Source organism: Acartia tonsa, chromosome 7 (genome assembly GCF_053477335.1).
Source record: "Acartia tonsa isolate MP-2025a chromosome 7, ASM5347733v1, whole genome shotgun sequence".
Taxonomy (NCBI): domain Eukaryota; kingdom Metazoa; phylum Arthropoda; class Copepoda; order Calanoida; family Acartiidae; genus Acartia; species Acartia tonsa.
In genome coordinates, this window is record NC_137266.1 from 42,419,362 (window position 1) to 42,707,719 (window position 288,358).

At 32.6% G+C, this 288,358-nt stretch overlaps 8 protein-coding genes across 24 annotated transcripts in view; 1 reads left to right on the forward strand and 7 right to left on the reverse strand.

Annotated features, from left to right (window-relative positions):
* Positions 1-7,458: 7,458 nt before the first annotated feature.
* inaF-D (trp-interacting inaF-D) lies at positions 7,459-13,897 on the reverse strand. Its single transcript, XM_080166942.1, has 8 exons — positions 13,780-13,897; positions 13,148-13,215; positions 11,594-11,676; positions 11,132-11,206; positions 10,638-10,694; positions 10,079-10,145; positions 9,813-9,846; positions 7,459-8,925 (listed from the first exon to the last, which is right to left on the reverse strand). The coding sequence occupies exons 1-8, from the start codon at positions 13,875-13,877 to the stop codon at positions 8,865-8,867; spliced, it is 543 nt and encodes a 180-aa protein (XP_080023068.1). The 5' UTR covers positions 13,878-13,897; the 3' UTR covers positions 7,459-8,864.
* Positions 13,898-20,070: 6,173 nt separating this feature from the next.
* On the forward strand, positions 20,071-26,528 carry LOC145324328 (neo-calmodulin-like). Its single transcript, XM_080166943.1, has 9 exons — positions 20,071-20,113; positions 20,497-20,592; positions 21,488-21,542; positions 22,738-22,754; positions 23,049-23,111; positions 23,482-23,525; positions 23,864-23,895; positions 24,737-24,781; positions 26,283-26,528. Exons 1-9 carry the CDS (start codon positions 20,075-20,077, stop codon positions 26,438-26,440), a joined length of 549 nt encoding a protein of 182 aa, XP_080023069.1. The 5' UTR covers positions 20,071-20,074; the 3' UTR covers positions 26,441-26,528.
* Positions 26,529-31,694: 5,166 nt separating this feature from the next.
* Positions 31,695-229,163, reverse strand: LOC145323789 (calpain-9-like). 5 transcript variants are annotated; one of them, XM_080166330.1, is made up of 39 exons: positions 229,025-229,163; positions 183,714-184,147; positions 182,579-182,633; positions 181,759-181,807; positions 177,520-177,771; positions 177,195-177,352; positions 176,732-176,820; positions 176,254-176,345; positions 175,561-175,678; positions 174,943-174,980; positions 174,359-174,414; positions 172,082-172,159; positions 171,019-171,076; positions 98,462-98,518; positions 97,687-97,789; positions 96,938-97,100; positions 75,876-75,994; positions 75,194-75,256; positions 66,478-66,544; positions 66,084-66,158; positions 65,192-65,311; positions 57,828-57,916; positions 57,389-57,472; positions 56,915-57,002; positions 55,574-55,670; positions 55,110-55,226; positions 54,861-54,938; positions 54,223-54,285; positions 53,780-53,844; positions 52,672-52,761; positions 52,287-52,354; positions 50,869-50,935; positions 45,268-45,336; positions 41,759-41,854; positions 40,625-40,697; positions 39,817-39,872; positions 39,016-39,137; positions 38,466-38,536; positions 31,695-33,012 (listed from the first exon to the last, which is right to left on the reverse strand). In XM_080166330.1, the coding sequence occupies exons 2-39, from the start codon at positions 184,124-184,126 to the stop codon at positions 32,930-32,932; spliced, it is 3,699 nt and encodes a 1,232-aa protein (XP_080022456.1). In that variant the 5' UTR covers positions 184,127-184,147; positions 229,025-229,163; the 3' UTR covers positions 31,695-32,929. The 5 variants fall into 5 exon arrangements, with proteins under 5 accessions (XP_080022456.1, XP_080022457.1, XP_080022454.1 ...); XM_080166331.1 differs by lacking the exon at positions 229,025-229,163 and adding an exon at positions 210,294-210,389 and having other exon boundaries at positions 177,195-177,334; XM_080166328.1 differs by lacking the exon at positions 229,025-229,163 and adding an exon at positions 210,294-210,389.
* A 6,854-nt stretch (positions 229,164-236,017) lies between these two features.
* On the reverse strand, positions 236,018-256,468 carry LOC145323797 (uncharacterized). Of its 7 annotated transcripts, none has more exons than XM_080166347.1 (8): positions 256,376-256,468; positions 254,663-254,921; positions 254,335-254,397; positions 253,437-253,540; positions 250,434-251,857; positions 249,779-250,245; positions 249,359-249,396; positions 248,775-248,873 (listed from the first exon to the last, which is right to left on the reverse strand). In XM_080166347.1, the coding sequence occupies exons 1-5, from the start codon at positions 256,456-256,458 to the stop codon at positions 250,789-250,791; spliced, it is 1,578 nt and encodes a 525-aa protein (XP_080022473.1). In that variant the 5' UTR covers positions 256,459-256,468; the 3' UTR covers positions 248,775-248,873; positions 249,359-249,396; positions 249,779-250,245; positions 250,434-250,788. The 7 variants fall into 7 exon arrangements, with proteins under 7 accessions (XP_080022475.1, XP_080022474.1, XP_080022476.1 ...); XM_080166345.1 differs by having other exon boundaries at positions 249,779-250,096; positions 250,200-251,857; XM_080166346.1 differs by having other exon boundaries at positions 249,816-251,857.
* LOC145323790 (ral GTPase-activating protein subunit alpha-1-like) lies at positions 240,163-246,157 on the reverse strand. 2 transcript variants are annotated; one of them, XM_080166334.1, is made up of 7 exons: positions 243,928-244,009; positions 242,960-243,016; positions 242,438-242,622; positions 242,071-242,190; positions 241,363-241,623; positions 240,875-240,985; positions 240,163-240,313 (listed from the first exon to the last, which is right to left on the reverse strand). In XM_080166334.1, the coding sequence occupies exons 3-7, from the start codon at positions 242,617-242,619 to the stop codon at positions 240,256-240,258; spliced, it is 732 nt and encodes a 243-aa protein (XP_080022460.1). In that variant the 5' UTR covers positions 242,620-242,622; positions 242,960-243,016; positions 243,928-244,009; the 3' UTR covers positions 240,163-240,255. The 2 variants fall into 2 exon arrangements, with proteins under 2 accessions (XP_080022460.1, XP_080022461.1); XM_080166335.1 differs by lacking the exons at positions 240,163-240,313; positions 240,875-240,985; positions 241,363-241,623; positions 242,071-242,190 and adding exons at positions 244,631-244,748; positions 245,293-245,400; positions 246,024-246,157 and having other exon boundaries at positions 242,263-242,622; positions 243,928-244,014.
* Positions 256,469-256,804: 336 nt separating the features above from the next.
* LOC145323799 (general transcription factor IIH subunit 3-like) lies at positions 256,805-279,993 on the reverse strand. 5 transcript variants are annotated; one of them, XM_080166357.1, is made up of 10 exons: positions 279,924-279,987; positions 279,503-279,540; positions 278,858-279,022; positions 277,995-278,051; positions 277,453-277,556; positions 260,648-260,746; positions 260,263-260,304; positions 259,452-259,620; positions 258,844-258,953; positions 256,805-257,991 (listed from the first exon to the last, which is right to left on the reverse strand). In XM_080166357.1, exons 3-10 carry the CDS (start codon positions 278,921-278,923, stop codon positions 257,919-257,921), a joined length of 720 nt encoding a protein of 239 aa, XP_080022483.1. In that variant the 5' UTR covers positions 278,924-279,022; positions 279,503-279,540; positions 279,924-279,987; the 3' UTR covers positions 256,805-257,918. The 5 variants fall into 5 exon arrangements, with proteins under 5 accessions (XP_080022483.1, XP_080022481.1, XP_080022479.1 ...); XM_080166355.1 differs by lacking the exons at positions 256,805-257,991; positions 258,844-258,953; positions 259,452-259,620; positions 260,263-260,304; positions 260,648-260,746 and adding an exon at positions 273,384-274,714 and having other exon boundaries at positions 279,961-279,993; XM_080166353.1 differs by lacking the exons at positions 256,805-257,991; positions 258,844-258,953; positions 259,452-259,620; positions 260,263-260,304; positions 260,648-260,746 and adding an exon at positions 273,384-274,714.
* Positions 279,986-288,358, reverse strand: part of LOC145323798 (uncharacterized) — an 8,377-nt gene continuing 4 nt past the window's right edge. The window contains exons 1-4 of one of the 2 annotated variants that reach the window (XM_080166351.1): positions 288,294-288,358; positions 285,541-285,705; positions 283,053-283,156; positions 279,986-282,295 (exon numbers count right to left, since the gene is read on the reverse strand). The exon at positions 288,294-288,358 is cut by the window's right edge and continues 4 nt beyond it. In XM_080166351.1, the coding sequence (XP_080022477.1) occupies positions 280,954-282,295; positions 283,053-283,156; positions 285,541-285,606 (1,512 nt within the window). In that variant the 5' untranslated portion in view covers positions 285,607-285,705; positions 288,294-288,358 and the 3' untranslated portion in view covers positions 279,986-280,953. The remainder of the gene's footprint in view (positions 282,296-283,052; positions 283,157-285,540; positions 285,706-288,293) is intronic. The other variant, XM_080166352.1, reaches the window with a different exon arrangement.
* The window catches only part of LOC145323796 (uncharacterized), a 6,142-nt gene continuing 6,140 nt past the window's right edge, over positions 288,357-288,358 (reverse strand). The window contains exon 5 of the mRNA XM_080166343.1: positions 288,357-288,358. This exon is cut by the window's right edge and continues 2,425 nt beyond it. The gene's annotated coding sequence lies outside the window, so the exon portion shown is untranslated.

Here is a 288,358-nt window from a genome sequence, read left to right on the forward strand (position 1 = left end):
CAGCTTTTAATAATTTTAATATTAGTCACATTAACATGGTCTACTGCTACTATGTCAGCACCTGAAACTAAATTAGAATAGGAGGGAATACCTCGGCCCGCCAACAGACGCAACTCCATACAAATTATATTCAATCAAAAGGTTGGTTGACTATAGGGTATTGCTTTACCAAGACAATATCTCTATATCGAGCTTTATACTATCATGTTTCAAACATATTATTATATAAACTTGAATATAAGACAATGGTCGATAAATTGATGTACATCCACAATGATGATACACCAATTTTCCCATTCGGTATTATCCTCTTAGAAATTTTTTTTCAATATTGAAAATTTGAATACCTCCCACCCCCCACCCCCCGACAGCGAACTATGAACTCTGGCCGCAGTGCTCGGCTCCCTTGCCTGCCTAGCCGCTGCGCTCGGCCCCCTTGCCAGCCTAGCCGCAACGCTCGGCCCCCTTGCCTGCCTAGCCGCAGCGCTCGACTCCCTAGCCTAAAACCTAACCTTGTTCGTCGGTAGTCGGAGGGGGGGGGGGGTACAAAATTGAAAAAAATTGAAAAAAAATTTCTAAGAGGATAACGCCTCCCATTCAGTAGATTTAAGTAGTGATTGAAACGTTTTAACACTAAACTTAGTGTACAAACCAATCAAAATTCAATAAAAGTCCCCAAAGTTGTTAAGCCAACAAATAAGGAAAACAGTATTAAAAAACTTTGGGGACTAGTGTAATAATCAGCCCATTGTCGCCTCTCTCCCTGGAATATAATAGTGTTGAACTGTCCCAAAGTACCTTCTCCCTGCACATAGGGCCAGAACCAAGCTGACTGTACTGTATTTCTTATTAAATAAACAGCCCATTGTCCCCTCTCTCCCTGGAATATAATAGTGCTGAACTGTCCCAAAGTACCCTCTCCCTGCACATAGGGCCAGAACCAAGCTGACTGTACTGTATTTCTTATTAAATTTCTTAGAATCTGGGGGATCCTGTTACTTTTATATTATAATCTACCTTCCGTATGTATTTGCATGTGTTTTTTTTTAAAGCGAAGCATTTCTGCAATTGAATTTTGTCCGTCCGTCCTTTTATTTTGGCGTGTTAGAATCGTTCTTATACTTTTAATGATTCCTTTAGCAATTAGGTACAATTTATAAAGGGTAGCACTAGCAACTCTTTTTTAATCATATATAATTTTTCTGACCGTCTGGATTGTTGAGCTTCGCTTACATGGATGTTATCATCCCTTTTTTCTTACATTTCAAATACAGTGTGATGTAAAAAAATAACACCTTCCCTACCTTATACAAGAAGAAACAAAGAAAGACAAAAAAACAAAAAACTTTTTTGGGAACTTCCCTAATTTCCATAAAACAAGGATGACAATATCCATAAAAGCGAAGCACTGAAACTGTAGGACAAACGGACATTAACACTTGTATAGTGTCTGAACTGAATAATCAGAATATAAAAGTATAAGATTCGAAGCAAAATTGTAAGTAAATTTGTTGAAAAACTGCTTGATACAGGACAATGTTTATGGACATACTTACATCTTTAGGACTTGATTATAGAGTTGCTTCGCTTAAAATATTGTTCTTTGTTGTCCCAGGAATCAACATACCAAAAATCAGATCAAACTACTTAACTACTACAGTAATCACCATGCAAAGTTTGAAATCGATAGGACAATTCTAACATGCCTAAATTAACGAATAAAAGCTAACTATCTCGGACGGACGTACGGACGGACGGACCGACCCTAATTATAGAAAAGCTTCGCTTTTAAAAAGTTGGTGATATGAAATTGAAGTGCAAAGTGTTCTATTAGCTCACCCCCCCCCCTTCTCTATAAATGATCAAAACCTTCCTTTAAAGCAGAATTAAACTGTTTATGCGCAGAAAGATGTTTTTTAAGTAACAGGATGTCTATCTGTTTGTCTGACTCTTTGTGTACTAAAGAATCTCGCTAACCGAAGAACCGATATGGTTGTCCTTTAAAATGTAACTTCTTATAAGTCCTGGGAAGATTTATAATTATTTAGGGGGAGATACCACCAGCCTCCCAGAGAAATTGCCCCTTAAAAGTACTCCAGAAAAAATTTTCACTTTTTATTGTTTTTTTTATACCAAAAATAAAAACTAAAGTCTCCTTCCCCCCTTACTCCCGCCTCCTCCTAAAGAGCTCATAGAGGCCTCTAGGGGCGTAACCCCTGGTATCGCGTTAACAATCAAAATTTGAATCAACCTGTAGTTTATTTTTCTCGTACTTCAAGTTGGGCACTAACATAAAAAGTGTTTTATCAAATATAACCAAATCATATTTTTAAAACGTTATAGCAGCCAGGGATCTAAAGGGATAAGACAATGGTAAAGATAAATTGATGTACATCCCCAATGATGACACACAATAAAAAATAGTGTTCAAATCGTTTGAACACTCAACTTAAAGAAACAACAAATTCACCAAAAGTCCCCAAAGTTATTAAGCCAACGATCAAGTAAACGGTATTATAAAACTCTGGGGACTAGTGCAATAACTAGGCCATTGTTCCCTCTCTCTCTCTTTATCATTTAAAACGTATTGATAATTATGCAATTTGTGAAAGTTTTAATTTTATAGACCAATCCTATTATATAAAAAATCAAGGGTTTTTGTCTGAAGCTTAAAATCTCAATACCTACTGAAAGATTTAATTTTCTATGTTAGTTAATCTTCTCATTGGTTCAGCGATGATTTTTAGCTATTTTCTTTTCTGATTTAAGTCTTGAAGTAGTTTTAAGCAAATTTTCAAGACCCTTTTCTACCTCCTAGATGCTAGAGGCGCAGCCGCTAAATCTGGGCTATAGTAGGATAACAATGAAGAAAGCTGCTGTTTTAAATATTTATATTTTCTAGTACTTTTGTATTTATACTACATATGTACATTAGATGGTTTTACTATATAATTAGTATTGATATTAACAACACAGCTTTACTTTTTTCCATGGATCTTAGGGGATAAGACAATGAATGATAATATGACATACCCAATTATGAATAACAAAATTACCCCTTCCATTGATCAAAATATTTGTTGAAAAGTTTGGGTACTGCAAGATTAGATCATTGGTACCTAAATTATTAAGGCCAACGAATAAGAAAACGTGTTCAAAAACTGTCTAAGTTCTCTATTTTAGTAAGCTTTCCCTTAAGCTTTAAATTTTTTCCAGAAGCTTACAGAAAGGGGGTGTGTGTGTAACCCCCAATAATCACTAGACAATTTTCTACACCTTCTGGGGACAATGAACTGTTTATTACACTGGACCCCAAAATCCTATATTGACGTTTTCGTATTCGTTGACTGAACAACTTTAAGGACTTTTATTCAATTTTGATTGGTTGGTTTAAAAAGTTTAGTGTTCAAACATTTCAACCACTAATTGTAATCTATAATAAGGATAATTTAGTGAATAATCTTTGGTGATGTACATCAATTTATCGGTCATTGTCTAATCACTTTAGATTCATGCCTTCTGGTACACCTTCCTATTACATCAAAGTGGGGTATCAAGTTAAAAACACCCACACCATAAAGTGAGGGGGAAAAGGGCTGTTCATTGCACTAGTTCTCAAAGTTTCATAATAACATTTTCTTACTTGTTGGTTGAACAACTTTTGGGACTTTAATGAATTTTGATTGGTTGCTTCATTGAGTTAAGTGTTTAAACGCTTTGACCACTATCTGTGATCTACAGAAGGGGTAATTTTGTGTATCATTATTGGGGATGTACATCAATTTATCAACCATTGTCTTATCCCTTTAGATTTCTGCCCCCAAACTGTATAAATAAATAGTAAATTGTTTGTGTTGTTAATCCATACTAACGGACATTGACGCATTGACGCGCATTAGCATATAAAGTTTACCATTCAATGTAGCTAATTTTTGTATTAGCTACGATACTCCACAACTTAGATATGTCTGTACGTTTGTATGTAAAAAATTTTTTCAATTGCGCAGCTACTCAATGTCAATAAAATCAAATTTCAAAATATGCGAAAATCATAAGATGATCAGGAAAATAAAAAAAAGGTATCTTCTTAGAAATTTTTTTTCAATTTTGAAAATTTTAGAACAATCGACCCCCCCCCCCCCCGCCCCTTCCCCGACAGAACTATGAACTCTGGCCGCAGCACTCGGCTCCCTAGCCTACCTAGCCGCAGCGCTCGGCCCCCTAGCCATAGCCTATAACCTAACCTAACCTAAAATAGTTGTTCTCTGTCAGGGGGGGGGGAGAGGTTTGCACTCAAATTTTCAAAATTGAAAAGAAGAGGATAACGCCAAAAAGAGTATCTATATCTTATTAAGAGCATGGCCGATAGACCGAAGGACCAAGTCAATTATGTACTAGGTGCTTATTGGTAAAGGAATCATCAAAAGTTTTAGCTGTCTTAAATCTTATTTCCCCCCTAGAGTTATGGACGGAAAGAAGAACAGACCAACAGACAAAGTGAATTGAAGATTAAATAAATAAAAAGTGGTTCCTTTCAAATTCTCATTTTCATTATACATTTTTTGTGAATATTTCCCCCTGTCCCTGACTGACGCAAAATACGCAAAAGACAAAAGATAGCTTTTTCAAGTTCATGACCGCTAACACACACACACGCGCACACACACATACCGCATTTAAAAAGTTTAAGATAAAAGTAGATAAATAAAACGTGGAATCGGCCTTTTAGTTAGGACTTCCAGCTAAAGATAGTACAAATAAAATACTGTTTGTAGGACAGTTGGCAATCAGCTTTTAAACACAGACGTTCAGCCGTTTAAACCTACCACACCCCCCCCCCCCTAAAAAAAATAAAGATATTTTAAAAAGCTGTTTCTTGCAAAAGGGGGAAGAAATTACATAACTATTTCGAGTTGATGTTTTTAAACACACATTAGGGGTTTATTACATACAATACTACCTTCCTTAATGTTCTTTTTCAACAGGTATGTTGGATCATCCCCCCCCCCTGCATCCCCCACCCTCCATAAAAGTCATTAAGCATTACAAATTCATCATACTTTTGGTTAAACACGTTGAAATATAAAGAAACCGGAGACTAAACTGAGTATTTTAAGATTTTACACATGATTAAATTCCAGAAGAAAAAGCAACCTTAATTGGTCAATTAAAACTGTATTTAATCTATTATGTATTATCTTTATCTTATTATATAAAGTAGTAAGGTTTTTTTGGCTGAAACTTGATATTGCATACTGAACCGATAAAGTTCTCCACTTTAGCGAAGCTTAACGTAAGTCTTGGGATGGAATTATATTATTTTATTATAAGATTTAGGATAGTTTAAGAATATTTTTCTATTTCTTTAGATTCTAGGAGCGCATTGTTACTATCATAAGTTTATTTTCGAATTATTTTCAAAGTTACTCTATAAAACTTTGTCTGTCAATCTGCATGTACTAAAAGAGGAATATGAATTAATTAATCGGCTGCTATTTGGAATAGACAACTGAAAAGTCTGTTGATGGTTTTGCTGCAGACCAATGAACATTATCTAATTTAAATAGTCCGTCAGTCTGTCTGTAAATTGGTTAAATTGTATTCAATACTAGCGGCTACGCCCCCTAGAGGCCTCTATGGGCACTCGAGTTTCTATCTATATTTCTATCTATCTATCATTATCTAACCCCTTCTCACGTTGAAACCAGCATGGTATTATTTAAGTTTCATAAATTCACATTTTTTAACAATTTTTTTACAGTCAGGCAAATGAAACACTTTTCTTCAATGTTTTTTTTGTTTTTTTTTTGTCAAAAAAAATTATGTTTTTAAAAGCAAAGTTACTCTATAATTTACATTAGTCCGTATTGTTTTGGTGGAAATGTTGTTTTCCTGTCTGTCATTTAAGATAGATAAACTTGAGTACACACTTACTAAATAAATACGTATTCTATAAAAGTTTCGTGATTTTCTAATATTTTGCATCACCTTCTTTCTCTTTCTTTTTCTCTATGACCACTGAACATCTGCTTTATAACATAATTTTGCTCGTTTGTATAACAGATCTATAGTACAGATGTATATACAGATAACTACTCACCTTCATTTTTCAATGATTTTTTCGTCTGCTACCAAATTATTTCCTGCAACTTGGCTTTGTTATTTCACACCACACCAACGGTTGATTTTCAATGACCTAATTGAAAGACGGCACAAGGACAGTGCGATGGTGAGATACAGTTATTTAACCCTTTTCCTCTCTAAGGTTTTACTATAATTTTTAATGTATTATCCCTATTTTCTTGTCATTATGAAATGCTTAGTTGTAACTTAATAAAGATACGATATTTACTGCCAAAAATGCAATGAAAAGCAATAAAAAATATTTTGTCTGCATTTTTTATGCAATTAACTTTAGCAATGGCTAGACTGATCTATATAAGCTTTTTAGGAAGAGTCTGTATAATATTTTCGAAGCAATTTTCTAACAAATGACATAAGTAGCTTAGCACACAAAAAAAGCAAAGATGGACATACGGGCATACGTTTAGTTGTCAAAAAGAAGAAGAGAGAGAAAATATGCCATATTTCAATAAATAAAGAAACGTTTTTAGTATTCTGTCTTTTTTTAACATTTTAAGGACTGACATACAGAGTGAATTAAAAAGTAGCTTCGGTTTTAAAAAAAGCCTGCCAATCTTACTTGAATATTTTTCAGGAGATATTCATAATAGCCCATCTATCTATCTACATCTTTCTTCGTGGTTTCTCAAAGATTTTGCCATTTTTTTCAAAGGCTAGGGGCATGTAAATTCAATGTACTTACATGCAAATAACCACTACGTTAAAAGCAACGTATTACATAAAAATAATTTTAATGTGTAGTTATTTCATCAGAAAATACCGTAGGGTTCTATTTAAATGCGTCATACTTAATTCATATTATATGGATGGATACGCATTATTTCAGTTCGTTCTAGAAGCTTAGCTGCTTTATCGCCTTAGAGTATGTGGCTTCGAATCTAACCTCTAGGGGCTTCGCCCTATGAGAGGAGAAAACAAGGAAAGTTCCACCACATACCACATGAATCCCTCATAGTTTTTTTTATAAGAAAAAATAGAGGTGGGATTTTTTATGGGGGGAGGGGTGATATTCCATTTCTTACCCCCCCCCCCCTTAAAACAGCTTAAAAACACAGCATGACCAGTAACTTTATTCTAATCGAGCTTAAGCTTTAGACAGACAGACAATCATTGTACTTCTTTGTATTATAGACAAGCGAGGCGGTTGCTCCCCTAGTCGTTCTCCTAAAAAAAAACACCCAGAAAAATCACCAAAATACAATTTTCAGCAAGATTACGAGAGATTATAAGAGCTATCCGTTACGGACGGACGGACGTACATGCCCTAATTTAAAAAAAAAAACTTTTTTCTTAGAAACAATTTATAAATTAAAATTTAATATAAATATTTATTTAAAATTAATTACATTATATCATACATAATTTTGAGATCTTGTTTTATCAATTAAATAATTTTTGATTAATTTTCACTCATTTGTTAATAATCTTTAGCACAAAGAACGCCCGAGGGGCGATTTTGGGATTGAGATTTTGTACCCCATTTTGTTTAGCACATATTTAAATAGTTATTTTGGCACATCAAATTATAAACTTTGATTTGGATTTTCTTTCAAAAAAATTATTACTAACTTTTTTTTTATTGAAATAGCAAATACTAGCTTTAACCAAAATCATTTAATTTTTTTTTACAAACAATGAATTAATTGTAAAATACTTCTAACTAAAATAAAAGGTACAATTTTTCAAAATTTGGCACTTGAATTTCAATTTTAAATTATCATTTTTTTCAAAATTCTTTGGGATAATAAAATCTCAAAAAAGAATACTGAATAATAAGCTTTTTTCCTGCTAGAACATAAACATACTTATACTTGTTAAAAGCGAAGCTTTTCTATAATTAAGGTCGGTTCATCCGTCTGTAACGTTTAGCTCTTTTCGTTAATATAGACAAGTTAGAATTGTCCTATCTATTTTAAACTTTATATTTGGGTACGATTTAGAAAGCGTGGCACTCTATAATCGTTAATGTGTCTTTTTAAAACATGTTGATTCTAAACCTTTTAAACAAATTTTTTTATACTTTATGATTATCATATTTATCTTATTTTTGATATACTGATTTCTATTACATCAAGGTATAATGTTATAAGCGAAGTGTTGTTGTTCGTTGTCCTACCGTTCCAGAGCTTTGCTTTTATGGATGTTGGCATCCTTGCTAAAATACATATACATAAAATCTCAAATTCACAATAGATATCTGAAAGATAAGTGGCTTTTAATAATTTCAGCTTAATTTTAATCGTAACACAGCTACTCTATGACTAAAGTTCTTTCTTGTTTGTTGACGAATTTATAAACTTTAAACATAATCAGTGGATATTAAGTGAGTTATTCTCTGTTAGTGATTTATTAAATACTAGCGGCAACGCCCCTAGAAGACTCTAGGGGCATATAACGGGGAGGGGTGGAGGAGTCGACCCCCTCCCCATTTTCACTTTATGATTAAGACCCCTTTTATAATTAAAAATCTTCCCTGGACCTATATAAAGCTTCACCGTAAAGGTGATCATATCGGTTTAGTGGTTAGTGAGATTATTCGCTACAGACAAAAAAAGCTTACTAATTTATATAATAGGATAGTGAAACTGGAAAAATTTCAAAATGATTTTCGGTAATGATTTACCTTGTTATTACTGTGCTATTTACTTTAAACATAATTGCCCTCAGCTATTAATAATCATAAATATTACATCTTATAAATTGTGTTATTGCTATCTTATTTATTTTCTCTGAATATGCCTTCGTTTTCGTCGCAATGACATATCTTGAGTTACATCACTCCTGAAAGAAAAAGAAAAATTTAAAATTCACGAAACCTCACACTCTCTCTTTGTAAGAAAAATAAAAATTTAAAACTCACGAAACCTCTCTCTTTTTGTAGGTAAAAAAGGATGTAGGGGTAAATGGACTGTAAATTGAAGCAGTTTTTAGTGTCTATTAAAAAATGACCAATGATAGGCCAGTATACAATGTAATTGACCAATATTAAAATGTATACTGGCCTATCATTGGTCATTTGGATTGATGACGTCATTTTTATTAGGCACTATAAGCTGCTTCTTCTAAATTACACTGCATGGTCCTAGAGTTTAATAAACTCGTTTTCTCATTGGTTGGCTAAAAAAAATTATTATATATTTTTATTAGGCACTATAAGCTGCTTCTTCTAAATTACACTGCATGGTCCTAAAGTTTAATAAACTCGTTCTCTCATTGGTTGGCTAAAAAATTATTATATCTTAATAACTTTGCAAAAAACACAGCAATGTTCAAACTCTTCCACAAGTTATTTTCATCAATATAAAGAAGATGTAATTTGTTATTCGTACTTGGTAATGTATAAAGGTAAGCCCTGCTAGGTTTAAGGTTCCTGTAGAGGTAAGAAAATAAGTGCGGTAGGGTTAGTGGTTGCACTAAGCTAACAGTTTAAAGGTGCAGCTTTTGTAATAGTATTATGTATAAATGATTCTGTTTTTTAAAAATAAAAATAAATAAAAAAGCCTAAAAACCATCCTGGGACCTATTTAAAGCCTCCCTAAAACTGAGGACTTAAAAACAGTTCAGTAATTAATGAAACCTTAAACGTCAGACAAAAAAAACCTTACTACTTTCACTGATAGGATATGTTGGTCTGTCCTTAACTATGTTATACATTAGGTGGTTTATACCTTATTTCGCGCTTCTTTCGATCTCGGTTCTCATCTAAAATTGAAAGAATTATTTTTCGATAGTATGTTTGTTTTTTATATATGACATATTTTAAAGTTAAAAAAAGTTATAGCTTCTAATACCATGGAGGGAGGGGACATTGGCGATGTAGATTAATCACTTTAGAGGGTGTGTAGAGAGTGAATTATAACTTATGGGACTTCAGGGAATATTAATTTAACTTCTATTGTCCCATCTCTTAATATTCCTGATAAAAAAAGGGTACCTAATTGTTTGTAGTTATTATTCTGGCTGTTTTCAGATCTGGCTATTGGCGGTATTCCACGAGCACCCTGCAATATAAAGTAGTAAGATATTTTTGTCTGTCAATTTTAGGGAAGCTTCACATAATTCATTGGCTTTGCGCACTCGAAAATTTTTACACCCCCCGACCACTTAAACCCAAACCGATTGAGGTGTAGGGACTGTGTGACAACAAAGGTTTATTTTTAGTGTTAGGGGGGTTAATATACCCCTTAGGTGTTTTTAACTCCCCCTTTAAAATTTAATTTAGCATTTTTACATTTAAACCCCCTTTTGCTTTATAAGGGTGTGTATTATGGGTTGTAGACCCTTATCAAGTAGGGTGTAGAGGGGTATACAGTACACCTTAAAGGGTGAATTCACCACCCCCCCCCCTTTTGCCAGGGGTTGGATACACACTCATTCGGCACACCTCTTGGGTTAGTTTAAGGCTTTTATTTTTCGTTTGAATATTGCTATGGGCATGAACAGGATTGTCCATCCATATTTTACAATCAGTAGAACAATTCAATGACACTAACCTTTGGAAATGTTGTTATAACATCCCCCATTTCATCAATCTCAGTTTGAAACAGGTCCTTAAAATAGCATAAACTAATTAATTTAAAAAATAAAAAATTTAATATCTTGATTTTTTTTGCATATGATTCTTTTGTCTCTCATAGCTCACCCAAGGTGTCAAAAATGTTGGTATCAAATGAAAATGATAACTGCTTTTTAAACGAATGCTTTTTCTCATGTGTCCCCCTCCTTATTTTTAAAATAAATTGAAAATTAGTTTTTGTTCATTTGCCTAATCCCTGCGGGGCCTATAACTGCGATACCCTAACCTTGCGGTTCTACCCAGTACCAAACATAATCTAACCTAACCTGACCTAAAGTAATAGAAAAATAAAAAAATAACTATCCATCCCCCTTATTTTCAATACAATTTCAAGAGGGTACTTTCTGTAATTGTACCATAAGATACATGATTAGAACTGAATTGAAGCTAAAATGGAATTATATATTATACCTTGCTTATCGGGTTTGAGTCCAGCTCAAGAACCAGGGGAGGAATTGTGTCATCTATAGTCATGTTTTCACTGTTCTAAATATAAATAAGGATGAAAATATCCCGAGGAAGTATAAAAAAGGAAGCACAAAAAATCATAGATGAAATACGGAAAGGGTGATTTAAAGATCAGTTGTCAAAAATCAAGAATAGATTTATTGCGTAAAGAATAACGAAAACTTTTATATCTGTTTAATGTTTATATGTTTTAATATTTTTGACATGACTAACAGTTTAACGGATTAAAATTTACTCCCACGGCATTGCGAAATGGCAGACTGACGGATGGCAAGACTGAAAAAGTTAATTATAGAAAAGCAGAAGGAGAAACCGTTAAGGATAATTTTTCAGTGAGACTAAAAACGTAAGACAGACAATCTGACGTACCAGTATTTTATAGTACCATACAAAGTAAGGCTTTACCTTCATCATGAGATAGTGGTGGGTGTGCGGATTCTTCCATAAGAATATATAATACAGGGACAACAGTATAGCACCAAGAGAAACTAAAATATAAATACATTTGGACGTCATCTTCCTTGTTTTCTGATTGCTACAAAAAAAACTTGCTGTGAACAGATTTTTTGGCCACATAACAATACAAACCTTTTGTACCAAAATGAACATACTAACATTTATTGCCAAATTATTTGTTATAAAAAAGTTACTTTATAATTCACTTTGTCTACCTGTCAGGTCGCCCGTCAGTCAGTCCTATAGGGGATGACCTAATATCATTAAAATTATATGTAAACTTCTGTACCATTCTTGAAAGCAAATCTTTTCTTAGGGTCGGCCCGCCCGTCCATCCGTAACGGTTTGTTCTTTCCGTCAATTTAAACATGTTAGAATTGTCCTATCGAATTTGCATGATGATTCCTACAAATGTTAGGTACAATTTAGAAAGCGTAGCAACTCTACAATCGATACCAAAATTCCTTACGTCCATTTAAAACATTCAGTTTTGTTTTCTTTTTGACAACAACTTTTATAATTATACAATTCATCTGATTTTTGTGATAATGATTCCTTGGAAAATTTTGTTAGACTTACTGACACTCTACAGGAATTATTATTCGCTTAAACTTCCTTCTGACAGTAGAGCTTCGCTTTTATGGATGTTGTCATCCTTGTTAAATGGAATTTTAGGAGTTGTGTTACAGTACAGAGCGACAGACGAACATCCTTTTCTTAAAAGTAACAGGATTGCTGTCTGTCTGTAGATGAACCAATATGGTTCTGTTTTTATGTGTCTATTGAGGCCTCTAGGGGCATAGCTGCTATTATCTTGATCAAATATACAATGTATCTTAGAAAATAAATTTGTACTATATATATTTTTGTATTATATAAAGCAATCAATATTACTGAATGTAACCCAAACCCTAATTAGTAAAACTATTGTCTGGTTAGGTTGGATATCCGACGTATATTATTCTTAATTATAAAAAGTAGAACGATGTCTGTCCGTCTGTTTGTCGCTTATAAAAATGTCTCATGAAAGCTTAAGTTACAAAAGATGATTTAAATGCATTGTGAATACACAAATAAGATAGAAAGATAAGTAGATACAAATTTATCTAATTATTCATCTATGCATATATCTACTATGTTCATAGCGTTTCTAACGGTGTGCATACCTTTTTTCTACCATTAACACAAGCCGCTCAATTCGAGTTTTAAAAGAGTCCGATTTTTTTTGCTCATCCTTCGGATAGTTTGAGGAAAGGGAATGCCTTGGCCCAAAACAGACGCAGCTCATAATTATGCACAACTAAGACTTCCAAACAAAGGTCGTGCAATCAAAGGGTTGATTGTCGGAAGAAAGTTTGACCAAAGAATAATACTCATAATTATGCAAGATTTGGATCAGATATACGACAAAAGAAATTCTAGTGCTGTTTCTCGTCCTCCTCTGTGTGCTACCAATCTATGTATATACTTAACTATCTATCTATCTATATATAACTTTTTTACCTGAAATCATATAGAGAATAACCGTAAGTATTCGGACCAGCTTCTTATCGTGTTTTGATTCATACAACCTAATAATTTATAATAGACTAGCGGTTTCGCTTCTAGCATCTAGAAGGGAAGTGTAGAATAATAGCCTAAAACCAATTCAAGACTTGAATCTAAAATATAAATTAGCATAAAACCAAGGACCTATGTGAAGCTTCCCTAAAATGAAAAACCCAATTAGTTCATTAGTTATAGAAATCTTTAGCTACAGACAAAAAAACTTTACTATTTTATTTCATAGGATATGTAAAATAAAATAAGGTATGTAAAGTCATTTTACATTTACATTTTTGGGGAGTAGTGTATGAGTTTCACCCCCCCCCCCACACACACACACACACACAAACACTATTTTGGTTTATGCCTACGCTAAGTTCAATAATCTAAAGATTTTTATAACCCTATTCCGGGGCGGGGGGTGTGAAACGCCCCACTATCCCCTTCCCTGAAGATCTTGCATCACAATTTAATTGTGTGAGAGATAGAGACTACGAATCATAGAGTTACAAATTCCTCTGAATTTTGAAATTATGACAGGCAACCGGACCGTTCCAAGGAATTTGAAGAGTAGCCTCGCTACTTATTACCTCTCGCATTCAGGTGACTCGGGGGAAACTCCCCTGTTAGCCCCAACATTTGGCGGGTACTTCACTTCTGTACTGCTTGCAGCGGATAAACCGTTCATTTTGCCAGATTTTTAATTCTAGAAAAATAACAAAAAATAACAATTTCTATTAATAGGAACCTTTATTCTAAAGTAGCAGAATGTTTATTTGTATGTTTGTCAAATAAACGGGTTTAGATTCGTTCAAAAAATTTACCAAGGGGTGGATACATGAACGGAACCCCCCCAAAAATATGTCCCCGAAAAAATACAAACCTCCCAATAAAATATTCTCCACAAAAACGTTCATAACAAAGTAAAATAAAAATATCTACATATAATTAACCATTTAAATAACATTTTATAGCTAGATTTCACTACAATACCTTAAATTATCACCAAAATTTATTTGTTATGATTTTTCTGGATAAATACAGCTGAGACAAACTTTTTAGGGCTCTCTCTATCTTATTCTCTTACTCACAAATTGTGTGTTTGTGTGTGTGTGTGTGTTTGTGTGTGTATGTATAAAAGAGAAAAAGACAGATAAGGCTATAGATAGATACTCAAGGAGAGAGAAACATTTTCTATTAATCAAGTCTCAAAAATGTTATCCAATTCTTGTAAAAAATCTGACTTTGTAGGATGTAAAGCTTTTCTATAATTAGAGTATGTGTGTAGGTAAAGTAAGACTCTTTTCTTCAATTACTGTTCAATGTTAGAATTGTCCTATCAAATTCAAGCTTGACCTAATGTATTCTGTTACAATAAGGTGAAATATGAATAATGTGGAATTTTAAATGTGATGTTTATTAATATTTGTCTATTTTAATTTGTAACTCTGATTTTAGATATTTTTGTGCTATTTTGTTCTATCAAGCAACGTCATGTCAATATTAGGTCAGCCGTAGCCTCTTTTATTAGGGTTGGGCCGGATGTCCGGTTTGGCCGGATATCCGGCCGGTTACCGGATATTGAAACTATCCGGATACCGGATATCCGGCTGATTGTCACTGCCGGATATCCGGTTATCCGGCCGGATATCCGGTAATTTGCCGGATATCGAGCATTAGCCAGATATATGGCCGGATACCGGATATTGAACTATCCGGATACCGGATATCCGGTATCCGGCCAAAAAAGTATCCGGCCCAACCCTATCTTTTATATAATGTTATAACGTCGACATAAAAAATTATAATATGATGAAAATCTAGTAGTAAGACAATGGATGATAAATTGATGTCTCCCCTCAAAACTACTTCTTGTGTATATAATACCAATTGGTAGAAAAGTTTTTTAGCCAACGAAGGAGAGAACGTTTGAAAAAGTACCAGCATTCCAATGTCCCCTCCTTCGCTGAGCCATATCGAATGTAAGTCAGCAATTACTACTTTAATTTCATGCATTTAGTAGATATTCTCTATTATTATCTCGCAGGGATATAAAGGGATAAGACAATGACCGATAAATTTAAGTTCATCCCCAATGATTATATACAAATTACCCCGTCTGTGGATTAAAATTAGTAGTTGAAACATTTGAACTTCACGATTCACAAAGTTTTTAAGCCAACGAATAAGAAAACGTTATTATAAAACTTTTGGGACTAGTGTAATAAACAGCCCAATGTCCCCTCCCACCCTGGGTTTTTATAGGCATTTAAAGTTAGCAGGAAGCTCCAGGTACCAGTTACTTCTTATTCAAGAAATACCTGTCAACAGATTTGCTAGGGTCAAAACTTTATATTATAAAACTTTGGGGACTAAAGTACTCCATCTCTCTGATTATATCGTTTTAAAATCTATTTTTCAGAAGATAATTCTCTAAATGTGAAGATATACAAATATGGGAAAGTGAAGGCCTCTGTAGAGGAAAGGGAGGGGGGAGGCCTCTTTGAGCATTCTCGAGGCCAAAGCTGTTCCTTAAACATTGTAGTAACAAAAGAGTTACTGGCTAACTTACTCTGTTTTCGTGATGTTTTGTTATTGTGACCGAATTGTTGTAGGAATCGGCTATAATGCTTACTCATTAGTGCCCGAATCTTTTTGATGCCCTAATATGTTTTAAAATGTTTTCTCGTATTCATTCGAATCCGGTGGATAGGAACCGGTTCTCATCCATACGAAAAAACTATGTCTAGCATCGTATTATATCCAGCTTTCTACTATATCCGCAGAAAGCCGTTTATATCACGATGAAAAAAATAACTATTCTTGAGGTCAAAAATCAAAATTTTTATAATGTTTTGCTGACTTTTAATGAGGGAGGGCACATTGGACTGTAAATTATATTGTCAACCAAAATTTTTATTAACACGATTCTCTATTCGTTGGTCTAAAACTGTGGGGACTTGATTGGGATGTACAATTATTAAGTGGTTACACGTTTCAACCATAATTTCATTCTACTGAAGGGGTATTTTTTGTTTATCATTATTAGGGTTGTAGTTGTACTAGCTTACTAAGTTAATCGTGTTTTGTCTTGAAAACATTTAAAACAGCGTTTTTGGCCATTAAACGAACGTAGATTTTATAGCTAATATCTTTATTAATTAAAATATTTCAATTTGTAAACTGTAGCTGACTTTTTCTACAACAAAGAAAAAATTCAAATAGAGTTGGGGTAATCTTTTGGGCCTATTCCGTTTTATAGAAATGAATACAGCAGAAAAATAAAAATAGCTAATTGGTAAAGAGACAATAGAGTATGATACAGTAGAATTATGGAATGCAATTTATATTTTAGATATATAAACTGAAATTTTACATCTTATTAGTGCATTTTATAAGCATTTTAAAGTATATGCGCATGTCTAGCTATATTTGCTATTTCTTACATTTTTACTGTTTTATAAGAAAGTTTACAAACATACATTACTACTAACATACTCAATATAATATGTGTATATTTTCTTATTCCTATATTTTTATAATATTAATAATAGCAGCTACGCCCCTAAATCTAGTATAAATCCTAGATTTAGGGGAAATGAGCTCCCTTGCCTCAAAATAAGATTTTGTTTTCAAAAATAAGAGAAAGATTCTACTTTAGATTTTACTTTTCAATCTCAAAATAGCTTTAAAAACCTACCCAGTACTATATGAAGCTTAAAAATGAGTTTAAATCTATTGATATGTTTGTCTGTTATGCACTTGCAAACATATATCAAATATTTTTTTCTCAATGTTACAGCTACAATTCTAATTGTTATAAATACATCCATTTTTTTCTAATTACACTGGCAAAAAAATCACCCACTGCATACGTTTGCAGGATGTCCCCTTAAGATTTGTTAGCCCCGATGGCCAAATGCCAGGACTAATAAAACTGTTATTAATCTTATGATTTTTGTTTAAAATTTTAGGAAAATTGTCTGTAATACGATTCTATATATTATTTTTCCGTATGGCGGAGAAACAGTCATAATCCAGCGGATATTAATCGGTTTCGAAGCCATACTGGAAACACATCATCTCTATATGAATATTATTGGTTAAAACGATTAGATACTGCTAGTTTGATCCAACCAATCAAGATTGGATAAAAAGTATCCGAAGTTTTTAAGACAAACTGAATTTAGGAATGCCACTACTAAGTAACTTGAAAACTATTGGAGACATTGGCTGTTTTTAATTTTAAACAGATAATTCGTCCATGATTTTGACATAGCAAATTACAGAATTCTAAGGCTCCTATACTTCCAATCGTGGATAATGCTTTTCTTGTTTTATATTTATTTTATCAAAATAGCAAAACTGACTGTATCCAAAGAATCCTAAAGTGATAAGACAATGACTGATAAATTGATATACAACCCCAATGATGATACACAAATTTACCCCTTTTGTGAATTACAATTATGGGTTAAAACGTTTGGACACTCAACTTAATGAACCAACTATTAAAATCCAATAAAAAGAAACAAAGTTGTTAAGCCAACAAAAATAAATCGTATAACAAAACTTTGGCAACTGAAATAAACAGCTTAATGTCCCCTCCCTCCCTGCCAAAGAATGCATGTTTCATGATTTTGTTGTAGAAAGTCCTTTTGTTTTTCATTGGTTTTCCCTACTTTACAATTTTTCACGGGAAAAAAGGATAATTAAATCAGTCAATTTTTTTAAAATGTTAGCTGAACAAAGTGTCTAAAAAATCAGCCATGTGACGTCATTAAAATTAGGGAGATGAGAGGAGAAGTGGGAAAGAAAACCCCTAAAAAAGAGATGGATAATAACTCATTTTTATGAAGCCAAAAAGCTGATTTTTGAGACACTTTGTCCAGCTACCGTATTAATTATGAAAATTGAAAATTATCTATTGGCGTATTTTAAAATATGAAAAATTTTAAAAATAGAAGTATACATTAAATGAGCTATCTAACAAAGCAAATATTTTATGTTTAGTGGTTAATTTAAAATACCTGCTTGAAAATATTAATCTAGTCTTTCTATATTTATCTATCCAAAAAATTTAAAATATTTGTTTACTTAAAAGATCATTCTTAAAATTTAAATGGGTAATACTTTTCTTAGAACAATTTATGTCTTTTGAGGCATTAAATTATAACCCAGACAACTACCTGGCCTAAGTCGTGGAAACTTTTTGTCTGATAGCAAATTGTTTTCTGTTCTTTTGTAGGTACTCGACCAACAGACTAAGTAAGATTATATTTGGGACGAACCGAAAGTGAACCAGAAAGTAGTGTTGCTACTTAACAGAAATAAGAATTAATAACTAAATGCATATTAATCATAAAAAATCAGCAAATCTTAAATTTTAACTAAGACCAATATACCAAGTTTCACTGAGATACTCGCCTACTATTTGCAAAACAGTCTTCATCCATCTGATTAGCAAAAACAATGCAGTTCACTATTTATCCTTTTATGTCTGCAAATTTTTAAATAGGGCTTAACAAGAAATTTTTAATAAGTTGAAAGAATAATAGTGTATTGATGTCGACACTTTGATATTGAAGTAAAGTTGTCATTGTTGACATATTATCGAAATACTTATCATTTTTATGCAGGGATCTAAAGGGATAAGACAATGTCGGATAAATTAATAAAAATCACCAATGATGATACATAAAATTAAACCTTTATGTAGATTACAATTAGTTGACGAAACGTTTGGACACTCAACCTAATGAGCCAACCAATCAAAAATCAATAAAGTTCCCAAAAGTTGTTGAACCAACTAATAAGAAAACGTTAATGTAAAACTACAAAATAGCAGAAAGCAAATTTCTAGCAGACAAAAAGCCAAGTAGTTGTCTAGATTATACATCTATACTTTTACATCTATTGGTGATTCTTTAGGAACAATACATAATTTAAAAAATAAAAAACTGCAAAACCTATGAAACCACTTGCTACAAATTATATCATAGTCTTTACAATACAACTCTTTTTTTAAACATTTTATCTTCAGTTTGCCATAAATACATCCATATTTTTTCTAATTGCACTATCGAAAATGGATCTACTGTACTTTTGCTGGATGTGTAAATGGCAGCCCCCCCTGTGTACGCCAAAACAAAAGTCTTCAATTTTGTTTTCCAGTTATTTCTCTATCTTCTACCTGTTACCTCTTGGATTTTCTTTACAAAAATAGTTCACTGGTTTTGAGTTGAACATTATAAAGAAAAACAGGATGTCTGTCTGTGTGTACCGAAGGATCTCGCTAACCTCTGAACCGAAATGGATCTCTTTTACAAAGTAGCTGCTCATGGAACAACCATCCTCCTAAGAGAAATTACATCTAAAAAAATGTTCCTTTCAAAATTTCCATTTATATTTAAAATATAAGTAAAGGAACGCCCCAGGCTCCTTCTCCATCTTCAAGTGACCCAAGTGGCTATGGGAGTTTGGTAGATGTCCTGGGAAGGTTCTAGTCCATTTATGGTGCTTTTTTGTTTTGTTTGTGCAGAAAAGTATAAAGCAAAGGGGTTTTATTATCTATATCACAAATAGCCCAAAACCAGCTCAGAAACAAAGTAAGGTTTACCTGAAACATCTGAACCTTCCGTTCTGGTACCACACAGAACACACACACATCTAGTAACTTACTGCTATACATTTGTAATATTGAGAAAAAAATCACGCAACTTATGTGATTTTTATTAAATTGAGGAAACCCCTCCTTTTACCTATAAGAATCTTCTCTGTAATTTAAAAGCTGTTAAAGAGGTCTTTCATTCAAACACTCAGACATACATACTGCCTCTAAAGGGATAAATCAGATCTTTATTTTAATAAATTTCAGGGGAAAAAATGAAAGAAATTAATACTTTGACTAAAGAAGAAGCTTGGGTAACAATGTTCATTATTATAATTATATAGCAAAGCGACTCTGTAACTATATTTGTTCGTTAGTCAGTCCGTTACACTGTGAGTGCAATTAATCAGATGCTAATAAAACTATATTACTTATTACTGTGTGCCTTTTGATATTCAACTCATTTATTATGTTGTTGGTCTGTCGTTTATGCAATAAAATTCTTTAAAAGAAAATATAATTTACTCTGTAGCTTGATCCGTCTGTTCATCTGTAAGGATAAACCAAAAAATACTTTAAGGAAATGTATTTTTTTTGGTTGTTTTACTGAACAGTTATTCCATAATATATTTTTTTTTTCTTGCGCATTTTTAGAAAAGTTGGTAGTTGATGAATAAAAATAAAAAATTTTTGAAAGGCAATAATCCAAGAGTTGACAGATGAAGAAAAGCAGGCTTTCAGTGAGGCTTTTGCTAAATTTGATAAAGATGGAAATGGAAAAATTGTTACTTCAGTAAGTTAAGTTTTTAGATTTAGTTTTGAATTACTTTTATTCTCAATACCTGGGAAGCTTTGTATAGGGCTTTGGGAAGGGTTTAAGATATTTTTAAAAGCGAAGATTTTCTATAATTAGGGTCGGTCCGTCCGTAACGGATAGCTTTTTTCGTTAATGTGGGCATGTTAGAATTGTCCTATTGATTTCAAACTTTGCATGGTGATTCCTGTAGTAGTTAGGTACGATTTAGAAAGCGTAGCAACTCTATAATCATTACCAAAATGTCCGTACGTCCATTTTAAACATGTTGATTTTTTTACTTTTTTAACAACAAATTTTTATATGATCTAATTATCCGATTGATCTGATTTTTTGTATACTGATTCCTGGGACATCAAAGTACAATATCATAAGCGAAGCAACTCTATAATTAGGTCCTAAAAATGTAAGTATGTCCATAAACATTCTTCTGTATCAAGCAGTTTTTCAACAAATTCACTTACAATATTGCATCGACTCTTATACATTTATATTCTGATTATTCAGTTCTGACACTATACAAGTGTTAATTTCCGTTTGGACTACCGTGTCAGCGCTTCGCTTTTATGGATGTTGTCATCCTTGTTTCTCCTAATCTTATACTCAAAGGTGGTGGGTTGACCCCTTTAAACACCTCCTAACTGATTTTGTGTGTTTTTTATACCTATATATCTTTCTAAATGCTTAACTGATATGGTTCTTCTTCACAATGAATTTTCTTATAGGCTTCGGAAAAGTTTTTTTTATTTTGAGGAGGATAACCAAAATTTAACAAATAAAACGTTATATTTTATCTATAAATCTAGCCAATTCCCTTCTGCAAAGTGCCTCTAGAGGCCCAAAATGGTTGTGGCTGCAAGTTATATTTATAAAGGAATTACAGACAGTAATGAGAACCCTGGGACAAAACCCAACAGAAGCTGAACTACAGGAAATCAAAATAGACTTTTGGGATCTACTGCAGTTCACGGTAAAATATTGCTGGTAAGCAATATTTCTAAAAATCTATTAATTTTAAAGGCTGCTAGCTGCCAAACGGCTGAACGTACAGATCATACTCGCACACCATTTTAAGCGGCATAAGAAGGCCTACAAATAATCTGGAATAGCCAATATCCAATTATGCACAGGGAAAGCTTCACTGAAGAAAAAGCGCGTAAAATAGGTCTTTTTCGCGCATTTCTCTGCACTGCGAGATAATTATGCATTGTTGATTTATGGCTATTCCAGATTATTTGTAGGCCTTCTTATGCCGATTAAAACAGTGTGCGGGCATGATCAGTACGTTCAGCCGTTTGGCAGCTAGCACATAGGCGTCCAAGGGGGGGGGGGTAATGGGGCGATTACCCCCCCCCAAACGAATTTGGGGGTGCCGTAGGCACCCCCAAAAATTTTTTCATTTTACCCCCCCCCCCATTTAAAATTTACCCTTACCCTGGGGGTGCCGTAGGCACCCCCAACCATTTAGGAGGGGGTATTTACCCCCCCCAAACAATTTTGGGGGGGTAAATACCCCCCCACAATAGAAAATCTCTAACAAAAAAAATTTTTGCGCGCCTCGCGCGCATTTTTAATACTAAATTTTTGATAAAATTTAACTTACCCCCCCAAAAAATTTTACCCCGGGGGTAAATTTTGGGGGGGGTAAACAAATTTTACCCCTGCCAACAGATTTCAGGGGGGGTAATTACCCCCCCCAAGCAAATTTTACCCCCGGGGTAAAAATTTTGGGGGGGGGTAAAAAAAATTTGCGGCGCGCTTCGCACGCCATTTTACCCCCCCCAAAACCGAATTACCCCCCCCTTAAAAAAATTTTACCCCCCCCCAAAATAAAAAGCTTGGACGCCCCTGCAGCTAGCAGCCTTTAAAATTCAAAGATTTTTGGAAATATTGCTTACCAGCAATATTTTACCGTGAACTGCAGTAGATCCGACTTTTGTAAGCGAAGCTATTCTATAATTCTTATAAAGAGGAGTCTATTTAATTGCGATCTCGGACAAATATTTGTTGTTGAAATTTTTCAAAATGTTAAGGAAAAAGTATTTATAGCTGTGATCAACCGACATTTGAAGAAGTATTCGATAAAGACAAAATAAATTTTAAAAATCAATTTTGATTCTATTTAGGATGCCATTAATGAGGTGAGTTTTTTTATTGTGCCTATTCAATTTACATTAGCAGTATCAAGTAAACCTGATTGTCTCGGCTTCTAATAATATAAACAATATTTTTTTTGTTGTAAAAATTCGTTTTTATCCCAAAAAGGGTTACCACATAACCACCCCATCCCACCATTAAATGTTTTGGAGGGTATTTTTATTTTCTTTGCTTTTCATTAATTGTATCATCCTTGTTTAAAATATTGATATGTTGATATAAAAAAAAATAAAAAATAGTAGGATGCTAAAGGACTTTGCCATTCTTGTTTTCAATAGGTAGATGTTGATGGGAGTGGAGCAATTGAATTTGAAGAGTTTTGCTGTCTAATGTACAGAAAAGTAAGCATAATTTAAATTATTTTAACACCTCTTCCTGGGGAATGTTTATTATGGCATCTTTTGATGCATGCTGTTACATTATACATATTTGTTTTTTCTTCGTTTTTGCACTACTACCTATGAAAACAAATAACCTTGTTTCAATAAATGTATTTATCATTACTTGAATCTTACACCAAATTATCATGTACTCCGAAAAAGTGAAACTTGAAGCTGGCTTAAACAAAAATCCAACCATTCATCCCATTTACCCCATCCACTCCCATTCTACTGAATGAACAAACTGACTAATAAATGATGTCCATGTAAGCAACCTAAATTGACAATTTTTCCCCAGTTATAATATCCACGTATTTATTTTTCTGTTTAGATGAGAGAGAGTGACCCTTTGAGTGATACTCTTGAAGCTTTTAGGTCAGGTTTTTAATTTGTGTAGATTCTCTATGATTTACTTTGCACTGCTGAAGATAAAGTTTAGTTGGGAATATCATCCCTATGTATATGTTTAACATACTAAAAATCCTTAGAGTAACTTCTTAAAGGTTCTATTTAAAAAAAAAAAAATAAACTGTCTAAGAAAAGTCATCACTAAAATTTGTTTATCTCGAACTAATTTTTCTTATCGCTTTAAAACTTTTACATTAAATGAAGGGATCCTATACACCTATAGGGCCATGCCCATAGAGGCAATAATTTTTTATTACATCCTATTATGATTTAAATAATAAATAATTTGAATTTTATATTTATAGGGCTTTTGATCCTGAAGGATTGGGTTATATAGGTAAATAATAAAAATTTATAAAGTATAGGTCAAACTAGCTTTAGAGAGCTAGGGCTTCTATGTCTTTCAAATCCAATGTCTTTTGATGTTAAGAAAACCAAAACTTCATGGCTAGCCCGAGAAATATAAAGGTTTTGGCCCTTTACTATTTATCAGACATTAACACCAAACACGCATTGTACATTGCAAAAGTACAACTAAAAACAATGCAATCTGTGTATTTATGTCAGTTTGTATATTTTGTTATGGTTGCTTTTTAGGTGCTTTAACACCAAGTGCCTTTTTTGAGCTGATAACGATTATAGAGATGCTGTGCTTTCTAAGTCTTAACAAACTGTTATAGAAATCATCATACAAAGTTTGAAATCGATAGGACAATTCTAACCTGTTTAAATTAACGAAAAGAGCTAACCGTTCAAGACTGAAGGACGTAATAAAAGACCCCAATTTTAGAAAAGCTTCGCTTTTAAAAAGGAGAGGTGGTAGTTTATCATGTGTTTGTTAATACATTTAGGTCTTGTTAAGTTAGGTTATAATTCAGTACCTGTTTTTCTCCCATGTTTAGAGCACCGCTTGTAGAGGCTCCGTATAGGTAGGCCCCCCAGCAGGGATTAGGTATAGAAGAGAAAACAAATATTAACCCACACCTTTTTTTCAATTCAAATTAAAATTAAGGTGGTTAAGCAGTACTCAACAGACAGTTTGTCAATTTTTACATCCACTATAATTAAATAATCATAAGATATATCATATTATTTACAAGAAGTTAAAATATTTTACTTTTAGGATTTTTTTATCTAATTGATACAAAACGTAATTAAATCTAGTTTTATTTCATTAGAAATGGAAGAAATGAGAAATATTTTGGCTTCTTTGCCAGAAAAAGGTGAGTAAGTAATAGTTTTTTTTTTTTATGTCTCATTAAGTTTCAAGTATATCATATCATTCTTTTTTATTTACTAAGTATATTTGCGATTACTTTTATTTAATGAAATCTTCCAATTTTTAACATGTACAAAACGGCCTGCTATATTGCTTCAAGATCCATGTCAGATCTATATAGGAAATAAATGTCTATAAACGAGCTCAAGTTTTCCAAGGAATATATGATTAAAACTCATAGTGCTCCAATAATCCATAATAAACTCTCATTGCCCAGAACGATAAGACCCATTATTTTACTTTATTAAAAATAAATTCATTTTTTTCATTTCATGTTGTTACTTACCTTATATTGATGTATTTAATTTATAATCATAAAAAAGAAAATTTAAATTTATAATATGATAAATTTAAGAAAACTATGTTTTAAAAGAATTCGATTGTGGCGACATTTTGTGTGTTCAAATATTAAACTAAAATTGTAATCATCATCATTAACCCTTTGGTGATGGTAATGTAAAGAAAAAAATATAATTTTAAAAAATCTTTTAGATAGTAATGCCGGGTGAGGAAAATAGATTTATTGAGAAATAAATATGCATATAGAAAACTAGCCAATAGGGAGATAATTATATCGAGCCAACTCTAGTTTATAATAAGATTGATTGATTAGCCATAGTTTCTTAGGGTTTTGACTAGGTTTGGGCCGGATATCCGGTCTGGCCGGTTATCCGGCCGGATATCCGGTCATTTTCAATATCCGGCCGGATACCGGATATTAAAACTATCCGGTTACATGATATCCAGCTGACTTTCGACACCGGATATCCGGTAATTTTCCAGATTTAGAAATCAGCCGGATATCCGGTATCCGGCCAAAAAAGTATCCGGCCCAACCCTAGTTTTGACCTCAGTAGTCATGGAGTAGGCTGAGAAACTTTTGTATAGCCACTAGGGCTATCAAGATCCACCTTCAAGCACATTATGCCTAGACCCGCTGTCTCATAAGAACTACTTTTTAATACCTCAACCTCGCCGAGTATGGCAGGTGTCCCAAATTAAGTCACCGTAATGAATAAGATCCCTAAAACCGCTTGTTTCTTAATTTAGGATAAATTGGGCTATCTCCTATTGTTAAGGGAGGTTAAACAGTTGGACTGTAACAAAAGCTGATAAAAACACAAAATAATAAACAAAGTTATAGATAAAGTGATTTCTATAGATGCTCATTGGTCAGGGGAATCCAAACTAGAAATTTCAGACACTTATCTTTAACAGTAGCTGATAAATCTCATAAATTTCGTAGAATCTCCACCTTTCCTACAGAAAAAATGGACAGAAAGTGCTTATTGGTCATGGGAATCTTCACACCAAAAATCAGACAGCTATCTTTAACATAATCTGAGTAAAAAAAAACATTTTCCCACTCTCAATTACGAAAATACGGACGGTTGAAAAAGTAAAGTTAAAAAGTAGTTTTGCTACTAAAAATATATTTGTTTTAGTTTCTGATGAGGAGATAGATTCAATGTTGCGGACCGTTAATACCAACAGAGATACCAAGATAGATATCACAGAATTCGGGCAAGTTTTGGGTTGTGAGGGGGTGGCTGGTGTAGGAAGGGGCATGAACCAGAGAGAAAGAGAGGAGACAATGGGTTGATTATTTTCGCAAGTCCCCAAAGTTTTATAATAACGTTTTCTTATTCATTGACTCAACAACTTTGGGGACTTTGATTGGTTGGTTAATCAAGTTAAGTGTTAATTCATTTTAATCATTAAAAGGGGTAATTTTGTGTACCATCATTGGGGATTAATATAAATTTATAGGATTTTGTCTTATCCCTTTAGATCCCTGGTCATGAACACTCTCCTGAGATGTGTTTTTAAAAGATGAATGCCGCGTTTTTCGGCGTTTTTTAGACATTGATCGATTGAACGAAGACGATAGAATTTCAACAGAGTATATAACTCAAGAATACTGAATTTTAAATTATTTTTTTAGCAATTTTTATAATGTCTAACACAGCTCTAAAAAGATGCATTAAATGATATGCAGCAAAAATGGATTGAAGATAATTTGTTTTTCTTCTATGAAGGCCGTACCAACAAAAGCGAAATAATTAAATAAATCGTTGTATACTCTTTTAGATTTCGCGAATGCCGCGCTTGTTATTTATAGCGTAAAAAATGTCGAAAAAACGCGGCATTATCTTTTAAGAACCCATTTCTGAAATCAGGAAAGACTGTCTTCTTATTGCCTCCACCCCTGCACAGATCTTGGCATTAGGGTTGGGCCGGATATCCGGTTTGGCCGGATATCCGGCCGGATACCGGATATTGAAACTATCCGGCCGGATATCTGGCCACACCGGATATCCGGATACCGGATATTGAAACTATCCGGCCGGATATCCAGATACCGGATATTGAAACTATCCGGCCGGATATCCGGCCCAACCCTACTTTGCATGTCACTGTTTGGAAACGAGGCTACTTTACATTTACACTATTTCAGGCTTTGTCTGTTTGTTGGTTATTTTACAAGCGCTAAGGCAGCCTTTCCCGCCAAATTATTCTAATAACATCACAGAGATTACTTTATTGACTTTAGATTATTAAATAAAAGTGTCATGACCATAGGCGTCCAAGGGGGGGGGGGTAATGGGGCGATTACCCCCCCCCCCCCATTTAAAACTTACCCCTACCCTGGGGGTGCCGTAGGCACCCCCAACCATTTAGGAGGGGGTATTTACCCCCAAATACTCCCCCCAAAATAGAAAATCTCTAACAAAAAAATTTTTTGCGCAATTCGCGCGCATTTTTGATACTAAATTTTTGATAAAATTTAAATTACCCCCCCCAAAAATTTTACCCCGGGGGTAAATTTTGGGGGGGGTAAACAAATTTTACCCCTGCCAACAGATTTTAGGGGGGGGGTAATTAGCCCCCCCAAGCAAATTTTACCCCCGGGGTAAAAATTTTGGGGGGGGTAAAAAAAATTTGCAGCGCGCTCCGCGCGCCATTTTATCCCCCCCCAAAACCGAATTACCCCCCTCTTAAAAAAATTTCACCCCCCCCAAAATAAAAAGCTTGGACGCCCCTGGTCATGACTGACTTATCAAAAAATGATCAATAATGACCGCCATATTAATTTCGAAGTTCATAACTTCATAATTTTATATTTATTATCACGCAACCTATACAATAGAAAAATCACAAAACCTTGATGAATTCTCAAACAAAATTAGTAGCGCATCAAATATATAACAAGGATTTATTGGTACGTTTGTAATTCAGTTGTAAATATAGTACGAATTCAGCCTCTAAATGTAGATAAATGTATATATAACCGTTAGCGAGATCCTTCGGTACAGACAGACATACATCTAGTTACTTTTATGAAAGAATTTTTTTTATATTTTTAGGAAGATGATTGGATACTGTAATTATACTCCCTTGTCTCAATAAAATCAAAACCACGAATATTTTATACTAATCTTATGTAAGATAAAAAAGATAATAAAATGATATACCTAATTATCTTTGTGTTTTTAAAAGCGAAGCTTTTCTATAATTAGGGTCGGTCCGTCCGTACGTCCGTAACGGATAGCTTTTTTCGTTAATTTAGGCATGTTAGAATTGTCCTATCGATTTCAAATTTTGCATGGTGATTCCTGCAGTAGTTAGGTACGATTTAGAAAGAGTAGCAACTCTATAATCATTACCAAAATGTCCGTAGGTCCATTTTCATCATGTTGATTTTTTTTTACTTTTTTAACAACAAATTTAATATGATCTAATTATCCGATTGCTCTGATTTTTTGTATACTGATTCCTGGGACAACAAAGTACAATATTAAGCGAAGCAACTCTATAATTAAGTCCTAAAAATGTAAGTATGTCCATAAACATCATTCTGTATCAAGCAGTTTTTCAACAAATGTACTTACAATTTTGCATCGACTCTTAAACATCTACATTCTGATTATTCAGTTCTGACACTATACAAGTGTTAATTTCCGTTTGTCCTACCGTTTCAGTTCTTCGCTTTTATGGATGTTGTCATCCTTGTTTTTACATAAAGGGCGAAGAAAGCAAAAATTGACTTTGAATCACTTATAGTCGGAAATTCATTATCAATTCATATTACCTCAGCTCTAATAGGAGCTGAGGTAATATGGGGGGGAAGGAGGCGTTGAACACCCTCCCCCCCCCCCCCCGACCAATAAAGGTGCGGCAAGGGGCTCGACTGTTAAGATAATAGAGCAATAAGTTATTGTATTGAAGTGCAGTGGTTTGCGTGTGTGTAGCCATTTCATCGGTCTGGTTCAGGGTTGCCATCTAGCTGTAGAAATCTTACTACTTTTCTCGGTTTTTTCCAAAGGTCGATAGGATTCAGATCTGTAGGGTTGGAGATGCAGTTGAAAAGGTGGGGGACATCATGAGGGGAAACTTGACAAGCTGGGCATTTGTTGTCAATTTCTTGGTTGATACGGTGATTGTAGTCATTCACTTTAGTGCTAAAACCAGATCTGAGTTGCGACAGAGAACAGCGGGCCTTTCTAGTTAGTGTGTTCTCTGATTTACTTATTTCTGGGGGTTTGAAGTTGAGGACTCTGTTGTTCTTATATTTGCTTTTAACAGTTGCAACGGTTTTTGTGTGCAGAGATTTAAGGCCTCTTTTTAACTCTGGTTTATTTGTAATAGGAGTAATGCGTCTAATTTCGTTTCTATATTGGAGGGCAGTTTTTTTTATCTGTCTTGGGTCTGGGGGGCGATCCAGGTGCTTCTGTCCAGGGTGGCCAGGTAAGTGTGAAGCGAGCAGGAATTGTTTGGTAATAAGCTGAGCATGGGGTTGTAGGGGTGGAACCTTTGTTTCTTGATGGAGATGATCTATGCTGGACATTTTTAAGCAGCCAGTAGCTATCCTAAGAGCTTGATTTTGGATAGTTTGTAAATTTTGCCATTGACTAGGGCTAATAATAGAGCTCCAGATGGGGCACCCATATTCTAAGACACTTCTGCCAATAGATGTATAGGTGTTGACTAGGGTTTCTTTATCCTGTCCCCAGTCTGATCCAGCCAGGCATTTCAGGATATTAATCTTTGGTTTGGCATTATTAATGGAAGACTGAGTGTGATGACAAAATTTATGGAGCTAGTCAAATACTACTCCTAATAACTTTGGCTTGTTTTCAAGGGAGATTAAATTATTTCTAAGAAAGACTTACGGGTGTATTTTGTAATCTTTGGTATCGGGTGAGAAAAGAGTGACTGTAGATTTTTCTGGAGAAACCAGGAGTTCTCTTTCATCCAGAAAATCAAGTAGTTTATCCAGGTATGCATTTATCTTGATGGTTAAAGCCTGGATATCAACTCCAGAAGTGTATATGAAGATATCATCGGCATATTGGATAATATAGATATCTTCTGGTGGGTCAGGAATATTTGCAAGGTAAAAGCAAAAAAGAAGGGGGGAGGTAACTGCCCCTTGAGGTACACCTGGATGTTGATAGTTTATTTCTAAACTGTACTTTAGATTGTCTACCTCTCAGGTAACAATTTAACCATCTTTTAAGGTGTGGTGGAAGGTCAGAATCAAAAGCTTATCGTGATTTACCATATCAAATGCTTTTGAAAGGTCAAGTTGCACGAGCAGAGTTCTGTCAGGGGGTAGATTCTGATTAGAACCTTTACATACATGTTCGTTGAAATCATGTAGAGCTGTGATGGTAGAGTGGTTTTTCAGAAAACCATGTTGAAAAGTTGGAACTTTAAGATGCCGAGAAGAAGCCTGTCCGCGGTGCATCTACCAACTTCAGAACATCAGAGGTTGCAAAGTTCTTCGTCCACTCCACTTCATCATCTACATCAGGAGATGCCATCAAGCCTTCATTACTGTTACTTGTGAAGTTTTTTCTCGCTTACCTCCCTACCTGCAGTGGTTTGCAAACGCTTCTGGTTCTGGAAAGGTTTTAAGCTATTTAGTGGGGGTAAATTACTCATCAGTCTTAAGAGAAATAATCTCTACCACTGTATGTTTATTTCAATTAGTGGTTGATACGTTTGGACACTTTACTTTGTAACCCCAACCAACAAAACTCACTTAAATTTCCCAAAGTTGTTAGTGCATAAAATAAGGTAACGTTTTTATAAAACTTTATGGGCTAGAATAATTAACAGCTTAATGTCTCCTCTCTCCCTGCAGTCAGTCAGCGAGAAAAACAGATTCTTCATAGAAATGCTACGCATCTTAAATAAAAATATAATGTTTACAAAATTATTTTATTTCAAATACATAATTATCAAAAATTAACAAAAATCTAATGAAAATTTTCTACAAATATTTACAAAATTTTACAAAAATCAACAAAAATTTCTTTGGGTTTATCATGAAAATTATAACTAGTAATTTTTTTTTTTAAATATTACATATTAAATTAAATTTATATAGGATCACTAAAAATAGGTTGACCTGTTGTTTAGGATAAGATATGTACACCTTTTTATTTCAGGGAATATATGGGATTAGAACTTTTATTGAAGAAATAAATTAAGTTAAAAATGTTCCTGGTAACGATTATTTTTAAAAACTACAAAGTTTGAAGACTGCCAGCTGCCAAACGGATGGACATAAATTTCATGCCCGCACTCCGTTTTAAGCGGCATAAGAAGGCCTATAAATAATCTGGTATATGATTCATAAAGAAAAATTTACTTTTTCGCGCATTTAATTATATGCATTGCGAGATAACTGAGGATTATTGAGTAATGACTATTCCAGATTATTTGTAGGCCTTCTTGAGTCGGTTAAAATTTTGTGCGAGCATAATATATACGTTCCACCGTTTATTCGTTGGCAGCCTTTAAAGTTCATAGAATTCTGAAGATAATCGTTACCAGAAACATTTCACCGTGAAATGCACTAGGATCCATAAAACCTGTAAATCAAATAATATTTCATTTAATGATTTTCTTTGTAAATAACAATAGCATCATAACAATGCTATTGGCTCAAAAAACAAGTTTTTTAGCTATTCCAAAAACTACAACAATTTCAAATAACTATAATAAGACTACAAGAAAACACTGCATATAATAATTATTTTGAAACAATTATCAAATTTTAAAATTTACAATTTGAGACTAAGATGAGATTTTTGATTGTATTAAATAAGCCTCTTTATTAACAAAATTTACAAGGACATATAGGTCCAATGGTTGCGTAAAAATTATTCTAAATGTTGGAATTGGATTCTCTGTAAAGTTTTCATGACTCTTTTATGAAAAGACAAAAAAAAAGTCAAATTTAATAGTAAAGAAATACTAAATTAAACAAACTAAAAGATCAAGAAATATCTTTTTAAAAAGAATTTGAAAATAACTTAACTTATGCAACCCGAAAATAGTATATTTTTAAAAATTTTCACATTGGATCAGCATTAAAAGCTGTGGCAAAGTTGTGGAAGACACATTTCTCATTTGCGCTTTTTTACTAATTACTTAAACCTTTTTTTCTCTAAATTCTAAGCATGTTTTTTTTAAAAACAATAGAAGCAACATTTAAATGTATTGAATTTCAGAGGGACTTATAACGTAGCTTCGCTCTTATACAATTATAATAAATTATGTCATACATTTTAAAAATAAAAGTTTAATGGTCCCTTGAACTATTTTTTTGTTCTCAAAATATTTCTCTTTATGAAAACTTACAGATCAATAGTCTAAAATTGTGTATTACAATTCACTTTTTCTGTTAGTTTTATTCACTGTTTCATTTTAACGGCGTCCTATAGCCACTAAACTATTTGCTAAGATTCTCTTTCATTTGCTGGGGCCCTATGACCGCTAGGATTATTTGCTGGTGACCTGTGGCCGCCAGGATTATTTCTGTAGCCCTGTGGTCACTAGGATTATTTGCTGGAGCCATGTGACCGCTAGGATAAATTGCTGGAGCCTTGTGACCGCCAGGATAATATATTGGGGACATGTGACCGCTAGGGTAAATTGCTTGAGCCCTGTGACCGCCAGGATAATATATTGGAGACATGTGACCGCTAGGGTAATTTGCTGGAGCCCTGTGGCCGCCAGGATTATTCTAGAGACCTGTGGCCGCCAGGATTATTCTGGAGCACTGTGGCCGCCAGGATCAAGAATATATTGTCATGAGGATCATTTCTTCTAAGCTGAGTGGGTTACCCTTCATCTTGGTGTCGATACTATGGAAACGCTCTGGAAAAAAAAATAGAAAATTATTAGTGATTGAGGGGGCATTGGACTGTAAATTATACTTGTACCCAAAATTCTTTTTTTTGTTGGCTCAGAAACTTTAGCATTATGTAATATAGAAGGCTTTGAATTTTAAGACCATAGAAAAGTTTCTTAAATTTCATTCATGAAGACTCTTTCAGCGATTGGGTATAATATAGAAAGCGAAGAAGCAACCAGACTGTTAATAATCAAAGGTTAGCTTTTTAAATAACGTTTTTCCATACGACGTTCCTAGTTAAAAAATCCAACAATTTATTTGTTTAATGAAGTATTTAAACATTAAAATAGATGATTGCTTCGCTTGCTGTATACAAAATTATCCTAGTTATAAAAGTTTTATAAAAAAAAAATACTTTAAGATTGATTTTATGGTTCTTTTTATATTTCTTAATAACTTACAAAATTGGGCAAATATTATTTTTTGAAAGCGAAGCTTTTTCTTTATTTAGAGTGTGTTCGTATATCCTTATTCGCATCGTAAATTTGTGAATTTTAGAACCGTCCTATCAGTTTTAAGCTTTGCTTTATGATATATAAAAAATAAGGGATAATTTTGAAAGCATGGCGACTCTATGATCATTACAAATCCCTTATTCCTATGACAATTTGCATAATGTTTCAAATGTCCGTACCCAAGCTTCTATGGTAACTTTATTAAGTGTCTCAAAAATCAGCCATGTAACGTCATAAAAATGAGGAAATATCCATCTCTTTTTTAGGGGTCTTCTTTCCCACTTCTCCTCTCATCTCCCTTATTTTTATGACGTCCCATGGCTGATTTTTAAGACACTTTGTAAAGTTACCTTCTATAAAATTTTCTATATTTGTTCATTTACGTTTGTCTGATATACTTTAATTCGGTTTCCATGGGCGTTGTTAACCCTGTTAAAATTATTTTTAAAAGCGAAGCTTTTCTATTATTAGGGTCGGTCCGTCCGTCCGTAACGGATAGCTTTTTTCGTTAATTTAGGCATGTTAGAATTGTCCTATCGATTTCAAATTTTGCATGGTGATTCCTTTAGCAGTTAGGTACGATTTAGAAAGCGTAGCAACTCTATAATCATTACCAAAATGTCCGTACGTCCATTTTAAACATGATGATTTTTTTACTTTTTTAACATCAAATTTTTATGTGATCTAATTATCTGATTGATCTGATTTTTGGTATATTGATTCCTGGGACAACAAAGTATAATGAAACGAACGAAGCAACTCTATAATCAAGTCCTAAAAATGTAAGTGTGTCCATAAACATTATCCTGTATCAAGCAGTTTTTTAACAAATTTACTCACAATTTTGCTTTGACTCTTATACATTTATATTAGGATTATTCAGTTCTGAAACTATACAAGTGTTAACGTCCGTTTGTCCTACCGTTTCAGTGCTTCGCTTTTATAGATGTTGTCATCCTTGTTTTCTTAAGAAGAAATTAAGAAAAGAATAATTTTAGAAATAGATAGTTTATCACATGGAAGGAGTGGACATTGTACTGTAAGTAAATTGAATTTGTAGGTACCCAAAGTTTTATAAATATAATCTCTCTTAGGTTGGCTAAATCTTTGGTTAATTTTGCCTGTCATCATTTGGAATGTATATCAATTTATCATCCATTGTCTTATCCATTCCTGTAATTTTATAAGCTACTAAAACACATTTTTTGGTGTTAATATAGAAACACCTTGAAACCCAAAAGTTAGTGAATAAATTTACATTTAACATAGAAAAAAGAAAACATAAACCAAATTCTAATTCATTATACATAACACAGGGCTACTACAAAATTGCAAAACAAATTCTTAAAACTCTAAGTTAATCCAAATGATAAAGTAAAAGGATCTCTATGTATCTGTATTTATGTACCTAAGGATCTCGCTATCCACTGAACCTATATGGTTCTCCTTAAAAGAGTAGTTTCTCAGAGGTCGTTGGAAGGTTTATAGGTATTTTGGGGGAGGGTACCACAACCTGCCCAAGAGAAATTGCCACAAGACAAAATGCCCCACGCAACAATTTATTTTTATTTTAACCTTTTCCTTTTTAAACTACAATCGAAAAATGTGAGTCGACTCCCCCCTCCCTTCCAATTTCCCCTAGAGGCCTCTAGAGGCATAAACACTAGTATTGTATAAAATTGCGAAGATATACAAATGTTTTTGCAGCTATTGACAATAAATCATTAATTGTGGTATTTTTTATTTGTCAAATATATAATTCCAAGAATAATTTTCCAGTATGGCTTGGAAACCGATTAATTTCCGCTGGATTAGAACCGAAATCATACATATCATTGTATTAAAGGTAATTTTCCATATTAAAGTAAAAATCATAAAATTGATACCAATTGTGTTAGCCCGATTTTCGGCCACTTGGGACTAATAAAACTGGTTTTTATCTTGTAATTTTTCAAATTCAATATCCTCGGAATGCTGTCTATAATACGACGCTAATAAAACTGGTTTTTATCTTGTAATTTTTTTAATTCAATATCCGCGGAAAGCTGTTTCTAATACGACGCGATAAATATTTATTAAAATTATGGTATTCATATTTTCAGTAGATCTTTACATATGTGTAAATATTACCATATTTATAAATTTCTTTTAAACAAATAAACATCTATCTATCTATATATCTTTCTATCTATATATCTTTTTATCTATCTATCTATCTATCTATGTATTTATCTATCTATCTATCTATATATCTATATATCTATCTATCTATCTACCTATCTATCTACCTATCTATCTATCTATCTACTTAAAAGTAAAACAACATTTTATCTTAAATTTTTATTTTCTTTTACTCAGAGTTTCATGCTTTTGCAATCATCAGAAAGAAACTATTTTTTTCATTAAAACTAAATACGTAGATTTTTTACAAATGTTTTAGAGGATTTTAAAAAAAATTGTATTACAAAATATAAAAAAGAACTATGTTAAACAGCTACAGTTTGGCCAAAAGATGATTTCTTCTATGAATACATTTAGAGAAAATTTCATGCCGCTTGTTGATAGATGAGTTTTTGTCAGAATTGAGAATTGAAACTTTCTCCATTAAGCAAAGCTGACACTTGTTAGATCCAGGATCAAAAGTAGGTTGCAAAGAAACAATATCCCATTTAATATTGTAAGGTTTTTGTTCTTCTTTCAAATTCCAAATAAAACCAGAGAGCCGTGTACTTTTTTGAAGATGGAGAAGGTTGAATGAAGATTTGTGATTATTGTATCTTGTTTTGAATGTTGTAGATGCTTGACCAATATAGGTTGATGATGTCTGGTCAGATTCTACAGTAGCTTTGTAGATTAAGGATTCAGTAAGACATTTACCATCTAGCGGACACGCTGTTCCTCTCCTGCAATTACATCCAGCTTCAGTCAGGTAGTTAGATTGACCCAGGATCTTTTTGTTGTGGCTGGAGATCACACTGGACATGTTAGGCATACAGCTGTAAGATATCTTGATGGTATTTCTATTAAAGTATTTTTTCATTTCTCTATTGTTTGAAAAGTGTTTATCTACGAGCTTCAAAAATTCTTTACCAATGTTAGTAGCCAATGCTGAATTGTAGGGAGGATAAAACCAATGAACTTTTCTGCTCCTTTGCCGTCTATTTTGATTTCCTTGTTGAGCATTATTGTTTTGATAGTTGAGAGTTTTATTGTAGCCTGATGCCTTGAGTGCGTCTTCATACTGTTGTTTTTCAGAATTGAAAAGCTCTTCATTGCTGGAAAGATCGAATAACCGTTTTTCAACCATTATAGGCAGGTCTTTCTTGGTAGATGGTGGATGGCAAGACTTGATGTTAATGTAGTTAGGTTTGTCGTTCGGTTTTCTGTAGGGTTTAAAGTTGCCCGATTCTAGATCCAGGTTGACATCTAGGAAATTTGTGGTTTTAATGTTTGTAGTTACTGTGATTTTTAAGCCTTCTTGTCCGAAAATGTTGATAACTTGTTTTCTGATTCTGTCTATTTGTGGCCCAGATACTGATAAGACTGCCAACCCATCATCTCTGTATAAACCAACATTTTCTTGAGGGAACACTGCTTCTAGCTTGTTAAGAAGGTACAGCCCAACTAAATCTGACACTTCAGCTGAGTCATATCCACCCATAGGAACATCAAAGTTGTTACCAGTTTTCTTCACCCAAGGTTCATTATCTGAAAACAGGAATGTTTTTCTGGAGTGAAAAATTATTTGTTTATCTTGATCAGAAATGTTAACAAATTGGGACCCAAAAACAATAGCTTTGTTAAGAAGGCTTTCCGTGATGCTAGGATAAAAACTTTCAATATCGAACTGGAAGAATTTGAGGGTATTCTTGTTCTGCAAATTGTTGAACCAATCAAGAGTGTCTTTTGTGCTTCTCCACTGGTTAGAGTTGGTACTTGATCTTATGCATTTATTTATATTGTCTAAGATTTGTTTTGAAATCATACCAATTTTTGTTTTAGCTGGATTGATTAATCTGCATTCTACACGTCCAGGAAAGCTATTTTTATGATCTTTAACGGTTACATAGCTAGAAGGTTTGGCTAGAACTTCGATTCTATCAGCAAGCCCAAGTTCAGTTGCTATCTCGGCTGCTTCCATGTTAACTTCATCAATGTTGTTGGCATCACACTTCTTATAATTGTTGGTAATATTATTTTTAAGTAGTTGATTGTATTTGGCCACAGGAATTTCATCCAGGTTTGAAGTTTTATCTGCACTCACTATGACATCTTTGCTGTCTTTTACTTTTTTACAATCTTCTCGCAGCTTTTGTTGAAATTGGCTTGTTTCAGGTTTAAATTTAATATTTTCAATCAATTTGATCAAATCATCTTCAAAACCTCGTAGCTGTTTAAGCTCATCAAACTGTGGGACACTTCTGTTTGATTTGAATCCATAGGTTTCCTTACTTTCAGTATCAGAAGGGTAACAAATAAAATACCAGGCCCATCTTAGAGTGTTGACAAATTTTTCTACTTTACTGATTAGCTGCTTTTTGTACTGTAGTCTTGAAGGTATTGGTATGTTCTTCAATGAATATGGAATATCGAAACGTTTCATTGTTGTTCAGAAGTTACCTCGGTGAACAGAGTGCTCAACTGTAGCCAGGAGCCAGGACAAATGTTGGTTTCCAGGGTAGACAAGAGTGCTCTACATAGAGTATTCTATGGAGCCCATTACTTAAAAGTAAAACAACATTTTATCTTAAATTTTTATTTTCTTTTACTTAGAGTTTCATGCTTTTGCAATCATCAGAAAGAAACTATTTTTTTCATTAAAACTAAATACGTAGATTTTTTACAAATGTTTTAGAGGATTTTTAAAAAAAATTGTATTACAAAATATAAATCTATCTATCTATCTATATATCTTTCTATCTATCTATCTATATATTTATCTATCTATCTATCTATGTTACCATGTGCTAGATGAATCCTGATCATAACAGTAATGTAAGCTTCAGATGAGACAAATCTGTTTTTAGCAAACCTAAAATAAAGTTATGTAATTATTGGATAGATCTAGTAATCATGATTCAACCGCTCTGGACCGATATGGTTATCCTTTACAGTTACAAACTTCTTATACGTAAAAAGATACTTTTTTGGAGGAGATTATCGTACCCTCCCAAGAAAATAATATAAACCATCACAAAAATTATTGTCTTTGTAAAACTATAATTGAAAGTAGATGTTCGACTTCACCCCCACCCCCCCGGCCCCCCCCCACCCCTCTTTCGTCAAGTGCTCCGAGACACCTCGGGTGGCCCCGCCAGTCACTGTAAAAAGAGCTCTATATAACATCCTAGAAGGAGTATCATATTTTTGAAGGAAAAGTAAAATAAATTAGAAATCCGAATCAAAGGACCCGAAGAAAAAAATAAAGTTACTGTGACATGTACCTTAAAAGTTTTACCAACATAGATAAATTAAGAGTAGCCGTGCTACTTCACATAGAAAAATGCATACCTTAAAACCAGACATTCTAAGACCTTGTTTGATACGCTAAGCCCCGCCTCCCACAGAATGAGGCGGAGATTAAAGCTGGATGTTTTGCCGGAGTGGTGGCGGTCAAACTTCAGAAAGGCTTGCTGAAAAATATTATACTTTTAGAGTATGGCTGTTTTATAGTTTGTTGTCGAAGGCCCTGGGCAACAAAATAGGGATTCTTTAATTACTTTTTATCTTGATCAATCTTTGTGATTAATACAGTACATGTGACAAAAGAGGCGTGCAAAAGGGGGTTGTATCCACCCCTCTAATAAAATTAAGATTGGTGAATACATCCCCCATCCCCCAGTGGTTCACCCCGCACCACCCCCCTTTGAAGTGACTAAACCCCCTGAAACATCCAAACACTCCCCTCTCTCCCCTTAAATTTAAGTCTCTTTCTAGTGCACGCCACTGCTTGACACAATGGAATATTTCGAACATACAATTTTTACAATATATCATTTAATTATCATGTAATTTATTAAAGTATATGGACATACATACATTTAAAATTTATATAGAAGCTGCGATGCTGTAAGTATTGGTACAAAAAATGGGGACGAATTTCAAATTTATTTGACGGGGCTGATTTTTTTACGTCACAAGTGAAGGGAAAGAAAAGGAAAGGGGGAAATAAACCCCCTAGAAAAGAGATGGGGTTTTCCCTTCACTTGTGACGTAAAAAAACCAGCCCCGTCAAATCAATTTGAAATTCGTCCCCATTTTTGCACCAATACTTACAGCATCGAAGCTGCGATACAAAAAGTTCTATCCTACCTTCCAGAAGTAAAGCATGTGAAGCAACACGGGAATTTCCATCAGATTGATTCGACCTAGAATATAATTTCTCGTATTCATTCGAATCCGGTGGATAGGAACCGGTTCTCATCCATACGAAAAAACTATGTCTAGCATCGTTTTATAAACGGCTTTCTACGAATATAAAAATGTACAATCATAAGATTTAAACCAGTTTTTTTAGCCCGCGCCTTCAGCACCCCTGGGCTAAAAAACTTGTTTTAATCTTATAATTGCACATTCTATATCCGCGGAAAGCCGTTTATAATACGATGCGAGAAATAACTATTATAAGTTTTTGAAGTATTTTTTGTTTTGTTTTAAATCAAGCAGTAGAACTTACATAAAAAAGGGAGAAAACGAAAAAACGGACAAAGTTAGTTTGAGAAGAGATGCTCAGTGTTATAAAAATCTTCATAATAAATTTTAGCAGTTTTTCTTTAATAGCTTCTGAGAAAAATCCAGTTCATCCAATGGTCCTTCAAGGCATTACCGACTGACCAATGGACAAAAGTAAAAGGATATCTATCTGTGTGTCTGTATCGTAAGATCTCTGTAACCACTGGACCAACATGGTTTGCCTGTACATTGGCTTATTATAAGTCCATGGAAGGTTTAAAACTCAACCCTATCTATTTAAAATAAGTCGTCCCTAGAAATATACCCTTCCAAAAAGATTTATTTACTTTTTTTCTTAAACTAAAATGAAAATTGGAGGTTCAACTCCCCCTTCCCCTTACTCAAGCGCTCCTAGATGCCTCTAGGGACGTAGCTTAAATGTTTTTACCTGAAATATTATAATCTCTAAGCATAACCAAATGCCTGCAAAGCTCTAAGCTTGGTTTCTCAATCAGGTACGCCTAAAATAAAACATTTTTTACTAAAACTCGAATTTTTCAGAAATATCATATGGACCATAAGAAAAATTGAAATTTACCCTATTCTAAAAGTATCTGGTATCTGGAGCGACCTGTTATCTTTTGATTGCCTTGAAATCCACATTTTAAAATGAAAATAATAAAAATGTCAGTGACAAATCGCCGTTTTTTTTAAATTGAAACTGAAAACTATATTAATAACTATTAAAAAGCTGGTTAATTGAGAAAAGTTTGTAAAAGATCATCAAATTTGGCACCTACTTTACTTTTTCAGGTTTTATACAGCTATCGCCGTTTGTAACGGTAAAAAAGGTTCCACGGTTGTAAAATTAATTTCAACCTTAATGATTTTAAAAGTTAACAACTTTTTTAGTTTGACTTAGACCAAATATCAGGATTATTATTAGGACATAGAATGAATTTTCTGTGCAGAATTGGCCTACTTTTTTTGTTTGAGTATTTTTAAAGAAAATGGAAAAAGTATCAGGAGGAAAATTGTAGATAGAAAAATTGTAGCATTCCAATGTTTGTTAAGTATATATGGAAGAATTGGGGAGGGGGGGGGGGGGTAATATCAAGAGAATACTTAGGAAATATGATGAACTTTCTGTGTAGATTTTGACCTATCTTCTATGTTTTAAGAATTTTCAAAAAAAGGGAAAAATATCAGGGGAAAAATTGTAGACAGGATAAATTATCTGCATAAAATTTGACCAACCTTCCAATGTGTCTTGAGTATCTTGAGAAGAATTGAGAGGAAAATATCAGGAGAATAATTGGGAATGAATTTTCTGTGAAGATTTTGATCTACCTTTTGTTTTAAGTGTTTTCAAAGAATACAGTAATAGTGTCTGACTGATTATGAGGTAACAAAAAAATTAGACAATGAGAGGCCATTATTGACCAATGGTAAAATTTATAGTGGCCTCTCATTGGCTAATTTTTTTTTGTTACGTCATAATCAGTCATACACTATTACTGTGTTCGTTTTCAAAAAAAAAAGGGAAAAATGTCAGGAAAAATTTGCATAAAATTTGACCAACCTTCCAATGTGTCTTGAGTATCTTGAGAAGAATAGAGGCATCAATATCCGGGGGATATTTGGCCACCAGCTTGTTCAACACTAACCGGCTGTCAGACTAAATGAAAATTCATAAATTATAGATTTTGCAATAAATAACAGCACTGCTAAATAATATTACACAAAATGAACACAGTAATAGTGTCTGACTGATTATGACGTAACAAAAAAAATTAGCCAATGAGAGGCCACTATAAATTTTACCATTGGTCAATAACGGCCTCTAATTGGCTAATTTTTTTGTTACGTCATAATCAGTCAGACACTATTACTGTGTTCCACAAAATCCGCCAATTAGCATGTAGAAACATAATGAATACCCATATTAGGTATTGTTATTCACCAGTTAAATTATTAATAGTATCCTTATATAAATGTAACAGGATGTCTATGAGGCTAATTTTGCCAACCGCTGAACCGATATGGTTCTTCTTTACAGTGTAGCTTTTCATAGGTCTTAGGAAGGTTTGTATTTTGGAGATGGAACCTACACCTCTCAAGAGAAATCGTCTCTATAGAAAAAATGACCTCCTTAAAAAAAAAATATTTTTCTTGTCATAACTAAATTTGAAAAAAAGGGGGTACCCTCCCCTCCCTAAAACACACACAGGTGCCCCTAGAGGCCACTAGTGGCGTGTCCACTAGTGTTACAAATGTATATTTCTTGATAATTGTTAAAAGTCTGCAAGATCAGATCAGATTTATCTACAATACCTGCTAAAACTTTCAATTTTATTATTACATTGTGAAAAATAAGTATATTGCTGTGCTACTTATGTCTATGTTTATCCTTGTTTCAAAAATTAAAAATGATTAATAATTGACATGAGTTGTAAATAGGTATAATTTGTTTGTGTAAATTATCTACTATAAAATGCATTGTTAGTTAGTTTCAACACAAGACTAGAAACGGTCAAAACACGCTAATTCTGATCTTTGCTTGTAGGAAAAAAAAACATTAAAGAGCCTATTCTCCATAATTATAAAAATCACAAAACCTAGTAAGTTAATTTACTTTTCATTCTGCACACGGACGTACGGACATATCCTAAACATAGAGATGATTTTAGAGATGAAATAAAAGGTAAAAAGATAGAGAAAGAATCAAAATAAAATGATGCGATTTTGATTACTTGAATTTTCCATTAGAAAGATCACTTCTTTTACTTATATTGAATTTAGTTAATTTTACTGGAAAAGAGAAAAGAGTTGGCTTTATAGAACACGCTGTGCGTGTTAGAAATTATCGTTGTCCGCATACACCTTAAAAGTTAGTAAATATTTCTTTGTATTTTAGATAAATGTTAGTCAAACAATCACCATTTTTCAATTTTTATAAAGTAGAATAACAACTCTATAAATATAAACAAAATGTCTTATTCAGTGACTTTTTAACAGTATCAAGCTAACTTTAAGAATGTTGTTATCTTTCGCTTGCAAATTTATTTTTGCAATGACAAATTAAATGGTAAATTGGGTAACATGGACTTTTTGACACCAACAAAGGCAATTTCCGTCAATGTGCCTTGTAGGGCATTGAACCCCCCTCCCCCTACCTTTACTTTTTAAATAAATTGAAAATATAGGAAAGTGAGTCATTTGTTTTTATTACTTTGGGTAAGGTTAGATTTGGTTACTTTGTGTATTGTGTATCTATGCAGCAGGAATCGAATGCTATTGGCGAAACCACTATTAACATATATGTAAAATAAGTAGGACCTTTTCTGTCTGTTTGTCCGCTAAATTCTTGTTAACCACTGGACCGATTAAGATTTCATAAGTTTTTTAGGAGGGTATGTCAATCCTTCTTTGAAAATAAAACAGATTAGATATTTTTGTATTTTTTAAGCTAAGATATAATAAGCTAAGATATGAATAAGAAGACCAAGAGGCTTGGGGCACATTAGCCAGTAAAGTAAATTAAATAGTTGCTATGCTCCCTAGCAAACAAGGCATGCAGCATATCTTAATGGGATGTCATTTCAACTCTTCAAAATTAGGATTCCCTGTCAAGATAACTCAGGGAGGGAGGGGACATTGGAATGTTTATTACACTAGTTCCCAAAGTTTTATAATCATATTTTCTTATTCGTTGCCTTAACAACTTTTGGGTTTTTTATTAAATTTTTATTGGTTGTTTTTTAAGTTGAGTGTCCAAACGTGTTAACCACTAATTGTAATCTACAGAAAGGGTAATTTTGTATGTCATAATTGGGGATGTACACCTATTTATTAGCAATTGTCTCCCCTTTAGATATTTGAGAGAAACTCCAGGCTTTTCAGAAAAGTTTTCTCAAAAAATAGTCTTTAGCAAATATTGTATAAAATGGTAATTTCAGATCTTAAAGTTGTAACCGGCTATTGCTTTGTCAAATGCGTGACATTGATATAATTTTTTTGCAATACGTCATTGTGAAAATTTTAACAATTCTATCCTTAAATAGCATCTTCTAAACGCAGATTTTCATACACATAAGAATTTTATAAAAATAAAAAATTATCGTCAATTTCTTATCCCTATCTCCCTGGTTTTTAAACCATGAATATCAATTTGCTCAGCTTTTAAGCATAAGAGAAAAATGATTCTTTTTAACGAGGTTCTTTCGGTGGTTGCCATGAAGGTGTCTCGTTCGAGTTTGTAAAGCACTACGTCATACTAGAGATGTTAAGAATAAGAGTACAACATTAGTAAGCTTGAAAAGTTTCCTTTTCTACTAAGATCTCTTTAATACAAAGTAGAACTGTCTGACTATAGCTTAAGATCTCATTAACTGCTGAACTGATTAGGCTCTGCTCGTACAGGAATTTACCTACTGTTCATGCCCGGTGGGGAAAGGGTTAATCCCCCCCCCTCGCCATGCAACAATGAAAAAAAATTATAATAAAAATTATTAAATGTTATAGGGTTAGTTTTCGACACCGTCTTGGGGCGATCAGCCACTAGAGGCTAGGCGCGAAACCGCTAATATAATGACAAATACATAAATCCATCACCAAATAACAATGTTAATCTAAAACAAAATAAAGAACCAAAAAGACAACAACAATGTTTAAAGTGTTTAAATTTGTCTGTCTAGTTATTTTTTGTGTTAAAAAACATATTCTAACTACTTTGGTTATTAATCAAGGAGGGAGAAGACAATGGCAGTTACATTAATCTCTGGGATCTTAAGGGAAAAGATAATGTACATTACACATAATGATAAACAAATCAAAGTTATTGGTTGAAAAGATTGAGCACTGCTAGTTTAAACTAGACAATCAATATTTTACAGTAGTACCCAAAGTATTTAGGTCAACGAATAAGAGAAAAAGCCTTACAATTTTATATGGGAATTGGGGAAATTATCAATTTATCTTCCATTGTCATCTCCCTTTTATGTATCCATTGGTTAATGATCTATCCATCTATTTATTAATCCATCCAGCGCTGACTAGCACTATGGGGTGCGTGTGTGTGTCTAATACTACCTTGGGTAGAAACCTAGCTGAAAATTTCATTCTAGCAGATGAAATCTCACTTCCGTCGAAGTAGGACGCCTAAAAAAGGTGCGTTAGGGTGTATAAAATGATCTAATATGGGTGCTTTTGGGTGTGCGCTGGTCTAAATTGAGTGCTTTTATTTGTAAAATGATTATAGAAAGGTGCATGTAGGTACAAAGGGCTCTAATAAAGGTGCATTATACATATATTTCTAACCCAAAAAGTGCATTTTATTTATGTTGGTTTAGGTGTTAACGATCTAAAATCTTGGAAAATTTTGAATAAACTACGAAATAATCTGAATAATTACCCCTCCCTTACTTGCAAAATTTTAGCAAAATTGATAAAGTAGAACTTTTGAAAACTATTTAGAAAAAAAATAAAATTATACACAATTGAAAATATCCTCGCTAATTTTAATATTTGATTTCGCAAACAAATTTATATTTGCAACCTTTAATTATGTGCAAACTTTTTGCACAATTTTTCACCAGCCATTAAAATTTCAAGATTTTTTCATCTTTTACTTTATATCGAATATTTCAATTTAGTAAGAATTAAAGAGGAGGTGTTATTATTGCTCCATATTAGTAAAAACGGATTTTGCTCTATTTTAAATCTTTCATATTTCCATATAAACAATTTCTAAAAATTTCACCCCCTATACGTAAAGGCGCCTTTTACGAGAATTCGTTCACGGTTTAATGTGGAAGAATGTTTAAAAGCGAGGCTTTTCAATACTTAGGGTATATACGCGTCTATGTATGTTGGCATTCTTCTTTTAGGGTTTCGCAAAAAGGTTTTAAGTAAGAATAAATCTTTATTTTAGCATGTTTTTTTAAGATCTCTTAAATTTCCAAAGCAATTTATTATTTGTGTTTTAGTTTTATGTGTCCATTAAATTTTCAGGAATAGCTGATTCGCTTTTCAGAGGACCTATTCCTTTATCCCTAGGTCTTGGTTTAATAGTAGACACGGAGAGAGTACCATACATAATTACATTTTTTATCAGGAATCAGGGCATAGGTAAATTAAAAATAAAAACAATAAAAAATAAAAAATATAAATTTCTGATTTAGAAGGAAATAAAAAGGAAAGGAGTTTCAGTATGGCTTCGAAACCAATTAATATCCGCTGGATTGGAACCGGATCCCAGCCATACTGACAATTTTCCACGAGAATAATAAAATAAAATAATAATATTGATAGCAGTTTTGTCAGAATGGGTTTTCATCTTTTCAATATTTTTTTATTATTCTGGGAAAACTGTCTATAATGCGATGCGATAAATAACTATTAACCTTTTTAAATTTAGAGAATGGAAAATTCGCTTTTTATTGACTTATAACTGTACCCTGTTTTCTAGACATACCAAAGCAATTTAGATTTATGAACTATGTATGGATTTAGGTAGATCTTTCTACTTCCAAATAGGTATACCTATTTGTCAACAGCATATGATAGTTATTTATCGCATCGTATTATAGACAGCTTTCCGCAAATATGAAAATAAAAAATCATAAGATTAAAACAAGTTTTGTTAGCCCCGAGGGGCCGTAGGCCCTGTCTAACGAAACTGGCATTTATTTGATGACCTTTATTTTATTATTTGTAAGAAATTTTCTGTCATACGATCATCATCATCATTGCCTTTTAGTTCTCGGCAGAACGTAGGCCATGCACAATGGTTCTCCAATCTTCCTTTTTTTGGGCACGTTTTGAGGCATTGCTGAAAGATAGAATTTTCTTTTCTTTCAGTTCACTTAAGAGTTCCCTCCTCCAGGTTGTTTTTGGTCTACCTGGTTTCCTCTTTCCTACGTGGGGGTTCCAAGTCAAGGCTTGATTGGTTATATCATCATGCCCTTTCCTTAGAGTGTGCCCCAGCCATCTCCATTTTCTCTGTTTTATTGTCAGTTTAATGTCTGACATATCACTGCGCTCTAGAAGCTCAGCATTTGTGATCTTATTTGGCCAAAAGATCTTGTGGATTCTCCTCAGACATTTATTGACATATGTCTGTAGCTTGGAGACCACTGCTGTGTTTAGGAACCAAGTTTCAGCCCCATACAGCAAAACAGAGAGAACATTTGACTTGAACAGTCTTAACTTGGTCTTTATGGAGATGTTGTTGGAATTCCAAATTTTGTTCAGGCTGGCAAAGGCTGTCCTAGATTTGTTAATTCTAGCTTTAACATCTGTTAAAGTGCCTCCAGCTTCATCAATTTTACTTCCAAGATACTCAAAACAATCTACATCCTCAAGAATTTGGTCTCCAATAGTAATTGGTTCTTGGGAATTTGCATTTAATCTGAGTATTTTGGTTTTAGAAACATTTATTTCTAGTCCAACTTTCTTGGAAGTTTCAGCTATCCTGTTAGTCCTTCTTTGCATTTGACTTCTATTGCTTGTTAACAAAGCGATATCATCAGCAAAGTCCAGATCTCCTAAATATTTGGGATTGCCAAATAGCTCCCAACGAATGCCATCATTACTTTCACAGTTCTTCATGATCCAGTCAATGGCAAGGAGGAAAAGGAAGGGAGAAAGAAGGCATCCTTGTCTGACGCCTGTTACAATCTCAAAAAAGGTTGATAGTTTACCTTTATACATTACATTTCCACCTCCTTTATGATAGATAGCTTTAATGATATTGATTATCTTTTCTGGAATGCCATAGTGTCGGCAGATTTTCCAGAGAGATCTTCTGTCTAAAGAATCAAATGCTTTTTTGTAGTCAATGAAGTTTACAAAAAGCTCAGAGTTCCATTCCTTGGATTGCTCTATGATGATTCTTAGAGAGGTTATCTGATCAATAGTGGAACGGTTTGGTCTAAATCCAGCCTGATTAGGTCTTAGCTTTTCATTAACCTTCTTCTTTATTCTATTAAGAAGAATCTTACTTAGGATACGGCCAGGTACTGAAAGGAGCATTATCCCTCTGTAGTTTCCACATTGGGTCAAGTCTCCTTTTTTGGCTAGTATTGAGATATGTCCATTCTTCCAGTCCTCTGGGCATAACTCATCATTCCATATCTTTGTGATCAGAGGTAGGAATGCCTCAGCAGATGTATCTAGGTCTGCTTTTATGACCTCAGCTGGGATGTTATCAGGTCCAGCGGCCTTGTTATTTTTCAAACTTTTAATGGCCTCCTTGATTTCCAATAGATTTGGCGCTCGACAGTCAATGTCAAGTGCATCTGAGGGTGGAATCTCAGTTTCTTCCTCTGGAACTGGAAGATTCAGCAGTTCAGTGAAGTGCTCTGCCCATCTATTTAGAATATCTTCATCAGTTTTAAGGAGTGAACCATCCTTGTCCCTGATGTGTGATCCTGATTTGTGTACTTTACCTGCAATGCTCTTAGTAATCTCATAGACATCTTTCATTCTATTTTGATTAAAAGCATTTTCTGCTTGCATAGCAAGGTTTTCCAAGTGTTCTTTTTTGTCAATTCTGACACTTCTTTGGATTTCCCTGCTGAGCATCTTATACAGGTCTTTATCTTCTGGAGAGTTTCTGGAGAGTGTCTTTTGTCTTACCTCTCTTCTTTGATCCATGAGATCAATGGATCTTTGAGTGATCCACGGCTTTTGGTAAGCCTTTTTAAAACCTAATTTTTCTTGGCTAGTATCATTATAAACTTTTTTAATACCTTGCCAAATATCTTCAACTCCATCATCCTCTTGAAGAGTCAACAACTCAAATCTGTTCTTTAGAGTGAGCTTAAACTCTTGTAGCTTTTCAGAGTTTTGAAGGGTTGTTAAATTATACTTTTTCCTGGGGTTAGGCTTTGTGTCCTGTTTTTTAAATCTAAGCCGAACTTTAGAAGATAGAAGATAATGGTCTGAATTAACATCAGGTCCTCTTTCAACCCTGACATCAAGGAGAGAACCTTTAAAACGTCTAGATATACAGATGTGATCTATCTGATTAAAGGTTCTTTGATCTGGTGATCTCCAGGTGGCAGTATGAATCTTCTTGTGTTTAAAGATGGTTCCACCAATGACAAGTTTGTTTTCAGTACAAAAACTTACAAGTCTATCACCATTGTCATTATCCTTGCCATTACTTAAGCCTAGGCCATATCTGCCCATGACTTCTTCTAGATTCTCTGTCATACGATGCCATACATGATCTTTCAGTATGGCTTGAAACCGGTTCTAATCCAGCGGATATTTATCGGTTTCAAAGTCATACTGGAAATCTATTTCATATAGCATTTAAGGGCTTTTATATTGCATTCCCCCTTATTTAAAAACTTTCGTGTCATTTGACATTTAACAATTAAGTATTCAAAATCATATGCACTGCTGCTATGTCAGTCTCTTGATATAATTGTAAATGTAATGGGAAAGTTATATCAACAGACATACCTTTTAATAGATTATTAAAATCTTTAATATCTTTGCATAACAAATGCAAAACTGACAGACCGACTATCATGATAGGCTTGTATAATAGTTTTGCTAATATAAATAGGTAGAGAATGAAAAAATAAAGCTAGAGACAGCCAATAAAAATGGCATGAAACATGTGAGAACAAATTGGGTGGTATTTGCAGAAGCGTAGCTACATTATACTTAGGTCTGTTTATCCAAACGATAATGAAAGGGTTCTGAATTTCCTTCTTTAAAAGCCCGATTATGAAAAGTTATTTTTTCTTTCTTTAAATATTTAGCTATGATAACAATCACTGTTTTAGAGTAGTTGCGCTCACACACAAATAACCTATCTAGCACACCCCTGGGGAATAATTAATGGAGTATGCCCACCCCATGTGCACGCTCTTTATACATGTATATGTATGTTGGTATGGTAATTTCATTTTAGCATGAAGGTGTAATTTTTGCAGGCTTCAAAACAAACATACATACACACACACACACACACACACACACACACACACACAAACACACACACAAACAGACAAACACATTTCAGCTTGCAGTTTATTATAAAATTTTTAATCTGCAAAGCTAAAATATAATTTTGCTAAATTGATTTTTTTTGAGGGGGGAGAGGGGTTAATGCCCTTCTCAAAATGTTGGGCTTTTAAATTATATTTATATCAACATAAAAACGGCTACAGACATTATAAAGTTAGAATATAGTCATGTCTATCATATGTTAGTAATGACCACTTTTATTTAGATTTACATTGAATTTTCAAATTAAAAATCAAAATCACTACTAAGATAAAAGAATTTTCCAGTATGGCTTCGAAACTGATAAATATCCGGTGGATTAGAGCCGATTTTGGGCCATACCAAAAATCATGTATATCATCGTATTGCAGACAAATTTTACACAAATATTAAAATAAAAATTATACAATTAATACCATTTTTGCTAACTCGGTCTTTCGGTCTCTCGGTCTCTCGATAAAACTGGTTTTAATCTTATAACTTTTCATATTAATATCTGCGGAAAGCTGCCCATAACACCAGGCGATAAATAACTATTCTTTTATTTCTCAATCTTCATATTGTTCTTTAAATGATATTATGTATGGTGCGTTTTTAGAACTATTTTTGTGTATTTTGAAGCGTGCTAAAAAGTATTTTTTTTTGTAAATAATAAAAAAAACTTACATATTTGAAACTATCTTCAAACTCTAGGAGGACATTTCTGATTATGATATTGTCTTCGTTTACTTCCCTGAAAAGAATAGCAGATTAATTTTTAAAAATATGAAAATAACCATTTGATTATTTTGAAAACAAGGATGAAAACATCCATCAAAGCGTTTTTTGTTTTAAATGGATGGACGGGCTTTCTGGATTATAGGGTTGCTTCGCTTTCAAAATCGTACCCAACTAACACCCTAAATTAACGAAAACAGTTAACCTCACGTACAGACGGACGAAGGACGTACATACTTTAATAATAGAAGAGCCTCGCTTTTAAAAATATCTTCTCGCCCTCGAAGAAGTTTCACCCTGTAAATCAAAATCACGACTTAGCCATTCTTATTAAATCTTGAAGTTCAATTTATTAGTAACTACGCTTCTATGGTATCTTCAAGCCTTGTTTATAATCTATTGATCTATTTTTATTAGGAATCAAAAGCTTTAATCATAAAACAGTTATAAAAATTTGTTAAAAATATTATTTTTTGATAAAATAATAAGAGTAACATCCTTATTAATAGTGTTGTGACTAACCCTTATACCCCCCCCCCCAAAAAAAAAAAAAAAAATTAGTTATTTAAAACTTGAATTTACACTACAAGTTTAGTTGATCTGTCAGTTTGTTAGTCTGACACTTTCATAGAGTTTCATTCTTTTCTCCTTTTACCCTTCTTTTTATTCTTTCTTTTTTTTACTGTTTTTTCTTCCTTTATTCATTTTCTCCCCACAGAAAAAGAATTACCATACAAGAGTAGATTGATTTATAAGCTAAATTAAAATATTGGATAACGTTGTCGATATTTATTTCAAAAGCGGGACAAATAACATACTGAAGATAATATCCCTTGAAATTTTGGAAAGTCATGTAATAGTTTACAAAACAAAAACATATTATGACTCGCACAAGAATAAGGGAAACAGAAAAACTTTTTTCATCAACGAATGAGATAACATGTTCAAAAAACCTTTTTATCATAATTGTTAGTAAAGGAAGGAGGGGTCATTGGACTGTAAATTATACTTGTACATAAAGTTTTATACAAAGTTATCTTATTCATTGGATTCAAACTTTTGGGTACTTCTAAACAGTAGTTCCCAAAGTTTCAGCCAAAAGGTGTACTTTTGTTCATCATATAAGGGATGTACATCAATTTATCCTCCAATATCTTATCCCTTAAGATCCCTGACTGGTACCCAAAGTTTTTCAAACAAGTTCCCTCATTCATATTGGCTCATGAACTTTTGGGAACTTTGTTAAATTTTGATTAGGTGGTACAAACTAGCTATATCAAAACTTATTGCTTAACTACAGAAGAAATCCTTTGTTTATCACAATTGGGGATGTATAGCAATCAATCAAAAAAAGTAGCAAAACTTACCAAATATTACTTTGTTCATCTGTCAGAATTCTGAGTAAAAATTTTCCATCACAGTTAGGAATATTGGTCTAAAAATATTACAATATATTGGTGCCTTTTGAACACTGAAGCCCCATCCCCTACTTTTAATTGATTAAAATAAAAAGGCGCCGTTTTTATTATCCCTATGCTGTAACCTTGGAGACTTTACGTTTGATTTTGCTACCCCAATATAACCTAACCTAACCTAATATGAACTAAACTAATAAACAAAAATCTCCCCCACCCCAAGTATAATTTTCAATTTATTTCAAAACAAGGAAGGAAGTTTTTGTACTTGATAAGTTCCCTCCCCCCCCCCCCCCCCCCCACCAAAAAAAACTGCACCCCTTTGCTGTCTATTTACCTGGGGCATAACAATATACTCTCCCGGAGGGAGGGTAAAGAAAGTCACCACCTCCCTCGCCACACTGTGGTTTGTCACATCCAAGGGTTTCTGAAAATAAAAATTATTATTTCATATCTCCATATTTATTTGTTTTTCTGTCAGTATGTCTCTATGTTTGTTGTCATCTCTGTCTGTCCGTCCGTCTAACTGTCTGTCTGTTGTCTATCTGTCTTTCTGTCTGTCTGTCCATCTGTCTGTCTATATACCAACATGTTCCATAACATATTGAGGAGTGAGTCTGGTCATGCTACCCGGTACTTCATATACAGTCTTTCTGTCTATCTGTCTGTCTGTCTATCTATCTACTTACATGTTCCATAACATATTGAGGAGTGAGTCTGGTCATACTACCCGGTACTTCATATACAGTCTTTCTCTCTATCTGTCTGTCTGTCTATCTATCTACTTACATGTTTCATAACATATTGAGGAGTGAGTCTGGTCATGCTACCCGGTACTTCATATACAGTCTGTCTGTCTGTCTATCTATCTACTTACATGTTCCATAACATATTGAGGAGTGAGTCTGGTCATGCTACCCGGTACTTCATATACAGTCTATCTGTCTATCTGTCTGTCTATCTATCTACTTACATGTTCCATAACATATTGAGGAGTGAGTCTGGTCATGCTACCCGGTACTTCATATACAGTCTTTCTGTCTATCTGTCTGTCTGTCTATCTATCTACTTACATGTTCCATAACATATTGAGGAGTGAGTCTGGTCATACTACCCGGTACTTCATATACAGTCTTTCTCTCTATCTGTCTGTCTGTCTATCTATCTACTTACATGTTTCATAACATATTGAGGAGTGAGTCTGGTCATGCTACCCGGTACTTCATATACAGTCTGTCTGTCTGTCTATCTATCTACTTACATGTTCCATAACATATTGAGGAGTGAGTCTGGTCATGCTACCCGGTACTTCATATACAGTCTGTCTGTCTGTCTATCTATCTACTTACATGTTCCATAACATATTGAGGAGTGAGTCTGGTCATGCTACCCGGTACTTCATATACAGTCTATCTGTCTATCTGTCTGTCTATCTATCTACTTACATGTTCCATAACATATTGAGGAGTGAGTCTGGTCATGCTACCCGGTACTTCATATACAGCGAATCCTAAAAAATGATAAATACTGATTTTATATTGCAAATTGTGTTGAATGTTCCAGTTTTTTAAAATATGGCTAAAAAATTATAAGACAAACGAACAATAACATTTGTTTTAAATTATGTTACTTATTGTCGAAATACTAAATATTGATTTACTAGTAGTGTTAGTATCTTATCGTCCCTTGAATTACTATTACAAAAAATAAACTGATTTAACATTTCTGATTTCTGTATGGTGGACTTTCAAGTAAGGATTACTGAAGCGCTATTTTATAAATTGTACCTAATTGTTACAGGAATCCCTATCGAGGCATGAAATCAATTTGGCAAATAAGGAGTAATTATATAACCAAAAGATTTGATTTAAATAAAAACGATATTTACCTATATGATGAAGAGTCTTTCGCTTTTTATTGTTGAGTGTATTTGTATCGTACTGCTGTGTAACTACAAATAAAATCATTCTTGTTAAAATATTGTTTTGGATTGGTTACATTACTACTTGGATCTTACACCAGATTTTCATGTTCTTTAATAAAGTAAAACTCGTAGTGGGATAAAATAACGATACCTCCCATCCACCCCTTTTACTCCCCCCCCCTTCCCTCCTACTGGATGAACGAACTGACCAATAATTGAGATCCATGATGGCAATCTTAATTTATTGACCTTTATTCTCCTATCATTATAAATATACTTGTTTTAGTGTATTATAACTTCTATAGTTATCAAAATAATCAGTTTGAAGGGAGGAGAGGACATTGGACTTTAAAATATACACTGAATATTCTTCTGCTCTAAAACTTTGGGTAATTTTATTACGTTTTTAACATATAGAAGGGGTAATTTTGGTTATTATCATTTAGAATGTTTCTTAATTGTCATATCTCTTAGATATTTACAATTAGGTTAGGGTTTTCCTAGGGATGTTTTGCAAAAATGGCATAAAACCATCAAAAGCTCTAAGATAATTAATGTTAGTCCAGCTCTTTTTTAGATCTTTATTAACCAGGTATATTTACCTGAAACTACCACGTGACATTTTGATGCTGTTGACCTTGGAATCTGGATGTGGAACTGAGGGTTCATAGCTGTCGTTTCTAGAAATTAAAACAAGGATCACAACATGCATAAGTAGAGAAACACAAAAAAATAAGATTGGACTGACGGTCAAAGTGGATTCAAGCACAGATGTCTAATGATTCATAAATAAAAAATAGCTGTATGTAAAACGAAACGAAAGGGTAGCTGCGCTATTAACATCACCATACCTATATAGGCGGGTCCACCACCAGCGTTATAGCCCGACCGCCACCTCCGTCTCGCCAAAACAGCCCGCCATGGTTTCTTACTGTGCAGTGCGGGTTCAGACATCCAATCGTCGGGTCCTAAACAAAAATTTCATATGAAGCGCAGCAATAAAAAGGGAAAAACGTTTTGATAAAAAATGAACTAATTATTAAAAACAAGGATGACAACATATGTATATGAGTAGCGAAATATAGAAGACTGGACAAACGAACAGACATAGTATTAGAGCAACTATACAGTGGTCATATAAAAGAAAGAAAGTCACGCAACCTTTAAGTAGCATGATCGACATACAAACGGACCATGAAAATTATATCATTGGAATAGGAAATATAAAAATAATCAACGATCTATCTTAAATAGAAGCTGAGAAAAGCATGTTAATAATATATATTGCGAAGCTGCTCTATAGTTATGTGCTTACCTATATGTACAAGGTCCAGATGGGAAAACTGTTTGGCAAAATCGTCAAAGGACATCCAAAATTCACCCTCGTTTCTTACTCGTACTGATAGTAGCTCCTAAATAGATAGATACATGAAGTTACAAAGAACGATATATAGAGATAGACATATAGATAGATAGATTAAGTTAAATAAATATATAAATAGATAGAGATAAATAGATGATGTTACATAGATATATTGATAGATAGATAGATAGATAGATAGAGATAAATAGATATAATTTAATTTAAATATATATTTAGCCATATAGACAGGTACATTCATAAATTGAAGAAAGATAGATAAAAATGTCGCAAGATGGATAGAAAGATAGAGATAGATAGATAGATAGATAGAGATAGATAGATAGATAGATAGAGATAGATAGATAGATAGAGATAGAAAGATAGACATAGATAGAGATAGATAGAGATAGATAGATAAAGATAGATAGAGATAGATAGAGATAGATAGAGATAGATAGAGATAGATAGATAAAGATAGATAGAGATAGATAGAGATAGATAGAGATAGATAGAGATAGATAGAGATAGATAGAGATAGATAGATATAGATAGAGATAGATAGAGATAGATAGAGATAGATAGAGATAGATAGAGATAGATAGAGATAGATAGAGATAGATAGAGATAGATAGAGATAGATAGAGATAGATAGAGATAGATAGAGATAGATAGAGATAGATAGAGATAGATAGAGATAGATAGAGATAGATAGAGATAGATAGAGATAGATAGAGATAGATAGAGATAGATAGAGATAGATAGAGATAGATAGAGATAGATAGAGATAGATAGAGATAGATAGAGATAGATAGAGATAGATAGAGATAGATAGATAGAGATAGATAGAGATAGATAGAGAAAGATAGAGATAGATAGAGATAGATAGAGATAGATAGAGATAGATAGAGATAGATAGAGATAGATAGAGATAGATAGAGATAGATAGAGATAGATAGAGATAGATAGATAGAGATAGATAGATAGAGATAGATAGATAAATAGATAGATAGATAAATAGATAGATAGATAAATAGATAGATAGATAGATAGATAAATAGATAGATAGATAAATAGATAGATAGATAAATATATATATAGATAAATAGATAGATAGATAAATAGATAGATAGATAAATAGATAAATAAATAGATAGATAGATAAAGATGATGTTACATAGATAGATAGATATAGAGAGAAAGGTAGATAGACAAAATATGGATAGAAAGATAGATAAATAGATAGATAGATAGTTAAATAAATTGATAGATATGAAAATAGATAGATCTGCTCACCTTATCTCTCTCGGATAGAGAATCCCATTCCCAAGATCTTTCTGACCAGGGGCCGTTCCATTCCCCCCGGCCCCATGGGTTTCGTAATCTACAAGAAAAAAAAACAGTTACGAAGGGACTGTACATTATACTGGTACCCAAAGTTTTATAACTTCATTATCTTATTCGCTAGATTTATAAATTTGGATACTTGAATTATGATTTGATTAAACTTATCAACCAATAGTTTTGATCCACATAACAGACACGATAATCTGAGCCTATCTTTTTTAGAAGCCGAGTAAATTATGGTTTTGTCCACTATTGTAATCCAATTTTTGATGACTTTGTAATAATGACGGTCTCTAGAATTAGATTATGCCTTACTGTTACAGGAATCATAATTTTGGTTATAATATGAACTGAACGATAATATTTTCTTCAATATTAAGGCTTCATAGTTGTAGGAATCTTTGATCTTGAGAAATGTTTTACCTTACAAGATGAGTATCTCCTAGCTGGCCCCTGACTCTAGCTAAGCCGGTCACACTGTAGGCGTGCTGTGTCACTAACCCATTTCTAGATAGACACATAGAAAGAAAGATAGATAGATAAATAGATCAGTAGATTTATCAAGTTATAATTAGATTTCTTAAGATAGTTAATCAAATAATATTTCATTATTTATAAAGAAAATTATATCTAGATAACACTATTAGATAAATACATATATATTGTAGAACAAAATAGATAAAATTGGCCAGTTTAAATAACATACTGAAAGATAATTGTAGAGACACATAAATAGAAAGAGAAACTGAAAGATGTTCACAGTGATACTTAAGTAAATAGGAAAATAGCAATATGAATAATTCTATAAAAAAAAATTAAAACTAGATATCCTTGCTATCCATGCTATCTTTGCTATCTTTACCTGAGTCTCATTTGTCTTTTAGTATCTGTCTTGTCCATGCTTATGCTGGCTATCAACAGGGTTGACCGGGGTACTGCACTGTTCAATACCTGGATAGATAGATAATTAGTTAGATAGATAGTTGGATAGATAGTTGGACATATAATAGATAGATATATAAAAAAATATATAGATAGATAGATATGTTTGCTATCAACAAGGTTGACCGGTTTACTGCACTTTTCAATACCTGTATAATTAGATAGACAGATAGTTAGACAAAACATTATATAGATAGATATCTTTGCTATCAATAGGGTTAACCAGGGTATTGAACTATTAAAAAGCCTGGATAGATAGATAATGGGATAGATAGATAATTTATTGGATAATTAGATAGATAGATATCTTTGCTATCAACAGGGTTGACCGGGGTACTGCACTGTTCAATACCTGAATAGATAGATATTTAGTTAGATAGATAGTTGGATAGACAGTTGGAGATATAATAGATAGATACATAGAAAATTATATAGATATATAGATATGTTTGCTATCAACAGGGTTGACCGGGGTACTGCACTGTTCAATACCTGGATAATTAGATAGACAGATAGTTGGACAAACCATTAGATAGATAGATATATTTGCTATTAATAGAGTTGACCGGGGTACTGAACTATTCAAAGCCTGGATAGATAGATAGTTGGATATATAGATAATTAGAAAAGTAGTAAGATGGATAGATAGAAAAAGGACAGATATTTGAATACAAGATAGTAAGACAAATAGATAAATATGTAAAAAGTCAGATACACACAAAATGTGACAGACCTAGGTTTTAAAAATTACATGCCTTTCATTTTCATTTCCTTTCTGTCTGCCAACATTTTTAGTCGTCTTTTTTTTTGCAGGGAAAAAAGAATAAGTAAAACGTGACTTAGTATGGGTTAATCAAATATCATCAGGTATAAGACAATGGAGTCATGCACGATCAATTTATCTACATTCAATATTATGATCAAGTAGATCATCTTACATGTTTTTTTTTAATTGTGTTAAATTTTAACATAATGGAATTATTCTATTCATTTCATTTTATTAAGATGATTCCTAGAATAATTAGGCATAATCTTTATGTCTGTTTTAACGATGTTAGTTTCATAAATACTCATAATCTTTTAGATTTATTTGCTTCTTGTTTTATTTCTGTAATAGTTTTCTTATGTGAGTGTTTGAGCGAAATATAATATGACATATTTTTTGAAAAGGATGTTTTAATTTAAATACAACAAGAACAATACTGTCTGTAAGTAGCGTAGCGATAAAAAAAGGAGGGAAAGGAAATTTGGCTGTAAATTATACTGGTACCCAAAGTTTTATAGACAAAGTACCTCTTTTTTTAGCCAAAAAACTGGTTTTGGGTACTTTCTTAAACATTAATAAGTGTGTTGAAAATAGCAGTGTCTAAACTTTTTGACCAATAATTTTTATTTGCAGAAGGTGTAATTTTGTTTATTATAATTGGGAAAGTACATCAATATATCATTTATAGGCAATTTTCATATTTGTGAAATATTGAAATATTCGATAAAATAGTCTTGAAATTTTCTCCAAAATACCATGTCTTATGTGTTTGTATGTGTATGTGTGTTTTTGTTTGTCTGTGTGTGAAAAGTCATATCATAAGTAAGGTGTATTACCGACAGACCAACCGACAAACATTCAAATTAATGAATAATTTAAACTTTTTGTTCTATATTATACAATATATCATATATCTTATATGAATTCTTAATAGATATTAGATAAAAACTTTAGTAAAAACGTATTCAATATACATACATGATAAGGTTTCGTTTTAAGAATGGTCAAGAAAAAAAAATTTAATATCATTCTTTGGGGGCTTATCCACCCATTTCAACCGGATTAAACCAGAGCTGGATCTTTAAATCGTTTTTATAGTGCGCTGAATCGGGGCGATTCAGAGGTGATTTGTAGGTGCGCTGGTGGTTAGCCACAGCGCGCCTATAAAACATTGATATTTAAAAGATTTTCGGCGCGGTGTTGTTAAATCGCTTGCGACACTCAATAAAATATCGATCCGCGCCAGTACAACTTTATTACATAAGCCGTGTCAGTAAGGCATTTTATGTAAAATTCCGTGTCAGCATGGTATTTTATATAAAACATTAATATATAATTTATTTTAAAAATAACTATAAAAATGTTTTCACAATAGTTTTGCAATAAAATATTAAAGTAATTAAAAAAAAATATTTATTTATTAAATAAATCACCCCGATTTAAACCGGCAATGCCACTCGGTGAGTGGCGTTGCCGCGCCGGGCCCGCGCCACTGCCCGATTCAAATCGCCCATGCAAATTCGATTTAAAGATTGATATTAATAATTTGATGGTGCGCCAAATGAATCGCCCCGGTTTAAATCACCTATAAACGATTTAAAGATCGAGCTCAGTTGTTATTTCTCCCAAAATTTCAGGTTGATTGTCCACGGAAACGTAAATAAATACGGCGTAAAGGTAAATTTTGATATTTGTGTATTTATGGTTAGTAAAGTATTATAATTAGAAGAATATGACAAAGAAAAAGATATCAGAGCCGTTTCCAAGAATATAATAGAAAAGCAGTAACTCGATCACATGCATACAAATCTCATATTTATCAGAAAACTTAAGGGATAAAACAATGGATTATAAATTGAATACCCCTACTGAAGATTATTTGAAAGTTTGAACGCTACTAGTTGAGAACAAACCAATTAAAAGTTTTGAACCAACGAATAAGATAACGTTGTTTTAAATTTTTGGGTACTAGTAATTTATCATTGAGGGAGGGGACATTGGGCTGTTTATTACACTGGTCCCCAAAGTTGTATAATAAAATTTTCTTATTGTTGGACTTTTAGTGAATTTTCTTTAGTTGATTCATTTAGTTGAGTGTCCAAACGCTTCAACTACTAATTTTAATTATATAAGGGGTAATTTTGTGAACCATCACTGGGGATATACACCAATTTATTAGCTATTGTCTTTTCCCTTTAGATCCCTGGTAATTTACAATCCTAGGTCCCCTCCTTCCCTGTACATTTATGGACCACCCTTTAGTATACAATGGTGCGCCCTCACTTTTGCATATTTTCAATAATGTATTATTAGCAAAACGACATGATAGCAAATAAACAGGGAGTAGCAAATATCATATATTCGAAAAATAAACTTAATTCATGAGTAGATGGCATATGGTTAGCAGAATATTCAGAGCAAAATTAACACATCTATCTTTAAAAACAAAAGAGAAAATTGAAAATCTTCAAAGATGGTCCAGTTGATATTTAATGGTCAGCTAAATCTTCCCAAAAAAATCAGCCTTATATCTATTTCAACAGCTGAATATACACATTTTTTATAGAATTTCATTAAAACATGTATGACAGACCGATGGATGTACTGAATTTTAGTTTCCGAAAGTGTACCTAACCCCCGCGTCTTATCTCAATATTTACTACTAGCTATAAAATCTTCAAACTTTCAAAATAATCTAAGTTTAAAAAATTTTAATTTTGAATGTATAATGTATAAATCGTTTATACATTATATCGCTTTTCCCTTTGACCGGAGTAGCTGAAAATAGCGTTTGCAATAATTGGGTTATCTGCTGTACACATTTGGAAATTATTGAAGAAATAGGCAATCAATTTTCAGTTGATCGACCGATGTATTAAATGGTTTAAATGAATGGATGCACATTGGTCGTCTATCTTAAATGGCAGTAGAGTATTTGCTCCATTGCATACGGACTGACTGATAAAAGGACGCTGAATGAACATAAAGAAGTTGAGGTAATGAATTATGGTTATAAAACTTTGGGTACCAATACAACTAATATTCCATTGCCCCCCCCCCCCCCTTCCTGATATTATTCAACTTACATGGTATGTGAGCGTGTTACATATAGACCATTTTTATACGGGTAAAGGAATTGGAAATTAAAGGAGAAAAAATCTCGTAAAAAGCTCAGTATCCCTATTCTTCTTTTAGGAAAGTTTCATATTGGTTTTAGGCTATTTTGGGTACATTTTTGTAGATTAAAGTTTTTAAGAATATTTAATCATACTTAGTTTATTTTTTTTAGCAATATTTTAGTTGATTTAAACAATTTTTAGCGCATGTTTATATTTCTCTTTATTTTGGGCAATGTTGTGTCTTATATGGTAATGGAATTAATAGCCCCAAGGCCCTAAAATTACACTTGAAAATTCAAGCACATGTATGTATACACTATATGTTTTTGTATATATATATAGATACTGCGCCCCTAGCATCTAGGAGTTTTATATTCGAAGGTATATGGAAAGGCAAAAAATAGCACAAAACCATATCCATACTTTTTATACTTATAAATATAACCTAAAACCATCCCGGGATCTATGAGTTTAGGTTAGGTTTAAGTTTAGTTTTAAAAAGCAAGGTAAAGAAAATTTTGGGGAACGATATTTTTTCCCAGTGATTTCTCTTGGGAGGGTTGAGTTACCCTCCTCCAAAATAGTCATAAACCTTGCCTGGACCTATAAGAAGACCTATATAGGTCCAGTTGTTATCTTAAGATACATCCACACAATCTAACAATTATCTTCAATTTTATCAACATAAGTGGGGGACGGGGTTTTCAATGCTCCACTAGGAGCTTTGAGTGAAACTACCAAATATACTTTGTTTAAATATGTAATATTTATCTCATATAATAAATGTTCATGTAATAATTGTATATCTCTAACTATAATCTTAACTTTACATATGTAAATTTTATTACATAAATTATAAGGAAGGGAGGGGACATTGGACTGTAAATTTTACTGGTACCTAATATTTGATACATATATTTTCTCATTTTATGACTTTGGACTTGATAAAAACTTTTCTACCAATAACATTATTCTACAGAAGGTATCTTAAGGGATAAGACAATGAACGACAAATTGGTATGCATCCCCAATATTGATAAAAGAAAATTTCCCCTTCTAAACTAGTTAAACCAACCAATCAAAATTGAATAGAAGTACCCAAAAATCTTTGAGCCAAAGAGTACTATAACTGGGTTAGAAAACTTTAGGCCTCAATGTTAAGGCGTTATTTTGTGGACTTGTAATTCATTTTATCGTCCATTGTCTTATCCCTTCAGAACTTGGAAACCCCTTAAGGTTTTATCATGGTTTAATCCAAGGAGGATAACATCCAAATGTAGCGAAACTTTGAAGCTATTAGCCAAACACAGATACAAAACTAGATATCCTATAATATAAAGTAGTAGGGTTTTTGGCTGAAGCTAAGGATCTCGGAAAATGCTCGTCTTAATTGGTTATACTAATAAAAATGAAATAAAACCATGATGACAACATCCATAAAAAAAAGAAGCTATTAAATCATACTGTAGGACAAAATTGTCATTCCAAAAATCATTATTCCAAAAGTCAGATGAACAGGATAATTATATAACGAGCATAGAGTTCAAAATCGTACCTACCTGTTTCTGAAAGACGGACGGACGGACAGATCCTTACTGTAAAAAGCTTCGCTTATAATAAACATGTGTTTTTTCTATGGTGGCTACTATGAATGCGCCGTCACAATGGATATAGGATATACGTGGATATATTGACAGTGGAAAATTTATTGTCAATTTAGGTTTCTAATATGGACTTCATTTATTGGTCTGTTCGCTCTACGAGTAGAAGTGGAGGGGATGGGTTAAAAGGGGTGGATGGGAGGTATCATTATTTTAGCCAGCTGGGAGTATTACTTTATTAGAGTACATGAAAAACTGGTGCAACATCCAAGTAATTACATATCCATTGCCGTCACATACTTGTTTGTCAAAACTGTCAATTTTACTTGTGAAACATTCCAAAACCAGCGGGTGACAAAGTTAATAAACAAATCATATTTTTTAGAGAAGAAGCGCAGCTACATTATAGATAGGGTTTTCCATACGTCAGTACGTCCATACGTGAACAACAGTTATGAAAATTGCTTGAATATAAAGTAGTAAGGTTTTTGTTTGTCTGTCTGTCATTTAGTTCTTTGGATAGATAAAGCACCTAGAGGCTAGAGTCAAAGTCACTAGTACAAAATATAGGTAAGTTTTGTTTTTAACAAATTCAAAGATATATAAATGAAAATTATATGATTAAAATCAGTTTTGTTATTTTCATCTTAATATTCGCGAAAAATTGTCTGTTATACGATGGTATACATAATTTTTCAGTACGGCTGAGAACGGGTTCTATTCCAGTTGATATTAATTGGTTTGGAATATTGGAAATTTTAATGCAGTTCTTTGAGTAACTAAAAAGCTAGAGGCGAAGTACTAGTATATATTAAAATAATAAATATAAATATAATTATGGCCTAAAGTTATAATGAAAGCTAGAAATATTATCTGTTATTAATAATGTATTAATACAGGGAGGGAGGGGACTTTGTACTGTAAATTACACATGTACCCAATGTTTTATAACCATTTTTTCTTTGTCGTTGGCTCAAAAACTTTGGTTCCAATCTAATAGTTTTCAACTAAAATGTAGATCTACAGAATGGGTAATCATTGGAGACATATATCAATTTATCGTCCATTGTCTTATCTCTAAAGATATATATAAAGAGCATATATATCAAAGAGTGACGTTTATCAATGTATAGAGGACCTTTTTTTTTTTTGGGGGGGGGGGGGATATTTATCTTACCTTGCCTTATCTCTATAATCCTGTAGATTTATAAAATCTAAGGTAACTAAATAATAATAAATTTTCACTGTAGGCGAGAAAAATTATCATTTTTAATGGGCTTTTAAATCATATTATTTATTTAAACGATAATATTTATCAAATTTCAATAACAATTTTCTGTAATATCAAGTATTAACAAATCATTATTGTATGATAATGTATTGTAGACAGCTTTCCGCGGAGATTAAAATATAAAATTATAAGATAGTAACTAGTTTTGTTAGCCCCAAAGGACCTGGTATTAACAAAACTGGTATTAATTTTACCATTTTATTTTAGTATTCATGGACAATTGTCTGTAATACGATGCTATTTAGGTATAGCTGAGTACCGGTTCCAATTTAGCGGATATTTATCGTTTTCGGAGTCATACTAGAAAGGTTATTTTAGTAGTAAAAGGTACAGTTATGCTTTTTTAACGGTAAATAACGGTGCCACGGCGGTAAAATAAATTTCAATCTTCCCAATTTTAATTTTGGGCAATTCTTCTTTTTAGTTTGTTTTGCTATCTTTTATACTTTATATCAGACGTGGTCAACCCCCCCCCCAAAAAAAAAAGGGATAAATAACTAAACAAACCTGATAAGTGAGTAATCTATCTTGACTAGTTAAAGAGAAGGACTGAACAATTCCTCCCGTCAAATCCTGCAGCGCCTTGGTGGTGAACCCGCCGTGCAAAGCCTCGTAACAGCCATACAACTAAGATTATACAAGGTGGTCAAAAAAAGGAGAATGTCGGTCAAACGGTCATGCTATAGATAGAGAGTTACAAATATGTTTATTCTCCGTATGTATGTCCGCAAAAGTCTCTTAAACAGAAGTACCATACATTTCACAATTTTGATTAATGTTTGCCATTTGTCAAGGGTTGGTTTTAGGCTATTTATCTAAAATCAAGTGTTGAGATATTTTTAGGCTATCTTTCTTCCTCCCTCCTCCTTAGAATACAGAGCCCCTAAAAATTACATTTTTAACGATGGCGTTCTCTAAATCGTTAATACTACCAATTTTTACATAGTAAAGTCTATTTATTAAATACGATGAAACGAAATAAATTAAAAAGAATGCTTTATGTTAGTAATTATGAGATTGGTTAACATATAAAATAACGAATGCAGTGCTAGATGAATATATGGACAGATAGATAGACAATTAGATAGCTGTATGGATCATTTTTGAGAGAGGGATATCTAAATTTGTTTATAACAAATATATAAATTTGGCCGGATAGAAAGATAATTTGCTAGATATCTATATGACTTATTATTTACAAAGAGTGATTGGTAGATGGATAAATAACTAGATAACTATATTGATTTACAATAATAGATAAATTGATATAAGACTTAATTAAAAAGGTGAAATGATAGACAGATAGATAGTTAATATTGAAAGCTAGTGAGATAGATAGCTTGTTGCTAGATATTTATCTAGAAAAAAAAGATAGCCAGCTAGATAGATAGATAGATACCTTGGCATAAGCTTTTTCTAAAAGTGCAGCCCAGAATTCTCCAGGGTCTGTCGAGTGTAGGAATACAAGTCTTCCCTGAAAAGTTTAATGACAGTTAGTTTACTAGCATAGTAATAATTTCAGGGAGAGAGGGAAAATTGGGCTTTTTATTGTTATAAAATTTTGATTGGTTGGATTAAGTTGATAGTTCAAACATTTCAACCACTTTTAATCTTGTAATCTACAGAAGGGGTGATTTTGTGTATCATCATGAGGGATTTAAATCAACTTATCGGCCATTGTCTTATCCCTTTAGATCCCTGAACAATTGCCTATAATCAGTCTAAAGGATAAGAAAGAATTTGATATACACCCATAGACGTTCAAGAGGCTGGGTAAAGGGGGACTAACTAACCTTGTAGGTTGGTAATCTGTCATCAACTAAAACTTCTACCCAGTCTCCAAAATGCCAGAAACGAAACCTAAAAAGAAAAATACAATGAAATAAAATACATACATAGTTTTTGAGCCGGCCAAAGAAAGCTTCCCTAAATATGCTTTTATCTGTCTGATTGTCTATCTGTCACAAAATCTTTCTGATTGTCTGTCTGTCTTAATATCCGTCTCTCTTTCTTTTGGTCTCTACATTTGTCTCCATATCTGTCTTTTTATCCGTCTGTAAGACTAAGTATCAATCTATTTTTAAAAGCGAAGCTTTTCTATAATTAGGGTCGGTCCGTCCGTACGTCCGTCCGTCCGTCCGTACGTCCGTCCGTCCGTCCGTACGTCCGTCCGTCCGTCCGTACGTCCGTCCGAGATAGATAGCTTTTATTCGTTAATTTAGGCATGTTAGAATTATCCTATCGATTTCAAACTTTGCATGATGATTCCTGTAGTAGTTGGGTACAATTTAGAAAGCGTAGCAACTCTATAATCATTACCAGAATGTCCGTACGTCCATTTTAAACATGTTGATTTTTCTACTTTTTTAACAACAAATTTTCAAGTGTTTTAATTATCCGTTTGATCTGATTTTTGGTATATTGATTCCTGGGACAACAAAGAACAATATTATAAGCGAAGCAACTCTATAATCAAGTCCAAAAATGTAAGTATGTCCATAAACATTATCCTGCTTCAAGCAGTTTTTCAACAAATTTACTTACACTTTTGCTTCGGCTCTTATACTTTTAAATTCTGATTATTCAGTTCAGATACTATACAAGTGTTAATGTCCGTTTGTCCCACCGTTTCTGTGCTTTGCTTTTATGGATGTTGTCATCCTTGTTCTATATAATTCAACATTAATATTGAAAATTGTCTTAATTTTTATTATTTTAGCATTTATTAAAGCTTAATATTCTTTTTTTATTCCAATATTAATATGTCATTGCTCCGCTTCTTATGGACATAATAATCCAGGTTTTCTTACTTAAACAACAAGTAAAAGATTGATGTAGACATGGCCTTTTTTAGCAACTCTAAAATTAACATTAAAATGGTATGGTATATGGTTTTGGTAGCGAGAAAAATTGACAAAGAAGGACTTGAAAAAAAAGAGTTAAAAAGTTAAAATATGCATATAGAAGAAGAAAAAGATAGATAAAGAAGACAAAAGATTGAAGAAAAAGAAAATTTAGATGATGGTCTGTTCGTTAAGATCTCGTTAACCCCTGTACCGATTAAATTCATTTTATGGATGTTTTACTTTTTTTAAGGGAGGGTAGGAAAACCCTTTTCCAGTACTCCCCCATCAACCTCCCAAAATCTTTTTTATAAAATCAGTTGCGTAGATGAAATCTAATGGTAAATAAGTCAAGAAGTAGTTACTTTATACAACCCAATCATAATTCAACTTTCAACCCCCAAAGTTAATAAACTACAAAAAGGTATTTAAAAACTTTGAGTAGCTTTATTATTTGCAGCTCATTGTACTATCTCTCCTTGAACAGAGCTTAAAAAATGATTTTTTATTGTACAAAAAAGGAGAAGGATTAAAAAAATGCAGACGATAAGATCATTTAAAGAATTTTCTCGTATTCATTCGAATCCGGTGGATAAGAACCGGTTCTCATCCATACGAAAAAACTATGTCTAGCATCGTATTATATCCAGTTTTCTACGAATATAGAAATGTACAATCATAAGATTAAAACCAGTTTTTTTAGCCGGTGCCTTCGGCACCTCGGGGCTAAAAAAAACTAGTTTTAATCTCATAATTGTACATTCTATATCCGCGGAAAGCCGTTTATAATACGATGCGAGAAATAACTATTAAATGACAATTCAGATTTCAATGGACATTCTTGTGTCAACTTCAATTTTGTTTTAGTATTCTTCATTTTCAAAAGTGATTTCTTATAATTAGAGTCGGTCCTTGCGTCCGTAACGGATAGCACTTATTGTTTTTAGGCAGGTTGAAATTGTTCTAGCAATTTTGAAATTATCATGATGATTTATGTAACTATGTTCGTTTGTTTGATTTCTGTGTTTCGCTTTCAAGGATGTTGTCACCCTTGTTATAATTTCATTTTAAGGAAACACCTAATATAACAAAATGAACAAATATACAGTGTGTTTTTTTTATGAGAACTTTTTTGAAAGCAATTTTACCCCACTTATAGTTATCAGAATTTAATGATTAATGGCTTTTTTAAGAAAAATGCGCTAAAACCATTTTTATATCTTGACACCTAAGTTTTGAAATTTAGATTTTACTGTACTTTTTAAATAAAAACTGAAATATTTTTTTGTTGTTCTATTAATTGCCTCAAAAATCGAAGAAAATAAGCCATTAATCATTAAATTCTGATAACAATAAGTGGGGTAAAATTGCTTTCAAAAAAGTTCTCATAAAAAAAAACACACTGTAATTGTATTTTTTATTAGAGAAGCTACTCTTCTTTAATTCGAAATGTTCCGTAAGTTTGTCTGTAAGTCCACCGGAAACGTTTATTGTAGGTGTGATTTTATGGCTGCTATTAAACTAACTTATCCAGAATTCATAATTGAAATAAATTGAAACCGATTGAGCTTTTTATTTGATGGAAGTTTCACATAGGTCCCAGGATAGTTTCGAGTTATTTGATTTAAGTATTGGGATGGTTTTAGCATATTTTAATGCTTTCTCTACCCCTTTTATGTTAGGGGCGCAACCGCTAGTCTTTATATATAGTAGTAGTATAACTAAATTTTATCTCTTTTCTATTTTATAAAATTTATATTATTCAAAAATAATCAAAACTTTAGATAAATGTATTGTAATAACAAACAAACACCCACACCCCACACACAACACACACACACTTACAACATACACACACACACACACAAACACAAATAAGCAAAATTTCTATTCAGCAAATTTCTACAATATCCCTTTTTGTTTAAGTGAGGTAAGTAACCCCCCCCCCCCCCTCCCCCCCCCGCAAAAAATTATACTGGCCTACTATAACATCATTTATATCGACTATATGGCACTAAGAAAAGTGGTCCTGGCTGACATGTAATCGCAATGCCGTTATATAAACATTATTTACATTTTTATTTCGGCAAGACTATGAAACATTGCTGTTTAAAATAATATCTACAGACAATAAAACAACAGCAAAAATGTATTACATAGAAGTTAGTTAGATGTATCTATATTAATTCTTACTTAATATCTTCAAATATGAAGAAATTTCGTAGGATGGAAAGGGGGGGGGTAATAAACCCCCCTGAACTTATAGAAATTGTCCTAAAATTTCCCCCATCATTGAATGATTAGCATATTTGCCGTTTATGGTTGTTCCCCAGCCCTCAGGGACAAATCTTAGCAAAGTGTTCACAAAATACTGCAAAAAAATGTTAATGTTAAATATTAAGAGACAGCGTAATGTGCCATCTAAAAAATGACGTCATACAATAAAATTGACCAATGAGAGGCCAGTATAAATTTTACCATTGGTCATTTACAGTGTATACTGGCCTCTTATTGGTCAATTTTATTGTGTGACGTCATTTTTGGAGGCACTTTAGAATGTCTCAATGTTAATTTTAATTAGCGTTTTATCACCCTTATGTAAAAGTAACAGGATCTCTGTGTGTCGGTCTGTGTGTAACCGAAGGATCTCGCTAATCACTGAACCGATATGATTCTCCTTTACAGTTGAACTTATAATAGGTTCTAAGAAGGTTTATAGCTATTTTGGGAGAGGTACTTATAATGTCTATAGTTTTAAGGAACATAACCTTGCTATTTTATTATTTTAGTTTCATTAGAGAAACATTGACTAAAGGCTTATAAAGCTTATAGTCCTTGAATTTGACTTATCAAAAGGAAACTATTTTGTTTATTTTTATAAAAATTTATCATTAAAGAATAACGTGATTTTGAAAGATTTTATGTTGTAATTTTATTAAAAATAAGAATGTAGTCATAATATCATTAAAATAAATGTAGATACATGTCAATTATATAACAGCACCGACACTTTTATTTGATATCAATATATAGTCGACTAAAATCATTACCATTGCATTGCATGTATAAAATAATAATTATCGATTTTGGTCGCGATGTCAACGAAAATATCAGATCTATATGTAATATCATCATAAAATTAAATAGCTCAGTTTACTTTAGTAAGGATTAAAGTTTAGCTAGGTGTGCATTGTCTTACGCATATGAACACAAATAAAAGACATGCAAATGAAAAATAAGGGATAGAGGTGACTGTAGATTACTTTGGTACTCAAAGTTTTGCTCTGATACTTTGTTTCAATTTCATCAGTTATTTCCTAGTTTTCAGTCCATAACTTTTCAATCAATAAATTATATGTACATCTACAGTTATTTTGTTTATAATTATTGAGGATGTGTATCAATTTTTTGAACAGTCCTATCCTTTAAGATTCCTGTAAGTTTATTAATTAGAAGGTTTTGTACTGTTTTAATACTATTCAGTTTTGTTAATTTGCTACATGAGCGGCAATGATGGCATACAGTTTATCTGAACTAAATCGCTAGCACAAAATTAGGCGTAAATGTTATAATTTTGGGGTAGGGGGTCATAATTTTATCAGTACATCTTATATTGATCAAATTTGATAATATAAAGTATTATGTATGTAAGTTTGTATTTGTGTCTGTAATTCTTGCTGTCAGTCTGTAAGTCTTCTGTAATATGTTTTTTTATATATGTTTGTCTGTATATATATCTTTGTGTATGTCTGTCTGTCTGTATAAATGTCTATCTGTCCGTGTGTATGTCTGCTTGTCAGCCGATAAAATTACGTGCCCTAACAGAAGTAAAATCTATTTACACTGTACAGACGGACACACAGACAAAATGATTTGTCAAGTAGGGGAGAAATCTCCCAATACTTCAATACAAGTTCAGCCATCTATCGTTGTTAGCTGTAGAAAAAATCCTTCATTTGTTAGACAAACGCCAACTAATTTATGAAAAACCCATTAAATTCATTGGTGGAAAAGCTGTGACACTCTTAGTTTTACATCTTGAGAAATAACAAAACTATTTTTCAACCTTAGGGGAACAGTATATTTTTCATTTCAATGCTACCTTCTTTCCTAAGAAAGTATAAAACTGAAGGGAATATTTATACAACCTGGAAATAAACTCAAACATTGCATGATTGAAATGGCTAAATGTAATATGGTATCCATTTACATGTTCATACTATTGTGAAAGTCAGGAATTAAAAGAAAAGTAGCGTAGCAATAACTAGCTAAAGATATTTTTTCATGAAAAGAGAACATTTAATTGTAGTACAGCTATGGTGAAGAAAAGCTTGTTTTAAAGTAAGAAAACAGAAATCGTATGGGATAAGACAATAGCCAATAAATGAATTTACATCCCCAATAATGATACACAAAATTACCCCTTCTGTAGATTTCAATTAGTAGTTTAAATGTTAAGGACACTTAAAGAATCAGCCAATCAAATTTCAATAAAGTCTCTAAAGTTATTAAGCAAACAAATAGGAAAAAGTTATATTAAAACTTTGGGGTCCTCTGGTCTAATATATTGCAGAATATGATTATTTAAATCCATTGTCCTATCCCTAATACCGTGGGATAAATATCATGTTGACGAATAGAGTACATTTACAGATTACAGATAGTAAAAAAAAATTCAGATGCAAAAACACATACAGATATGCATTTGCATAGGGTAGCATGGGGTTAATTCTTATGAAGGGTGTTACCCCCCCCCCCTCTCCCACAGGAATGTGTTAATTAAATTAATGAGAGGGTGGGGGTGAAAAATAGAAGCTTCCAGTGTTAAAAGCCATTTTATCAAAATTTCACCCCTCTAAAAATCCTTTAGAGAGAAATATTTTTAGGGCGCTTCGTGCAACTTACAAACAATGATCAAAGTACAAAAACGCACTCTCATTTTACAATTTACTGTTCTCTTTTGTTATAATGATAAACATTTACCCTGGTTCACCCTATTTTTACTTTTTTTTAGGGTTAATGCACATTTAATACCATGTATTCTGAAAATTAAAAAGTTGTAATTAATAAAGTTTTCCAGTATATGTAGATTCGAAACTGATTATCCGCTGGATTAGAACTGGTTCTGAGTCATACAGAAAAATCATGTATCGTATTGTATTATAGATAATTTTTTATGGATAATAAAATAAAAATCGTGAAATTGATACCAGTTTTGTAAGTCCAGGCCTTCGACCACTCGGGGCTAACCTAATTATATTAATTCATAAGAAATATGAAAGAGGGAAAGTTGAAACATTATTTTTTTTCAATTACCTTAATAATTTTGAAAATAACAAAAAAATGTCATATTCATCGATTTATTGATAAATTATTGTTAAATTACTACTCTAATGTTTTGTAAAATATTATTTTTCGTTTTTAAAATTATTTGGCCGTTTCGCTGAGAAAATGCATATTATGCACCTAAAGTTACTTGAGTCTGGCACGTTTTATAATAGGGGCGTGCTAGGAATTTTTACGCGGGATGCGCGCAAATTTTTGACGCTTATAGGGTGTCTGCATTTTAACAATCCCTAAATTAAGAATTATAAAATGGAGAGGTGGAAAAAAATTTGGAAAGTTTGGACAGATGCTCTAGGATAGGAGATTCATCCTTAAGATCTCAGTAACTACTGAACCGATTTGGTTCTCTACTTTAGGTAGGCTTCACAGAGGTACTGTGAAAGTTTTAGGCTATTTTATAATCAGATTTAAGCTATTGCTCTAGCCTCTAAAAGCTAGGATCGTATCCGCTAGTATTTAACTAAAATGGTGAAAGGGGCTGTTAACACCCCCTAGGCATACCCCCCTCTCCTGCACGTCTTCTAATCATGGATATATGATGAGAAACAAGGATGACAAGTTTATTCAAGCGCAGCTTAGATAGTCAAACTTAAGAATAATTACAAATCAACAAAAATTTGCTTTGCAAAATTAATCAAGATATGCTATGAAATCATAATTTTAAAAATTAAATAAATGGAGTTTTGATAAACAGTTTAAAACAGTTGACTTATATATATAAATACATCCAAATAATAAATGACTTGAACCGATTAAAATCGCTGATTTTGTGTCTCTCAACAAAGCTTGATTTATATGTATTGGGGCAATAAAAACATCAGTGGGTAATATCCTCTCAATTGCATGTGGAGTGGCCCCAGAACCCCCCCCCCCCCCCAACACTTTTATTCAGTGGTTATTGCTCATTTTTATTTATGTGCCACAAACGATTTTTTTAAAATTATGATTATATGGCTTATGGGGTTGTGAGGGGAGGGAGGTCCAGTGAACGATTAAGAAGGTGTTGTACCCAAAAGTATGGTATATTATAATACCATCGCTTCTTACAAAACATACAAATTTTTTAAACAGCAAATCAGAAGATCGCGTTTATGGTCAAGGACGTCAAAACTTTTTTTTTGGGGGGGAGGGGGGTTAAAATGATATTTTTCAAAGGTTTGGGGGTAAGAGTAATTTAATTTTCAAAATTTATGAGATTCCAGAATTTATTTGTTTTTTGAGGGTTGAGGGGGGTTAAAGTTGAGTCAACAAATATCTAAGATCAAAACAGCTTACAAAAAGATTAGATTATTTTTAACGCTTTACTGACAATACCGTCCACAAATAAGAATAAAACTTGTGAAAAATATAATTTTTGTCTTCTTAACGATCTTTTTGATATTATTAATGTATGATGATTTATTGTTTGTGATTGAAAAATTTGTTGCTCTATTTCTTACTAGCGGCTACGCCCCTAGAGCTCCAGGGGAATTTAAGGTGGGAGGGGGAAAAATGGACCTCATCCCATTTTAAAGAGCAAAAAAATATTTTGGGGGGAAGAAGGTAAAAACACCCTCCCTAAATAGTTCAAAACCTTCCCAGGACCTATAAGAAGCTTCACTGTAAGAAGAACAACATCGGTTCAGCAGTTAACGAGATCCTTCAGGACAGACAAAAAACGCCTACTACTTTATATAATAGGATGGACAAGATTTTCTTGTCAAATTCATTTTTGCTGTATGAGAATTTACTGTTATCATTTTGTTACAAAATGTCATTGCTGCGCTATTTATTTAAAATTCTTTGTTGGTTTGTTTAAACACAGCTTTAGACAGATATGCAATCGATATGGTCATTTATAGAGATACTACTTGACATCTTTATATACTACTCTAACATTCAGGGAGGGTTCATTCCTATATGGTCATTTATAGAGATACTATTTGATATCTTTATATATTGCTCTAACTTTCAGGGAGGGTTCATTCCTATAAGGTCATTTATAGAGATACTATTTGACATCTTTATATACTGCTTTAACTTTCGGGGAGGATATATTCCTATATGAATAGCAATGCCAGCCAAAAGATTACTACCAAGTACCCCAACCCCCGTTTTTAGTAGCAAAGCTACTCTATAATTATCTATGCCTGTCCGTTGGTCAGTCCGCAACGCTATGAGATAAATGTGATTTTCTCAGCTGCTATTAAAGATATTTCTATAACCTGTTCGCATCTATTCTTCAAATTTTTTTTGTCCGTCTGTCATGTTTTAAAAGACATAAGCCATTTTTCAAAGGTATTTTTCTTTGATCTTTTATCTATCTAATTATTTGGCTTACCTAAAAACTCCACAGTAACCCTGATCAAAGTTTTGGTCTGGTGGGACAACTCTATCAAGAAATCTGAAAATAAAATAAAACGTAAAAATTATGAACCTATCCATCTATATATCTGTCTTACTCTCTGTCATTCTATCTGTCTATTTGAATTCTACTTTTTCGTCTGTCTGTCCTTCCATTCGTCTATAATTTAGACTGCCAGCATTTGTCTATCTGTCAATCTTTTTACCTGTCTATTTATTCTAGCTATCTATTTTCCACCTATTATATGTATATATGTCTGTTTGTCGTTCTGTTTGTTCTCTGTCCTTCCATTCGTCTAAATCTGTAAATCTATTTATTTGTCATATTGTCTGTCTGTCTGTCTATCTAATCAATTATTTGCCTATTCTGGCTATCTTTGGCTGACAGCTGCTTGACAAACCTGGTAGCTCCTATCTACTCCTCTATCTGTGTATTTACCTGGGTGTGAGGGTGAGAGAGCTGACAGCTGCCAGCAGCCAGGGGTCACACAGCTCGCCCTGTTCCACATTAAACCTGGTGGACCCCTCTATCTACCTATCTATCTATCTATTTACCTGGGTGTAAGGGTAAGTGAGATGACAGCTGCTTGGAGCCAGGGGTCACCCAGCTCGCTCTGTTCCACGTTAAACCTAGTGACCCCCTCTATTTATCTATTTACCTGGGTGTGAGGGTGAGAGAGCTGACAGCTGCCAGGAGCCAGGGGTCACCCAGCTCGCCCTGTTCCACGTCAAACCTGGTTGCACCCTCCGCAATAAATTTGGGTCTTTGGCATATTTCCTAAAACAAACAAAAAATATAATAAGTATAATGCTAACAAGGACATGACTGCATTTAAGTAGCGCAGCAAGAATCCCAAAAAGGCCATAGCAGTAAGGAACAGTACCAATGATTGTCTTATATTGGTGTTTCTCTGAACCAAATCTTGCTAATGAAGTGCATGTTTAAACGGCCAAACGTCCAACAGACAACCCACCCTTGATTATCTAGAACACATTTTAAATAATTGGAGGTTAATAATCTGGCTTACAGAAAATCTATGATTTCATTATTTATTTTAATTTAAAAAATATTATTTCTTTCTTCTTTTATCTAAATATTTTCTTTTTATGTATCTATCTAATTCTCATTAGAATTCAAAAATTCAAGTTTTTATTTGATTATCTCATTAGACTTTTTAGATTTGAATAAATTAACAATTGACTTAATAAAGCTTTTAAGCAAAGTCAACTGTATATTTTGTTTCAAGAGCCTTTGTTTATGGTCATTTTGGAAACGGTTTTGATTTGAATTATACAGTTTTACTGTTATCATTTTTATAATTTTAGTAGCGCAGCTACTCTATCATCCGTTCGTCCATCAGTTGGTCCGTCTCAAAATTTATCAATTTAATAGTTTCAAAAACAATAGAAATAAGATTCAACTGTGTAAATAATTATGTATGTTTGTTGCAGTTTTTATCTAAAGATCTCTCAAATAACATATCATAAAAGATATTTTTTATATATTTATAAAAAATTACATTCTTTTTTTTATGGGAAAAAAACATTTGTTTCACATTCTCTTTTCTAACAAATATTTTAAAATAAATTTTACTTTTTAGTTTTCAAGCAGCCTCTATCCGCTTGAAGCTTTGTATTCAAAGCAGTAAAAAGGAAGCACAAAAAATACCCTAAAACCATCCTAATGCATATATAATGATAAAATAGCCCAAAACAATATCATGACATATATGAAGATTCTCTAAAAAAGAAAACTCAATCAGTTCAGTAGGTTTTTAAATCTTAAGATTTAGACAAAAAAATTACTACTATACATAACAGGACAAGCGGCTACGACCCTAACACTTAGGGACTTTTAATTTGATCAGGCAAAGATGAGTTAGAAAATAACTCAAAACCACCCCAAGACTTAAAAACTAAAAATAAATATCCTTAAATTATCGAAGGACCTATGTAAAGTTTACTTTAAAGGGTGAACTAGGTCGGTTGAGTAGTTTTTAAGATCTTAAGCTTCAGAAAAAATCCTTGCTACTTTATATAATAGGATATTCTATAATAATCTAAGATTGTATGACAAATAGAAATGATTGTTAGGGGCTAGAACAGACATGATCCAAAATTTAGATATGCAAAAACTTTTTTCTCTCAATGGCCTCTTAATATCAAAAGGTGTTTGTTCGTTTCAACAAAAGTGTTTATCCACAATAGGCAAGGTTCTGGTTGGGTAAAGTGAAGCCCCATAAGGCTAACGTATATTACATACAAATTTTGCAATTCTTAAAAAGCTTGAAACATGGATTAAATGGACTATCTAACAGATAGATCATTTTCATTGATTTTTATACATTCAATTATCTAATTATATGTACTCTACCGTCTGATTATTACTGTCAAACTATTGTTAGCTTGCTATTGCTGCGCTAATTTTTAAATTTGACAGGTGTTAAGGGATAAGACAATGGAATATAATCATCTGCAAAAAAAATAGGAATAATGACTTAAAAATCTATAATAAAAAAAAATATGCAATAAATGTATTTTTTTTAGTTTAAATGAACGAAAATTTGCTTAAAGATGTTTGGCCCAATTTTAATGATAAGTTCGGTGCCAATTTTGAGACCCCTAAAGGGCAACAGCTAGATGTATGTTTATCTAAATATTCCAATTATTCTACAAAGTAGTTTAATGTTCGTGTGTTCATGTGTTATTTAAGATCTTTTAAACTGCTATATTGAGAAAAACTTTTCTGAATAGCTTTATAATATATACAGGTTTTAAGCTATTTTTCTAATAAGCATAATAATCTAAAATTATTTCTGTTGATTGGTTAGATTAAATAAATACCCATTAAGAAAGATATACTTTTAAGCAAATTAAGTGGTCTTCTTACAGGAATTTAAAGGAATTAGGATTAATTGATGTACTATACCCAATGATGTTAAACAATAATACCACTTGTGTCGATGAAATCATTTGTGGAAAAGTTTGGAGACTTATAGAATGTACCAACCTTTTAAAATATGATGAAAAGTAACCTTAATTTTTAGCCTACAAATGAAAGAAAGTGTTTTATAAAAAAAAACTTTAAGTACTAGTATAATTTACAGCGAAAAATTAGTTCAAAATAGAAAATTTAAAAGTTAGTTTATATTACTTTTAACTAATTGAAATTTTCAATTTCAATACATAAAATTTAAGAAAAACTAAATTTTTAAACTACATGATTTTTCAAAAGGCATATAAAAAACCTTTTCCATTTAAAATCTTAAATGTGTTGAGACCTTTTTCGAATTAACAGTTGATTTTCATGGTTGCTATATTTCTAGGTGTCAAAGATAACCACCCACTTAATGCGGGTTCTGAGGTTGGATAGTTCTGAAATAATTACAGTAGCTTTAAGGCCTAAAATAGTCTAGAACCATACTATTACAGGTGTCCTATTAACTGACCTTAGAAACAGAATTCCTATTGACACGAGTTGGTATTAAGTTTTGAAATTGATGTTCTTTAAACGATTTTTAGGTAGCGTAGCTACTCTTTGTATGTAGTAGGATCGTTCGTCCGTAATAGTAAGTCATAATTATTTTTAGTAGCGTGTTTACTTTAAAACTAGGATGTGTTTTGTAAAATTACGTTTAACTATCTTAGCAAATTCATTTAATGGACTTAATAAATTCTCATACATATTATGAAATATTTAATACTAGCGGCTACGCCCCTAGAGGCCTCTAGGGGTACTTGAGAAGAGGAGAGTGGAATTTGATAATCCAGTTTCTTATTTTAGATTTTAAAAGAAAAAGTTAAAAAAAATTTTGGGGGGGGGAGCGGAAATTTTTTTTTTTTTGTGGGGGGGTTCCCCCCCCCTTAATTTTTAATTTTAGTTAAAAAAGTAAAAAAAAATTTTTTTTTGGGGGGGGGGATTTTTCATTTTGGGGGGGGTTGGGGGTGTCCCACCCCCTAAGAAAATAGTTATAAACCTTCCTGGGACCAATGAGAAGCTACCCTGTTAAGGAGAACCCGATCGGTTCAGTGGTTAGCGAGATCCTTCAGTACAAACACACAGACACACAAACACACAGACACACAAACATCCTGTTACTTTATTATAAGGATAAGATAGTTATCTAATAAAAAAGTTTCCTTTTAAAGAAATGTTTTTTAATTGATTTAAGACTCTAGTTTAAGTAAAAGAAAGTGTTTAAAATGCGTGATCCCATTTTTTGCCAAGCCATTCTTAGGATACAAATGAACAAGGACAATTCTTATATAAAAGTAAGAGGATATATGTCTGTCTGTGTCTTGCTAACCACTGGATTGATATGGTGCTTCTTTACAGTGAAGCTTTTCATAGGTGAAGTTTAGATTAATAGATTTTTTTGGGAAAGGTTACCTCCACCCTCCCAAGATAAATCGCCCCTGCAAAAAAATAAATTGAAAGAAGGGGGTAATAGATAATTGCCCCCCCCCCCCGCGCAAATTCAGGTTGATTATTTGCCAGAATGATTGTCCTTTGCTTGGTTATTCAAAAAGTATTTTCTCAAATGTCATTTGTGTCATAAGTTAAGCCCTTTCTTACGAGACGTTTTTACGTTACAGTCAAAATTAAAAATAAAGGACAAATTGTTACGTTTTTACGCTACAGTCAAAATTATATATAGCAGTGTTATATAAGTAGCACCCGCGACCGTGGCTCAACACGTAGCGCATCTGCTGGTCGTCGGGAAGGTGATAGGTTCGAATCTCGGGCCGACACCGCGTCATAACTAAAGACGTTAAAAAATGGTTCCTACTGCTGCTATGTCAGATGCGCGACATAAATAGTTCGAGTAGGGAGAAATGCCTTGCCCAAAAACAGGCTCAACTTGTTACCATGCACAATTGGGACTTCTCAGACAAAGGTCGTGCATCACAGAGAGTTGGTTGTCTGTTGGATGTAACTTAACCTAATATCATTGGGTGTGAGAAGGGTGCGTAACAGTCATCCTTAGTTCTCCTGGATTGCTGGACCTGTCGAAATGGTCCTGGACTGTAATCCCGCCCGTACGAGGTAATATAAATAGCAGAGTAATAACAAGATAATAGCATTGTAATTGAGTCTTTACACTAATGCAATTAAATTTTTTTTTTATAAATTGGCTATATTGTAAAAACGTTCGCTCTAAAAAGTTACGTCTTGTAAGGATAAGCGTTTCAGTTTTTGCATGTATAGTATGTGTGTGTGAGTGTGTGTGTGTGTGGGAGGTGTGTGTGTATGTGTGTGTGTGTGAGGTGGGTAGGGGGCATGTGGGTGAGAATTAGGGGTTTAACCAGGTATATATGTATAGGAAAAGGAAAGATGATCAACTCTTGCCTTTATTTCAAACACAAAATGTATATATTTAGGGACGTTTGATTAAGTTATCTTTAATGGAAATCCGTGGAAATTTAGTATTGGTCATGTTTTAAGCCATATTGGGGATGGGGATAAGTTCAAAAAATGTATACCATCCAATCCATAAGGGCGGGGGAGGCATTGGACTAATCGTTTAAAAAAAAAAGAATCAAATTAAACAATTGCTCTAATTTTTTGGCTTCAAAAATAGTTTTTAAGTTTTGATTGGTTGATAGAATGTAAAACTATCAATGTCCAAACTTTTTCCACTAATAACTAATAGCAGGGGTAATTTTGTTTATCATAACTAGGGACATGATTTAATTTATCGTTCATTGTCTTATCCCTCCAAATAAAACAAAAGAAAAATGCAGCGAGGAAAAGGCGAAGCAACAAGTACAATAACTTAAGTTAATTGTTATCTAATTGTTTATTTATTATTTAAAAACAAATTACTATTAATTATCTGCCTTCCAATGATAACCTTTAATTTTTGGGGGATTTTTTCTTCTAGGGATAAGTCAATGAACGATAAATTTTTTAACAACCCCAATGATGATAAACAAAATACCCCTTCTACTGATTATAATTGTTCGCTAAAGTTTCAAACCAACTAATCAAAATTCAATTACAGTACACACAGGTTTTTAGACAACAAGTAAGATAATGTGATCATAAAATTTTGGGTACCAGTGTAATTTACAGTTCTATGTCCCACACCTTCCTATATAACTAAAAAAATATAAAAAAAATAGAAGTATACATAATAACTAAATATTTGAAACTAATCAAAATTGCTGACCATCTATCTATCTAAGTATCTGAGTAACTCTATTAGCTCTGGTCAACATTTGAAAAGGGCCGACAAATCTAATTGTTTACTAGGAGCGCAGCTACTATATAAAGAATAATATCTGTACGTCCCACTTAAATAATAAAGTAACTATAAAAGAAAGTTTAATTTATATATATGAGAAATACTTCAAGTTTTAGTATGCTTTACTTGGCTGCTATTTAAGATACCCAACTTGTATTCCCCTGACCAAGGAGCTTTCATTTTTTAATTCAATTTGTCCGCCTGTACGTCTGTTTTATAAAAGGCAAACTCAAGGATCTTGTTGAAAGATAAAACAATAGATGAATCATAGTTCCTTCCCAATCATGATAAACCAAAATTCCCCCGCTGTATACTAGAATAATTGGTTGAAAAGTAATATTAAATGTAATCAAAGTTTTAGGTCAGCGAATTGGGTAAGTCAGATTTCTAAAGAAGAAATATAATTTACTAGGCTTTTATATAACACTAGCGGTTTGGCCCCTAGCCTCTAGGGGCTTTGCCCCAAGAGTTTTAATCACCCAGTTTTTCGTATTTTAGATTTAAAAGAAAAATTTAAAAAAAAAATGGAGGGGGGGAGAATTTTTTTTTTTTTTGGGGGGGGGTAATCGACCCCACTATTTCAATTTTAGTTTTAAAAAGAAAAAGAAAAAATTTTTTTTTGGGGGGGGGTTATTTTTTATTTTTGGGGGGGTTGGGGGTGTCCCACCCCCCAAGAAAATAGTTATAAACCTTCCCGGGACCTATGAGAAGCTACCCTGTAAAGGAGAACCCAATCGGTTCAGCGTTTAGCGAGATCCTTTGCTACAAACAAACAGACAGACAAACAAACACACACACAAACAGACAGACATCGTTCTACTTGATAAGCGTCTGAAATTTCTTGTGAACATTTCCCAGAATTTGTACTTTTTAGTGTATATTTAGCAACTTTGGAGAAAAGTTTCTTGTTTTAAACGATATTCTCATTTAGATAAATTATATGCAATAAAACAATCAATATTAGATTTTTAAAAAGATATCGGTGCAATTCCAGGAATCTTAAGGGATAAGACAATAGACGATCAATTGCATCCCAAATGATGATAAACAAAATTAACCCTACTATAATAAAAGTTTAGGTTGAAAAGTTTTGACCTTACTAGATAGGATCCAACCAATCAAGATAGTAATAATAATAGTACCCATAGTTTTTGAGCCAACGAATAAGATTATGACGTTATAAAACTTTGGGTACCAGTGTAATTTATAGCCCAATGTCTCTTCCTGGTGCAATTCTATAAAAATAAACAAATAAAGGATAAGAGAATGGGGCAGTGACAGATAAATTATTATTCCCCAAATTTATAACACAAAGATAATAAGCCTAACTTTACTTTCAATATACCCAAACCAACCATATATATTTTTAAGCGGCTAAACATCCATAATTGGCGGCTGGCTGTCGGCAAAAAAAATAATCATTAATCAACCTATTCCTTTACCAAAAAAAATGCAACAATGCATTACTAAAGTTTCATAAATAAAGGTATATTTAAGGGAGCATATTTCACGCAGAAAGACAGACAATACCTACCGATGTAAATTATAGAGTAGCTACACAACAAAACAATGGTGTTCAACCCATTCTTTAAACCATGGAGGTCTAGGAAATTGGACTGTAAATTATGCTGGCTTAAAATTTTGTTGGTTAATAAATTTTGATTAGTTGCTTCAAACTAGCAGTGTCTAATATTTTCAACCAATAATTCGATGAACAACAGAGAAAATCATTTTATACACACCCTTATCCCTTTAGATCCCTGATTTTAAACTAATTAAAATCGACGTACTGACCAAATACTAGAGTAGCCTAAATTCTAATTGATTGCAATTTTATTTATCATTTTATCCAGTAAAACTTTGCACTGCTATTAGCAAAGAAAAAATGCAAACAATTAGCATACTTTTAAAATGACAATTAAACTTACATTTCAACAGAGATGGAGGGGATATTGGACCGTAAATTACGCTAGTACCCAAGGTTTAATCAACTGTCCCCAAACTTTTCAACCAATAAAATAAATCTACATAAGGGATACTTTTATTAATCATCATTGTAAATAATTTATCGATAAATGTCTTATCCCTTAAAATCCCTGCATTTCAGGGTGTCCTGAAGGGAGGGGGGGGGGGGTATTACCACCCCAAAACTGTATACAAATTAAATATACTTTTCACAAATTACGTATTTTAGACATGTTAGATTCGTCCTATCTATTTCAAATCTTGTGCATAAGAATACTAAAGTCGTTATCAGAATGTTGGATTGTTTAAATGTAGATTCCTTGGACTATTAGGCAATCATGCAGTCTTAAACGAAGCTATAATTACTTTTTACAACACATGAAAAGTTGATTATAACTTAAATCTAAATACTTTATCTTTAATAGTAAAATTTATTTTTGAATGATAATTTAATAAAAAAGAAAATAGTTTTTTTCTTATAAAAATGTTAAATACTAAAATTTATGTATATTAATGTATTTTTAAACACTTCCCCCCCCCCATGCTGATTATTCCCTCTTGCTAAAAAAATCTTTTTACTTTTAACACCCAGCTAAACTACAAGGTTGATCATATTATTTTCTTTATTTAGCAACATTTTCTGCCTTTATAGTTCTACAAATTTCTTTATGTTTACCTATCTTTTAATCTGTAAATTAAATTAATATGATTTATGTCATTTAGACTGAAGAGGGTGCAGTGTCCACCGTAATATATTTCAATAAATAACCAAGAAGTATCAAAGACTTTTTCACTCAGTGAATTTATCACTCAATAGTCAGTTTTAAAAAATATTTAAAGCTACCTACGCTCTATGAATAATGTTATTCTTGTTATTATTATTCAAAGCTGTCTATTTCAGGAAGAGGGGGGGCATGAAACAGTAAATTACTCTAGTACCCAAAGTTTTAAAAATTATTCTCTCTCATTCATTGTCATAAAAACTAATTAAAATCAAACTTGCAGTGTTCAAACTTGTCAATCAATGATTTAGACCTACAAAGGGGGTACCTTTGTTTATTATCATTGGGGATGTACATCAATTTATTACCCACTGTCTTATCCCTGGTCTATCCGCATGACCTTGGGTGTATATTTTGTAATGCTGATGATCCGAACATGCTTTTTTCTAAAGTTTCACCCTTATACAATACAGCTACACGATTAGATAAACAAATATAGTAATGTCCTTAACCCTTGAAAGTCGGACCAATTTCTGCACCTTAAACTAAGCTCCTATTAGAGCTAGAGAGCTAAAAAAATGTGTGCAGATTTTACAACTATAGGTGAGTTAAAGTCAAATTTTGAAATTTGAAGGTACATAAATGACCCTAAGACAAAAGTCATACTATCAAAGGGCCGATGACATATGTTGAATGCAAGATCATATTTTAAAAAGATTCTATGACATATGGTTCTGACCTATTGGTTCAAGCAATTAATCATCTATATTTTATATGTCTATTAGTTTCACCCTCTACATATGAAATATGATGGGTATTCAATACAATCCCCGAACCCCTCCACCCTCTCACCCAGTAATATTTTTCTTTTCCAACATAAGAAAATAAGTTTTTTCGTTACAGTAAATTTGCTGCTATGTCAGACGCGTGACAATCCGTATATAAAATTAACAGGTTGTCTGAATGTCTTTATGTGTATGTAAATTTTTACCGAATTAAATCTCTCTAACCGCTGAATTGAAATTGTTCTCCTTTACAGCGAAGCTTCTAATAGGCCTCATAGTTCAATGGAAAGTTTTAAACTATTTTATATTTAACAAACTATCCCCCCCCCAAAAAAAAAAATATTGTAATTTTTAGAGGAACACTCGGTGGTGTATTACGCGCCCCCTGCTAATGTAAGATTAATGGTCATACCATATTCCCTATAGATATCCAATCCATTCCGCATAGTTTCACATCCGTATTCTGCTTTTTAATTTGCAAAAAGTTACAATGGTTTAGAGTGTACCAAATTAATGGATATAGAATGTATGTGGATATATTGACAGTGGAAAATGTGTCGTCAATTTAGGTTTCTAACATTGACCTCATTTATTGTTCAGTTTTCTCATCCAGTAGGATGGGAGGGGATGGGGTAATTAATTCAGCCATCTGTGAGTATAACTTTATTAGAGTACATCAAAATATGGTACAACATCCAAGTAATAATATATCGATTACCAAAGGGGAATCATTAGTTTTTGTGTTATTGTAATAATACAGTAAGTGAAATTTGAAAATATATGTTTGAAATGAACATACGGACTTTCTGATAATCAATTTAATAGTTATTTCTCGCATCGTATTATAAACGGCTTTCCGCGGATATAGAATGTACAATTATGAGATTAAAACTAGTTTTTTTAGCCCCGAGGTGACGAAGTCACCGGCTAAAAAAACTAGTTTTAATCTTATGATTGTACATTTCTATATTCGTAGAAAGCTGGATATAATACGATGCTAGACATAGTTTTTTCGTATGGATGAGAACCGGTTCCTATCCACCGGATTCGAATGAATACGAGAAAGTGAATTACACCTAACTGTTACATGATTTGAAATTAATAGAACGATTCTATCTTTAAATAATTAATATGGCCGTTTGAAACAGACGTACGTACGGACGAATAGCCCTTTACTTACACTCTATTACACATATATAATCATTCTATGTAAATGAAACTCTATGTGCGACCATGGATACCATTTGCCCTTGTACTTAATCATTCTTCAACCCTTAAAAATACGGGCAATGTCCCTTCAAGTGATAGTGAACTATAAACAAACCTCTTTAAAAAAGGCAATTCTAAAAAAAGGCTAAATCACAAAAAAAAACTTTATTGTTAGAAATAGGTTCAGTTAGGTTTAATAAGGGTTGATAGAGCCTTGCAGGGCTGGACATACCCCACAATTTTCTAAAAATATATTTCAGGGAGGGAGGGCGAGGGGGGCTTGTAAGGTCCCCGACGCTTTAAGGGGGATAATGTCAAAATTCTTCATAGGCCCTTTAAAGAATGACTCACTAAAACCCTCAGGGATCTTAAGGGATGAGACAATAGGCTATAAATTGATGTGAATCCCAAATGTGAAAAAAAAATTAGTTTAAATTAATTTAAAAGTTTGAACCAGCCATCAAGTTTTTAAAAAGTATCCAGTTTTTGAGTCAACCAACGAAAGAGAACTTTGGGTAACAGCGTATTTTTAAGACCAATATCCCCTCCCTCCCTCCCTGCTAAAACCAAAGAATTCCATATGTTACTGTTAGTTTAGCTGAGAAAGCATAAAAAAAAGTGTGATTTATTTGCGTTACCTGCCATAATATGACATTAATGGGTTATCTTATTTCTGCCATTAGAACAGTATGATATCTATGGTGCGTAATATATCATACTAGAGTTGGCTCGATATAATTATCTCCCTATTGGCTAGTTTTCTATATGCAATATATATTTCTCAATAAATCTATTTTCCTCACCCGGCATTACTATCTAAAAGAAAGTAAATATTTAATAATCTAAATGATTTTAAAAAGATCTTTTAAATTATATTTTTTTCTTTACATTACCATCACCAAAGGGTTAATGATGATAATTACAATTTTAGTTTAATATTTGAACACACAAAGTGTCGCCACAATCGAATTCTTTTAAAACAGAGTTTTCTTAAATTTATTATATTATAAATCTAATTTTTCTTTTTTATGATTAGAAATTAAATACATTGATATAAGGTAAATAGCAACATGAAATTAAAAAAAGGAATTTATTTTTATTAAAGTAAAATAATGGGTCTTATCGTTCTGGGCAATGAGAGTTTATTATGGATTATTGGAGCACTATGAGTTTTAAACAAATATTCCTTGGAAAACTTGAGCTCGTTTATAGACATTTATTTCCTATATAGATCTGACATGGATCTTGAAGCAATTAAGCAGGCCGTTTTGTACATGTTAAAAATTGGAAGATTTCATTAAATAAAAGTTATCGCAAATATACTTAGTAAATAAACATATAGCCAGTTTTTAAAGATTATTATTTTTTTCATACATTTTAAAATGTAAATATTTTTGTTATCCCACTAAAACAGCCAAAAACCTAACCCGAGTCAATATTAGGCGTTTCTGACTTTAAAAAGGTTGTGGCAAAATTCATTTTCTTCTATTGTCAAATCCCTACCTCTAATGAATTATCTGAAATGAATGAATATATAAACAAGGATGACAACATCCATAAGACGCGAAGCACAAAAAATAATAAAATTGCCTAAACAGCTATAAAACAAATGGAAAATAGAAGTTTTAAAGCAGATGACAATTTGATAAGGAAATCTTTATAAAGATTTCAGAAGTCAATTTAAACGATTGAATGCTCCAAAAAATACATTTTTCCACAACCTTCATAGAGAAGATTCCCATTAATGAGACGTTCATCTCAAATAGCAGCCAAGAAAATTTAATTTTCTCAGTAAGTTTCTGACAAGACAGAAAAATATTTGAACTTTTAGAGTAGCTTTACCTCTATAAATATGAGACAGATGTATTAATAGATATGGTCAGCGGTTCTAGATAAAAATTCAAAAAAAATAATAATATAGGACATGTAACTTTATAAAAAAAAATTCTACATTTAGTAGAGTAGCCCCGGTAGTTTATTTATGTTAAAATCGTCCTATACATTTGAGACTTTACAGAATGATTCCTAAAACAATTAGGTATAATATGTTTAAAGAAAAACTCTAATAATCAGTACCAGAAAAAAACAGCCAATTAGAGGTTTTTTTCTGCTTGGAAGCAAAGCCGATTCGGGCCACAATATATGAAAAAAAAATTTCGGGATCTTAATGAATAAAATTACTACACACCTCCGGTTTCTTTAAGGTGAATTGATTACATAGATATCTTAAGTTAAAGTCAATTTAGATTAGTTTTATATAGGGTGTTCAGAAAATACCACCCATAAATGTTATTTTCACATTGTAAATAAGACGATGTTTAAAATTGAGTTATTTAAAAATGGTCATTGCTGACATATGTATCATCAACATTATGACGACTGACAACAGTTCAATAGAAAAAAAGGTTTAAAAAAAGAGAATATTATATTCATGATTAAAAGATAGATTATGGCGCTTTCCATCAAAGTGCCCAACGAGCACAGAAACCTCCCCATCCGTATTTTGTAAGCAATTTAAAAAAAAAGGGGGGGGGGTTATTTTTTCTTTATGCCTAGCCCCTGTATGGTACCATGGAGACATAACCCTGCAGGTCTACCCTGTAGTAAGTATAACATAATATAACTTAACCTAACGAAAAACTATCCCCCTTCCCTTTTATTTACAACTTCAAATAAGAGGGTGCTTTCAGTGCTTAACAAAGCCGTGTGAGGTAAATTGCAATTTCTCCTCCATTAACGTTTTCCTTTATCTCTAGCTTAAATTAGTTTTCCATGTAAATATAAAATTAAAATTTCTGATTGATATTTTAAAATCTTAATGTTTTAAATTATATGTCTAGAAGTAGGGCAGCAATAACAAGATAACAATATTTGTATATTACAACACGCGAGGTTGTGCCTCTAACTCTATATTCAAATTTGAAGGAAAGGTAAAAAAAAATAATCGTTCAATTTTGAAATAGAATAGCTTAAAACCTTCCTAGTACCAAAATGAAACAGCCTTAAGCTGAACAACTCAAACTGACAGAAAAACAAAATAAACCCACTCTTTCTAATTATATAAAGTAATAAGGTTTTTGTATGTAGCCTAATATTTCGATAACAACTGAACCGATTGAGATCTCCATTTTATGAAAGCTTCTCTGGTTTTAGGCTATCTTATTTTTATATACAGGTTTGGTTTCAGGCTATTTTCCTATTTTCGTTACTCCTTCGAATACAGAGCTCATAGATGCTAGGACCGCAGCCGCCAGTACTTTAAATACAGTAATAACAAAAGATATTTCCAGATTTAGTAAATGTAATGTTGAATTTGCCCCTCCGAGTAATTATTTTCGTTTGGATCAACAAAAAAAATTGGGTTAAGGAAGGGTGTTGGGGGTGTTCTCGGGCTAGGAAATTACCCCCCTTGCCAATCAATGCCCTAATAACTTTCACGAAACAATGAAAAACATCTCGAAAATTGTTGAAGATCGTTATAGTCATTTAAGATATCTTAGAAGACATACAGTCAAACATACTAGTATTCTAGTATTGGGAGCGATGCAATTAATACATCTATATGGGCACATAAATACATTTAAATGCGTGTTCAAGTCTACAAATTGTTTTTCTAATGATTCTAAAAAATTTCCAATTTTGCAAACAATAATTATAGTTGTAATAGTAGTGTGCTATCGTTTCTGCATAAATATAAACAACGCAATTGGATATTATCGCGACAAACAGATTATTAAACATCCCCTATTCGTTGGTTTAAAAACTTCATAAAATCTTGATTGGTTAGTACAAACTAGCACTGTCCAAACTTTCCAACCAATAACTTTTAATCTACAAAAAGAGTAATTTTGTTTGTCATAATTAAGGTTGTATATAAATTTTTCGTCCATTGTCCATTAATATTTAAAAAATAAATATTTTTTGGCTGACTTTTGATAATCTTAAAATATGCAAGCGTTAAAATATTTTTAAACTTTTTCATTATTCTTTTATTTCAAAATCCAATGGGTCTATTTTGGAATAATGATTATAAAGATATGTGTACATAATGGATGTAGGATATACGTGGATATATTGACAGGGAAATATGTGTCGTCAATTTAACTTGCTAATATGGACCTCATTTATTGGTCAGTTCGTTCGTCCAAATATGGTGGAGGGGATGTGGTAAATGGATTGTATCGGAGGTATCATTATTTTAGCTATCTTTTATCAGAATACATGATAATCTGGTGCAACGCAGCAACATCCAAGTAATAATATATCGATTGTGTACATATTATGATATTTATACATAAATAATGATAATTTAAGAGGAAAGCATAATTTATCATTTTCATAAGCGTAGCTTTTCTATAGATAAGGTATGGCATATAAACAGAAGACGCTTAAAATAAAAAATTGCAATACTTGAATTTTTAAAATTTTTATGACAGATAATTGTTTAAAGTTTATTTGACCAAATTCAAACCTTTTCCAGTATTACTTCGAAATCGATTGATATTCGCTGCATTAAAACCGTTTCACAGCCATACTGAAAATTTCAATGTCTGCTGAAAGCTGTCTATAATACGATGCGAAAACAACATTTTGCATATTATAGACGTTATCATAGGCTTTTGACCAATTTTTAAAAATATTTTTTTGTCCATTTGAAATAATTGTTAGAGGACTTTAGATATTTTTTTATCTAACAAATAGTTTTTTTAGTGAATATTGTCATCCTGGTTAATTTTCCCGTACCTAAAATGTTGAAGTTTTCATCAGGATTTTTTTAAAAGCAATTGGATAAATATTAATATCAGTTTTTTTTATTTTGTTTGCGCATGCTAACTAGTGCAGAATAAGATTTCTGACATTTCATCTATCTATTGCTATCTAATACTAAAGATTAAAGCGCAAAAATGTTAAGTGGCCGAATTTTTATCATTTTATTACAGAGTATTCTTCTAAAGGCAAAATATTTCTACATTTATCATGGTAAGTCTGTGATGCATTGCTCTGATGGCATGCTATATCATTGGAACATTTGAATAATCAGATAAGCATGAAGCCTAAAATCATTTTAAGGAGGTTTTTTTACTAGGTGATTTCTAAGACAATTAGGTATAAAACTAAAAATATTCCATTTTAATACAACCCTCCAAAGGTAGTAAGTACATTAATTTAAGAACTTTGCATTTAAAGTATTTTTACATTTGAAGATTGTTGGTAAAGCAAGCAGTGTCCAATTTATTTTCACCAACAATCAAAATCAAAAGAAGGTGTAATTTTGTACATCATAATTTGTGGAGTACATTAATCTATCGACCATTGTCTTATCCATTAAGGTGCCTGATAAATGAGTTTATTTTTTTAGCTTTGCTTTCATGTGCGTTGTCATCCTTGTTTAAAAAATGAATCTTGCTATCATGAATGAAACTGTGTTGTAAAACTGAAACCTTGTCTAGGCATGATTAGGTGGCCGCCTAGATTCATTTGTAAAGTTTTGTACAGCTATGACTGTACTGTAAAGGCATGATCACTGGCCGCCTAGATAGATTTGTACATTTTGTACATCTGTGTTTGTACTGTCTAGGCATTAACAGGTGACCGCCTAGGTTCATTTGTACAGTTTTATACAGATGTATCTATACTGTCTAGATATGACCAGATGGTCCCCTAAATACATTTGTACAGTTTTATACAGTTGTATCTGTACTGTTAAGACATGATCAGGTGACCGCCTATTCTACATTATCAGGTGATACATTTATACTATTTGAACATCTGTGGCTGTACTGTCTAGGCCTTATCAGGTGGCCGCTGTATAACTCAAAACTATTATTTTAATTTTCGTGGAAATTTTATAAAACCAAGCGATACTATTTTTAGGTTTGATTCTATTTTTATCGTTGAAAAAATCCTTTTTCAAATATTCATTTAAACTTGGGATACTAGTGTAATTAACAGTACAATTACAACTCCCTCCCTAGATTTTACCGTGTGTTTGAATTATGCTGCATAAATCGAGTAAATATTAATTGCCAACCATATAGACACAAAGTGATAGGTGTTCTTTGATTTGCGCAAATTTAAAATGTATTTTTTATTTATTAAAATCACAATTTACAGTTTAAAATTAAATTATTTGACTTGCGAAAAGGTTGAATGCCTATTATTTATAAAAAAAAACTAGACTACTTGTAACTGGTTTAAGGCTAGTTATCCTAAATAATGTTGCTTCTTTTTTTTGTGGCAGTTTTTTTAAAACACTTAATTCAGACTTATGCACTATTTCTAGCTTTTTGGGGAGATTTTCTAGGATACAGAACTTTAAAATCAAATTAAATTACAAATATTGTTTAACTTATAAAGACAATCATATAATTAATCCCTGCTTTATTGGCCCAAAGGTCATTTTCTTTACAACCATATCATGCAGGTTTTCTCATGACGAGTCTAAACCGGTTTTATTCTGGCAGAAAGGAATAGGATTAGGGGCCATTTTATAATTGTAACATGGCCTTAAGGAATAAGAAAATGTAAATATACATTGATGATAAACAAAATTTCCTTTATGAAGGTGAAAACCATTAGTTGAAACATTTGGACACTCAACTTAATAAACCAACCAATCAAAATTTGACCAATACCCAATAGGATAAGCCAACATGATTATGAAACTTTGGGTACTAGTGTATTTAACAGTAACTATATATATATAGGCTTTTGAATCTATGTTAAGGCAGCGCTTTGTATTTTTTTTGTATTTTTGGCGATTTCTATTGGGAGTGTGGTGGTACCATCCCCTTAAATAGCTATAAACCTTCACAGGACCTATGAGAAGCTACACTGTAAAGGAGAACCATATCGGTTCAGCAGTTAGAAAAACAAACAGACAGACAGAGATCCTTTTACTTTTTAATAAGGATAAATGTCTGTGTCTTTGAATCTAAATTCTGGCGAGCTAAAATCATGAGTAGACATGCACTTTTTTACAGTTATAAATGGATAGGTAAAAAGTATAGTACCATTTCAACACTTAAAATAGCCTAAAACCGCCCCAGGAACTGAGTTAAAAATCCTTAAAATAGATTAGTAGTTAGAGAGATCTTGAAGGACAAAACCAAAAGACGTTACTAACATATAATAGGATAATGTTATGCTTTATCCTCCATTTAACTTTCCCTGGATTCTTGGCTTTTCTGACAAAAGCTAGGCCTTGCATTACTCTAACAAAGATTTTTAAAGATAAATATATAAAACTTAAATTTATTGATATAAATATGTAGATTATCAACCAAATAAATTTATAGATGTAAAAACAAAGAATTAACAGATGGACTGCTAAATGATAAGCATAAAAAAACAGACAGACAAATGTGTACCAAACTAACGGACATATTACAAGCTAAAAAGATAAATAGATAGACATATAAAAAGAAAGACAGATATTATACAGCTAAATAGATAGACAGAAATGGAGCTTAAATGTCAGACAGATAAACAGCTACAGATATATAGAAATATACAGCTTAACAGATAGACAGATAGTTAGATAGACATACAAACTTATAAGCAAATATACACAGCTTAGCAGATAGACAAAATACAGCTAAATAATATGTATACATATGAACTTATAGACAGTTAGATAGGCATACACCCATAAAAAACGATAGACAACCATATATAAGCATATATATATAATATATACAGATAGACAGATATTCAGCTTAACAGACATACAGATAGACAGATATAAATAAAACATATAAGCCAATAGACAGCCAAGCTGATAAACTGCCAAACAGATAGACAGATAGATATACAGACATACAAATAGACAGATAGCCCCATAAATTGAAACAGTTTTCATGCAAAATAATAACCTTGATAGGTATAGATCATACAAAGCAACAAATATTTTTTTTTGATTTTTCCGTGAATAAAAAAGTTATAATATTTGTTATTTGTTATTTATTTTCACTAAATATACAAACCTTTCTTCCCTCATAAACAAAATTAGAATTGTCCATGATTTTTTTTGTAAACTTGTGCAGTTTTGGAAGAAAGTCGATAAATGAATTTTTACCCCTGGGCAAGACAATAAAAGCAGTGTCAATACAATGGCACAAGAAAAATTGGGAATTAATAGTTTTTGAATCAACAGGATTATGGCACCCAAGCCCCCTTTAGATGGAGTGGGGGTGTAGATGAATGTGTAAGGAATAAAAGATATAGTATAGATGTAAAACTACCTGGATCACCCTATTAAGAACCTTTTTCGTCTGCTAGCAAATTGCCTTTTGTTTCCTTGTAGCGACTTAGCTGGGTTATTATTTCCGACGTTATTCGTTGATTTTTCAAAGACCCAATTGTAAGTGGGCACAGGGTCCTTCCCCCTCTAGTTTTTAACTTTAATGTTTAAGGAATAAGTTGATGATATTTTATTTCAAATTGATTTTAAGGCTATTTTAATTTTTTTGCTGTTTTTTTCATAATCATATCAAGAATGAATTCTTAAATTCAAATAAAAATTTTCTATTTTATATGAATAGATTTTGTGCTTATGCAATGCAATCTTAAGAAAGACAATTTACCCTGTAACCGTAAGTATGTATAAATATTTGTTCAGGCTAATGACACTTTAAATAGAAAATAAAATAAATGTGAAATTACAGCCTAAATCAGGGAACTTAAGGGATAAGACAATTGACGATAAATTGATGTACGTACATCCCCGATGATGATAAACAAAAATACACCTTCTGTAGAGTAATAGGTTATAGTGCCTTTCGTGAAAACGCCTCATAAGTGGCGTTTCGTCGTATTTTCACAATAGCTTTTCTCCTATTTCTAGCCCCTGTGGTGGGCTCTAACCCTGCGGGGCAATCACTTAACTTAACTTACCTAAAATAACCTATCAAAGCTACTTTGTAGTTACGATGAAATGCCCCTTAAGAGCCGTTGTCACGAAAGGAACTATACCCGAATAAAATATTAGTTGAAAAATTTGGACTCTACATGTTTGGAACCAACCAATCAAAATTTAATAAAAGTAAAACTTTTTAAGCAAACCAATAAGTTATAAAACCTTTTGTACCGGTGTAATTTACTTATCAATGTTTCCCCCCTCCATTGATAACATTCTTATGGACATAATCATCCATTTTTGCTTTTATTAGCTTTATCATAGAAACGTTTTTGGGTAATGCACTCGAATTGAAATTTGATCATAGGTGCTAATCTGACTAAATTGGATTTAATACCAAGATGACAGTTATCCTTTGGTTAGGGAATGTACACAAGGTTTAAAAGTACAAGACTAATAACCTATATGTACTGTACATTATCTGATTTTATATTTGCAGTCATCGATATTTTTTTATTAAAAGTTAACTAGTTTTTTTCTTCTATTATTTCTACATATGACCGAGAAATTAAGAAAATACAATTTAGTATTATCCTACAAAACGTAGTCGCACAATGCATTGGGCGTACTTTAACGTAGGAAGTGACGTATGGACGGACGTACAGACAACCACCATTTACAGAAGATCTGCGCTGATGATTCAAATAAAATTGTTGGACACACATTTTCAAATTATTCCAAATTTGTATCGTAATAATGTGCATTAATTTTGTTTGCCGTACCCTTATTAAGTATTTAGCAACCTGCGAAGCTACGATATAATTAGGTTATTCCCGTCCGTCCGTACGTTACATTGTGTAGATATATATCATGTCATATGTATGTTAGCCATATGTCTTTTTCGTTGGCTCAAAAGCTTTGGGTTTTTATCAAATTTTCCAAGCTATTTGTGTCTAAAAATGTTAACCTATAGTTTTAATCTACAGAGCTTTGCTTACAATTATAGGTGATGTACATTAACTTATTTTCCATTGGCTTATCCCTTAAGATCCCTGCATAAACACATACATATATTTCAAATTTGTGCTGATTTAGATACAATACCTGCCACAACTAATATTATGGATTGTAATTACTGCGCTAGTTGTGGGCATAATAATTCTTATCAATAATTTATATAATATATAATTTATCAATTTAGCCAAATGTTAATTGAATCTATCTATCTATTGATTTTATAGCATATACCTACATTATTTGCTTAGCCTACCCTTATAAAGCAATTTCAATCTATCTATCTATTTATATCAAATTAATGCGCTATCTGTCTATGTTGCGTTGAATTTATAGCCTAAATTTGCATTAATTTTGTTTGCATTACCCCATATAAAGTCATATTGACCAATTGGAGGGTAGCTGCTCTGTAATCAACTATATAACAAGGTCGGTTATGTTCTAGAACATAAATGACATATAACTTATGCCAATCATAGTCTAAGTTTAGAATGTCAGCCAATAAGAGCATTTTTGACCAATGAGAATTAAGAGTTTTATTTTTTAATCCAATTAGAGCCTAGACATTAATTTTACAACCAATTAGAGATAAGATTTTAAAATTTTCAACCAATAAGAGGATAAAACAAAATTGATTTTAAACAAATTGCATGGTTTCGAACAGTTATCATCTTTGTACAAAGTTGATTGAATAAGGATTATAATAATAAAGATTAAATTTTAATGTATTGTCCTATGACTCATAGAGAGGGGGGAAGGCTGTTTATTACACTAGTCCCCAAAGTTTTATAATAACACTTTCTTTGGGGAAATTAGTGAATTTTGATTTGGGATGTACATAGATTTTTTGGCCATTGTCTTGTTCCTTTAGATCTCTGCCTATGACTGTATCCTACTGGCTAACAAGAATGAAAAACTTACATGTGGTCGCATCCATATGATGGGGTGTATATGAGGCTTCTTGTTGCTGTACACAGATCTGTTGACCGGCGGGAAATCCTGGTCCTCGAACAGCTGACCGCGGTCACGGCACAGACGCTTGATGTGGGCATAGTTAGTTTTACCAAGTTTACGTTGTAAGGACCTAAATTGTTTATGTTCATAAATAGCGCAGTAATAGCAATATCAGCAATTTAAAAGAAAGAACAGCAAGTACTGTCAATAAATATGATGCATATATTAAATTTAAAGATCATTTTATCAATAATTGACGGTAGCACATTATTTACTTTCGTACTACGCTATTGACGCATCGAAGCAGCTGCACAAACTTTTAGTCATCCATGGAAGGAGAGAACGTTGGACGAGGAACAAAGATTCCCAAAAATCAATTATGTGACGTCATAAAATGAGGGATTATCCATTTTTTTTATAGGGGTTTTCATTCCCACTTCTCCTCTCATCTCCCTCATTTTTATGACGTCACATGCTGATTTTTGAGATACTTTAAGATTTTATTTTAATTTATACTGATTCCCAATGATTTAAGACATGTTCTCTCATTCGTTGGCTTTTATCTTAATTTGCAGTGCTAATATTTTCAAACCAATATTTCTAATCTACAAAAGGGATACTTTTATCTATCAATATTTTGGGGGTTAACATCAATTTATTATCCATTATCTTATCCCTTTAGATCCCTGAAGAAGTCATCTGTCTAATTTTTCTACCTGTCCATTGTCCAGTATCTTGACAGAGTGGACTGCTTGTCATCCAGCCGAGGTTCCGGGCCACCACCACCCAGCCCGTATCCGGGCATTCCAGGTCCAACACCTGGATAGATAGATAGATAGATAGATAGATCTATTTGATAGATAGATATATTTTATAGATAGATAGATAGATCTATTTGATAGATAGATCTATTTTATAGATAGATAGATAGATCTATTTTATAGATAGATACATAGATCTATTTGATAGATAGATCTATTTGATAGATAGATCTATTTGATAGATAGATCTATTTGATAGATAGATCTATTTGATAGATAGATCTATTTGATAGATAGATCTATTTGATAGATAGATCTATTCTATAGATAGATAGATAGATCTATTTGATAGATAGATCTATTCTATAGATAGATAGATAGATCTATTTGATAGATAGATAGATCTATTTGAAAGATAGATCTATTTGATAGATAGATCTATTTGATAGATAGATCTATTTGAAAGATAGATCTATTTGATAGATAGATCTATTTGATAGATAGATCTATTTGATAGATAGATCTATTTGATAGATAGATCAAAATAAAATGTCTCTTTTAGACTTACAGACAGACAGGTGATCAAAAAGATGCACATATAAAAAAATCAGTTTTATGTCTAAATTAAAGCCGAGAAAGTCATATTCTGATTTTAGTCGTACAGACGGACAAAGTGAGTTATAGAGTAGCTTCGCAAAAAATAAAAGATAGATATTAGATGGCTAGATACCTTTATTAGCTGGGTTCCAACCATTAAACCACTGGCGCATGGCTCGGCTGTGCGATTCTGAAACATGAAAAAATTAATTATTTGTAAAAATCAAAAAAATTTTAATGATTTTAATTGAGTTTCGTCATAGTATTTTACAGACATATAAAGATTTTTAGTTGTTAAGCTACTATATATAATAATTTGAAATGTCCGTCTGTCTCTCAGTTTAGGGAGAAACGTAATTACTAGGCTTCTATAAAAGATAGTAGTATGATTTTTTTTGTAAAGATGTCCTATTATAATGAGTTATTATAGTTTACTTGGTTGGTTAGTCTATCTGTAATGCTTTGTCATTTGATTTCTTTGGGACAAGTTTGATTTACATAGCTGCTTGTATAGATAGACGTTGGAATATTTTGGAAGATTTTTCTGACCAATGACATCCACTCTTAAACGCACTTAGTACGTCAGTCTGTCTGTAATTTTCTAGTCAAACATGAATTAATACGTTTTAAATTACATTTATTTATATTTCAAAACATTTTTTATCCATTTTTTTATTTTCTTATGCTTGTTCATCATACTATTTATTTATGATTTAAATAAAAAATGCAATGTCATTAAATCAATAAAAAAAACTTTGATAAAGGAATACACAATATGAGGAATCTAAATGTTAAGACAATGGCCGATAAATTGATGTACATCCTTAATGATAATACACAAAATCAAACCTTCTGTAGATTGTCATTTATGGAAGAAACTTTGGACACTTAACTTAATGAACCAACCAATTTAAATTCAATAAGAGTTTCCAAGGTTGTTAAGCCAACGAAAATGAATAAGACATAATATACTTATCAACAAAATAAGCTTAAGTTAAGATGAACTCTACATTGTGCTTGGTATAGATGACAATGCCCGTAATAGCGAAGCTCTAAAATCAAAGATTAGGACACACTATTCGGCATATTTTATTATTCCGTTTTCCTAAATCAAATGATATAATAAATAAAGGCATGATAAACAAATAAAGCATCGAAATTGTAGAGTACAGATGGAATCTTTCTATTGAATTAAAACATTTTAATATATATACACATTAGAAGATTGGCTAAGTTAATCCTTATATAAAAGTAACAGGTTGACTGTGAGTCATACAATAATGTTTTTCCTTTATAGTGAAGCTTCTCATAGCTCTTTGGAAACTTTGGAAACTGGGAGGGTTCCACCTTTTAAGCTATTTTTTACTTTTTTGTTATAAAATCAAAATTGAAAGTGCATGGGAGGGGGTATAGACTTCCCTTTTTATTTGAGAATTAGAAACTTCAGGAATTTTTATTAAATCTTGATTGGTTGGTTCAACTAGCAGAGTCTAAACTTTTTCACCAATAACATAAACTACAGAAAGGGTTATTTTGTATATCATCATGATGATATACATTAATTTATCGTCAATTGTCTTATCCCTTAAGAAAATTTGCCATTTTTAGTAAGATATAGTTGATTTTAACTACTATAATTATTTGTCAGTATAATACCACTCAGTTCAACAGGTGCCAGTATGTAATAATTATACAGATAAATCATAGTTTAATTAACAACACCTCTCGCGCTAAAATATCTGATAATATTCAGGGTGGGAGGGAGGAGACATTGGACTGTAAATTACAGTGATACCCAAAGTTTTAAATCTTTTTCATTTGCTAAAAACATTGATTGCTTAGTTCTAAAACTAGTAGTATCCAAACTTTTCAACCAATAATTTAATTTATAAAGGTGAAATTTTGTTTATTGTAATTGGGGATGTATATCAATTTATCTTCCATTGTCTTATCCCTTAAGATCCCTGCTGATAATAAATGAGGAGATAAACAGATAAGTTAACCCTGTTAGACTTGCAGCCGTTGGTTGACAAAGGTTTAATCGACTAAATACCATTTAACAAAAGTGATTCAATCAACGAAAGGAATAATGTTGTTGATATATTCGCGTAGACATGAAACAAATTGCAAAAATTTGTCAATAATGGCCACTTTTATTAGAGAAATTTAGTCGACATAAAAAAACTATTGGAATTTTATGTCAATTTATTCCATCTAGGTTTCTCAGGGACATTTCCTTTGCTTTAACTGTGAATAATAAGTATAACTTATAATAGCAGGGAAGAAGGGGTGTATAGCAATTTTTCATTCATAGTCTTATGCCTTAAGATTCCTGGATAATAGAAATAATTCAGGGATCTTAAGGGATAAGACAATGGAAGATAAACTAATGTATACCCAAAATTGAGTTGATCAAAGTTACCCCTCTAATTGGACAATTAATTTAAAGTCCCCAATGATTAAGAGAACTTTGGGTACATAATATAATTTACTGAATAATATTTCCTGCTTCCCTGGTAATAACTAGCTACTTAAGAATTATAAGATAGCCTTAATTTTAGCAGGAAGGAAAAGGACAATGGCAGTGAAAATAATCTACAATCAATACTAACCAACTATGAAGTTTTGGAATAGGTCCGGGCCCCTCATGGAGATATTTTTCTACTTTTTCGTTCTATTTTATAAAAACTTTATATCTATTAGATGCTTAATCATTGAATTAATTTTATGGATTTCCAGCCAAATTCAATGAAAATTTGGATCCTTGTTTTTAATGAATTAATTTATCAGATTGTCCGTAATTTTTCTCTATAAGATATTGACCATTTTTTGGCATGGCTTGTAGCCGCGTGTCAGCATATAGTAATCCGCGGCTGGGGAAATAGTCATTCTACAATTTTTAAAATAAGCTAGATATTTCAATCCATCCTTTTAGAGTTGTACTTTTCAGAATAGATATTTATCGCATCGAATTATAGACAGCTCTCTTCGAAAATCCAATGTCTATTTTATTGGCCAAAATGATTTACTTAGAACTGGTTCTAATCCTGCGAAAATCAATCGGATTCAGAGTTTAATTTGACGGCTGTCGATTCTTGATTTTTTGCCCTTACATTATTATTACAAGTGTAATTAATATTTTACAGGTATAAAGGTATGGATATAGGTTTTTAAAAAGTACGAAATATTTATAGTTTCCCTCGAATTGCATTAAAAATATGGGGAAGGAGAAGTTTTTTGTTTGTTTGTTTATTTCTTTAGGTCAGGTTAGGTTAGGTATTAGGTATTAGGGTATCACTACAGGGTTATGGCCTATAATAGATTTTATTAGTTTATTTTCTTATTCTATATTTCTGTATTTGGGATAGTAAAAAATTAATTAAAACAATAATTTTAACAGGATATACAAACCTTGTACGGTCATAGATGAAAGTAGAAACAATCAAATCGTATTACATAAAGTAGTAAGGTTTTTTTATTTGTCAATAAAAAATAGCTAACCACTGAACCGATTGAATTCTCTATCTTAGGGAAGAGTCACATAGGTCTCAGGATTGGGCTTCTTGGGATGGTTCAAAGCTATTTTGGGGTGCACTATTCCTAATTTTAGTAAAACTAAAATATTCATTAGTTAACATACATAAATACATACATACCCACATATAGATATAAATTAATGATTTAAAATGTATATTATTAGAAGACAATTAGAATATTATTAACATTCAATATGGGAGGGAGTGGTCTTCTGAATAAAATAGTTTATCATTATGACAACAGGATTAAAACTACATTGCAATGAAATCTCCTTTAATCTTAACATTTGCTCCAAAGTTGATGATTTAGCTTAGTTTTAGAAAATTTATCTTTAAGTCCTAAATATGCATATTATTAAGTTGTGCTTGTTCATTACATAGATATGAAATTTCGGTACTCTTCCTTCAGGCGGGTCATTTTTTCTTATGCCTAATCACTGCGAGAAGCCCTAATATTTAACCCCGCTGGGCTACAGAGTACCTAATATATGCCTATTAACTGCGGGAGGCCTTAATCCGTATCCCCTCTGGGCTATATAGTACCTTATATAACCTAACCTAGTCCAACCTAAAAAAAAGAAAAATTACCCACTACCCCCTTATTCTCGATTATTTCCAAATAAAGAGAGAGGGTTCTTTGCTCGACAAGGCACTTTGAGAAAAATGACCAGCATTTCTTTTTCATTTTTAATCTAAACATGACATGGCAGAATATAATCGTACTCGCCCCTATGGGTTCAAGTACCTTTTAAAATATGCATATAGGTTTATAAGTATTCATTTATGCCTATATGTTCGCATTTTTATTAGAGGGATAATGAATCTGATGAAAATTAATGTTTGAACCACACTTTTAAGAATCCAATAACCTAAAATCATGAGAATTTTGCCTGTTTTTATGTCAAGACATTTTTAATCATAGAGAGAGGGGACAATGGGCTGTTTATTATACTAGGCCCAAAAGATCTATAATAACGTCGGCTTAACAACTTTGGGGACAGTAAATTTTGATTAGTTCGTTCATAAAGGTGAGTTTTCAAACGTTTCAACCACTAATTTGTGCATCATTATTGGAGATGTGCATCATTTTATCAGCCATTGACTTATTCCTTTTGATCCTTGATTCTTAATAGTGGGCTAGGTTGCAACTTTACTGTAATTTTTCTGTAGATTTTATGTTTAGAACCCTCCTCTTGTTTGCGGATTTATCACGTAGTTTAAAGATTTAAGATAATAATATACTTACTTAAAAACAGCAAAACAAAGAAAAAAGTGTCCAAAAGTCGCTTTTTAGATAAATTGTCATATTTAATTAAAGTTATACACATAATATGGTGTATAATCGCCATAGAAATAACCATTAAAGGTAAAAACATTTTGAATGGTATATAGTTGCTATGCTTTCTTAATTGAACCTTTTTGAATTGACGATAACAGCATGCTTAAATTAACGACGGAAGCCTGATTCTAATTATAGAAAAGCTCTGCTTTAAAAATATTTAGAAAATGTTAATATGTTAATTTTTGTGTAACCGTAGCTATTGGCTATTATAAAAAAAATTTGATGTTTTGTATTCTTCATAAAATAGTTTGTTAAGTTCATTCAATCAAAACAAACCTAACTTTTTTCGCCAAATAGGACATTGTCATATATTATGAAAATCAATTTAACATTTAAGTGGGACAGAAACCAGGGAGTAAGGGAGGGGACAATGGGCAATTAATTCAATTTAAGAGGGTTCGCTGAAAAGCAATGAAAACCAGATTTATCAAGAAAATTTTACCAAAATTGTAAAGGGATCATGGTAACCTAATTTAGAACAAAATTAGTTCTAAGAAAAAAATCATTTACTTGAAAACTAAATTATCAACACATCACAATGTAGTAAACATTCTGTAATTAATCACTAGAAAAATCTTGTTTAGAACTACCTCAACCCTTCTGATATATTTATAACTGACCCCTAAACTCAAGCGGTTCTTAGATTATTTAATACATAAATATCACAGTAGAGTTTCTATACATGAAAAGACATTTTCTTGGGAAAAAATATTTGTTAAAACCAGTGATAAATAACAAACTTTTCTGTCTGCATATTCAAAACTAGCTCAGCTAGTTAGCGGGGCATTGATGCGCAAGTCCCCAAAATCAGTAAGAATCCGCTGTATTCGTGCACATTCCCTTTAAGACAGTCCCCAAAGTCTGAGACTCCTTAAAAATTGAATATTCGATCCATTGTCCCCTCCCTTACTCCCTGGACAGAAACACATCCTAATACTTCATATATTAGACTGGTTAAAATTGTTTTATATAAGAAAGCTAAAATGTGAGATACAGATAGTTAGATAGCCCTTTTAGAAACGCCGTTTTGGAGGTCTTTGAGGTAAAAAAGGCTTTATGTTTCAGAAACAGATTCTATGACTGAATGGTTGAATTTAGCATCCATCTGAATATTTTCATATATCTTTTGTGTTGATAACGATTATAGCACGTATTTATACAAATAGTAGCAGATATAAACAAGGATGACAACATCCATAAAAGCGAAGCACTGAAACGGTAGGACAAACGGACATTAACACTTATATATTGTCAGAACTAAATAATCAGAATATAAATATATAAGAGTCGAAGCAAAATTCTAAGTAAATTTGTTAAAAAAAATGTTTATACAGGATAATGTTTATGGACATACCTACATTTTTAGGACTTAATTATAGAGTTGCTTCGCTTATAACATTATACTTTATTCTCCCAGTAATCAATATACCAAAAATCAGATCAATCGGATGATTTGATCACATAAAAATTTGTTGTTAAAAAAGTAAAAAATCAACATGTTTAAAACGGACGTACGGACATTTTAATAATGATTATAGAGTTGCTACGCTTTCTAAATCGTACCTAACTATTAAAGGAATCACCATGCAAAATTTGAAATCGATAGGACAATCCTAACATGCCTAAATTAACGAAAAAAGCTATCCGTTACGGACGTACGGACGTACGGACGGACCAACCCTAATTATAGAAAAGCTTCGCTTTTAATAATTTTACAGCTAACTTTTTTCTTTCTGTTTCATCTCCCTACTCTTTAATGTAGTAAAACTAATGAAATAAATGACCCATTAACTGACTTAAGATACTTTTGATTGAGAATGGTTTCAATATATTTTAAGTTAGACCGTCCGTTAGTCCGTCAGTATAGCTCAGAACATGTGTTTAAGCGTCTTCTAATCTTACCCTTGCACAAGAACTCCTATAGTATAAGTATAACATAAAAAGCGTAGCAACTGTATAAAATCATGTGTATTTTTTAACAACGAATTTTATATGATAGAATTATTTTGAAGTTGTTTGAAATGGAGATCAATTCTTAAGGCAATTAAGAATATTAATAGAAGTGTTGCATGTATGTTATTCTATTATATAAAGTAGTAAGGTTTTTTGTCTATTGCTTAAGATCTCAACTACTGAACTGATTGGGTTCTATATATTATAGTTAATCTTCACATAGTTCCCGTTATTGTTTTTAGGATATTTCATTTTTATGTTTAAGCCTTAGGGTGCTTTAAGCTATTTTTCTAACGCCTAGATGTTAGAGGCGCAGCCAAAAGCTTAAGTAAGAATGTTCCCATTAATTCTAATATATTTTGATAAATAAGGGAGCTGCAACTCATATTTGTGTTCGTTTGTTATATTTGTTGACCTTCGCATTAACGAATATTGTCTTTCTTGTTATTTTAATCATTAGATAAAATTTACCAAAAGTTCTTCCATCCTTTATTTACTAGGCTGTAAGTAAATTAACCTAGGCAAACTAATGTGGGCGACGTGCTAAACATTAGTGGACAGAAGCGTAGCAACTCTACAATTTTTAAATTCCTTACATATCCTATTAAATTACAAGTTTAACAACAAGCGAAATAAATTTAAAATAATTTTTGGGGGGCAGAAGATAAAAGGTCGTCAATTCTACTACAGTTGAAAATCACGTAAAGGTTTCGTGATATTTTTCGAATTAATTTCGTTGTTGGTATATTTGATGAAATAAACCACCCTCCTTATTCTTATATAAAAGTAACAGGATGTCTGTTTGTCATTTTGTGTCTCGAGGGAGAAATACAAGAGAGAAAAAGTGATAGTAGAAAAGGGGAAAAGACCTCAAATAAATTGTAATAATATTATGACCTCTTATGAATGTTGTCATCCTTGTTTAATTTAATGATATAAGTTAAAATGCTGTCATAAGAAATTATATATGGTCATCAAATACGAATTTCGTGTCTTGATTTCAGAGTAGTTTTGGCGAAACCGCCCTTTGCCTTAAAATCTTGATGTTCCCCTTTCAAGTGGCCTTAAACCTGCCCTGCGTAAGTAAGAAGCTTCTCTGAAGCACTACAAAGTGTCCGAAAAATTAGCCGTGTGACGTCATAATGACGAATGATATGAGAAGTGGGAAAGGAAACCTCTCAAAAAGAGATGGGTCTATTGACGTCACACGGCTTAATTTTTTCGGACACTTTGTAGAGCTTCAACTTCTTTAAAAGGAAGGACAAAACAGTTCAGCCATTTACGATATCTTTTTTGACAAATACATTTAAATATTTTTATTGCCTTCTTTATAATTAAGGGGACGAGGTATATGGACGGAACTTATGCTAGCGCTTAAGGTCTCTTTACACGTTTTCTAATTCGTTGACTTTAGGTACTTAAATCTTAAATCTTATTTAGGTTTACAAGTAGCAGTTTGATCTACAGAAGGATAATTTTGTTTATTTTAATTTTTTTGGTAAATATTAAACCTTTGGTAGCTCAAATATTGAGGGATAAGACAATGACCGATAAATTGATGTAGATCCCCCATGATGATGCACAAAAATACCCCCTCTGAAGAATACAACTAGTGGGTGAAACGTTTGGACGTTCAACCAAATGAACCAACGAATCGAAATTCAATAAAAAAGCGAATGAACAGTCCAACGTCCCCTCCCTCACTTGAAGAATGTAGATTAATTTAACTACTAATGCGCTTTCCCTTACAGATTTATGTCCTAATTTATATGTAATACTGCCCAGATGTTTATGTGTGCGGGATTATTGGCGTATGCAGGGATCTAAAGGGATAAGACAATGGACGATAAATTGATACCTCTAATGATGATAAACAAAATTATACCTGCTTTAGATAAAAAATATTGGTTCAAACGTTTGGATATTAGTAGTTTTAACCAACCAATCAAGATATAATAAAAGTACCCAAAGTTTTATAAGCCAACAGACGAGAGAACACGTTTATATAGCTTTATTGCAAGTATGATTTACAGTCCCTCCCTCCCTGGGAGGAAAGGGACATTGGACTGAAAATTTCACTGGTGCCCAAAACTTTATTACCACGTTATCTTATTTAACTTTGGGTACTTTCATTGGTTGCTTCCAAACTTGTAGTTTTTAACCAATAATTTTATTCTACAAAAGGAGAAATTTTATTTTCCACCATTGGGGATGTATATCAATGTATTGTCCGTTGTCTTATACCTTAGATCCCTGTAAGGCACAAAAACACTAAAAAGCATTTTGTTAACCTTCATAATCGACTATATGGAACTAAATGAAAGTGGCCACAACTGAAAAATAATCGAAATGTTGTCGTAGGACATATTACGGTCAACTTACATCGACATTAGGACCATTATCTCTTTAATTTCAAATTTATTTACAAAATGCAAACCTTTTCAACTTTTATCTTCTGACGGTTAGCATCGTTTTATGTATTAAAACCTCCATTAAAGTGTACTGATTTTTACTCACAGAATTTGCTAATAAGGAATTATAAAGTAAGTTGACAATAATTATATTTCCTCTGAGGTTATAAAAGATAGATGCATGATATTTAGGGATAGATTTCTTTAATAGTTTTGGTATATTTGACCATTCAATAACATTAGCAGCTACAACGCTCTTTGGCTGCTTTTTAGCGGCTTGCTAATATATCATCGTTTTACTATATCTCTTTAAAACCTAGGTTTAGGTCTAGATAAAACTTCTGATTTCCATTATTAACTTACCTAAAAAAGTAAAAAGAAACGTATAATTATAGGTAATAATAAAATATTAAGTTTTTAATAAAAAGCATAGATTAATCAGAGACTTAAAGGGATAAGACAATGACCGATAAATTGATGTACATCCACAATGATGATACACAAAATTACCCCATCTGTAGATTAGAATTAGTGGTCTCAACTAATGAACAAACCAATCATAATTTAATTAAAGTCTCAAAGGTTGTTAAGACAACGAAAAAGAAAACGTTATTCTAAGACTTTGGGGACTAGTGTATTAAACAGTCCATCTCCCCTCCCGCCCTGGATTAAATACTTATAGACAAAAATATTTTCCCCAATACTTGTTTGCCAGCCTAGATTTTATTTTAATAGTGTGCCATAACTTCCGAAAAATATTTATCACTTTATGTTAACCGTAAATTTTTACTACAAACTACACTACTCTATCTACTTTTCATCATTATGAATGACTCCTCTAATACCGTTAGTCTTTTGGCGGATTTTATGAAATGACACTATGCGGATTTAATAGCACATCGATTATGAATAATGCAAATAGTTACCGCCCTATGGATGAATTTCTCAAAACAAATATTACATTTTTTTGAAGAGGGGGGGGGGAGATTTCTCAAAGGAGAAAAAGTTCTTACTTATATTAGAGAACTCAATCGATTCAGTCGTTGACAAGATCTTAACTAACAAACAAACAGAAAATCTCACTTCTTATAGGATTAATAAGAAAACTTAATTTAAAGTCGGAGATACGGAATGTGTCATGTGTGACGTCATAAAAATACGTATAAAAAAGAAGGATGAGAGGAGTAGTGGAAAAGGGAACCCCTAAAAAGAGATTGATTTAGACGTATTTTTATGACGTCACACATGACACTTTCCGTATCTCCTTTCAATTTTTGTTATAAAAGATGAACACTTTTTTGGCATATCTATCATGAGTATGGCTTATTGTGTTAGGTTAATGGATGTAGAATAAAGGTGGATATTATGACAGGAGAAAAATCGTCGTCAATTTAGGTTGCAATATCCCCTAGCATTTATTGGTCGGGCCGTTTATCTAGTAGGAGGGGAGAGGATGAGGGAGGGCATATCGTTATTTTAGCCCGCTACATAGTTCACTTTATTATAGAACATGAAAATCTGGTGTAAGATCCAAGTAATATTAAATCCATTTTTAGGTTTATACGTACCACAAATTTATTGTTTTTAGATACAACAAAATATTTATCTTATTATGAGGAATAAAGTATGGATGTTTGTCTGTCTGCCTGAGAGGGAAGAGACATTAGACTATTTATTGCAATAGTTCCCAAAGTTTTATAATAACATTTTCTTTTTCGTTGGCTTAACAACTTGGGGACTGTTGATAAATTTTGATTGGTTGGTTCAATATGTTAGTGTCCAAACGTTTCAATGACTAATTGGGGATGTACATCAATTTATCGGCCCCTCTAGATCAATGGTACATATATCTATTAGGATTTTTAGACCGTTTAGTTTATATTTTTGAGGAAGCTTTAAATTGTTCTACTCTAGCATATACAGACAAACACACAATTTTCTCTTTACTTTCAAAATTCTAAAACTTATTTAATTTAAATAAGATTAAAATATTTAAGAATCATCTTTTTTAATAAATAAGAAAATTATGGTTAATCCTTTATATAAAGTACATTAAATTTCTTTTTAACTCAGTGAAATCTTAATTCTATTTAATTTGATACTATACAAAAGAACTTTTGTTAGCTCAAAAAAAATGAGTCATAGATCTTAAAAGCGAGGCGTTTATACATTTAGGGTTTTTAAACTTTGTATGATGACTAATGTTAAGTTACTATTGGATATCATTTAGAAAGCGCTACAACTCTTGAACATTAAACTAAAACACGACAATTTTTAGCTTTTTAAAAATAATTATGCTATTTAATTGGTCTTTAGAATAAGGATTTCTAGCACGTTTAGTTCCAATGTTATTTAAAAGAGCAACATCTCTATAATCAGATCTTAAAATGTAAGTATGTCCATATTGAGAATGCTGTATATAAGCATTTTTGTTAATGAAGAATATTTTTGCAGACTTTAAAATAATGTTTAATGTGTGTTTGTCTGACTGTTGTTTTATGGATGTTGTCATCCTTGTTTTTATACAATAAACATTTTTGTTGTAATAAAATAACTATGGGTACGATTGTCCTTGTTAAAACATGAATTACAGAGTTGCTATGCTTAATGAAAACATGAATAATGAAATTAATATTTGCACAGATTTGACCTTTATTGCAGGGGTTCACGGATAAGACAATTTATGATAAATAACCCAAAGTATTGATTGTGAAAATGCATTTACTAGTGGGTACATTTTTGGTAGAATGATATGATGACTCTAGGGGGCTCGGTGTCGCTTCGGGTTCAAGACCTCTCCACGCACCTTGAAACATTATGATTGCAGTATAAAGCGTCCATTCGCCCATCAGCCAACCAACCCTTTGATTGCACGACCTTTTTCTGAGAAGTCCTAACTGTGCATGGTAATGAGTTGCACCTGGTTTGTGCCATGGCATTCCCCTACTCTAACTATTAATGTCGCGCACCTGACATAGTAGCAGTAGGAACTATTTTTAACGTCTTTAGTTATGACGCGGTGTTGAGCCGAAATTCGAGGCTATCACCTCCCTGTGTGTGCCTGTTGGTATAAAGACAAATTGTAGAAATATTTAACCTGCATTGTCCCCTCCCACCCTGGTTATTGATAGATGACCAGTTTCTGTTTGGAAATAGATATACATTCAACAATTTAAATCAAGCATTATTTGTGTGTTTTTTTATCTTTCCCCAAATAAACAATTTCCTCTTTTCTAAATTAAGTAGAGAGGTATGAGACAGGGATCTAAAGGGATAAGACATTGGCCGATAAATAGATGTACATCCTCAAAGTTAATACACTAAATTACCCCATCTGTAGGTTACAATCAGTGGGTCCCCTCTCTCTCTGGGTATGGGGACATTGAACTGTAAATTATACTGGTATCAAAAGTTTTAAAGGATGTCCTCTTATTAATTGGTTTAAAACTTTAGCTTTCGTTGCCAAACTTTTCTGCCTATAGTTTTAACTTAAAAAAGGGATTATTTATTATCATAGAGGATGCACATCAATTTATCAATTGTAATATTGTTGTCAACCCCGTAACTTAAATTGTATATTATGTCTATGTTCCTTAATTTTTCAGAAATTAATTAATCATTTTTTTGCTTGGATTTGCTAAGGAGCTTTAAAACTGGACTAGCTTTATTTCATTTCAATTTTATTAACCTATTAAATAGCGAAATTACTCTTTAATTTGTCTATATGTCAGTTTTATTACTTTTAAGATAAACGCAATTTTAAAAGCTGCTATCAATGATTAACGATTTTTGTGATGATTTCCATGACCAAATGTACAATAACAGTGTTAGATTTGCTTTAAAGATGATAATTAAGATATTTAATTGATATTTTCAGCTTTTGCAACGGCCAACCCAGTTTATGATAGTACCAAACCATGCATAATATGAATATGTGTCATAATATCATTTTTTGAATGCTAATGTTTAAATACATATCAATCTATTTATATTTGAATTTCTGGGATGATATTAAAGATAGATGTCTGAAATTTAGTGTGAAGATTCTTATGAACATCTACTCTATAACTAACTTTGTCTGTCCATCTATTAGATATTATTAAGTTTTTTAGTAAATACCAAGAAAAATTCATTTTTTACTTTATATACGATAATTAATGTTCAGAAAAGCTTATGAAATATTCAATAATATTCTAGAAATAAAAAGCTTTGTTAGTTTAAATAAGGAATTAATTATAAAAATATTCAAGCCCCAACCTTTTAATTGCACGTCATTTGTCTATGTATTTATAGTATTAGTTAACTATTAAATTAATTAATAATAAAAACTTTGCTATAACTTGTTGTCGTTTGAATCTGTCTGTACTATTGATGTATTACATTTTACTGTTCTCTAAATGTTACGTTGTTGCTACTTACGGATATAATTGTCCTTGTTAATATAAACAACATAACATAATAAAATAACTGTTAAATTATGAATTTTTGAAGGAAAAGACAGGAAATTTATGTCTCCAAGTATTATGTGTGTGTGTGTGTGTGTGTATGTGTGTGTGTGTGTGTGTGTGTGTATATGTGTGTGTGTGTGTGTGTATGTGTATATGACAAAGAGCCAAAGGTTACATACCAAAGATTTGAGTATGTTTGTTTATCATAATATGCACGAACCTTTGGTATATCTATCTATCTTTGTTTCCATTTATCTATCTATCTTCTCATTTATCTATCTAACTTCTCATTCATATATCTATCTTCTCATTTATCTATCTAGCTTCTCATTCAACTATCTATTTTCTCATTTATCTATCTATCTTCTCATTTATCTATCTAACTTCTCATTCATCTATCTATCTTCTCATTTATCTATCTATCTTCTCATTTATCTGTCTATCTTCTCATTTATCTATCTATCTTATCATTTATCAATCTATCTATCCTGCAAGTTATCCTTCTATCTAGCTTCTCATTCAACTATCTAACTTCTCATTCATATATCTATCTTCTCATTTATCTATCTAGCTTCTCATTCAACTATCTATCTTCTCATTTATCTATCTATCTTCTCATTTATCTATCTATCTTCTCATTAATCAATCTATCTATCCTGCAAGTTATCCTTCTATCTAATGATGAAATATTGGAAATCGAAAAACGCCTTAAGTAAATGTTATGTACATTTTTACAGGGAATATAGACCTATACTTATTTTTTTCATGCTCCTTCTGGTTGATTCTCAAAACAGGAAAGCGCAGTTTTTTAGTCACCGTGTATATATTATATATTCTATTAAATTTCTATTAATATTATATCAAATCTATTTATCTATCAAAAGTAACAGGATATCTGTGTGTCTGTACCAAAAGATCTTGCTATCTGCTGAACCGATATGTTCTCCTTTGAAATGTAGCTTCTCATAGGTTCTAGAATGGTTGTAGACTTTTATATTCTTAGATAAAAGTCTTGAGATGGTTTTCAGCTATTTTTCTGCACCCTCCCTTTAACACCTTTAAATAAAAAAGCCCCTAGTCAATGCCGCTCGTCAATCCATAATTATCTATCTATCTCTGTACACTTTATCTCCACTATTAATCTATCTATCAATTCATCTAATTGTTACAAATTACAAACATCGCCTTAATGACATATACACGGCTCAAATATATCAAATATTCAGGGAAGCAGGGAACAGACAATGAAAAATAATCTTCAATTCTTAATTCCCACAATATTGACTACCTATCAACGGGAAAATGTCACTAAAGTAGGTTTGAGGAACAGATTAATTTATCAACCATTGCATTGTCGCATTCCTATATCCCTGGAAATATATATTAGTTAATAGTAGAATACACAAATATTTTAGCATGTAAGTGCTATATATACAGGGATCAAGGGGAAAGGAAAATATATGATAAATTGGTGAATACCTTCAATGATAATAAACAAAATTAACCCTCCTGTAGATCAAAATTATTGTTTATAGAGTTTTGATAATGCTAGTTTAATGTTTAATTGATAATAGTACCCAAAGTTTTTAAACCAACAAATAAGGTATTTATAAAACTTTGGGTACCAGAATAATTTGCAATCCAATGTCCTCTCCCTCCCCGTGTAAACAGCCAGGTAAGGAGAGGGCAATAGCGTCTACTTAAATCTATTCCTATATTATTTCACTATTATATTGTATTTCACATGGAAGAATTCGCATCGTATTATAGACAACTTCCCGCGTATATTGAGATAAAAAATTATAAGATTTAAACCATTTACGTTAGCCCCAAGAGGCCGAAGGCCCTGGCTAACAAAACTGGTATTAATATTATGATTTTTATTTAATATTCGTGGAAAATTATCTGTTTAATGATGCTAAACATGAATTTTAAGTATGGCTGAGAACCGAATCTAATCAAGCGGATATTAAGCGGTTCAAAGCCAAATTGGAAAATTAATTCCAATGTCTTATCCCTGTATGCTAGTGTATATAAGTGCTTACATTTTACATGGGCATGTTCTGTAGGCCAATAGATATAATATGTATAGATGATTATTATTATCAACGAATAATTTATTTATTTTTCAGGCATTTTAGGCATGATAGAGTTGCCCTATCGGTTTCAAACGTTTCTTGAAATTTCCTGTGTAGTTTAGGTACAATTTAGAAAGCCTAGCAAATCTATAATCATTACAAGAAAGTCCGTACGTCCATTATAACCAATGATTTTGTTCAATCTTTTATTAATATTGAATAATCAATACTCTATAATTGTTAATGGTCGTTTGTCTGTTTTGTCTGACTGATTAGGTAAGCATCACTTTTATAGATGTTGCCATCCTTGTTTAAGGATGTAAAACATATTTAAATGATAAATCCTGTTTTAAAATCAATTTTCATCATTAATTGAATATCATGATAGTTATTTTTCGTATCGTATTATAAACAGCTTTCCGATGATATCATTATAATAAATCATAAGACCTAAACCAGTTTTGTTTTAATATTAGTGAAAAATTGTCTATAATACGATGTCATACATGATTTTTCCGTATGACTTAGAACCTGTTCTAATCCAGCGGATATTAAGCGGTTTCGAAGCCATACTTGAAAAGGTTTTCGAGGGCAAAACATTGCAAGATTGTTATTTATTCTATTACTACAATTCTTTTATTTCACACACACACACACACACACACACACACACACACACACACACACACACACACACACACACACATACAAACACACACACACACACACACGCACACACGCACACACACACACAAACACACACACACACACGCACATACTTGTATGATTATGAGAAAAGGTGAAATCACAACGCCGTTCTTCTTATTTCTTAGATGTTCCTTCAGTTTTCCTAATATTTCATTTTAGCAAATTTTGGGGACCTTTTTCTTGATTTAACCAACCTGCCCTTATTACAAAAAACCTTCTTATGGCAAAATAAGAAAATTTTGAAGACCTTTTTCTTAAATTAACCATCCAACACTTTAAAAGATAGCTTAGAACCTGTTTATATTAAAAGAATATTCCATTTTAATATTATTATAATAAGGATAGCTATTTTAAAGATATTAATACACACACATAAATAAAACATGATATTACTTTTATTTAAATGATTAGTGTTAAAATTTTATGTTTTACCTAAGATTTATTTTTCGTTGTTATGTATAATTATTCCAACATTGTTATATGCTGAACTCTAACACCCTTAACCCCCCCCCCCCCCCGCCAACCCTACAAAAACCACATCATCCCTCAAACACAACTTGACGGAAATTCTTAAAAATTATAAACATCATACCTTAAATATTTGACTTTAAATGTTATGTCTGTTTATGAAGTTTAACTACTCTATAAGTCACTTCGTCTGTCCGTCCAATAAGATTTTCTCGGCTGCAGATTTTTTGTGAAGATACGCATAGAGCAACCAGTATGCAACTGTGCCTAACTGACTTGGTCCATCGGTTCGTAAGTCATGTCACAAAAGGCTTTGATTAAAACCGGTTCTCAGCCATACTGAAAAATCATGTATATCATCGTATTACAGACAATTTTAAATATATTAAAATAAAAATCATATTATTATTATCCACGGAAGGCTGTCAATAATACAATGCGTTAACTAACAATTACATACATTACTAATAGTTATAATGGTAATTTTACGGCGTTTTAAATGAAAATAGTATCAAATTTAATAAAACTAATTTTAAAAAACTAATCTAACTCTCACTTTCTTATTGGGGGGGGCGGGGGGTTCTATACCAACCCTCCCCTCAACAGGAAGGGGGTATTATGCCCATCTAAAGGAAGTTACCATCTTCACGATAAAAGAGCTTTACAGACCAATTAGTATTAGACACACCAAAATAAGTTTTTTTAATAAATCTTATATTAAACTTTGGTATCATTCACTATATCAACAAAATTTATCATCCATTGTCTTATCCCTAAAGATCCCAGGTTTTAAGCTATTTTTGTTAGAAAAGGCTGAAGCCAAAGCCCCTTAAATATCTACTTAAATAGAAAAATACCAACTTCCCCCCCCTCAAGTATTAAAAAAAAGTATCGCTTGATTAATCTAGACGTATTACCTCTGATAAAACTTTCGCATAAAACCGTTCCCTTCCGGAGGATAACAACTTAGGTTTCCGTATTACTAAAACATTATCTATCTTTCTATCCATTATTCTATCTATCTTATTTGCTTTCTATCTAGCTATCTTTTGCCATTTTCTATCCATTTTTTTTATATATCTTCCTTCTTTGTCTATCTCATTATCATAACACCTTTTTCTATCTTTCTTGCTATCTTATTGGCTAAATTTCATTTTTTCACTATTTTGTTTTCTACCAGCTACTACGCCCCTAGAGACCTCTAGGGGCACTTTAAGGGAGGGGTTGATTTTGCCTATCCAAATTTCTGTATTTTAGATTCCAATTTTTTTTGGAGGTTTTTTTTTATTTTTGGGGGGATGTCCCACTTCCAAAGAAAATAGCTTAAAAACATTACAGGACCAGGCGGTATATTTATTGAATAGTAGAGCTAAATCAGTTCAGTGGTTACTAAGACCTTCAGCTTCAGACAAACAGACAAACGGATAGACAGAAAGAGAGATAGAGAGACATCGTTCTGTATTCTAGATAATTTCTAATAAAGATTATTTTAGACAGTATTTTATGCCAATATATAAAAATTTTACTGTCATATACAGAAGTTTTTGTTTGTCAGTTTGGATCTCGCTAACCACTTAACAGAGTTAGCTCTCTATTTTAGGGAAGCTTAACATAGATCCCTTGATGGTTTTATGCTATTTTTATCCTCTACAAATACACCACTAGATGATATTGGCGCAGCATCTAGAATAGAGATACATTGATAGACAGATAGATATATAAATATTCATGGAAGATGGAAAGATAGTATTTTCTCTTAGGAGAGGGAGGGGGAGCACACCCTCCCCAAATATATACGTCTAAGTTAGGAATAACAAATAACAATAACTGAATTATCACGATTTCGCAGTAACAATTTTAGAGTTATTTCCCTTTCTCGTATTGTCTTTAAAAACAGCCAAAATATGTTCTTAAAAATAGCATAAAAGATTAATAAGTAAGGCAGTAATAACAAGCTAACAAAACTTTAATAGGCCTAGAAAACAAGTCATTTTTTAGCAGGTAATGCCAATGAACCACTATACAGTGTAGAAAAAGTCGATCAAAAGCAAAGTTTACTTCAAAGTAAAAACACCCTTCTAAATATTTATTTACATTTAAAAAAGAAGGTGTATCAACTTTTTTTATAGCTAGCCGGTTCTTTTAGTAAGTAGTAGATGTAAAATTTTTCATAGAATTCAGATATGCAATCGGTTTTTTTGTAGACCTCTTATTTTTTAAGTAATTTAAGTTTTTTAAAAAAATAATTAAGTCGGTTTTAAGGTACTAAAACGCAACAAAATAAAAGAAGAAAATGGCCAGTAAGAACAAAAATAGTAAGATCTTTAATTTGACACCTTACTTTTAAAATTCTGTTGAGTAATTATTGAAAAAATCTATTTTTTTAACCTCGGTTTAATAAAAACTTTAGACCTAAATATTTTCTCAAACAGACATAAAAAACATGGGTTCATATATACCTTTAGAATCAGAAAAATATTACGAATCCATTGTAAGCAAAATTGAAAAAAAGTAAAAAAATTAAAAATTAAACAAATGGCCAATTGTATTTTTTGTTCAGGCAACACTATCGTCTTCCCTTTTTTACCCCCTCTTTACCCCCTCTGTACCCCCTTCCCATTTTTATACTCAATTCAAGAATTAAGACGTTGCCTGTACAATATAATATGATATTTTCATATAATTCCTTTTATTGTAGTTTATATACTATATTGTAAACTTTTTTTTTCAATTTTGCTTATAATGAATTCGTAATGTTTTTCTGATTCTAAAGGTATATATGAACCCATATTTTTTTACCTGTGAAATAATAAAATTAAGTTCAAAGTTTTTATTCTCGTGGGTTTAAAAAAATCGATTTTTTCAATAATTACCTGACAGAATTGAAAAAGTAAGGTGTCAAATTAAAGATCTTACTATTTTTGTTCATAATGGCCATTTTCTTTCTTTTTTTTTGTTGCATTTTAGTACCTTAAATCGACTGAATTTTTTTTTTTAAACTTAAATTACTTAAAAAATAAGAGGTCTACAAAAAAAACCGATTGCATATCTGAATTCTATGAAAAATTTTACATCTACTACTTACTAAAAGAACCGGCTAGCTATAAAAATAAAAGTTGATACACCTTCTTTGCTAGTAACGAAGCAAGCTAATAACACAAATCTTTGTCCGTCAGTTTGTCCGTTTAGGAAAAGGGAATTTAAATGTAATTTCAAGTGAAGATTTCTCTTACATATAAACACCATTTATAAACAACTTTGTCAATTGTAAGATTTTGGTTGCTAAGTTATTTATGGATTATTCTATCCTCGTTTTTCTATTAAAACAAACAAAAACTTCGTTTTTAAAAAAATATTGAAGGCAAATTAAATAATTAAAATAAGTTTTGTATTTCCTTTCTATTTGTACATCCTAACTTTCTACTTATTTCATTTTTAGTAATTTCAATAAAGTGTTTGACTTTTTGTAACTTTATTTGTGTAAATGTGGTTGTAATCATGAAACAAATGGTACATGCACTTGTAGAGTTGCGTTGCTTCTATTATTAAAATATTAAGTATTAAATATAAATATCATTCTTAAAAATTTGATTGAAATTCGAGTTTTTAAATAAATTTTATTAGAATTCATTTTTCTATACAATTCACCCTTTTAAAAATTTCAACTATAATTTCAATGTTTAATGTCGACTATTTGGCTTTAATTAAAAGTAGTCAAAACTGACATATTACTGACAAACCAATATTCTAATAACATTGTGGTTAATAACACCCCCCCCCCCCCTCTGTTTGTTTGTTTATGTAAGTTAGGTTTGCCTAAATTAGGAACCGTGCAGCCCCGCTGGGTTAGGGCCCCTAATATTAATAAGGCATATTAAAGAAAAAACTACCACCCTCCTTATTTCCAATTCATTAAAAAAATAAGGTTGTAGGGGGGGGGGGGGGGGGGGTGAAATATTCAGTGCTCTACACAGAATTTGAGAGAAAACACAAAATTTTTTAGCTTTTAGTTAAAAACTGAGATTCTAAAATTTAACTAGTTTTTATCAATGTCTTTGATGGGTTGTATAGATAATAATAGCCACATTTGTTTTATGTGAGTGGGTGTGTGTGTGTATGGGTGTCTGTGTGTGTATTTTCCCCACCCAAAAGACCTCACTTTAGAAAGGTGGTGATAAGTTTTCGCAAAGATATTAATTTTGCTTTTTCACTGCCTCCAAAAAAAAATCTTGAAATCTTAGGAATTAATCTTTTAAATTGACGAAAAATTACTTAACACCCTCAATTATGATAAAAATATATTACCCTTTCTGTCCGGAATCTTAAAGAATAAAACAATTAAAGATCAATTCATGTACACCCTTAATTATTAAAAATACCCTTTCTGTAGTTTAAAATCAAATTTGGAAAAGTTTGGACTCTGCAATTTTGTACCAGCCAATCTTGACTTAATCTATCTAGAATTAATATTACAAAGTAGAACGATGTCTTTCTGTTCGTACGTTTAAATCTAACAGCTGGACCGATAAGGCCCTTATTTAGAGAGAATGTTTTTATTATTTTCTTAAGGGATGTAAAATGGGGGGTTTAATAATAATAATAATAATTTATTTCAGGTTAAGGTTTTATGGTACAATCTTGCATTGAATTAAATAGTCCACCGACTATACGGATTGGTCAAAAACACATCGTTTTGTTGGCCCTTCCGGCTTACAATTGATTTAACATACAATGGGTAATTAATTAATATCAAGTCGAGATGCTGGAAAATCTAATCCTAATGCTGTACGTCAACCAACCCTACAGATAGTGTCATAGGAAAGCTTTTTATAGTGAAGCTTCCCCAATCACATTTGCGATTGTGGCCGATTTGGCCGACATACCGTATGCATTCGTCCCCTCGGTTATCGTCCTTATCCTGAGCCAGTACATTGTATCTGGTCCAAGCATCAAAGGATAACACGAGTTCCAATGGTTGTAAGATAGGGGTGGGGAAAAGTTGAGGGTGAAACACCCACTTTTTGGATGTCTATGGATGTCATATGATTTTTTACTAGAAAAATAATTCCTTTCCCAAGTCGAAATAAAAACAATTTCAAATAATAACAAAAAGCCCAAAAATCACCTTTTTGACTAACATATACTTAAAAGGTTTTTTTAAATTAACTTTGAAGTAAACAGGCTTTTAAAATTCCTTAATTCGTTATTTTATTTAACTACTAAGGGATTAGAATAAAAAAGGAAGTTAGATTTCCGTGACGGATAGCTTTTATCAAATAGTAAGAATCGTCTTATAATTCAAAAACAAGTTGAACTAGTTTCTGCATAATATTGTAAATGTTAGAAGCCAAACAAACACTTTTCAATCATTACAGTGAGATTGACGGACGGAAGGACAGACAAAGTGTGATATATAAAAAAGCGTCTCTACATAAAAAGAATGAATGTACAATAAATGACCTTTTATTCCATAAATGGTATCATAAGATGGGGCTACTGTGATCATTAACTTTTTTCAACATCTCATTCTTTATATATCACTAGCGGCTGTGCCCCTAGCAGCTAAAGTATCTGTTTTTAAAGGGGAAGTGACGGGTAAAAAATACGTAAAAATATCTTCAAAGAAAGTAACGTTTCCCCTAAAACGGACGGACTTTGAAATTATTGAGTAGCTTTGCTCCTAAAAACAATAATACAATTGTAACATATTAAGCAGAGGTGGGTTCTTAAAAAACCTTACCCCACTGAACTTTGGAACACTCGTTTGGAACACTCAATTTCTTCCTTGTTTTCCCATTTTTTTGGAACATTAAATGGGGTAAATGCGAATGTCATTCTTTAAAAAAAAATGAATTGAAATAAATAGTGTACCAAAATAATGTTCCAAAAGACCGAGTGGGGAAGTCACAATTAAATTTGGAATATTTTTTTTTTAATTCAGAGATTTTTCAAATTTTCAAATATTTAAATATTTAAATTAAGCATAAAAAACATGTCAAAAAAATCAACAAAGACAAAAACCTAAAAAATCTTCCAAATTTCAAAATAATGTTCCAATGAGGATGTTTTATCCCCACTCAAAAAATCACTGTGGAACATTATAATAAGTGGGATAAAAGTTTTTTAAGAATCAATATTACCAAATTTTGTACTTTTCCCCACTGGTTATAATGTTCCAAACTGATTTTAGTGGGGTAAAATTTTTTTAAGAACCCACCTCAGGTTAGGTTAGATTTGAACAGGAGCCCCGCTTGGATGGACTTAAAAAACTTATCCAAACAGATTATTTTTTACCTATTCTTCTTAATTTCTAAGACAATCTAGATGAAGAAAAAACATACCTATAAATAAATAAGAAATATTAAAATCTATAACAATTAACATAATTCTTAAAAATATTTTCCTTTATTTTTCATTCATAGAGAAAACTTTAAGATTCAAGAAAATTTAAATCTTTTATATATGTTAAAAATTAAGTATTTGTTTCATTCATAGAAATAACTATCGTTTTGACTGAACTAGGAGAAAACTAGAGGTAAAATACAAATTCATAATTGAAGAATAATTAGAAAACTGATACATATGATATTAATAGTCTAATCAATCAGAATTTAATGTGTATTATAAATAAGAAGAAAATAATTAACGTACATACTTTCTGATTGAATTAAATCTTTCTGCTGGGTTTGACAGCGATAGGACATTTCTAACATGCCTAAATTTATAATCGTTCATACCTACTCTTTACTTTTGATTAAACTTAGCCCTTTCAAGGTTCCTTAAGAAGTATGCAAGGTGGGAGAAGACATTGGACTGTTAATTCCACTGGTTCCCAAAGATTTTTAAACACGCTTTCTCATGTGTTGACTTAATAACTTTGGGTACTAATACTAAATCTTCATTGTTTAATTAAACTAAATCGTCCTGACTTTTTAACCATTAAGGGATAATTTTATTTATTATCACTGGGATGTACATGAACTTAACGTTCATTGTCTTATCCCTTGTGATCCCTGGGGAGGATGGGTTTTTAAAAGCGAAGCTTTTCTATAATTAGGGTCGGTCCGTCCGTACGTCCGTAACGGATAGCTTTTTTCGTTAATTTAGGCATGTTAGAATTGTCCTATCGATTTCAAATTTTACATGGTGATTCCTTTAATAGTTAGGTACGATTAAGAAAGCGTAGCAACTCTATAATCATCACCAAAATATCCGTACATCCATTTTAAACATGTTGATTTTTTTACTTTTTTAACTACAAATTTTTATGTGATCTAATCATCCGATTGATCTGATTTTTGGTATATTGATTCCTGGGACAACAAAGTATAATGTAATAAGCGAAGCAACTCCATAATCAAGTCCTAAAATGTAAGTATGTCCATAAACATTATCCTGAATCAAGCTGTTTTTCAACAAATTTACTTACAATTTTGCTTTGACTCTTATACATTTATATTCTGATTATTCAGTTCTGACACTATACAAGTATTAATGTCCGTTTGTTCTACCGTTTCTGTGCTTCGCTTTTATGGATGTTGTCATCCTTGTTATTTATTAAAACTTCGTGATGGCAGTGTTAGCTTTTATTATCTTTAAAACCACGTTTGAACTTGAATATCCCTGTTAAGAAATGACGCTCATATTTTATCAACAAAAATGACTATATAATGTCAATATATGTAAAGTAGTAAGGTTTTTCTATTAAGTCTGAAGCTTATATTTTGGATATAACATGTAAAATTACAGCATCAAATCATTATTATTATATAGTAGCTTCACTCTATATAAGAATAGATATAACATGTAAAATTACAGCATCAAATCATTATGATTATATAGTAGCTTCACTCTATATAAGAATAGATATAACATGTAAAATTACAGCATCAAATCATTATGATTATATAGTAGCTTTACTCTATATAAGAATAGATATAACATGTAAAATTATACCATCAAATCATTATGATTATAGAGTAGCTTCACTCTATATAAGAATAGATATAACATGTAAAATTACACCATCAAATCATTGCAAAATGAAATTTAAAAGGAAACACGTGCCTACAATTCAACACAAAAAAATGAAAATTAAAAAAAAAACTTATGAATATTTAGATAAAAAAGTGATTCTTCTCTACATTGTAGGTTCTTTGTCTGTTGGTCTGATTACGTCTTCCTATCTTTATCAGAATGTGAATGAGAATAGTGTCAACGGTTTTCAATAACATTATATGTATGTAATGATAATATTTAATTTGTAAAAAGTTAAGATTTAACAAATTAGAATTCGACATTCTTAGTTTCCTAGTTAAAAAGTAACTGCGCCCCTAGAATATATTGGCTCTTTATTTGAAGGGGGACTAAAATAGCCTAAAACCATTCTTAGGCTAAAATGAAAAAAAAAACAAAATAGCCTGAAACCATTCCATCTTCTATTTAAAGTTTCCTAGAAACGAGAACCTTATTCAGTTCATCTGTTATTGGAATCTTAAGCATCAGACCTAAAATTCTTACTACTTTATAGGATAACTGCTGATATTTAATTATCATTTTTAGCTAAATTGTAACAACACTAAAAGGAAAGCCGCGCTTTCTGATTGCTCTCTCTCTCTCTCTCCTCTCTCTCTCTCATTCACAAGAAAAAATGATCATTATAGAGACCTAATATGCTTTCAAAACCAATTTTGATCTAAAGGAAAGAATTAGACTAATATTTGGCAGGTATTGAAAAAATACAAGTAAATATATTTTGTTGCTTTTGGTTTTTTTTTAGATGCCAAAAAGGACGTTCAGGGGTAGGCGTAAAGGGGTGTTTACCTCTCTGTCTCAACCATGACACTTTGGTTGAGCTTGACTTCCGAATTAGCGGGAAGTTCACGAGATCAGTTGGCGAACATACAAACCCCCAATACCAGGAACCATCAAGTTTCAACAGCAGGTTTGAATATAGATTTATTGATGAAATTATTTCAAAGACCTGAAATTACAATATCAATTAGTTCATAATTCCAGTTATTTATAACCACGTAATCTTATTTGCTTTTTAAAATCATTTTTCTCTACGGTAAAAATCTTTGGAAACTTTGGCTTTAAAGGAAAATTATTTGGTTTAATAAATCATTGTTAAATGCAACAATAAGGCACATAAAAATTACTAAAACATATATTAATCATAATTAAGTTTCATGCTTAGCTGGCTAAAGCCTTTTTAAAACTACATATAATCGTCCTATACACCATTCTTCCTTATAAAATTAACAAATTCTACCTGAAGCTCTTATGGTTTCAAATCCCTGATATACTAGGGTCGTTCACACACTATGAGACCAATGATAGGCCCAATTTTGTTCTCCGAAATCTTCACACTCTCATATCTCATTCAAAAGTGAAAAACGTGGGCGCATATAAACATTCCATGCCGCGTCTATTACTGAAGGAAAGTCAAAAAAGACGACATTTGCGCTTAGTTTTAGGATAATGATAAGGAATTAATTTCGAACTTGATAAACACAAAGCTTCCTCGAAAAGAGGTTAAGACACACCCCCCGTTTGAAAGTCAAATTAACTTCCTTAACGAGATTCAAGGTTTTTTTTGCGCTGAGCACTAGCAACATTTCTCACTAAACTCAACTCACCATAATCACATGAGAATGGCCACATCCCGAAAACGTGACAATTTTGCTCCTAACTAAATGAAACCCCGTGAAATGCATACACAATATTATACTCCTCACTAGGACTCATAATACCTCACATTTTAGGATAGAAGGATGGGGAATGGTTTGTACCATACAATATTCCATGCACATGACACTCACAAGATCACATACTCAAATCCTAAAATGGATAATCCTATTAATCATGATGTTGTAAATATAACAACTTATACTAAATAATAATCATTTCATAATCAATAGGTAATAAATCATTATTAATAAATCAATAAGTACCTACGAAATCAGGTCGAAATGTAAACAAATAATGGTAAAATAAAACGAAATAAATCTTAGACAAGAAAATTAAGATTTATAGGTACTTAAAATTAAATTTGTTAAGCATCAAAAAGAGTAGTAAGAAAAAATATTTCAAAATCCTTGGGCAGAAAGTTTTTCAAACTTAATGAATAAGAACTGTACTATCTTAATCAACAATAAACTTTTTAATACTTAAAGAATAGCAAAATAATAATATCTTCGTTAGAATTTTCATCGGAATTATGAAAAAAATACCAATTTTTCTTTGTAAAAAATATGAGACTTTAAATATGAATTTTCAATCATTCCTTGATCTGAATAAAAATGTTTTACTTGATTGAAATTCATATATAATTTTAAAAAAATCTGCTAAAAAAAATACTTGATTTTTTTCTTAGAATAAATATCGAATCACGCAACCTCGACACATTTATTCCTTTTTGGTAAACTTTTCAGGTAAGTTTTTTAATGAATTGTACTTTTGAAAAGAATTTAAACTCAATAAAATTAAATTTGAGCATATGAAATAGAATAAAATTTAATCGCATTTCATTTGATTCTTATTTTAGGCATAAAAATAGGCATATGAAAAATGTGGCTTTTTTACTAAAAAAAAATGTTCTTAGTTTTCATAAAATAAGAATCAATTATTAATCATAATTTTTAATAACCGCTTTTATTTTAATATCTGCGATAAAAATGAAGGAAAGGTTAATTTAAAATATGCATAGTTTATCTTAAATTAATTCTATGATATTCATATAAATAATAATCAATATTTTAATAATATCATACATCGTGTTCATTATTATAAATGCTTATCTCATAGAAAATAGAGTTTACATTTTTAAACATGAACGAAAATATATGTACCTAGGAAAATAATTGCTATAAAATACTTCTCAAGGTTTAAAATTGTCCGAAGTCGCTAGGTACATATATTACTACGAATCTCTGCTCTCGGAATGAAGAAAAATCTTTACGCGTGGATTATTAGGAATCCTTGCCTCCGGAGTGAAAGAAAAACCTTTATTTGCTTACAAATTAAAACAAATATCTTGATTTTTTTTCGATAATCTTTTTAAAATAATAATAAGAATATTTTAAACATTATCATAATAATTTTACATGTTGTGTTCTTTACTTTAATGCATTATCTCATATGAGAATCTGAGAAATAACATTTTTTAAGCAAACATGAACCATGAAAAAAATACCTCGAAAAATAATTTTAAAAAATCTATTTTTCTCAATCTAAAAAAATCTGCAAAAATCATTTGGTAGTTAATACACACAACTTTTGCTTTTCGAAGTCATACTTAAAGAAACAAAATCTTTTAAAATCTGCTTTAAAAGTCTAAACAATTTTGTAGAATTTTTGTGCTTAAATATGAACAATAAAATTAGTTGAATAATGAATACTTATTCTTTACAGAACCTTTTTAGGTTCCCTTCACAAGCTTAATATATAACTTGTATTATTTTTTCTTTAAAAGATCATTTTCACACATAAATAGTTTATGTTGTAAATTAGATTTGTGGGTTGGTAGACTTTCAATAACTTTCTGGCGGCAACACCCGCCATATTGCAGGCCCTTTACCCTGTGTCGGGCGGCCAGCTTGGCAGCAGCCAGGTCGATTCTTGATTCACAACAGCACCAACCTCATTATCAGAACCGGCTGCAACACAACTAATTTCAGCATCACCATTGTGAACGGCTACAGCCTCACCTGCCGTAGCAATGTTATCAACAGCTACGGCAGTATCTTTAACATCAGAATTGACTGCAATACAAACAACAGCATCAACTGCAGAAATAACAGGTTTCTCAATAACAGCATCACAAGCAGAACCAACTGGTTCATCATTAACAGCTACGGCAGACCCAACCGGTTCATTATCAACAGCTACGGCAGTACCAACCGGCTCATTATCAACAGCTACGGCAGTACCAACCGGTTCATTATCAACAGCTACGGCAGTACCAACCGGCTCATTATCAACAGCTACGGCAGTACCAACCGGTTCATTATCAACAGCTACGGCAGTACCAACCGGCTCATTATCAACAGCTACGACAGAACCAACCGGTTCATTATCAACAGCTACGGCAGTACCAACCGGCTCATTATCAACAGCTACGGCAGTACCAACCGGCTCATTATCAACAGCTACGGCAGTACCAACCGGCTCATTATCAACAGCTACGGCAGTACCAACCGGCTCATTATCAACAGCTACGACAGAACCAACCGGTTCATTATCAACAGCTACGGCAGTACCAACCGGCTCATTATCAACAGCTACGGCAGTACCAACCGGCTCATTATCAACAGCTACGGCAGTACCAACCGGCTCATTATCAACAGCTACGGCAGTACCAACCGGCTCATTATCAACAGCTACGACAGAACCAACCGGCCACGCACTCTCATCAACAGTTACGGCAGCTTTATACGCAGATTTCTGCTGACCAGCTCCATAGTCAGCACTTGTACAGATAAAACCACTACCAAAAATGGTTCGCCACAACATAGACTGGCCCACTTTCTGGTAGGTTGATGGAAACACGTCAGGATGTGTATTTCCAATGATGATATCTAAGCCTCCACTAATATATGTAAATCTTTCTGGCGGCATCTTAAATATTTCGGCGGCGGTTTCCGGATGGACCGAGCGCATCTCGTTGCCACCTCCAAGGTTAGGCATAACAGCTGCCTCAAATTCTCTCAAGTTACCATCCCTGTCCTTCAGATAGAACACCACATTGCGGCAGGATGATTCACTACCGTCAGCAACAGAAATGTTTGTATATCTGCCGGTAGATTTCAGCTTCAACTTGCTGGACAACTTCTCAGACACAAGTGATAAATTTGCACCAGAATCAAACCTGACGGCGGCATGGCAGGCGCCGCCGCCAGGTGCTACAACTGGAACTATTTGCAGCAGGAAGGTACATGTGCTAGGCGCAGAACTTGATTTGTAGACTGTATTCACACTAGCACTAGCCTCATGCAACATACGACTATGATAACTGTCGTAATTATTGGTGCCACAGACACCAAGCTTATCCGAGTTAGATGAACGACGTTCCATCTCTCTAAGCCTTCGGTACATATCACGTACTTCTTGGCGCAACTCCATGGAAATTTTAAGCACTCCCATGTCCATCCTCACCTTCTCAACGACGTCGAGGTTTCTGGCGACAGTGCTCGACCTCACGTCGTCTGAATCATTGTCAAGCCAGTGCAGAATTTTCGTACACTGCTCCAACGACGCATAAACTTTATCTGCAACAGTTTTCTGTTCACTAGCTTCATCCAGATCACGCTTGAACTTGCGCATCTCACTAGTCTCCACGGCAGATTTTAGACTTTTTATTAGATCAGATTGGTCCTTGACCTCACTAAAAATGTCACGAATTGATTTTAAATTCACATTTTCACATGAACTAAAACTTTGGCAGGCTTTTAGATTTTCATAAAACACTTTTATCTGTTCGTCAAACACCTCTAGCCTTTCACTGCCAATAGCGATAGCTCGCTCAATTTTCTGCTTTTTGGTTAGTGGCATATTGATTCACTAGGTAATTATTTCACAGAAAAATTGTCAATGTTTTTTGCATCAATACACTATATGCTATTGATCTATTGAAGAATGCTAACGCCTATTCTTCAGATTCTTTGAAGAATGCTAATGCCTATTCTTCAGAACCATTTGAAATTGCTTGTGCAGCGCCTTCAACCATCAGGTTATTTGAAATTTGCTAATGCCTAAACTTCAACCTTCACTTCTTTGAAATTCGCTTGTGCAGCTCCTTCAAACTCCAATCATTTGAAATTTGCTTGTGCAGCTCCTTCAACCATCAGGTTATTTGAAATTTGCCAATGCCTAAACTTCAACCTTCACTTCTTTGAAATTCGCTTGTGCAGCTCCTTCAAACTCCATTCATTTGAAATTTGCTAACGCCTAAACTTCAAGTCCTTTGAAATTGTCTCAACCATGACACTGGTTGAGCTTGACTTCCGAATTAGCGGGAAGTTCACGAGATCAGTTGGCGAACATACAAACCCCCAATACCAGGAACCATCAAGTTTCAACAGCAGGTTTGAATATAGATTTATTGATGAAATTATTTCAAAGACCTGAAATTACAATATCAATTAGTTCATAATTCCAGTTATTTATAACCACGTAATCTTATTTGCTTTTTAAAATCATTTTTCTCTACGGTAAAAATCTTTGGAAACTTTGGCTTTAAAGGAAAATTATTTGGTTTAATAAATCATTGTTAAATGCAACAATAAGGCACATAAAAATTACTAAAACATATATTAATCATAATTAAGTTTCATGCTTAGCTGGCTAAAGCCTTTTTAAAACTACATATAATCGTCCTATACACCATTCTTCCTTATAAAATTAACAAATTCTACCTGAAGCTCTTATGGTTTCAAATCCCTGATATACTAGGGTCGTTCACACACTATGAGACCAATGATAGGCCCAATTTTGTTCTCCGAAATCTTCACACTCTCATATCTCATTCAAAAGTGAAAAACGTGGGCGCATATAAACATTCCATGCCGCGTCTATTACTGAAGGAAAGTCAAAAAAGACGACATTTGCGCTTAGTTTTAGGATAATGATAAGGAATTAATTTCGAACTTGATAAACACAAAGCTTCCTCGAAAAGAGGTTAAGACACTCTCAAAGAACCAAATTTGGCGTTTAGGCACACCAATTATTTTTAGAATTACTTTAGATAAGCCCCTTCCGCCCCAAAAATAATTTTAAAAACCCCTCTCCCCAACAATAAAAAGCTTGTGCGTCCTTGGATGCCAAAGTTTGAATATTTGAAGTATCAAATAATCTTTAAGAGGGTGGGGGTATTAATCACTGTACCCCACTCACCCTTGAACGTTTTTTATTGCCTTATACCAATAGGAAGTAAATTATTTTTAGATTTAAAGTTAGGGTCCTATTTTCTCGAAGTTTTGGCTATATATGTGTCTATGTCATAAGGTCATAGTTATTAGGGCTAGAGTTCTTATAAAATTGGGCAATAAATAAGAAAATTTTAAAAATCTAACATTTTTTATTTAAACAGCTAGCTGTTTTTCCCCTATCCTCCTGGGGACAGCATGGTAGTGTTCTGGAAAATGGCCTAAAACCGCCCATACAAGAAGAATACCTAAAAGAATTACCAGGAATTTCTTGGATCTTAAGCTTCAAATCCAAAAAATATCTTATTTAATGCTAGGAACACAGCTGGTAGTTTTCATATTAACAAAAAAACTTTTGGAAATCATATAAAAACATTTTAAGAATAAGATATAAAATTTAAATATAAAATTTGCTATTTTTTCAGATTTTTAAAAATTAATGAACACCCATTATAGGGAAACCACACAGCTAAAATCAGAAAGCATTGATTTTAATTGGGCTGTCAATCTAAGTTATTAATTCATGTTTGTAATACTCAAATTGTCTAAAAAATTTGTTATCCTTTTTTCCTTTAAGACTTTTTTGTGATGGAGACCTATGTATTAAAACCTAAGTGAAAATTAGCAACTAGTGATTTTGTGGGGTTTAAATGAGGATCAATAATTTGATAATTTCCCCCAGTATAAGGTTTGAGGACATTGGTTGGATTTTTTTTGTTGGGGGGGGGGGGGTTGGTCTAGGAGGTATGATAATAAAGTAAAGCTTTTCTATAATTAGGGTCGGTCCATACGTCGAATTAAAAACTCCTAGAACAACAAGGTGCACATCTCTATAATAAAGTCCTTAAATGTTAGTCTCTTCTTAAATATTGTCCTATTTTTAAGCAATTTTACAACAAATTTATATATAACTTTGATTAGACTTATAAATTAATATTCTGCTTATTAAGTTCCGATACTCTACAAGTTTGCTATCCTACTGTCTAGCTTTTATGAATGTTGTCATCCTTGTTAAATATTTAGATAATTTTATATGTATTGAAGAACCGGACGGCATGCAAAATTACTAGTAATGATAATCAGATTGTTTTTTTTCAAATGAGAGTTGTACTTCATAAACAAAGACAAATATAGGAAGTTTCCATTTTCGAGTGTTAGTGATTAAGTGGTAGGACAGACCAACAGACAGACATAAATATAGATATGAGTGTTCTAACGGAAAGTTGCAGATGGATAGACATCCAAACAAGAAAACGATGAACAGATAGATGAACAGACTGACGAACAGACTGACGAACAGAAAGACAAACAGACAGACAAAACAGACAATTAGACGGACAAAACAGACATAATAACATACAGACAAACAGACGGAATAACAGACAGACAAACAGATGGATAAACAGACAGACAAACAGACAGACAAACAGCAGACAAACAGACGGATAAACAGACAGACTAACATACAGACAAACAGACAGACAAAACAGACAATTAGACGGACAAAACAGACATAATAACATACAGACAAACAGACGGATATACAGACACACTAACATACAGACAAACAGACATACAAACAGACAGACAGACAAAAAGACAGACAAACAGACAAACAAAATAGACAATCAGACATACAAAACAGACAAACAAACAGACAAACAGATACACAAACAGACAGACAAACAGACAGACAAATAGACAGACAAACAGACAGACAAACAGACAGACAAACAATCAGACAAACAGACAGACAAACAGACAAACAGACAGACAAACAGACAGAAAAACAGACAGACAAACAGATAGACAAACAGACAAACAAAACAGACAATCAGACAAACAAAACAGACAGACAAACAGACAGACATCAGTCAGACAAACAGACAGACAGACAAACAGACAGACAAACAGACAGACAAACAGACAGACAAACAGACAGATAAACAGACAGACAAACATACGTTTAGACAGACATAGTGATAGATTAATAAAAATAGCAGATTGCCAGCCAAACAGAGAGACACAAAGACAGAGAGATAGATAGACTGATATATGTACAAATAGACAGACAGACAGACAGAAAGACAAACATACACTAAAATATCAAAACCTAAAGATTTAAAACTTTAAAACTGGTAGAAAAAGAGCGTATAAAATTAGCATACCACTTATAGGAGTAATTTTATAGCTCTAAAAGTGGGTTTTCTTTATTTGTAATAGGTCTGTATTTTAGACATTTTTGTCATGGATGTACATCTTAAAATTTTACTAAAATTCTCAAATAGAAAAAAATAATACTAAATATGGTAAAATATTTTTAAGAAATTTAGGAATTGTCAGTTCATTATAAAACTATTTATAAAATTAAAGACTCGATGTCTTAAGCAAAGCAACTGTAAATTAGTAACAAGATTTCTCTGTTTGAGTGTCTGTCTGTCTGTACCTAAGGATATCGCTAACCAAGTTTAGGTCCTAAGAATGTTTATAACTATTTTTGGGGTGGGTAACACCATCCTTCACTTAGAAATCGCCACTAGAAAAATATTACACTAACTAAAAAATAAAATTTTAACTTTTCTTTTTAAAAATTAAAATCAAACGTGGAAGCCGGTTGAATATCACTGCCTCAAGTACACCTAGTGGCCTCTAGGGGCGTCATGATAAAAATCAATATTTTCTTTTCGAGATGAAATCTTAGAGTGTACATCCCATCTTCCTGACTATTATTTGAGACACTAAATTTATAAAATATGAGAAAAAAAGTTTATGAAGATTTTTTTGTCTGCTTTTATCAAGAATTCAGAAATACAAGGGATTTGTTATTACATTGAAAACTATAGAATACAACTATAAAAAATGTATATCCCCAATTTAAAAAAAAATACCCCTTCTGTATAATAAGATCATTTGTTTAAAAACTCCACGCCAATCAACCAAGGTACAAGAAAAAGTTTTTAGGCAATGCATAATTTGAGTACCTATTAATGAAGTTTCTAGTTTTCACAATCCTGACACAGTAGTAGTAGAAAAGATTATTAACGTCTTCAGTTATAACAAGGTTTTAGCAGAAATTCAAACCCATGACTCCTCCCGAACAACCAGCGGACCCGTTTACACAATCCCTTACAACCTCTGGAATTGAGGTGTGCCCTAACCACCGCAATTTATAAAAAAAAATATTTGAACTGGATATTTTTGCAACAGCACAAACTGCAATTCCCTGCAATGAAAGAAATAGCCTAAAACCATCCCGGAACCTAAACGAGGCTTCTCTATAAAGTGGTATCCAATCATAGTTTAATAGTTGACGAGATCTTTATGATTAACAAAAAAACCTTACTACTGTTTATATTACTTTTGGCTCCACTTTTTAATTTTAGAAAGAAAAAGTTTTAGAAATTAGGGGAGTGGGGATTCTTTTTAGGAGCAATTTCACTTGAGAAGCCAAAATAGTTCTAAACCTTCCCTAAAGCTATGAGAAGCTTCACTATAAAGGAGAACAATATCGGTTCTGCGGTTAGCGAGATCCTTAACTACAGACACACAGGCAGCCAGAGATAGATAAACATCCTGCTACTTTTCATACACATAAGGACATTTGACTTTTTTTATATGTTATAATACGCGGCAATGAATACGCACCATAAAATGATGAACAATTTATGCACACAAGGCAAAACTGGTCAATTTTGGTCTTGCGCCCTTGAATATGGTGGGCAAACGTTACAGCTTAGGCAATTAGGTCATCAAGTAGCACAACAACAATAAGCTGACTAAATCCTTATATAACAGTAACAGGATGATTAACTGTCTGTACTGAAAAACTTCACTAAGCGCTGAATCGATACAATTCTCCTTTACAATGTTGCTTCTCATAAGTCTAAGGAAGCCTTAAAACTATTTTGGGGGAGGGTACCACTACCCTCCCAAGAAAAAACTCTCTTAATAGAAAAACCCACACACCCCAACATATTTTTTTTACTTCAAAAATTAAATTGAAAATTGATGACAAGGTCGACAACCCTCTTCTCCTTCCCAAATAAATTGCCCCTAGAGGCTTCTAAAAGAATTTAATAAATACGCAAAATAGATTAAGAAAAAAAATGGTTTAAGTGAAAACACACCCCTTACAACAAAATTACATCGCAAGTTTTGAATACAAATTCAAAACATTTTTGTCATTTTTGGTATTTTTTCTACAGATTTCTATCTAATGTATTCAAGGATTACAAAAAATAATTTTGAAAGGCGAAGCTTTTCTATAAATGTAAAGTGTACGTCCGTCCGCACAGGATAGGCATTTTGGAATCGTCCTATCGATTTCAAACTTTTAGTGTTGATTCCTTTAACAGTTTTGAAAGCGCAGAAAATCTATAATTATTACAAGTAAGTCAAAACGTCAATTCTAAATATGCTGTTGTGTTTTTCAGCTTTTAAAATGGTATTATTATCCTTATATCTTGATATTTTACTCAATGATTCCTATGATGATTTGACATACTTATATAAGCGTAGCATCTCTATATTATGTCCATATTAGATATCTAAATGTTACCAATTTTACATCAAATCAAGTTTTTGTTATGACTTTTGCCTTAATTGCTACTAATCTAAGTTTTAATGTTTGTTTGTCTGACCGTCTGATTTGTAAGCTTTATTTTTATGGATCTTGTAATCCTTGTAAATGTTAGTTTGTAATCAAACCAATTTAAACCTTACCTTACATATTGACATACAATACACATTATTTTGTTGACTTTATGGCTGACAAGAAGGACTAATATTTCCTTCGACATGTTAACAATCATTAAGCATTACTACAGAAACCTATATCTACGCAATGTAAATAATATTTAACTTACCTCTCATTTAAGTATTAAAATATTTAACAGAACATTTTTCACTAAATAAATATCTATAAAATCACTAGCTCACTTTTTATATGAAAATATCATTTTTATTAGTTCTAAAATTCATATTCTATACTTTTAAATACTTTTTACAGCTGTTTTTTAAAAGAAAATCTGGGTTTTTAAACTTAAGTTTTTTTTTCATTTCAAAGATATTTCCAGTATGGCTTAGAAACCAATTAATATCCACTGGATAAGAACAGGTTCTAAGCCATACACAATAATTATGAATCGTAAAATATAACAGATAATTTTCTACAAGTAATAAAAAAGAATAATAGAATTAATAGCAATTTTGCCAATAAAACTGAAATCAATCTTATATTTTTTCCCTTTTCTATCCGCGGAAAGCTGTCTATAATACGATTTAACTATTTAACTATTAGAAATTTCCTACTTTGGTTGTAACCCAATGTTATACAGTTTTTAACCACAATATAAATTCAAATGTATAGAAATTGCCCAATTTTAGTTATAATATTTTACTGTTTTGTTTATTTGCTGCACCGCTAATGGACATATTTGTCCTTGTTCTCTACTTATTTTTCAAAATATAAAGCCCTTACTTAAAAGAAAAAGCTAAATTTATCTTTCATAAAATTCCTTTTTGAATAGAAAATAAAATTGCTTGTATGTTCCTTCAAAAAGGTCATTATTACAATTTAGCGAAAACATTAAAAAATCAATTTATATGGCCTTCTTTTTAAAAGCGAAGCTTTTCTATAATTAGGGTCGGTCCGTCCGTACGTCCGTCCGTACGTCCGTAACGGATAGCTTTTTCCGTTAATTTAGGCATGTTAGAATTGTCCTATCGATTTCAAATTTTGCATGGTGATTCCTTTAGTAGTTAGGTACGATTTAGAAAGCGTAGTAACTCTATAATCTATAATTACCAAAATGTCCGTACGTCCATTTTAAACATGTTTATTTTTTTACTTTTTTAACAACAAATTTTTATGTGATCAAATCATCGGATTGATCTGATTTTTGGTATATTGATTCCTGGGACAACAAAGTATAATGTAATAAGCGAAGCAACTCTATAATCAAGTCCGGAAAATGTAAGTATGTCCATAAAAATTATCCTGTATCAAGCAGTTTTACAACAAATTTACTTACAATTTTGCTTTGACTCTTATAAATTTATATTATGATAATTATTAAGTTCTAACACTATACAAGTGTTAATGTCCGTTTGTCCTACCGTTTCAGTGCTTCGCTTTTATGGATGTTGTCATCCTTGTTTTCATATCTTCTGTAGGGTTGAACTTAGTGGCGTTCTAAAACGGGGGTGCATCAACCCCCTTAGCAAAGTTAAGGGTATAGAATAGATACACCACAAATATTAGGAGTTTAAAAGTCAATAAAATAAAGAGGGAAAATCTAGTTTTTTCAGGTTGGGGTTTGGGGGAGGGGGGACGGTTAGTTTTTTGAGTGAATTATTTTTTCAAAAATAAATCCCAACCGAATTTTTTTTTGGCTTTTTAGAAACATCTAAAAGATAGAAATCGATCAATTTAAAGAAAACTATTTGAAAGCAATAATTTTATTATGGACAATAGTTAGTTTCAGGTTTCATACAGTTTGTATAAAAATTTTTCGCATATTTTTTTCTAGAATTTCTCGAAGATTTTTTCTAAAATTCATTAATATAACTAGAATAGGTCATCAAAAAAGTACTATACATACTTTTGGGAAGGAGACTCTGCAATTTAAATGTAAGAAGATTATCGCAGATTTTTAAATAGATTTCATTTTCAGATTTAAGTCTTGGGATTGTTTTAAGCTATATTTCTAGCACCTCCCTGTCCCTGTAAATATAGATCTTCTAGATTTTAGGGGCTTATCAAGAATCTTCTACAAAACCGAGTAAAAAATACTAGAATTATAAGGTACAATTTTCAGAATGTATACAACCTAGAAAAAAATGTGTCGATCATTTTCATTGATGACAACAATTTTCAGGCCCAATCATTTTTGGCGTCCTTTCAGGGAGAGGACAAAGGAGGAATAAATTTATCTTCTGACCATTCTTTATATGTATAATGTTGATAACTATCTTTGTTAAATAGGAAAATATTTTTTTTGGCAAAAAAAATCAAATTATTCATTCAAACAAAACATGAATTCAATAATGATTGTTTGAAAATAAAGTAATTTATAAGGACTTAATTAAATCCGAAATGAAGAAAATGTAAATGTGATAAAAATAATTGCAAAAATACATCTACAAAAAAAATCCCAAAAATTAAATACTTAGTGATGATTCAAACTTTCTTGAAATTTTAAACAATTAATGCTTTAGAAAACTCGTAAAAAATATGTTTAATGTATGATTTAAACTGCAGAATATTTTTGTTAAATGATATATATAGTCTAAGCTCTTGAAGCTTGGGGTAAATTAATGTTAGGTTAATAAAATATTTTTGATTAAAAGTACATTTGGGGGGGGGGGGGTTAACATTGGTCTCTGTATTTGTCCCAAAAGTTATATAAAAGCATTCTCTCATTCGTTGGCTTAAACACTTTGGGAACTCATTAGTTCTTTATTTGATTGTACAAACTAGCAGTGTCTAAACATTTCCACCATTAATTAATTTTAATTAATCATAATTTTTTTGTTGAAAATTTTCAAATCTATTATTGCAATTTAATGGTGTGAGACTTGTATGCCCTTATCAATCCTTCCTATTATCATTCTTTCCTCTCCAATACGATTTTATCTATTGCTTATTTTCTTTTTCTATTTTTTGTCTTACTTATATGGCCTGTATGAAAACAATGTGTGAATACACATTACTGCATACTTCCTACCTTTTAGGAAACTGCCATTTGAAAAGAATTTTTTTTTATAAATTAACCATATCAATAAAAATTGGATTGTATATATAAATGTATAAATTATATACAATTTAATTTAATGTACACCCAAGAATAATAAATCTAATCTAAATCTAACCTACATAAGGAGTCCTTTTGTTTACCATAATTCGGTGTTTAAATAAATCATCCATTGTCTTATCATTTAAAATCCCTGTTTTTTATCAGTTTATCCCTGTAAAAATTATCCTAGCTGCCAAAACAGATTTGATGAAAAAATGGAAAGAGGCCAATAATGAGATTTTAGTTTTTATGCGCTCACCCCGGGAGGGCGGAATTATTTAAAAAGGAACTCTATTAATGTGAATTTTGCCAGGGGAGGGAGGAGATATTGGACTGTAAATGATACTGGTTCCCAAAGTTTTGGAGCCAACGAATAAGGTAACGAGGTTATAAAACTTTCAATGTTATTTTTTTGGCGGGTTCGAAATTAGCGTTCAAACTTTTTCAGCAATAATTTAATTAAATAGAAGGAGGGATTTTGTTTATCATAATTTAGTATGTATATCAATTTATTGTCTATTGTCTTATCCCTTAAGATCCAAATTAAAAAATTAAACTATATGTAGCGCAGCCATGACATTATTAAACAGCATTTAATAGTAAATATAGGCATTCTTGAAAGTTTCATATTTTCGCTAAACAAAAAATTATTGTTTATTAAAAACTTAAGTAATGTCAGTAAATTATTCAATATGACATGTATAATTAAGTATAGGTATCAAATTCTACACAAGAAACTTTAACGATATATTAAACAAACATCGTTAAAATCAAATATAATTCTTTATAAATATCACAAATAACTTTTATTTAAAAATATGATCACTTGATGTTTATATTTTCACTGATAGTAAATGTTTAAAATGCACTTTTTTGGGTAATAAGGTAGATTTTTTCAATAATAGGTTTCACCCCTAGAAACTAAGGCTCAACTCCATAGCTAAAACAAGGACTCACACATACACTCACAAACATACACACACACACATTGTGTGCAAATTAAGGATGAGTTCAATTGTATGTACCCACATACACACACACACACACACAGAAACGTGCACACACGCACACAAAACCGCTGTGAACGCGCATATTTCTCTCTCTCTCTCTCGAGCGCGCTTTCACTTATTATAACATATAGATAGATAGATATATTGCTATTTCCCTCCATTTTCTTAGACACCCTTTTCACACCCCAACCCCACATGACAGAAAATCCCCCAAAATTTCCCCCATCCCTTGTAGAACCCGTAAAGTCAGAGCGTAATCTTCACTATTATGAATCTCTCATGGCTAAGCGATTACTAAAACTTACGAAGCTACGTCGTCGCTTCGCCGGGGTTACGTGCATGATGGAGGGGCGAGGGGGGAGATTTTCTTCTTGGGGTATGAGGTAAGCCAAAGTCAGGATGTTTTACTTTTTAGGGGGGGGGGGGGGATTTAAAGTAACTTAAGGTTTCATACAGAATTGCTAAATCATAAAAATTTGGAAATATTTCTTTATATTAGCTACTATCTTTAGAAATTGTAAATTAAAAATTTGTACAAAAATGACTTAAATATTCTGTTCAATTGAAGATATTAAAAATATAAAATCGTTATTTTAGTTTATAGCCTCCAATGTCCCTTACAATCATAATAGAAGGTAAAAATAAAAAAAGAGGTGTTTTTTTATTATGGGAACTAAATTATCAAGAGGCCATTTCATACCTTTAATAGCTAGCTAACATACTAACTTACTTTTAATATTTTTGCTGTTTCAAATATTAACCAAGAAAAAGGGCAGATCAAGAGAGAGACAGAAACAGAGAGAGAAAGAGAGGGGTAAAGTAAGAAAATTACAATTTTATTTCTAGGCTCAAAATTTGTGAGTATGTGTGAGTATGTTTAGGGAGGAATAAGCATTCTCAACAAAAATTAGGATGACAACAAGCATTATGGAAAGTTCAACCAATCAAAATAGATTGACTACACACTACCTAAATATTATTGAAACAGACTCATTCATAGATCTTCAATAAATTATATAGTGCCTAATTGTTCCCGAAATCCCTATGTTGAAATATTTTTATAAATCAACATATCTAAAATTGACATTTTACAGTTTGTATTGCTTTCTAAATTTTACCTTATTGTTAAAGGACTCATCGAGTCATTATGTATAATTTTAAAATGGAAAGACGATTCTAACATGCCGAAATTAACGTTCAGAGCTATCCGTCACGGACTAACATCCCAAAGTTTAGAAAAGCTTTGTTTTACTTTTTCTTTTTTTGTGAATACTTTTCCTGTCCCCGAGCATGTTAGGAAGTGTATGTGTGTCTGTCTGTCCGTCCGTGTGAGTTTTAATATTTTCTCTTTTGATCTTTTGGCGTATAAAGTCTGACTGAGACAAACAAAATTTTGCGTGGATTGCAAAAAATTGGACTTTAATTTGCGAATCATTGTCTATAGAACCAAGAACTATTGCGTCCAATAGAAGCGAATTTTTTTGGTAAAAAACCGGCGCTGTTACATAAAGTACCCTTTTGAGCTCTTATGATCCCTCCCCCCTTATTTTGAAATAAATTGAAAGTACGGAGATAGGTTGTTTTTCATTGATTTGTTTATTACTTTAGTTCACTTTAGGTTAGGTTATATTGAGTAAGGAGTATATTTCTTGCAGGGGTTTAACTTAGGTAGAAAATAACCCCTCCCCCCCCCCCTTTAATGTCAATTATTTAAAAATAGGTTATGGGGGGTTTATTAATGCTTAACTGGCCACTTGTGGGAAAGCACCGAAAAAAACTAAATAGCGCAACAAGATAACATTTGTTTTGATGTCACTCATATTTTATTTTTAATGTCCGTTTGTCTATCTTATATTTGTATGATTGTCTGTCTATATGACTATCTGTCTTCATATCTATCTGTCTGTCTTTATGTAAGTTTATCTGTCTGTCTATCAAATGTGTTATAAAACATAAAAAATTAAGGTATAAGACAATTGATGATAAATTTCTGTAATGCCCGACAAATTTACTTCTTCTGTAGTTTAAAATTATTGGTTGAAAAGAATAAACGCAGCAAGTTGGAACCAACCAATCAAAAGATTTGTTTCAGCTAATGGGAAAGCCTGTAAGTTTTGGGAACTAGTATAATTTTAAGTCCAATTTCCCCTCCCTCCCTGTTACAAAATACACTAGGTATTTAAATTTTGGAAGTTTGAAGAAAACTTATCATTTGTAAACGGAAAAGAAAGGGTAAAGTGAAATAATAGACGGTAAACAATTAGACTAACAATTAATATGATTTTAGTTCTTAGTTTAGAAACTAGCGGCTACGTCCTTAGCATTTATGGTCTCTGTATTTAAAGGAGTAAGAAGGTGGCAGATAATCAGTTTAGTAGAAGTTGAAAACTTTAGCTTAGGTATAAACTTTACTACTTTAAATAATAGGAAAAGTAAATTATTTTATATTGTACCAGGAATCAAATTTCAAAAATCAACGAATAGAAAATGTCTTAAGTTTCGGTATAAAACTTTCTTAAAATGTTCTCTTGTTAATGATGTAAAAGACGTTACGTGGTCTGAAATCCGAAATGCTAACATCAATAGATTTACCATTAGAGCTATATACAACGAACAAACAGAATTTTTAAAATTAAACAAAAATGAGCGTTCTAAATACAAACTCTAATATCAGAAATTTTGGGATGGGTAGATTACAGGGATCCTAAGGGATAAGACAAAAGACAATAAATTGATGTTAAACTCTAATTATGATCAACAAAATAATTGGTGGAAAATATTTCTACTCTTAATTTCTTATTCCAATTCCAAATATAATAAAAGTCTCCAAAGTATTAAAGCCCACTAATGAGAGAACGTGTTTGTAAATCTATGAGGACACACCAGTATAATTTACAGTCCAATGTCCCCTCCCTCCCTGGTAGATTAAGGAAAAAGGAAGGGTGAAGTCATCTGTGGTATTTGGTATTTAAATTTCTATCTATCTATCTATTTTTTTCAACAAGGAATTTGGCAAAAGTAAGTTAGCTGGAAATTAAATTCAAAAATATAAAATAATTAGGTTTTTAGCTAGGGGCGCTTCAAATCTCGCTTATGGCCAGATCGATATAATCCTTTTTTTTACAGTTAAGATCTTATAATTTCAAGAACGATTTCTATTCATTTTTGGGATTGTACAACCCCCATCCCCCCCCCCTCAAACCAAAAACATATCTTTTCATCTTGAAAATAAAGTAATAGGATGTTTATAAATGTTAATTTGTGTAAGTCTAATAAAATAACGAAAACCGCAGTAACGATTGGCTTACAATTTTTATAGAATCTTTGTATATTCCTAGACAGTTTTATGCTATTTTACTATTTTACTAAAGATAAAATGATAATTATAATACTAGAAATTGCTCAAATAGTATTATTCATTTATTTTCCTTTCCATTAATCCCTGAAGTATTTACATTATATATATGTGCTTACGGTGAACTGAAATTAGTTTCCGAATGTGAACACATTTTCCTAGGTGTTTCCCAATCCTATCTCAATATTTGCTACTAGCTAAAAAACCTTCAAACTTCAAAAAAAAAATCTAAATTTGAAAAATCAAAACTTTGAATGTATAATGTATAAATCGTTAATACATTCAAATTTTGATTTTTTTTTAAGTTTGAAGGTTTTTTAGCTAGTAGCAAATATTGAGATAGGATTGGGAAACACCTAGGAAAATGTGTTCACATTCGGAAACTAATTTCAGTTCATCGTGCTTACATTAGGTGAACTGAAATTAGTTTCCGAATGTGAACACATTTTCCTAGGTGTTTCCCAATCCTATCTCAATATTTGCTACTAGCTAAAATACCTTCAAACTTCCCAAAAAAAAATCAAAATTTGAAAAATTAAAAGTTTGAATGTATAATGTATAAATCGTTAATACATTCAAATTTTGATTTTTTTTGAAGTTTGAAGGTTTTTTAGCTAGTAGCAAATATTGAGATAGGATTGGGAAACACCTAGGAAAATGTGTTCACATTCGGAAACTAATTTCAGTTCATCTTACATTAGGGCATAACCTTTCCCTTAGTAATCAGGGAGGGAGGGAACATTGAACTGAAGATTATATTTGTATCCAAAGTTTTTAAAACACGTTCTCATATTTTGATTGATTGGTTCCACCTAGACGTGTCCAAATTTTTCCACGAATAATTTTTAATCTACAGAAGGGGTAATTTTGTTTATCCCTTAAAATAAGTGAGTGACATAAGAAGCGAAGTTCGACAAACGCCGGACAAACGGACATTAATGATTTTAGAGTTACATTGCTTTAAGAATCAAAGAAATAAAAAAATATTTTTAATTTTTACATTTGAGTTTACAGTCAATGAGCCTCATTGCCCTTTGGAATAACTATTCCAAACTCATAGCAATTGGATAATTCTATAATTTAAGAAGAAAAACAACTAATGTGCCTACGATTTTACTCATAATAATTTTAAGAATTATACCTCATTGATACAGGAATTATCATGCAAGGTTTGTAATCAAATTGATGATTTTAACCTGCCGATTTCATGTGGATATATTCAAGAACCAAGACAAAAACTTACCTGTAAAAAAAACAATAATTATTATTAAGCCATTATGAATTGATTATGTAAGGACTTTTCCCAAGCCTCTAGTCCTGTATACTGAATTAATAAGATGCATATTCACTTGTATGTCATTGACAAGTAAGATCCCATAAACGGCTGTACTGATATCCTTATTCGAATATGTTTGTGGCATGTCCTTAGATGCCAGGGGAAAATTTCTAGTAGATACAAAAAGAAGTAATTAAATGAGGGTAGATAGATTGATAGGTAGATAAAAAAAAAGATAGACAGAAAGATAGATAATAACCCGTTTGATTAAGAGTTAGCAGGAAGCCTAACCCTGTTTCTTTTTCTTCCTTTCACTCGCTTGCTAACGGATATAGAGAATATGTGAATATTGTGACACATTCTTCCATACTCCGATCCCAGCTGGCTAATGTAACCAGACCCCTCACCACTTATATCCATCCCCTACCGTCACCGTGGAGGAACTGATATACCAATAACTGAGGACTATATTAGCAACTTAAAAAGACGACAAAAATTCCCCTGGGACAATATCCACGTATTCTATATCCATTTGCTTACCAGAGATTTTAAATGTTGTCTATCAATCCAACCAAAAATATTACTACTAATAAAGCAACTTTTATGTTTATAACACTTTACTTAAATTTATGTACATATTTTTAGCATAGGTTTATATAATTGACAGTTTAACATCAATGGGTATTTTTGCCGGCTGTAACAATAACTGCGTTCCCTAAAAGCATTACAAAGCTTCACTGAAATATTTTATAGCTATTAGTAGACCCGTTCTTAATTTTTTGTTATAAATGAATACATAGACAGACACACAAATCAATTACTAGAGTTTGTATTTTTGCTATTATTTTTTTCTTCAGTTTGTATGAATTCAATTTCAAAGAAAGAAAATCTGAAGTCTTTCTTTTTAGTAGCGTAGCTTCTCTATACTCAATAGAGCCTGTTACAATTCTAACAAAAAGATGGAAAAAAAACAACTTTTGAACTTAATTATCCTGATTTTATTCACCATATTTTTTGAATAATGATTCCTAATACATCAAGGTATAATGTATAAGCAAAGCATCTCTATAATCAAGAACTAAAAGTGTAAGTATGTCCTTAAACAATATTATCTTGTATTTAAGCAGTTTTGCAAAAAAATTACTAATAATTTTGTTTATACTCTCATAAATTTATATTCAGCGTATTTAGTTTTGGCACTCCAGTAGTGTTAAAGTTCGTTTGTCCTTCCCTGTTATGGATGTTGTCATCCTTGCATACTTACATCTTACTTACTAAGAACACACACAGGGATATTGGGGCATTTTTCAGGGATCTCAAGGGATAAGACAATGCACAATACATTGATTATACATACACAATGATTAGCAAAATTAACACTACTGTTGGCTTAAATTATTGGTTGAAAAGTTTAGACTCTTTAGTTTTCAACCAATTAATTGAGATTCAGTTAAAAATACCCAAAGTTTTTAAGCCAACAAATAAGATAATGTAGTTATAAAACTTTGGGTACCATATAATTCGGGTACAGTTCAATTAACCCTACATCCATGGGAAGTATCTGATTTGAATATAAAAACCCAACAAAATTTTATTTCTATTTTTTTCTGATGTCATATCTCTTAAAACCCTTGCTAAGGATGTAATTTGCATTATAAATTTCATTACAAGAACTTAATCAAATTATAATGAATTTTAAAACATAGATGGTTGGATGGATGGATAGTTGTATATTCATCCAAATGATAGATAAATGAAAAGATAATAAATTAAATTGATGGATAGATGAATTGATAAATGGATGAACGAATGTAGGGATAGATGGATAAAAGGATTGATGGATGTTCGAATGGATAGATGGATTGATAACTGAATAGATGAATGGATGGATGAATGGATGGATGGATGGATGGATGGATGGATGGATGAATGGATTTTGAATGGATTGATGAATGGATGGATGGATGAATGTATGGATGAAAGGATGGATGGATGGATGGATTGATGATTGGATGGATGGTTGGATGGGTGGTTTAATGGATGAATGAATAGATGAATGAATGGATGGATGAATGAATAAATGAATGGATGAATAAATAAATGAATCGATGGATGAATGGATGGATGAATGGATGGATGAATGGATGGATGAATGGATGGATGAATGGATGGATGAATGGATGGATGAATGGATGGATGAATGGATGAATGAATGGATATATGAATGGATGGATGAATGGATGGATGAATGGATGAATGAATGGATGGATGAATGGATGGATGAATGGATGGATGAATGGATGGATGAATGGATGGATGAATGGATGGATGAATGGATGGATGAATGGATGGATGAATGGATGGATGAATGGATGGATGAATGGATGGATGAATGGATGGATGGATGAATGGATGTATGAATGGATGGATGAATGGATGGATGAATGGATGGATGAATGGATGGATGAATGGATGGATGAATGGATGGATAAATGGATGGAAGGATTGATAAATTGATGGAAAGTTGTATACATAGCTATATTGGAGGTTAGATTGATGAATAAATGTATTATGGTATTATAGTTAGATGGTTAAATGATTAGATAATTAAATGGATGCATGGTTAAATGGATGCATTGATAAATTGATTTTGGATAGTCATATATAAGATATTGATAAATAGTAGATAGATAAAACATTTACCAACTTAGGAACAATGAAATTTTCTTTTAAAAATTGTTTTGTATAAATAACTATTTTATTTTTCTTGCAATTTCAAAAATCTAAACAATATAAAACAGTTATCATCAGGGAATTTAGTGATAGAGCAATGAAAGATAAATAATCTTCTTATAAAATAATAAAATGTAAAATTCTGTCTTTTGCAGCTACTAAATAATGGGGGAATGTTTGTACTATAATTAGAACTGTCAATAAACCCTCCTCTCCCTGGTTATTACATATTTACTGTAACAATTTCTTACGTTATTTTGGAAGCGTAGCTACTCTAAAACTAATGTAAGTCCGTTTGTCTTTAGGTAGGTCTGCATGTAATTGTAAAAGTATTTATTAAAAAAGAAAACTTGGAATTACTTAGCTGCTTGATAAGATAAATTTCTGTAATTGTTTTTTAGATTCCCATTTATTATTTTGGTTCTTTTTTTTTGGCTTAAGAAATTGCCTTATTTTAGTTTTACAAAGAAGTAAAAAAGTGGTACCATCCCCTAAAATAGTTACAAACCTTCCCATTAACTATGAGAAGATTCCCTGTAAAGGAGAACCATATCCGTTCAGCTGTCACATACAGACAAGGATATAGATTTTAAAGCTTGTTATTGCTACGCTACGAATGGATTTAATCATCCTTGTTTTTAAAAGCAAAGCTTTTCTATAATTAGGGTAGGTCCGTCCGCCCGTCCGTACGTCCGTCCGTCCGTCCGTCACGGATAGCTTTTTTCGTTAATTTAGGCATGTTGGAATTGTCCTATCGATTTCAAATTTTGCATGGTGATTCCTATAGTTCGGATACGAGTTAGAAAGCGTAGCAACTCAATAATCATTACCAGAATGTCCGTACGTCCATTTTAAATATGTTGATTTTTTTTTACATTTTTAACAACAAATTTGTATGTGACCTAATTTTCCGATTGGTCTGATTTTTGGTATACTGATTCCTAGGACAACAAGGTACAATATTATAAGCGAAGCAACTCTATAATCAAGTCCTAAAAATGTAAGTATGTCCATAATCATTATCCTGTATCAAGCAGTTTTTTGACAAATTTACTTACAAATTTGCTTTGACTCTTATACATTCGCATTATGATTATTCAGTTCTGACATTATACAAGTGTTAATGTCCGTTTGTCCTACCGTTTCAGAGCTTCGCTTTTATGGATTTAATCATCCTTGTTTTTTTAAAGAAAAATCTATGAACAACCTTTCTGTTCTAATTGTGTAGTTTACGGGGTTACAGGGATGAGACAATAGCCGATAGATTAATATTATCCTCTCTGGTGAGTCTAATTCTTTGGTATCTGGCATTGATTGGAGGCAAAATTTATTTTTAAACGTTTGACGTTTCCCTCCCTGGTATTTGGTTAGTAATAGAGAGGTGTGCACTTAAACGTGCACGTTTTTTCCCCTTTTAGATAGAAAAGCTGCTTTGTAATTTCAATCTTATAATGGTTTTAGGCTATTTTAATGTACTCCCACCCCTAGATACATATGGCCCTTTCCATTTACGACAGAGTAAAATTTAAAATTTCCTCTATGGGGTAATACACATATATGTAAGTTTCTAAGGGCTCTAAAGGCATTTGAAATAGATGTTGGTTCTGACACCCCACCCCCCCTCTCCACTTTTCATTTTAGTTTTAAAAAGAAAAAGTAAAAAAAATCGGGGGGCTAAAGTACCCTCCTTCAAAATAGTTAAAAACCTTCCCTGGACCTATATATTTGAAGCTTAACAGAACTAAGATATACAGATAGGTATTCTGTTACTTTAATATAAGGATTTTCAATTTATACTTGCTATTGAAAATAAAATCATTTATGCGGGTATGATTGCACACCACTGATAAAGAAACATAAATATATTTTTATATAATTGTTTTGCGGTTACAAACAAAATTGTAACTGGACATTTACATTTTGTCCATAAGTAGCGTAGTAACTCTATATGTAAAAGTAACAGGATGTCAATTTGTCCGTTTTTTGTATAATTATTTATATAAAAGCGGAAATACAATTTAAGTTCATAAATTTCGACCAATAGGATAGGTGGATTTGAAACTACCTGCGCTCTAATTGGTTGAATGATGTGCGACACTAAAGCTTCTCCTATTAGAGCGAAGATAATTTTCAATCTACCAATCACAGATGTCAAAATTAATTAACTTAAGTTGTATTTCCGCTTTTAGATAAAGAATTATACAAAAAACGAATTTTATAAAAAAAAAAATCCTTAAAATTTGATTCAGATTTCAAATCTCCCTCTAACATTAAAATTCTTTCCAACTTATATATCTTATTGTGCATGTCCAAATTACCCTAAACAAAATGCTTTATCCCCCCCCCCCCCAAAAAAAAAATACTTAATAGTAAATGAAATAAAATTTTAAGTTACATTTTCAAAATCCTTAAAAAAGAGTTAATCTACTTAATTGTTAAAAAAGGCCGCAATGCAATCTCAAAGACCAGCAGCCGCGGCCGAGAGGCGCCAAATTGTACGGCTGCCATGCCCTGATTTATCCAAATATTTAGATTATTTATCTCACTTGTCTATCTTTTCAAAATTTCCAAGAAACAAATATATAGCGTTGGTATAATCCCATGAAGAATTCCGACCACCCCCCCCCCCTTGAATTATATTTTTGTTATATTAGTTATTTATCGCATCGTAAAGTAGACAACTTTCCGCGAACATTTAAGATAAAAAATATAAGATTAAAACCATTTTTGTTAGCCCATTTTAGTTTTGTGATTTTTATTTTAATTTTCGTGGAAAATTGTGTGTAATGCGATGCTATACATGATTTCTCAGTATGGCTAAGAATCGGTTCTAATCAAGTGGATATTAATCGGTTTCAACGCCTTAATGCAAAATGTGTTAATAGCCCTTGCAAGGTTTTTTCTCCTTTACTTAGGGCCTAGTCTAACCTCTACCTAACCTAACCTATCCTTCAAGTAACAATGAACGATGCTATTTGTACTTAAATGTTTGTTAGTGGTCCATTCTCTGTATAAAGGAAATTGCCTCGGCATCAAAATCGTGACGTAACAGTTGTAATCAACAAATAATATCGAAATCTCTACAATATCCAAATACAATTGTCATAGGTTCGTCTTGATGCCCCCCATCTGCTAGTTGTCTTTCAAAATAAATTTGTATTATTTCTTTCAGGTCAGTAAAGGTAAGATACACCCCGTAGGGTTAGAGCTCCAATTTTATATCATTTTAAATATATAGTATATTACTATATAAATTTAACAGGCAAAGCATATTTCAATGTCGAGGTACTATATAACTATTGTCTGTCCATCTGTCCTCCGTTTGTCCGTAACACAATTTTGTAACGTACTTTGTCTGTCTGTCCGTCTATCCTTCTTCTTACACTTAATTTTTGATTCTATACAAAAATTTTGATTAATTTTGGGCTATTTTTCAGTTCTACTAGCGGTTTCGCCCGTAGCCTCTAGGGGCTTTGCCCCAAGAGGTAATTTTAAAAAAAAATAAAGATAAAAATTGGAGATGCCCCCACTTTGATTTCGAAATTTTCGGGAAAAAATGGTGAGGGGGGGTATTTTTTGTTTTCTTTGGGGGGGGGGGTTGTGGGTGTTCCACCCCCAAGAAAATACCCTAAAACAACCACAGGACCAGTTGATATATTCCCTGAAGAGTAGAATCCAATCGCTTTAGTGGTTACCGAGATCTTAAGGGACAGACAGACGGACGGGCGGACAGTCATCAAGCTACTTTGTATTATAGATGAAAATATATTATTTATGTGCTTAATTTTGTCATAATTTTTCATTCTATAAAAAGGAAAAATTAATTATTTTTGTAATTTTCCATTCGATGATTTTTAAAGAACATAAATTATCCCAATTAAACTGATTACAAAATGAAATATGGATCTTTAATATTTTTAAAAGCGAAGCTTTTCTATAATTAGGGTCGGTCCGTACGTCCGTCCGTACGTCCGAGATAGATATGTGTTCTAATTATTCGTTTGATCTGATTTTTTGTATATTGATTCCTGGGACAACAAAGAACAATATTATAAGCGAAGCAACTCTATAATCAAGTCCTAAAAATGTAAGTATGTCCTTAAACATTATTCTGTATCAAGCAGTTTTTCAACAAATTTACTTACAATTTTGCTTTGATTCTTATACTTTTATATTCTGACTATTCAGTTCAGACACTATACAAGTGTTAATGTCCGTTTGTCCTACCGTTTCAGTCCTTCGCTTTTGTGGATGTTGTCATCCTTGTTTTATAGGATAGGAGGGGACATTGAACTGTAAATCTAAATGGTAACCAAAACTATATGTTTGTGTACTTTTATTAAGCCTTCATTGGTTGGTTTAAACTAGCAGAGTCCAAAATTTAGACTAATATATTATTTTTATATGTAGAAGGGTTAATTACATTTTAAATCAATTTATAATCTACTAGCGGTTACGCCCCTAGAGGCCTCTAGTGGCACTGTAAATATTTTGTTTTATTTCATGTCTACATATGTGCTTTTTAGTAGCGAAGCTACTCTATAATTTGAAATGTCCGTCTGTCCGTCTGTCCGTCTGTCCGTATGTCCGTCTGTCCGTCTGTCCGTCTTAGTTTGGGGGAAACGTGATTTTCTCGGCTCCTATGAAAGATAAAAGGCTGAAATTTTTTGACAACATTCCTATCATTAAGGAGCACAATTAACTATAAAACATCGATGGCGGTCGGACCGCTTTTTAGCAGGTTTTAGGCTATTTTTGTATTTTTCACATTTTTCTCCATATCTTTGGTGTTTATGGTCCGATTTCCAAAATTTTTTCAGTTATAGATATCAAAATTGAATTTTCTGTTGTTTAAAGAAAACAACTATGACGGTCAGAATGCCTTTAAGCAGGTTTTAGGCTATTTTTGTATTTTTCACATTTTTCTCCATACCTTTGGTGTTTATGGTCCGATTTCCAATTTTTTTTCCGTTATAGATATCAAAATTAAATTTCCTGTCGTTTAAAGAAAACAACCATGATGGTCGGAATGCCTTTTTGCAGGTTTTTGGCTATTTTTAAATTTTTCCATTATTTTTCATATCTCTGATGTATATAGTCCAATTTTCCAAATTCTTTAGGTAAGATAAAAAAATTAAATTTCCTGTCGTTTTAAAAATACAACCATGGGGGTCAGACTGCCTTTAAGCAGGTTTTTAAATCTACTTGTACGTATTCCCATCCATGATTTTTTGTTCTTCGCTACTTATGGATGTTGTCATCCTTGTTTAAGTAGTGGTTAGAGTGATCCTTCCGTACAAACAAACAAACCGACAGACAGACATCCTGTCACTTTATTATAAGGATTAGAATAGTGTATTGATAGTTCTAGTGCGTATAACATAACCCTCCAGGGGCGTCCAAGCTTTTTTTTTGGGGGGGGGTAAAAAATTTTAGGGGGGGGGGTAATTCGTGTTTGGGGGGGGTAAAATGGCGCGCGAAGCGCGCCGAAATTTTTTTTTACCCCCCCCAAAATTTTTACCCCGGGGGTAAAATTTGATTGGGGGGGGTAATTACCCCCCCTAAAGTCTGTTGGGGGGGGGGGGGTAAATACTCCCCCCAAATCTGTTGGGAGGGGTAATTACCCCCCCCAAACTAATTTACCCCGGGGATAAAATTTTTGGGGGGGGTAATTTAATTATGTAAAAAAAGCACCTACCTAATCTATTAAGTTAATAAGTACTATCCTATAACATAAAGTAGTAAGTAAGGTTTATTTGACTATAGCTTCAGATTTCATTACTTTTAATACTGAGTTCTCCTTTTTAGGAAAGCTTCACATAGATCCCATGATGGTTCCACACTATTATAGGTCAATCCTTTGAGTGGTTTTAGGCTATTTTTCTCCTTCCTTTTTACCCTTTAGAAAACACGAGTTCTTAGATGCTAAGGGCGCCACTACTATTCAAATATATAGTAGTATCTCATTCTTTAGAACATAAAAATACAATAATTAACTCACTAACCAATGAACCAATATGATTATACTTTAAAGTGAAGCATCTTATAGGTCCTGGTAAGTTTTATAACTAGTTTTGAGACACCCTGACATCCTCCCAAAAGAAATCGCCAATAGAAATTCTTTTTCATTATTTAATGAAATATTTAATTTAGTTAGGTATCTATTTTATGGAATCTTCAGTGCTTTACAATTACATCATAGATCCCCGGGATGGTTTTAGCCCTTATAAAGGCCCAAGCAAATAAAACATGATCAAACTATTAAATTTTTTGTTATCATGGTTAAGAACTGTTTTAACTGGTTGGACTATATTGGGGTATAGTCCCTTTTGTGGCAACGCTCTTTAAGGGGCGTTTCTTCGTTTTTTTCACACAAGCTTCTCTCCTATTTCTAGCCACTGCGGGGGGCCAATTGCTTAACCATGTGGGGCAATCACCTAAACCAATATAACCTATCCTAAAATAAACTATCAAAAGCCATTTTAAAAATACGACGAATTGCCCCTTAAGGGGCGTTGCCACGATGCAAATTATGTAAAAGACAATAAAAAGAGAGAGAAACAATTTAACAACAAACAACTTATGTTTCATGTAATTTTCTGTCAATCGATTAGAACATGGAGATAAATGTCATTTAATGAAGATTTGTCAAAATAATAACGATTTCGCCTAGCAACTGACTTGGCCCTGCCCTACCCTAGAGATTTTATGACTGACTGACAGTTTGCAATGATATAAAGCTTGATATTTCAACGACTAATGTACTACTTATTTTATTTTTGGTAACACAGTTCACCAAAATAACTTTAAATCTTTTTTTTCAATTAAAATATAACTTCACTTTTTTATTCTCGTTTAGCGTGTATGATGAAATTTGTAAACAATAACAATCTGTCTGCTATGAACGTATTCGTAAGAAACCTGTTTTTTGGAAGCTGGTTTAAATGTCGTCTTCAAGATCTGATTTAATTGAAACATTAGGATATACTTTTCATTAACTATTAGGAGACCAAACAAGGAACATAAAATATATTACACCTCAAGGCTCGAGTCACACTATGACTTTTTTTAGGAAGGGGGGGCGGGGATTACTCCCCCCCCCCCAAAAAAAATTTTCAGTAAAATTTTTTTTTAAGAACATTCAAGTTGGGGGGGGTAAATACCCCCCCCCAAAAAAAATTTTTTAAAGTACATTTATTTTGGGGGGGGTAATTACCCCCCCCCAAAATGGTTCGGGGGGGGTAAATACCCCCTCCAAAATCGTTGGGGGTAATTTTTTTTTGGGGGGGGGTATTGTTCAAAAAATTTTGGGCACCCCCAAAATCGTTTGGGGGTGCCAAATGGCCCATTACCCCCCCCCTTGGACGCCTATGTAACCCTCCCTATTAAAATAACCCCTTCAAATTAAGAGAACTAGGGACATAGTTACTAATTTATTGGTACATAGATGATATAGATAGAAATGTAGTTAGATAGCAAGATATAAAATTTAGATATCAAGAGAAATAGATAGATAGCAAGATAGAAAGATAGATAACTTTCTATCCATTGTAAAAACGTGAAAACAACACTGGATGTTTTCGTGAGGTGTCTATTCACAGAAATTAAGGTATATAAGGGGTTTTTAAAAAATCCTTTCCCTAAATCATTGTTAAAGTTAAAAGTTGCGCCCGTTAAAGGCATTGACATTTCCTATTAATTATTACTATCATCTTTATTATAATTTCATTTACATTATGTGGGGCTTGGCGTAAAGATATAATAATTGTGCCAGCCACACAAACTCACATCCATCTTAGTACTGATTTTTTTTTACATAATATTCTCTTTATCCGTGAGTAAAAAGCATGCATAGTTACATGCACTGTTGAGGGAAAAGATAAACGTATGGGAAAACATACTCGAACCCGATACTAGAGACGTTGAAAAAATGTAGCTACTGCTGCTATGTCTGACGTGTGACATTAATGATAAGAATACAAATAAAATTAAGACTTTCCGACACGGAGTTAGTTGTCTGTTATGTAATAAATTAAGTAACACCACTAGGCTAAATTACCGAGATCTTATGAAACAAACAAACATTTAACCATTCTAATTAATTAATATTTCTTAATTCAGACAGAAATCTTTTTTAAAAGTAAAAAGAGATTTTCTTTCCCTTCTTCCCTTTTTCTTTTCCCTTTATATGACGTCATATTGGAATCGTCTTGCTCAAAAGTGGGACAGATTGGGCTTCGTCGTAAAAATTCAAAACTTTCAAGATTCAAGAGTTTTTCCTATTCTGTAATTACTAAATTCAAATTTTATATTTCAATGTATAAACCACTAGCGCCTACACCCCTAGAGTTCTCTATAGACAGTTGAAGGGGGAGGGGTTTTGGCCCTCCACTTTTATTTTATCTATATCTTTTTAAGATAAAAAAAATTGTTAAAAGAAATTTTTTAGTTTTAAATATTTCCTTTCCTGGACCCACAGGACCTATATAGACAGAAAGACAGAGAAACATTCTGTTACTTTTGTATAAGGATATTAATAATTAGCAAATAACCACCATTTTTTAGCTAACTCACGTATTACTTTTTTCGATGGTACAGAAAAATTATTCATTTTAGCCACAAACCTACGTTTGTGAAAGCTAGAGCAACTTTAATATGCACCATTTATGGTTAAACACAAGTAAAAATATTTTGAAATGCAAGGGAGGGGGGGGGGGACACCATTTATTGTATAGTAAAATAATTGTAATAATTTAATCTTTCTGATAATTTAGTCCCTGTTTTTTTGAGCTGTTACTATTTAAATGCACAGGGTTTTGCCATTTCTACACCCCTGGAGGGGATGGGATTATTTAACAAGATAGCTTTATTGTCAGGGGGGTAGATTTGGATACACTGCACCCCCTTAGATGTCCCTCCACCTATATAATCAACATTCTCAAATTCAAATAAGCGTTCTTTTTTTTATAAACTGACGTGCGAAGCGCACAGTTTTTTTTACAACCCCTCTTGTTAGAGAGAGTGTAGAGTGGATTAGGGGGGGGGGTGTATCGACCCCCTTTAATTTTGCCAGAGGTTGATAGCCCCCATCTGTACGTCTATGATAGCTACTCTCTGACTAGCGTAGCTAGGTCCGTGACTAGCCATGTAGAGTAAGATAATGACTTCTATCTTCCTTAAAAATGATGATTTTTTACTTTTTTGACAACAACTTTTCATGTGATAAAATTATCCTATTCATCTGATTTTTAGAACTGATTCTTAGAACAATATGGTAAAATGTTATAAGTGAAGCTTCTCCATAATCAAGTCATAAAATTGTATTACCTTAAACAGTATCCTGTATTTAAGCAGTTTTGCAACACATTTGCTCTCAATTTAGTTTGGACTTACACATATATGGTCTGCTTATTCAGTTTTGACACACTAAAATTTTTATGTTCATTCGTTTGTTTTACCATTTCAGAGCTTTGCTGTTATGGATGTCGTCATCCTTGTTTAAAATGTTGAAAGCTATTTGTTGCTGCACTACAAATGCAGACAATTATTCTTGTTTACACTTAAATCATGAATCAAGCCATTATCATTTTTTTCACATTTTTAATTAGTGTTCTTACTTTTATGTTAAATTGTTAATTTTTCGTGTATGTGTATTTTAAGATCTCTTTAACAGCTAGATTATTAGTTATTTTAAATTTTTAGGGTATTATGTCATCCGGCAAATTATCATTATCTAAAGTAGTAAGGTCTTTTTTATTTGCAGCTTCAGATTTCAAAAGATACTGAATCGATTGAGATCTCCAGGTTACTGAAGCTTCACATAGGTTCCGGGGAGGTTTTGGGCTTTTTTATTTTTTATTCGGTATGGTTTTAGGCCATTATAAACCTAAATATTTGAGGTCTAGCTTTCTTTTTTGAAAAATAGCTGGAGTAAAATTTTGGGGCGCTTCGCGCAACCCTTTGACTCATATTTACATCACGGTGAAAACAACTTGAAGTTGTATCGTGAGTGACACATAATACGTTGGTTCTAGAGAAGTTTTGCTACAATGAATTACTGTATAATATAAAAATAACTATAGCAAACAAAATATTGTAGTTAAATATGACATAAGATCTCTAGAACCCACCTAAGGCGTAAAAGTTTAGAATTATACTCCCCTCATTTATTTGGACAGAAAAAATATTATTGGCTGTTCTTGAAATTTTAATTATTAGGACATTGGAAATAGTTAAAAATTAAAAAGGAACAAATTTTGATTTCATAAAAACCTTTTCTAAAAGAAGCTTTTCTGTAAATAACAACTATATCGGTTCAGCAGTTAGCAAGATTTTAAGGTACACACACAAAAACATCCTGTTACTTAGGAGGACAAATGTAAGATTAATAAACTTTCCCCAAAGGCAGAATTTTGAGTAAACAAACTTAAGTGATGAAGATTAGAAAATATCCTATTATAGACAGCTTTCCGCGGATATCAAAATGAAAAACCAGTGTTCAAAATTGTCTGTAATACTATGCTTTACATGATTTTAGTTTTAGTATTTGCTTAGAACCTGTTCTAATCCAGCGGATATTAATCGGTTTCGAAGACACACTGGAAAATCATTTATTGAGCTTTTACTGTTATACAAAAATATATAATTTGAAAATTCCGAATTTTCTTGTTTATATTCCATAGTTAAATATTTTTGTATAGCTCATGTTAACAACTTAATTTGTCACTTCAGAACACACAAATTACATATTTCTATTCGAGGGGGGGTCGGGGGGGGCATGTTTTTATAATGACAAGGTTAATTGTGTCCATAATTAGCGCAGCAATAACAAGCTTTCAGAAATAAAGACATTTTTTGGTACTTATAATTATTATAAAGTTACAAAGACAATTATATCCATAATGAATAAACTTAAAACATTATAGATGATCTTTTCTTGTATTTTTAGCCATTATAAATTCAAATGTTGGTTCATATTCGGAGTTGAGTAGTCTCTCAGGGTTAGGAGCCTTCGAAGGGCTGAGTCTTAGAAAAGGGAAAAACAAACCCCTACCCCCTTGTTTTGAATTTATTTATATGAAGGGTTCAGTGCTCGACATGCGCTTTGTAGGAAAGTACCCAGATTTCTGATGAAAGGGCATTTTCTTTTTTAAACAGTTTTTTTTATCGTTCATTGTCCCCACCACGTGTATCCTGTTATACAAAGTAGTAAGGTTTATTTGCCTTTAGCTTAAGATTTAAGCTTCTCAAAGGTCCCTATATGGTTTTAAACTATTTAATTCTCATATCTAAGTTTGGTTTAAGGCTGTTTTTCTTTGAATACAGAGCTCCTAAATGCTAGGAGCGCAGCAGCTAGTTTATTATAAAAACTGATATGTCATTTGAACATTTTTGTTGATATGTTTAGAGACGAAAAATGTCATAGTTTTGAGTCATTTTATGGGATAATTATTGTCTTTAAAAACACCTAACGGCCATGGATGTTTTGATATTTCTTCTACGCATATCTATCTATCTATCTATCTATCTAACTATCTATCTATCTATCTATCTATCTATCTATCTATCTATCTATCTATCTATCTATCTATCTATCTATCTATCTATCTATCTATCTATCTATCTATCTATCTATCTATCTATCTATCTATCTATCTATCTATCTATCTATCTATCTATCTATCTATCTATCTATCTATCTATCTATCTATCTATCTATCTATCTATCTATCTATCTATCTATCTATCTATCTATCTATCTATCTATCTATCTATCTATCTATCTATCTATTTATCTATCTATCTATCTATCTCTATTTATCTATCTATCTAGAGACCTCCGGCTGAACCCTGGGAAAGACCTCATTTCCGTTTGAAGTTGGTCTTCTTAGTAAAAAGCCGGGGCAGGGATATTTACACGGAAAATAAATTTTTAAATAACACTTTTTACTTTATTAATTCACCACAAAATATTCCAATTGTCAAGTATTTCTAAGGAGAGTTGATCCATATGTTTACAGGATCTTACTGGACACACAAAACTAATAGATCCACCTATTAGAAAATATATTAGTAACAAGATTATTTGTTACTTCTACTTTTTATTTTTCATGATTCAAGTGCCCCAAAATGTGGCAAACAGCAGTTTTTACAGCAAAGCAGCAAAAATATGCTATATATTTATTTTTTCAATGTCTTTCTGATTTAATTATTTGCTTTAGCCTTTCCCCTAACCTTTGGGGGCGAAAAGAGGCCCTCAAATCTCCCATCATATTATCTTTTACTGGGGGAATTTAGAATAGAAACCTTTCTTAGACCAACATAAAGATTAATTAATCTTTCAAGCAGTTACAGAGATCTTTTGGTACATACATAACTACAAACATACGTCCTTTATTTTTTATATAAAAAATGTTAGTAAAATGCTATTTACTAAATTTAAAATTTTTTGTGATGACACCTTTTTTTAAAAAGCAATTTCTTGATACTTTCTGTCACAATTCATTCTAACAGTGTTCTTAAAATACCGCTAAATTTACGGCAAAACAAATTCCTACATTTGTGGTCTGTATGTCAGTAAGTCTGTATAACAGATAAAGTCATAAAAGACACCTAAAGTATGATAAAAGTGTCTTACTATGTATAATGCATTTTGTTATGGGTAAATGTCTTTGCCATGAAACAGGCGCAAATCATTACCTTCCACAGTTACAACTTCAAGACAAAGGTCGAGGAATTAACGACTGTTTGTGTGACAGGTTTTACAAGGAGGGCTGTTCAAAGTTTTAAATGATGTTTTATTATTCGCCTGTTTAACAACTTTTGGGACTTTATATAGAATTATAACAGGATTGTTTATTAATTTGTTAAGAATTATAATCTACAGAAGACAGAAGGAATCATTTGGTGTCATCATCATGGGGGGTGTACATAAATCTATCGGCCATCGTCTTATCCCTGCTTTAAAAGTATAAAATTCTTTGTTGATAAATTTAAACCAATCAATCAAGATTTATTGCTTCATTTTTCTGGATAAAACTGTTTTCCTGGTCAGCTGAATTCTAGTTTCCGATTGCGTACATAGCACCCTCATCCTATCTCAATACTTACTACTAGCTAAAAAAGCTCCAAAATTCCAAAAAAAAATGTATAAATCGTTTATACATTATATCGCTTTAATAGCTGAAAATAGCTTTTGCAATAGTTTGGTTATCTGTTGTACAACTTCGGAAATTAGAAACAGAAATAGATAATCAATTTTCAGTTGATCGTTTTCCTGGTAATAAAAATAAAATTGACTACAATGGTAGAACACTTGTTCAAATCCCTTTCTTTTTCCACCCTATCATTTTCTCTCCAAAATTTTCAACCTTTTTTTTCCTTTTTACTTTTGTTTCTTTATTTCATTAACCATTGATTTTATTCATCTTTTTAAAAAGCGAAGATTTTCTTTTAAAAAGTCGGTACTTATGTACAAAAAGTCCCTCAAACAGTTTTATAGAAAGAAATATTCTAATGTAATGCCCAAGCAGAAAACCATTTGAAAATGTTTTTAAAAACGTCCTATTGTATACATCAAGTAGTAAGTTTTTTTGTGTGTAGCTTAAGATTTCGAAAATTACTTAACCGATTGACATTTTCTTTTTAGGATAGTGTTACGTGAGTCTCGAGATGGTTTTAGTCTGTATTAATTTTAGATTTATGTCTCAGGATGATTTTAGGATATTTTTTGTCCTACCAACCGTTCGTCCCTAATAAATTAAAACTTGAATGCATATTTTGTGAATGAAAAAAAAAATGTTTTTAAAAGTATGGTTTTTTATATTATTATTGGGGGATGAACATTAATTTATCGGCAATTGTCTTATCCCTAAAGATTTCCGACCTATACCTTGGTCTTCCAAGTACCTAAATTTGTTGACTTTAATTAAGGATAGGCCCTGTCATGATTTTTAAAAGCGAAGCTTTTCTATAATTATGGTCGGTACGTCCGTACGTCCGAACGTCCGTACGTCCGTAACGGATAGCTTTTTTGTTAATTTAGGCATTTTAGAACTGTCCTATCGATTTCAAATTTTGCATGGTGATTCCTTTAATAGTTAGGTACGGTTTAGAAAGCGTAGCAACTCTATAATCATCACCAAAATGTCCGTACGTCCATTTTAAACATGTTGATTTTTTTACTTTTTTAACAACAAATTTTTATGTGATCTGATCATCCGATTAATCTGATTTTTGGTGTATTGATTCCTGGGACAACAAAGTATAATGTAATAAGCGAAGCAACTCTAAAATCAAGTCCTAAAAATATAAGTATGTCCATAAACATTATTCTGAATCAAGCTGTTTTTCAACAAATTTACTTACAATTTTGCGTTGACTCTTATACATTTATATTCTGATTATTCAGTTCTGACACTATACAAGTATTAATGTCCGTTTGTCTTACCGTTTCTGTGCTTTGCTTTTATGGATGTTGTCATCCTTGTTCTATATAAAAAAAAGTATTCAAAGAACATATATGAAGATTCTTTTAATTGCCAGTAGAGAACATATATCTCAAATCCCACTCTTGATTTGCAAAATAACGTATTTCTAATGATAATTAGGTTAGGTTAGATTAAATTAGTGGAGCATAGCATGGTGAAATAGCATTTAATGTGTTAATTTAACCAATTTTAGACATAAAACTTTTAAAGATATTAAATTTTTTTTGTGGTAAGAATTATCAAAAAGAAAGAAGGACACCATGGCTAACGGACGTAAAGACATTCCTAAATACTATAGTAGCTACGATACTAAAACTTTAAAAACATTTTTTTATGTACATATTAGGAAAAATTTAAACTATTGTGTTTCTGACGTTTTTATGCACAAATCTTTATAATTCTACTCAAGGAGGGAAGGGACATTGGACTGTAAATTTCACAGGTACCCAAAGTTTATAACGACGTTATCGTAATCGCTGGCTTAAAAACTTTGGGCACTTTCAATCTAATTTTGATTTAAAACTAGTAGTGTCCAAACTTTTTAACCAATAATATTAATGTACAGAAGGGTTGTTAAGTTTGATTATCATCATTAAGGAAGTATATCAATCAATCATGCATTGTCTTATCCCTAAATATCCCTGAATTTTACCCTATTTTTGGGCTTCCTATGCATTCTTTATGTCATATATTGAAGCATTTAAAGAGAGTAGATTGCTTGGAAATTGATTAATACTCGCTGGATTAGAAAAAGTACGGATTCATATTGAAAATTGGTGTATCGTATATACATTTTTTTAGGCAGAAAATATTACCCGCTTTGTGGCATTGGTCTAGGGTTAACAAAAATGGGATTAATCTCAGGGGCGTCCAAGCTTTTTTTTTTGGGGGGGGTAAAACTAATTTACCCCGGGGGTAAAATTTTTGGGGGGGGTAATTTAATTGTGTAAAAAAAGCACCTACCTAATCTATTAAGTTAATAAGTACTATCCTATAACATAAAGTAGTAAGTAAGGTTTATTTGACTATAGCTTCAGATTTCATTACTTTTAATACTGAGTTCTCCTTTTTAGGAAAGCTTCACATAGATCCCATGATGGTTCCACACTATTATAGGTCAATCCTTTGAGTGGTTTTAGGCTATTTTTCTCCTCCCTTTTTACCCTTTAGAAAACACGAGTTCTTAGATGCTAAGGGCGCCACTACTATCTATAATACAAAGTAGAACGATGTCTGTCTGTCCGTCTGAAGCTTAAGATCTCAGTAACCACTGAACCGATTGGGCTCTACTCTTCAGGGAATATACCTACTGGTCCTGTGATGGTTTTAAGCTATTTTCTTGGGGGGTGGGAAACCCCTAACCCCCCCAAAAAATGAAAAATACCCCCTCCCCCCCAAAAAAAATTTTTTTACTTTTTCTTTTTAAATCTAAAATACTAAAAATTAGGTTGATCAAACCTCTTGGGACAAAGCCCCTAGAGGCTAGGGGCGAAGCCGCTAGTTCAAATATATAGTAGTATCTCATTCTTTAGAACATAAAAATACAATAATTAACTCACTAACCAATACTTTATACTTTAAAGTGAAGCGTCTTATAGGTCCTGGTAAGTTTTATAACTAGTTTTGAGACACCCTGACATCCTCCCAAAAGAAATCGCCTATAGAAATTCTTTTTCATTATTTAATGAAATATTTAATTTAGTTAGGTATCTATTTTATGGAATCTTCAGTGCTTTACAATTACATCATAGATCCCCGGGATGGTTTTAGCTTTTATAAAGGCCCAAGCAAATAAAACATGATCAAACTATTAAATTTTTTGTTATCATGGTTAAGAACTGTTTTAACTGGTTGGACTATATTGGGGTATAGTCCCTTTTGTGGCAACGCTCTTTAAGGGGCGTTTCTTCGTTTTTTTCACACAAGCTTCTCTCCTATTTCTAGCCCCTGCGGGGGGCCAATTGCTTAACCATGTGGGGCAATCACCTAAACCAATATAACCTATCCTAAAATAAACTATCAAAAGCCATTTAGGATATACTTTTCATTAACTATTAGGAGACCAAACGAGGAACATAAAATATATTACACCTCAAGGCTCGAGTCACACTATGACTTTTTTTAGGGGGGGGGGGCGGGGTTTACTCCCTCCCCCCCAAAAAAAAAAATTTTCAGTAAAATTTTTTTTAAGAACATTCAATTTGGGGGGGGTAAATACCCCCCCCCAAAAAAATTTTTTAAAGAACATTTATTTTGGGGGGGGGTAATTACCCCCCCCAAAATGGTTTGGGGGGGGTAAATACCCCCCCCAAAATCGTTGGGGGTGCCTACGGCACCCCCAAGGTAGGGGTAATTTTTTTTTGGGAGGGGTATTGTTCACAAAATTTTGGGGGTGCCAAATGGCCCATTACCCCCCCCCCTTGGACGCCTATGATTAATCTTATATTTTTTTATTTTATTTTCCGTAGAAAGCTATCTGTCTATAATACAATGCAATAAATAACTATTATACAATGTTTTGGTTTCAAATTTTTTTTAGGTCATTCATTATAAAACTCAATTCTTACGTCGGACTGTCAGTAATGCTCTGAAAGACATTGCAATTCTAAAGAGGAATATTTGGCTGACACATCTACTCTTTACCTTTTGATCGTCTGCCAATCTGTAATGCTAAGGAGGTCATGCCCGCACACTGTTTAAAGCGTCATAAGAAGGCCTACAAATATCTGGAATAGCCATAAATCAATAATGCATAATTATCTCGCAGTGCAGAGAAATGCGCGAAAAAGACCTGTGTTACGCACTTTTTCTTCAGTGAAGCTTTCCCTGTGCATAATTGGATCTTGGCTATTTCAGATTATTTGTAGGCCTTTTTATGCCGCTTAAAATGGTGTGCGGTTATGATCGGTACGTTCAGCCGTTTGGCAGCTAGCAGCCTTTAAAATTCATAGATTTTTGGAAATATTCGTTACCAGAAAAATTTTACCATGAGCTGCAGTTGATCCGAAACTTTAACATAAAATAAAAAAATAGTAATTTTTTGTTTGAAATTGGAAAATCTTAATAGTTAAAACTATAGTAGCTAATTGTATTTTCAGTAAGATCTCAAAACCCCTCTACAATTAGGGTAAAAGTAGGGATGGGGATATCTTCTCTAAGGCAAAGTCCTTGGAGGGTAGGGTTGCAGCCATAAAAAAATATTGTTACATATCACAAAGAAAAAGTCCTACCTATTACCGAGCAATTATACAAAAGCTTACCTGAAAAATAGAAAATATATTACTAGAATTATTTTATAAAAAAAACTTGGCTAATTTTGATGGTTGTCGACGAACCTTTAACGATAAGATGCATTACAGAACATGCTATGAGAGTCAATAGGCTCCTAGTTAATGTTTGAATTATCTAAATTATTATGTTTTGTTTACTATGGATATTATTATACTTGTTTTTGCATTTAAAAGAACTATAACAACAATATCCACAGCAAAAACTATATAAAAAAGAAAAGTAAAGAGCAATACAGTAATATTTTGTAAATTTCATTACAAAAAAGCTTTTAGAACAAATAATTTACATTATTCATATTTAAGCATTCCATATAAGCTCTAAGTTATTGTATGTTTGTGTTAATATGATCTCATAGAGGAAGGAAGGGGACATTGGACTGTTCTTAATACTGGTACCCAAAGTTTTATAAACACAAGTTCTCATTCGTTAGCTTAAATGTTTTTGTATACAATTAGAAAACCTTATTAGGTTGATATTCAAACTTTTTAACCAATAACTAAACATGATATTAATAGAATATGCTTTTTGTAGAATCTAAAGATTATATAACACGTTCTGCGTGTCAAAGGCTTTATAGCATAAATCAGTTAGCTTTTGAATTATGATACTAGAATATAATCTTATCAAAAGTTTTTTTTGTATAGAAAGGTGTTTCTGCATTTCTGAAAGAAACTGTTTTAATAAATAGCCAAAATCAATGCAACGCCCCTAGACACCTCTAGGGGCACTTGAAGTGAAGGGGAAAATTACCCCTCCCTTAATTTCAAATTTCAGTCTTAAAAGAAAAGTAAAAAAAAATGTTTAGGGGTGCAATGTCTCTTGGGATGGTGGTGGTAGGCTTCCCAAAAGAGTTTGATAAAACCTTGTGTGTGTGTGTGTGTGTGTGTAGCCATAGTTTCTTAGTGTTTGGACCTAAGTAGTCATGAAGTAGGACAAGACACTTTTGTATGCTAGCACCAGGGCCAGCTCAAGGTCCACGCTCAAGTAAAACCTTTACAGGACCTATAAAAAGCTACAGTGTAAAGGAGAACTATATCGGGTCAGCGATAAGCGAGATTCTTCGGTACAGACATACTGACGTAAAGACGCCCTGTTATATAAGGATTGTCAGTTGCGCAAAACTTTAAATTGCAAAGGATAAACATCTTATTATCATAAGAGAATAATAATCAACTAGTATACATTGCTGAGCTATTAATATACATAATTGTCCTTTATTGCTGTGCCACTAGCATATATAATGGTTGCATATAAACAGCCTAAAACCGTCCCTTGAATTAAGAAAACAGCATATATGAAGCTTCCCTAAAATTTAGAACAACAAAATCTTTACTACTTTTATGAAATAGGATAGATTTCGATTGGTTTAATGAAACATACTAAAATAAGATGTCAACCAACAAAAAATGTTTTAAAAAAAGAATATTTATTAAATTGCATTTCTTTCTGCACCAAGCTAAACTATATGGGGATTCCAATCGTTTAGGGTTTGTATCTATAAGCATGACTTTAGTCTAGAAGCTTTAACTGTTTAAGTTCTATATACATTTCTTGAGCATGAAGTTAGGTTTATACATTTTTAAGCATGAAAAAAAAATGTACTATTGCTGTAAAACTTATTATAATTGTTTTTCTTTTAATTTCTTTGATATCGAAAATCCTTAATTGACTAGCTTTTCAAGCATAATAAAATCTTTAGGCAACTGCGTGTATAATATGTATTTTTGTATTTATTTCCTTATAAAGCTACCGAGAAAAAAAACTAAAACCAATCCTTGATTGACTTAGTGTTTGTCAAAAATGGATGAAGAATATACGTAGATATTATGATAGGGGAAAATTGCCGTCAATTTGGTCAGTCCGTTCATCCAGTAAGTAGGGGGAGGGGGGGAGTGTTCTAAAGAGGATGAAGGACTATATCCATTTTATCAACAATTAATAAGTATATACGGATTCAGTGGCAAGCACATAGGTTTGACAAGGGGTGTGAAATCTTGAGGGAAGACAGGCTAGCAAAATTTCTTATTTTAGGGGGGTGTGGACACCCCCATGCCGCACGCCTATGTATAGATTAATTGATATAATTTCAGGGGATCACCCCTAACAGTTACAGATATCCTGTAGTTCGAGAATGTACGCAGGTTTAAACGTACAATTGCAAATACTATTTCTATAAAATGCTTGGGGCGAAACTTCTATCCCATTATATGAAGTTGTAATGTTTTTTTTATCTGAAGCTTTCAATATCTACTGAACCGAATGAGTTAAAGGGAAGCTTTACATGGGGGCTGTAATGGTTTAAGACTATTTTTCAGGCCCGTTCTTCCCCTTCGAATGCAGAGCTCCTAGATGTTAGAGGCGAAACCAATTTGATATATAATTTGAATCTACATAAGGGGTAATTTTGTTTAACATTATTTGATCGCCCATTGTCCATTCCTTAACACCCCTAAAAAACAAAGCAAACATTGTCTCTATATTCGTGCGTTAAAATCACGAGAGAAAAAAATCACGGAGCGCGTCAACTTTCCTTATTTATGTTGGTTAAACTTCCACAATTAAAAAATTGTATAGTTATGTGATTTTAATATTCTATCGTCGTTATCAAGTCAGCCATGACCACTTTTATTTAAATATAGTAATTTATTTTAAAAATTTCCTGTTCATAATATGTCATTCGCGACCACTTTATATTAAAGCCTTTGACAAAAATCTATGAAATTGCATTGACATAATTCAACTTTACTCTCATAATTACATGAAATCCATGATAAATAACCTTAACGGTCAGGGATCTAAGGGGGATAAGACAATGGACAAAGATTGAATTACATCCCTAATGATGATAAACAAAATTACCACTTCTGTAAATTAATATCATTGAGGGACAAGTTTAAACATGAAAAGTACTCATAGTTCCAAGCCATTAAAAGAAAGAACGTGTTCAGTTCATAAAACTTTGTGTTTAAGTTATATAAATAATAGCCCAATGACCCAACTCCCTGTCAATATATCTATTTATTCACAAATTGACCTATTGGTGTATAACAGCGGGGTGTGCAAATAGCCATCTCACTTACACTCACGGAGGATGAGATTAATGGAATTCATAAAACAATTTACAACCCGTTCTTTTTCTCAATATATATGAATAAAAGTCACAGGCAATTACAGGCTGGAAGACTAATTATTCGGCTATTGTACTATCCATTTTTCCAGTAAGGCTACGATACCGATTAATATCCGCTTGATTATAACCGGTTCTGAGCTATAAAGAAAAACTTATGTATCGTTTCGTATTATAGACAATTTTCCACGAATTATAAAATAAAAATCATTGACTTAATACCAGTTTTGTTAGCCTTGGCCTTCGGGTAACAAGACTGGTTTTTATTTTTCATTTTAATATCCGCGGAAAGCTGTCATTTTTACGCCGTTTGGACGGACAAACAGACACACAGTAAACACGGACAAGCTTCGCTTCTAAAGATCTAGTTAAGTTTGACTTTGGTTATTAAAAGCCCAGTTGGAAATCTAGATCTGGGTGCCAACTTTTTTATTAGCAGCACAGCTACTCTATAATCATTTCTATTAGTCAGTCCATAGGTCAGTCAGTATCTGCTTTAAAAACCCAGAAATTTATTGATAAATTATGAGAAACAAGATTACCCCCTCTGTATAATTATATTAAAGTTTTTGAGGCATTGGATGTGATTGAAAACTTTGGGTACCAGTATAATTTTCAGACTTATCCCCCCCCCCCCAAATCATCTTTAAATCTCATTGACAAGATAATTAATGAGAATACTGATACTTAAGTCTTACAGGGAAGCTTCATATTACTTATGATCAAAAAAATTCAATTCTTACCCCACCCCCCCCCCCCTCTCCCTTTCAATCACAAACTTATTTTTATTAAATCTATTGAAAGGGGATATGGTTACCCCCTTACTAGAATGGAGAATGGAGTTACAAGAGGCTAGGGGCGAACATTATGTTTGTTTACAGTATAATAATAAAATTCAATATACAGGCCTAGAATTTAAATAATTATTTACTCAATGCTCTAAGTAAAGGGATATGTTATCTGAAGAATAATTATTTTCCCCAAAAATATTAATTTCCCTTTAAATTTATCTCTAACTGTTTAACTACTAATAAAAGTCGTTGGGTAAAATCTTTCTAGGGGCGGGAGGTTGGAGATACCTCCCCCACAGTAATTAAAAATTTACCAGGACCTATAAAAAGCTTTACTGTAAAGGAGAGATAGATCATTAGAGTGGTAAGCAAGATCTTTCCATACACACAGACAGACAGAAAGACATTCTGCTACATTGTTTTGCAAAGAGCTTTGCTGTTATAGGACGTAGACGTTCATGTTTTGTTTATTAAATTTATCTTTAGGTTACCTATTCCTGTATTTATGGACAATGTTAGTTGAAGGGTAGAGGCCAGGGAAAAGACAATGGGAGATGTATTGATATATATCCCAATTCTCCAATGATGATAAATAAAAATACCCCTTATCATTGAATTATTGCTGGAAAAGTCTGGAAACTGGTCGTATGTAACCAACCAATAAAAATTCAACCAAATTTGTGGCCAACGAATGAGATAATGTGATTTTAAATCTTTGGGTACCAGTGTAATTAACATTTTACAGCCCTTTGCTTCCTCCCTCCCTGACAGAGACTAATCAAAATTCAATGTATATTATGACAGAGTTCAAAGGGATATTTCATAAGGAGAAATATTATTTTTCCTCTACTTATTGTGATAAAAATTTACTACGGTTTAGTAGTTGGTGTATTTGAAGGGTGAGAAGAAGGGCACAAAAATAGCACAAAACCATCCTAAGATTAAAGTTCAAAAGTTTAGACTTTTCGGTTAAATCGGTAGCGAAATCTTAACGAACAAACAAATAAAGCTTCGCCCCTAGATGTTGTGCATAGTTAAAATAAATAATCATTAATATAACAGAAAGCACTATTATCTCATTTTATAATGAAAATATTTACACTGCCTATCTCTTCTATCCCTGTGAGAATGGACGTACATGATACATATTACATATTTGTATCTTCAGGAATTATGGATATGTTAAGTTGAGTTAAATGCAGGGATCTAAAGGGATAAGACAATGGCCGAAAAGTTTATGTACATCCCCAATGATTACAATTAGTGGTTAAAACGTTTGGATACTTAACCTACTTAACCAACCAATCAATATTTGATAAAAGTCCCCAAAGTTGTTAAGCCAACGTCCAAGAAAACATTATTTCAAAACTTTGGGGACTGGTGCAATAAACAGCCCATTGTCCTCTCCCTCTCTAAGTTGAATGGTATATTGGAATTGGACGAGAAATTAAAAATTCCCCCAAATTCTGATGATTACTCCTTAACTGGATTAAATCATTGATCGAAAAGTTTAAACACTGATAATTTGAAACCAACCAATCAAAAGGCCCTTAAAGCTTTTACTTTGGGGACCATTATTAATAAAATTCCAATGTCCTCTCCCTCCTTATGAATTATTTTTGATTGACCTATCCGTTATCCCAGACAATGTTAGATAAGAAACACGATCAAACATGAAAATTGAAACATCAAGGCCATGTCACGGACAGCAATCTTAAGGGATAAGACAATGGCCGATAAATTTATGTACATCCCCTATGATGATAGACAATATTACCATTTCTGTAGGTTAAATTTAGTGATTGAAACGATTGAACACTCAACTTAGTTTTGCAAAGCAGCCTTGTGTTGAGATGGTTCAAAGGCTCTTTAGGCTTTAAATAAGATGTGTTTTAAATAAGATGTGTTGTTAGGATGATAGGCTAATTTTGTGGAAATAATTAAGTTTTCTCGTATTCATTCGAATCCGGTGGATAGGAACCGGTTCTCATCCATACGAAAAAACTATGTCTAGCATCGTATTATATCCAATTTTTGTACGAATATAGAAATGTACAATCATAAGATTAAAACCAGTTTATTAGCCTATGCCTTTGGCACCTCGGGGCTAAAAAAACTGGTTTTAATCTTATAATTGTACATTCTATATCCGCGGAAAGCCGTTTATAATACGATACGAGAAATAACTATTAAAATATATTTTTTTTTCAATGTTTAATTAATTTTAGTGTAAATTATCATTATTATTAAACGTGGATATTGTGAAAGGGTAATTTTACATTGTCAATTTAGGTTGCTAATGTAGTCCCAAGATATTGGTCAATTTTGGATGGGTAAGGTCTCTTGCTGGCTAAACTCAATTGATATCGTTGATAGATATTTTTAAAGTCATTGTAAAGGGAACAAGGATGACAACATCCATAAAAGCGAAGCAATGAAACGGTAGGACAAACGGACATTAACACTTGTATAGTGTCAGAACTGAATAATCAGAATATAAATGAATAAGAGTCGAAAGCAAATTTAAATAAATTTGTTGAAAAACTGCTTGAAACAGGATAATGTTTATGGACATACTTACATTTTTAGGACTTGATTATAGAGTTGCTTCTCTTATAACATTATACTTTGTTGTCCCAGGAATCAATATACCAAAAATCAGATCAATCGGGTAATTAGATCACATAAAAATTTACTGTTAAAAAAGTAAAAAAAAATCAACATGTTTAAAATGTACGTACGGACATTCTGGTAATGATTATAAAGTTGCTACGCTTTCTAAATCGTACCTAACTACTAAAGGATTTACCATGCAAAGTTTGAAATCGATAGGACAATTCTAACATGCCTAAATTAAGGAAAAAAGCTATTCGTTCCGGACGGACGTACGGACGGACCGACCATAATTTTAGAAAAGCTTCGCTTTTAAAAATAACTTGACAATATCCTACCTTGTTGAGAGTTTCCGAACACCAGACCACTCTTCGAACGCTTGTTTAATGTTGGAGCCTAAAAACAAAAAATAATTATTATTTACTAAGTATATTTGCAATAACTTTTATTTAATGAAATCTTCCAATTTTTAACATGTACAAAACGGCCTGCTTAATTGCTTCAAGATCCATGTCAGATCTATATAGGAAATAAATGTCTATAAACGAGCTCAAGTTTTCCAAGGAATATATGTATATAACTCATAGTGCTCCAATAATCCATAATAAACTCTCATTGGCTAGAACGATAAGACCCATTATTTTACTTTATTAAAAATAAATTCATTATTTTCATTTCATGTTGCTATTTACCTTATATTGATGTATTTAATTTCTAATCATAAAAAAGAAAATTTTAATTTATAACATAATAAATTTAAGAAAACTCTGTTTTAAAAGAATTCGATTGTGGCGACACTTTGTGTGTTCAAATATTAAACTAAAATTGTAATCATCATCATTAACCCTTTGGTGATGGTAATGTAAAGAAAAATATATAATTTTAAAAATCTTTTTAAAATCATTTAAATTATTGAATATTTACTTTCTTTTAGATAGTAATGCCGGGTGGGGAAAATAGATTTATTGAGAAATAGATATGCATATAGAAAACTAGCCAATAGGGAGATAATTATATCGAGCCAACTCTAGTCTTAAAATATAAAAGCCTCTTTTTCACAAAAAAATATTTTTACGAATTTAAAGTACCTAATGATTTCTTTTTCAAAAGTTTCATATTTGTTCTTGGCAGTTTTTAGATTACTTTACATAGTTGACCACAAATTTTCTTTTTTTGATTTAAAACATAATCTTAAATAAGAGGGAAGGGTTAACCTTTTCACCACCCTTAAGGAGTTACAAATTTTACTTGGTTGCTTGGAGAGGTTGCGTGATTTTTATTTTATTCAAATTTAAGTAGGTTGCGTGAGTAATATGGTAAATGAAACCAAAAAATTGTGCTAAAGAAGAAAAGATTTAATGTAGACTGCGTAGGAACTGTAATCTATTATTATTTACAAACCTGGGTATTTTCTTCTGTAAGATTTGGGGTAGAGCCTCCCATCTCTGTGTTCACTTGTTTCTTACTTGTACCATACAACTAGATAGATAGATAGATAGGTAGATAGACAAATAGATATATAGATAGATAGATAGATAGATAGATAGATATAGATAGATAGATAGATAGATAGATAGATAGATAGATAGATAGATAGATAGATAGATAGATAGATAGATAGATAGATAGATAGATAGATAGATAGATAGATAGATAGATAGATAGATAGATAGATAGATAGATAGATAGATAGATAGATAGATAGATAGATAGATAGATAGATAGATAGATAGATAGATAGATAGATAGATAGATAGATAGATAGATAGATAGATAGATAGATAGATAGATAGATAGATAGATAGATAGATAGATAGATAGATAGATAGATAGATAGATAGATAGATAGATAGATAGATAGATAGATAGATAGATAGATAGATAGATAGATAGATAGATAGATAGATAGATAGATAGATAGATAGATAGATAGATAGATAGATAGATAGATAGATAGATAGATAGATAGATAGATAGATAGATAGATAGATAGATAGATAGATAGATAGATAGATAGATAGATAGATAGATAGATAGATAGATAGATAGATAGATAGATAGATAGATAGATAGATAGATAGATAGATAGATAGATAGATAGATAGATAGATAGATAGATAGATAGATAGATAGATAGATAGATAGATAGATAGATAGATAGATAGATAGATAGATAGATAGATAGATAGATAGATAGATAGATAGATAGATAGATAGATAGATAGATAGATAGATAGATAGATAGATAGATAGATAGATAGATAGATAGATAGATAGATAGATAGATAGATAGATAGATAGATAGATAGATAGATAGATAGATAGATAGATAGATAGATAGATAGATAGATAGATAGATAGATAGATAGATAGATAGATAGATAGATAGATAGATAGATAGATAGATAGATAGATAGATAGATAGATAGATAGATAGATAGATAGATAGATAGATAGATAGATAGATAGATAGATAGATAGATAGATAGATAGATAGATAGATAGATAGATAGATAGATAGATAGATAGATAGATAGATAGATAGATAGATAGATAGATAGATAGATAGATAGATAGATAGATAGATAGATAGATAGATAGATAGATAGATAGATAGATAGATAGATAGATAGATAGATAGATAGATAGATAGATAGATAGATAGATAGATAGATAAATAGATAGATAGATAGATAGATAGATAGATAGATAGATAGATAGATAGATAGATAGATAGATAAATAGATAGATAGATAGATAGATAGATAGATAGATAGATAGATAGATAGATAGATAGATAGATAGATAGATAGATAGATAGATAGATAGATAGGTAGATAGATAGATAGACAGATAGATAGATAGATAGATAGATAGACAAGAAGATATTTAGATAGATAGATAGATAGATAGATAGATAGATAGATAGATAGATAGATAGATAGATAGATAGATAGATAGATAGATAGATAGATAGATAGATAGATAGATAGATAGATAGATAGATAGATAGATAGATAGATAGATAGATAGATAGATAGATAGATAGATAGATAGATAGATAGATAGATAGATAGATAGATAGATAGATAGATAGATAGATAGATAGATAGATAGATAGATAGATAGATAGATAGATAGATAGATAGATAGATAGATAGATAGATAGATAGATAGATAGATAGATAGATAGATAGATAGATAGATAGATAGATAGATAGATAGATAGATAGATAGATAGATAGATAGATAGATAGATAGATAGATAGATAGATAGATAGATAGATAGATAGATAGATAGATAGATAGATAGATAGATAGATAGATAGATAGATAGATAGATAGATAGATAGATAGATAGATAGATAGATAGATAGATAGATAGATAGATAGATAGATAGATAGATAGATAGATAGATAGATAGATAGATAAATAGATAGATAGATAGATAGATAGATAGATAGATAGATAGATAGATAGATAGATAGATAGATAAATAGATAGATAGATAGATAGATAGATAGATAGATAGATAGATAGATAGATAGATAGATAGATAGATAGATAGATAGATAGATAGATAGATAGGTAGATAGATAGATAGACAGATAGATAGATAGATAGATAGATAGACAAGAAGATATTTAGATAGATAGGTATTGAATTGAAAGACTTACCCCCTCACTAAGTTGCAGACTACCAACTCTATATACGGTGGAAATTCTCATTGAACCTTAAAAAAAACATCATAATCTAAACATTGCAGTAATATAATAGAGGGGGAGGGGGTTAAATCACTGTATGTCCCCTTCACGAAGACCCTCTGCCCACTTTTGATTGGGTCATTGAAAATTAACGAAAAGCGTCAAAAGAGCAGGAAGCAATTTGCTAGTAGGCGGAAAAGGTCCCCAACAGGGGGATCCAGGTAGTTATCTGGTTATATGTACATCTAAACTATAAATTTATTATCTAGACTTGATATTCGTTTTTCAAGGCTCAGTTAGGTAACCCATAGCTACATTGCCTAATAGATTGATGTTCAATTAATGAAATAGTTTTATATTTATAAATATTAGTTAGACTAATAAGTACACTTGTACCCAAAGTTGTATCTTCTTTTTCTTTAACCTTAGAACATTGGGTTCCTTAATTGAATTTTGATTTGTTAATTACAAATTTTTCAACGAATAATTTTTAACTACGGAAGGGGTAATTTTGTTTATCATGATTAGGGAATGTTCCTTAGAACAAAAAAAAATACCTGTTGTGTTCATTTTATCTCCAGATGATGCAAAACTTCTAAAATTAAAATAAAAAGTGAACAATATTAAAATTCACGAAAACTTACGTCTTTAGCAAGGAAAAAAGCTGATTATCTACTGACATAAAGACGGGCAATTTCCCTTATTATGATTGAAAATTTATCTAAACCATCACAATTGTCTATATATTTTTATTTTTAAATAATTTATATTTTCACGTGATTTAACCCCAATCTATTAATAATAATCAATTTATCATCAATTTGTCTATCTATAATTTTAACAAGAATATTGAACACAAGCTGACGTGGTAAGTGATATTTACTGGATGTCTTTGTACAAATTTAACTAGCAGTTACGTCCCTAGCACCTAGGAGCTCTGTATTCAAATGTGTAGGTAAAGCAGAAAAATAGCCTGCAACCATCCCAACACTTTAATCTATATTTAGGTTGCCTAAAATTATCCAGGAATCTGTGTGAATTTTCCATGAAATAAAGAGCTAAATTTAATCTGAAGTTATTGAAATCTTAAGCTACAAACAAACAAAAAACCTTGCTTCTTTATTACAGCTAGATAGGCATCTAATTATCTATCCATTTATCTATGTATTATATACCTCTCAAGGGTGCCGGAAGAAGTGTTAAGATCTCCGTAAAAAGACGACATTCTGTTGACTCTTGGCACCCGTCCAATTGTTGCAGTTTTCTGCTCATTTGTGTTAAATACAACATCTCCTAAAATTTTTAAAGTAACATACAACTAATGTTTTAATTCTTTCTAATATTTCTTAGTTATTATCAAGGAGGTAGGGGCCATTACCCTGTAAATGAAAATTGTACCCAAAATTTTATATTGTACACATAATCACATAGGCTGGCTTAAAAACTTTGGGTACTAAACTTAATTTTGTTTGGTTGTTTCAAGCTATCCGTGCCTAAACTTTTCAACCATCTACTTTAATCTCAAGAAGATTAATTTTGTTTATCATCATTGGAAATGTACTTCAATTTATCGTTTATTGTCTTATCTATAGGATTCCTGGTAAAAATACTTTTAAATTTTCTAAATTATTAGTTCAATAGAAAAGACGACCTTTAATCCACCCATTATTATGCATTTATTCAGTAAAACTAATATTATGCTTGATTATCGGTCCAAATAACGTCAAAACTAAAGACATTAAAAACTGCACCTACTACTTCTATGTTATATGCACGACATTAGTTAGAATAGGAAGGACTTCCATACAAGGGTTGTGTAATTAAAGAGCTGGTTTACTGCAATACTTGGTATATTATATTCTATCTACCTTGTTGGTCCACATTGGTTAAGTTTCCATGTGACCTGTGGCCGTTGGCCAGGCTGCCATTCCGGATTATACCTGGAGCATCTGTTTCAGACCTAAAACAAACAGGCAAATATTAGTATAAGCAAAATATTTTAAACAAAAGCAAGTAAAAGTTCATTATTTTATATTTCCAAGGAACGGCTACTTGATATACAGTATTATAGCAATAAAAATATTTTTATCTTTTCATTAGTGTTTAAGGTGGTTTTGATTTTCTACATTTAAACGCCTCTATATTAGCAACTACGCCCCTAAAGGCATTTACGACCACTGAGGATGGGAGGGGGGGGGGGGAGTCGACAAAAATATTCAAAACCTTCACAAAACTTATAAGCTTCACTGTAAATGTGAACCATATCGGTCCTGCTGTTAGAGATATCTTAAGGTACAGACAGACACACTAGACACCCTGTTACTTTATATACGAGGATAAACCTACCTGGCATCCCTGTTATCAACATTTCTAACAATATTTGTCATGGGAACCCTGGCAGATTCATGTCTTGCTAGCGGGCGGCCAAAGGTACCCTACAAAAAAGATTTCATAAATTTCATCATTATATTTAAGTCTTTATTGTCTTTTTAATACGTTTATCACTCATACTCTCACTCATACTCTCACACATACACTCTCCTTCTCTCTCTCTCTCTCTCTCTCTCTCTCTCTCTCTCTCTCTCTCTCTCTCTCTCTCTCTCTCTCTCTCTCTTTCTCTCTCTCTCTCTCTCTCTCTCTATCTTTTCTTTCTTTCTCTATCTCTCTTTTTCTTGCTCTCATACTTTTTTTTTTCTTTATTTCTCTCTCTCTCTTACTACGATATTTTACTATTTCACTATATATATTTTTTATTCTCTTTCTCTCTTACGATATATTTAGGGGGAAATTTTTTTTAAAATTGAATAACCTTTTCTCTCATAGCCATGGTTTCATTGTAATCTGGGGGCGGCATATGCGGCGGCTGTTTCGGCGGCTCTGGCAGCTCACGCCGCGACATTGTTGAACTCTTCGGCTTGCCCAGTCCGCCATCAATACTACCACTCGTTCCTAGCAATGTAAACCATCCTAAGTAAATTTTTGGGCTTCAGAAATTGATAACTTTAATATTTCAAGTGAAAAATGCTTGGTGATAAAAGGTTTTGAAAAATGGTTTTAATTTCTAATTGACTTATCTTATTATAAAATAAATGAAATTTACAGAAAAAAAAATTCTTTTGAAAAAATGATCTTACCGCCATTTTGCATCTTTCTATTGGAAGTCGTCTTTGCTTGCAACAAATTATCCTCACTTTTGGCGCTAATTCCCTGACGGCCCAGCTGATTCCCGCCAAAAGCCTCTAAATTTGGCGGGTTTTGCTGCAGGTCGGACAACTTTTGGCGGCCGTTGACCATGGCAAAATGGCCGGTTGCGCCGTTTTTGAGGCCGGCAGTGTCCAGTTGCGAGTTGGAATGCCGCTGTCCCGGACCAGGAAACGTTTTATAACCTAAATAATTGTAAAAATTTAAATTTGGGCTTTCTCTATATAATACTAACGGCTGCTCCCCTAGCATCTATGGGATTTGCAGAAAATTAGCCTGGACTTATTTATGAAAATCAAATAGCCTAAATCCACCCCAGGACATATATGAAGCTTCACTGTAAAGGAGAACCATATCTGTTCTGTGCTTTGCGAGATATTTCGCTTCAGGCAAAAAAAGTTTACTTTTTTGTATAATACTAGCGGCTACGCCCCCTAGAAGCCTCTGGGGGCACTTAAGATAGGAGGGGGGAAAGTCGACCTCATCCAATTTTAAATTTGAGTTTCAAAAGAGTAAAAAAATATTTATTTTTTTTTGGGGGGGGGGGGTAAAGACACCCTCCTCAAAAATAGTTTAAACCTTCCTAGGACCTATAAGAAGCTTCACTGTAAAGGAGAACCAAATCTGTTCTGTGCTTTGGGAGATATTTCGCTTCAGGCAAAAAAAAGTTTATATAATACTAGCGGCTGCGCCCCTAGCATCTAGGGGCTCTATATTTCAAGGGATATGGAAGGGAAGAAAAATAGCCTAAAACCATACTGAGAGTTATTTATGAAAAATAAAATAGCTTAAAACCATCTCAGGACCTATATGAAGCTTCACTGTGAAGGAAAACCATATCATTTAAGCGGTTAGCGAGGTCCTTCGCTACAGACAAAATAAGCTTACTACTTTATATAATACGAAGATTGTCTTTAGAAGCTAAAGATTGAAATATTATGAGTATGTTTATTGACGATATTGAAAGACATTTTTTAGATTTAATCATTTAAACATATCTTGAATGTAAATAATGTACTCTCTGCCTTTTTTACATTGATATTGCTGCGCTACTTATGGATATAACCGTTCTGATTTTAAAATATGAATATTTGTAATGAAAGAGGTAAAAAAAGAAACTCGTCCATGAGAAATTTTCAACCTTTAATTAGATTTTAATTACATACATTTCTTACTTAATAAGCGGCAAAAAAAGTAATAGACGATTCTTAATTACAATAGTTTAACACATTATTTAGATAGATAGATAGATGGATAAATAGATGGTTGTATAGATGAAAGGATAGATGGACTAATAGATGAATGAATAGATAGATGGACGATGAAGGGTTAGATAAATAAATAGTTTTATGGATAGATGCACCGCTAGATGAATTTATAGATAAATGGATAGATGGATTGGTAGATGGATGAATAGATGAACTGATAGATAGATTGATAGATGGATGACAAAATGACTATGACAGACGGATAGATGGACAGATAGAAAAAAGGTGGTTGGATGGATGGATATAAAGAAAGATAGATGGATGAATAAATAGCTGGCTGGTAAAATAGATGGATTGTTAGATAGATGAATGGATAAATGTATTGACACATGGATGAATAGATGGAAGGATAGCTAGATTGATAGATAAAACAAAAATTGAAGGATAGAAAGCTGGATAGATCGAAAGATAGATTTATTAATAGATAGATGACTGGATGGATAGACAGATAAATACAAGATAGACAGATAAATAGATAGAAGATAGATAGATGGATAGATAGATAGATGGATGGATAGATAGATAGATAAATAGATGAATTGATAGATTAGATGGATAGATAGTTAGTTTTATTGATAGATATGTGGATAGATGGATTCATAGATTGACAGACAGACAGATAGATAGATAAATGTAAAATGAATACATATTTGAATAATTATTTTTTACATACACCTTATTATTACACTCGGAAATAATCAATGTTTATAAATTAGTTTTTTGATTGATTTATGCCGTAATGTTTTTTTGTATTTTCCCATCGATGGCAAAATTTATGAGCTAAGCTGCTCTATAATCACCTACAATCTAAAATTTTGGAACAAGTGCCCAGTACCCAATGAAAACCAACCTTACCTAACCTTAAGTAATAAACAAAATAAGTTTATCAATAAATTAAAAATCATATAATTAATTACTTTTTGTTGGCTCAGGCCTTCTAATAATCCGGACAAACAAAACTGGGATTAATTTTATAATATTTATTTTACTATATGCGGAAAACTGTCTATAATACGATGAGATTAATAACAAATAACTATATTTGTTGATCTACTATGAGATATATCAGGGATCCTATGGTATAAGACAATAAGAAGATAAAAGGCAAGGGGAGGGGGTTAATGCATCTCGTAATCAATGATTAAATGGCACTTAGAATTCGAATTTCGATCTGAAATTTTGCATGAATAATCCTTGGTAGGTCTATTTTGCCTAAATTGAACAAAAAGTTGGGAGAGTAACGGCTAACGGCTCAGCTGTTTTGCCATTTTTAGGCTATCTTAAGAGCATATTAGTAACGAAACCTATCTTCACACAATACTTTTTGTCTCTTAAAAACCTTATTAAACGGTTCTAGCCGGTAGCTGTTGGTACTAGAAATTTGAAAAATGGTTATTGCTATCATTTAACATGAATTAAACCAAAAATATGTTTCAAAAAGTTGATTCCTACGTAATTAATGATGAATATGCCCTGAAAATAGGCAAAAAACGGCTAAACGGCTGAGCCGCCATCCGTTGCTTTTCCAACTTTTTCATTGATTTAGGGAAAATAAACCTACCAAGGATTACTCATTAAAAAATTCAGATCGAAATTCAAATTCTAAGTGCCATTTATTTAATCATTTTTGTGATTGTTGTGATTGGTTAGTTTATTAAGTTGAGTGTCCAAACGTTTCAACCACTAATTTGTGTTTTAGAATTGGGGACATAAATAAATTTATCGGCCATTGTCTTATCCATTTAGATCTCTGTGAAACATAAAAAATATTAAAGGAAAGTTGCTAAACTTGCTTTAATAATTTATGTGTAAAAACGTGTAATTTACATACAAATAATTCACATAAAAGAAAATTATATCAAAATCCTTTATTAAGTAAGTAGATCAATGTTAACACCCTCAACTAAATTAAGAATTTTGTAACCCTCGACCTTGGAAAATGGTTCCTATTGCTGCTATGTCAGATGGGCGACATAAATAATTAAGGTAGGGGACCAAGGACCATAAACAATAAACAAGCGCAACTCATTACCATGCTCATTTTGGACAAAGGTCGTGCATCAAAGGGTTGGTTGTGTGTTGGATTATACTTTTTCTAATATCCACCAGTGGGCGTTAGAGTATTGCATCCCATTACAAGCGGATGATGACCTTGGGTTCTCTAGATGATCACTGGAAATCGAAGGAGTATCCTGCCACATTACCTGTAAATTCCTTGAAAACTAAAGCCCAATCGATTAAGAATTTCCTTATTTCCTAAGCTATATTAGGACAGACAAACGGACAGAAAGATATAGAGAAGCTAGGCTAAACATAAAGAAATGAAGGGGGGAATTCGTTCTCTAATTAAATAAAAAGGGATTTTACTTTAATTCTTGAAATAAACAGATATTCCCACATTTAGAGAGATTGCATAATAAAATTCATTAATAATATTCCTTAATTTCTTTTGACATGTAGTTATTTATGTCTTAGATAATATATATGTCCTTCATATTTATACATATAGATAGATAGATGGTTAGATTAGTAGCTAGATAGGTCGATAAATAGTTAGATATGAAGATATATAGATGATAAGATAGATATTATATACATATACGATATACATAGATAGATTATAAGGAAAATAGAATTTCAATAATTTACGTCTGAAGCATTTTTTTTAAATCACTAAACCTTCCTCTAAAGTTATTTAATTTACATTATTCAAATTTATCTTTGAGAGATATTACTATATTACTTTGAAGGGGGGGGGGGAGGCTGCCCCTCTTGCATGGGGGTCATGTGGGTATCTAAAGGCTTAACACTTTACCCCTTCCCTCCTTTCAACCAAATTACATTTCCTGGGGTTTTTTTTGGGGGGGGGAGGGGGGGGGGGAGGGGGTAGGGATGTACACATACCTGTTTCGTGAAGCATTTGATCTGCATTTGGCGTTGACGTTGTGAATTCCTATAACAAAAATATATAGATTTTCTTTGCAGGTTCAATGCTAATTTTTAATAATTGTCACTTTACTTTTCCAAGTATTAGTGGCTACAGGGGGGGGGGTAAAATCGACCTTTCACTTTAAATTTGGTTTTGAAAATTGTACCCTTCCTAAAAAATAGCCATAAACAACAAACATTCTATGGATCTTTAATCAGCTTTACTGTAAAGGAAAATTATACACGTCCAGCTTCAGACAGACAGACACACACATAGATAAACAGACACCCTATTATTTTCAGAAGAGCGTCATCAACTGTCCGTCTGACTGTCATTCAAAGATTAATATAATTTGACTACTTTTTGTTTAGGATTTCATCATCTTTTTCAGAAAAATAAATATCCTTCCAAATTATAGGCAATTTATTAGCAATACCTTACGAATGAAGACCCAAAAATTAGTTACCAGTTTGTCTGGCTATTTTCAAGATCTTACTGGACATACTACATACATACACCCAGCTGCTTTGTATAATGTTAGTAGCTACGTCCAAGTAGCTTGGAGTTGGGGGGAAAAGAAAGTCGTCCGTCCCTTCAAATTTTTATTTGAAGTATAGAAAAAAGTCTAGGGGCAATTTCTCTGGGAAGGGAGTTGTTACCCTCCCCTAAAATAGACATACACCTTCCAGTGACCTAAAGTAGCTACATCGTAAAGAAGAACTTTTTGTAGATCTTTTTGTACAGACAGACATCCTGTTACTTTTATATAAGAATGATATTTTATTTATTTTTTACCTCCTCAGTATTAAAATAAGTTCTTGCTTCTCCCGCCGCTAATTTCGTTGTTAATCTAAAACAAACAAAAAAAAATAATTAAACAAGACCGAATAGATCATAGATGCATAGGATTTATTACCTTTAATAGAATAAAAAGTTATCTATCGCACCTGTAAAACGTTATACATGGTTTTGCAGTATGGCTGAGAACCGGTTCTAATCCAGCGGATGTTAATCGGTTTCGAAGCTATACTGGAAAGAGAGTTACATATTGATTTAATTTTTAATGTCCTTTCCCTCCTAGAAAATTAGGAGATTTTTAAAAAATGGTTTAAATCCTTATACTAAAGTAACAGGATGTGTGTCTGTCTGTGTGTACCGAAGGATCTCGCTAACCACTGAACCGATCGGGTTCTCCTTAACAGGGTAGATTCTCATATGTCCTAGGAAGGTTTATAACTATTTTGGGGGAGGGTACCACCACCCTCCCTAGAGAAAATTTTTTTTTTTTTAATTTCCCAATTTTAGAAAGAGAGTTCAACGAAAAACAAACATCAAACGTAAAATATTTTTTAACTTATTCTTTTAAAATCTAAAATAAGAAATTGAATTATTAAATTCGACTCTCTCCTCCTCAAGTGCCCCTAGAGGCCTCTAGGGGCGTAGCCGCTAGTTGAAAATAAAGTTGTTGTTATCTCACGCATACACTAACAGCTGTATACAACTTTTCTGTTGAATGGAGTGAATCAGCCAGTCAATGAGGGAAGTGGTTATTTATAGAGATATAACCCATCAAATGATGAAATGAGACTTAAAATTACCGCATTAGTTGAAAGATAGTTAGTTTTCAGCGGCATGTAAATGGAACAAAATTTGATTCAAGTAGAAGGGTGGTAAATGGGAATTTTATTCAAATTTATTCATTATATGATGCAGAACTAAAGAGCTTTGTTTTGGTCTATCTGCAGCAAAAATATTATTAGATGGCTAAATAAGGAGCAAGGAACCATAACTGATAAACTGTATCAAATGCTTTGTAAACGTCAAAGAAACATAAATAATAAGAAAAAGATAGACAAGTTATTAAATAGCTACTCAGGCAAGTAGATATTGATAATCTAAAATAGCCAGTTAGATAGACAGACATATATACCTTAATGTCGCATTCTGAGGTATGTCCGAGGTAGATGTATTCAGCATATCATTGGAAGACGACATTGTGTTGTGTAGAAACGCGTTGGATGCCGCGCTCACATTTTGCGCATGCGCAACATTTGATTGTGTCACTGGAAGACGACCATAATTGCCGCCATTTTGTACGTGGCTCATTGTAGATTGAGTCCTTGCCAAATTAACACCGCCATTATTGTTATAATGGCCGTTGCCGCCATAAATGGCATTTTTAAGGTCTGATGGTGGTATTTGATTGTTGTTTGGCGGATGATTGTAAATATTGGTTGGTGGATTTATGTAACTGTTTGAGCGGCCAACACTTTTTGACCGCTGTTCAGCAGGGTATTGTTGTGGTGGCTGCTGGGGATGTTGGTTCGGGACCTCCATTTTCATAACTCATTCATGTGGCTCTGTCTGAAATAAATAAATATCATAAGTAATTTATAAATCATAAAATTTATTCCCATGGCCATTTCTTTCTTGTCTTTCCCAAATTTTAGCAAATATAGACATCTTTTTATATTTGAATTTAGATTTTATATCTTATCAACTTAATCAGGTCTACTTAATAAGAATTTGAATAAAATCTTTTTTTTTAAATATTTACTGGGACCATAGTACTAGTTTTTTAGATTCGTAGTATGACCAACACACCGACGGACCAAATAAAATACAATATTAGATCCTTATAAGTATAGGGAATCTTTATAAGAAATTTCAGCTATCTATGTTGAATATCAGCCGCGAAATTCACGTTTCTTACAGAAGGACGGACTGCATCGCTACTAAATATGTATGGAATAATATATGTAAATAATATTTTTTTCAAAGAAAAAGGAAAACTATTATCTGTAAATTTATGTGAAATTGTGTAATTGTTCTGTAATTGAGTGCCATATCATAAAAATTATTAATCGGTAATGAAACATACTTAATGGATTTATAAAGAAATGGACATATATGAAAAGGGACTATTATCCTATTATATAAAGTAGTAAGCTTTTTTGTCTGTAGCGAAGGATCTTGCTAAACGCTGAACCTATATAGTCCTCCTTTACAGTGAAGCCTAAGAGGTCTCCGGATGGTTTTAGGCTATTTTATTTTTAGATTTAAGATTTGGATGGTTATTCTGCCAACTCTTTACCCCTTTGAAGGCAGAGTCCCCTAGATACTAGGGGCGCAGCCGCTAGTGTTTAATGAAGTAATAACAAACACTTATATAACAAGGATGACAACACTATAGGTAGCGAGGCACAAAATCTATTATGAAATGGACAAACGGAGAGTGAGTTATAGAGCAGATTATCTGATATCATAACAAAGAAAAGAAAGAGAAAGAATATTCAAAACTTAAAATCATGAAACCTTCAAAAATAGGGGGTTATGTTATAAAAAGAAAATCAGCTAAAAAGCTCCATATTTATGGGAATGTTGACAAGAAATTTCAGCCTTCTATCTTTTATAGGAGCCCCCAAAACGTTTCAGACATACATACAGACACACGGCCATTTCAAATTCTAGAGTAGCTTTGCTACTAAAATACATATTATTCAATAAAAAAAACTTTTAAAAAATTAGTTAAATTTATCATAAACACAAAAAAATACTGCTTTGAACGGACTGACGTAGGGACAGACAAAGTTAATAATAAAGTAACTTCGCTTCCTTAAAATTAAAATTCTTCATCCATATAAATTAGATTAATTCTAAAACTACTATTTCATGGTTTTATAGTAAAAAGTCAAGTTTCACACGGAGTATTTCTACCTCTAATATTAGCCAAGTTATTATTTATCTCAGGGAAACGGGGATAAATAAATATAATCCTAATGGGAAAGTAACAGGATGTCTATCTGTGTGTCTGTCTTTATTTTGCTAACTGCTAGAACTATATGATTCTCTTTTACAGTAAAGCTTCTTAGAGGTCCTGGGAAGGTTCAAAACTATTTTGAGGGAGTTTTCCTCCACTCTCCCAAGAGAAATCACCCCAAACGAAGAAAAAACTGCTATGCTCATTTACCCAACCTTCGCCAATGCTTGAAAGGTAAAATGCTACATTCCGACTGAAGTCTAAACTAATCTAACATAAACTATCCTAATTAAAACCAAAATGTGGATAAATTTTAAATTTGGCAATCCCTATTTTTTTTATGTTAAATTCCCACGGACTGAGCTAGCTCTGATATTATCAAAATTTCCACACCAGATATTATAATCAGAGATAATGGATTGATCTTTTAAAAATTTTACAATAAAATATAATGAAAAAAAAACAAGATCGTTTATATCCTTTAGTAACGAGACTTTATGTATCGAAAAGATTAAGACATTAACTATTCTGTGGCTATGCACCTAATTTTTGTTTTTGACTAAATACTAAAAAAGAAATATCTACATAATTTCTATGTTTGAGTTTGCTGTTTTTTTTCTTCAAAAAATGTTATTTAAGTCCCTGTAAAAAGAAAGGTTTATGAACACACTAATGGAGTGAGGGGCTCTAAACTATGAGTACTTTTTGTGAATTCGAATCTTTTTATAGTGCCTATAAAAAAGGACGTCATACTGACCTAAACATTGGCCAATTAAAATGTATACTGGCCTGTCATTGGTTATTTAGTCTATGTATTGGCCTAGCATTGGTGAATTGTAGTTTATGCCGTCTATAAGAAGCTTCTTTGAATTTAAATTGGTTGGGTCCAAACTAATAATGTTAAAACTGTTTAATTAATAATAAACAACAGGGCTAGTTTTGTTTATCATTATGATGTATATCAACTTATCATCCATTGTCTTATCCCTGGTTATGAATTACATTTCTTATTATTTAAGAAAATAACTGGTCAAGCGCAGGAATCTAAAGGGATAAGACAATCACCGATAAATTAATGTACATTACCAAAGATGATACACAAAATTACCCTACCCTACAATTAATACTTGACACTTAACTTGATACATTAACCAATCAAAAATTCAATAAAAAGTTGTTAAGCCAACGAATAAGAAAACGTGGATACAAAACTTTGGGGACCAGTGTAATAAAAAGCCTATTGTCCCCTCCCTCCCTGGGTCAAGTGTATGTAATTTAACTTAACATGCAAAATCTATTCTACAAAACTTTATACTAACTTAACTTTTATTGAAAGGATAAAGAAAAATTTAGCTTATAGAAGCGAAGCTACTTTAATTTTGAGTATGTCAAGAAATGCTCCTTGTAAAGTAATTAAGCCACAGCTGTGCATCAAATTCTATTGTCAACAGCTGATTTAAGCTGTTTGCAGCTTAATTCATATGAAACGAGTAAATAGATATTTGTAAATACCAAGATCCAAATGTATTATTACATTATTATCTAAAAGTTACTGAAGGTTGCTATCTTATTTAGAAAAAAGAAAAGTAGGAAGTAAAAAAATAGCCTTAAACCTTTCAACTATCCGTGTAAATTGTTTCTTAATGTGTTATGAACGCTTACGTCCTTGTTCTTTATGAATAATAATTACTCATCGCTCTTTGAAAAGTGAAAGTAAAGTTTTATTTTTAAAAGCGAAGCTTTCCTATAATTATGATCGGTCCTTCCGTAGCTCTTATTCTTTATTTTAGTTATGTCAGAATTGTCCTATCGATGGCATGGTGATTCCTGTTGTAGATAGGTACGGTTTAGAAATCAACTCTTAATCGTTACCAGAATGTCCGTACGTCCTTTTACAATTTTTGATTTTTAACCTTTTTCACGAAAATTTATTATATTATATTCATCTGACTTTTAAAACACTGATTTTTATTACTTCAAGGAACAATGCATCTTTATAATCAAGTATTAAAATTTGTAAGTATGTCCTTAAAAGTGTCTTATGTTTAAGCAGTTTTCCAATAAATCTACTTAAAATTTTCTGCTTTTTCAACTTTCTGACATTCTACATGTGTAAATTAGGACAATTCTATATACATAAAAAGCGGATGTAGACAGAAAAATAGCCTTAAACCATTCAAAGATCTAAATCTGAAAATACAATTATCTAAAACAATCTCATGACTTTTCTGAAGCGTTTCAAAAATTATGAACTCAATCGGTTCAGTGGTTACGCGGATTTGAACAACAACAGTTATAGAGTAGCTTCGCTAATAAAAATCAAATAAAATTGGAGAAAAATCTATAGTCTGATAAAGACATGCAATTTAAAAAATAAATTGCCATATAGCCGGGATAAAGATTTTAAGGTATAATCCTAAGAACTTACAAGTCGACAATTAAAACCCCTTTCCCCAAGTATTTTGATTTTTAATTTAGCTTCTGTAGGAAGAGCTAATTGCGGGTCTCTTTAAGCTTTAACCTAACATAACTTAAGCATAGTTATAAACCTTCCCTGGACCTATGAGAAGCTACCCTGTAAAGGAGAACACGATCGGTTTAGCGGTTAGCGAGATCCTTCGCTAAAAACAGACAGACAAACAAACAGACAGACAGACAGACAGACAGACATACAAACATCGTTCTACTTTGTATTATAGATTAAATGTTTATTTTTGAAAATAAAAATTCCCTGTCCTGAAAAAGTTTTACAAATCACCGAAGCAAATAAATTTTGCCATCCTTTTTGTCAGCTGTAATTATATATGGATGGGGGAGGGTGATTATAGTTTTGTATGCGATAAATTTCTTTTTAATTTTTTACCTTCCTATTATATAATATATTAAGTTTGTTTTGTCTATAACGAAGGATCTCGTTAATTGCTGAACCTATATGGTTCTCCTTTAAGGTGTAGTGCAAAGGTTTACAGCTATTTTAGGGGAGGGTACCATCATCCTCACAAGAAAAATCGCCCCTAGAATATATTACCCTGCCTCCCCCCCCCCCCCCAAAAAAAAATAATTTGGTTTTTACTTTTTCTTTTTATGTAAATCTAAAATAAAAAAAAATGGATTGTCGAATTCAATTCTTCCTACAAGCGCCCCTAGAGGCCCTTAGGGACGTTTCCGCTTGTATAATACAAAGTAGTAAAGTTTTTATCTGAAGCTTAAGGAACCCGGTATTAGTGTCGGACTGATTATGACGTAACAAAAAAAATTAGCCAATGAGAGGACATTATTGACCAATGGTAAAATTCATAGTGGCCTCTTATTGGCTAATTTTTTTTGTTACGTCATAATCAGTCCGACACTAATACCGGGTTCCCCTTGGCTTCCCCTAGAGGCTAGGAGAGAAGCAACTAGTCTCTAGTCTAGATCTCAGGAATTGCTTTATTTGTTGTACTATTGCTTTTTAAATGTCTTGAATTGGTTTTAGGCTCTTTAATTGACGACCCCTGGCCCCACCCTTTAGAAACTAGGAGCGTAGCATCTAGTAATAAATATATTATATTTAAAAAGATTGGACTTATGTGACTAATTATCGACATGTCTTTATCCTAATAATTTTTTCAATTATTTGTGTAAGTGTAGTAGTTATTGAGATCTTAACGGACAGTCAGATGGACAGATAATAATAAGTTTGTCATTGAATTTTATTTTTTTTCGTAGCAGCTTCGCCCCACGCCTCGATATCAATCGGATTGTAAGCCATACTGGAATAGCAATTATCATGTTTAAATATGAAAATCTACAACATAATTAGTTGATCATACTGAAAGCGGTAATTTTACATAAAGAAAACCTAATTAATTCTTTTTATACGTTTTCACATTATTTCCACATTTCTGGAATTGTGTTATTACTTGAATATCTCGAGATATAATGGATTTATTTTATCTTGGATCTTACATCAGATAATTATGTACTCTAATAAATAGAAACTTGTAGCTGTCTAGAATAACAATGAACCCCATCCACCACCTTTACCCCACCCTCTCCCATTCTTCTGGATTAACGAACTGATCAATAAATGATGTCCATGTTAGAAAGCTAAATCGACGAAAAATTTATCTTGTCATAATATCCACTTTTATTCTATATCCATTCGAAAGATGTTTTATGTTTAACATAAAAATAACAGTAGAAAAATTTGGACACGCTTATTTAAAATCAGCCAATCAAGATGTCACCAAAGTCCCCAAAGTTCTTATCAAACGAATTAAAGCAGTTTTCAATTAAGCTATTTTAAAACATTATCTGTTTTGATAGACCATTGTTTTATTTTTAAAAGCGAAGCTACTCTATAACTGAAGTATGTCTGTACGTCCTACCGTCACTTACACATTCTGATAATTTAGTAATCATTGCAGACTCTAATTATTTCTGTATAACAATTTATTGTTCTTTTACTATTTTTATAAATCTATTGTTATGCTACCAATGCATTAGATTGTTCATGTTTTACTACATCCAATTACTTAAACCTTTAAACCATAAAATTTTTACAAATAAATAATTATTCATGTAATATACACAGAGATAAAGGCAAAGTCAAATGAATCCTACTAACTTATGATTTGTTTTCTATAATGATATAGGGATATTAAAATTACTTCTTTGTGTGACTTTTGGGAGAAAAATTCTATTTTTGTGGCATAATTTTAGTTTAAATTAATTTATCGTTCATCGTTTTATCCCTTAAGATCCCTTAAAGCAGGATTTTTTTTCCATAGGGTATGTAAAAAGTTCCCTCTCCCAAATTACAGTTAGTCATTTAATCATCTATTGACCTATTCCTGCTATCCTAGAGACAAAAAATTAACATAAACAAGCATAATTGAATTCTAATGATTTCAAAGCTTTACAAAGATAAATAAAGTTATACAGAGAAGTAACAATTGATGTTGAATTAATCTTCTTCTTTTGCAATAAAATATTTACTTTACGTGTGACCCTGTTAGTCTGTCTCTTTGGCTATATTTTGGTTATCGAATTCAACTCCCCCCTCCTTAAGTGCTCCTAGAGGCCTCTAGGGGCGTATCCGCTAGTAAAATATAATATGATAGATAAAAGATTACGGTCTAATTTCAATATTAGTTTTAGTAAGTATTGTCCACGCTACTGTCCTAAAGAACTTACTTTCACAATGCACGCATTGATTGCATTCTTTTTAGCAGCAAAGCTTCTCTATAAGTCACATATGTCTTTCTGTCTGTCTGGTAGTGATGCAATATTGTTATTACATTTTAATTATCTACTGTAGACACTGTCAGAACGAAGCTAGATGTTAATTTTTACTTAAAATACAATTTTTCGCGCATTTGAGGACTATGAACCAAGGACGTCCCAAAAAAAAATTATTAGACGGCATTAGTAAAAAAAACTTTTTAGTGTTCCTTTTACCATGGTGCATTTTTTTGACCAGCACACACACACACACAAACACAGTATTGTTCTAAAATAATTAGACCACAAAAACCTGCTTATTAGGCAAAAGAAAGTCGACAATTAAAATTTTAAGTCACACATCTATTCTGCATTTGGGATCTATCTGTTCGTCAGTACATTTAACTGAGCTGGATCTTTAAATCATTTTAGTGGTGAGCCAGATCGGGGTGAGCCAACTTTCCACCAATGAGAGCACAGCATTTTATGAAATGCCGCGCTGTGATTGGCTGAGATTCGGCTCACCCCGATCTGGCTCACCACTAAAATGATTTAAAGATCCAGCACTGGCCAAATAATTCATAATTGGTTTAAGTTTTTAGATTTTATATATATATTTTTTTCAAATTTTTAATATTGCTCAAAAAGGGAAATGACTATCTGTAAAAATTTCATTGGACTAATAGAAAGCTACACTGTAAATAGACAACCACATTGGTCAAGTGGTTTGCGAGATATTTCGGTACAGACTCATAGAAATCCTATCTCTTTTGTCATATTTTTTGTTGTACATTTTTTATATTTTAGATGTTTGCTAATTAGATAATTAATTATTAAAAATATAAATTTAAATAATGGTAATGATAATTAGTTCTGGTTTATACAAACGAGCTACGTTTAAACCTTTCTATAAATAATTGTCTTATCCCTTAAGCGCCCTGCAATTTTGGCAAGCATTGTATATAGATTAATGTTCGAACGATTAAATTATAAAAAATTTAAATCTTCTAATAAATAAGATATCCATAACCTAACACAGCAGAGCCTGTTAGAGGACAGGACAGTCAAATTGGGTAACAACTCCCCCCCCCCCCTTCCAAAATTGGGACTAGGCCTTTAGAGGCTGGTGGCGGAGCAAGATATGCAAAAAGTCAAAGAATTTCCTACCACCCAAGGTTTCAAAACGGTTTACTTTCATCACTTAACTAAAAAAGGTGTTCGTCTATTAACGAAAAATTTATAAAGCACCACTTTCTAACATTTACATGACAACAATAACACCCATTAACCACTTTATAGCATTTGCTGTCAGACCAATCCTTATTTGCAGTTTTGTGTTGGTATTATATCTATTTACCATTTCAAGGTTTAATGTCGACTATTCGGCGTTGGAGGCCGTGGGCTGACATAATATTGACATACTATTTTTGACAATATTTACGTCGACTGTCTGATTAAAATTGTCAACAGCACTATAGCTACAAATTTAAATATGCTGACACAAAAAAAGCACAATTTTTTAGTTTTTTTTATACATAAATTTCCAGATAAATAAGCATTAACTCTTTTTTTCGTGATATTTTAAATATTTTTATGCTTCGCTACTTATGGATGTTGTCATCCAATTATAAAGTTTGCTAATGTGCAGAAACAGCAGACATATGGCTATGCAAATATTTACTGTTTTGTCAAAAATGGGCCTGCAAATTTCTCTTTATTTTGCTTAAGGGATAAGACAATGGACGATAAATTGATATTCATCCCCCGTGATGATAAACAAAATTGAATTGAATCATTGGTTGAAAAGATTTGACTTAATTAGTTTTGGAGAAGCCGATTACAATTTAATAAAAGTACCCAAAGTTTTTAAACTACCGAATGAGAAATCATGTTCATAAAACTTAAGGTACAGTATAAAAAAACAGTCTAATAATTTAAATATGAGAAAAAAACATAGTTTTTGTATTAACACAATAATTATTACCAAAAAATCAGCAATCATATTAATATATTGATTTTTAGATGAGATTTTTACATTTAGAAAAGTTTACAAATTTCATTTTAGAAATGGTGGTTGATAGGTCATAATATACAAGGTGAGTAAAGTAAATGTATCCATAATAAGCACCATGTATGATTGTGGATAATCATCAAATTTTATTAATAATTTCTGAAGATTGTTCTCAGTACTACCACTGTGCATATGTTGATGTTCGCATGTCTAGAAAGTTTAAGCTTCGCTTAAATGGATGTCGACATCTTAGTTTAAAAGCGAAGCTTTTCTATAATTAGAGTAGGTCCATCCGTCAGTCACGGACAGTTAGCTCTTTTCGCTGATTTAAATGTTGAACAGGTTGAATCGTCCTACGATTTTAAATTTTGCATTGTGATTCCTGTAGCAGTTAGGTACGATTTAAACCTGTTGATTTTTAACTTTTACAACAACAAATATTTATGTGATAAAATTATCTGATTGGTCTGTTTTTTTTTTAATTCTGATTCCTAGGACACCAAAGTACAATGTTATAAGCGAAGCATCTTTATAATCAAGTCTTAAAGTGTAAGTATGTTTATAAAACAATATCCTGTATTTAAGCAATTTTTCAACAAATTTACTTAAATTTTGTTTTAACTTTTATACATTTATATTCTGATTATTCAGTTCTGACACTCTATAAGTGTTAATGTACGTTTGTCCTACCGTTTCAAGTGCTTCGCTTTTATGGATGTTTTCATCCTAGCTTTTCGTTTTGTTTGATTAGACAAATTTTAAAACGTGTTTCATGGTTCATAGTTATTTGTTGTAAAAACATAAGAATATTTACATATACAATCTATCTATCTATTTTTCTATATATTCCAGGGAGGGAGGGGACAATGGACCGTAAATTACGTGGTACCCAAAGTCTTATAATCACATTTTCTTGTTTGTTGGGTCAAAAACTTTGTGAACTTTTATAGAATTCTGATTGATTGCTTCCAAACTGGTAATTTTATCTATAGTATTGATAATTTTGTTTATCGTCATTGGGGGTTTAAACTAATTTAATATCCCATTCCCGGATTTATCCTATAATTTAAAATAGTAGGTTACTTTTGTGTATGTGTATGTCCGCTTAGATCTCGTAAACGACAAGAAGGATCGTTCTTCTTTTTTCAGTTTAGTTTTAGTAATGGTCTTGGGCTCTAGGCTATTTAGATAAGGGTTGGCGAGAAATGACGTTCCAGCACCCCACTTCAAGGCACTTCAAGGCGCCTCTAGCATCTAGGTGCTCTGTATTCAAAGGGATAAGAAAGTGGCAGAAAATAGTATAAAACCATATCAAGGGCTAAAATCATGCATGTAGCCTAATTGAAGCTTCCATTAAATGGAGAAGTCAATCAGTTTAGTTGCTATTGAAATCTTAAGCTTTCGACTAAAAGTTACGACTATGCCTCTAGGGGCATTTGAGGGGAGGGGTAGAGGGGGGTTTATTTAACAATTTTTTTGTATTTTACATTTTTAAAAAAAGGTTTTAATATTTTTTGGGGGTAAAATATTTTTTGTGTGGGTGGGGGGGTTAGACGACCACCCCTTTGTTAAATTCTATTTTTTAAAAGAAATAATTGGAGGGGGTATTTTTCTTTAACTTTCAAGATAATAGCTTAAAAACATTAAAGGACTAGTAGGAATATTCCCTGAAGAGTAGAGTACAGTCGGTTCAGTGGTTACTGAGATCTTAAGCTCAGACGGAAGGACAGACATCGTTATACTTTGCATTATAGATAGAGTAGCTCCGCTACTAGTAACACATGTTTTTTCTTTTTGGAGTCCAAGAAATTCCAAGATACAAGCCAAACAAACAATGTATTTTATATATTTCCTCATACAACTTAACTTATAATCGAGGCTCGGCACCCGCGCGTCAAAGGCATTTGAACCCGTTTGGATTCTTTAAAATTTATTTGAAAAGAGGGATTGTGATATTTGGGTCAGATTTAGACTTCCAGCTGATTTTTTTTAATTTTGGAAGGTTAATTTCCCTGAGGCTTAAAGGCGGCTAACGCGCGGCTGCCGAGCCCTGATTATATTACAAGCACAACAAATCTATAAGGAGTGGAGCTATAATTGGTAAATGCGTAGCTATTGTTTAATATAATTTGTACGTACGTTTGTTTTTCCCTTGGATTTTGATTGGTAAATTTATCAAAAATTTTTAATTAAAACAAGTATAACATTGAATAATAGTGGCGGGGCGAGGACCAATATTAACGCAATAAAAGATCAAAGGACTACATCATTGGTTAAAAAGTGTATATTGTCTGGGAAAAAAATTAAATTTTTTTCTATTTTATACATATAATGAGTTAATTTTCAATAATAAATATTTTTAACCAAAAAATGCATCGCTTTTTTGTATGTAATTGAATCATATGTAATAGTTATTTATAGCATCGTATTATAAACAGTTTTCCGCGGCTATAAAAATGTACAATGCCGAAGGCACGAGGTACAAAAACTGGTTTTAATCTTATGATCTTATGATTAGACGGGTCCAGCCTGAAAGTGCCTTTAGATTCGATTGGAAGGACTGATCGAGAGAGTATTGTACATTTTTATATTCGTAGAAAACTGGATATGATACGATCCTATAAGCAATTTTTCTGTATGACAGATAACCGGTTCTAATAAACTGGATATTAATCGGATTCGAAGCGATACTTGTAAAGATCTTCGTCTACAAGATATTCCTTTTTTTATTTTTGAGGAAATCTCACAAAACGTACAGACATACCTTGATTATAGAGAAGCTGTGCTGAAGCACTGTAAGTGTCATGTGTGATGTCATAAAAATACGTCTAAAAAGTGAGTGGGAGAGGAAACCCCTAAAAAAGAGATGTAGTTAGACGTATTTTTATGACATCACACATGGCACTTTCTAGCGTTTCACCTTTGCTACTTAAAAATAAATAATCAGGGAACCAATCAAGCTCCCCGTATGGACCGTATCGTCCTTGTACCCACCAAACAAACAGATTTCTCGTGATTTACAAACAAGGCTGTCAGCATGAAAAATAAATAACAACTTTTTCTCTGACCGATTAGAATTATTCGCCAGATTTATACAGTATTTTAGGTGTACTTTTTATAAGCTGCTTCAATCGTGGGCTTTAGGGCTAACAACGGCCAATTCACCATATCATTTTGATTCAAAAAGGAAATTTCAAAATATACTTCTTCTTTTTTTTGTAAATGGAGGAAAGTTTTCCTTAGGGATATTCTCAGAAAAAAGAAAAGCTACTCTCCAATAAAATAGACTCTAGGACCTATAAGAAGCTACATCTTTTAGTACAAACAGAAAGACAGACAGACATCATACCTCTTTAATAGTTTTAAGAATTCAAATGTACTAGGTATAATTTAAGAAGCTACCGTATAAACTTTAAAACTAATTCTGTCGACCATTTCAAGTATTGATAAAAACCCGCAAAAAAATTGTCATAACATCTACAACATTTTTTCATAATTTAAAGTTAAACAAAAAGAAATTTATAATTTTCATTGAGGAAAAGAAAAATTAATCTTTCATTGGTCTGTCCAATAATTTTGCTTTTTGAAATAAACACCATTTTTGTTTTTATCTTTTTTTAATCAAATCTTGACGTTTCTACAAACCAGAAGAAAAAAATTAATTATAAATTTCAAATCTAAAGAGCGAAGATACTCTAAAAATAATGTAAAAAGGTTTATTATATTTTTATTTTAAACCAAGGACGTCAAAGCTTCTTAATTTTTTGGGTTGTAAAAATCTGGGAGGAGAATTCATCTCTTTTTGGGGGTTGGGAGGGGGGGATAGACTTTTGATGGTAGGAGGTAGAATCTAATAAATTTACAAAACTTTTCACTTCAAACACCACTTTACACCCCTCTGGACGCCCCTGTTTTGATCTTAAACTTAAATTGCTTCTATAATAAAACACTTTAAATTTTGTAAGTAATGTTTAATATATTTAATTGTTAGAATTATAGGCGGACAAACAAGACTGGGGGAGTGTATGTTCACCCCCTTAACCATCTTTAGCTAGGGATATATTTTTAGAAGGAAAAAATTTCGATAAGTTAACCTCCCCCCCCCCCCCCTTCAAATTCCTTAGTTAAAATCGTGTGCACTTCTATGGCTAGGATAGGTCACCAGGAGTGGGATGTTATATCTTACCTGAAATTTAACAAAAGAATGAATAACAATACATGAATCTGATATAGTTTTGAATTTTTACGAATTTACATTTCTAAAAAGAATTTCAAACCTGCCCGGAATCAAATGTATATATGGATATATTTAATCAAATATTTCAAGAAAAAAAAACATTTGAAATCTATATAACGTTTTTATCATGTTTAAGTTTACAACTATTCAGTTCAAGCGAATGGTTAAAACGTAAACGCAAATACTTTAGTAAAGCTTCCCTTCATAAATTGTATGGATCTGATTTTGTACAGTGCATATAAAATGTACATCTGGGTCAAAGACGTCCAAATAAAAAAGCTAGGACGCCTCAGATCTGGGCTTTTCTCGGGTTTTTTTTCCAATTATAAATTTATAAACATCCCCAATGATGATAACAAAATTATGGACCTCAAAATGTAGATTAATATTATTGGTTTAAACTTTAGTTTGTAATGAATCAATCACTAATAAATTAGAACACCCACAGTTTTTAAGCCAATGAATAAGATAACGTGCTTATAAAACTTTGGGTTCCCTCCCTCCCTGGCCTAGTTTATTTGCCATTGTACCTTTTCAATTTTTGTACATTCTTGGTCTACTGGGTACTTGTAATCCCATTGTTTAATTCTAATTGTTTTATTTGTTTGCATATTGAAAGAATTTTTAACAAATAATTACATGCTAACTAACATTATGACTAGCAGCTACTCCCCTTCCTGGGACCTAGGAGAAGCTGCACTCTAAAGAAAAGTCAAATTGGTCCTACGATCTGCGAGATCTTATGGTACACGCAGACAGCCAAAAATACAATCGTCCTTCCTTTTTTATGTACTAGCGGCTACTCTCCTAGAGGCCTCTAGGGGAATTTGAAAATCAAATTTATTATTTTCGATTTTACAAAAAAAAACAGTAAAAAAAATTTAAGGGGGGAAATTTTTGGTGTGGGGGTGCCCCTCCCCCCCCCCCCCATTTTTAATTTTAGTTTTAAAAAATTGGGGGTGGGACGTAATTTTTTCTAGGGGCGATTTCTCTTGGGAGGGTGATGTTACCCTACCCCAAAAAGGTTATAAACCTTCCCGGAACCTATGTGAAGCTACCCTGCTTTGGAAAACCCGATCGGTTCAGCGGTTAGCGAGATCCTTCGGTACAAACAAACAGACAAACACACATCCTTTTATTTTATTATAAGGATAAATGATTTTTTTCTGTATGGCTTCCAAACCGAGTATAATTCGCCGGATTAGAACCGGTTATCAGCCACACAAAAAACCATGCATAGCAACGCATAAATATTGTCCACGAATATTAATATGTGTCAGTCTGTGTCTTTCTTTATGGTGGAGCTTCCTAAAGGTCCCGCAAATAAATTAATCTTTTATACCAACTTCCTTCTAAAATAAAGTACCCGAGATGCCTTTAGGGGCGTAGCCGACAGTATATATTAGATCAAAACAAAAATTACGGCTTTAAAATATTTCAAATATCATTAATTTTAGTATACAATAAGTATTTATGATCTTTTAAATAGACATTACAACTTACGTCGGGGCACGACGTTTACAATTTTGACATTTACCTTCCCAATTATAATAAACAAAACTACTAATTTCTAAATAAAACTTATCAACCAAATTATATTTAATCATAAAATAAGATACAAAACTTTGGGGACCAGTATTTACTACATTAAAATGCTACATTTTTTTTCAACATTTTTGTTATCGGTCCACTTTAAGTTAAAGGGAAACTGCCACAATTTTTACCATTAATAACAAAACAATACATTAAACTAAAAATGCCAAAGTCGTCAAATTTTAAAGGCCACGAACTTATATCAACTACTTAAAACTAAAACCATTGATCTATGTTTTAAAAAGAATATAAACTTATAACTTTCCAACAGATCTATGGTGTAGATGTATATACAGACAACTACCTTCCTTCCTTTTTTAAAGACCTCTTTCGCCTGCTTCTAAATTATTTTCTGCTACTTGGCTGTGTTAATATAAGCGACACCATTGGTTGATTTTCAATGACCCAATAGAAAGGTTACACAAGGCGGTTGCGATGGGGAGATACAGATATTTAACCCTTTCTCCCTCTAGTGTTTTACTCTAAAAACATTCCAATGAATGTAATAAACAGCCCAATGTCCCCTTCCTCCCTGTGTCGATATACTTCTCCCCATTTCTTCATTAGAGGACTCTAGGGGCGTATCCGCTAGTATGTATAAAAGTGTATGTTCTTGGTTAATGGAATGATTTTGGTAATATTTATAATATTAAAATTAGAGAATTTCCTTTCAAGTAAAATTTAAATATTTTTGATAGTTAAACTAAGGACTGGATATAAATAATCAATAGAAATATTTGGAAAAGACAGCTTTAGTTGTAAATTTAGGCCGTTAGAATAGTCCTATAAATTTAAGCTCGTGCATAAACATTTCTATTACAATAAGGTATAAACTGGAAAATGTAGCATTAGAAAGTCCGTTCGTCCACTAAAAATATCCTACTAATATGATGTGGTAATTCCTATGACAATTAAGTACAATGTTGTAGTCGTATTAAGTAGCATTTCTATACTACATATAGGGCAATTCTTTTTAGGGGCGATTTTTGGGGGGTCTACCGTAAATCCCCTTAATGGAAAAATCTACTTTGAAAAACTTAACTATAAAGAAAAGCTATACCGGTTCAGCGGTTAGCGAGTTTCATCGGTACAGATAGACAAACAGACCTCTTTATTTAATAATTTCAAATCTAATAATTCAATTATTTTTTTAAATATTTGTCCTTCCTCCATATTGAAATAAACATTAAATAAATGCTTCCTTATTAAGCTTGTCATGCAACTAGCGGCGGATTTTAAATATATATTTACATTAATTTTTACAGTAAATTTTTAGCCTTTAGGTGTGTTTTGGTACTGTGACAAAATTAAATTCGGAACCAGCTTTGCAATGCATTGACAATAGTTTAAATTTTAATAAAACAACAACATAAAAATTTGTAGTGAATTTACTCTAAAATTAGGATATGTTCAATCCTTATAATAAAGTAACAGGATGTTTATTTGTCTGTGTGTTTCTGTGTATGTCTGTACCGAAGGGTCTTCCTAACCCCTGAACCAATCTGGTTCTCCTTTACAGTGTAGCTCCTCAAGGTAGGTAGGTCCAAGGAAGGTTTTTAACTATTTTTGGAGGGTACCACCACCCTCCTAAGAGAAATCACCCCAAGAAAAAAATCTAATATTATATCTAAAAAATAGGTAGTCGAAATCAACCCCCCTCCCCGTCATGTGTCTCTAGAGGCCTCTAGGGGCGTAGCCGCTATTGGTTCATAAAGAGGACATTGAATTGTTTTTTTTTTTACTCATACTAAAGTTTTTAAATGCGATATCTTATTCATGGGCTTAAAAACTTTGGATACTTTTGTTGGTTAGTTACATGAAATAATTTTAAACGTTAGCAGGGTTAATTTTGTTCCCTAATTGGAAATGGGTTAATTTATTTTCTTTTGACTTATCCCTTCAGATCCCTGAGTTCATACTAAAATACCGACTGAAATAGCAAAATAGCAAACAATATAACTTCCTTTAATTGTGCATGTACTTAATTTACTTATTAACTAAATCTCTATTAGCATTACGGACGGACGACAGACAATGTAAATTACAGAGAAGAATGTTGTGTTTTACAGTGAACATAATTGACCTTGTTTCCAAAAGATATTAAATTTAAGTTGACAGAAAAAAGGCGTTTTAGATACCTAACCCTAAATAATGTTAACATTAACATTACCTAACCCTACAGGATGGCTTTTCCCTGCAGGACTTTACTCTGGACAACCCTTAACCAAACCTCTTTTTTCTCTGTCTTTAGAAAAAAAACTGGGGAAAGGATGATTTGTTTTCCATTTACATATCCCTTTTAGTCTTCGGCTTCCGTTTGTTAAAAAATGAATATATCCTTTGGAAAAGCAAAACTTTTAAATGATTCGGATCTGTGATGTAAGCTCTTGATGTTAATTTAGAAAAGAAGAAAAAGTTTATAAACTTTATCTTCTTTATTTAGTCATGTTAGAATTGTCCTATCGATTTCAAACTTATCATAATCATTCCTGTTACAGTTAGGTATATTTAAGAAAGTGTAGCAACTCAATAATTCGTTTTTTTCATAGTAGTTTTTCTCCTATTTCTAGCCACGGCGGGGGGCTCTAACCCTGTGGGGCAATCACCTAACCCCACATAACCTAACTTAACCTAAAATAACCTATCAAAAGCCATTTTAAAAATACGACGAATCGCCCCTTAAGGGGCGTTGCCATTGAATTGACTAATCCCAATAATTCTTATCAGAAGTTTGTACGTACATCTAAAACTTTTTCAACTCCAAATTTTTTTTATGATCATTCTATTTCTGTTAATCATACAATGTACAATATTTTAACGAAGCATCTGTATAAATAAGGATTAAAAATTTCAGTATCTCCTTGAACAGTGTATACTGTAGTTACACAACTTCACAATTTTGTTTAGACCCTAGAATTAAAAGCCTGCTTATAAGTTATAATGTTCGATTATCGTATAAGAGCTCTAGTTTTATAAATGTTGTCATCCTTGTTAAAGACAAAGAATGTGAAAAAAACTTTTAAAGTTATGTTTTTAAAAGCAAAACTGTTCTTAGATTAGCAATATCTGTATTACAACACAAATCATCCACTTTACATACTTGATAATAGAAAGATCTCAAAAACGGCAGAGCCGACAGAATTACAAACTTCAGATAGGCTACATATTGGACCTGGAAAAGTTCAATGCTATTTTGGTTGTAAGAGGTGTAAAATATTTAATTAAGCAATTTTGCGATTACAAAACTAGCGGGGGGAAAATACAATAGGGTTATATAAAGCCAAAAATTATAATATGCTGTAAAAATAAAGGGATAGGTTTTAAAGTAAGACTTTGGACTATTTAAAATTGTCAAGAAAAGACGATAAGTTCGAATCTTGGTCCATACCACGTCATAACTAAAGACGTTAAAAGTTGTACCTCAGATGTGCGATATTATTAGTAAGAGATGGGGGGGAAGGGGCGAGATGCCTTAGCTGAAAATAGGCACAATTCATTACAATGCACAGCAGTTAAGATTTCCGAACAAAGCTCGTGCAATCAAATGGTTGGTTATCTTCAAAAGTCAGAACATGGTGCCTTAAGACCTCAAGGCAATCTATGGGCTTTATCTTTCTTTCTCTTTAGTTTTTTCCAACTTTCTGTTTTATTTTTCTTCGTATTCAAACTCTCTCAATGGTTGGCGGTATATTTAGCTTATTTTAAACAGTTTTTCAACTATCGGACGTAATCGTACTTGTTATTGTTTAATTGTCGGTACCTTTCTCCGTGTATCTATCTAAAAAACAATAGGATAGCTGTAGCCAAAATAATTGAAAGAACAGTTTTGCTCCAAAAATTAAATTACATCCATTTAATGTGTGGGAAAAAAGTTAAATATAAAAGAACAATTTTGTACATTAATAGCATAGATTGTTAAGTACAAGTAGGATGTTTAAGCTTTTTAGAATATAGGTTGCAGTTCGTTCATCCAGTAGGAGAAACAGTGCCTCCAAATTTACCATTTGTCAATTACAATGTATATTGGCCTATCATTGGTCAATTGTAATGCATGACGTCATTTTTTATTAGGCACTAAAAGCTGTTCCAAAGATTGTTAAGTACAAGTTGGATTTTTTAGCACTAGAGGAAAAGGGAGACTGAGATTATCTTTTAACGAATTTCTTCAATAAGTTAAATTTGTACTAAAATGTCAAAATTCAACCATTTAACTAGTAGCGCAGTAGCAACAGAATTCAGGCTATTTTTTTAAGAGTTTAAAATTTTCAAAGGTTTATTTTATTACAATTCAGGCTGCGTAGTTAGAAAGAATGGGTATTGTCCCTTTCGTAACATCGCACCTTATGGGGTGATTCTTTGTATTTTTCACAGTAGTAGCTTTTCTCTTATTTCTAGCCCCTGCGGGGCCAATTACCTAACTCTGTGGGACAATCACCTCACCCAATATAACCTAATCTAAAATAACCTTAAAAAAGCCATTTTAGAAATACGACGAATCGCCCCTTATGGGGCGATGTTACGAATGGGACTATTACCTAAAGAATTGTACAAAGTTTTATGGCGTATTCAGTAAATTTAATGTTTAAAGATGTCAAATAATATTCGGTAAACTATCAAAGTTTTTTGTTTGTCAATAAAGATCTCGCTAGCTAATGAACTTAGTGGTTTCTCATTTTAGGAAAACTTCGCATAGGTCCCAATATGGATTTAGGCTATTTTACTTTAGCTGATTTTAGGCAGCTTTACTATAAAGAATCATATCGGTCTAGCGGTTATCGAGATCCTACGATACAGACAAACAAACAAAAAGATAGACAACCTGTTACTTTTATAGATTTTATTTACAATGTTTCGCTTTCTATTAATATAAATGATTTTGTGTTTTTTTGTAATACCAAATTACAATTTACTGTATCACTTAGGGGCATACTTTTTCTAAATTTAAAGCTTTCCATTAATGGATATAGAATATATGGATATTGCGACAGGCAAATTTGTCGCTAATATAGTCCTCAGATATTGGTTCCTCAATGGCAAGGGGAGGGGATGTAGTAGGTGGAAGGAAATACTATTATATTAGCCAGCTGGTAGAAACATTTTATAAGAATATACTAGAATCTGACACAATATCCACGTATTCTATATATCCATTTTTATATTTCTCATTGAGCCAGTCTTTAAATTTGGATCTACAATTTCTGGTACCACTGCTACTTCATATCTCGGGCCTAGTATCCAAATGTTCTTCTGTCTGTCTGTTTGTCTGTCAATTTAGAGAAAATTTGAAAGTATGTGTATTTTATCTATGCGTATTTTACCTTTAAACAGTTGGCTAATTAATTATTTATTGTTCTTTTTTTATCTAAAACTAGCGATTTTTTTGGGTGGGGGTATAATTTTCAACAAAGGATGATTTCTCTTGGAAGGGTGGTTGTATCCCCATCCATAAAAAAATGTGATAAACCTTCTCAGGACCTATAAGAAGCTACCATGTCAAGAAGAACCACATCGGATCAGTGGTTAGCGGGATCCTTCGGTACACACATACAAACAGGCACACAGACACACAGATCCTATTACTTAATTATAAGGATATATTTTGCTGCGCTACTTATGGACAATTCCTGACTAGTTTATAAATCATTTTTACTACTTATATTAAGATTTCAAAAAAATTCAATATTTAGAAACTTAAAAATATTAGGCTACTGTGGAGAAAAAGCACTTTTCCGAAGCCATGTGCAATGTGAATGTTTTATCATTTCTACCAAACAAAAGATGCGCAACTAGCGTTTGCAGAAAAATAGCATAAAACCAACCCACAACCTAATTAAATCTCGTGACCTATAAAAAGCTTCCATACAATTGAGATTCATTCAGCTTAATGATTAGCTAAATCCTAAAGGACAAAAAAATTTGGGTTTCTAATTAGGGATCTTAAGGGATAAGACAATGGACGATGAATGATTTATATCCCCAATGAAGATACACAAATTACCCCTTTTGTAGAGCACAATTTTGGAATGAAACATTTGAACATTTTAACTTAATAAACTAACCAATCAAAATCCATTAAAAATCCCCAAAGTTGTTATCTCAACGAATAAGAAAACGTGAGATTTGATAACTTTATGTTGTAGGGAGGGAACACCACAGTTGTTGATGATTTATTGTTGGTTAAGGAACAAATAATTTCTAGTAGTTTTCCCCAGGGAAGAAGGGAGAGGACAAGGAAGATTAAAATTATCTGCAACCCTTTGGTCCCCCATCCAATAATAAAAAGTATTAGGATTTTCTTGTTTTTAGCTGAAGATATTAATAAATACTAAGCCGATTGAGTTCTCCATTTTAATGAATCATCACATAGAGTACGTCTGGTATAGTTTTAGGCTATTCTAATTTATATTTAAACAATTAGATGGTTTTAGGCTATTTTTTCTGTCCATCCCTTCCCCATTGAATATGGAGTCCCTAGATGATAGGGGCGCAGCAAATAAGTAATTTTGGAAACAAAAGGTGAATTTACCAGAGAGGGAGGGGATAATGGGCTGTTTAACACACGGGTCCCCAAAGTTTTTTATAACATTTTCTTATTCGTTGGCTTAACAACTTTGGGGGCTTTTATTGAATTTGATAGGTTGGTTCATTGAGCTGAGAGTCCAAACGTTTCAACTATTAATGAAATTCTACAGATGTGCTGGTTTTGTGTATCATCATTGGGTATGTGCATCACTTTATCGGCCATTGTCTTATCTCTTTAGATCCCCGAAATTTACTAAATAATTGTTGAAATTTTTTTTTCTATTGGTCTATTCCTTTAAACCATGTTGTTAAAAAGAGTCCAATATAAAGGAGATTTTTTCAGAAGCGAAACTACTCTACATGTTAATTGTCTGTCTGATGACAAATACAGGGATCTTAAGGGATAAGACAATGGACGAGAATTTTATTTAGATGCCCAATGATGTCACACAAATATATTTTTTTAAAGTTTAAAACATCTAGTTTGAACCAACCAATCAAAATTTGATAAATGTCTTTAAATTGCCTAAAGTAATGTTATTTTTTATGGTATCCCTTGAAAATTAAAATAATGTGTTGTTAATTTAACGCCTAATTAGAGTATATCCTGTTAAAAAAGTAGTATTTTTTGTCTGTAGCTTAAGATTTCTGTAACCAATGAACTGGTTGAGTTCTCCTTTTCTAGGGAAGCTTTATATAGGTGCCAGGTTCGTTTTAGGGTATTTAATTTTTAGCTTTAAGCTTTGGGATAGGCTATTTTTCCAACGCTTTCACTCTTCTTACAGTGCCCCTAGATGCATGGTAGGGGCGCAACCGCTGTATTATAATGTGTTGTTATACGTCTAACAAGAATTATATAAAGTAGGAAAATGTTTTTGTCTGTCCGTTAAGATCTCAATGACACTAATTTTATTTTAAAATAACAGTCTTGGGATGGTTTTATGCTATTTTTGTAACGAAACATATCAATATTAATATTTTGATTGGTTGATTAATTAAGTTGAGTGTTCAATCGTTTAAACTACTAATTTTAATCTACAGAAGGAGTTATTTTGTTTATCATCATTGGGAATGTACATTAATTTATCAGCCATTGTCTTATCCCTTTAGATCTCTGACTTTTTATAATGGTGTTATTTATAAACGTCAACACATTGCATTGGTAAGCTTCAGACTAATTGATAAATAACATGTTTCTTCTAATCAGCAAGTTTTAAAAGCGCAGCTTTTCTATCATTAGAATTTGTCAACGTCCGTCCGTACGTAACAGTTAGCTCTTATCATTATTCTAAGCAAATTAGAATTGTCCTATCGATTTCAAACTTTGCATTATGATTCCTGTAACAGTAAGGTATGATTTAGAAAGCGTAGCAACTGTGTCATCAATTCAAGTAAGTCCAATTAAAACTTTCTTAACAACATTCTTATATAGCCAAGTAAAAACTTTTTAAAGAAGGTTTTATGATATTTTTTAGGGTTTCATAAATATTTATTTTTTACTTTTTAAATAGAAAATAAAAACACCAATTATAACTTTTTATTTTCCCAAAGATAAACCGTCGAAAAAGCTGTTTTTCTATTTATCAATTTGTTTATATTTGGATGTTATTTTAGCCAAACATTAATTAAAATATGGTATCAAAATTATAAGAGGGGTGTTGGTATTCCCCTATACACCCACCTCAAGCACGCCTCTTCCCCTAAATATAAAAAAGGTATCTTTGTTTAGAAATAAAAATTTAAAAAAACCTGGGGGGGGGGGCGGTTGTGTGGAGACTTTTCCTTATAGCCATATCAGTGCCTTTACCACATGCTAAATAGCTTAAAACCTGTTCCAGATCAATACTTAGCTTTCCTTAAAATTGCGATGCTTTCCCTAAAAGTGACTATTGAGCATTGAACCTCCTGTTTTAAAATTAAATTAAGCAGAGGGACGGGGGGTATTTTTTTCTATGCCTACAAAGAAATGAAAAACTTTTTAAATATGTTTTTCCTTTAAAAGTCATAAAATGAATTTAAGTAAATGATAAAACAAGAAATTATGTCAATTTTTATAGTTGTTGTAACAACATGTACAAAATTAGGTAAAACATCACTGTCACAAAACTAATAATCAAAATACTTTATAATACTTCAATATTCTTTTTTAACAAAAGATTTTATCTATATTTTTCCTTTAAGAGTTATAAAATGAATTTAAGTACATGATAAAATAAGAAATTATGTCAATTTTTATAGTTGTTATAACAACATGTACAAAATTAGGTAAAACATCATTGGCGCAAAAATAATAATCATCAAAAGTTTTAAAATTAGAAATGTCAGACCGTACGGCAGTTATGGGCGTTAAAGGAGACGGTTATTTTCTCTGCTGATATAAAAGATAGACGGATGAAACTTTTTGTGAAGATTCCCTATACCAATGAGCATCCAGTATATAATTTATTTCGTCTGTTTGTCTTCATATTCTTTATGGTCCCCGAATAACTGCCTTTTACATCATTGTCCGTAAGTCCATCCATGATTTTTGTTGGCGCTTCACTACTTCTGTTTGTTGCAAACTTTTATTTTTGAGAATTTTTTTGGGGGGAATTCATGAAACACCTCTAGAGTTGATTAAAGGAGGGGCAATGTGAAATTTTTCACAGTTCAATGATTTTCTTACAGCAAACAACCTATCTATCTCTTTCTATCCACATATCTCCCCCCCCCTCTCTCTCTCTCTCTCTCTCTCTCTCTCTCTCTCTCTCTCTCTCTCTCTCTCTCTCTCTCTCTCTCTCTTTCTCTTTCTCTCTCTCTACATATATTTATTTGTCTCAAAGTCTCTCTTAATCTATCTATTTCTTTTTCTCTCTCTAACTTGGTATCTATATATTACTCTCACTCTCTCTCTGTGTCTTTCTGTCTATCTATCTATCTATCTTTCTATTTATCTATCTACCAGTCTATCTATTTATTTACATACATATTCATATATGTCTCTTCTTTCGCTCTATCTATCTCTCTTACAAACATATAAATGTTATTTATAATGCTTTTCATCTAGCATAGCTCTACGCTTATAGAGTAGCAACTCTAATCATTTATAAGTATTTAGGTCCACTATTATAGAGTAGCAACTCTAATCATTTATAAGTATTTAAGTATATGTCATAATTTCATAAGACAATTACTAACAGATTCATGTGAAAATAAAACTTTATGGATGAACAAGGACCTTCGATTACAAAACAAATAATCAATACGCCGAAGGGGTCCAAAACTGGTATTAATTTTCTGATTTTCATTGTGGTATTCGTGGAAAATTATCTGTAATACGATGCTATATATGAGTTTTCAGTATAGCTGAGAACCGGTTCTATTCCAACGGATATTATTCGGTTTCGTAGCCATACAGGAAAGATTTTTAATCACGGTACCGAAGCAGATTTATTTCGCTGGGTGAGAACCGGTTCTGAATCGAAAAGTAAAAAAAATAGTGTGATTTGTAAAATTCCCCAAATTAAAACGTCATTAAAAATAAAAAAATTTAATTAAATCAAGGAGATTTTATATCTATAATACAAAGTAGAACGATGTCTGTCTGTCCGTCTGTCTGTCTGTCTGTCCCTTAAGATCTCGGTAACCACTGAACCGATCGGATTCTACTCTTCAGGGTATATACCTATTGGTCCTGTGGTGGTTTTAAGCTATTTTCTTGGGGGGTGGGACACCCCCAACCCCCCCAAAACAAAAAAATCCCCCCCCCCATTTTTTTTTTTGCTTAAGGTTTCCTTGGTCCTTTAGGGAATTTCGCCTTAATTTTTTTTATCACCTCTTGGGGCAAAGCCCCTAGAGGCTAGGGGCGAAGCCGCTAGTGTTTAATATTTGGTTACTTATTTCTTTAAATTTTCACAGGTCATTAATTCATAAAAGATATAATTTAGTCATCTATTATATAACACTCTAATAAAGATATTATAAGTTAATCATTAAATGTCCCTTCTAGCAAATTGTAATAACTTTTAATTTTCCAATTTCATAATATGTCAAATTTCAAACATATCCTAAATACTAAAGACTAGCGGCTACCCCATTAGAGGCCTCTAGGAGCACTTGAAGAGGGGGGAGTTGAAAAAACAATTTTCATTTAATAAAAAAAACTGGGGGGGGGGGGGTCCAATTTTTTGGTTGGAAGGGAGTAATCTCTTTTAGGGGTGATTTCTCTCGGAAGGGTGGTGGTACCCTCCTCCAAATTAGTTAAAAACCTTATGAAAAGCTACCCTGTAAAGGAGAATCATACAGGTTCAGCGGTTAGAGAGATCCTTCAGTACAAACAGACATCCTGTTACTTTATCATAAGGATATATTGAAGCAAGAACTCGTAAACGGCTGAACATTTTTCAGGGAAGCTCAGTTCTGTTAATGTTTCGTTAAAAGCTCGCTAACCATTGGACCGATTGATATCGATCCAGAATAGCTTAACATAGGCCCCAGAATAGATTTGGGCTATTTATTTTTAATTAATACATTGAAGATCTTTGGTGGAATTTTATCATTTAGCAGGTAGTGTATCTAATCCGAATTTATAAAAGAACTAGAGGCTTTGCCTTTAGCCTTTAGGGGATTCTCCTAAACCATATTGGATTAAAGTTCGTGATTAAAAAAAGCAGTATCAGAATTGTAACTAAATATCCTTATTTTTCATCACAACCTATTTTTCCGAAACACAACTTATTTTTTCTCCAATTTTATTAATGGAGTTCAATTGTTTCACTATTTTACTAATGCATCAGTTCCAATTTCTAAGAGTGATGTGTCCAACCTCCCAAGAAAATAGCCTAGAACCTTGGAAATCCGTGTAGCGGTTAGCGAGATTTTAAGCTTTATCCTGGCAGATACATCGTATTCAGAAAGAGAGAAAGGGGACAATGGCCTGTTTATTATACTAGTCCACAAAGTTTTATAATTCGTTGGCCTAACAACTTTGGGGACTTTAGTGAATTTTTATTAAGCTGAGTGTTAAAACGTTTCAACCATTAATTTAATCTACAGAAAGGGTTAATTATGTTTATTATCATCGGGGATGTACTTCAATTTATCGGCCATTGTCTTATCCCTATAGATCTCTGCATCGTATTACAGACAATGAAATACAAACGTATCCATAATATATCAATGTACTTTTTATATAAAATCATACCTTTAAAATAAGCCCATAAATCACAAAACATGAAAAAGCACTAAAATTTAATATATGTATTTAAAAAGCTCGGCTACTTTAAACTGCATAAAAAAGCTCATTGCTACAACAAATCTATGTGCGATTAATTCCGAAAAATGTCATATCCGCAAAGTGTTTCAAAATCGCAAAAATACACAATAGCCTTTACATTATAGGTGGACATACTAATGGCAAGAATGAAGCAATGATGAAAAGGGCAGTTTGTGCTGTGATAATAATTTGCTATCTGATTTGGTGGATTCCAGGACAAACGCAGTAATGACAAACGTCAAAGTTGACAAACGTCGGAGTCGACAAACGTAGGAGTGACAAACGTCGGAGTCGACAAACGCAAGAGTGTCTAAAATATTAAGTTAATTAAGTATTTCTACACAGGTTAGGTTAGGTTAAGATATGAATATACAAATAACCCCCCGCAGGGGTTAGCCATTTAAAAAAAAAACTCTAAAATGGTTTAAAATATGTTAGGTTAGGTTAGGTCCACTGCGACGTTTGTCACTCCTGCGTTTGTCCTAGGACCATTTGGTGGAAGTATCGTAACACCCAACAAATGTTTCATAAGACAATAAAAAGAGTTTACAATGGACCAAATTAGTCATATTGGGACAAAATATCCTTTTAGATTCTATTTATATATCATTGTGTTAATTAAACAATGAATTTATATGTATATATGTATAACCCAGACAACCAACTGGCCCTAGTGGTGGGGACCTTTGCTAGCATCTGCTAGCATACTGCTTTCTGCTATATAGTAGCGACTTGGCTCTGTAAATATTTCCGATGCTATTGGCTGATATTCAACACAATTGGAAGTCGGCACAGGTACCTCACCCGGTGGGTAGAAACCTATACATTCTATTCTTTTACTTTTATAATATTACAATCTATCCATCCAAATATATTTAAACTATCAAACAATCCGTTCATCTAAGATTATATCAATTAATCTATCAAAGTTAATATTTTTCCATTGTTCTCAAAAATAATCTTCAAACTAACCTAAAATTAAAAATATAAAATTATTTTTTTGTCAAAATTAAACCAAAGTAGGTAGGCCTACAAATGTTTTAACAAAAAATCTAAAAATATTTGTATAAAGATTCTTATGACACTAAGGTATAATTCAATCAGCTTAGCAACTCTATAGTTAAAGTCAAAAGGCAAGTGCATAATTTGAAATATTTTTACATTTAAATCATTCTTCTATTTGATTCCTAGGACAATGAGGCTATTTTACATGTTATATTCTGTTTTTTTTCTCATTACACAACTCAATTAATTATTTTATTGTAAAGACTAGGAAAACGTTAATTTCTGAGCTTCTATCCAAAATAGAAAATTTAGATGTATTGAACAGATTACTTATAACAGTAATATCTATTTAAAAAGATTATTTAATATGTTATATATATTTTTTTATATAATATTCACTAGAAGCTTCGCCCCCTAGAGGCCTCTGGAAGCATATGGCAGAGAGTTGGTGCGTAAGAGGAAGGGGGAAGAATTTCTTTTTATTTTGGAGGATGGTCGTATTTTTTATGGTCAATACCCTACCACAAAAAAGTTATGACCTATGAGAAGCTTCATTTGCAAAGGAGAACCATATCGGCTCAGCTGATAGCGAGATCCTTCAGTACAGACACACATAGAGATCCTGTTATTTTATTTTAAAGATTTTACAGTTTCCTGTAAACACTGCCCAAAGAACAAGCGGAAACAGTTTAATTGGATAGGGGGGGGGGGGGCCCAGGGTTAAAAGGAATGTAAGAAATTCATCCATGGACGTCTAAGCCTTTTATTTTTTTGTGTTTAAATGAGGGGTTTCAAAAGTTGGGGGGGGGGGATCTAATAATTTTAATTTTATTTTTAAGGGGGGGATTTGAAATTAGTAGTTGTAAAGTTTAAGGGAGGTAAAAAACCCTTTACACCCCCAATTAATGCTAAACTAATTAAATTTCCCCCTAAAACACATTAATTCGAGGAAAATTATATCTATAAGAAGCGCAGCAATGACAATGTTTATTTATGTATAATAAACTTTTTTCCCCCTTGTACATCTTAAGTCTTGACTAAAAGTCCTTGTTATAAAAGTTGACTGACAGCAACGCCCCCTGGATGACTCTAGAGGCACTTAATGGAAGGGGGTTGGGGTAAAAATCGACTATCTTATATTTTTTATTTATAAACAAATTTTTTGGGGGATGAGACATTTTTTTCTAGGGTCAATTTCTCAAGATACCCTCCCCTCAATTCGTTAAAACCTCCCACTAACCTATGAGAAAATTTCCTGTAAAGAAGAACCATATGAATGCAGCGGTTAGCGAGATCCTTCAGTACACACAACTTACAAACATCCTGTTTCTTTTTTATATAAAGATTTGTATATTTCTGTATTTTATTTGTATATCTATTTATCCCCAAATCCCAAATATGAAGGAGGTGGGTGGGGGGAGGGGAAGGGGACCTTTTGTCGCTGAAAGCATAAATTCTCTATTTCAATTATTCATGATAAAGCTATAATTAGGCGACAATGGATGTAGAATATGTGGAAAAATTGTCATACATTTAGATTGCTAATATAGACTTCATTTGGGGGTTAGATCGTTCATTCAGTCGGAGGGAAGGGGATGGGATAAAGGGGATGAATGGGGGATATTGTAATTTTAGCTAGTTGCGAGTATAACTTTATTAGAGTACATGAAAATCTGGTGTAACATCCAAGTAATAATATATCGATTTAGGCGACATCCTGTCAACATTGGTTGCAACTTGTTGACATAAAATTGAAATTCCTATGTCGACTATATGGTATTAAATAAAAGTGGTCAAGGCTGACATTATTAATGTCAACTATATATAGCTCAAAACCTACCCTAGACATATAAGAATCTTTTATGTTTACAAGAACCATATTTGTTCAGTGTCTAGCGAGATCTTTTTTGGTACAAAAAGACAAACGTAGGGATTATTTGATTTTTTAATCTACTGTTCTTTTTTATTTAAAATATTTGTTAGCTTGTTATTGCTGCAGTACTTATAATCATAGTTATCCACACAATGAAAGATTTCTTCTCTCCCCCCCCCCCTCAGCTACTAAGGGGGTCTCTGTTTGCAGAGATCTAAAGGGATAAGACAATGGCCGATAAATTGATGCACATTCCCAATGATGACACACAAATTTATCATTTCTGTAGATCAAAATTAGTGGTTAAAAATTTGGACACTCAACCTAATGAACAAACCGATCAAAATTCAATTAAATTCCCCAAACGTTAGTATAAAACTTTGGGACCTAGTGTGATAAACAACCCAATGTCACCTCCCTCCCTCCCTGTTCTGTATGTCATCTTTATGTCAAATATTTCCTCTCACAAACTACCCATTACCCCCCCTCTTTAATTTAAATCATTTTAAAGTTTCATTTGATGTGTGTAAATACACTCCCGCAGATTTTAACATATGCATAATTGCAAAAACATAATAATGGGGATTGTTTCATAATGAAAGCATTAAAACACACGAAAATATTGGATTAAATATTGCACCAGTCTATTTTAGTATAAAATATTGAAAATTTAGGCACATTCAAGACATCTCATTGCATTGGTTGAAACATTTCACAGATCTTGGTACTTAAGGGCTCTTAAGGGATAGGATAATTAACGATAAATTGACAAAATATGTGGAATAACCATTCCAGCAAAGTCAATATTACGAAAACACTCTGTAGATAATCTATAATAAAAAGTAAAAGGATGTCTATCTGTTTTTTTTTTGTACCGAAGGATCTCGCTAACCGCTGAACCGATCGGGTTCTCCTTAACTGGGTAGCTTATCATAGGTTCCAGGAAGGTTTATAGCTATTTTGGGGTAGGGTACCACCCCCCTACCAAGAGAAATCGCCCCCCCCCCCAAAAAAAAAATGGGTTTTGGGATTCAACTAACCCCTACTCAAGTGCCCCCTAGAGGCCTCTAGGGGCGTAGCCAATAGTTTTTAATAGAGTGTGAAAATGTCTTAATTGATTCATTTTTGTTGAATTCATGTTATGCTTTTTAACTATTCAAAGGATCAAGGATGACAACATCCTTAAAATCAAAGCTCAAAAAATGTATGGAAAATCTAATAGCAATCTGAACAAACTTTCCATATATTTAGGACTTAATTAGGACAATCTTTCTGAAAGTCATTAAAGACAATTACTAGGCTAATATTAAGTAATAGCGGCTACGCCCCTAAAGGCCTCTAGGGTCATTAAGGTGTTTTCTTTTCAATGTTAAAATCAGTTGTATACCAAAAATATATTTCTAGATGGTGTTTTCTTGGGTGTGTGGATGTACCCTCCCCCAAAATAGCTATAACCCTTCCCAGGACCTATGAGAAACTACACTATAAAGGAGAACCATAACGGACAGACAGACATCCTGTTACTTTATCATAAGGATAAAGAGTTTCCGAAAACAGATGTAAATGAAGAAAAGCATTGCTTTAAAAAAAATTAAAGGAAGCCTGCAAGAAATACCACGCTTTAACTGCTGAAAGACTGCCACAAGTAGACCAAATACCCCAAATTTGAAGCCTTCAGCTTCTATAACAAAAAAGTTCTAGGCATTTTAAAATGATATTTTATGTACAATGGAAATTTTGAAAGAATTGCAATGCTCATGTTGAAAACTTTAAAATTAAACTACGTGGCCTAGAAACAAAATTATAAGCTTATTTTTGTCATAAATTTAGGTTTCCAGTAACTAATTATATTTTTACAATAAAAATACCCATTTTTATAGTCAAAATCATTAAAAAAAATTAAGTTTTACTTGCGTTTTACCGAATGTACTGTAGCCAATCAGAAGGCTTAATCAGCTTAACAACCAATCACAGCTAAGCTTGTATTAGTTTACCCCTTTGTTTCCGCTATGATTTTTGTTTAAAAATGCAATTTAAATCGAATTTTTTTCATAGATTTTGACTATGAAATGTGGTGTTTTAATTGTAAAAATGTAATCAGTTACAGGCAATCTAAGTTTCTGACAAAGATAAGGTTATAATTTTATGTCTAGGCAACGTAATTTAATATTGTTTTTTCTTTTATGAGCATTGGAAATCTTTCAAAAATTCCATTGTACATAAAATGCTATTTTGAAATGCCTAGAACTTTTTTGTTATTGAAGCTGAAGGCTTATAATTTGGGGTATTGGGTCTTCTTGTGGCAGTCTTTAAGCAGTTAAAGCGTGTTATTTCTTGCAGGCGTCCTTTAAATGCTTAAATTGAACTAAAATGCAGTAAATAATTGATTGCAGATTGTCAAGGACTTCTTTGGAGGGAGAATTTCTCTTTTTCTAAAAATGGAACATATAGTACCCCCCCCCCCCACCCCCCTTTTTGATATGATTTTTGTGCTTCATAGATTTTATTCAAATTTTACATTGGGCCCCAAGCCACAAAGATAAGCTTCTCTGAAAAGTAATCTGCTCTGCTGATATAAACAAGGATGACAACATCCATTAGAAGCGAAGCACAAAATAACCATGGATGGACAAAAGGACAAAATGAATTATATATCAAATGTTGATTGTTCAATTGTCACAAAAACAAGTTTATATTTGAAGTTTGAAGCATGATCGACAGACCAACGGATCAAGTAAATTATATTCTGCATGCTCTTGAGTCTATGGTACAAGAAATCTCAACATTTTGTAATCTGTCTATCACAAACAGCAGCTGAGAAAATCACATTTCGCCCATAGCGTAACGGACGGGAAAGTCAAAGTTGAATGTTTACTCGCAAACACAATTAGAAAAATCATGCATATAGAATCGTATTACAGACAATTTTCTACGAATATCAAAATAAAACTCATAAAATTAATATAAGTTTTTTTAGCCCAGAAGACGATCACTTGTGGCAAATAATACTTTTTTAATTTTATAATTTTTCCTTTTAATATCGATTTTATGTACTAATACTTAAAAATAACTTAAAAATCATTGCAATTTTACAGTTCTTATGTAAGTATTACCCAAATTATTTCTTCTGTTTGAATCGGTGCTGTGCGGGGTAGTGGGTGTCAACACCCCCCCCCCCCCTGCCCCACCTTAAATTTAAATTCAGAAGGCCTGCCCTCCTTTTTCCACCTCCCCCTTCTCCGGATGAATTGCTGTACACGCCACTGGTTTATTTCTAGCCCTGAATAAAGCAAAAATGCAGCTTTAAGCTGTTCCTCTAAAAGCGGCTTAGGAGGAACTTATATTTAGCGGCTATATCTAGGTCGGCAGCGGGTGCTGATTTATTAACACTGTGTGTCTAAGAGTGTAGAACAGCTGCCGAGCCTAGCTGTATTTCTTATTGAATCTATGATTACAAAACAAGGATGACAAAATCCATAAAAGCGAAGCTTTGAAACGGTTAAACAGACAAACATTAACTCTTATAGAGTGTCAGAACAGAATATGCATAATATAAATATATAAGTTTTGACAAAATTGTACGTAAATTTGTTGCAAATCTTCTCAAATACAGAATACTGTTTAAGGACATATATACATTTTAGGTCGTGATTATAGAGATGCTTCGCTTATAATATTGTACCTTATTGTAATAAGAATCAGTACTCCAATAATCAGACCAATCGGATGATTATATCACATAAAAATTTGTTGTTAAAAAAAATAAAAAATCATATGTTTGAAATGGAAGTATGGACATTCAGGTGATGATTATGGGTTTTCTACGCTTTCTAAATCGTTCCTAACTACTACATGAATCATCATGCAAAGTTTGAAATCGATAGGACAATTCTGACATGCCTAAATTAACGAAAAAACCTTACCGTTACAAACGGACGAGAGGGCCGACCGTAATTATAAAAAAGCTTCGGTAAAAATAGATGACTTTCAAATTCTTATTTAATATTGTCATTGATGTTTTCAATTTATATAATCTAATAATACATATCAGAGATCTTAAAGGATAAGACAATGAACAATTAATTAATATAAACTGCGAACCAAAAACAGGCAAATTTGAATTTTCAGAATAGCAGCTTTCTTATTTATTTAGGATGATTTTACTGTAAATATAACATGTAGATGCTTTTTTTGGTTACAAGTTTTCACATTAAAGTAATATACAGTGTGTTTTTTTATAAGAACTTTTTTGAAAGCAATTTTACCCCACTTATAGTTATCAGAATTTAATGATTAACGGCTTATTTTCTTCGTTTTTTATAACCATTTATAGAACATCAAAAAAATATTTCAGTTTTTATTATAAAAGTACAGTAAAATAAAAAATTCAAAACCTGGGTGTCAACATCTAAAAATGATTTTAGTGCATTTTTCTCATGCTCAAATCTTCTACCCTTAGCAAGAATGGCTGCAAAACGCTTCAAAGTTGAGATACAGAGTAAAAAGTTGATAGATATTTTTAGGGACATGTACTAGAATATATCAACGTTTGAAGGCCATATCTCAACCAGGGAGGGAGTACTGGCCTCCCAAAGTGGACTACTGAAAATCCAATTTTTTTCTTGCAAAGGGTAGAAGGTTTGAGTTTAAGATAAATGCGCTAAAACCTTTTTTAGATGTTGACACCTAAGTTCTCATAAAAAAAAACACACTGTATATAGAGCGATAAATAGCTGTGGAACCCCTCAAGAACTCAATTCAGTAGTGTAAATCGGAAAAGATGATTATTAATATAATTTTATAGTCAGGAGCCTAGTTCTGAGAAATTGATAATGGCAGTTTTAAATACTCCACATAAGTTTAGACAGAAATGACAATTTTTCACAAAAATTGTCCCTTTCTTTTTCAAAAAGCAGAAAAAAGCATTAAACAGCTGAATTTAGAAAGCAAAGTTTAATGAAATTATTCTCGTCTGCTGAGCTTTAGGTCTTTGCATCAGAAATCATTTAGTAATCTGTTTATACATCTATACTATAAATTTATTGTTTTCAATGATAATTTTTATTAATCAGAACTAATGGAGCACAAGATCTCAAAAACAGCATTTGGTGGTGAACCAAAAAGATACACAAATATAAAAGAAAATCAAAATAAAAACTGTTATTTTTGCACTTTTCTTTACATTTTGGTGGGCCAAATGTTATCTAAGTACATGCACATTACAACAACTTGTCTATTAACCTATGTACCATTTTTTGTAGTTAAAGCAATCTCCAATGGAGCCTCCTGACAAGAATTATAACCATCTTCTAAAGGCTACAGTGTTTACCTTATGAATTGGAGTAATTAAAATTGCAATTTTTTTCTTTTCTAATACTGCTTGGATGGAGGCTGCTATGAATACAAAAATTGAACCATAGTTCAATATATGAGTTGTCATCATGGGCATGCACTTTGATAACATTTGACTCACCATCGCCACCAGTAAGAGCATATTAAAGGCCACAATACTTAAAATCAAGTTTTTCCATTGCTTTGTTTTGGATTTGCATATCTTTTTGGTTCACCAGTTTTTCCCCAAAATGCTGTTTTTGAGATCTTGCGCTTCATTGGTTGAAAATTAACAGTGGAAATTTGTAACCAAAAGATGCATCTACATTTCATATTTACAGTAAAATCATCCTAAATGAATAATAAATCTGCTATTCTGAAAATTCATTGATGCCTATTTTTTTGGTTCGCAGTTTATAAACAAAATTACATGAAATGTATGTGCTTTTTCAAAAAATTGAATATTATTCATAAACGTTCTTATTTCTTTTAATTGTCGTGGAACGGAAGGACGTACTGACGTAATGGCATACTCTAATTATAGAGACGTTGCGACACTCAACAATACAATAGAACTCCTGAACTAAAATTATCACGCCAATAAATCATTCAATTGTAAACCAATGATCTAATTTAATGTAAAAATGATTATCTATCTATCAATGATTTTAATTTCTTTATTATTAAACAAGGGAAGGGGGTTGGGGTGGCTACCTTACACTTTTAATTCTAGTTTAAAAAGGAAAAAAACATTTAGGGGGAGATATATTTTTTCTAGGGGTTCCTTTTCAGGGGTTACTATCATCTGAATAATAAATTTCATGTTAGCTAGTTTTATAAACTGATTAAATTGTGCTTTTCAAGAAATCTTTATTTATGCTATTTCAAATAAGATAAAACCATTCAGGAACCTGTGTAAGGCTTCTCTGAAACAAGAAACACAATCTGTTATCGAGATCTTAACAGACAAACAAGATTTTTTTAAATATCACTATCTGTCTATCATTTTTGTATAAATCATTCAATTGAAAAACCAATGATCCAATTTTTAATTTTACCAAAATAACTTTATTAGAAACTAAGCAAGGATGACAACATCCATAATTATCAAAGCACTGTCTACACCCTTGTAGGAGGTAAAGTCCATTATGTCATACATTGGCGCTGCCTAGCAGCAATTTAAATTCTATTGACAATTTCTTAGGAGGGTATTGTTATCCTCCCCTAAAATAGTTTATAAAGTGACTTTTTCAGTTACATTGTAACATATAACCTTCCCGGGACCTCTGAGAAGCTACCCTGTTAAGGAAAACCCGATCGGTTCAGCGGTTTGCGAGATCCTTCGGTACAGACAAACATCCTGTTACTTTATTATTAGGATAAATAAATATATATCGGTTCAGTGGTTTGCGAGATCCTTACGTACAGACAGACATAAATCCCATTAAATTTATATAGGGATACTTTTAAAAAATGCTAGTATGCTAAAGAATAGTTATTTCTCGTATCGTATTATAAACGGCTTTCCGCGGATATAGAATGTACAATTATAAGACTACAACTAGTTTTTTTAGCCCCGTGGTGCCGAAGGCACCGGCTAAAAAAACTAGTTTTAATCTTATGATTGTACATTTCTATATTCGTAGAAAACTGGATATAATACAATGCTAGACATAGTTTTTTCGTATGGATGAGAACCGGTTCCTATCCACCGGATTCGAATGAATACGAGAAAAGCTTTTACTTCATTTACTAAGTATATTTGCAATTACTTTTATTTAATGAAATCTTCCAATTTTTAACATGTACAAAACGGCCTGCTTAATTGCTTCAAGATCCATGTCAGATCTATATAGGAAATAAATGTCTATAAACGAGCTCAAGTTTTCCAAGGAATATATGATTAAAACTCATAGTGCTCCAATTATCCATAATAAACTCTCATTGCCCAGAACGATAAGACCCATTATTTTACTTTATTAAAAATAAATTCATTTTTTTCATTTCATGTTGCTATTTACCTTATATTGATGTATTTAATTTCTAATCATAAAAAAGAAAATTTAAATTTATAATATGATAAATTTAAGAAAACTATGTTTTAAAAGAATTTGATTGTGGCGACATTTTGTGTGTTCAAATATTAAACTAAAATTGTAATCATCATCATTACCCCTTTGGTGATGGTAATGTAAAGAAAAAAATATAATTTTAAAAAATCTTTTAAAAATCATTTAAATTATTAAATATTTACTTTCTTTTAGATAGTAATGCCGGGTGAGGAAAATAGATTTATTGAGAAATAGATATGCATATAGAAAACTAGCCAATAGGGAGATAATTATATCGAGCCAACTCTAGTACGTTAATAACAGCCTAGGGTGTGAAAGTAGTAGATACAAATTTTACAACTTTTATTGCAATGGATATATAAAATACGTGGATAATGTCGTCAATTTAGGTTGCTAATATAATCTTCAGATATTGATCAATTCTTTCTTTCTCCTCTTTGGTCGGGGGATGAAGTGGAGTTAAGTCATAAGGGGGGGGGGATGGGAAGTATCGATTTAATAGCCAGCTGTGAGAAAATTTTTATCAGGGATAGTTTTAGGCCCTAGATGCTAGGGGAGCAATGATAATTAATTATAAAAATACAAAATGGACTAACTTTCTGATTATAAACATTTAATCAAGATTTAAAAAAAAAACGTTTCTCTTTAAAAATTAATAACATATATTATCACATTTATCTAATTATGTAAAGTAGTAAGCCTTTTTTTGTCTGGAGCAAAGGATCTCTCTAACAACTAAACTTATTAGGTTCTACATTTTAACAAAGCTACACTTTAGTTCTGGGATTGTTAAAGGCTATTTTTCTACCCATCCCCCCCTTCATACCCTTTGAATACAGAAGCTCTAAGTGCTGGATAGCAGTATACAGCATTTCTGTTGGAAGGAAATAATCAGGAAATAAGTGAGGGACGCGTATACTTATACAGATGTTACGCATTTTTAAATAAATCATGCGTCGTAAAAATTTGGTGAAAATTTGCGTTATACATTTTTTTCACATTAACATGAAAATTAGTGATTTGAAATTTCTTTTATTTTTAAAAGCAAAACATTTCTATAATTCCGTCCGTCCTTACGTCCGTGACTGTTAGTTCTTTTCTTTGATTTAGACATATCAGACTTTCTATCGATTTAAAACTTTCCATGATGATTCCTATACAATTAGGTGCGAGTTTTGAAAGCATAGCAACTCTATAATCGCTACCAAAAAGTCCTAACGTCCATAATACAAGATTATAAGCGAAGCAGTTCTATAATCAAATCCTAAAAATGAAAGTATGTTCTTTTACTGTATCCTGTATTCAAGAAATTTTGCAACAAATTTACGATTTTGTTTAGACTTACAAATCAATGTTCTTCTTATTAAGTTCTCACACTCTACAAGAGTTATTGTTCGTTTGTCCTTCCTATTGATTTTTAAGCTTTGCTTATATGGTTTGTTTTTGGTTACTGACGAAGCCCAATCTGTACCACTTTTGATTCCTGTGACGTAATAAAAATGAGGAATTTTTAGGAGTTTTCTTTCCCACTTCTCCTCTCATCTCCCTCATTTATATGACGTTACAGGAATCAAAAGTGGTACAGATTTGGCTTCGTCTTGGTTACATTTAAAGAGATAAATATCAATAGAAAGCTTTTCTACATTTATTTGTGTGTACGTCCATTACGGATAGCTCTAATAGATGAGAAGACAGCGTAGCAACAATATAATTAAACTTTTGGTTATGGTTCCTTTCGTGGGTTAGGCAATTGACCCCGCAGTGTTAGAGCTCCCTGCAGAGGCTAAAAAGAGGGGGAATGCTACTTTGAAAAATACGACAAATTGACCCTTAGGAGGCGTTGCCATGAAAGGGACTATACCCAAAGTTTTGGTTAGGAAGTGTACAAATTTTGGTTTGCAAAATTTTCTCGGTTGCATTATTGCAAAGAATAGTATGTAATAGTACGTGCCCCTGGAGGCCACTAGGGGGCGTCACAACTAAGATCATATTTTTGTGGTATTTGTATATACTTGTATTATTTATATGTACACTAGCGGCTTCGCCCCTAGCCTCTAGGGGCTTTGCCCCAAGAGATGATAAAAAAAATTAAGGTGAAATTCGTAAAAGGACCAAGGAAATCTTCTGCAAAAAAAAAATAAAGGACCAAGGAAATCTTCTGCAAAAAAAAAAATAAGAGGGAATTTTTTTTGTTTTTTGGGGGGGGGTTAGGGGTGTCCCACCCACCAAGAAAATAGCCTAAAACCACCACAGGACCAGTAGGTATACACCCTGAAGAGTAGAATCCAATCGGTTCAGTGGTTACCGAGATCTTAAGCTTCAGACGGACGGACAGACATCATTCTACTTTGTATTATAGACTAGTGAATCGGTGGTGCAGGCACCACCTAAAAAATTATATTCTACGTTATCTCACTTCTGAATATTAACCCTATTCTTCCATTGACCTATCCCTGACTATTAACCTTTTTTCTTCCATTGAACTATCCCTGAATAATAACCTTTTTTTCATCCATTGACCTATCCCCAACTATTAAACTTTTTTCTTCCATTGACCTATCACCGACTATTAATTTTCTTTTCTTCCATTGACCTATCCCCGACTATTAACCTTTTTTCTTCCATTGACCTATCCCCGACTATTAACCTTTTTTTCTTCCATTGACCTATCCCCGACTATTAATCATTTTTCTTCCATTGACCTATCCCTTACTATTAACTTTTTTTCTTCCATTGACCTATCCCTTACTATTAACTTTTTTTCTTCCATTGACCTATCCCCGACTTTTAACTTTTTTTCTTCCATTGACCTATCCCCGACTTTCAACTTTTTTTCTTCCATTGACCTATCCCCGAATGTAAATCATTTTTCTTCCATTGACCTATCCCTCAATCTCTCTCTCTCTCTCTCTCTCTCTCCGAACCGTACTACAAATCAAGTTACTCATAAAGATTACTATGACTTTTATAGTTTCGTTTATTCATAATTTTTTAAAGATTTAATGTCTCTCTCTCTCTCACTTCTCTTATTCCGTCTTTAGTTTAATTTCATTATTTCTATTTAAAACCGTATTTATAATTTTGTCTCTCTTTATTAAAAATAATTTAGGATCCTAATGTTTTTTGTTTAAAATTATCGTCCTGAAAGGGTTAAACTATTTAGCTAAATGTTAATTTTTAGTTTAATATCTGAACACATTCGGGCGCGTCGCTAGTATCATATTACATTAAAACTTAGTTTTCCTTGATTTACTATATTATAAACTTAAATTTTCTATTTTATGAATAGAAATTTAATGCTTCAATATAATTTGAATAGCATAATGAAGTAAAAAATTTTATTTACTCTTTATAGAGTAAAATAATGGGTCTTATCATTCTGGTCATTGAGAGTTTATTATTGATTATTGAACCAGTATGAGTTTTTAACATCTGACCTTTGGAAAACTTGAGCTCATTTATAGACATTTATTTCCTATATAGATCTGTCATGGATCTTGATGCAATACAGCAGGCCGTTTTGTAAATGTTAAAAATTGGAAGATTTCATTAAATAAAAGTAATCGCAAATATAAGTATTAAATAATTAATTATATCTAGTTGTCTGGGGGTAAAAATATTTCAGTTTGGATTACAATTTACTTTTATTTTGCATGGTCATTGTCTATGGTCCCTCGGGGCCGGTAAAGAAGGAATAATTCTTTTGAATTTTTGAAAGCATCGTGCAAAGTTTGATATCATTATGACATTTTTAACATACCCTTTTTTTAACGATCAAAGTTATCTACTACAAACAGACCGAATCTAATTGTAGAAGATCTTCGTTTTTTTAAAATGACAAGTTGATTTATTAGAGAGTAACCCTAATGCTAAAAATTACTTTAATTTTGCCTCAATCTATCCCCCCCCCCCCCCAAAGGTATATGTCGATTATTTTCACAATAATTGATTTGAAAAATATTGAAATGAAAAGAATAGTGGGAACATATTTTGCATAACAGTTTGTCAGGGGTCAATATATTCTAAATTACATAAATTTTAGCGGCTACGCTCCCTAGAGGCCTGAAGGGGCGAATGAGGAAGAAAGAGGGGGGTTTGGTGGCCTTCCACTTTACATCTCAATTTCAAAAAGAAAACAAATATATTTTTTTGAGGTTTTTTTTCCAGGGGCCATTTCTCTTCGGAGGTACCCTCCACCAAAAAAAATTATAAACCTTTCCTGGACCTATAAGAAGCTTTACTGTATATGAGATGCATATTGGTTCAGTGGTTAGTGAGATCATACAGAAAGTCTTAAGAAAAACACACAGACTGACACCTTGTTACTTTTATAATAGGAAAACAAGGACAGACATTAACATTTGGAGGAGAGAGTAATACTGAAGACAATTGACAATAAATTGTTGTAATGAACAACCCAAATTATAACAAACAAAATTACCTCCTTGGAAATAACAACTAAAGGTGGTTATGGCGGAGATTCAAACCAATCACAAAACCTCGCCTAACATCTGTGCGGATGTGCTAGGGATTATAGAGTTGCTACGCTACTATAAGGGTTAACTGTCTCGTACATACGGACAGGCCTTATTCATCTAAAAGCTTCGCCTTTAAAAAATCAGACGTTATAATTATCCCTGAATATATTATGAAATAATGATTTTAAATTACAAATAGATATATTATTACTTGGATGATGCACCAGATTTTCATGTACTCTAATAAAGTCAGACTCGCATCTGGCTAAAACAACGAAAACCCCTATTCACGCCCCTCCCATGCTACTGGATAAACGAACTAATTGATAAATAAGGACCATTGTAGCAACCTAAATTGACAACGAATTTTCCTCTGTTAATATATCCACGTATTTTATATATCCATTAAATTAGAATAATGGAGAGAGGGTAGGAGAACTTTACATTCAATATGCAAATTAATCAGATCCATTATAATTCACACAAGGACAAGACAATGGACAATAATTTAATGATGCATAAGGTCAACCCCTTAATTTACCAATTGAAACTCAGTGTAAGAACAATCCGATTACATTATTCGCTAGAAAGTGTACACATTTTGGTGCTACTGCATGATAGTTTTTGCATAATTTAATAAGTTAGAAAATAAAGCTACAAAAATAAAATTCTTTTTAAGGATTTTTTTGGGGTGAGGCATTTTTTTTGGGGGGGGGGGGGCGGCGGGTAATATGACTCCCATTTTTTTAATATTAGTTATAAAAACAATTTGTTTGTATGTGGGGGGATTTTTCATTTTTTGGGTGGATTGAGTGTGTCGCACCCTCCAAAAAAATAGCTTAAAACCATCCCAGTGGTTACTAAGATCTTAAGCTTTAGACGGACGGACAGACAGACAGACATTAGACTTTGTATTATGGAAAGCTTTGTTATCGTCTACAGATAATCGTTATATCCAATAAATCATATGCGACTGAACTTCTTACAGATATAGTCATTCTTGTTTAATGACCGTTTAAAGAAAATTAATACAAAACCAAAGCAAAGTTAAAATTAATTAAAAGTTATAAAACATAGTATAAACTAAACTGGCAATCGAATGCATTGTTACTCTATATTTGGTAATGATCGTATGTCTGACCGTCTGATTTGTTAAGTTTTAAAAGTCATCCTTGTTGTGTATATCTAATTTAGGGGAGGGTAACACAACCTCCCAAAGAAAACTCGACATTAAAAAAATATCCCCCCCCCACCCCCTTCAATTCTATAACATTTTCTCTGTAAAACTAAAATTGAAAGTGGGGGGTGGGGGGAGTCAGCTTTCTTCCCTCAACCCCCCTAATCTCAAGTCCCCCATAGAGGTCTCTAGAGGCGTAGCTTGTAGTTACAAAAAAAGTCTTTACTAAAATATTTAGTTTTTGGCTTTATTTCATATTACTTTCTCACCCCCCCCCCCCCCCCCCCCAGTTTTAATTCATATGTGGTAAAAATTAATTCACTCAATCTTGGTTTTAAACTGTATCTTTCTTGCCAATTTCCCTTTGCATAATTATATTCATATTTGCTGTTATTAAAGCGAAGCTTTCTGTAATTAGGGTCGGTCCGTCCGTAATGGTTAGCTCTTTTCGTTGATTTAGGCATTTTAGAATTGTCCTATCGATTTCAACACACTATAATAGTTACCAGAATGTCCGCAAGTCCTTTTTAAACATGTAGATTTTTATGTTTTTTTTAACGGCAAATTTTATGGGATATAATCATTCGATTGATCTGATTTTGGCATACTGATTCCTAGGACAACAAAGTACAATATCAAAAACGGAACATCTCTATAATCAATTCCTAAAAATGTAAAACATTATACTGTATCAAACAGTTTGTCAAAAATTTACTTAAAATTTTGTTACGACGTATTTACATTTGTATACTGATTATTCATTTCTGACAATCTAAAAGTGTTAATGTTCGTTTTTAGAGCTTCGCTTTTATGAATGTAGTCATCCCTGTTATATCAACAATTAGGGCATATTTAAAATTTTTAAAAATTAATTCAATAAATGATTAAAAGACTTTTTAGAACTGTAATTTTCTAAATAAAAATTTTTTGTGGGTGGATTAATAAAGTTTTTATCATTTCATAATTATTCTAATTGATCTGGGGCTGGGTCGTTTTTATCTATAGTTTTTTTTGGGATGGTGGTTGTACCTTCCTCCAAAATAGTTGTAAAATTTTCGTAGATCTATGAGAAGAATAAAAGTATAGATGTATAACCCAGAAAACTAACTGGCCCAATTTGTTGGGACCTTTTTGTCTGCTTGCAAATTGTTTTCTGCTCTTTTGTACCTACTTGACTATGTTAATATTTTCGACACTTTTGGCTGATATTCAAAGGCCCAAAGTCAACGCAGGGACCCGACCCTGTGCGTAGTTTTATATAATTCGTGCCTTCTCTATTCTGAGAAGCTTCATATTATAGGTGTATCATATCAGCAGTTAGCTGGAGCTTAAAAAACGCACTCACAGACATCATGTTACTTCAAGAGGGTTATAATTTAGAACTAACACACAAATAAAACTCATTTATTGTATAAAGGATATTTCATATTTTGCTCCTAAAGGTTTTTTGTCTGTAACGAAGGATCTCGCTAACCGCTGAACCGATATGATTTTCCTTGACATCAAATCCTTTTATAGGCCAAGAGAAGGTTTATAGCTATTTTAGGGGAGGGTATCTCCACTAGACTGGCCCAAAAAAAACATGAATTTTTAAATCTTTACCATATCAATTTGCGGATACCTTGAAGTTGTTACCGGCTCAAATGTAGACCTTTTAGTGAAAACTAGACCTCTCTACAATGAAAATTGATCTCGAAATTTCAATCTTAAGCTTTTTTATCAAAAACTTCATATTTTCATGATTTTAACAAGAAATAGTTTAAGAACTGCCAACCTTAAATAATGTAACAAGAGTTCAAATATAAAGCAATCATAAAAAGTAGGCATAACCGCTATTCATGCTGAATAATGCCGAAAAACGTCTAAAAACATTGTTTTATTTAAATTGATAATTTGTGTAAGAAATTGAACTAAAACAGTAGCTATTAGTCTTATGAGAAGAGAAATGATGAAAAACTCTAAAAAATATACATTTTAAAGACATAAAATAGGAAAAAGTGTTTTTAATAAATTTCATGGCTCAACAGACATTGTCGCCAATAAAGAGACAATTTACTTAAATAAAAAATTAAATAAAGGTAAAAAAATATGTAATATACTTATTCTCATATTCAACTTTTTAAAAAAAGCATACTGATAAAAAAATAATATTGCAAAAAATAATTTGATTGTTTTTTATTAAACCAGGAATAAAGAGTAAGGCTTATCTTTAATTATTTTTCTTCAATAATTTTGCAGTATGAATTATCTTTCCCAAATTATTGTATTGTACATAAATAAATTTTTTTACTTTCTTTCTTCATATGTTTATTCCTGGTGATTTTAATATTTTATTTCAATGTTTGTAAACAAACAGACAGAAAATTTGATGTTTTGCTTTATATCTGGTGTAAGCCTTTCATAATTTGGGGAATTAAAGGTGAAAATAAATATGCATTTGACGAGATAGCGATAGATTTTTTCTTAAAATCAATTATAGGGCTAAAATCTACAAACAATACATAACCTATTTTTACATAACGCACATTGAAAAGCGATTTAGACCTTCATTTGGGCCACACTAATCTCCACCTCTGAAGGAAAATTTTTCTTCCCCAATTTTGTTTCCTTTTTAACATTAAAATGAAAAGGTCGACTTCCCTCCACCCAACTATTTACTCAAGTGTCCCTTGAGGCCTCTAGGGGCGTAGCCGCTAGTCTAACAAATACTAAAAATAACAAACCTGATTTAATATTTAAATAGTTTCACTTAACACATAACTTCAATTTACTTTTAGAAATAACAAAATGAGTACATTTTCACAAGCTAGAGGCCATCTCACTAAACAGCAAACCTAATAATTTCACATGATTTTAAAAACCAATTATAAAACTCGCACCAACTTCCTCAATTGAAACAAATAATGATAATAATGCTTTCTAAAGTCACTGATAATAAGCCCGCTATATCTGTATTATATACAAAACACCGGCATGTGTCGCGCGTAAGTCAGATTTTCCGGCGCGCTTACACGCACACACCAGCGGAAATGGCTGAGTATGTGTATGACCACTCTGTGAAGTTTGGAACTTTACTGGTAGAGATTCCTCTTGTTACACCATATGGCGCGCATAACTTTACTAAAAGGAGACGATACAGTGTGGCAATGTGGTTGGAAACAGCTTATGCCAACAACGAAATTAATTCAAGGGGAAAAATCATGAAACCTTCACGTGATCTTCAGCTGTCGTTGGGGTAAGCTTTATAAATCCCATCTGATTGCTCTTTTTTAATAACTCGCGGATTCACCCCTAGCATCTAGGGGCTCTATATTGGAAGGAATATGGAAGGGCAAAAATTAGCCTAAAACCATGCTCAAAAATACTTACAAAAATAAAATATCCTAAAACCATCTATGAACCTATAAAAAGCTTCACTGTAGAGGAAAACCATATCGGTTTGGTGGTTGGCAAGATCCTTTGCAAGAGACAAAAAAGCTTACTACTCTATATAATACCAGCGGTTGCGCCCCTAGCATTTAGAGGATTTGTATTTAAAAGGGTAAAGGGGATAAAATTGCCTTAACCCATCCTAAGGCTTAAATCCTAAAACAAAATAGACTGAAACTATCACTGTTCCTATATGAAGCTTTCTTTAAAAGAAGAACTGAATCAGTTTAGTAGTTATTGAAATCTTAAGCTTCAGACAAAAAAACCCTACTACTTTATATAATAGGATAAATCTTATTGGTCTTTTTTATCAACTAGCGGTTATCTTTTTTTGGCTAGGGTAATTTTTTTTCTATGGGGGATTTCTCTTGGGAGTGTAGTGGTACTCTCCCCCAAAGTAGTTATAAACCTTTCCGGGACCTAAAAAGCTACCCTGTTAAGGAGAGCCCGATCGGTTCAGCGGTTACCGAGATCCTTTGCTACAGACAAAAAAGTTTACTACTTTATACAATAGGATGTAGAGCCTGTTTTGTTACCACACTACACTACAGGAGTAGCCAAGGCATAAATACAGAGGCATGGGAATTTTAACGCAACGGAAACGAGACATCGTTTTCATTTACCTCCCCCCCCCCTTCTCCACCACCTTCCACCTGTTCCCATACCCTTTATTTATTATTGGTGTTTATCTAATGCACAAGATAATTTTGTATTTTAATTAGCAAACAAAATAAACCCAAATAAAAAAGTGGTGTATAGTCCCTTTCGTGGCAACGCCTCTTAAGGGGCGTTTCGTCGTAATTTCACAGTAGCTTTTCCCTAATTTCTAGCCCCTACGGGGGGCTCTTACCCTGCGGGGCAATCACCTTACCCAAATTAACCTATCAAAAGCTATTTTGAAAATACGATGAAACGCACCTTAAGAGGCGTTGTCACGAGAAGGACTATACCCAAAAGTATGGTGAAGTGAACGGCTGGCCCATTAGATTACAATATTCAGGAAAGCTTATAATTTGTAAAAGACATTTTTTAGATATATTTATCCTATTATATAAGGTAGTAAGGTTTTGTTTGTTTGTCAGATAAGATCACTTTCGGGATCTATTTTTCCATTTTGGGGAAGTTTCACATTAGTTCACTGATGGTTTTATCATTTTATGCTACTTTATTTCTAGATCCAAGCCTTGTCATGGTTCTAAGCTACTTTTAAAGCCCATCGATTTGTTTATTTAGTACATCCTTAGAGTTGCTGTGCTACTTAAATAATTCTGAATTGTTGTTGTTAAATTGCATTCACACACACACACACACACATAAACACACTCCCTCTCCCTCCGTTAGGTTTGACTTCTCTCTCTCTCTCTCTCTCTCTCTCTCTCACAGAGATATAGAAACTAGGATGACAACATCCATAAAAGCGAAGCACTGAAACGGTAGGACAAACGGACATTAACACTTGTATAGTGTCAGAACTAAATAATCAGAATCTAAATATATAAGAATCGGAGCAAAATTGTAAGTAAATTTGTTGATAAACTACTTGATACAGGATAATGTTTATGGACATACTGACATTTTTAGGACTTGATTATAGAGTTGCTTTGCTTATAACGTTATACTTTGTTGTCCCAGGAATCAACTTACCAAAAATAAGATCAATCGGATGATTAGATCACATAAAAATTTGTTTTTAAAAAAGTAAAAAATAAACATATTTAAAATGGACGTACGGACAAACTGGTAATGATTATAGAGTTGCTACGCTTTCTAAATCGTACCTTACTACTACAGGAATCAGCATGCAAAGTTTGAAATCGATAGGACAATTATAACATGCCTAAATTGACGAAAAAAGCTATCTCTCTGTGACGGACGGACGTACGGACCGACCCTAATTATAGAAAAGCTTCGCTTTTAAAAAGAGAGAAGGGGGAGAGATAGGGCAGTTTTGACCAAAGACAACGAGAAAGAAATTAAGCAGTGGGAGAAAGTGGGCAAAATGAATAGGAGTCAGGTTCACGCCGTCTCTAAACAAAATGAAGATACATTTAATAGTTTGAAAAAATTGCGTGTTATCAGTTTATTTGGAATATAAGAATGGTCCTATTGATGTAAAACTTTACAAGATGATTTCTACAACAGTTAAGTACAATTTAGGAAGCATAGCAACTCTATAATCGCTGCCAGAAAGTCTGTATGTCCATATAAAACATGTTGCTTTTAATCTTCTTAAAAAATTTATGTTATATATTTGTCCTATCCATCTGAATTTTTGGAATACTGATTCCTATTAGAATAAGGTAGTGTTATAAGCGATGCATCTCTATAATTATACTGATATTAATTAGTTGGATAGATAACTATTGAAAAAGCGAAGATTTCTATAAATAGGGTCTGTCTGTCTAGAAGTTAATTTAGACATGTCAGAATTGTCTTATCGATTTTAAACTTTGCATATTGATTCCTATAACAGTTAGGTATGATTTAGAAAGCATAGCAACTCTATAATGGTTACCAGAAAGTCTGTACATCCATTTAGAATATGTTGATCCTTTTGGACAAAAATTTTTTACTATGTGATTATTATCCTATTTTTCTGTTTTTTAGAATACTGATTCCTTTTACAACCAGGTATAAATTATAAGGGAAGCATCTCTATAATGAATTCTTAAAAGTGTAAGTATGTCCCTAGACAGTATCTTGTATTGTCTTGTCCAAAAATTAGACCGATTACCAGCTCTAGTTATAAATATGTCTAGATTGCATTAAAGGAACAGTGTGCTAATAAATATAAAATATCTAGATACATATTCTCTAAAACAGCAAAAAAGAAACAATCATGCCAAATTATTGGTTAGATAGTGTATATATTTTTGTACGTAAATTCAGTTTTCTTTTTATTTTGCGCTCATGATATAAAATTTTCTTTCTTAATAAAATAAATAAGTTGAATTTCTATGAGTAAATCTAGCTTTGGGAAATTATTCCCTTTCAAGTTTGACGAATCACGGTGCCAGATTAATCATCTATATCTTCTATATCCATTCTTTCTCTCAAACCATTTAATAATTTGAAGATTATTTTCCATTCAATTGCTAATTACTATATCAAAAAGAAATCGATATCATTTAAAGGGACAAACCATTCTTTATTTTAGTTTGTTTAAAAACTTCGTTTAAAAACTAAATACAATAGACATAATATAACCCCCCCCCCCCCTCCAAAAAAAATAACAATTTGTTTACTACCCAGTAACCATCCCCCTTTGACTGATCACCCCCCCCCCTCCCCCATTTTAAATTCCCCTCCCTAGAATTATTCTTAGGGTTGGCAATTCGTATCCGAATCGGCCTAATTTTTAGTCAATTTTGAAATCCGAATCTGGAATCTGTTTTTTAATCGCGGGTTCGGATTCTTAATTGGTAGGCTAAAATTAGCGTCTTGCGTTTTTTCTTTCAACTCTGCCTTTTTTAAGGCAAAGATTATCATCATTATATATAATGTCTTTTAAAGGACGCCTGCAAGAAATACCACGCTTTAACTGCTGAAAGACTGCCACAAGAAGACCCAATACCCCAAATTTAAAGCCTTCAGCTTCAATAACAAAAAAGTTCTAGGCATTTCAAAATAACATTTTATGTACAATGAAAATTTCCAAAGATTTCCAATGCTTATAAAAGAAAAAACAATATTAAATTACGTCGCCTAGACACGAAATATGACTTTATCTTTGTCAGAAACTTAGATTGCCGGTAACTGATTACATTTTTACAATAAAAACACCACATCTCATAGTCAAAATCTATGAAAAAAATTTGATTTAAATTGCATTTTTAAACGAAAATCATAGCGGAAACAAAGGGGGAAACTCGGCTGTGATTGGTTGCTTTGCTGCTTCAGCTTTCTGATTGGCCACAGTACATTTGGTACAACGCAAGTTAAACTTATTTTTTTTTAATGATTTTGACTATAAAAATGGGTATTTTTATGGTAAAAATATAATTAGTTACTGGTTGCCTAAATTTATGACAAAGATAAGCTTATAATTTTGTTTCTAGGCCACGTAGTTTAATTTCAAAATTTCTAATATTAGCGCTGTAATTCTTTCAAAATTTTCATTGTACATAAAATGTCATTTTAAAATGCCCAGAACTTTTTTGTTATAGAAGCTGAAGGCTTCAAATTTGGGGAATTGGGTCTACTTGTGGCAGTCTTTCAGCAGTTAAAGCGTGGTATTTCTTGTAGGCTTCCTTTAAAGACTTGTTCGATTCTCGGAAGTGAATTATAGAGAACACCAAGAACATTAATTTTTAGGACATATGTAGCACTTAATTTTTTTAATTTAAAAAAAAACTTTTAAAATATTGCTAGAATCTTGAATCCGCCAAAAATAAGAATCCGGAATCCGCGGAAATTGCTTTTTTTGGACGGATTCTTGCAAGAATCAGAATCCGGTCCAAAAATTAGAAATATTGCCATCCCTACTTATTATATAAAGTAATAAGCTTTTTTATCTGTAGCAAAGGATCTTGCTAACCACTGAACCGATAACAATTTATTTGCTGTGAAGCTTCTCATAGGTCGGGGGATGGTTTTAGGCTATTTATATTTATAAGTCAGGGTATGGTTTTAGGCTATTTTTTTGCCCATCTATATCCCTTCAAATAAAGTCCTAACTGTGCATGGTAATGAGTTGCGCCTGTTTTGGGCCAAGGCATTCACCCTACTCTATTTATGTCGCGCATCTGACATAGCAGCAGTAGGAAACATTCTTAACGTCTTCAGTTATGACGCGGTGTCAGACCGAGATTCGAACCTGTCACCTGCCCGACGACGAGCACATGCGCTACGTGTTGAGCCACGGTCGCGGGGAAAAAAAACCTCGTTAGAATATTTTGAAAATTTTAAGATTTAGTCTTGATATAAATGTCTAAAACTTTTGTTTTCTTCTTATAGGGCAGACATTTTTTGTTTTCCATTTACACTTCAAGACAGTTGTGTATAGAGGTCTAAAATACATTGTATGAGAACTATGGCTTCAAGGTGCTCCCAAGAAAGGCCTTGAGTAGAATAAGTAACTTTTCAAAATAATCGTTCCTGGCCTTAGAAATGACTAAAAAACACCCTTTTTTGGGGTTTATTGAGAATTGTTCAATTTGTACATGTTTTTGAGATTTTCTCAGGCTAGCAACGAGATATTTTGAAACGGAAAAATGTTCCAGATTCTACTCCCCAAGGTCTTTCCTGGAAGCTACATTAAAATTAGTGATTGAAACATTTCAGCACTCAATTCTTTTAAACAACCAATCAAAATTCACTACGAATAAGTTATAAGCTAACGAATAAGAAAACGTTATCATAAAACTTTGGGGACTAATGTAAAAAAAAGCTCATTGTCCCCTCACTCTCTGTAAATCAATACTTAAATACTCATACTCAATACAAACACAATAATTAGAATTAACAGGATGTCCATCTTTCATGTTTATGTTGGTCGCTAACTAATATAATTCTCCTGTACAGTGAACTTTAACTTCATAACTATTTGAATGGACATTTCCTAAAGAGATCTTGCGTATGTAGTAAGGGTGAGGGGAAACGACCCTAAACAGAGCATGCTATGCTGGTAGCTTTCTTCCCCCCCCCCCCCCCCCAGCTTATCGCTAATTCATATAATACAGGACATTTGATAGCTAAGGCAGGTGACCAACAGCTATCCCGAGCTGACTAGCCTGCAGAAAGGAAAGGTGCTAGCCTATATCAGCAGAGCCACAAAATTGCGGCGGATTGACCCCTTTCTGAACCCCTTCTACCTTTCCAAGAAACATAATTTTGCTTCTAGCTGTATTATATTTAACATTGAATTTTCTGGTATGAGGGCTGGAAAGTTTTATGGATTTTCAACTCCCTAAAATATCATTTTAAGATGGCTTTATTTTTGTTAAAAAAGCTGGAGGCATCAAATTTAGGGTATTGTGTTTACTTGTGGCAGTCTTTCAGTGGTTAAAGCAGTGTAATTTATCCAGTTTTCTACTACAATGTACAATTATAAGATTGAAACCAGTTTTGTTAGCCCTATGAGAACCGGTTCTTAACATTGGATATTAATCGGTTTCAATGCCATACTGGAAATACTGTTCTTTTGTGATAAATGTTTCTGTACATAGATGTATCTCAGCTTAGCAGATCAGCAGATACACAGCAAACACTTTAAAATTAGTAAGACTCAGTGAAGAAAGAATATGTGGTGATGAATACAAGCTTTCATAGGTATTATAAAGTACAAATATCAATAACAATTTATTATTAAAGTTATTCAAAATATAACAAATATTTTGAGCATAAAATAAAACAAAAACATCTGGATAAGAAAATAGTACTTTAAGTCATAGAAAGGCAATTGTTAAAACAATTTCTTCAAATTATTGCCAGGCACAAGTTGCAGTTAGATTTATAATTATTATAAAAATTATTCGCAACTGATTAACTATTGTAAACTTTTAAAGCAAGAGCTTTTTTCTTCATACTGATTAATTTATTTGTAGATTTTCTTACATAAGTATTTCTTTTTCTATCAAACATCCATAGTTCTGTAATTTTTCTACCAAAAGCTTTCATCACCATCAGTTCAGATATTTCATCTTTGAAATATCTCAAATAAAGACACTTCAGTCTTGGCATCTCAACAACTGGTAGGGAGGCATTTCTAAAGTCAACCATTGCTAATAATAGTTTAGTTATTGTATACATGTTACTAATGATAAAGGATAGAGCAATATCCTCTCTGTAGTTTCCTATTAATTCTAGATGTTCAAGATTAGGAATATTAACATTGCCAATATCAACTTCTCTAAATTGAAATGGAATATTTACATCTCCAATATGCTCAAATTTGATCACCTCTAATATTAACGTAGTAATGGTATCCTTGTTAAACTTGATCAATGCTAAAGCAGATTCACCTGCTATACTGCCTAATTTGAGATATTCTAGCTTTGGAAATTTAAGATTATCTAAATTACCCATATCATCTGTATAACATCGTAGTGACAAATGAGTAATGTTTTCTTTGACTATTGAATCTACAAAAGAGCGCACAATGTTTTCATCAACATAATCAAGTGATAGAGATTTCAGTTGAGATAGATGAGGCACTTGAAGCACAGTATTCTTGGGTAGTTCTAGATATTTAACACCAAGATGTTCCAGCTTGTCACCATACCTGGCCAAGATTGCCTCCGTAATATTTTTATGTACACATAAACTCGTATCAATTTCACGGAAAGAAATATCTAGCCTTTGAACATTAGTAAGTTCTAGATCGGGCTCCAACAATATTTCTGAATAATCATTTTTATCACTCAGTTGAATACCCAATGAGATTATATTCTCCTTACAAACTGTCAACATTTCTTTCATTTGTATACAAGAAATTTCACAAGTAAAAAACTGAAGGTTCAACTTAACATCAAGTCCATATGATCTCCTCATGGTATTTGTAAGAACTTCCAATATATCACAATAATTATCATCATTAATATCCTTGATTGTATAAAATCCAAACAAAGATATCAAATCCTTGGAAGCAGAAGAAACCACATTGAAACACCTAGAATAAAATATTGATAAACTCAAAATAGTATTTTTTTTCTTATTCTTTTTCTCAGATAATTTGGTGTTTTCATACTACAATAACTAAGGAGGGGGGGGGGGGGGGGGGGGGGGGACTAAAATGGACTAAAAATTGAGCTAGAATTTTTAAACTCTGTACATAAGCCTTGTAAAATAGGTACTACATCTAAATGGAAAAAAATATAAAAAAATTTATTTTTTGGTTAGCTAAGGTAAGAAAAACACTGCGGAAATGGTTTTTTTTAGGCCTTTATTGCCTATTTTTATGTAGAAACTTACTTTTAATTTTTGGGTGTCCTGCAAGGGATAAGTTTATTTTACCTAACCTAACCTACAATTTTAAAATTTTGGATTTTTTCCTATTATATGTAGTACCTATTGGAATAAGCTTATGTACCAAGTTTAAAATTTCTAGCTCAATATTTAGTCCATTTTGCTCACGGATTACGAATAGACGGCACCTAGCAACCCCCCCCCTCCCCCCCTAGTTATTGTAGTATTAAAACATCAAATTATCTGACCTCATAAACTTTCTAAAAAAACAATCTTTTTTTAAAAACCTTTTTAGAAACGCTTCATCTATATAACTTCATAATAATTACCAAGAGAGATTAATTTAAATTGAATTAATAACAATCTCACAATATAAGATATCACTGATAACAACATTTAATGTTTGCTCTTATTTAAGAATCATTTTCTTATTCTATGTTATGTTACTTACTTTAATTTTCTTTACCTACTACTTTGTAACTTTAAAAAAAGGTAAGTTCTAACATATTTTAAGGTGAAATTTTTTTTGAATGATATATATTTTAACATTCAGATTTCTTTGACAATTATTCTTTAATATTGTCAATCTTTACAGGGAAGCTTAACAATATATCTATGATCTTACCATTTAGAAACACATCTCATATTCTTCTTATCCTTGGTGTCACAATAACTCAGAATTTCCACAATTATCTCTGGAGGAAATATAATCAAATTTCCAGCACCAGCCTAGGAAATAAAAGTTTTAATATTGAATGAAAAAAAAGGAAAAAATGTTTTCATTAGAGTTTGGGCCGGATATCCGGCCAACGCCGCGAAAAATTAAGTTTGAGATTTCTAATATGAGATTCTCATATAATTAAATATTCATCTCATATTCAAAATAAGAAAATTAGGCCATTTAAAATTTAAAAAGTACGGATTTTTGTTGTATTATATAAAAGATTGTATTGCCGGACATCCGGCCGGATATTTAAAATGGCCGGATATTCTATTATATTTTGGCGGGAAACGGTGGTAACGGCGGTTTCACTAATTTCTCTTCACAGTTCAACATTGTACCTCTTTAAAGCGACTTTCAATGCTGTAACTCTTTTTGAAGTTGAATTCCTGTAGTTTTCGTTTCAAAAAGTGTCAAAACCGCCCCCCCCCCCCCCTTTTTTAAATCTTCAAACCTGATTAATCTTTTCTATTACTTGACCAGTTACAGCCTTCTCTCTTGCCTCTAGATTCTAAAAAATAAAAATATGTGTAACTAATGAGATAAGGTTACAGGTTTGGTACCAATTATAAGATACTAGCGGCTAAGCTCCTAAAAGCCTCTGGGGGCACTTACGGTTGGCGAGGCCCAGGTTCTAATTAATACCATAAAAACACCTAGGTTTTACCACTTTTATGGTAAAATTTTACCAGCCTATACGATTTAAAAGGTGGTAAAATTTTACCGTAACCGTGGTAAAAACACTTTTTGTGGTACTCCGAGACGCTTTTTACCAGCGATTTTTACCACAATTATCGGTAAAATTTTACCAGATTTCCGGTAAAATATTACCATTTTAGGACGCAAATTTATACCAGATTTTGACCAATTTTTACCACTTTTTTGGTAAAATCTTACCGCAAATTTCTGTAAGATTTTACCGAAAAAGTGGTAAAACTGTTCAACACCTGGTAATATTTTTGCCCTAAATTGGTAAAATTTTACCAGAAATAGGGTAAATATGGTAAAAATTTACCAAAAATTGTGGTAAAAACGGGTGGTAAAAATCACGAGAAAGTGGTAAAAAACGACCTTAATTATAGAAAAACATCGCTTGTAGGTATAAATCGCAAAAATAAAAAAAAATTGTTTTCATTTTTATCTTTATTGATTGAAACAACACCTAAACATATTTTTCTTGATTCTACTGCTCTGGCCGCGAAAACTGTTGCGCAACCTCCTGGATTTGCTGGGCACCAACCCCATTCGACCTCGTATCACTGATATTCAACCTGGAATAAAATTGCTCATTAGTTAATTAGATAATTACAGGGATATAAAGGGATAAGACAATGGCTGATAAATTGATGTTCATCTCTAATGATGATACACATCGTTACCCCTTCTGTAGATTACAATAAGTGATTGAAATGTTAGGACACTCAACTTAATGAACCAACCAATAAAAAATCAATAAAAGTACCCAAGGTTGTTAGGCCAAAGAATAAGAAAATGTTATTTGAAAACTTTGGGGGCTAGTGTAATTTACAGCCCAATGTCCCATCCCTCCCTACTAAATATCTAATCTATAATACAAAGTAGAACGATGTCTGTCCGTCCGTCCCAAAGATAAAGCCTATACTCGCTGTTTACGCAAATGTGTCAGAACTTCCCCCCCCCCTTACTCTCACACCTAAATTTTTTCTTTTGAAAGCAAAAATAAAAGTGTGTAGGTTCGACTCCCCCTCTCCCCCCTCATTCATTTCCTACAGGCATCTTGACACGTGGCAAAAAAATCAGCAAACTTATCTAACTAAACATCTTTGAAAACGCAGAACGAGAAAAAATAAAGGGAAAGCTTACCTGGAAAACATAAGCAGTAACAACATCCCTGGCTAACAAGAACATGCTGTGTCCATACTACTCGGCATTACTGATTATATGCTTCACGTGGCGTATGGAGTCGTGGAACGCGGGGTCCTAAGTTATGGAGGATTAAATGAAGGAAGGAAGTGGACTGTTTATTACACTAGTCCCCAAAGCTTTATTTTCTTCTTCGTTGCTTTAACAACTCTAGGGACTTTTATTGAATTTTGAATGGTTGATTAATCAAGTTAAGTGTCTAAAGCTTTCAACAACTAATTATACTCCACAGAAGGGGTAATTTTGTGTATCATCATTGCTGATGTACATCAATTTATCCGCCATTGTCTTGTCCCTTTAGATCCCTGTCCCAAACAAGTACTAATATTAGATAAATTTAGACCTAAACCCCAGGCAGGGAGGGTAAAATATGGTGTAAATATCATAATGGTATCCAAAGTTTCAGAAACAAGTTTACTTATTCGTCAACTCAAAAACTTTGAGTACCTAATTTTTATTAGGTAAATCTTGATTTAATTTCAATACTTCGTCTTTTGTCCTATCCCATAAGAACCATGTTTCCCGTTGTGTCTACAGAAACGTAAATTATTTTAGTACAATCTTTTTTTAAACTTAAACAATATTTTACTTCGTCTTAAATCATTTAATAACCCATTCCTGAATAGCCTTGGTCCCTGGTCCACGTCTACCCGGGGAGGGTGGAGGTCCCCTGCGTCCTGGAGAATAGTCACCTGGTGGCCCTTTGGATGGGGGTGGTGACATGTACCTTGAATATTCAGATTAGTTTATAATAAGTAAATGTTATGTCGTTATCTATTAAAAATAACATATATCATCAAAATTCTAAAAAATACCTATTAAAAATCAAATTAGGTAAAAAAACTAGGTACTTTATGTCATTATTGAGAGGAGACAATGAACTGTTAATTTCATCAGTCCCAAAAGTTTTATTATAACGTTTTCTTATTCATTGGCTTAGGTAACTACTTTGGGGAGTTAATTAAATTTTGATTTATTGTTTCAATAAGTTGAGTGTTCAAACGTTTTTTAACCACTAATTTTATGTATCATCGATGTTGATGTTCATCAGTTTATCAGCCATTGACTTATCCCTTTACATCCCTGATATAAATTTGATTTTACCTTGGGGGTGGCCGACCTCTTGGTTCAGGTGAGTAATCCCTGGGTGGTGGGCCCCTACCGGGAGGTCCCCTCCTGGGTGACGGGGAATATTCTCTGTGGTGGGGGGGAGGAGGTCCGCGGGGGGGTCCTCGTGGCGACATATCCCTCATTGGCGGTGGGGGGCCTCTGTAACGTTGTTGTGGAGGGGAGTAGTCGCCCCTGGGGTGTGCCTCCCTTGTGAAGTAATGTGAGGGGGGTCCGTAGCCATCTCTCCTCTCATACCTGAAAAAATAAAAATAATTTACTTAAAAAGTTAAAATTCATTAAAAAAAAGGTTTTTAAAATTTTTTGATTGGTAGAAAAGGGAAGAACTAATAAAAAAGAGCATATCTAGGTAGGAAAGTTATTGTAATTTTAGAAAATCTTTAATAAAGCAATAAAAGAGATGGTAGGCATTTAAAGTTAGCAAATTTGGAAATTACACTAATATATTTTGTTTATATACTAAATTGTTTAAAGTAAAAAGGTTCTTTGTCTTTAGCTTAAGATTTCGATAACTACTAAACCGATTGAGTTCTCCTTTATAGGTAGGAAAGCTTCTCATATGACACGGAATGGTTTTAGACTATATTTCTGTCCCCTATCTATCCTTTTTAATACAGAGCCCCTAAATGCTAGGGCCGCAGCCGCTAGCAATATCTAAACTAATCTTAAAATTTAAAATTTTACCTTGGTGGAGGGGATCTACCACCCCCTCTGCCACCACGTCCTCTGAAACCACCCCAGTCCCCTCCACGGCCTCTGCCTCTAAAGCCACCCTTATCACCTCCCCTTCCTCTAGAGCCACCTCTGTTATTTTTAAATGTTTTCATTTTGAAAAAAAAAATTCGATGATTTTTAGTAAGTATTTGGGAAGATTAATTTTAAATTTTTTTATCTTAGGTACTGCTGTTTTATTAGCGCAGCAACTTTATAACAAAACTGTACGTCAGTCCATGGCGAAATTACAAAAAATGCATTGCTTTTAAACGTTACATTTAATAAATAAGCCTACCTAAAGATTTTCTAACTTTTACTTTTTAAAACAAAAACTTTCCTAGAGTAATGTGGGGGGCTGCGTCTTTCATACCTATCCCCGCCCCCACCCCGGCCTCTACCTCTGTAAGAACTGCGCCCCCTATCACCTCCGCGTCCTCTATCACCGCCTCCACGTCCCCTGCCTCGTCCCCGGGATATTTCCACTCTCAGCCGTTCACCGGCATATAATGTACCGTTCATTTCCTTAAAAAATAAAGTGAAGTAAAAATAACTTCAAGACCTGAAGTTTGTTTAATAACAATAAGGTAAAAATAAATCAAAACAATTCCCTATAACTTAAAAATACCTCCTACCCTTGTGGAATATTCTAAACCCTTCTTGATCTCCCTAAACCTAACTAAAAGCAGTAGTGAAAGTTTCAAACAAAAAATTCAAGTAATGAAAAGGTGAAGGCAAGCCTTGACTTTTAAGGGGGTGGCAACACCCAGCCATTTTGTTGTAAAGAAACCAAAATATTGTTTGTATTATTATACAGATCTACAAAGATAAATATAAGCTGCGAAACTTTTCTGTAACTTACTTCTTCAACTGCCCCCTATGTTTCAAATGCTGATCTGAGGTCTTGTTTCTTTACAATCTAAATAAAAGAATTTGTTATAATCAAAAACTATAGGTATGAAACTAAAAAAATACGACAAAATTAGAAACCTTATACTTTTTAGCTAGACCAAAATAATCAGTAGGTAACAAGTTTGAAATAGATAGGACAATTCCTACATGCTTGAATTAATGATAATAGCTATGAGTTTCGTCCATACAGACCGGCCATCCAACACTAATTATAGAAAAGCTTCGCATTTACAAAAAACATAATTCCCTTCCACAAAATAACAATGATAACGTTTATGAGAGTAAAGCTCTCAAATAAGACAGTGGGACAAACGGAATTTTGTTGGTAAAACTTCAAGGATTTAAAGGGATAAGGCAATCCCCGATAAATTGATCCACATCATTAATGATTATTAACAAAATTACATCTTTATAATTATAATTTTTTTTTCAATTTTTTTCAATTTTGTACCCCCCCCCCCCCCCCCCCCGACTACCGACGAACAACTATTTTAGGTTAGGTTAGGTTTTAGGCTAGGGAGCCGAGCGCTGCGGCTAGGCAGGCAAGTGGGCCGAGCGCTGCGGCTAGGCAGGCAAGGGGGCCGAGCGCTGCGGCTAGGCAGGCTAGGGAGCCGAGCGCTACATTTCTAAAAGGATAATACCACCTACTCTAATGAATGTAGAATATACGTGGATATTACGACAGGGGGAAAAAATTGTCGTTATTTTAGCTTGCTAACATGAAATTCGTTTATTGGTCAGTTTGTTCAACCAGTAGTAGGGTAAGGATTGGGTTTAAAGAAGGGGGGTATCTTTATTTTAGCCAGCTGTGAGCATCTCCTTATCAGAGTAAATGAAAATGTGGTACAACATCCCAGTAATAATATATAGATTATTTTTATAAACTTTAATGGAAAAAACATTAAAAAAATAATATACCTGTCTAGCTAACACTCTGGTAAGGGTTTCCATAGTCTTAAACCACTCCCGGATTAATTCTTCCCATAAAGTTAGTCCACTCAAAACCTAAAACAAACGAACTTATTTTGACAAGTAGAAAAGTTGGTGGAAAAATAATTCATCTAAATTAATGAAGCAAAAATTCGTCCCCAAACTTTTAATTTTTAATTCTTGATACAGATTTTAAAGGGTGGGGCTTAAAGGGTGTTAACTCCACTCAACCCGTAAAACCCCTTATTTGTTTCCCTTCAAAATTAAAAAAAAAATATATTAGATTACCAACCTCAAACCTTTGAAATCCCTCATTTTATCCCTCTTAAAATTAAAAGCTTGACGTACAATCAACCATTGGTTGTCTTTAGGACGATTGGCAAATAGATCTGATTCCTGTACTGTAGAACAAATAAAACATTATGGAATGGATATAGAATATACGTGGATATTGATGACAGTGGAAAAATTGAAGTCAATTTAGGTTGCTAACATGAAACTCATTCAATGGTCAGTTTGTTTATCCAGTAGGACGGGACGGAATGGAGTAAAGGGGGCGAATTAGGGTTATCGTCATTTTAGCCCACTGGGAGTTTTACTTTATTAGAGAAAATAAAAATCTAGTGTAACATCCAAGTAATAAAATATCTATTTCTGCAGGTTATCTTAATTATAGTATAGCTAACATTACCTCTAGAAACTGATCCCAAAGTTCACAGGACACAACAACATAGAGATTAGCCTTGATCCATGTGACAATGAGGGTCTGGAAGATGGCCTGGGTCAACCTTCCTCCAAGGGTGTCCTCCCTGATAAGCATAGATAACTATTAACTAAAGATCCAAGAACAAATTAAATATAAATAGGCTATTTTTATTTAAGTGTGTAGGTAGGTATAAAGTATACTTTTTATCTAAAAATGGTATTTTTGTCTCTGATTTTATTTATCGCGTCGTATTATAGACAGCTTTCCGCGACTGGTAAAATGAGAAATTTTCAGATCAATAGCAATTTTGTTAGCCCCGAGGGGCCAAAGGACTGGCCTAACAAAGCTGGTATTGATAATATAATTTCTAGACTATTGTTCATAGAAAATTGTCTGTAATACGTAATTTTTCAGTATGGCCCAGAACCATTTTTAATCCAGGGGATATTTATCGGTTTCAAAGCCATACTGGAAACTCTTTGTTTAGGTCAAAACTACATTAATATCAATTTTTCTTTATTTTAGATTTAGTGTGCTGACTAAACAAACTAATTTCATTACTTCTTCTTTACAAGCAAAATGCTAGTGAATTTGTTCTTAAATACTTAAAGAAAATCGTAACTTCTCTATAATAATTATCTATGTGCCTGCGTCTTGGTGGTGTTTCTGTGAGGGTGAGTTGAGTTATCTGCAGCAAGATAAAGAGTAACTGCTCCCATGTTCGCCCGTCCATCTTTACATTCATTACCATAAACCTGACCAAAATAAAATTATTGTTAGATTAGGAATATCTATTTCTTAAATAAAATTAACAGGATGTCTTTCTGTACCATGTGAAAAAGTTTAATTTTAGCTATAATGGGAGAAAAAATCGGCGTTATCCTCTTAGAAATTTTTTTTTCAATTTTTTTAAATTTTGTACCCCCCCCCGACTACCGACAAACAACTATTTTAGGTTAGGTTAGGTTTTAGGCTAGGGAGCCGAGCGCTGCGGCTAGGCAGGCAAGTGGGCCGAGCGCTGCGGCTAGGCAGGCAAGGGGGCAGAGCGCTGCGGCTAGGCAGGCTAGGGAGCCGAGCGCTGCGGCCAGAGTTCATAGTTCGCTGTCGGGGGGGGGGGGGGGGGGGGGTACTCAAATTTTCAATATTGAAAAAAAAATTTCTAAGAGGATAATACCAAAAAATCAATTTAATGGACATTTTAATACGGAAAATTTCTTCCTTTCCCTGTACCTTATAAAAATCGTCGGAAAAAGCCGTTTTTTAAGCAAACAAAAGCGCGTTTTGCTCTATCTGTGAGATATTATGAATAAGATAATGTTAAGATTTGATATTAAGATGAGAAAAATTTACGTTCACAGTCCCTTTAAAGACACAATACCTGTAATAATAATGTACAAACTTTTCAACCACTAATAATACCCTGGCCTTTCTAATTATAAGCCTAGGCAGAGCCATGCTGGTGATGCTAGCTCAAGCGTGTACCGTGGTTTCTGTAGAACTGTACTTCTGAAGCCAATACAGGGTTACGAAAGTTTAAATTGATGTTTTTTTTTTAATGTTAATATTAAATGTAATATAGTTTTGTAATGACATATAAAATATATATTCGATAGAATATAAAAAAATATAGTGCATTCAATATTAAAAAAAAATATTTAAATATATATATAGTTGTTAACCATATATGAACATATAATGAATCTATTTCCGGCCGGGTTCTTAAAAGATATTGCCGCGTTTTTTCGACATTTTTTACGCTATGAATAACAAGCGCGACATTCGCGAAATCTAAAAGAGTATACAATGGTTTATTTAATTATTTCACTTTTGATGGTACGGCCTTCATAGAAAAAAAAAGATTATCTTCAATCCATTTTTGCTGCATATTAATTAATGCATCTTTTTAGAGCTGTGTTAGACATTAGAAAAATTGCTAAAAAAATAATTTAAAATTCAGTATTTTTATGTTATATACTCTGTTTGAAATTCTATCGTCAACGTTCAATCAATCAATGTCTAAAAAACGCCGAAAAAATGTGGCATTCATCTTTTAAAAACCCATCTCGGTGGTATTTCCGGTTGGCAAAGACAACATAAATATAGAAATCATGAAACATTGTTGTTCCACAATTTTGCCACATTTTTAAACATCTTGCTTAAAAAAAATCTTCCTTGTAAATTCTACAAATTTAAATATTTAGAGAAAATTGAGTAGTAATTTACTTCTTGATTCAAAATATTTGATTAAATTGAATCAAAACTAATAATTATTTTTGGCACTCTATATTCAAATAATCATAAGCTTATCAATAGTGCGCATGCGCGCACAGAGGTGCCATAAATTTCAAAACTTAAAAATATAAGTTTTGTAGCGAAATTACTCTATAATTCGAAATCTCTGTCTTTCTTTTAGAAACATTCAGGGGAATATACGAAAGCTTATATTTATATTAAAGATTAAAAATCGATAAATTCAAATGCACACGGCACATCTGCGTAAACACACCCTGGATTTTTTTTCTTTTAATTTTAATTCGTATGAAGCTAGCTCAAATAAGTAAATATTAAATTTGATATATTTTTGACGATGCGGGAGGATGTTTTAAAAGAAATGATGAAATAATTTTCAAGGTTTTAAAAAAAAGTTAGCTTCTTTTATGCGAAAAAATTCAATAAAAAGTAAAAATTTTTACCAAAAAGTTGGTCAAATTTTACCAAGTTTTTTTTTTTGTTAAAGTCCAAAAATCTGGACTTAGCCTAAAAATTTACCTTGTCAATTTTTACCAAAAAGTTGGTCAAATTTTACCAAGTTTTTTTTTTTGGCAAAGTCCAAAAATCTGGACTTAGCCTAAAAATTTACCTTGTCAATTTTTACCAAAAAGTTGGTCAAATTTTACCAAGTTAATTTTTTTTGTCAGAGTACAAAAATCTGGACTTAGCCTAAAAAAATACCTTGTCAAATTTTACTAACTTTTTGGTAAAAATTGACCAAATTGCGTTTTTTTGTCTAAGTCCGAAAATTCGGACTTAACCTGAAAAATAGAGTTGTAAAATTGACCACATTTTTGGTAAAACTTCCAAAAGTGGTAAAATTAAAAAAAAAAAAAAATTTAAATTTAGGCTTCATTGTATAGAAGTCATTATTTTAAAGTACTACAACTGATTATGAAGAGCTGTTTTTAATTTAAAACACAAAAAACGGGTTTTTTTGTTTCGTCAAATTTTACAAAAAAAATGGTAAAATTTGACTAATTTTTTGGCTAAAATTTTTGCTGGTAAAATTTACCACGAAACTGGTATATTTTACCAGGTTGACCAGCTTTACCACTTTTCTGGTAAAACGATTTTTTTTTCTGGTATTTCGTAGAACCTGGGGAAGTTGACCCCCACCCCCATATTCATAGTGTAAGAAGAAATATTGAGTAATCTTTTTTAGATTTCTCATAGGAGAGTGGATAGTGATACCCTCCTCCAAAATGATTAAAAACATTCCCTGGACCTAAAAGAACCTTCACTCTAATGGAAAACTATATCGGTTCAGTGGTCAGCGAGATTCTTAGCTACAGATAATTTTTTTTTATATTTTCAGCAAGAAGAATTACAATTACAGGATGGCCAAGATAAACAAAATTTCATAAAAACAGACAAACATACATCCTACTATTTGGTCAGTAGACATCCAAATACTACGTAACATGTAATAATGATCATAATCAAAAAACTTTTAAAGATATATCTATTCTTTCTATTCAATCTTTTTACGACCTATTGAAAAAAACAAAGAAAAAAATTCGTCAGAATTTGAGACCTAATAAGCTTCTTAAAATTACATTTCACAAAAAACCATACCTATACATTGTTGTAGTCAATGTAATAATGAACAACTTTGCTATTATGTTTTTATCTAACATTTGATAGAAACATGTAGAAAAATATCATTTTTTTAAGTTAGGTAATAACAAACCAACTCCACCTGGCCTTGCCCTCCAAGTTAGTCTTAACTATTTGGGTGAACAGGGAAATAGTTCTCTTTAGCTCAAAGTGAAAATGTTATTATAATATTAATACCTCCTTTGCTGGGCTAAGTGTTGTGGGGCTTTCATCTAAACATCTCTCTCCTTCCTTGGAAGACATTTCTTTCAGAGTGTCCTATCCTTCTTATCTTATTCTATCTGTTTATGTTTCAGGGTAGGTATTATTTTCATTAACCACAATCTCGTCTATCTCCCTGCAAATACATGTTAGAATTGTCCTATAGATTTAAAACTTCATGATGTTTCCTAAAACAGTATGGTATGATTTAGGAAACGTAGTAACTCTATAATTGTTGCCAGAAACGTCTGTACATCCATCTCAAATATGCTGATTTTTAACTTTTTAACAACAACTTTATGTATGATATAATTATCCTATAATTGGCTTTGTCTTAAGAGTGAGACGATGGATCATTTTGCAAAACAGTTTCCTTTAGAGATGTAGTTTCCCTATATTTAACAAAATTGGGATTTGGCTTCTAGATCAGGTGCTGCTAGCTTCCAGGTTATCTCTTGAGGGGTAAAAATAAAAAATAAACTATTTTTTTTATAGTTAGAGGTCAACTTATAAAACAAAATATGCATCTTTTATCTTCAAATATGTAAATAACATTCAAAAAGATGAATATTCTGTTTTTAAGTTGACTTCAAATTCTTCATAAGAAAATATTTTTTTTACCTGTCCAGAAGCAACCTGGAGGCCTGCAGCACCAGACCCTGGAGGCCAAAAACAAATTTATTTTAAATATAGGGAAACCACATCCAAAAAGGAAACTTTTTTGTCAAATAACATATCCTCTCACTCCTAAGACAAAGCCTATAACCACTGTTTACGCAAACATGTCAGAACTTCCCCCCTCTTATATAACCGTGTGATAAATAAACTTTTGCCTTTCATAGCATTAAACAATAATTTTGTCGGGATTTTTTAATACAGCACTTTAAACTCAACAAAACATTTGATACTAAATCAACAAAAATCACTCATTCTTTCCAATTTTTATTTGATTTAGGTAATTGGTGAAGCTTAAATCTTTTTGCTCATGTTACTATACTTAGAGTAACCAATAAACTTATTTGGTTTTGGACAATCTCTTACCCTTAGCTGGCTTCTTCTTTATGGAAATGCAAATTACCTATTATTTATTACTAGACATTTTTAATTTCTAAAATATATATTAGAGAATGTTTAACAAAAATATCTTTACTTTTATTATTAAAAAAATATCAAAATACCATAAAAAATGCATTATTTACATATTTTACTAGGAAAATCAAGACAATTATAATGGGACAAGGGAGGAGAAATCAACAGATGCGCCAAATAAAAATTTGTATCATAAATTTTCATGTAAAAATCTCATATTTGCAGATTAGTAATTCTTTAATAATCCTTAATATTTTTCTCCATATCTGGCTAGAAAAAGTTTCACATTATTGCACACTTTATAAGTAAAAACTCCCCCCCCCCCCCCTCCCTTCCTTATTTATTTACAGTGGCTAATAAAGTACTAATAAACCTGGAAACTAAAGTTGACAAAATACATACTTAAACAAAATAATTTTCTATAATGCAGTACAACAAAATAAGAGTTTATAATGTTATTTAATATCAAATATGAAAAATAAAATCTTAAGCTCTGATTTTTTGTAACAAATGACCTTACAAAGAAATATGTATTGATCTCTAATTTGATTTGATTAAAAATAAAGTAGTGTACTTCATGTACTTTCAGATTTATAATAACATTTACCAAATATATCCTTAGTAGTACTCTTATTACAACAACTACAAAAACACGAAAAGTTATAATTTTAGATTAATCCCAATAATTTAAACTAGGACAAACCTCTTTGGAACACAGAAGAAATAATTAAATGCTTTTTTTATTGAAATTGCAAATATTGCTGTGCTAAAAAAATAGTTCACTTGTTTGGTAGGTAAGTGAAACAATAAAGAAACAAAACTTATAACTTTGCATGAGAGTCAAATTATTATTTATATACTACTGATTAAAAACAAATATGTTTATAATAACTTTCTGATAATAGTATGAAGTGAAATAGTTGAAAGTTAAATCACTGTATGCAGACTAACCTCAGATAGAATTATTGTAAAGCAAAAGCTTCTTTCTTCAGCTTGTTTAACTCTTCTCTAGATTTTCTTATAGAAGTTTCTTTTTGGTCATCATAGATCCAGAATTCTTCTATATTTCTACCAAAAGCTTTGAAAAATTTAAGTTCAGAGGTAGCATCACCATCCCTCAGATACAGACGTTTCAATCTTGGCATCTCAACAACTGGGAGGGAAGTATTTCTAAAGTCAAGCATTGTCAGTCTTATCTCACATAAGGTATTCTTATTATTCTTGATCAAGGATAGAGCAACATCACCAGTTGTAAAATATAATTCTAGGTATTGAAGATTTGGTATCTTTATATCTCCAATATCCCTATCTCTAAAGTAAACATTAGTCACCTTCAACTTTGTAATTGTATCCTTATTATACTTGATCAATGCTAAAACAGATTCACCAGATATTTCACTTCCTACTAATTCCAGATTTTGTAGCTTTGGAAATATGATATCATCTAATTGTTCAATGTTTAGTGTGATCCAACATAGTGACAAATGAGTAATGTTTTCTTTGATAACTGAATTTACAAATGTGTGCACAATGTTATTATCAACACAATTAAGTGCTAAAGATTTTAGTTTAGATAGATGAGGCACTTGAAGCACAGTATTGTTGGGTAGTTCTAGATATGTAACACCAAGATGTTCCAGCTTGTCACCATACCTGGCCAAGATTGCCTCACAAATATTCTTATGTAAACCCTCATCACAATGAAAAGAAAAAATTTGTTGAAAAGAAATGTCTAGCCTTTGAATATTTGTGAATTCCAGATGAGACTGCAACAATATTTCTGGATCACCCAAATTCAGTGAGACTATACTCTCCTTATAGCTTGTTAATATTTCCTTTATTTGGGTAGGAGATACTGAATATGAATCTAACTGTAGATCCAACCTGACTTCTGGCCCATATGATCTCTTAACGGCATTTGAGAGAACTTTAGATATTTGAGAATAATTCCTTTTATCAACATTCTCGATTGTATAGGTACCAAATAATAATTTTAGTTTCTTGGAAGCAGTGGAAACCACAATGAAACACCTAAAATAAAACATGGGTGAAATACTTAAAATACCAACATATTTATCCAAAAATTAAATTCTAAAAAAAGTTAGGTAGGTACACAACATTTCACACTTATATCTCTTTTTGTCTTTTTTAAAATAAAACAAGGATGACATCATCCATAAAAGCGAAGCACTAAAACTGTAGGACAAACGGACATTAACACTTGTATAATGTCAGAACTGAATAATCAGAATATAAATGCATAAGAGTCGATGCAAAATCGTAAGTAAATTTGTTGAAAAACTGCTTAATACAGAATAATGTTTATGGACATACTTACATTTTTTGGACTTAATTGTAGAGTTTCTTCGCTTATAATATTGTACTTTGATGTCCCAGGAATCAGTATACAAAAAATCAGATCGATCGGATAATTAGATCATATAAAAATTTGTTGTTAAAAAAGTAAAAAAATCAACATGTTTAAAATGGACGTACGGACATTTTGGTAATGATTATAGAGTTGCTACGCTTTCTAAATCGTACCTAACTACTACAGGAATCACCATGCAAAGTTTGAAATCGATGGGACAATTCTAACATGCCTAAATTAACGAAAAAAGCTATTCGTTACGGACGGACGGACGTACGGACGAACCGACCCTAATTATAGAAAAGCTTTGCTTTTTAAAAAATATATAAACAGACACAATTACATTCTAATACTTAGAAAGATAAACATCCTATTTTTGCATAAACTGACTGAAAAGACTTTATTATAGCCCATAAAAACCCGATATCATAAACGACAAAAAGCTCTGAGAACTTTAGCTTCAGACAAGAAAAATCTTGATAAATTCACTGAGTGAAAAAAAACTTTGATACTTCTCAGGTAGTTATTTATTGAAATATATTTCGGTGGACTAAATGATATAAATCATAACTACGGATAGATATTGAATGAATTACTGCTTAGAAAGACTATAAATTATTTTCTAATTCTTTAAGACGAAATTAATATAGACAGACACAAATACATCCTCCTACTTTAGAAGATATAAATCCAATTACTGCATAGAATGGCTTAATATTTTTGATAATAAGTAATAAAAGGGGGGGGGGGGGCGCGAAAGTGACACTTTTTGAAACCAAAACTAAAAGTCAACAAAGGAACTCAACTAAAAAAAGAGTTACAGGTCTGAGATTTGGCATGGCAGTTGCTTTAAAGGGGTACAATATGGAACTGTGAAGAAGCAGCGGCGCAACCGCCAAAAACCGCTGTTTCCCGCCGAAATTTTTTGTGCCTTTTCTCGGCGGTTTTCAGCGGTTGCGCCGCCGTTTCTTCACAGTTCCATATTGTACCCCTATAAAGCAACTGCCATGCAAAATGTCAGACCTGTAACTATTTTTTTAGTTGAGTTCCATTGACTTTTAGTTTTGGTTTCAAAAAGTGTCACTTTCGCCCCCCCCCCTTCTTTGTAAAATGGACAAAGCTAGGTAAAAACACCCCCTCTGCTTGTTTTTATAACACAGAAAAATATCCAAACATTTAAAAGTAAATAGTTAGGCAAAGCTTTCCAGAGGGGATTAGGATAAAAATATTGAATCATACCATTTAGAGACGCATCTCATTTCCTTCTTATCAGCTGTAGAACAATAGCTCAGAATTTTGCCAATAATCTCTGGAGGCAAGTCCTGGAATCCTTTAGCTACAGCCTAGAAATATAAAAATATTTTAATTCAAGAAAGTAAAGGTGCCTATTGTGTCAAATAAAACTCAAAAATCAAATATTTTTTGCGCATTTATGTGCTGTGCACTGTTAGCTTATATTTTACAAGCGGTTTCACCCCTAGCCTCTAGGTTTGAATGCGTTTAATCAACCAATTTTTTTGTATTTGGTATTATCGTTTTATGACTTTTTTTTCAATTTAGAAATTTTTTTTTTTTGGGGGGGGGGAGGGGTCAACATCACCACTTTTTATAATTTAGTTTTAATACGACACAAAAAAAATTCAGGGGGATGCAGTGGTATTCTTATTTTTTTTTTTTGGGGGGGGGGGTTTAAAGAAGTGTCCCACTCCCCAAGAAATAGCTTAAAACCATTAGAGAACCAGTTTTGTTGATAAAAAAAGAACTTGTGAAAAAATTATTTCTCTTGGTGATTTTTAATCATCCTTTATAGCATCTATTATATTTATGATACTTTAAGCCAAATCGGAAATCCTAAAACAAACATACAATTTTTGTTTAGAAACTATTGTTTTAGATGTCCTTGGGCCAATTCAAATGTCTTTTTACAAATAGGCAAATATGTTTCAACAAAACTTTAATTTTTAGAAATTAGTTAAAACTGCGAATATTGGTCTTAGTTCCACCAACCTACCCCCACTCTCACCTAAAGTGAATTTAAAGTTTTTTGTTTGGCAAGCTTCCAGCAGCAATTTATCCCCCTCACCTCAACAAACTTAAAATACCCCCCAACAAAGGTTGGATGTCCTTGACTACAAACCTGATTTTGTATTCCATTGGGATTTACTTGATTAGTCAGAGCCTTCTCTCTTACCTCTAGCTCCTACAAGTAGAATATTTGTATAAATAATAGTTGTATGAACATTGAATAAGGTGTAATCTATGCTAAGGGAGCCTAAATCAAAGTTTTGAACTATTTTCTAAATGGCAAGAGTAGAAAAAGATGGTATGCTTCTTACAAAATAATTTAGATAGTTCTTTTCATATTTTCTTAGGAAAAACTAAGGTTTCGTGGAAACCAGTGTTCAAAAGACTATCTATTTGGAAAATGTAATGACTAATACTTAAAAATGTAAAAATATCTAAACCTTCTCTGCTTGTTTCAGCGTTTTGGCTCTTTCATTCAAACTTCTCTCTCTTTCCAGCAGAGACATTTCTCTTTCTTTTAGAGTCTTATCTCTCTTATTTTGAGCTTTCTGTTTATTCTTCAGGGTCTTTTCTTTCTTCACCACTTTCTCTTCTCTCTCCTGAATCTCAGATTCTCTCTTCGCCACTTTCTCTTCTCTCTCCTGAATCTCAGATTCTCTCTCCTTGTGACATTGTAACTCAGTCTCTAACTTATTATTCCTGGCAAGCACAGTTCAATTGAAATACTGTTTGGCACATAATCATGGTATTCTTTCAATTTTACTAAATCATTTACAAATAATTAGAAACAAGTTTTATTATCTTGTTTTCTTAATTGCATTTCGAAATGTAAAAGAGAATAGGAGTTAAAATCTTCAACCATTAGGTCTATTTCCCAAAATCGAACAAAAAGTTGGAAAAGTAACGGCTAACAGATCAGCCATTTAGCCGGTTTATTTTTGGCTATTTTTAGGAAAAATCTATCATTAATTAGGTAGGAATAAATTTTTTGAAACATATTTTTGCTTTAACTTAGTGGAATGATACCAAAACACTTTTTTAGATTTCTAGTATCAGCAGCTACCGACTAGAACCGGTCAAAAGTGTCTGGGGGTGGCAACGAGAATGATGTGTAGATAGAGCTTTGACGGATTTGCCCTGAAAATAGCCAAAAAATGGCTTAACGGCCAGCCGTTACTTTTCCAACTTTTTGTTTGATTTTGGGAAAATATTACCTACCAAGGATTACTCATGTTACATAACAAAATTCGGATTTTTAGTGACATTTGCGCATTGATCGAACATTTAACGAACAATAATTTTAAGTTTTATCCTATTATAGAAAGTAGTAAGCGTTTTTTGTCTGTCCCGAAGGATCTCGCTAACCGATGCACCGATATTGTTCTCCTTTACAGTGAAGCTTCTTATAGGTCCTGGGAAGGTATTAAAATATTTTTTACTCTTTTGAAACTCAAAGGGGGGAGGCGGATGTGACACTTTTTGAAACCAAAACTAAAAGTCAAAGGAACTCAACTAAAAAAATAGTTACAGGTCTGAGATTTTGCATGGCAGTTGCTTTATAGGGTTACAATATGGAACAGTGAAGAAACGGCGGCGCATCCGCCGAAAACCGCAGAGAAATTGCAAAAAAAAATCGGCGGAAACGGCGGTTTTCGGCGGTTGCGCCGCCGTTTCTTCACAGTTCCATATTGTACCTCTATAAAGCAACTGCCATGCAAAATCTCAGACCTGTAACTCTTTTTTTAGTTGAGTTCCTTTGTTGACTTTTAGTTTTGGTTTCAAAAAGTGGCACATCCGCCTCCCCCCTTTAAAATGGGATGAGATCAACTTTTCCCCTTACTACCTTAAGTGCCCCTAGAGGCTTCTAGGGGCGTAGCTAGCCACTAGTATATCTTAGAGAAACTAAAATTTATAGAACATCCTATGAATTTTTGAAATGAGAATTATATAAAGATAATTTTTTTTCTTCAAATATTATTGTTTATTTAAAATCCAAGTAATACAATTCATTCTTCATTTGCTTAGATGATATCCCCAGACACAAGATTGGCTTATGGAATAGCTAATACAACAACACAATTTTTCTCAACTTAACAACTCTTTTACATGAATATTATCCTTAACATTCTACTTTATTATTAATTTAACTGTGCCTGTTGATGAGATCCTGGACATATTCTGGAACTCCTTGCAGGTCACTCTGGATCCTGTGCAGAATTTCAGGTACATCAGACATTTTATATATTCTGAAATTAATATTTAATTGTGATAATAATATCACTGGAATGGCTGATGACAATGTAGAGCAAGTTCCCTTCGGATGGACCAGTTTCAATTCTCACTAATATTATTCATTGAAGGGCAACCTTTGCCTGGAAGTCTTAACTAAGAGTGTGGAAAGCTTTAAGTTGTGCCGGTTTTTGGCCCCTTCCCTGTCTTAATGTTACTCTTATCATAAAACTGAGTAGTGTGGATTTGAGGAAAGACTTAAATTAAAAACTTTAGAGAAAAATAGTTATATTTTATAACAATTTAAGTTACAATACAGTTTTAATGAGAGTAAAATAAAATAAATGCACTAACAGAATTAAGTGTGGATTATTTTTAACACCTAAGCTTTAATAATTCAACAAAATCAAAGTTATTATTTAAATTATTTTTTGAAAAACAGAACACAGGTATAAAACAATTGGAAACAATTTAAATTTTGCTGTTCAGAAAGGAAGTGGACGTTACACTGTAAATTTTACTGATCCAAATAGTTTAAAAACAAGATCTGAGTTCCCTTAAAAACTTTGATATTCTGTCTATGCTAAATTACACAATAACATAGTTTCAAACTTTCCCTCCATAATTTCATTTATCATAAATGGATTTTACATTACTTTACCATCCGTTTCCATTCTTTTAAATCCATGCTGTTTTTTTTTAAATCGGCGTATTGTATTATTGTTAAGTGTATCCTCCCATAAAAAAAAGAATTTTCAAACTTTGAACTAAGAACAATTGATTTATCTCCCTTTAAAATAATGGATGTATCACGGGTTCTCAGTCCATATCACTGGCATCTTATTGTCCTTGCTGTCACAGCTGCTACGCTGACACTTTCTTAGATTCTTTCTTCTTTCTGATTGGCGCCATTATTTTGGGAGGTTGAAAAACGGCATGACATGTTGTACAAACTGGAATAAAAACATTTTATGCCAAAATTTTTGACAGTGACTAGTATATCCATTTAAGGCACAGCAAAGTAGAGTAAAACTAGTTCACTAAGACAAAATACAACCTTTAGATGAAATTGACATTGTTATTTGTCTATGAAAGACTGAATATGATTATTAAAATCTCTAAATGACCCACAAAGTTAATTATCATTTGATTGAGGCAGGCTGACGGACATATCTTAAGTGCAAAGTAAATGAACTGTTGAAAATTTGAGTAAATATTAATTAAGAATAGTCATTTATCGCATTATATTACTGACAGTTTTCTGCAGATAATAAATAAAATAATTACAATTTTTTTACCCCGTAGGCTCGGGCCAACAAACCAAGGTTTAATCTTATTATTCATGGAAAATTCTGAATCAAAAGACACAATACATGATTTTTCAATGCGGCTTAAAACCGTTTTTAATTCAACGACAGAAACTAATTGGCTTAAATTGATGCATAAAATGATTCCTGGGTTGAATTTTCAGAAAATTGACAAACAAACAGAACACACAAATCCAATGTCGACCAGCTGTCTGTGACAAAAACATGCTGCCCTGAAAGTAAATTTTTTAAGTTAACATTTTATGTGTTTACTAGCAGCTACGCCCCTAAAAGCCTCTAGGGGCACTCAACGCTCAACCTCATCTCATTTTAAATTTTAGGTTTTAAAAGAGTAAAAAAATAATTTTCTTTTTTTTTTGGGGGGGGGGGGGGGGTGACACCCTCCCTAAAAATAGTGTAAAACCTTCCCAGGACCTATGAGAAGCTTAATTGTAAAGGAGAACAATATCGGTTCAGCGGTTAGCGAGATCCTTTGGGACAGACAAAAAACGCTTACTACTTTATATAATAGGATATTAATTTGTATCAATTGGAATACAGTGTACGAACAATCTGATCACAATATCACATTTAATTTTGGTACAACAGGGCGGTTATTTTTTCATTATACTATTCTCCCGCCCCTAGCCTCTAGCAAAATAGCAAAAACATTTGTAAAGTTTCCCTGAAAAAATTTATACAGCATTTCAAGATCTTATTTTCAGAAAAAAACCTTACTACCTTATATTATTCTAACGGCGACACCGCTAGAGGCCTCTTGGGGCACTTGCGGTGGGGGTGGGGGAAATCACCCCAACTTCCAACAAATTTTTTTTTCAGAGGGTCATTTTTTTAGGGACGATTTTTGGTAAAAACTTGGAACTTACCTGTAGTCGACCCTGATTGGTGGATGAGCCTACCTGTAGTCGACCCTGATTGGTGGAGGAGCCTACATGTAGTCGACCCTTTTTGGTGGAGGAGCCTACCTGTAGTCAACCCTGATTGGTGGAGGAGCCTACCTGTAGTCGACTCTGATTGGTGGAGGAGCCTACCTGTAGTCAACCCTGATTGGTGGAGGAGCCTACCTGTAGTCGACCCTGATTGGTGGAGGAGCCCCGAGCATTTTTCTTACAGGAACACAGGGTAAAAACATCCAGATGAGGTACTCTAACAGCTTTTCACTATTTTCTTCAACCTTAATATTTAGAAATCAACCTTAGTGCTTTCACTCATACCTGTAATGTAAATAAACCACTCAAATTCTTATCTTATTTCTTTTCATTTTCACATCAGGCCTCTATTCAAACGAGGTAATTTCCCTACAGGGCTCTCTCGGAAATCCTACTTAGCCTGACCTAACTTAACTAAATATAGACGTCAAAAAGTTTGTTTGTGATCCATTGATATGCGAGTAGGGGGGTATATTCTATATCGGATCCCCTTCCGAGAAGGAAAAAAATGAAATATATGTAGGAGGGGGGGATGAGTGATGAAAAAATAAAGGTTACCAAAAACGTCAGCTCATACTATTATTTAGAAAAAAAGGGGGGGGGGGGGGGAATAAAATGTTTATTTTTGAGTAAAAAATCTTGTGCAGAATTTAGTGCGAGTTTTTTTTTTTTAAATGCCATTTATCGGCCCTTGTCTTATCCCTTTAGACCCCTGCTATCAATCTGTCTATGAATAAATCTACCTTTAGATAAACTCCGCCAGTGATGTCACAGCCCTGCTGCAGGAGGCCCGAGTCCTGGCCAAGCATACAACAATCCACAGGGATATTAAGTTTCTGTGCAGTGAAGAATGAATTCATGTAGTTTATGTATTGTGCGGCACTGTCACCGGTTGAAGAAATTGCCAGCAGTCTGGAAAAACAACAAGAATTAGTAATTTTATAAACATAGTCTGCAACAATGTCAGGGAGTGAGGGGACATTGTACTAGAAATTCTGCAAATATTTAAAGTTTTTAACATTTATATAATCTCATTTGTTGTCTTAAAAACTTCGAATACTTGATTGGTTGGTTCAAACTAATAGTGAACAAAGGGGGGGGGGGGGGGGCAAAAGTGACACTTTTTGATACCAAAACTAAAAGCCAAAGGAACTCAACTAAAAAAAGAGTTACAGGTCTGACATTTTGCATGGCAGTTGCTTTATAGGGGTACAATATGGAACTGTGAAGAAACGGCGGCGCAACCGCCGAAAACCGCCAAGAAAAGGCAAAAAAAATTATATTAATATGTACATCAATTTATTGTCCTATACTCTAAGATTCATGAACAAGAAAAAAAAGTTTGTAAGCCAATAAATTAAAGAAGTTTGGGTACTAGAATAATTTATAGAAACAACAAAGAAATGACTTACTAAATGACCTATACCTTATAATTAGAAAAACTTTGCTATTAAAAATATAAATAATTGGAAAGAGAAGAAAATCAAAACATATAATGAGGTACAGCATAACTGCTCTATAACACTGACTGTCCGCCCATCACATAAATAATACCTTGGATTTACTTTCTCGGTAGGACCAAGTGAGGCATACACTCTGTACACGTCATATTATTCATTCAAAAACTTTATTAAAAAGCTAAAAAAAATCCATCCTATTATATAAAGTAGTAAGCTTTTTTTCTGTCTGTGGCGAAGGATCTCTCTGACCGCTGAACCGATATGGTTTTCCTTTACAGGGAGGCTTCTGAAAGGTCCAAAGGTGGTTATAGGCTATTTTTTGCCCTCCCATGTCCCTTCGAATATAGATCCTCCTAGATGCTAGGGGCGCAGCCGCTAGTATGTATATAAATGAGTTAAGTATATAAATAACTCCCTGGCCTCTAGGGGACGCAGACACAAGTTTTTTTTTATAAAAAGTAAGAAGATGAATAATTTTCCTGTTGATATAAGTGAGAGCCATGGCGAGGCCTCCTGAAACTAGAGATTCTGTTGCTGTAGAGTGGAGGTCCATGTTTATCACAGTTTTTAATCTTCGCCTAAAATAGATTTGGTTAAGCTCCGTCGTCTCTAGACGTCTAAACTATTTAAACTGGCGGCTATTCACCTAGCGGCCTCTTGGGGCACTTGATTAAAGAGTGCGAGAGGGAAAGTCGACCATGCACTTTAAGTTTTAGTTTAAAAAGAATTAGTAAAATAAATTTTTGAGTAATATTTTTTTTGGTGATTCTCTTTGGATGGTAGTGAATTCCTCCCTCAAAGTTAATTAAAAACCTTTTTAATACGGAAATGGTGTTTTATGTACAGATAGGTATATTTATGCTTCTTTCAAAGAAATAAAACTGTTCGAAAATTAGTAATATACCTAGCTTTCTTATTTTTTGTTCAATCTTAGTAAGCTGGAGAAAAAGACAGGTGAATATTTGTAAAGGGGTTGTTGCAAGAAATGCATTTAAACTTGAACTTAGTTAACCACATATTTTTTCCTGTTCAATGGTTAAAACTATATCTATACGGCATACTTATATTTTAAGGAATTACCAGATAGTTTTTAAAAATCAATACTTAAAATCATACTCTTGAAATATATTCAACTTGTACGACTGACTTATTTTCGTAAAAAAACTAAGACAAATATTTTAGGGATGCCCAATTGTGTGTTATTTATTGCAATAAGTTTTTTTTTATATATTAGACGGTATTTTTGTAACTTGTGCTTGCATCATTTTTCTGAAATCGTGGCTTTTACCTACACAAAAAAAACTTAAAACCAGGCTTGTATAAGTTTATTCTTATTATTTTAATTATCCTCATGGCTAATCTATAATAATTATCCTATTATAAAAAGTAGTAAGGTTTTTACGTCTTTAGCTATTTCGATAACTGCTAAACCAAATTGAGTTCTCCATTTTATGGAAGATTCTTAAAGGTCCCGGGATGGTTTTAGGCTATTTAATTTTTATATTTATGTTAGGTTTTAGGCTATTTTTTTATTTTCTTACTTTCCTTACTCCTTAGAATACAGAGCTAATAGATTCTAAGAGCGCAGCCACTAGTACATTACATAACAATTTAAAGGTTCACTACTCTAAGTAGGTACCTACCAAAACTCGTTATATGCACCTTCTGCATTGCAACCATCCCATTAGAATAGCTTCCCTTCTAATTAGGGTTGGCAATCCGTATCCGAATCCGGGATCCGCCCAATTTTTAACCAATTTTGGAATCCAAATCCGGAATCCGTTTTTTAATAGCGGATTCGGATTCTTAATTGGTAGGCTAAAATTAGCGTCTTGCGTTTTTTCTTTCAACTCTGCCTTTTTTAAGGCAAAGATTATCATCATTATATATAATGTCTTTTAAAGACTTGTTCGATTCTCGGAAGTGAATTATAGAGAACACCAAGAACATTAATTTTTAGGACATATAATTTAAAAAAAACCTTTTAAAATATTGCTAGAATCCGGAACCCGCCAAAAATAAGAATCCGGAATCCGCGGAAATTGCTTTTTTTTGGACGGATTCTTGCAAGAATCAGAATCCGGTCCAAAAATTTGAAATATTGCCATCCCTACCTATTATATAAAGTAACTAGCGGCTACGCCCCTAGAGGCCTCTAGTGGCATTTTGAATGTTTTTTTTTATTTAAAATATATAATTAGAGAAATAATTGGTTTATGTATCACTCAAGTCTCTTTTTAGGGAGGGGTAATTTTTTTCTAGGGGCGATTTCTCTTGGGAGGGTGGTGGTACCCTCCCCCAAAATAGTTATAAACCTTCCCTTGACCTATGAGAAGCTACCCTGTTAAGGAGAACCCAATCGGTTCAGCGGTTAGCGAGATCCTTCAGTACAAACACACAGACATCCTGTTACTTTAGTATAAGGATAAGCTTTTTTATCTGTAGCAAAGGATCTTGCTAACCACTGAACCGATAAGGTTAATTTGCTGTGAAGCTTCTCATAGGTCTGGGGATGGTTTTAGGCTATTTATTTTCATAAGTCAGGGTATGGTTTTAGACTTTTTTTTGCCCTTCCATATCCCTTCAAATAAATTATTCTAGATACTAGGGGCGCAGCCACTAGTATATATTAAAGTGTCCCGCCATGGAAAAATTTTTGCCCCCCGCAAAATGTGGTTCATTTATGCAAAAAAAATGACCCATGCAAAATATTTTTTATGTAATGCAAAAATTGCGACCAAACAAGCACATTGAATTTTTGAGGTCCCCCTTATGCACATCTGTCTTGAAGTGTAAATGGAAAACAAAAAATGTCTGCCCTATAAAAAGAAAACAAAAGTTTCAGACATTTATATTAAGATTAAATCCTGAAATTTTCAAAATATTCTCTCAAGGGTTTTTTGAGAAAATTAGATTCTAAAATTTCAAGTTCAATATTCATCCCCTAGGAGTTACCGCATAATCATGACAAGAAAAGCAAAGATTATTCATTTAAAATTTTGAAAGTTCTTCATAAAACCACTCCTAAAGGGAGTTAATCAATGGCCATTTTATCAGTTGCTTTGCTTGCGTAAAATAACATGTCAAATGTATGTTTATGATCTAGGAGCAATACCGAGGAGGAGATGGACAAGATCATCAACTACATCAACAACCAAACCAATTTTATCCTGTATAAATATTTGATTATTATGTGCCTTTATGATAACTGCCTTATTGGATTTATTATGCTTACTGATATGAACATTTGTAATTCCAGAGAAGCCCTGGGGTTTTTAATATTTACTTCTGTGGCAGCTAAGTTTATGTGAATCTCGTTTTACAGATCCTAGGAGGATGGGAGCTTAGACGTTGCATTGTGTGTGTCCGCCTGCATTAAGCCCAGGTAGTGGTTTTATGCTATTTTCTCAATGGTAGCATTGTCAAAAGTGGGAAAAAGATCTATGGACCATTTAATCAGTAAGGAAAAGTAGGAGCACACAATACAACACCTAATCAAGCATAAGTGGAAGATATGCAAACGTATACTAGCGGAAAGTATACAGGATTTTTTTTTGTTAGCAGTAAATCTATAAGCGGGATATAGATTAGTTACACTGGCGGAATAGTGTATTTATGTTTTATACCAGTTATAACATAAAAATAGAAACATAAAAATAAAGACTTTATATCAGCCTAAGTCATATATATTTTTGTGTGTTCATAATTTATACTGTTTGAACTTAAACCAGCTTTGTTTAATCAGAATAAATAAATTATTTTCTATTCAGATAAAAATAAATAAAATAAAGAATATGTGTGTTCATTTATTTTAGTTTCTTTTATTTTTTTCTTTTCAGATAACAAGAGTAACAATTTTAAAGATTGTACTTTAGTGTATTTTTTTTTTCAGACAACAAAAAGTTTTTTTTTTAGAGTCATTTTTTATTCAGATAAAAATTAAACCCCAGGCAATTAACTAAAAATGAGCGACGAGGAGGATAGGTATAGGTCTTTTAGTAGGATGAATAATCAACATCGAACCAGACATCACACGTCCATGCCTAAACCATACTTGGATGATTGTGATACATTTGAAGAGTATAAGGAACTAGTAGATTTGTGGGAACTATGTACAGATATAGATGAAAATCGTAGGGCTCCAATGCTTTTTTCAACCATACCGATTGATTCCAAAAAGTTTGGGGGAAATTTAAGGAAGAAGTTGATGAAAGTAGTAAAACCAACATCTTTAGCAAATGATAGTGAGGGGGTAAAGAAAATTATGGATTTCTTAGAAGAAAAGATTGGTAAAAGTGAGCACTGTAGACAATTAGAAGTATTCACACAATTCTATGATTATGTAAAGACAGTAAGTATGTCTATATCAGAATACATTTCAGGATTTGAGGAAGTTATACAACTAGCGGCGGCAAATGAAATTGAATTTAAAGATAATGTTACAGCCTAATTTAAAGAAAGCAAAATTATCAGATATAGATTACAAGATGGTAATGACAGGGGTAAATATTAAGAAAAATTTCGAAGCAAACACACTCTACAAGGAGATTAAAGATAGAATGACAGACGTTTTATGTAATGCAATGGGACATGTTAGCAGTCAGAATGATGCATTTCTATCTACACATGACCATGACGTTCTAGTAGCAAACGGATGGCGTCCACCAAGGAAAGGCAATAGAAAATCATACCAGAAACTGCCTAGCAGGGACAACAGCCGTGATAGAGATTTAAATCCAATAGGTGCTACAGGTACAAGGCTTAAATGTCATCGTTGTGGAAGCAATAAGCACTTGCTTGCCAACTGTCCAGACTCGCATGAGAATAGGAATAGACAAGATAGAAATGATAGACAAGACAGACGAGGTAAGGAATATGACAAGAAGAATAAGAGATACAAAGAGAAAAGATCAGGGACAAGGGATACTTACATGGCAGAGAGAAAGAAAGAATCATCAGAAGAATCTCTTGTAGAGTCATCAAGTGGAAGTGAAGAAGAAGACAGAAGCCGTGGACATAATAGGAGATACGAAGATAGTCCAAGAAGACACAGGGATGACAGGGATAGCTCAAGAGAAAGCCGTAGGTCCAGAAACACGCAATCGGTTCATCTGACCACGAATAAAGTTGAACTAAGCAAGTTTACAGCAGAGACAATAAACTGTGCTGCAATGGACACATGCTGTACGGCAAATGTTGCTGGAAAGAAGTGGACAGATATATTCATAAACTCAATGACGGACAGCATGAGAAAGAGAATAGAGGGACCGTACAAGAGTGAAACAGCTTTTAGGTTTGGAAACCAAGGAGAGTTGTCATCTATTGGCTTCTATAGACTTCCAGTGAAGATTGGAGGTGAAGATTACAAGATAGAAGTGGATATCATTGATTCAGATATTCCACTACTACTATCTAAGAACGAGATGAGAAGATTAGGGATAGGTATTGACATGAAAAGAGATAGAGTGACAATCAACGATAAACCCTTAGTAGTTAACACGACATCTGCAGGACATTATATCATAGACTTACTAGACAAAGGGGTAATATATGACATGCAACAAGTCCTTATGGTAGATATCAAAAGAGCTGACTCAAAGGAACAAAAGAAAGTTCTTGAGAAGCTTCATGCCCAGTTTGGACATAGAAGTAAGCAGTCCTTTGTCAATCTACTAAAAGCAGCAGTTAAGTGGGATGATAGCTTTTCCAAGATCATTGATAAAATCATTGATGGATGTGAGGGTTGTGTGTTAAGACGAAAAACTCCAGATAGACCAGTTGTAGCAATGAATATGGCAAACGATTTCAACCAAGTAGTGTCAATTGATTTGAAGGTATGGGAAGACAAGTATATACACTATATGGTTGATGTCTTCACAAGATTCACAGTAGGGGAAGTGATCAAGGATAAGAAGCCTGAAACGATTGTGGATAAGATCATGCGACATTGGATCAAGTATTTTGGAATAATGGAAGGAATGATCTCTGACAATGGGGGAGAATTTGTGTCGCATCTCATGAGTGATGTGACAAGTCTGTTAGGAGTAGCGCATTATACCACAGGTGCAGAAGCCGGTTGGCAGAACGGCACATGTGAGAAGAACCACCATGTATGTGATGGTATGCTAGGTGGAGTGAAAGATGAACATCCTGACATGCCTTTGGATACAGCCTTAGCTTGGGCGTGTACAGCAAAGAACACACTAGCGAATGTCTATGGATACAGCCCCTATCAGCTTGTGTTAGGAAAGAATCCTAGGCTACCCAACATACTTGAGGATCAACCACCAGCATGGGAAGTCAAATCAATGAGCAAGAAATTGACTGAACATCTGACTGCACTTCATGCTACAAGAAAGGAGTTCATGAAGACAGAGAGCTGTGAAAAGATCAAGAAAGCGTTGAAACACAGAATCAGAACAAGTGACACTGTATATCAGTATGGTGACATAGTGTACTACAAAAGGGAGAACGAAGACAGATGGAAGGGCCCGGCAACAGTGATGTTTCAGGATGGTAAAGTTATCTATGTTAGACATGGAAGCTTTGGCATAAGAGTAAGTGCAAATAGACTCGTGAAAGCAAAGGATGAGCTGGTAGAGAAGATAAAACGAAAGAATGGAGATTTTTCAATCACATTTGAAAGAACAGCCAGTGAGAAAAGTGATGATAAAACAAAGAAGGAGACAAAAGAAAAAGAGACTCACAAAGATAAGGTGAAAGAGAAGGATGAGGCTGAACAAAAGTATGTTCCAGAACTGTATGCTGAAGAAAGAACAAAAAGAGAAAAGAGAAGAGAACAGACAATGGAAGAGAACACAAATCATCACACAAGCACTCCTAAGAGAACAGCAGAGTTTCCTGAAACAGATGAGGTTGAAGAGCAACAGATAACAAGTAGACCATCAATACCTACACGTACACAATCTAGGAGTAGAACAATCACTAAGAAAAAGAAGACGCAAGAGCATGGTTTCAAGAAAAATGACAGGATAGAATGGAAGATCGGGGATAAATGGTACCCAGGTATAGTAACAGGAAAAGCAGGCAAAGCAACAGGAACTGTCGCTAATTGGATGAATATACAATTGGATGATGGAACAAAACCTTTCAGTACAGATGTAATGGATAATGAGCATATTAGGAAAGAAGAGATGGGAGAAGGTCTAGTAGACAATACAGAGGAAAGAGAGAGGCAAATTGAAGAGGTAAATAGGGTAACAGTAAAGTTGGACAATGGATCAAAAGCATTTTCAACACATGTAGAAGATCAAAAGATCAGAAAAATGCTGCCAGAGGATGTCCTGTACAATTGGGCTCATGAGGAAGTCCTTGCTGTAATGTTACCAAAAGAAAGAAGGAATACTCCAGAATGTCTGGCTGCAAAAGATGCTGAGCTGGAGAAGCTTAAAAGCTTTGATACTTATAAAGTAGTAGCAGACAAAGGTCAAGAACATATTACCACAACATGGGTTCTTACCGAGAAAGGTGATGAAATTAGAGCAAGGTTGACAGCTAGAGGGTATGAGGAAACTCAGGAATTCCCAAAAGATTCACCTACGATGCAGAAGTCATCATTAAGACTACTGCTGACACTGACAACACTGTTTGGATGGGTAATTCAGACCATAGATGTAGCTAGTGCATTCCTCCAAGGTAACAAACTAGATCGTGAGGTGTATGTCAAACCACCTAAAGAGGCAAATGTAGTCGGAAAGCTATGGAAGCTACTAAAATGCCTATACGGTCTCAAGGATGCAAGCAGAAAATGGTATGATAAAATTGAAAACAGGTTACTTGCATTAGGTTTCAAGAAAAGCAAGTACGATCCTGGTCTATTTTATTATATACATGGAGGTGAACTTATAGGAATGATAGGGATTCATGTAGACGATTTCTTACAAGGAGGCACAGAGTATTTTAACAAGCATATAATGCCTGAAGTACTCAAGTCCTTCAAGATTGGAAAGAGTGAGATTAAAGAGTTTATGTATACTGGGTTCAATATCAAGCAGGATAACTCAGGAATAACTCTTGATCAATCTGGATTTGTTAAGAATATTCAGATTCCAAGTGTTGAAGCATCAAGACTGAAGGAAAAGGACAAAGAGATGACGCAAGAAGAGCTCTCAATGTTGAGACAAATGGTAGGCTCTTTGAATTGGGCTGTGAGAGCAACACGTCCTGATTTATGCTTTGAAATGATAGACCTATCTACAAAATTCAAAGGTGGATATGTCAGGGACTTGTGCCAAGCTCAAAAGACTTTGGCCAATCTACAAAGGAATCTAGCAACTGTCAGATTCTCAAATGTTCAGAACATAAGAGACTGTCAGATATGGTGTTTTTCAAATTCAGCATTTAGGAACCTAAATGACAAAGAAGATTCGGCAGGAGGTTTTGTGATTCTCTTGGTTAACATCAAAACAGGGAAATGTTCACCCTTAGATTGGAAAGCGAACAAGATCAAGAGAAAAGTAGCGTCAACATTAGCAGCAGAAGCAATTAGTCTGGGAACAGCGCTGGATGCAGCTATAGCATTAAGAGATATGCTACTGGAGATAACGAATGCAAAGATTGATCTTCAGATCAAAGCGATAGTTGATAACAAGTCAACCAGAGATGCAGTTTACTCATCAACATGCGTAGATGAAAGGAGACTAAGAGCTGAAATTGCGATGATCAAAGAACTAAGACAAGAGAAGATAGTGTCAGAAGTGAAATGGGTGCGCGGACAACATATGTTGGCGGATGTGATGACGAAGAGAGGGGTAAATCCACTGCCTCTGATCAATGTCATGCAACAAGGGAGAATTGAACAAGAGCTACTGAACATCTGCATGAATTAGATTTATATCAGACCAATCTAAGATTTTTTTTTTATTTCTAGGAAAAATATATTTTATTCTTATTTTACTTCAATTTAGATTTATATCAGATCAATCTAAAAATTTTTTTTATTTATTTTATTTTTTAGGAGAAATATATTTTATTCTTATTTTTTTTTCATTTTTTGTTATTACCTACAAAAGTTTTTTTTTTTTGGTTTGTCTTATCTTATCTTATCTTATCTTATTTTTTTAGTAATAGGTTATAACATCATCAAGTATCTCTCATCATCAAAAATTGAATAATTTTGTTTTTTTAGGAAACAAATTTCACTGGCAAAGTTCAGTTTAAGTTTAAAAATTATTTTTTTTACATTAGGCAAAAATCGTTTTTTTTATATACAACAAAAATCATCCCTTATCCCTGAATCATAAATAATTAGAAAGTCATCGTCTAATCCAAAGAAGGCAGAAGCAGAAAACAAAAATTCGCGGCATTTTTTGAAGTGATCTGCGCATTGTAAACAGAGAAACGTGCCGTAGGCATGTGAAAGTTAAAATTGCCTATTTTTACACAATTTTCACAGTGAAACGAGTATTTTTTAGATTATTCGTTACGTGTCGAAAAATTTTATTCATTTTTTTTTCTTAGTATAACGCTTATTTTATTCATTTTTTAACTATTATATCGTATTCATATTTATTTTTTAGTTATGGTTTGGTTCACGATTGTGGATAATATTATTTTTTTTTAGGAATCAGATAGAAATAAGTTTTAAATTTTTGTGTTGCATAGCATCAGAAAAATTTAATGCATACAATTTTTTAATTCTTATCAGAAATCAAGGACATTTCTTGATCGAATGTTTTTTTTTTACAAGGCATTTCTTTATCTTAACAATCAATATATTTTTTTATCTATTTCTATTAAAACATTTAGAATTCGTAAATTTATTATTTCTAGACAGCTATGGAAGAAAGGCTCTGTTGTAAAAATTTTTCTTTAGGGTATTTTTTTTTACATATCAGAAAACAGTTGCCAATTATTTTTTTTCTTTCAGAATAGAATAATGGCTAGTTTTCAGGAGGTGAAAGGGGATGTGTCAATGGAAGAGCAGTTATCACCGCCAGGTGATGATGAGTATTATGTTGAAGACAAGGGTTGCCAAACTGAAAGCATTGAAGGAGAAATGGAGGTATGCACCAAGGATGACGTGCAACAGATAACGGGGACTCTAGAGAATCTGAAAACTGCGGACAAGATAAATATTGAGCCGAGTATTATAATTATTGGGCCATTTTCCATGCCTCAATCAGTTTTGGACACAAGAGAAGTAGGAATACAGTGGATAGGAACGCCTAGAGTTAGTATTGACTCTGTCACCAATAAAATTCTGGCAGAACTGAAGGGGAAAGATCCGAAATGGATAATGGTGACGGCTTATCAACAATTCTTGTCGACTCATGATAGTGCTACAATTGAAAAACACCTTTCCAAGATAACAAGAGCAGCAGTGGATTCAAAAATTCACAAGATTTCTCTAGGTACCTTCTTTCATGTGCCTGAGGAGGAGAAGATATGGGACAAGGTTTCCATGTTGAACCAACATTTGCGTTTACTCAATCTGGACATGGGAATGACCCCCAACAATGTGCACAAAAGTTTAACTTACTCCTTCAACCAGGGTAAAGTGAGCTATGTTAGATACAACGTTTGGGTTGAACGGATGAATTCATCAGGGGTAGGCGCCACCTTAAATTTTGAGGGGCTCACAAGATACAAAAATTACCTCCTCAAATATATTCATCAAGGAGGCTTCAAGGAACAACAAGGACCGATGGTCAGAGCCATTGGAGGTGATGGGTCTCCTGCTCCGCTGTGCCATACAAGAGGTTACAAAGGTAATGAAAAGATGTTGGAGATCATGAAGGCTAAAGGGTTGAGGGTACCGGTGAAGCCAATGGGTGATAACAGGTCAGACCTACAGAAAAAGATGGACAAGGCTAGGGCAACTGCTAAAAAGTTTGCAGAAGAGAGCAAGGCAAGATACGGCGACAATTTTGAAGAGAGGGGAGAGAAAGAAAAACAGCCAAAGAAAGGAGGAAAAGAAAATGGAATGAAGAGCGGTAAAGAAAGATTAGAAGCTAGAGACAAGAAAAGAAAAGAAGACAAGGAGCATCAACTCACCCTGGAGGTTAGCAAACTGAAGTTGGAGAGTCTGAGAGCAAGGAGTAGAAGCAAGACAAACTATGAAGAATTTGAACGTGAGATTGATCGGCTGAAGGACAAGCTAAAGGAGAAAGAAAGATTAGTCTCAGAGCTAAGGAGGGATTTGGCTAGAGCGGAGCTAGATTGTGAAGAATGGCGAGAGATAGCAGACAGAGCAAGGGTTTTTAACAAGGAGCCTAAACGTGCCAGAAGATACTAAGCTGTTAAGAAAAAGATGATCAAAAAGATTAAAATATAATGAATGCGTAAAATAACATGTCAAATGTATGTTTATGATCTAGGAGCAATACCGAGGAGGAGATGGACAAGATCATCAACTACATCAACAACCAAACCAATTTTATCCTGTATAAATATTTGATTATTATGTGCCTTTATGATAACTGCCTTATTGCATTTATTATGCTTACTGATATGAACATTTGTAATTCCAGAGAAGCCCTGGGGTTTTTAATATTTACTTCTGTGGCAGCTAAGTTTATGTGAATCTCGTTTTACAGATCCTAGGAGGATGGGAGCTTAGACATTGCATTGTGTGTGTCCGCCTGCATTAAGCCCAGGTAGTGGTTTTATGCTATTTTCTCATTGCTAAGGTCACGGAAATTCAGCCTTAAATAAATATTATATGTAGAGGTTTTATGAAAGACTCCATAAAAGCAAAGATGTCTAAAATTTTAAATAAATAATCTTTGCTTTTCTTGTCATGATTATGCTGTAACTCCTAGCGGATGAAAATTGTACTTGAAATTTTCAAATCTAATTTTCTCAAAAAAAACCCTCGTTGACTATTGACTCTAGGGGCGTGGTGACGCTTCGGGCACAAGTCCTCTCCACCTCACCTTTGAACATACTCTGCGTTTTAAAGTGCAGAGTAACATGTTGAGCCACGGTCGAGGGTAAAAAAAAAACCTTTTTAGAATATTTTGAAAATTTCAGGATTTAGTCTTGATATAAATGTCTAAAACTTTTGTTTTCTTCTTATAGGGCAGACATTTTTTGTTTTCCATTTACACTTCAAGACATTTGTGTATGGAGGTCTAAAATACATTGTATGAGAACTTTGGCTTCAAGGTGCTCCAAGGAAAGGCCTTGAGTAGAATCAGTAACTTTTCAAAATATCTTATTCCTAGCCTTAGAAATGACTAAAAAACACACCATTTGTTGAGGTTTATTGAGAATTGTTCAATTTGTAGATGTTTTTGAGATTTTCTCAGGCTAGCAACGAGATATTTTGAAACGGAAAAATGTTCCAGATTCTACTCCCCAAGGTCTTTCCTGGAAGCAACATTAAAATTAGTGATTGAAACATTTCAGCACTCAATTCTTTTAAACAACCAATCAAAATTCACTACGAATAAGTTATAAGCTAATGAATAAGAAAACGTTATCATAAAACTTTAGGGACTAATGTAAAAAAAGCTCATTGTCCCCTCACTCTCTGTAAATCAATACTTAAATACTCATACTCAATACAAACACAATAATTAGAATTAACAGGATGTCCATCTGTAATGTTTATGTTGGTCGCTAACCGATTATGGTTCTCCTGTACAGTGAACTTTAACTTCATAACTATTTGAATGAAGATTTCCTAAAGAGATCTTGCGTATGTAGTAAGGGTGAGGGGAAACGACCCTAAACAGAGCATGCTATGCTGGTAGCTTTCTTCTCCCCCCCCCCCCCAGTTTATCGCTAATTCATATAATACAGGACATTTGATAACTAAGGCAGGTGACCAACAGCTATCCCGAGCTGACCAGCCTGCAGAAAGGAAAGGTACTAGCCTATATCAGCAGAGCCACAAAATTGCGGCGGATTGACCCCTTCTACCTTTCCAAGAAACATAATTTTGCTTCTAGCTGTATTATATTTAACATTGGGCTGGTATGAGGGCTGGAAAGTTTTATGGATTTTCAACTCCCTAAAATATCATTTTAAGATGGCTTTATTTTGTTAAAAAAGCTGGAGGCTTCAAATTTAGGGTATTGTGTTTACTTGTGGCAGTCTTTCAGTGGTTAAAGCGGTGTAATTTATCCAGTTTTCTACTAACATAAAAATGTACAATTATAAGATTGAAACCAGTTTTGTTAAACCTATGAGATCCGGTTCTTTTCAGTGAAGATGTGGTTTTGAATATACGCTTTCATAGGTATTATAAATTACAAATATCAATAACAATTTATTACAAAAGTTATTTAAAATAGAACAAATATTTTGAGCATTAAATTAAACAAAAACATCTGGATAAGAAAATATTTCTTTAAGTCATAGAAAGGCAATTGTTAAAACAATTTCTTCAAATTATTGCCAGGCACAAGTTGCAGTTAGATTTATAATTATTATGAAAATTATTCACAACTGTTTAACTATTGTACACTTTTAAAGCAAGAGCTTTTTTCTTCATACTGATTAACTTATTTGTAGATTTACTTACATAAGTATTTCTTTTTCTATCAAACATCCATAGCTCTGTAATTTTTCTACCAAAAGCTTTCATCACCATCAGTTCAGATATTTCATCTTTGAAATATCTCAAATAAAGACACTTCAGTCTTGGCATCTCAACAACTGGTAGGGAGGCATTTCTAAAGTCAACCATTGCTAATAATAGTTTAGTTATTGTATACATGTTACTGATGATAAAGGATAGAGCAATATCCTCTCTGTAGTTTCCTATTAATTCTAGATGTTCAAGATTAGGAATATTAACATTGCCAATATCAACTTCTCTAAATTGAAATGGAATATTTACATCTCCAATATGTTCAAATTTGATCACCTCTAATATTAACGTAGTAATGGTATCCTTGTTAAACTTGATCAATTCTAAAGCAGATTCACCTGTTATACTGCCTAATTTAAGATATTCTAGCTTTGGAAATTTAAGATTATCTAAATTACCCATATCATCTGTATAACATCGTAGTGACAAATGAGTAATGTTTTCTTTGACTATTGAATCTACAAAGGAGCGCACAATGTTTTCATCAACATAATCAAGTGATAGAGATTTCAGTTCAGATAGATGAGGCACTTGAAGCACAGTATTTTTGGGTAGTTCTAGATATTTAACACCAAGATGTTCCAGCTTGTCACCATACCTGGCCAAGATTGCCTCCGTAATATTTTTATGTACACATAAACTCGTATCAATTTCACGGAAAGAAATATCTAGCCTTTGAACATTAGTAAGTTCTAGATCGGGCTCCAACAATATTTCTGAATAATCATTTTTATCACTCAGTTGAATACCCAATGAGATTATATTCTCCTTACAAACTGTCAACATTTCTTTCATTTGTATACAAGAAATTTCACAAGTAAAAAACTGAAGGTTCAACTTAACTTCAAGTCCATATGATCTCCTCATGGTATTTGTAAGAACTTCCAATATATCACAATAATTATCATCATTAATTTCCTTGATTGTATAAAATCCAAACAAAGATATCAAATCCTTGGAAGCAGAAGAAACCACATTGAAACACCTAGAATAAAATATTGATAAACTCAAAATAGTATTTTTTTTCTTATTCTTTTTCTCAGATAATTTGGTGTTTTCATACTACAATAACTAAGGAGGGGGGGGGGGGGGGTAGATATACCACACTTTTCTGGGATCTTGCCAGATCAAGTATCAACTGTGGGGAATATCAAAGGATGACTCCATGCAAAATTTGAGCCTGATCCGGCCAAAACCGGCCGTGATTTTTTATAAAAAACCGTTTTTTTCCGGTTTTTAGGGGGTATCTGTAAATCGATTCAGCTGGAGCAAAACCGGTTAAAGATACAAAAAATTTTACTTCACATGAAATTTAGCCAATGCAATTGCCTACAAAAATGTACTTCATCATCAACTTGATTGGACAACTCTTTGCCCTCCTAAATGTCCATTAAAACCTCGGAAGCGGCAAAAATCGCCAAAAATCACAACTTCGGCGGCGAATAACGGCTAAACGGTCAGCCGGAGGCGAATCAAACATAAGTAAAGAAATGTCCGCCTCAAAAAGTTGTTCAACATCAAAGAGATGCTTGAAGTCTCTAAAACGACTCCTTCCTCTCCTTTAAGGGGAAAAACTGAAAAAACGTGATTTTCAAAAGTATGACCACTTCATGGGTGTGGGGGGGCACTGAACCCGTCACCCCAGGTTCACCAAATATAAAGTCTAGGCGGCCCACAATGGTGAATTTTAACCAAGTGAAAGTCTTGTGTCATTATCTCTTATGAGAAAAAAGTTATTAATTAATTAAAATTTCAAATTGTGATTTTTTGTTGGATTTCTTTGATGAAATGACAGGCCGGTCAATTTTTAGGCCATTTTTTGCGGTTTTTGGCCTGTCATGCCCAAACGGTTTGAGATAATCTCACGGGACCTTTTGCCCAACCTAAGTCTGGTTATTTGTGAGGTCTAGGGGAAAAAATCAGACTTACGCAAAAGATTATAATAATAATCTTTACACAGAAAAATGGCACAAGGTGAGGGTTTGAGGGGGCAAAATGAGCCAACCAGCGATTTTTGACGGTGCGCAGCGACGTCGTGCTTCATCCAATCCGGAATTTTTTCTTTCTTAGACCTCACAAATAACCAGACTTAGGTTGGGCAAAAGGTCCCGTGAGATTATCTCAAACCGTTTGGGCGTGACAGGGCAAAAACCGCAAAAAATGGCCTAAAAATTGACTGGCCTGTCATTTCATCAAAGAAATCCATCAAAAATCACAATTTGAAATTTTAATTAATTAATAACTTTTTTCTCATAAGAGATAATGACACAAGACTTTCACTTGGTAAAAATTCAGCATTGTGAGCCGCCTAGACTTTATAATTGGTGTCCCTTGGGTGACGGGTTCAGTGCCCCCCACACCCACGAAGTGGGCATACTTTTGAAAATCACGTTTTTTCAGTTTTTCCCCTTAAAGGAGGGGAAGGAGTCGTTATAGAGACTTCAAGCATCTCTTTGATATTGAACAACTTTTTGGGGCGGACATTTCTTTACTTATATTTGATTCACCTCCGGCTGACCGTTTAGCCGTTATTCGCCGCCGAAGTCGTGATTTTTGGCGATTTTTGCCGTTTCCGAGATTTTAATGGACATTTAGGAGGGCAAAGAGTTGTCCAATCAAGTTGATGATGAAGTACATTTTTTTAGGCAATTACATTGGCTAAATTTCATGTAAAGTAAAATTTTTTGTACCTCCAACCGGTTTTGCTCCAGCTGAATCGATTTACAGATACCCCCTAAAAACCGGAAAAAACCGGTTTTTTAAAAAAATCACGGCCGGTTTTGGCCGGATCAGGCTCAAATTTTGCATGGAGTCATCCTTTGGTATTCCCCACAGTTGATACTTGATCTGGCAAGATCCCAGAAAAGTGTAGTATATCTAGGGGGGGGGGGGGGGAGGTGCTAGGTGCCGTCTATTCCTAAACCGTAAGCAAAATGGACTAAAAATTGAGCTAGAATTTTTAAACTCGGTACATAAGCCTTGTAAAATAGGTACTACATCTAAATGGAAAAACATCAAAAAAAAATTATTTTTTGGTTAGCTAAGGATGGAAAAACACTGCGGAAATGGTTTTTTTTAGGCCTTTATTGTCTATTTTTATGTAGAAACTTACTTTTAATTTTTGGGTGTCCTGCAAGGGATAAGCTTGTTTTACCTAAACTAACCTACAATTTTAAAATTTTAGATTTTTTCCATTTATATGTTGTACCTAATGGAATAAGCTTATGTACCAAGTTTCAAATTTCTGGCTCAATATTAAGTCCATTTAGCTCACGGTTTACGAATAGACGGCACCTAGCAACAACACCCCCCCCCCCCCTAGTTATTGTAGTATTAAAACATCAAATTATCTGACCTTATAAACTTTCTAAAACTTTTTAGAAGCGCTTCATCTACTTAACTCCATTATAATTACCAGAGAGAGAGAGATTAATTTAAATTGAATTAATAACAATCTCACTATATAGGCTATCACTGATAACAACATTTAATGTTTGCTCTTATTTAATTAAGAATCATTTTCTTATTCTATGTTATGTTACTTACTTTAATTTTCTTTACCTACTACTTACTTTGTAACTTTAAAAAAAGGTAAGTTCTAACATATTTTAAGTTGAAATTTTTTTGAATGATATATATTTTAACATTAAGATTCCTTTGACAATTATTCTTTAATATTGTCAAGCTTTACAGGGAAGCTTAACAATATATCTATGATCTTACCATTTAGAAACACATCTCATATTCTTCTTATCCTTGGTGTCACAATAACTCAGAATTTCCCCAATTATCTCTGGAGGAAATATAATCAAATTTCCAGCACCAGCCTAGGAAATAAAAGTTTTAATATTGAAAAAAAGTAAAAAATCAGTCATTTTCATTAAGGTTTGGGCCGGAAATCCGGCCAACGCCGCCAAAAATTAAGTTTGAGATTTCTAATATGAGATTCTCATATAATTAAATATTCATCTCATGATATTCAAAATAAGAAAATTTAAAAGTACGTTTTTTTGTTGTATTATATTATTATAAAAGATTGTATTGCCGGTCATCCGGCCGGATATTTAAAATGGCCGGATATTCTATTATATTTTGGCGGGAAACGGTGGTTTCACCAATTTCTCTTCACAGTTCAACATTGTACCTCTTTAAAGCGACTTTCATTCCAAATTTCAATGCTGTAACTCTTTTTGAAGTTGAATTCCTGTAGTTTTCGTTTCAAAAAGTGTCACAACCGCCCCCCCCCTTTTTTTAAATCTTCAAACCTGATTAATCTTTTCTATTACTTGATCAGTTACAGCCTTCTCTCTTGCCTCTAGATTCTAAAAAATAAAAATATGTGTAACTAATGAGATAAGGTTACAGGTTTGGTACCAATTATAAGATACTAGCGGCTAAGCTCCTAAAAGCCTCTGGGGGCACTTACGGTTGGCGAGGAAGTTGACCCCCACCCCCATATTCATAGTGTAAGAAGAAATATTGAGTAATCTTTTTTAGATTTCTCATAGGAGAGTGGATAGTGATACCCTCCTCCAAAATGATTAAAAACATTCCCTGGACCTAAAAGAACCTTCACTCTAATGGAAAACTATATCGGTTCAGTGGTCAGCGAGATTCTTAGCTACAGAAATTTTTTTTTATATTTTCAGCAAGAAGAATTACAATTACAGGATGGCCAAGATAAACAAAATTTCATAAAAACAGACAAACATACATCCTACTATTTGGTCAGTAGACATCCAAATACTACGTAACATGTAATAATGATCATAATCAAAAAACTTTTAAAGATATATCTATTCTTTCTATTCAATCTTTTTACGACCTATTGAAAAAAACAAAGAAAAAAATTCGTCAGAATTTGAGACCTAATAAGCTTCTTAAAATTACATTTCACAAAAAACCATACCTATACATTGTTGTAGTCAATGTAATAATGAACAACTTTGCTATTATGTTTTTATCTAACATTTGATAGAAACATGTAGAAAAATATCATTTTTTTAAGTTAGGTAATAACAAACCAACTCCACCTGGCCTTGCCCTCCAAGTTAGTCTTAACTATTTGGGTGAACAGGGAAATAGTTCTCTTTAGCTCAAAGTGAAAATGTTATTATAATATTAATACCTCCTTTGCTGGGCTAAGTGTTGTGGGGCTTTCATCTAAACATCTCTCTCCTTCCTTGGAAGACATTTCTTTTCTTTCAGAGTGTCCTATCCTTCTTATCTTATTCTATCTGTTTATGTTTCAGGGTAGGTATTATTTTCATTAACCACAATCTCGTCTATCTCCCTGCAAATACATGTTAGAATTGTCCTATAGATTTAAAACTTCATGATGTTTCCTAAAACAGTATGGTATGATTTAGGAAACGTAGTAACTCTATAATTGTTGCCAGAAACGTCTGTACATCCATCTCAAATATGCTGATTTTTAACTTTTTAACAACAACTTTATGTATGATATAATTATCCTATAATTGGCTTTGTCTTAAGAGTGAGACGATGGATCATTTTGCAAAACAGTTTCCTGAGATGTAGTTTCCCTATATTTAACAAAATTGGGATTTGGCTTCTAGGTTCAGGTGCTTCTAGCTTCCAGGTTATCTCTTGAGGGGTAAAAATAAAAAAAAACTATTTTTTTTATAGTTAGAGGTCAACTTATAAAACAAAATATGCATCTTTTATCTTCAAATATGTAAATAACATTCAAAAAGATGAATATTCTGTTTTTAAGTTGACTTCAAATTCTTCATAAAAAAATTTTTTTTACCTGTCCAGAAGCAACCTGGAGGCCTGCAGCACCAGACCCTGGAGGCCAAAAACAAATTTATTTTAAATATAGGGAAACCACATCCAAAAAGGAAACTTTTTTGTCAAATAACCTATCCTCTCACTCCTAAGACAAAGCCTATAACCACTGTTTACGCAAACATGTCAGAACTTCCCCCTTTATTATATAACCGTGTGATAAATAAACTTTTGCCTTTCATAGCATTAAACAATAATTTTGTCGGGATTTTTTAATACAGCACTTTAAACTCAACAAAACATTTGATACTAAATCAACAAAAATCACTCATTCTTACCAATTTTTATTTGATTTAGGTAATTGGTGAAGCTTAAATCTTTTTGCTCATGTTACTATACTAAGAGTAACCAATAAACTCATTTGGTTTTGGACAATCTCTTACCCTTAGCTGGCTTCTTCTTTATGGAAATGCAAATTACCTATTATTTATTACTAGACATTTTTAATTTCTAAAATATATATTAGAGAATGTTTAACAAAAATATCTTTACTTTTATTATTAAAAAAATATCAAAATACCATAAAAAATGCATTATTTACATATTTTAATATGAAAATCAAGACAATTATAATGGGACAAGGGAGGAGAAATCAACAGATGCGCCAAATAAAAATTTGTATCATAAATTTTCATGTAAAAGTTTCATATTTGCACATTAGTAATTCTTTAATAATCCTTAATATTTTTCTCCATATCTGGCTTGAAAAAGTTTCACATTATTGCACACTTTATAAGTAAAAACTCTCCCCCCCCCCCTTTCTTATTTATTTACAGTGGCTAATAAAGTGCCAATAAACCTGGAAACTAAAGTTGACAAAATACATACTTAAACAAAATAATTTTCTATAATGCAGTACACCAAAATAAGAGTTGATAATGTTATTTAATATCAAATATGAAAAATAAAATCTTAAGCTTTGATTTTTTGTAACAAATGACCTTACAAAGAAATATCTCTTGATCTCCGAGTGCATTTGATTAAAAATAAAGTAGTGAACTTCATGAACTTCCAGATTCATAATTACATTTACTTAATATATCCTTAGTAGTACTCTTATTACAACAACAACAAAAACATGAAAAGTTGTAATTTTAGATTCATCACATTAATTTAAACTAGGACAAACCTCTTTTGAACAGATTAGAAATTATTAAATGCTTTTTTAGTTAAAATTGCAGATATTGCTATGCTAAAAAAATATTTTACTTGTTTGGGAGGTGAAACAAAAAAGAAACGAAACTTGTAACTTTGCATGAAAGTCAAAATTATTATTTATAAATTTTATACTTTAAAAAAAAAGAACTTATATGTTTATAATAACATTCTGATAATAGTAGGAAGTGAAATAATTGAATGTAAAATCACTATATGAAGAATAACCTCAGATAGAATTATTATGAGGCAAGAGCTTTAAGGTTTAGCTTTAAGCTTCAGATTGTGTAACTCTTCTCTAGATTTTCTTATATAAGTATGTTTAAAAAATGTTTCGTTCCAGAATTCTTCTATATTTCTACCAAAAGCTTTGAAAAATTTAAGTTCCGAGGTAGCATCACCACCACTCAGATAAAGACGTTTCAGCCTTGGCATCTCAACAACTGGGAGGGAAGTATTGCTAAAGCTAGCTATATCCAATCTTAACTCACATAAGGTATTCTTGTTTTTCTTTAAGGATAGTGCAATATCACTAGGTATTATGAATAATTCAAGGTATTGTAGATTTGGTATCTTTACATCTCCAATATCACCATTTCTAAACTCAACGTTTAACTTCAACTTAGTAATTGTATCCTTGTTATTCTTTATCAAGGATAGAGCAACATCACCAGGTGTACGTAATAATTCGAGGTATTGAAGATTTGGTATCTTTATATCTCCAATATCACTATGACTAAAGTTAACATGATCCAATTTCAACATATTAATTGCATCCTTGTTACACTTGATCAAGGATAGAGCAACAACACCAGGCACTCTTGATAATTCGAGGTATTGAAGATTTGGTATCTTTACATCTCCAATATCACTATGTGTAAAGTTAACACTATTCACAATCAACTTTGTAATTGTATCCTTGTTATACTTGATCAATGCTAAAGCAGATTCACCAGGTGTTCTCACTAATTCTAGATGTTGTAGCTTTGGAAATATGAAATTATCTATTTGATCAATGTCTTGTCTGATATTACATAGTGACAAATGAATAATGTTTTCTCTGTTAACTGAATTTACAAATGTGTTCACAATGTTATTATCAACATAATCAAGTGCTAAAGATTTCAGTTTAGATAGATGAGGCACTTGTACAGAACTGTTGGGTATCTTTAAATACGTAATACCAAGATGTTCCAGCTTGTGACCATACCTGGCCAAGATTGCCTCACAAATATTCTTATGTAAACCCTTATCAACACCATAAAAAGGAATATTTAGAAAAGAAATGTCTAGCCTTTGAATATTTGTGAATTCCAGATGAGGCTGCAACAATATCTCTGGATCATCCGGATTAAGTTCAATCCCCAGTGAGAATATTTTCTCCTTATAGTTTGTAAATATTTCCTTTATTTGGGTAGATGATACTGAATTTCTATCTAACTGTAGATCCAACCTTACATCTGGCCCATATGACCTCTTTATTGCATTTGAAAGAACTTCAGATATTTGAGAATAATTACTTTTATCAACATCCTTGATTGCATAGGTGTCAAATAAAGATTTTAGTTTCTTGGAAGCAGTGGAAACCACAATGAAACACCTAAATTAAAATATGGGTGAAAAAAATTAAATTCTGAAAAAAGTTACCTACACAACATTTTACACTTAAATCTCTTTCTAGCTTTTTAAAATAAAAAACAATCATATTAACAGACACATCTATATTCTACTACTTAGAAAGATAAACATCCAAGTACTGTATAGACTGACTGAAAAGACTTTATTATAGCCCATCAAAACTCAATATCATAAATGACAAAAGCTCCTAGATCTTTAGCTTCAGACAAGAAAAATGGTACTACTTTATATTATACTAGCAGTTGCACCCCTAGCATCTAGGGGCTCTATTTTTGAAGGAATATGGAAGGGCACAAAAATAGCCTAAAATATCCCAGGATATAAGAAGCTTCAATATATAGGAGGACCATATCGGTTCAGTGGTTAGCGAGATCATTCGCTAAAGACAATAAAATCTTACTACTTTATACAATAGGAAGATAGATTTTTATTTAATTACTGCTTAAAAAGACTAAAATATTTTCTACTGCTTTTAGACAAAAATTATACAGACAGACACAAATACATCCTCCTACTTTAGAAGATACAAATAAAATTACTGCACAGAAGGACTTGATATTTTAATAAGTAATAAAATTTGTAAAATGGACAAAGCTAGATAAAAATACCCCCTCTTCTTGTTTTTATAACACAGAAAACTATCCAAACATTTAAAAGTAAATAGTTAGGCAAAGCTTTCCAGAGATGATTAGGATTAGGATAAAAATATTGAATCATACCAATTAGAGACGCATCTCATTTCCTTCTTATCAGCTGTAGAACAATAGCTCATAATTTTGCCAATAATCTCTGGAGGCAAGTCCTGGAATCCTCTAGCAACTGCCTAGAAATATACCATAGAGAAAATAATAAAAGAGAGGAATCGAGGTATTTGGGGGACTAAAATAGGCAGTGGGCCTATAGGCCTATATTGAGCAATTGCCGCGCTGAATTTTTATTGTTATTCCGCCACTTTTCAAAATGGGAATATTTTAAAATTAGATGTAATTTCAAGACAATTATAGTTGCTGTTTGAAGCATACATCTGATTTTTATAGGATGATATAGAAATATTTTGAATTATTATCCATTTTGATAAAACCTATTGAAAAAATATAAAATTATCATTATTAATTTCTAATAACTTTGCTACTGACTTTAATCATTACACACATTATTAGTTTGTAAGATTTATTTTGCTGTCTATCTAACTTTTATTTATTAATAAATAAACGTTTTTCCAAATTAATTTAAACATTTGATTGTAAATGATAATAGTCAGTTTTTCATTGCCATCTAGCTTTGGATAAAGAACTAGAATATCAAAGTGTTCATCTATTATTATTTTGTCTGTATTTTTCTTGTTTTGGATTTTTGTCACTAAAGGGCCAAACCCTGAGGGCTGAATAAGATCACTTGAAAATGTTAAAAATATTGTAAAAACGAGTATTGTCTTAGAAAAAACGTAGATAGCATTACAGATTATTCACTAATTAAGATTATTCAGTTTTCAAATTTTTTATTTAATATTTAGCCTTAGTTTTTATGTAAGTCTTTGAAGTAGACAACTAACGAAACTGGTGGCTTAGAGCTGAACTATTAATTTTTTATTAGTAAACATTTAAAAGTTTTATTATGTTAGTTAGATTTAAATATTACATTTAGGCTAATTTAAAAAAAAATTTCAATCTTAAAAGAGTTATCCTCCTATTTTTAAACTAGGCGAAGCATACTTTCCTGTCAAACCAGCACCTCAAGCGGCTATTTGTTTTTTAATATTCTAAATCAATCTTTATTTTAATTATTTTCCTTATAAGTTTATTTTTAAAAACCAATAAATTATAGAATAATAATAAAATATATTATATTTTTTTTTTACATATATAGTATAGGTTATGATTAAAATGCAAAAAGCCACTAGATGTTTCACTTAGTAGCAGACGAATTATTTTAATACTTCCCCCAACAATTGTTACAATGAAAAAGGGGTGAGTATTCATGCTCTCATCCTTTTTCCTTATGAAATATACAAATATTTTAATTAAAAAAAGCATTAGATATTGTATATAATAAAAGTAAAAAAATCTAATAATTTTTGCGCATTTATGTGCTGTGCACTGTGAGCTTATATTTTACTAGCGGCTTCACCCCTAGCCTCTAGGTTTTAATGCGTTTGATCAACCCATTTTTCTGTATTTGGTATTATACTTTTATGACTTTTTTTCAATTTAGAAAAAAAAAATTTTTGGGGGGAGGAGGGGTCAACATCACCACTTTTTATATTTTAGTTTTAATACGACACAAAAAAAATTCAGGGGGATGCAGTGGTATTCTTATTTTTTGGAGGGGTTTATCGAAGTGTCCCACTCCCCAAGAAAATAGCTTAAAACCATCAGAAAACCAGTTTTGTTGATAAAAAAGAACTTGTGAAAAAATCTATGAATTTTAAGGCTGCTAGCGGCCAAACGGCTGAACGTACAGATCATACCCGCACACAATTTTAAGCGGAATAAGAAGGCCTACAAATAATCTGAAATAGCCAAGATCCATTGATGCACAGAGAAAGCTTCACTGAAGAAAAAACATGTAAAATAGGTCTTTTTTGCGCATTTCTCTGCACTGCGAGATGATTATGCATTATTGATATATGGCTATTTGTAGGCCTTCTTATTCCGCTTAAAATGGTGTGCGGGTATGATCTGTACGTTCAGCTGTTTGGCAGCTAGCAGCCTTAAAATTCATAGATTTTAGGCAATATTCGTTACCAGCAATATTTTACCGTAAACTGCAGTAGATCCCAAAATTTTATAAAAACAGACAAACATATATCCTACTATTTGGTCAGTCGACATCCAAATACTACAATTAATAATGAATTGATCATACTCAAAAAAATTAAAGATATATCTATTCTTTCTATTCAATCTTTTTACGACCTATTGAAAAAAACAAAGAAAAAAAATTTGTCAGACTTTGAAACCTACCTAATAAGTGTTCTAAAATTTCATGTCACAAAAAATCATAAACATTATTGGAGCCAATGCTATAATGAACAGCTATTATGTTTTTTTGTCATTCGATATGGAGAAAAATATCAATTTATGAAGGTAGGTAAAAACAAACCGACTACACCCAGCTTTACCCTACAAGTTAATCTGAACTATTTGGGTGAACAGGGAAATAGTTCACTCTAGCCTAAAGTAAATAATGTTATCATAATATTACTACCTCTACAGCTGGGCTAGGTGTTATGTGGCTTTCACCTAAACATCTCTCTCCTTCCTTGGAAGACATTTCTTTTCTCTAAGAGTGTCCTATCCCTCTTATCTTATTCTTTCTGTTTATGTTTCAGGGTAGGTATTATTTTCATTAACCACAATCTCATCTATCTCCCTGCAAATACATGTTAGAATTGTCCTATAGATTTAAAACTTCATGATGTTTCATAAAACAGTATGGTATGGTTTAGGAAACATAGTAACTCAATAATATAAAATTAGAAATGTTAAAAAACAGTGATTATTGGCTTTATCATAAGAGTGAGACGATAGATAATTTTAAACAAGGAAGACAACATCCATAAAAGCGAAGCTCTAAAACGGTAGGACAAACGGACATTAACACTTGTATAATGTAAGAACTGAATAATCAGAATGCGAATGTATAAGAGTCAAAGCAAAATTGTGAGTAAATTTGTTGAAAACAATAATGATTATGGACATACTTACATTTTTAGGACTTGATTATAGAGTTGCTTCGCTTATAATATTGTACTTTGTTGTCCCAGGAATCAGTATACCAAAAATCAGACCAATCGGATAATTAGGTCACATACAAATTTGTTGTTAAAAATGTAACGGACATTCTGGTAATTATTATAGAGTTGCTACGCTTTCTAACTCGTACCTAACTATTACAGGAATCACCATGCAAAAATTGAAATCGATAGGACAATTCTAACATGCCTAAATGAACGAAAAAAGCTATTTTAAAAAGTAAAAAAATCAACATGTTTAAAATGGACGTACGGACATTTTGGTAATGATTATAGAGTTGCTACGCTTTCTAAATCGTACCTAACTACTAAAGGAATCACCATGCAAAATTTGAAATCGATAGGACAATTCTAACATGTCTAAATTAACGAAAAAAGCTATCCGTGACGGACGGACGGACGGACAGACCGACCCAAATTATAGAAAAGCTTTGCTTTTAAAAACAGCTTCCTTTAGAGATGTAGTTTCCCTATATCTAAAAAAAATAGGGTTTGGCTACCAGGTTTAGGTGCTGCTAGCTTCCAGGTTGTCTCTGGATGTGTAAAAATAAAAAAAAATAAATAGTTAGAGGTCAACTAGTAAAACAAAATATGCATCTTTTATCTTCAAATATGTAAATATCATACAAAAAGATGGATATTCTGTTTATAAGTTGACTTCAAATTCTCCAAAAATATATTTTTTTTTTTTTACCTGTCCAGAAACAACCTAGAGGCCTGCAGCACCTGAACTTAGATGCCAAATTCAAATTTATTTTAAATATAGGGAAACTACATCACAAAGGGAAACTTTTTTTGTGATAGATAAACTTTAGCCTTTCATAGCATTAAACAATAATTTTGTCGGAATTTTTTTAATACAGTACTGTAAACTCAACAAAACATTTGATACTATTCCAACAAAAATCGTTCATTCTTTTCAATTTTTATTTGATTTAGGTAAATGTTAAAGCTTAAATCTTTTTGCTCATGTTACTATACTTTAGAGTAACCTAGTATATTTAACCCTTAAAAAATTGGGGGGCGGCATCCAATGCCTAGAGGTCTAAATAATTTTGTGCACTGTTTGATAATGAATCTCCGACTGAAAGTGGGTCTAAATCAATTTTTGCTTCCTTCACCCTTTTAATTAACAACCCTTGTTTTAAGGTCCTAATTTACTTAAAAATTTCAAAAGGCTGCCATTTTCTTATTTTTGAAGCTAGAAAAACAATTTTTTCAGAAAATGTTTAGGTATCTTTATGTAAATTTTATAATAGGAATCTTAAAACATAAATTTCGGCGAAGGCAGCTGTACTTGGCTGCGGGAAAACAGCGGCGGATCAATATGAACTTTTTAATATGTTATGTAAGAAAAGCTGAAGTTCAAAAGAGGACTATCCACGAACAAGAGCAAGTGATTCTAAGCATCTTCCAGCATTGAACCATAATATTTTTTTAGTAAATATACTAAGTTTATGTTTAATATTTGCTTTATTGACTAAAAAGTTAGGTTTCACCATGGTTTTATAAAAAAACTTTGAAATGTTAAAGCATTGTTTGGTGCAATATCATCAAATGTTTTGATGAGTTCAAACTGTTGTTTAAAAGCTTTGACACAAAATCAATTATTGTGATTAAAAATGTATATTTAAAAAAAAGGGTTGGTAACTCCTTAACAGTTTAATTAATATACTTTAGCAATTTACAACATTTGATGCTTTTCTGCAGTGTTATTTTATTTTGTCCTTTGAACTTGAACAAAGTATTTGATGATATTGCTTTACATTTCAAAGTTTTTTTCATATAAAACCATGGTGAAACCTAACTTATTTCTGGAGACCTGGAGGATCAGGACCTCGGGAAAATTGCAAAATCAGGAAATTGACTTGAAGACCTATTTCATAAAAGAATTTCCTACTAGAGTATATTTTGGCGAGATAAAAAGCTTTGTTCTAGTAAAAAAATTGTTTTGCTCTTTGCCTGGATGACCCTGCCAGGTTTGCTGGAATCCTGTGCCCGTCAGGATGGAGATATTCAAAAAATTCCAACTCTCAGTTATGTGTCATACCCTTATTAAAAAAGTCACTCAGTTATAGCCCTCTATCTTTCATACACAGAAAATGAGATAGAAAAAACCGGAGGGGGGAGTGCCTTCCACGCCCCCCCCCCCCCCACCCAACCGTTAAGGGTTAATAAATTCATTTGGTTTTGAACAATCTCTTACCCTTAGCTGGCTTCTTCTTTATGCAAATGCAAATTATCTGTTATTTATTACTAGACATTTTTATT

What these genes read in the sequence shown, in the direction of transcription:
- inaF-D (XM_080166942.1), bottom strand. Translation starts at nt 13,877, where the DNA reads ATGAACGGTTTATCCGCTGCAAGCAGTACAGAAGTGAAGTACCCGCCA. An exon ending in TATTCTCTATATGATTTCAG is followed by an intron (nt 11,677 to 13,147) that starts GTAAAAAAGTTA and finishes TTTATATTTTAG; the next exon opens with TTTCTCTTGGTGCTATACTG. An exon ending in TTATAACAACATTTCCAAAG is followed by an intron (nt 10,146 to 10,637) that starts GTTAGTGTCATT and finishes TTTATATTGCAG; the next exon opens with GGTGCTCGTGGAATACCGCC.
- LOC145324328 (XM_080166943.1), top strand. Translation starts at nt 20,075, where the DNA reads ATGAAAGAAATTAATACTTTGACTAAAGAAGAAGCTTGG. An exon ending in GCTGTCTAATGTACAGAAAA is followed by an intron (nt 23,112 to 23,481) that starts GTAAGCATAATT and finishes TTTTCTGTTTAG; the next exon opens with ATGAGAGAGAGTGACCCTTT. An exon ending in TGAAGGATTGGGTTATATAG is followed by an intron (nt 23,896 to 24,736) that starts GTAAATAATAAA and finishes TTATTTCATTAG; the next exon opens with AAATGGAAGAAATGAGAAAT.
- LOC145323789 (XM_080166330.1), bottom strand. Translation starts at nt 184,126, where the DNA reads ATGAAAATGGAGGTCCCGAACCAACATCCCCAGCAGCCACCACAACAA. An exon ending in TTACAGAAGAAAATACCCAG is followed by an intron (nt 171,077 to 172,081) that starts GTTTGTAAATAA and finishes TTTTGTTTTTAG; the next exon opens with GCTCCAACATTAAACAAGCG. An exon ending in GATGAACAAAGTAATATTTG is followed by an intron (nt 50,936 to 52,286) that starts GTAAGTTTTGCT and finishes TATTCTTTTCAG; the next exon opens with GGAAGTAAACGAAGACAATA.
- LOC145323790 (XM_080166334.1), bottom strand. Translation starts at nt 242,619, where the DNA reads ATGAACGGTACATTATATGCCGGTGAACGGCTGAGAGTGGAAATATCC. An exon ending in GGTAGATCCCCTCCACCAAG is followed by an intron (nt 241,624 to 242,070) that starts GTAAAATTTTAA and finishes TTATTTTTTCAG; the next exon opens with GTATGAGAGGAGAGATGGCT. An exon ending in GGGACCAAGGCTATTCAGGA is followed by an intron (nt 240,314 to 240,874) that starts ATGGGTTATTAA and finishes CATAACTTAGGA; the next exon opens with CCCCGCGTTCCACGACTCCA.
- LOC145323797 (XM_080166347.1), bottom strand. Translation starts at nt 256,458, where the DNA reads ATGTCTGATGTACCTGAAATTCTGCACAGGATCCAGAGTGACCTGCAA. An exon ending in CCAATGGAATACAAAATCAG is followed by an intron (nt 253,541 to 254,334) that starts GTTTGTAGTCAA and finishes TTATATTTCTAG; the next exon opens with GCTGTAGCTAAAGGATTCCA. An exon ending in ATGAGATGCGTCTCTAAATG is followed by an intron (nt 251,858 to 253,436) that starts GTATGATTCAAT and finishes GTTTTATTTTAG; the next exon opens with GTGTTTCATTGTGGTTTCCA.
- LOC145323799 (XM_080166355.1), bottom strand. Translation starts at nt 278,923, where the DNA reads ATGTCTTCCAAGGAAGGAGAGAGATGTTTAGATGAAAGCCCCACAACA. An exon ending in TAATAGAAAAGATTAATCAG is followed by an intron (nt 277,557 to 277,994) that starts GTTTGAAGATTT and finishes TTTATTTCCTAG; the next exon opens with GCTGGTGCTGGAAATTTGAT. An exon ending in ATGAGATGTGTTTCTAAATG is followed by an intron (nt 274,715 to 277,452) that starts GTAAGATCATAG and finishes ATTTTATTCTAG; the next exon opens with GTGTTTCAATGTGGTTTCTT.